Genomic DNA, 288,358 nt, shown 5'->3' on the forward strand with positions numbered 1-288,358 from the left:
TATTGCAGCTCAGAGTCATTCACTTCACTTAGCTGTAACACCAGACATGACAAGTGTGGCAGAGTGTTCTGGGTGAAAGCAGCCATGTTTTTCTACCTGTGTACAATCTATGGCTCACAATTACTGATCAGTTGCAATCCACCTGAGCAACTGGCTTAAATGTGATTTATTTGCTAGAGCCACATAACAGAGCAGCTATGTCCCACAGTTGCCAGTGTCCCTTTTTTACATCAATAGGTGATTATGACGATGTATTGCCTGTTTATAAAAAGTGTTTTGTTGAAATAAAATAAAACTAATTTGTAAAGTTAGGGAAATTGCTATGGCTGGTCAAAATTGCAATTATACAAAGAGAAATTGAGACCAGTCACCTGGAAGAAAAGTGAGGAATTGTTCAAATGCTCAAGTATTTTCCTACTGGGAACACTGAGCCCATTCTTCACAGTGAAGGTACATCCTGCAGACTGATTCTGTTTTTACTTCCACCTCCTCTTTATTTTCAGTTTTACGGCAAAGTACAGTCTCACATGTGACAGATTTGGGAGACCCCGTCTCTCCAGAGGAGGGACATAGGGAACCCAGGGTGTGTCTGTGCTACAATGTTACAGATGATGTCAGTATTTGCATCCTCTGACTGGAGTTGCAATGCACTCTGACTATCCAGACCTCCCTCCCTTTTCCACTCTCTTTTTCTCCTCCTCCCTTATTTCTTTTGCCTTCCTAAATGGATGGGGCTTCTCCTGGATAGGCACAGTTTACAAGGGTCCAAAAAGACTGTATCAAAGCTGCTTTAAGTTTCTCCCCCAGCACTCCAGAGTGTGCCTCTCCTGATCTGACAATCTGCAGCACTGCAACAGGAGGAGAACAGATTTTTAAACGCCTGGCTGGCTGGAGAAAATCCTGCAAGATCCTTCTCTCTCTTTCTCTATCTCTCTGAATCTGCAAATGTCCTTCAAACTGGTCAAAATTGAGATTATCTGAAGAAGAAAAAAGGCTAATCAAACTCCTGATTTACTGGATACTGTTTTATTCCGCTTCTTCTCACTTAGGAAACCACACAAACTATTCTGCAAGCTTTACCCGATGGATTTTCTTTACATGTATGGGATTGTGTTTTGCTTTTTTACATCTTTCTTCTGGCTGACTGTGGATTCATTTATTTCTAAAGGTAGGATTTCAAAAAGATTTGCATTGAAATTTGTGCTTTGCCTGAATGAATGTACTTGGCTAATGCAATGAATAAACAGTTTACAAAATATATTTCAGAGATTAGACCTCATTTATCCATTAGATAAATGTGAGTATACCTTGTACTGACTGACTTCATAAGCAATCAGCATGATTTAAGTAAGCATTCTGGATTAGAAATATTAAACTTTATTTTGTGACCTTGGCTAGATATCTTAAAGTTTGACTTTTGTACTGTTATTTCTAACTTTTTAGATTTTGCATAATCACTTATTTCAACTGACTTCATATGAATAGGTCTGTTTGGTAGGTTTCATATGTAAATGCTACCCCAATATAGAGGAATAAACAATTACTCTACATTTTGTAGATTACCATAATCATTAGTCCATAGAAAAGCTGTGGTCCTTCATTGAATAGCCCATTCACTTTTTATTTGTTACTTGTAAATTAATACATAGGTGAGTCTGTTTTGACAGGTGTCAATAAACTTGCTTCATGCAGATGGGGCTGCAAGTCAAGGCTTTGCTCATTCCCCCCTGGCGAGGAAACTGTAATAAGAGTATGCAGCTGGGAAAGCTGTAAAATGTTTCTTAGAATACAGGCTAAGGTCAATATTTAACAGCCGTATTCAACTTTTTGTGAATGTGTTGCAGCATACAACCCCTGTTCTAATTTACATTCTAATGTACAAGCCTCAATATGGTGTCAACAAACAAAAGCAATGTTTTCCTTGTCAGGCAAATTTGCTTGGGGCAGCGACTGGACTACTGGTAGAAAATGTGGTAGAAAATGTGGTAAAAAATGTGTGGTCCAAAATTTCAAAGAAAGAGAAAGATTTTGTGATCCAATATCATTGCTACAACCTACTTAGGTCAATTTATCTCTAAAACTCTTATTTATTCCCAATAGAACACCTCTCTGGAAAGCTAAGTGAATACGGTGTGGTTGTCCCATTCAGTACAGATCATCTAGGACGATATATTTCCCACGTGGTGTCAGCAGCAGGAAGTAGAATGACCTTAAAGCACCCTGGGCAGAGATTTGCCCGAAGTATTCCTGATCCACCAAAAACTCAGTCAGATGATAGGTGCTTGTACTTCAATGTCACGGTCTTTGGCAAGCAGCTACATCTACGTTTGAAGCCCAATAAAAAGCTGGTTTCTAAAGAGGCTACTATTGAGTGGCAGGAGGATTTTCAAGAGATTTCTCATGGCTCAATCCGTGGGGATTGTGTATATACAGGAGATATCACAGATATGCCTGGAGCCACTGTGGCCATCAGCAACTGTGATGGACTGGTAAGTCAACTGTTACTACAATGTTATGCTCTACAACTTTCCCCATATACTTATGGAACTTGATTTGTTAGGAAAGCAAAAGAAATCAAGTTGAAAAGAAGTACTGTAAAATAGATATATAGTGTGCACGCATCCCTGCAAACATTTTTGGATCTCTCTTGGATTGCAAATGGTTTCTGAATTAATTTGATCTTCTTATTCTAGAATATATACATGTTCAACATTTAACTTGTCATTAGCAAACCTGCTTTATGGAAAACACAAATAGTAGTAAATGTTCTTTCATGGATAATTCTGAAACATCATACTACACTAAACAACTCTAGGGACATAATAAGCTTTGGCAGCTAACTGAACTTCAACTGCTGTCAGTACAACTTGTGCCAAAAATACATTGGCTTGTTATTTGTATCTCTGGAAGAGTTATGGGGGCTTGCTTGACATGTCCTATGTGCAGTATATAACAGGCTTGGATTTTTGAGCGCATTTCTGAAAACAGAACATACAGTAACTGCATAATTATGCTTTTGGTTCTCTCAGGTTTTCCCACAGTGTTTCAAACTAAACATTCTTAATATCAGAAGAAAAATGAGTATGCAGAAATGTGTATTATACTTTCACCTGTTTGCCTGGTGGGTATGTCTGAACTTCACATATTTTTCTTGGAAGTTAGGCTTTATCATACATAGTCTACAGGAGTCTGGTCAGATGTCAGAGCTTGGGATCATATAAAATATTGTATTCCACATTTACTTACATGTTTAGAGAGTTCATGGACTGATATATAGCATTACCTCATTATGTAAATTAGCCATATGTTGGATCCTATAAAAACAACACATTTTCATAGGGATTATGAGCCAACTAAATTGTGACTCATTTAAAGGGGTTATCCAATTTCTCAAACAGCCCCCCCCCCATGTGCTGGGCCCCTCACAGGTAATATACTTACCCTGCTAATATACTTATCCGCTTCCGGCACCGCTCCTGGTCCCCGCACCGCCGCTGCTGCTTCTCCCTGTACACGGGTGAAAACATCTGGTGTTGGGGGGGAGCAGCCAATGGCAGGTGGGGACAGGGACGATTTTCCCTAGCATCACGGGTGACGCTAGAGAGGCTCGTCCCCACCTGCCATTGGCTGCTTTCCCCCAAAACTGGATGTTTTCATCTTTGTACAGGGAGAAGCAGCAGAGGCGGTGCGGGGACCAGGGGCGGAGCGGGGTAAGTATATTACCTATGAGGGGCCCAGCACATGGGGGGCTGTTTGAGAAAATAGATAACCCCTTTAACCACACCTTAAAATACAGTATTTTCATGATTATATATACACCAATAATGCAAGTGCATTGCTCACGTTGCAGCCCATTGTATCAGCCTACTGCCATATGGCAATTCAGCAAAGACTAGGACCTACAGAGCTAACAAAACCAACTTGTAGCTTTTCATTTTTCTTCTTCCGACTGCAATTATCTTACTGGATATTGTACAAGTTTGTAGACATGTAACACTATTTGATAGTATTATTATTACCATCTGCTGTCCTACATATTTAAACCTTCATTCATCTTCTCTACCACTTCCTTAAGCCATGGTCACCGAGCTATATGTGAGTTATATATATTAGGTACGGATTCCTACTTATCATCAGTTAGGAACAGTAAATATGTGTGGATTAGCAGTCCAGTCTTACCATAACTGTATTTAACAAAATACTGTAGATATATAGCTATGGATCAATAGCCCATCCATTTTTTTCTGAGACTGCATATGGAACCTGCACAAAAACGGTTGTGGATGAGCAGAGACACTTAAGGAAAATGCCATAGCTCCTGATATTTTAATACTGCTGCTAAAACACTTGTGTAGAGTGCAGGGATTGGGCTTCAGAATCAAGTTGCTGTTGGCTCTGTCAACTTATATCTAAATCCTTTTCTCTTCATATGGCTTTGGGTTTCATTACAACGCTTCAGGGAGTGAGTATGTATTTTCCATAAATTTGAACCAGCTTGGAAACCTGCCTAGTGTTGACCTCTGACTGTAGCATGTACAAGTCCTTAAAGAGAAGGAAGACTTTTTAATTAACCTGTTGAACCCCTTTAAATTGACAATATGATCAGTAGGGAAGATTAACTAAATTCCATTTGTCAGCATGTGGAAAAATCTCTCTCACAGTTTCCCACGCATTACTGTAAGTTCTTCAAACTTAGAAAAATATGAGAGAAGCACTGACACAGTAGTTTATTTGCTGTCAACATGGCTACCATGTGCTTTTGGCTCTCGGGTTTTCCCAAAGTCTTTCAAACAAAATTATTTTGCTCCAAGACAAGTTAAAGGGGTTGGCTGGTTTCAAGAGGAACTGGACAACTCGTGAATCGACCTGTAATAATGAATAGATAATTACTTACCTGACAGATTCTGTGCCGCTACTCTTGTTCTCCTGGCAGAGCTCTGTTTTCCTGACTGCAGCAGTGATGTCATGTCAACAACACATGAGACAGCACTGAGGTCAGTGATTGGCTGCAGAGGTCACATACAGGTATTGGCAATGTGACATCACTTCTGCAACTGGGAAAACAGAGCCCAATTGGGAGAACCAGGGTGGCAGTGCAGGGTCTATCAGGTAAGTAATCATCTGTTTTGAATTATAAATAGATCCCCTGAGTTGTCCTATTTCATCTTGAAACCAGAATACCCCTATAATGCAGCACATAAATGGAGGGAACACTGACAACCAAGAAGTGGTAAATAGTACATATCTTAGTGTTGGTGTGTCTCGATTCACAACTTGGGAAAACATTTGCAAACACACCTAAATCTTTAGGATTTCCTCCTGAAAAATTAATAAATTATGCAATCTAACGTGCATGAGGACAACCTAACGGTCCTTATGGGAAGCAAAATTTGGACCAGCTGGACTTTTACCCATTCAAATCAGATTGCTATAATTTTATATATTCATACAAGTGAGCTCCCACTAGGAAAAAAAACCCTGTTTTCATTTAGCCAGAATCTTGGTAACCAGCAGATTATGGGTTTATGGCAGAGGTCCGCCAGGGATAGACATACTGTTTGCAGCTGCTGTCTGATGCTAATGATACATAGGTAGATGGTGTCACAAGGGTGTCAAGAGCCACGTCTGACTCCGTTATACCCGGGGTCAAGAAGTCGCAGCGGGTGGCTGCGTGCTCTATGTCTAAAGACCACGCTGTTTCTTAATGATAGCTTTCTGTGTTTGCCTTGCAATCCTTTTTGTCTCACTCAGGGATCCGTAGCTTCTTCTCCTCAGCTGTTTCTTGTCCGTCACTCCCAACCTTTTTATATTCTCCCTCCCACTTCTCTGGTTGCCAGATATAGAGCTTCCTGCCTAGACTTCTATACTGACCCACTGGAGCTGTGTACCTGTGATTCCTGGTTGTCGTTCCAGAGCTATACCCTCCGGATCCCTGTTGGGCTTTTGTTGTCGCCCACCTGGGATTATATGTTTTGTCTGTATTGTCTGTCCTCTCCTTGGTGTTTTCCTTTAGTGTTAGTGGTGAGGACTAGTGTCCCCACCGCCCTATTCACTATTTAGGGCTCATCTTAGGGAAAGCCAGGGTTTAGGCACGTGATGGGCGTACGGGTGAGAAACCCATCTAGGGATGTCAGGGCAGTCAGGTGCCAGCCTCAAGATGAGTTAGGGGTCACCACCTTTCCCTCTCCCTTGGACAGGGCCTTCCCTTTTCCCTCCCTTTGCGTCACGTATGTGATCGGCACGCCGGTCGTGATAGATGGGTATTTGTCCTCATTTTCCAGTTTCCTTCACATCTATTGCTAGATGTCTAAAATATGTGTAATTGATAACCACATTATCCATAAACCAAAATTAGCAGTTAAATTACTCATCTAGAAGACCACAGGGACTTAAAAAACTATAGTGTTCACATTAAAATGGAGCTATAGAGTTTACAGAGGTTGTGGTTGCACCTTGGCCCAAAATTGGTCCATTTGGTCCTTCTGGCCTATATTCAGAGACCAATTCTACAAATGATGCATAATACTTGGGGACAGGGACTCTTTTACACATTTTGAACTTTGGGTTAGAAGTTTCAAGTTATGCCCCTTGGCATAGTCAAAACATTCAACATGAACTAAACAATAAAATATATCGGTAAATTCTGCCTCTTGAAGGCCAAAATTTCTTTGCAATCTCCTTAAAAAATTCTCAGTGGAAGGCTGGCATTCTTTAGACAATAGGTCATTAATAGTTTTGCTTTCCAAATTGTCAGTAGTTAAACTTCTGTTCTGGTGCACTGTGGGTTCTGTTATTCTAGGATTAGGGGACACAAGCTCTTAAATGTTCTAAATGTAAATCTACAGATAGGTAGTAGTTTATCATGGTTGGTGTGTTTGAGGCAATTTTTTTGCCTGAGGTTGCTTTGCGCATCTGTGCCAAATTTATTAGGGTGGTGGTCGGTTTTATAAAATCTGGCTAAGTGTGATGTGGTTTCACCACTGTCAGAGAAAGTAGGCTGGCATGGCAATACAACCTTTTTGTGACTTTTCAGAAAGCTGCAGAACATAAATCAGACATAAAATTGTTCAAATCTGTAATCCCGACCAACTTTTCCTCCACTTTTGAAAGCGGCAAAGCTCATCAAAATGTAACAAGAAGTCACAAAAAAAGCATAAAATGTTGCACATCATTTGTGGCATTTGTATGTTACACACCAGGCATAGCAGATTTGATAAATGTCTGCCATGCTTTAATGCAGTTGCAAAATTCCAAATTACCACTCGAACAAATGTGGGCAATTACACCCTCCTTAAAAAGGTTGTCCAAGATTTTAATATTGATGGCCTAGATAGGCAATCAATATCTGGCCGGAGGTCTGACATTTGGCACACCTGATGACCAGCTCTTCTGCAATAGCTGCAGCATTGGAAGTCAGCTCTGGAACTACACAGCTTCGAGCAGGTAACTGCAGTGCTGCTCCCATTGAACTGAACAGGAGCAGCAGTAACTAGCTTTGTCCACTACACAATGGATAAAGCTGTGTAGTTTCCGTGATGAAGCTACCCCAAAATAGCTGATCGGTGGGGATGCATGAAAGCGGACACCTGCTGAAAAGATCTTGATGACCTATCATTAGGATAGGCCATCAGCAGTAAAATCCTGGACACACCCTTTAACCTCTACAAAATACTTTGACATCTAAAATATGACTGAGTTTGAAACATACCAGTAGAATGTTTCCTGTCTGAAATTGTAGTGTCAAACCTAAAAGAGTTGTCCTATCTCAATCATTGGTGGCATATTGTTAGGATCACACTTATCTCCAGAACAGGCCCCCAAAAGAGAGCACACCACTCAAGCACAGCCACCCACCCACCCACCATTCGCTTTTAAGGCAGTTTCAAAAATGCTTCAGCTATTTCTAGTTGTCCCGTAGAGGTGGTCGTGCATGCGCTGTGCTCTCTCCATTAACTTCTGTGGGACTTCCCAAAATAGCTGAGCATACAAGCTTAAATATTTTCAGAATGCCCATAGAAGTGAACGGAGAGCACACCGCACTTGCACAGTTCACTTCCGGGGGCCTGTTCTGGAGATCTGGACCTCTGGGACTCGCACCTATCTGACATTGGTGGCGTATCCTAGATATATGCCACTAATATTTAGGATAACACAACCCCTTTAAAGCTTGATGAATAAGACATCATGATCAGGTGGATTTATGGTCTATACTGAGCCACTGGCTCCAATACTGTAAGAGTGTTTTCTAAAGGATTATTTGCATCAGATTTCTGAATATAGTTTAGGAATGACTCTTTCCTTTATAAGCATGGCAGTACAGTACAATTCATGGGTTATTGGTTTGTCAAACATGGCGTGAAAGAACATACACTAGCTGTTGGTACAGTCCTGATCTCAACACTAAAGGCTATTGGGATTACTCAGATCTTGACTATCAGACAAGTTTTATCATGTAACATCAGACTCAAACCTTCAATAACACCCATATAGGTGAATAGACATGAATTAAGCCATGAATTCTGGTAGCCATGTTTGAAAATCTAGAGAAAGGTCTTCTAAAAGAATGGAGGCTGTTATAGGAGCAAAAGCCTAACATACATATAAATGCCCATATCTTTGCAATGAGATGTTTATTCAAAATAAATGGATGTGATATTTGGTTCAACATAGAGGTGATGTCAGTACGTAGAGCATGTGACTGCTGCTGAAACCATATGGAGTCAACCGCTTCTGTGTGCATTATTATACTGTTTATAGGATTACAAGGTTTAGGTTTGATGGAGCACATTTTGATTGTTTGGATCAGATTGTAGTAGTGCTATAGACGAATTATTAAGTATTAGCACTTATACTATATTTTGGACAATATCAAAATCATTATGATTATTATGCATCCCTTTGTGGTATACTTTGGAGTATTATCTGATGTGTACCTCTAATGGAAGCAGGTGAGGAAGCCTACGCTTTCCTATAGAGTGATAAAAAAGGTTCAATGTATACCAAAAGAACATTCCTTTGGGATCTGCTTGGTACATGGGTACCTATGGATACATTCAGCATGTGTATCGGGAGCTTTCACGACACATATGCTGAATGTAAAGGTGCGAACGAAGCCTGACAATGTCATTATTATGTTTAGGACTAACATTAGTGTATTGTTTTAATCAATCAATTTGGCAGATAGTCTAGAGATGTCCTGTTGGCCTCAGTAGTCAGATGAAGTGAGTCTATCCGCACGTGACTTAAGCCCTCACAGCACCAATCAAGGGATGTTAGAGCTTAGGCAGTAAGTGAACAGTTATTTTTTAATGTTGATGTGTTGGAAGCAGGAAAAATGGTAAGCATAAGGATGTGTGTGGCTTACAAGGGCCAAATAGTGATCGCTTGGCAACTGGGTCACAGCATCTCCAAAATTCCAGGTCTTGTGAGGTGCTCCCATTATTGTGTGGTTACTACCTACAAAAAGTGGTTCAAGGAAGGCATCCAGCAAACCAGTGACTGGGTCATAAATGCTAAAGATTTCAGTGATGTTCTCAGGCATCAGAGTGCCCATGATGACCACTGCTGAAAGCCGCTAAAATGGTCAGATGATGCACATATTCCATAAGTGTGAGGAACAAGGAATATAGATATCAGTTTGGCCTCCAAATTTCCCACATCTCAATCCAATAAGACAACTGTGGGCTATGAAGGAAAAGCAAATCTGAACCATGAAGTCCCCACCTCACAACCTCCAGGTCTTAAAAGATCTACTGCTAATGTCTTGGTGCCAGATACATCAGGACACCTTCAGAGGTCATGTGTCGACTACACCTTGACATGTCAGAGCTGTTTTGGTGACACAAGACCAACATAAAATTAGGCAAGTGGTTTTATGTTATGGCTTATCTGTGTGTCTGTGTTATATAAATAAAAGTGAAAAAAGGTACTGATCTCTGGCTTAGGCTACTTTCACACTAGCGTTTTTGCGAATCCGTCATGGATCTGCAAAAACGCTTCTGTTACAATAATACAACCGCATGCATCCGTCATGAACGGATCCGGTTGTATTATTGTATTATGTCCGTCTTGAACACCATTGAAAATCAATCGGGGGGGGAAAGCCGTTTTCTATTGTGTCAGAGAAAACGGATCCATTTGGCTCCGCTTCGTCAGGCTGACAGCAAAACGCTGCAGGCAACGTTTTGGTGTCCGCCTCCAGAGCGAAATAGTGACTTAATGGAGGCAAACTGATGCATTCTGAGCAGATCCTTTTCTATTTAGAGTGCATTAGGGCAAAAATGTGTGAAAGTAGCCTAAGTATCAAATTATGGTTATTATATATAGGACAAATTTAGTCTAGTCCCCTCATCACCATGAATGGAAGCACACATTTAAAGCTGTATGCCTGAGTGAGGAGTTTGTTTAATCCCTTCACGACTGCCATATGGATATATACGTGCAGCTAGCTAGCACGTATATAAATGTTATGGCACCTCTTTAATCCAAGCGCTGCAAAGCGCTTGAATTAAAGCTTCTGCCCCTGCACTGCTGCTGTCACCGACAGTGTACAGTCCAGTAATGCCGGCAAGGGACCAATCAGAGTGGTCCCTTGCTGACGATCACTCCAATTGGTTAGTCTGTGCAGACTAAAAAAATCGGAGCATGGCAGTGTTAAAATGATGCTTTCAGGCTCTGATCTGAACTCTGCAGACCAGTGCCTGAAATCAGGTACCATATCTTCCGTGCCCCCAATATTTGCCCCCAATATGTAACTCCCCTGCCCCGATCTGTGCCCCCTTCTGTGCGCTCCGCCTCCAGCTTTGCCGGCCGTGCACTGTGTATGTGCTGGCTGGCCTGCCCCCATTCGTGTCTCCTACCCATCTGTGTCCCCTCCCCAGCCCTCGTCTGTGCCCCCTTATGCGGTCCCACTTCTGTATTTGATGGCGGCGGCTCTGTTCCTGAGCTGCCACCATCAGCAGTGAGTGTCAGCTGTATGCTGACACTCTGCTGTAACCCCTTAGATGGCGCTGTCTGCGGAATCCAAGGGGTTAACAGAGGGAGGGAGCTCCCTCTCTCAACCATCGGGCTGCTGTGCTGATGGGGGCAACAACCGCCATCCAGTGTTGCCATCTATCAGTGTAAAACTGATAGTATTATACTTTGCAATGCAAGAGCATTGCAAAGTATAGTACAGCTATTAGCCCCACTTGATCTTAAAGATCCACAAAATGGTACCAATAAAACAGTCACTTCATCCCGCAAAATGACCCCTTACATAATAAAATCGCTTAATAAATTATAGCTCTTAGAACGTGGAGACACTAAGGCCTCTTTCACACGGGCGTCATGTTTTTTGCCCGGATAAGAGCCGGGTGCGTTGCGGGAAAATGCGCAATTTTTCCGCGCGAGTGCAAAACATTGTCATGCGTTTTGCACTCGCGTGAAAAAAATCGCGCATGTTTGGTACACAAACCCGAACTTCTTCACAGAAGTTCGGGCTTGGGATTGATGTTCTGAAGATTGTATTATTTTCCCTTATAACATGGTTATAAGGGAAAATAATAGCATTCTGACTACAGAATACATAGTATAATAGTGCTGGAGGGGTTAAAAAAATAAAAAAGTTAACTCACCTTATCCTCTTGTTCGCGTAGTTCGTTCCCGGTCTGTTCTTTGCTAGCTGTGTGCTTTGGCTGAATGACCTGTGGTGACGTCAGATCACATGCTCCAATCACATGGTCCATCGCCATGGTGATGGAGCATGTGATCTGACGTCATCAAAGGTCCTTTAGCCCAAGCCCACAGCTAGCAAAGAACAGACCGGGAACGAACTACGCGAACAAGAGGATAAGGTGAGTTAACTTTTTTATTTTTTTAACCCTTCCAGCACTATTATACTATGTATTCTGTAGTCAGAATGCTATTATTTTCCCTTATAACCATGTTATAAGGGAAAATAATACAGTGAATAGACTGTCACCTAGAACCCATGCGTGAAAATCGCACCGCATCCGCACTTGCTTGCGGATGCTTGCGATTTTCACGCAGCCCCATTCACTTCTATGGGGCCTGCGTTGCGTGAAAAACGCACAAAATAGAGCATGCTGCGATTTTCACGCAATGCATAAGTGATGCGTGAAAATCACCGCTCATGTGAACAGCCCCATAGAAATGAATGGGTCAGGATTCAGTGCGGGTGCAATGCGTTCAACTCACGCATCGCACCCGCGCGGAATACTCGCTCGTGTGAAAGGGGCCTAAAACATTTTTTTGTTTAAAATATGCTATTATTGTTCTAAAATGAAATACATTTAAAAAAGTATACATATTAGGTAGGGCCATGTCCGTAACAACAAGCGCTATAAAAATATCACATGACCTAACCGCTCAGCTAAACACCGTAAAAAAAAAAAAAAACTGTGCCCAAAAAATATTTGTTGTCACCTTACTTCACAAAAATTGCAACACCAAGCGATCAAAAAGGCGTATGCCCTCCAAAATATTACCAATGTAACCGTCACCTCATCCCACAAAAAATAGACGATTGGTCAAAAAATATAAAACCTATGGCTCTCAGACTATGGAGACACTAAAACATCATTTTTTTTGTTTTAAAAAATGCTATTATTGTGTTAAACTTAAATAAATAAGAAAAAGTATACATATTAGGTATTACCACGTCCGTAACTATCTGCTCTATAGAAATTTCACATGACCTAATCCCTCTGGTAAATGCTGTAAACATAAATAAATAAATAAACAAAAACTGTTTCAAACAAACAATTTTTTGGTCACCTTGCCACATAAAGTGTAATAATGATTGAGAAAAAAAATAATATGTACCCAAAAATGGTACCAATTAAAACATCAACTCTTTCTGCAACTCTTTCTGCAAAAATCAAGCCCCTGCACAAGACAATCGGCAGAAAATAAAAAAAATAAGGCATTCAGAAAATGGAGACTCAAAAACATATTTTTTTAAAAAAAATGTTTTATTATGTAAAACTGAAACAAACAAACAAACAAATAAAGTAGACATATTTGATATCATTACATCCATAATAACCTGCTCTATAAAAATAGCACATGATCTTCCCTGTCAGATGAATCTTATAAAAAATAAAATATAAAAACTGTGCCAAAACAGCAATTTTTTGGTTACCTCGCCTCATAAAAAACTTAATATAGAGCAATTAAAATCATATATACCCCAAAATACTACCAATAAAACTAGCACCTTATCCCCTAGTTTCCAAAATGGGGTCACTTTTTGGGAGTTTCTACTGTAAGGGTGCATCAGGGGGGCTTCAAATAGGACATGGCATCTAAAAACCAGTTCAGCAAAATCTGCCTTCCAAAAACCATATGGTGCTCCTTTCCTTCTGTGGCCTGCCGTATGCCCTTACATCAGTTTATGACCACATGTGGGGTGTTTCTGTAAACCGCAGAATCAGGGTAATAAATATTTAAAAATAAAGATTTTTTTTGGGCTGTTAATCCTCAATGTGTTAAAGAAAAAAATTGATTAACATGGAAAATCTACCAAAAAAGTGAAATTTAGAAATGTAATCTTCATTTTCCTTTAATTCTTGTGGAACACCTAAAGGGTTAACAAAGTTTGTAAAATCAGTTTTGAGTAACTTGAGGGGTGTAGTTTTTGAAATGGGGTCATTCATGGAGGGTTTCCACTATGTAAGCCCCACAAACTGACTTCAGACCTGAACTGGTCCTTAAAAAGTGGGTTTTGGAAATTTGCTTCTAAACTTCTAAGCCTTTTAATGTCCTTAAAGAATAAAATGACATTTTCAAAATGATGCCAACATAAAGTAGACATATAGGGAATGTTAAGTAATAAATATTTTATGAGGTATCACTTTCTGTTTTAAAAGCTGAGAAATAGAAATTTTCAAAAATTTTGGGTAAATTTGGGATTTTTTCGTAAATAAAGATGAAATATATTGACTCAAATTTATGACTATCATGAAGTACGTGTCACAAAGAAAAACTGTCTCAGAATGGTTTGGATAAGTAAAAGCATTCCAAAGTTATTACCACATAAAGTGACACATGTCAGATTTGCAAAATTAGACGTAGTCACGGGGGTATCAATGACGCTTGGTCATAAAAGCGTTAAACACTTTAGAAATCATTGCATTCTAAATGCTTTATATTTTAGCACTTTAATATTGTTAATATGCTTCTTGTGATATACTGAAATAAATCTTGGTCATATGAAATATATGCTTACATTATTTATTGAAATTCATATATTCATCCATTAGTAATGAGTAGGAACAGTACTATTTGTCTAGATGTTTCTCTCTAGAAGTATGTATGAAATATGAGCTATAATATAACCAGGAAGTACTGAAAAATTATATGCATTTTGGAAATGTTTATTGGAATTATAATGACCCTATAGTTTAAGGTTTTCTTTTTGAATTTCTGGCCAAACTGAGCACATATACAAAGCATTTATGAGTATTTTGTTGTTGTTGTAGCATTCATAGAACAGGAATATTGGCTATCGATCCTAGAGAGGCTAACTTTCACTATTTGCTTGGATACAAAAAGAGTAAGCAACAGGTAGACCAAAAATGCTCTATGAATGCTACAACAACAACAAAAAAACTTTTCCTAATATAAGACGTGGACAAATAAAACAGATGTAGGACCCTGGGGCAGACATTCCATATGTGCATCTTATGCAGCTGTTGAGAGGTCCAGTACTATCCTAAGAGAAGCTTTCTACTGTAATGTCATGCAGGGAGAGACAATGGTATATCAAATGGAACTAAAACATAGTGTTTATTGATTAAAAAAGGAGAATAGTCTGTATCTTCCTAAAAAAAAAAACACATCTGATATGGCAGAGCCCAAGGGAATAAGGGACCAATGTATGCTATAATAGTTATGCTAAGAGGTCTTAATAACATGCCCTGAACAGCAGCGTGGTGACACGGGTTCTTTCTATATAGGCAGTGGCTCTGTACTCAATCAGAGCATGGTCTTTTAACCACTATGGCCAGCCCACCATCAGGGTAAACCCTATCCAACAGCCAATAGGATTAAGGGGATGGTGCCGGTCTAACCAGCCATCTCCCATTGGCTAAGCTGAGACGAGCCCACAGCGGGTTTGGTTACAGGTTAATAAGGAGATATAATAGCGCATCTCCAAGCCAGTCGATCTACACAGGACACCTACATGATCGCAGCGGAAGGTCATCAGAAAAATCAAAAGAATAGTGTTCTGGTGTTAAACTCATTTGAGGGTAGCTGTATTGGATTTCATATTTTATATTAAACAGACAGTATAACATGTTGTATGGTTATCTGGGGAGATATATGCATCGTTTAGGGGCTATACAGAGAATTTTGTCCCATACAGTGAGGAACAGAAGTATTTGAACACCCTGCGATTTTGCAAGTTCTCCTTCTTAGAAATCATGGAGGGGTCTGAAATTCACATTGTAGGTGCATTCCCACTCTGAGAGAAGGAAATCACATTAAAGAATGTATTTGTCTTGCACTGTTGAACATAAGTATTTGAACACCTGAGAAAATCAGTGTTAATATTTGGTACATATGCCTTTGTTTGCAATTACAGAGGTCAAACGTTTCCTGTAGTTCTTGACCAGGTTTGCATACACTGCAACAGGGATTTTGGCCCACTCCTTCACACAGATCTCCTCTAGATCTGTCAGGTTTTGGGGCTGTCGCTGAGCAACACAGAGTTTCAGCTCCCTCCAAAGATGTTCTTTTGGATTTAGGTCTGGAGACTGGCTAGGCCACTCCGAAACCTTGATATGCTTCTTACGGAGCCACTCCTTGGTTATCATGGCTGTGTGCTTTGGGTCGGTGTCATGTTGGAAGAGCCAGCCATGACATCTTCAATGCTCTGACTGAGGGAAGGAGGTTGTTGCTCAAAATCTCACAATAAATGGCCTCGTTCATCTTCTCATTAATACAGTGCAGTCGTCCTGCCTCCTTCGCAGAAAAGCACCCCCAAAGCATGATGCTACTGCCCCCATGCTTCACAGTAGGGATGGTGTTCTTGGGATGCAACTCCATCCTTCTTTTTCCCCCAAACACAACGAGTTAAGTTTAGACCAAAAAGTTCTACTTTGGTCTCATCTGACCACATGACTTTCTCCCATGCCTCCTCTGGATCATCTAGATGGTCATTGGCAAACTTCAGATGGGCCTGGACATGTGATGACTTGAGCAGAGGAACCTTCCATGCAATGCATGATTTGAAACGGCGTAGTGTTCTACCAATAGTGACCTTTGAAACTGTGGTCCCAGCTCTCTTCATGCCATTGACCAGCTCCTGCCTTGTAGTTCTGGGATGATTACTCACCTTTCTTATCATCAGTGATACCCCACGAGGTGAGATCTTGCTTGCAGCCGCAGTCCGAGGGAGACTGACAGTCGTCTTTAGCCTCTTCCATTTTCTAACAATTGCTCCAACAGTTGATCTATTTTCACCAAGCTGCTTGGCAATTGTCCCGTAGCCCTTTCCAGCCTTGTGGAGGTCCACAATTTTGTATTTTTACAGTTCATAGTAACATAGTACATAAGGCTGAAAAAATACATTTGTCCATCCAGTTCGGCCTGTTATCCTGCAAGTTGATCCAGAGGAAGGCAAAAAAAAAAACTGCGAGGTAGAAGCCAATTTCCCCCACTTTAGGGGAATAAAAATAAATTTTTCCCGACTCCAATCAGGCAATCAGAATAACTCCCTGGATCAACGACCCCTGTCTAGTAGCTATAGCCTGTAATATTATCACGCTCCAGAAATACATCCAGGCCCCTCTTGAATTCCTTTATTGTACTCACCATCACCACCTCCTCAGGCAGAGTGTTCAATAGTCTCACTGCTCTTACCGTAAAGAATACTTTTCTATGTTTGTGTACAAACCTTCTTTCCACCAGACGCAGAGGATGTCCCCTCGTCATAGTTACAGTTCTTGACAGCTCTATTGTCTTGCCCATGGTAGTAGTTGGCGTCTGACTGTATGTGGGGTGGACAAGTGTCTTTAAAGAACTCAGACAGGTGCTACTAAGTTAGATTAATGAGTGGAGTAGAAGTGGGCTTTTTAAAGGCACAGTACCAGGTCTTTGAGAGCCAGAATTCTTGCTGTTTCTCAGGTGTTCCAATACTATGTTTAGCAATGCAAGACAAATACATTCTTAAAAAATCATACAATGTGATTTCCTGATTTATTAAAAAATTCTGTCTCTCAGAGTGGGAATGTACCTACAATGTGAATTTCAGACCCCTCCATGATTTCTAAGTGGGAGAACTTGCAAAATCGCAGGGTCTTCCAATAGTTCTGTTTCTCACTGTATCTTCAGGCACTATTGCCCAAAACAGAAAACTATACCTTATTACATACTAACATAGTACATAAGGCTGAAAAAATACATTTGTCCATCCAGTTCGGCCTGTTATCCTGCAAGATCAAATCAAAAAGCCTGTCATCTTTAGGTTTATGGTTGAGATATATTTATGACGTGTTCATTCTCTAGGAAGGCACAAAAGGGCAGTTCTGTCAATTTGTATGGGAACTTAATACACTGGATCTAAGATTCACCTGTGAAATTCACTATGACAAACTGGCATTTTTGCATGTACTCCTGAGGCGAGGTAGAGAGGACATGACTGAAAGTGAAGACCTTCGCAAAAATACTGCTACAAACAGTCTTTTGAAATGGGACTGTATCCATCCATATGCCCTTAAATGCAGTCCTTAGTGTAAGGGATTATTTCTGCTCAGAGGTCACATTTAGCATTTCATTTTTTTTACGTAATGGAAATATTTGTCCACTCTTCAGTTTATGATGCAGTGTGCAAGTTTGTTTTATGGTGACTTCAGTCATGTCATTAGCTCTGGTGTGAGTGTGGCAACGCGACCTCTCATGAGGTAGTTATCTCATGGAGCTGCCTCAGGCATGGCAGGTGGAAATAATCTTCAAGGGAGTTGGACAAATCTGACATGCTCAAGGACAAATGGTAGGTTGAGTCAAATGGTGTATAATTGGTCGTGCAGTTCTTCACTGCAGCATGGATGCAACCTGCCTGCAGCATGGTTGCTCCTTCTGGTCGTACCCTAAAGAAGATTGGCTTGGGTATACCTGATTTATAGCGATTTGTGACAAATTAATTTGGAATGAATCAAATTTCTTGGTGAACTATGGCGAAGTTGCTGACTCAGATTTTTCAAAACTTCGCTGATCTCTAGTTCTAAGTAAAATGGTTTATGTCTGTGTAGTTGATTTATTACTGCTGGAGCTTTCTGTCCAGTATCTTATTTCTAATCTGCTGTGAAATAAGCTGTAACTAGTTATAATAATTTCTTTAAGTCCATCTAACGTCAATTTTAGGGTCCCACAAGTTTTTAAATCAAAGACAAGTAGGCTTACAAATGGTTTATTAAGGATATGGAAGCACTAATATAAAATAATGGAACCTGTGGCGTCCTGCCTAAGAAAATACAGGGGAGCCCATCAGCTAAGGTCACATAATAGGCTTCACAGTACAATTGATTTACAGTATTTTCTCTTAGTGATGTGCATACAAAGGCAACTTGTTTTTTGCCCTCACAACTTCTTTCCTTTAGACATTTCTTGCACAGGTACATTGGTACCATCAAAGAAATGTAGTGGTGATACAGTGGTGGTTTTATATAGACTAGGAGACTATGGGCATAACTTTGCAGGTCACATATAAGGCAGACTAGGATGTTTGCATTGGTCTTGAATGTGTGTGCAAAGTGTAAAATTTTATTATGGTAGTAATTTCATAGAAAGTAGAGAAAGAACATTCAAGAAAACCGCTAGATAAGTGCATATTAATGACATTTTTGATACAAAAATATCTCCTGTATTATAGGAGATACATTTTTCTCTTGGTTTCCAGTATATGCACCTAATTACAGATCTACCATGGAAATCATGCTCACAATTATACCACTCAACTAAAGTTGTCCATACATGGTTTAGTAGATCATCCTAGTTAGGCATTGGGCTGATAATCCGGCGAAGGTTCAACAGGAAACTTGAGAAGATATCACCTTGTTTGACCTAATTATTATTCTTTCTTTCTTTTTTTCTTTCTTTCTTTTTTCTTTCTTATACCTGAGCATAGAGCAGGGGTGTAGTTGGGGAGAGAATTGTGTGTCCAGTGGCCCAGGGTGACAATGATAAGTCAGTGGAAGCAGAAGAGAGACAGTTCTGCCTCAAGGGTCAGAATTAAAACTTTGTCCCTTGTGAAATATCTCTTCCGCATAAAGTGTCCGTTATGGCCAGATGTCTTAATGACTGAAACTTCAGCCTATGTATAGCCACATTAACTAAGCAAAAATGTGCTTTATGTAAAAGTCATTTGATAAACCAGTACTACTAAAAATAAATATCCAGAGTCCAACAATTAACTTTCATCCCATTTAATATCCTATATGATCCTATTCAGCCCATATTGAATAAAAGTTAACACTAAAAATATTCTAAAGACAAATGTTATTTGATGGAATTGATCCAATGTTATCCATTTGAATTTTCACCCAAAGTCTTCTCCTCCAGATGAAAAAATTAAATTAGATTAAAATCAGATTGGAGAAGAATGTAGTCCTAAGTACATTACTGAAAGAAAAAAATAAATAAAAATAAATAAACAATGCAATATAGCTGAGATTGACAAAGTATAAACTGCTAGTGGTGGTTGGTCAATGATCACACAATCAAGGTGGTGCACCTTTTATTTTGAGTTCTGCAGCAGGGTATATGTTGAGGTTGGGTCACAATAATACTGGGTGGCATTTTCCCTTGCTGCGATACAGGCAGCTACTGTGGCATGGTAGATGCTGGATATCTGTGGTACGTAATTTCAATTTTTTTCAACTTGGACCTGTAGTACAGTCAAGGTGGTTATTGGCAGCTGTGCATGGGAGATCCATGAAGAGGACAGATCTGGTGATTATACTGGCCAGGGGAGCTGCTGGATACTCTGAACAGCATATAGTTTAGTGTGGGCAGTGTGTGGGCATTATCTTGTTGGAACACCACATCTCCTGAGTCAAAAAAGGCACTAGGACTGGTTCCACGATGTCCTGGGCATACCAAAAACTGGTCAATGCATCCTCCATAAATGCAAGATGGCAATGGCCATTATGGCTTACCCCACACTATGACATCTGTTGTTGGTCCTGTGTGCCTAAACATTTTGTATAATGGCAATAGACGCTCTCCAGCCCTCCTGAAAACTCTGATATGGCCATCAACAATAGTTTTCAGTAATGATAGCAGCTTTTGCCCTTGTAATAATGTTGACCACATCAGAATTTTCAGGAGGACTGGATCTCCCATGCACAACAGCCAACAACGACCTTGACTGAAATATGGGTCCAAGTTGAAAGAGCTTGGAATGACATGCTATAGGAGGCTATCCAGCATATGTATCACTGTTACCATGACAGTGTGGAACCCTGCTTCAACATATGCCCTACTGCAAAATACAAAATAAACGGTGTACCACTGTAGTTGTGTGATCATTGATCAAAAACCACTAGCAGTTTACACTTTGTCAGTCTCTGTTCAATCACATTATTTTCCAAGTATCCTTTTTTCAGTGTATAGTTTCAAACTCAAACTCATGCCTGCTGCACTGCTCCGGGTAGCGGCGCAAGCACAGATGCTCTGTTGCTGATAATGGAGCAGTGACTCTGCATGCACTACATTTCCAGGTAGCGACGGAAAAACAGTCTCTGCTCCGGTAGCTGTAGCAGAGCCTCTCCACTTGCACCACTACTCAAAGTAGCAGCACATGTGTGACATTGTCAGGGCCAGGAGAAATGTCTGGACCTGTCAATCAAGTGGCAGGAGCTTATTGAGGAGTGGGAACAACCCAAAAAACTCTTGTTGATGAAAAAATTCATTTGTTCGAATTTATTTGTTCAATTTCTAGCTGGTATTTCTGGCATCAGCTCCTCTCGCATAGGAACAATGGATTGGCGTGTTAAAATCCAACATGCTCAATTCTTCTTTTTTCAAACAGATGTTGGAGGAGAGTAAGGCTGACTCCATACACCTTAGAAGGTGAACCAATCCTGCCATACCTGTCCCTCCTTTCACTAGCGTAGGTTCCAGGGGTTAAAGCAAAATATACCTCTATAGATTTAGTTCCATTAACCTGGACATATCCATCAGAAAAAAATAATAATACAAATGAGTGATAAACATTTATGCTTTAGGGAGTCTTACGTTCTGTTCATATGGTGACTACATGGTGTGTTTCTTTTGCTTTTTTTAATGACACAGTGACCTAATGTTAAATTTCAGTGGCAAACCCCATCACAGAAGGGTTTCCCCTGCTTGGGATCCACCTGTGAGAGCTGCTGACATAAAATGGCAAACTTGGAGCAGCTGGACCATCCATCTATTACATGGATGGAAATGTATCTGACTGCTTTTGGCTGACCTCAGCTTTTCCCAGCAATGCCAGCTGAGGGAACCTACCCTTAGTCTGATTGGGGTGTTGTTCTCACCAGCAGTGTGAATTTGACCAAACATAGTCATATCCACATAAGTGTCACATTACATTTGAGATATATGTCACACTTGCCATTTTTTCTGAAGTAGGTTCTTTTTTTTACTTACTTACCTTTTATCTGTCTTCTCAGATGATTTTCTATGCAAAGGAGAGGGGAGAGATAGATTCAGCAGGCATTCTAGTGGTATAAAAGAAGATGACCCTTGCCACTGTAGTGTTGGGGAAAGTAATAAGGTAAAATTTAATTTCTGTTTTTAACATACTGTTCACTAGTCTTTGAAAGTGTCTTTACATAGGCGGTAATACTTGTTCATTGCTTAGGTTTTGAAGGTTTAGGAAAATATTTCAATTAAATTTGATAGAATTTAGGGGAAAGTCAGGTTACATTTATTTAATACAATTTTGGAATTATTTTTAGTGATCACTTAAAACCTTTTTGTGATTACTTTGTTTTTCAAATTTGGAGGTTTGGTAGAGATTACATATCATATTCATGAGTGAAATAAGAAAATAAAAGTCATTTAAATACGTAATACAATAATATTATAAGGCTAACTATAAACATCAGATATCTGTTGGTCAAACGGTCAGGCTGACAGCTATCTCTCTCAACCAATTGGCTTGGCCAATCATGCATGTGTCCTAACTCTTATGGCAGTGGCTTATCCAGCTGCCTGATCCTTATCTCCCTGAAAGGCAGATGTTGGAAGGATCCAATGCACATTAGATCAGCCAGCTCCACCAAATCGGTGGGTTCAGCTGACATTTGCCTAATGTGTGTGACCAGTTTATGTCATTCAAATCTAAAATCACTTTAGAAAATAAGTAAATAATTGCAGGTATTAAAATAAATATTCAGAGGACATGTGTTGGCCAGTTATCATTGAAGAGCACTAATATGATGATAATAGTGAACAGTAGTGTGAACATGATTAATAGAGTTTTCCCATCGAGGAACCTCATCTCACTTATGTTTATGTTTAACTTGATTCACTTGTAATCGTAAATCATTTAATTATTTTTACAATTGCTTCCAGATTAGAATATTATTTACAGAGTCATGCACATGTAACCAATTACAATGATTACTTTACTGAATTGGGCTTATTCACTTATGGGCCAGCACTGATAGTGAAATACTGATAGCTGAGAATTAGAAAAACATGCCTTACTGATGTTCATTTCTGACTTAAAAAAGGAATTTTGCTCTGTGGCAGCGGTTAGAACTGTTGTCTTGCAGTACTGAGGTGCTGGGTCCAAATTGAACCAAAGACATCTTCATGGGCTTTTTGTGTACCCCTTGTGTTTTTGCATGATATTTTTCTAGATAATCTGGTTTCCTCCTACTCTCCAAAAACTTATTGATAGGTCAATCCATTTTCAATGAAATTTGCCCTAGTTCCTGACATAGGGGAATTAGATTATGGACAGTGACGTTCGTGAATGATGACTATCTCTATACAGCACTGAAAAATATGTTTTCGCTAAATAAGCAACAGGTAAATCATGGGGGTCACACACGTCTCGTAATAACTTTGTCGCATCTTGTGCTGTCAGTGCACCAGAAACTGCAATCTTCTCCAGCTAACTCTAACTCCGCATATGGTAAATAGAACTATAAAAAAGTCACTTCATATAAACAACTCCTGGAGATGGTTCAAAGATGGTGAATTAATTATTAAAGGGGTATTCCATTTAGAGAAAGTGATTAACTGTTAGATTAGGGACGGTCCTACCGCTGCCTCATGAGCTGTGATAGGGAGAGAGTTCCAGCAGAAAAGACACCACTCCTGACCTGCAGCAGAAAAGACTCTCCTTGAGCTTTCAGCTTGATATAAGTCTAGCAGAACAATGAATGAGGAGATCTCTGGTTCCATGTGAGGTACAGGGCTGGTTCTAGCTATGTTAGAAAGAGGTTGTCAAGTACTATATGATATCTGATTTTCATTTTTTACATTATCATGAGATAACCACTTTAATATAGTGTATTTATAGTATAATTGTATACCAGTTCATCTGTATGCCAAAAGTACATTCTAAGCTTGGGTAAGTTAGTGTGTACACCCAATCTACATCCCGCATCCCTACCATAGTCTTGACAATGTACCTATTGACTGCTATATCCTTTAATAATTGTACGTTCTACTTCATTGTCACAACTCCAGTGATGTTTAGGTCTATCTCCCTAGGGTCATTTCCTTGCTTTTCTTCATATTTATGTCCCATATTTCACTTGGCTTTAATATTTAATTGGACCAATATGCTCATGACTATTTTGAAGAAAGGTCTTGCACAGCCATCTGTCTAGGATTGCCGAGCAGTAGGGAAAACACTTCACAAGTTTGGAATATTCTACAGCGCAGCTTCTCAAGAATTTCAAGATGTTATAAAGGTGTATGAAATGTTACTTACTGTAGCTTAACACAAAGGGCTTACAATTCCTCTACTCTTTCAATTTTCCATGAACATGACAAAAAAGAAGTCTTTATATATGCAAATGAGCTTCTAGGAGCAACGGGGGCAGTTCCGTTACTCCTAAAGGCTCAGTGTTGTATCTGGTTTTAGCTGGCAGATAAAATGTTTGGTGATAAATTTCCTTTAAAAATGTACAAACTAGGGCTTTGTGACTTTTTCTGCTTCTGCTTCTCCATGCTTTTTTTTTTAATTTGGACTCTGCAGACCCATTTTCACAATTTAAACAAATCACTCTGGTTGGTTCACATCTTGTATGTTGCACTTCCTGTTCCTGTATCCAACTAAACTCATAATGCACCTTCTCTGCCACAACTCCAACATCCCCCCCCAACAACTCCCAGGAAGTTTATAGGTCCTCCCACCCAGCTAGTTGCATAGACACTCCTTTATCACTGCCCTGTAGGACATAACATCACAGTAAATAAGAAAGAGCTCCATGGACATGGTCATGTGACCACAGCCCTGAACAGAAGAAAGGAGCAATAAAGGTAAAAATAAAAAAAAATTACATAATTACAGCTACCTTCATAAATGATTATTTTAAATGATGTTTATGCAAACCAGAAAACCTCATTACAGCTGGGTCTACTTCGTGATGTGAGTCTTCCGATATTGCATCTAATGACGATCAAAGGTGTTGCACCGCTGGTTCACCGTTAAAGGGTTAACGCTATGGTTCACTACTAAAATTATTTAAAATGTTTATTTAGATCCTAACTATTCACTTACACTGGTACAAATGGTTTATATGGCTTTACTATGCACTATGTATTCCGAAAGGCTGATTATGGATAGGCGGTTGTTAGTAATAGTTGCTTGGTGTTGGGCTGGTCCTACTCTCTCCTGACTAGTGGGTAGTTCATGGTCAGCCAGCAAGGAGTAAAGACTTGCATGTTACTATTGGTGTGTAAGCCAGACAAGCTGCCAGAAAAGCAACTATGCTAAGAACCAGCCTGATGGAAAGAAGCATTGGATTATTGCAGAAGGTTGAGCACCTTTTAAGGGCTGTGATTGGACAAAGTCACTAAAGGTAACACACGCATATGGCTTTATACTTTACTGAATGTGGTTTAGCTTGTTTCCTCTGGCACCCGCCACACTACTGAGACAGACTAGCCATCTGATCTAGGACTGCACACTGCAGTTTGGCATTGCAGAGAAGTATTGAGGAACTGCTCCCCTTTGGTCATTTTGGAAATATTGCATATAGCTATAGAAAGAGACTCAGGGAGGATTAACATCATAATCGCCTCCTATACACGACTTTTGGGAAATTCCTGCTTTGTCAGATACTTGAGAACTTTGCTTACTGCTACTATCTGTACTGTGAACCCCATCATTTTTTTCAATAAAGGAGAGACTTTATATTATTGTAACTAAGCTGGCCTGGTCATTGGTCTCCATTCCCGATTGGAACCACCATCCCCATTTCCTGCGTAGCACCCCGCTGTTAACTTAATATCAAGAGCCCCACCAGGCAGGAGACCCCAAAGTCCAGGGTGTGCCCAGAGGGAAACATGGGTTGTGACCCTCTATCACTGCACACACTACCTGTGGGAGCACTGGGGCAAGGATTAGCTATCTTGAGGACTACAATTATGCTCATTCCGTCCACTACCACTCCCAGGCTTCTCTTTACCCCACACCTCCTCTGCAGGCCAGCGCACGGCACTATGCTATAATAGATCACAATGCATGTCGTGTGCTACTTACCTTTGACTTTCCTGCAATTTGCTTGTGCTTTTTCAGCTAAACGCTAAACTAGTCGTGTAGTCAAGTAGCTTCTAAGACTTACAGTCATATGACACATATCATTGTGTATTCCCAGCCTTACTGTTGTAAAATAGCTTTCACAGCCGTTGAGGTGGTTATTACAATGTACCTCCTATTATATATTATAACATTGATGAAAGAATAATAAATTCAACCCTAATCTAAAGTGCTCCAATTGCCCTGACAAGTTGTGGGTGATATTCCTGGGTCTTCTAGGATTGTATCCAACTGGTGGTAACAAACAACCTCTTTAAAACAAATTGCACTGCAGGATTTTTTTTAATGACCAATTTGGGGTCATCTCTCTTCATCTCTCAGGTCTTCTGAGCTCAAAAATGGCTGATGTAATCTTGAGAAATTCACCCAAATCAAAGCACCCAAAAATCGGATTTGGATTTGTCCCAAATTTTTGGAAAATTCAGGTCAAATTTGATTTGTTTAGAATTGATTAGCTCATCTCAAATTAATAAGAATATATAGTCCCCTCAGAGCTCTGTGACCTGTAAATGCACTTGGTCTACAATGTCATTAGTCAGGCGACTCCTTAGTAACTTGTTTTATTAACATTTACAGGCACTTCAGCTGCTGTGAATCTACAACTCCCAGCATGCACACTTATTCAGAAGTGGAAGGAGGGTCCTGGGAGTTGTAGTTTCAGAACAGGTGGCGTGCCAAAGGGTTGCTGATCCCTGCAGTATGAATCCCAAAGATGTATTGTGCAATCACCTGGCATCTATCTCTAAATCTTACAGTGCAGTAATACATTATTAGACAGTTCATTATCATTAGACTACAATACACCAAGCAGACACATGGTCTAAAATTTGTACCAGAAGACTGCGAGTCTTGGCTGCATCCTTGTTAGCTAACAGCAGCTATTTAAAACCCTAGAGCACTTCAGGCAATTTTTGCTTTAATGTAGACCATGTGAAACAAGTGCGGGGTTCATATATGACTGCAGCCTGAGATCAATGAAGTTTATAGTTCTCTGTTATATGCCAAATGTAGGAATTTTACAGGTGTGTTATTAGCGCAGTGCGTGAGACAAAGCTGGCAAAGAATTTTAGGTTCATTTTTATTGTAATAATATTCAAGTCTCAAATTTCTACCTTTTTTGATAGAACATAATGAGAGGTTTACTAATCCTATAGATGGCGTAAGCATAGACAGGCTGTCTAGACCTGTATGACGGTGGTTCTGGCTGGATGATGAATCTGGTGCAGGGATAGACACTTTTCTGAGAGCATATAACAGCTGCTGGTTGGCTTACATAATTGTATACCAGAGTTGATGGGCAATTTTGGCGCAAAATATTGCATCTTTGACCACGTCTCCTTCCCTACTATGCCATGCCCCCTTGGCAAGTTAGCCGCAATAGATTTTTCTGAAAGTACCTGTGCCAAATTGCACTAAAATGCTCCAAATTGCACCAAATTGTGACAATGTCTAGGTGTACTCTTTGGGGACGGATGCCACTGTATGGCATCCGTTTAACACATATGTTTTTTGTATACGTAAAACAGGCAAAATAATGATGTGGCAAAAACATGATGTGATCCCAGACTTAGATGGGTGCTTAATTTCCTACATCGCCGTATCCTCTAACTGGATATTATGGTACAGCTAAACCCTAGGCCAGATATAAGCGGAGCACCCCCTGAGAAGGCCAATCCCTTATCCAAAGCTTGAACTTAAGCCTATCCTGTCTGTATTACCCTAATCGCCGTTTGTTTAGGCTCCTACTATATTGCTCGCTCATAAGGGGGCAATTCTGGAATTATGACATCTGGGTATAAAGCTAAGGCAGTGGCTATAGACATTGATGTGTCTTCTGGTTATATGTATCCTATACAGTTCTCATGGAGAATAACCGGTAGTCATTGCGTTGTACAGAGTGTACGAATAAATTATGTTCGTGTTGCTAGTGTGCTCCAGTTAGGCGATTGCTACATGATGGCCATTCAAGTGTCAGCCACAGCTCAAGAGTTCGATGGTAAGCTATCACTCATGTGGATTATATGAACAAACATTTCATAAGATATATGTAGAGGAGCATCTCATAACTGGTTCTCGGTGTTAGATCTACAAAAGGTAAGTATAAAACAGAGCGTTATATAAAGTTTGTCTACAATGGGTTATCGTCAGTTTACTAATAAATAGTTTCCATGTTACTAGCGTGCTCAGGTTAAGTGACAGTTACATAGGCGCCTTATAAGCGTCAGTCACAGCTAAAGAGTTCAGCATTCACTGCGGTAAGTCAGTTAGGCTAAACTGCCAATAAAATGAAGCAATTAAAATGAATGCTCTCATTCAGACCTCCTGGTGTCATAGATTTCATCCAATAGGATCCACTGGCCGTCTACCTGTAGCACTTTCTGATCCTAGTTACCATTAGTAATGAGCGGCAGGGCAATATTAGAATTTGCGATATTTCACTAATATTTTGTAGAATATTTGTAATATATTCGGGAATTGGCGAATTCAAGATTATATTCTTGATTGCGAAAATTGGCAATGTATTATTCGTGTAATGCACGAGAAATACCGGCATGGTGTAGGCAACTTTTCTATTGATTGCTAGGGATGTTGCTAAGCTGTGATAAAGCCTTCTGATTGGCCCACAAGCTAGAAGAAGGGAGGGATGATCGCCTGATGTGTACAGTGTTAAAAAATAAATAAACGTATATTCGTCATTACGAATATATAGCACTATATTCTAAATATTCGCAAATTCTCGAAGTGCCAATATTCGCGGAAAAAATTAGCTTTTCGAATATTCACGCTCAACACTAGTTACCATCTCTACTGTTGGGGGATCATGGTAATGCCAGTGAGTTATATTGAGTTAACATTTCCCTAATGTGCATCATGAACATGCCTGAATACCGGTGTGTGTTTTTTGTTTAGTATATCATTTATATGTTCTCTGATGTGCCTATGACATTCACATTTCATTTTTCCAACATAATGCATGGGACATGTACGCTGTACTAGGTAGATCACTCCACTAGATTTGCAATTAATAACATCCCTGATCAGATATTGTTTTCTTGTTTGGGACTTTAAAGTGTTTTGTTTGAAGAAATTGTTTGCATGCACTACAGTCCCCACAGAGAAAATTACCCCATGGTTTAGTTCCAGCCATATTCTTTTTCTTGGTATCGAGACAAAGTGATTGTTTACAAGGAAGTCCCTGAATGCTCCATCCCCTTCTGAAGGTGATCTCAGGTTGTTCACCTAGCAACTATGCTAAATCTGGATTTGCTCTCTGTATGCCCCAATGTTTTAGAAAAATTCTCCTGACTTCTTCATGTGCCCTGTTGAAGATACCAATCATACATATTTTTCTCATTGTCGTCTGTTTATGTTCAATGGTTCTGAGAAGGGTCCTTTTAAGAAGTGATCCGGGTATCTGTGTACCAGAAATCGCTGCCTGAAGTCTTCTGCATGATGGTTAGATCTTTTTCCATTGGAGCAATTTTTTTCAGCATACATGCAGATACTGTCCCTTTGGGATACCTTTCTTTAGGGAATATGGGTGGGCACTGTCCCAATTTAAGAGACTATTCCTAGCTGTTTTTGCGATAGATCTTGGTCTCAATATAGCCCCCAGCTAAGCACCACATCAAGGAAAGCCAACTGGTCTTCATGGATATAAGAGGTAAATCTGAGTCCAAGCTTGTTGTCATTTAGCTTCTTGATGAAATTATAAATATCTCCATTAGAGCCACTCCAAAGGATGGAAATGTCATTGGTGTATCTTAACCAGACATCTGTGTTTTTCTTTCATATGTTCTGCAAAGATGCATATGGCCTCCCAAAAGTCCAGTGGGGGTCTAAGGGCTACCCACTGCCACACTCCTGAGCTGGTTATAGAAATGACCATCGAAAATAAATAAGTTCTTGGTCATCTTACGATGCATGTATCAGCTGTAATGTTCCACACAGTTGACTAATAGAGTGATAATAACAACTAAATATGTATTCTAGCACCTGCAAAAGACGTGACCACTGACACTCAACAGTAGATTGCTGAGGAGTGATATCACACTATAACCCTCCTGGCAACTGGCATTTTCCTAATACTTGTCCTTATTTTTGTGTGTTGTGCAATATGGCAGTATGTTCTCTGTTGCAGTATGTAGTGTGCTAGTATCTTCATTTCATGTTGTTGTATATTGCATCGTAATGTTAGTATCTTCTTCTCTGTGGTAGTATAGTAGTGTGTTAGTATCTTCCTTTATGTGGTTAAAGGTTGCATGGTAGCATCTGCTAGTATCTTCTCTATGGTAGTGTGTGGTAGTATATTAATTTCTAAGGTTGTAAGTTGTATCACAGTGTTATTACCTACCGCACTGTTTTAATATAGCAATGTGGTAGTATCTTCACTGGAGTAACATTGTAGTATCTTCTCTATAGTAGCATATTACTGTGTTAATGTTAGTAGCTTCTTCTTTGTGGTAGTAGTAATGTGGTAGTATGTAATCTTCCTTTATGTGACTGTATGGTAGTGCAAGAATATTTTTCCCTGTAGTAGTGTGTGGTAATATCTGTGGTACTGTATCTGTGGTTGTGTGTTCTATCATAGTGTTAGTACCTTCTTCTCTATCGTAGTTAGCAGTGTGCTAGTGTCTTCTCTGTAGTAGTATAGTAGTGTGGTGGTATTATCTTCTCCTTTGTGGTGGTATAATAATGTGATAATGGTAGTTATCTGCGTCACTGTGATTGTATGTTACTATCCTTTAATGCAAGGTAGTCAAATAGGATTTTAGCTAAAGCCAAGTAGTAGGGATGAGTGAACTTCTGTTTTAAAGTTCTGCATACAAGGTTTGGGTTATCTAAAAATTCCATTATAAATTCCGCTACAACAGGATTCTTAGATAACTCGAACCCGGTATGCTTAACTGGAAAACAGAAGTTTGCTCAACACTACCAAGTAGTAATTGTTAATACCTGTTAAGGAAATCTTCATGTAGTAGTATGTTTTCTTATGATTTTTCTGATTATGGGCTTTTTTTTTTTTTTAAACTTTAGGCTGGAATGATAAGAACTGACAGCAGTGAGTTCTTTATTGAGCCTTTAGAAAGGGGAAAACAGGAAGATGAAGAAAATGGTCGTGCTCATGTGGTCTACAGGAGATCTGCTGTTCAACACAATAAAACTGGAAATCAAGGGGAGATGCACAATGAAGGTACCTCAAAAATAATAATGTACTCTTTCATTGTATTGTTCACATAACCCTGTTTTTATTTGGGTTGCTTCGTTTCAAAATTCTGAATATGCCATATAAAAAAAATTATGTTTGCACATGGTTAAAGCCAAATGCCACCTAACCTTGAAATTCTAGTTAATATCACTGGATAAGGCTTCTTTCACACTAGAGTTTTTGCTGGATCCGGCAGGGCTCAGCAAAAACGCTTCCGTTACTGATAATACAACTATCTGCATCAGCTCTTGAAATGTTTTTTTTTTACAGTCTAAATCAATTTCGGAAGTTATTATGCGAAGTCTCGTGAGACTTCGCGAAGTAATAACTTCAGCTCATCGGAGCCTATGCATTCTAATACTGTACAGAGCGCTCGTCCCTAATCTTTAACATGGCCAAGATGGATCCATCATGAACACCACTGAAAGTCAATGAGGGACAGATCTGTTTTCTATTATGTCAGATAGTGTCAGAGTAAAATGGATTCTTCCCCATTGACTTGCATTGTGGGTCATGATTAATCCGTCCTGCTCCGCTTCCCACGACGGAAAGAAAACCGCAGCATGCTGCGGTTTGCTCTCCAGTATGAGAACGCAACCAAATGGAATGGAATGCATTTTTGAGCATTCCGTTCTGTTCAGTTACAAAACTAAAGCATTTTTTTCCGGTATTGAAACCCTATGATGGATTTCAATAACAGAAAATAGAAGCGCTAGTGTGAAAGTAGCCTAATACTGGGTTGAAAGGGTTAAAGAGATTACATATCTTAATTCTTCTGACATTAGATAGGATATCCACTCCACTCCTTTTTTTGCCAAGCTAATTTGCATACCTTCTGCTTACTGGGAAAGATATTCAAATTAGCTTTTCTTCAAAAACAGAAAAGAATGCAAATCTTTTCTCATGCCAGCTAAATTAAGATATGTGATTTGCATATACTCATCCTAGAAACCAAGAGTAGTGTCTCCTGGCATACAATACTCACGCTTATTTTTTCATCTCCCTAATAATAAAGAGCACCCCAAAGAGTACCCCACAAGGCAAGTCAACCAAGTAACATGTTTCTCTTGAGGCTTTCTGGCTCTCTTGCCCTAGGAAAGAGAACTAGCTTGTCTTGTCTCACTTTCAGTTGAAGGTTGCTTTGGAGGTGTTTCTGCCTGAAGTTGATCCAAAACAGTAAAATAAAGTTGATGAAGGTGTTGTCTGCCTTTGCTGTACTGATCCTCAGGTGAATAGGAAGGAGCTGTCCCATTCAAGTGAGACAGCAGGAGCTATAAGAACACAGCAGCAATATGAGCACTGTATTATTTTCACACAGTGGATTGGCAGAGATGCTTTACTGCCTTTTAACCATGCTTATGTAGCAAAGCTATAAAAATAGCTAAGCCCGCCTCACATCTGCAACTAGTTATTTCAGGATAAAAGCCCTTAATCAAAAAACAAACAAACAGATGACAACATTTTTAGTTTCAAGGCCTTAGGGAGAACCTCTGGGTAGATACTATTTCAGTTTATACATGTAACCACTATTCTAGGCTAGACGATGCTCCCCTGTATTTCTTGGTAAAATATATGCAAATTATCATGTCTAACATATGCCAGTGTCAGAAACATACATTTGTGCACTAGTCTCTCTCTTTCTCTCTATCACCTGGTTCTCTAATTAAAGGGTGAAAGAGCTGACCCCTCATTCTATTAATTGGTAGGGATCTCTAATGACTTAAAACATTTTTTTTAAAGTCATACTTCCTGCTCCAGTCTCCACCACTGTTTTGAAACTTCCTGGGTCTTCCATTTCTGGTCCTTCTGGATGTGGAAATGTGACTACTGCAGCCAGTTGTTGGCTGCCACACTACATGTCCACGTAAAGAAGGAAAGGAATTAGAACCTGACAGAAGACCTGGGAGTTGTTGGAATGGGAGCAGCAGGGGATTTGTGAGTAACATACAGTATATAGTACTGTCATATTGAACACATATTTGATACCTATTGTATCATGACAACTTACAATCCCTATTTATTTTTAGTTGTAAAGAGTGAAGTGGGCGATCTCCCTTTTCCACTGGAATCAATGCAGGTCAGGTTGCTGGACAATGAACGCAAGAAACGTCATGCTAAGAAGGATGACTATAATATAGAGGTGCTCCTTGCAGTGGATGACTCTGTTGTGCGCTTCCATGGAAAAGAGCATGTTCAGAACTACGTACTCACCCTTATGAACATAGTGAGGTTTTTGAAAAATTATTTTTCTTGATATTTTTGGTTTGGTTTATTTGTTGTATAGAATGGGTGTCATACATTTTTCTAATGTTTAAATGGTAATAATTTGAGATGTCGGTCAAAGTCAATGGTGTAGCCAGACTTTGGTGGCTTGAACACTACCATATTAAGAATCCATGTTTTACCAGTGTCTAATATAATGTCCATAGCCTGCTATGGGACCATACTGTTCCTCTATGTGTCTTGAAATACATTTCCTCAGTAATCTGTACGAAATCTAAGAGGAATAAGGAATGTAGCATGTTTTACGCATGCCTGGTCACTAATACATGGTAAGGAATCATAGTGTATGCACAGACAGAAAAGTATAAAAGATGCTTAAAAATGTAAATATTGATGACCTACCCTCACAATAGGTGATTGTTCAGGGGGGAGGGATGATTCCCAGAACTCCCACAGCTATTAGAAGAGGAGGCCACAGCACTCTGTTTAGCATGTGACATCATATCCATTGCTCCCTTGGCTTCTGAGCACAAGTTCAGTCCCTTTCAAGTAAATTGCACTGCATTACAATACCAATCACAGCCACTAAACAATATACAGTACTGTGCTTGGTATAGTATGAAGAGGCCACTTCAAACAGCTGATGGACATGGGTGCTGGAAGTCAAAACCCAACTGATCAGAAACTAATTACCTATCTTAGGTATAGGTCATCAATATTTAATTCTGTGAAAATGCCTTGCAATGCTGATTTAAAATATCTTAAATCCAATACCTTTTCAGAAATAAAATGTAAAGAAATGGCTTGATGTATGGAAAAGCAGACATAAAAAAGTTTTCTCTGTGTCTGCTACTGATGAGAAGGATGTTTTTGGTTTAGCATGTATGCCCTTTATTTTTTAATTTCAGCAACTTCACATGAGCTGAAAATGAAAATCGATTGATATTTTTGTAATTCTGCCATTAACCTCTTTAGATACTTGCACTGGTCCTCATTTTTATAGTTTTACTGAAAATGCCAATTGAAGCATTGATGTTTCGAATTCTAAATGTAATACTTATCTGGGCACCAGATGCTGCCTGTATAAAAATTATTTCCGTTCCATTGTCCTTCCTGCTTTTCAGATTTTTTCTCTCTTCTTTTTATAGTTTTTATTGCTTGTAATCTTAGATCATGCATGCGCTGAGCCACGTCCAGGAGAAAATAATGTAGAATGCTTATTGTTTCTAAAACATTTAAAGCTTCTTGATATTGCCTATGTAGGTCTGCACCCTTACCTCCCATGCCGTCAAGCTGTTCTTCTATATGGCCAACATTGTTCAGGCATTAGATTTGACAAACAATTCTAGGAATGCATTAATAATGGCTTTCGAGAGCTTGGAAGCAAAGCTGAAAGTTATTCTTAACCATCCAGAGAAAAATAGAAATTGCCTCCAATACATGATATGGAATGTTATGATGGAGCTTATTTACAGGTGCCAGATATTAGCCCTTGAAGATATAAATCACTTCTGCCCTCCAAGTCTCAATGAAAATGTTTCTGCTATTAGACAACCAGGATGAGGACTGCGATTGTTCTATCCACTTTGGAGGTCATTGATCATAGACTGGCATTTTATGCCAGTCTTTGATATCCCCTGTGCTGCTGGAGGATACACTTAATTACAAGGTGCAGGCCTCATCATAAATTAGGCTCATCCTTTAGCAGTCCATGCACCTAGAATGAAATCTACTCCAGCTCCTAACTGGAGTAGATTTCAATCCTTATTTAAGCCTCTCCAGTGGTGAGGGTTCTGTAGAAACACGTGCCTAAATTCAGGTGTTCAAAAAGTCACTAAACTTTTTTCATCAGTTTCAGCAGGGTTGTGCTTTACGGCATTACTAGTTTGAATATGAGTACAAATTTCCACTGTTTCAAGTGTTTTGAGTAGTAGCTTGTCATCAGAAATTTGAATGGCATGTAGTATAGTTAATATTATGCACTTCATACATTTTGTCCCAAATATTGCACAATGGTGAAAAATTCTATCACTACATATAATTGATGAAATAAGCATAATTGAGAGCCACCCGTGGAACTTCTGTTTGCCATCAGGTTCTGTTTGCTGAAGTTAAAGTGCCTGTCCAATCAGACAGCGTAATTAAAGAAGATTCCCACCCAAAATGTGAAATTGAACATATATATGTAAACATGCTGAGAAGTTAAGTCAAAGTTGACAACCAATATGGCTGCACTTTCTGTTGTCACTCTTACAGCTATCTTAAGAACTCTTATAAAAATGGAGTGGCTGCGCACATGCCCAACCATCTGCTCCATTCATTTTGGGAGGCTCTACGGGGTATGAGGTTCCGTTCTCGCGATCGGTGTTGTTCCTAGAAGTAGCACCTATTTCCTATCCTGTGTACCTCTTTCTGCCATCTTTATCATATTATTTTCATTACATTTTTGTTACTTAACGGTATTGTGTAGAGAAGAATCTGAACTATGTAACAAGCAGGCTAATTGTGGCTGAGGCTATTTTTAATCATTCACTTCGGCTTACATTAGGTCTTATGCACACAACCATGTGCAATCCACATTTTTCTCACTTCCCTTACTAAAAATGACTATTCTTGTCCACAGGACAGACAAGAAAAGGATGTGTTCTATAATTTGTGGAATGGACATGGATGTGGACAGCACCCAGATAACCCAGGTGACCCAATCTGTGTGCTGTCCATTTTTTTTTTCTGTGGCCCTCTAGAAATTAATGGTTCAGTGTGCAATCTGCAAAGAATTCAGATCGGACATGGATACAAAATAGAGTTGTCTGCCATCCGTGTTGCATTTGTGGTTTTCATGGAACCATAAACTTTAATGGGCATCATGGATCCGTGAACACGAACAAAGTAGAGCTTCCGTGCTAAAAAACCGAACCCACACACCGTGAAAAAACAGTGATGTGTAAATACACACATTAAAATGAATGGGGGTGTGTGCTGTCAGTGGAGAACACGTACAGCACACGTCGGTGGAACACTGACGTGTGAATGAGACTTTATATGAATATTCTACTAGTCTAATTGGCATATAATCCTTAAATAGGATCCTTAAATTGAGTAACAATCAATCTATGGAGCAGGAACAGAGGGGATTTTTTTGTTTTTGTTTTTGTTTTTGTTCTTCTTTGAGGAGGGGGGGGTATTGTGTAAGGGCCGTATGTGAGACTATTGTGAAAAAAAAAAAATTGAGCAGCCATATGGTGCATATGATACCTACATTATATGGTGTCATACAGTGGCGCATGGAGACTGTAATATGGAATCATAGGGGTCTGCTGTGTGCAAGAGATCTAATATACCAATTTGAAGTGGTTCCACATAGACATGGATAAGGAAAACAGATCCATACCGTAAACAGCAGTTTATTTTCTAAAACATCAAACCGTTCTACAAGCAAAACAAAATTTTAGTAAAACTTGCCTCAGAGAAGGAAAGTACTTGATCACGGGTAACATGCTGTATTTTCAGTAGATGTAGCATCACTGTTCTGGATGGACTAGACTGATCGTTATATAATAGTAGTACAATTACCACAGACGCAAGTTACAGACTCCTGTATTGACTTGGTGAACCAAAGTTCGTAGGATGAGAACTGTTGAAAACTCTAACTTTTAAATCTGAAATATGCTGCCAATTTTGGAAAAACCTCTCTACAGGAACCTGTAGTTTGTGGTCTAAGAAACCCATGGGGAAAAGAGGGCAAGTTAGAGTTTGCAATGAAAAATGCCTGCAATCTGTGATACACACAAGGTTTACGTTAATTCCCCCGCTTCACCTGTTCTTGCTGCAAAACCATGGCAAGATAAAGCACTGCAATTAGCAGTAATCTACGTGCGGTTACTGCAGGCTGCATGCAACATGCAATAGGAACTATGGGAGTCATTTATTAAACAGAAATACGCCAAAATTAGGCATATTTCTGGTGCAGATTGCGGTGCAAAGGTCCTTTGTGCCGCAATCTGTGATTTCTTCGGGCTCACACCAGGTCTAAAAAGTGGGTGTGGCATGGGCAGAGAAGAGGACGGTCTGGCAGGCCGTCTCATTTACTATTTCCTACGCCTGTTTCAGGCATAGAAAATGGTCTAAATGTCAGACAGCTAAGAAGCTGTCTTACATTTACTGTAGAAGTGGCAGTGGATCTGCCTAAGTTATGAAGAGGTTGGCACCTCCTCATAACTCCAGCGGATCCACTGCCAGGTATAGGGCTTAATAAATGTGCCCCTATATCTATAAAAGTCATAACCAGTATTATACTGATGGTAAGCTTCAGGTGCTTTCTCTGCTTCATGGTTAGTTGGCACAAATAAAATAAAAATCAGTCCTTATGCAACACAAACAAGTACAATGCTATTTTTATAATCACATTATTTTCGCTGGGTTAAGATGATTAGAATCTAAGAATTTAGAACTGACCCATTTATTGATATTCTGTCTGTCTTCTAAAGCACCATAGGGTGGGTGGTGTCACACACAGCTTTTTATGGCAGTTTTTAATGCAGTTTCTTTGAGCCAAAACCAGAAGTGAATCCTGCAGGTAGGAGAAGTCCTTACTTTACATTTATCATTTTCTTCCAACCTACAGTACAGACCAAAGGTTTGGACACACTTTCTCATTCAAAGAGTTTTCTTTATTTTCATGACTATGAAAATTGTAGATTCACATTGAAGGCATCAAAACTATGAATTAACACGCGGAATTATATACATAAAAGTGTGAAACAACTGAAAATATGTCATATTCTAGGTTCTTCAAAGTAGCCACCTTTTGCTTGGATTACTGCTTTGCATACTCTTGGCATTCTCTTGATGAGCTTCAAGAGCAAGTTACCTGAAATGGTTTTCACTTCACAGGTGTGCCCTGTCAGGTTTAATAAGTGGGATTTCTTGCCTTATAAATGGGGTTGGGACCATCAGTTGCATTGTGGAGAAGTCAGGTGGATACACAGCTGATAGTCCTACTGAATAGACTGTTAGAATTTGTATTATGGCAAGAAAAAAGCAGCTAAGTAAAGAAAAACGAGTGGCCATCATTACTTTAAGAAATAAAGGTCAGTCAGTCCGAAAAATTGGGAAAACTTTGAAAGTGTCCCCAAGTGCAGTCACAAAAACCATCAAGCGCTACAAAGAAACTGGCTCACATGCGGACCGCCCCAGGAAAGGAAGACCAAGAGACACCTCTGCTGCGTAGGATAAGTTCATCCGAGTCACCAGCCTCAGAAATCGCAGTTTAACAGCAGCTCAGATTAGAGACCAGGTCAATGCCACGCAGAGTTCTAGCAGCAGACACATCTCTAGAACAACTGTTAAGAGGAGACTGTGACTCAGGCCTTCATGGTAGAATATCTGCTAGGAAACCACTGCTAAGGTCAGGCAACAAGCAGAAGAGACTTGTTTGGGCTAAAGAACACAAGGAATGGACATTAGACCAGTGGAAATCTGTGCTTTGGTCTGATGAGTCCAAATTTGAGATCTTTGGTGCCAACCACCGTGTCTTTGTGCGACGCAGAAAAGGTGAACGGATGGACTCTACATGCCTGGTTCCCACTGTGAAGCATGGAGGAGGAGGTGTGATGGTGTGGGGGTGCTTTGCTGGTGACACTGTTGGAGATTTATTCAAAATTGAAGGCATACTGAACCAGCATGGCTACCACAGCATCTTGCAGCGGCATGCTATTCCATCCGGTTTGCGTTTAGTTGGACCATCATTTATTTTTCAACAGGACAATGACCCCAAACACACCTCCAGGCTGTGTAAGGGCTATTTGACCATGAAGGAGAGTGATGGGGTGCTGCGCCAGATGACCTGGCCTCCACAGTCACCGGACCTGAACCCAATCGAGATTGTTTGGGGTGAGCTGGACCGCAGAGTGAAGGAAAAAGGGCCAACAAGTGCTAAGCATCTCTGGGAACTCTTTCAAGACTGTTGGAAGACCATTTCAGGTGACTACCTCTTGAAGCTCATCAAGAGAATGCCAAGAGTGTGCAAAGCAGTAATCAAAGCAAAAGGTGGCTACTTTGAAGAACCTAGAATATGACATATTTTCAGTCAGTTGTTTCACACTTTTTTGTTATGTATATAATTCCACATGTGTTAATTCATAGTTTTTATGCCTTCAGTGTGAATCTACAATTTTCATAGTCATGAAAATAAAGAAAACTCTTTGAATGAGAAGGTGTGTTCAAACTTTTGGTCTGTACTGTACTTCTGGCTTTTCCTCAAAAACTGCATAAAAAACTGCATACATAAATATTGCTACAAAATATAATAAATATTGCTGCAAAAAGCATATGTGTTAGGTCTGTGGTCCTGCTGTCCCCTGCGGGCTTGTGACTCACAATGCTATCCAGGTATCCTGGTCGCCAGTATCCTGTCCATGCTACTGCCGCCATGGTCCTACTGGATGCTCCCTTAGGACATGTGTAAGTGCTCACCTCTGGCCTCTTAAAGGGCCAGTGTGAGCACATCCAAGTCCTTCCCAGTCAATTTCTCAAGGTCTCTGGGTTTTTAAGGCATCCCCTACAGGCAGAGGGTGCCTGAAGCTTGCACCATCGTCCCTGACCCTAGTGAGTCATATGCCAACTGCAACTGGACTATCCCAGAAGGTAGCAGTCTGGTGGCTAACCGGCAGCTAAGTTCAGATCCCTGTATAGAGGTTAAAGGATGAATACCGGGGAAGTTTCAGAACAACACCCTTAGGGTTAGCCCTATGCCAAACTAGTTAGTTGGTACAGTGGGTTCATACTTTCTAATACATAAGAATATGTGACACCACCCTTAGTTTATACATTGTTCCCTTATTGTGATAGTAAGCAACTAAAATGTTATCTTAATTTTTTTACATTTTAAAGCAAACCCTAACTATATAAGATCAGATCCACAAGCCCAAAAAAACGAGGAGAAACAACACTTTCTCGGTTTACAACTAGACTGATCCTTGCGATTAAGTGTTAAAACAGGGGGCAAGGCCTCATTCACATTAGTTTGTCAAATTCATTCTTTAATATGGTATGCAATACTGGAATTGTATTGTATTGTTCTATGTGAGTGCCATATAATGCAACACATTACTTTCTAGAAGCAATGAGCTGCATCTAAGGGGAATATCTGATGTACCATGTTGCATATTACAAAATATGCAGTACGTGCAGAAAAAAGTAAAAAAAAAAATAATACTCATCCACTCGATACAGGCACAATATGGAGCCAAAATATGCAAAAGTGGAGAAGAATTGAAATCACTAATAATACAAATAACTCCATCATATCAAAAAATGTATAGAGACCCCCAGAAACTAATACAAATAAGATCTGCAGACTCAAAAAAATGTACAGACCAGACCCCCCCATTAATACAAAGATCAAACCTTTCGTTTATACAGACCCCAGACCAAAGAAGTGAATAGGAGAGTGAGTGGGTTGTATCATTTTAAAAAGGTGTTCTAAATGGGAGAATTACCCTTTCTTCTAGGAATCCAGGAGTCTAGGCAAGTACAGGTCAAACCTTGTGGTATAGCATGCAGCTACATCTGTATTATAAACCCAAAGGCAGTCCATGAGGCACCAATTTCTCTTATAGAAACAAGTTTTTTTTTTTGTACTTTTTAATTTAGGAGTATCTTCTAAATACAGCATGCAATGGGACATCCAAAAAAGAGAAGAGAATGGAGATAGCACATCCTTATCTTGGTAGGTGATATAAGGTTAATGGGTGGAAGTGCATTTTTAGGGGTACTCCTTGTTTTGTGGTGGAATGTAATGTCATTGTCATTCAACAAAGGGACTTTTGTGCCACATCAGCTCAAGTTGTTGGATCTGCCATATGGTTTTAATTGGTCACACTTCACTGTACATTTGCACATTGGCAGAGAAATACATTTTCGGCACAATCTGACCAGTGTAGTGTAATGGTCTATTCTACACACATAAAACGTACATATGTAATAAAGTGTGTCCTGACACCCCCTTAGAGAACAGAGGATAAGCAGCCTTATGGAAATTTTTATGAATGGGTTGCTCTGAGGAGACTGTAGCTCTTCAGTATGATGTTGCTGTTCCGGATTTGATTTGTTTTCTCATATTTTTGTGCATTTTCTATTTTCTGGAGATGTTTTATGGTGGTGCAAAAGACAGACAATATAAGTCAGTAAATGTACAATGTCATGCAATGGTAACTATGGTCTTTTGTGTTTTTATGACTGACAAGGTTTGTCTTAAACGTTCTATTTAAAAAAAAAATGTGAGAACCTCTTTCAATAAAATAGTAGGGAACTACAGCAATGGCATTTTGTTCTATTCTCTCTGACCTGTCAAAGGTTGGATTATAAAAGGCAGCAAGTGAACAGTCAGATCTGGAAATTAAGGTGTTGGAAGCGGGAAAAATTGGCAAGAGTAAGGTTCTGAACTACTTTGACCAAGAGCCATTGTGATGGCTAGAGGATTGGGTTAGAGCATCAAAAAGGATTGGTGTTGTGGGTTATTAGTGGTGTGTAGTGATTAGTAGTGATGAGCGGCAGGGGCTATATTCGAATTCGCGATATTTCGCGAATATTTATCATATATTCGTGAATTCGAGATTATTTTTTTGATAGCGAAAAATCGGCAATGTAATATTCGCATAATGCGCGCAAAATACAGGCGTGGGTCACTTTTGCTACATTTTCCAAGCTGCTAGAAGTTTCCTGGAGAAAATGGTTGGCATGGCAGAACATTAAAAATGGCTTTTATATGCAGATAGAGTGGTCCAATATATTCGCAATTGCGCTAATCAGCTCTAATGAATATTTTGGCGCAATACATGAAACTTCACATTTTAGCAGGTCTGCATGTATGTATGGACACTACCTAACACCCTGCAGTGCAACAGCTACACTATATCAGGATATAACCTACACTGACTATTTCCCACTAACTATCTGTATTATATATATAAGCTATCTAACTAACTATCTAATGTAATGAGTGGAAAGCACCGAGCACAGCAATGACACTGTTGTCTCTCTCAGAACCTTAAAAAACAGAAGAAAATGGCTGCTGGGGAGGTTCTTATATAGTAAGGGGTAGGCAACTTTCCTATTGGTTACTAGGGATGTTGCTAAGCTCAGACAAAGACATTGCAGCCTTCTCATTGGCCCACAAGCAAGAAGGGAGGTTACTGATGAAAAAATAAATCTTGAATATTCGAAATTACGAATATATATTACTATATTCTAAATATTCACAAATTCTCAAAGTGCCGATATTCGCTATTCGAATATTTGCGCCCAACACTAGCGATTGGCACCTACTAAAAAGGGGCCATTGAAGAATAAAACGATGAACTGGTGATTGAATCATGGGTGCCCAAGACTCATTGATGTGTGTGGGGAGCGAAGGCTAGCTCATTTGGTCTGATCCTTTAAAAGAGCTACTGAAGCACAAACTGTTGAAAAACCTAATGCTGACTAAGATAGAATGGTGTCCGAACACAACATGCATGACATTATACTGGTCATAGTCCTATGCTGACCCTTGTCCATTGCTGAAAGTCCCTACAATAGGCACCTAAGCATTAGAACCAGACTATGGAGCAATGGAAAAAGGTGTCCTGCTATGATGAAGCATGTTTTCTTTTACATCTGGTGAATGGCTGTGTGTGTGTGTGTATTGCTTGGAAATGGAAATAGGATGCTCTATGGAAGAAAGGCAAGCAGAGGCAGTGTAATGCTCTGGGCAATGTTCTGTTGGAAACCCCTAGGTCCCTTACAAGACTCAAAGAGGACATGTCACCAATCCAAAAAAGTGAGATATTTATATATTCAAGTTGGCCATGATTTCTTGAGCATGGCATACTTTCACATATGAATATGCACTCCACCATTCTGTAGTAATGTCCCACAAGATTTTTGCCACCACACATGTCAATCTGAAGTGACTAGTTACAGAGGTGTGGCTAGTTACTTTTATTCTTTGCTAGGGGAAGTTTATCCCCACTGTGATGATCTCCATCAGACAGCCTCCTGATACACTGTGATCTCGCAAGAACACGCTGTACCATAGCTTCCAATGGGACAGTTTCTCACCCCAACCGCTGCAGAGAGGACTCACTCTACGGTGACGTCTCACTCTGATTTGAGAAGAATATTTAAATATATCACTTTTTTGGATTGGTGACAGGTCCTCTTTAAAGAATCTATTGCTAGGACGCCACAGGACACCTTCAGAAGTCTTAGGTATCCTATACCTCAATGAGTCAGGGCTGTTTTGGTGGCACATGTGTAATCTATATAAAAAGATCACACCATTATATAAAAAGATCTATATAAAAACATCTATATAAAAAGATCAAGTATTTCAAATGGTACCACGCTCTCAAGGGGGGGGGGGGGGAGTAGTATTAACTATTTCTATTACATATGCAATAGTGTGTGTTCCAATTGCACTATGAATAATCTCTAAATGTTGCTACTATTGTGTATCGGTTATATTACCTTGTTAGTTAGCGCTGCTCTGTTGAGGTATGTACTCTGCTGAATTGGATCTGGGATCCCGCGCTGTCACGGATACCTGTTTTGCTATACAGCATACACTCCGGCCGGTAGCGTGATGCTGGTAAGTTAGGAGTTAGTGGTTTGCGCTCTCATGGAGCGACTAGTGACATCACTTCTGTAGCTAAGGGTTGCTATAGGTGCCCAAAAGACCTCCAACGCGTTTCGGACAGACGCTGTCCTTTCTCAGGGAGCAACGCAGCCATATAGGTTTAGCAAATATAAGCGCACTACTGAATCAACTAAATATTTTAAATTACTGCTATATAAAAAGATGAATAGCTTTCTAAAAGCATTACTTATCTTGTGTTGATCCTTATTTCCAGCTTGTATTATACCCTGGAGCTGCATCATTCTTATAGATATTATTGGAAACAATCGACAAGCATGTCATCAGACAGCTTAGCTGAGCAACCATAATGAAGTAAAATAGTTTGATGACCAGCGCCTGTTATAAAGCCTGCCATCTCTAGACTATGTCACCACAGAAAATTCTGTGGAGACATTGGGCACGCAAGGAATGCCGGGAAATGGGAAATTTCAGCTCTGAAGTATGCAGAATTGTGAATGTAGCTCTGGACTATAATATAAGCTGTAATTCATAACCAGTACAAGATAAGTAATGCAAAGTTACTCAGACTTTGCTAGAGATTTCATTGGATGGACATGTGATTTGGACTAAATAACTTTATCATCCTATGATTAGCCCTGGAACACAGACATTGAGCATTTTGATGTGAAATTAGAGATTTATAGATCTGAAGATTAGCGGATAACTGATTAAAAGACTGGCTTAAAAGGAGTCAACAAACAAACTTTGGTATAACTTTTGCAATCCTTTTCTGCTCCTTTTTAAAGAAACAAAGGGAAACAGACAACGTATAGTGTACACATTACCTTATTCTTATCACCGTAATGTAATTTCCTGACCAATCTGTCTAGGTTCAGCTTTTGAAACAGCTCAAACATCCCTGCCCTTCATTTCCTAGTAGTTCATTTTGCAGAACGAGGAACAGGGAACATTTGTTCCCAAAACATTTAGGACCCTGAGGGACTAATGGGGAACAGAGAACTGTGTTTTACATTTTCACTGGCACTTCTCCAGTTACCAATTGTATTCAAGCCTGTGTGAAGGCATGTATTGTGTGCTGATGATTTTCCCTCGAAGAAGTTTTAGCCAAATATTGTGGCTGTTCACTCCTCTTGTCTTGCATCTGAATAATATTCCTGTTATAGGGTTTCCATGTTATATAAGAGTCTATTTAGATGGACTATGACAGAAGATGTCTCAAATTACTCCTGAATATGCATTAGAATACTGCAGTTTGTCAACAGTCCTTAATTTATTTAACATTAGGGCTATGTTCACTCCTGAAAATACACAGCCAGCTGTAGTGCAGGTTTTCTAAACCCCATTCATAAAATTCAGAAAAAAACATGTAGATTTTAGGGCTTTCTCCGTATATAACAAACTTTACAAGGGCTTGGTGATGCAGCACTGATTCCTAAGAACCATTTAACAAAACTACAGTTGCAAGAAAAAGTATTTGAACCCTTTGGAATGATATGGATTTCTGCACAAATTGGTCATAAAATGTGATCTGATCTTCATCTAAGTCACAACAATAGACAATCACAGTCTGCTTAAACTAATAACACACACAGAAATAAATGTCACCATGTTTTTATTGCACACCATGTAAACATTTACAGTGCAGGTTGAAAAAGTATGTCAACCCCTAGACTAATGACATCTCCAAGAGCTAATTGGAGTGAGGTGTCAGCCAACTGGAGTCCAATCAATGAGATGAGATTGGAGGTGTTGGTTACAGCTGTCCTGCTCTATAAAAAACACACCCCAGTTCTGGCTTTGCTTTTCACAAGAAGCATTGCCTGATGTGAGTGATGCCTCACACAAAAGAGCTCTCAGAACACCTACGATTAAGAATTGTTGACTTGCATAAAGCTGCTGTTCATCAGTCCACAATAAGACAAATTGTCTATAAATGGAGAAGGTTCAGCACTGCTGCTTCTCTCTCTAGGAGTGGCTGTCCTTCAAAGATGACTGCAAGGGCACAGACTGCTCAATGAGGTGAAGAAGAATCCTAGAGTGTCAGCTAAAGACTTACAAAAGTCTCTGGCATATGCTAACATCTCTGTTAGATAATCTACGATACGTAAAACACAAAACAAGAATGGACTTCATGGGAGGATACCACAGAGGAAACCACTGCTGTCCAAAAAAAACATTGCTGCACGTTTACAGTTTGCACAAGAGAACCTGGATGTTCGAAAGCAGTACTGGCAAATTTTCTGTGGACAGATGAAACCAAAGTTGAGTTGTTTGGAAGAAACACACAACACTATGTGTGGAGAAAAAGAGGCACAGCACACCAACATCAAAACCTCATCCCAACTGTGAAGTATGGTGGTGGAGGCATCATGGTTTGGGGCTGCTTTGCTGCGTCAGGGCCTGGACGGATTGTTATCATCGAAGGAAAAATTAATTCCCAAGTTTATCAAGACATTTTGCAGGAGAACTTAAGGACATCTGTCCACCAGCCGAATCTTAACAGAAGATGGGTGTTGCAACAGGACAACGACCCAAAGCATAGAAGTAAATCAACAACAGAATGGCTTAAACAGAAGAAAATACGCCTTCTGGAGTGGCCCAGTCAGAGTCCTGACCTCAACCTGATTGAGATGCTGTGGCATGACCTCAAGAAAGCGATTCACACCAGACATCTCAAGAATATTGCTGAACTGAAACAGTTCTGTAAAGAGGAATGGTCAAGAATTACTCCTGACCGCTGTGCACGTCTGATCTGCAACTACAGGAAACGATTGGTTGAAGTTATTGCTGCTAAAGGAGGTTCAACCAGTTATAAAATCCAAGGGTTCACATACTTTTTCCAGCTGCACTGTGAATGTTTACATGGTGTGTTCAATAAAAACATGCTAACATTTAATTATTTGTGTGTTATAAGTTTAAGCAGACTGTGATTGAATATTGTTGTGACTTACATGAAAATATGTGCAGAAATCCATATCATTCCAAAGGGTTCACATACTTTTTCTTGCAACTGTATATACAATGAGAATATGAGGTAATTCAAAGTTAACTTTTACTTGATTAGTTAAAATATATAGGTATTCAAACTGGAATATTTGTTGAGAAGAAAAATCAAATAATTAAATGTCTCTTATCAATCAGGGTAGGTCTTACTACGTCCAATGTATTCTTAAGGTCATGTATATAAGAAGAATGTTCATAAGTGGATCTTCTTTTTTCAGTCTAATCCTTATTGAAGAATGATACTTGGTGCGGGGCCCATGTATGTGTCACACAGGCTGTCGAGGGGACTGTCATGGACGCTCCTGTGACAGTGGCAAGAGATCTGTGAGACTGGCAACACATGGTTTGATCTGACCTGTATTCCTTTTGGCTCAAATGATGTCTGTGTTGTTTCTGGTGCTTGCCACACTTTCTATCCCCAGGTGTTGCTATTGTGGTTATTTAACCTTCTCTATTTATTGTTGTTTCTCCCACTATGCTATGCGGTTTATAGCTTCTGTTGGACTTGTGGTTAGCTTGTGTTTGGTTCTCAGCTAAGTTCCTGGTGCTACCAAATCTTTATTGAAGATAAGTCTTTCCGTTCCCTTTTGTATTTTGTTTAGCTATACTGTATGTGTGTGTTGCCTTTCCCTGTTGTTTGTCATTAGGCCTGAGGGAGACTTTGGAGGAACAGGTAGACTCAGTCCTGACATTAGTTCCAGGGTCTTATAGGGTCAGATAGTATTCTAGGTATCCGGTGTATGAACTTGCCTACCTTTGGGGCCTGTTTATACTGGTAGTCTGTCACAACTGGAGTTATAGTTTTCTCTAGGAGGTTTCCATCTTCCTTCCCTAGTTTCCAGGCTTTATTTCGGTATCCTCTTTCCCTCCTATGCTCGGTGTGGTGTTTTCCTCCCACACATGAGCGTGACATTATAAATCACCAACATTAAATCAAAACGGTCATTTCTGCTTGTTTCAGAACAGCCATGGATCCTATTGCTGCACTGGATAGACAGCTGCACGGGCTGTCTTTGGAGGTAGCTGACCTCCGCACGACCATCTCGCAGATCCAGAGACCACAGGCTGCTGGTCCTGGTGGTGGTGGTGGTTACCAGGCCTGTCTCGAGCCTAAAGTTGCCCTCCCGGACAGATTCTCTGGGGGAAGTGATAATTTCATTTTGTTTAGGGAGGCGTGCAAATTGTATTTTAGGCTACATCCACACTCATCTGAGGATGAAAATCAGAGAGTTGGTGTCAGAGAGGGGGACACGCTCAGTCATGGACTTTTTCTCTGCCGACCTTTTAGCAGTCTCTCCGGTTGGTGGATGAATTTTTCAAAGCTCTGGGTCTTATCTATTATGAACCAGATCAAACCTCCCTGGCTGAGACCAAGCTACATGGCTCCATCCGGGAGAGCGTTCTGCTGAGATCTATTGCTCTGAGTTTAGAAGATGGACTACGGATACTGAGTGGAACGATCCGGCTCTCCATAGTCAGTTTTGTCAGGGATTATCATAGAGACTGAAGAATGCTTTGGCCTTTGATGAGAATCCTGAGTCTTTGGAAGCCGCTATGTATCTTGCAGTATGCATTGATAGATGCCTGAGAGAGAGATCTAGGGGCCCCAACTCTCAGGACGTACTATCATATAACGTATCGTCTTCCTCCGACACTTTGGGTGAAGATACTCGTGGGTTTATGTCTGGGGACGAACACATGAAGTTAGGGGAAGCTACTCCTGGATCCACTTTTAGGCATTCTGGTCGTAGGAAGGGAGTGTTTTTTCTGCTAACAGAAAGAACATTTTATCGATGTATGTCCATGCATTCAGTCTCAAAAGATAAAAAAAGGGGGAAGTTTAATTCCCATTTGACTCATGGAGGGGTGGGAGGAGAGTCACAAATGTGCATTTGTCTTTGCCTGGTAGTACCCGATTTCTCCTTACTGCTGAGGTGGCGCTAGAGTCCAAGACTGTGGGGATTGAGGTGTTTATCGACAGTGGGACAGGGGTGAACCTGATTGATGCTCAGTTTGTCCGTATGCACAGGTTGTCTCCAAGTGCTTTAGAGAAAAACATTTCAATTTTTGCTTTTGATTCTGCACCTCTAACTCAGAAGTGTTTATCTCAAATGGTGCATGACATCCCATTAAGAGTGGGTGACTTTCATCAGGAATTCATCTTGTGTTTTGTGTTGGAGGGTCTCTCTGCTCCATTGGTTTTGGGTTTACTGTGGTTAAGCAGGCACAATCCAACCATCGATTGGCAAGCTAGACAGATTCTGGATTGGGGCGATGTTTGTGTTGACAATTGTCTGAATACATCTTTTTCTGCTTTAACCACTAAAACATTACCCTATTTTATATCTTATTTTGCTGATGTATTTTCTGAAAGTGGATGCCAGGATTTATATCTGCATCGGGAATATGCTTGTCCTATCAACCTTATTCCCGGAGTTAAGTTGACTATAAATTACTGATTAGGGAGGTCAGACCTGATATGAATCTGCGCTCGAGATGACCAAAAGTGAAGGCATAAATCGGGAAGTGGGTAATCCTAAAATATAACATTTAATAATTTTGCAGATAAAAAACAAGAGAATCCTAAATAAAGTGTGCAAAGACAAACCTTGGGATAGAGGGTGATAGAACCCTACGTTATACAAGGATAATTATCCCAAATGAGAATACATAAATATATTGAAAATATAGTGCACGGCGGCACTAGTAACCAGTAGGTCCTACCGGTACCACGGGACAGGAATCAGATCGTTCACCACCAGCTGTATTCCATAAAGGATTTCTCCACGGATGTAAAATGATGAAGACGTGATATCTGGCAGTGATACGCAGTTGTGTAGGGTCCCTGTACAGGCCCTATGGCTGGCTAGCAAAATGACCCTAATACTAGATATAGGTAGCAGCCTCACCACAGGGCACTCGTCCTAACAAGGACGACCCCATCCGGAACCTGTCCCTGAAAATCTAAAATACTGTATGTCCCTAAAAATCTATGAAACGCTCCCTCCTTGTTAGGACGAGTGTCCTGTGGTGAGGCTGCTACCTATATCTAGTATTAGGGTCATTTTGCTAGCCAGCCATAGGGCCTGTACAGGGACCCTACACAACTGTGTATCACTGCCAGATATCCCTTCTTCATCGTTTTACATCTGTGGAGAAATCCTTTATGGAATACAGCTGGTGGTGAACGATCTGATTCCTGTCCTGTGGTACCGGTAGGACCTACTGGTTACTAGTGCCGCCGTGCACTATATTTTCAATATATTTATGTATTCTCATTTGGGATAATTATCCTTATATAACGTAGGGTTCTATCACCCTCTATCCCAAGGTTTGTCTTTGCACACTTTATTTAGGATTCTCTCATTTTTTATCTGCAAAATTATTAAATGTTATATTTTAGGATTACCCACTTCCCGATTTATCCCGGAGTTAAGTTGCCCAAATCTAGGTTGTATAACCTTTCTGGACCTGAAGGAACGGCCATGAGAGAGTATATTACCGAGAGTTTGGCTAAAGGACACATACGACCTTCCAAATCTCCAGTGGCAGCAGGGTTTTTCTTTGTTTAAAAAAAGGACAGAACTCTTAGGCCATGCCTTTATTTCCATGAGCTCAATAGGATTACTGTCCATGATCCTTACCCCCTTCCTTTGATTCCTGATTTGTTTAACCAGATTGTCGATGTCAAGGTGTTCTTTAAGTTGGACTTAAGATGCATATAATCTGGTAAGAATCAAGGAAGGCGATTCATCCGATCACGGTGTTCACAGATTGCAAAAATCTGGCCTACCTGGAAACCGGCTAAATGACTGAATGTCAAGGAACCATGAACCAGACGTACAACAAGAGATAAGTGGAAATAGAAGGCTTTATTGAAAATCAAGCTGTAAGCAAAAGTCCAAACGGATGGCTAAACCGAAGCAGGGTCTTGCGTAGCCAGAGGTCAGGAACCAGAAGGGTAGTCAGACGAAGCCTGGATCAGGAACCAGCAGGGTAGTCAGACGAAGCCAGGATCAGGAACCAGCGGGGTAGTCAGACGAGGCCAGGATCAGGAACCAGAAGCAGCAGCAGTCTTAGAAGCATGTGAACACAGGAGGACCAAGCAAGGAACTGAAGCCACAGACCTCCTATATATATGAGCTAGGCATCCAGCTCCTCCCAGTGGGAAGGAGAAGCCGCAGGGTGGGAGGCTACAAGAAACCCAGAAACCAAGATGGCCGCCAGCACATGTCAAACGAAGGAGAACAGCAAGAAGGTAAGACCATGACAGTACCTCCCCCTCAAGGGCCCCTCCTCCGCGGAGTAAGGAACGGTTTCTGAGGGAAGCGTGCGTGGAAGGCTCGGAGCAAAGCAGGAGCATGGACATCTGCGGAGGGAACCCAGGAACGCTCCTCTGGACCATAACCACGCCAATGGACCAAAAACTGCAACCGACCGCGGACCAGGCGTGAGTCCAGGATATTGCTCACCTCATATTCCTCACGATTGCCCACTTGGACCGGACGGGGCCGAGGAACCGAGGAAGTGAAACGATTACACACCAATGGCTTCAACAGGGAGACATGAAACACGTTGGAGATCCGCATGCCAGGAGGAAGCGCAAGGGCATAGGCTACCGGGTTTACCCTGCGAAGCACTCGGAAGGGACCAACAAAGCGAGGCGCCAGCTTGGGAGTGGGCACTCGAAGGTTGAGGTTGCGGGTGGACAACCATACACGGTCTCCGACCTGGTAGGAAGGAGCGGGCGCTCGTCTGCGATCAGCCTGGAGTCTCTGGCGCTGCGCAGAGACCTCAAGGGACCTCTGGATCTGTACCCAAGAAGCACGTAGGACGGAAAGGTGATCCTCCACAGCCGGAATATCCTGGGGAGAGAATACCTCCGGTAACACGGCAGGTTGGAACCCATAATTGGCCATGAAGGGAGACGTCCCAGAGGAAGAGTTCACCGCCGTGTTCCTGGCAAACTCAGCCCAAGGCAGGAGGTCAACCCAATTGTCTTGGTGATCGGAGACATAGCAACGAAGGAATTGCTCCAAGGCCTGATTGGATCGTTCTGCGGCCCCATTGGACTGAGGGTGGTAGGCCGAGGAGAAAGAGAGATGAATCCCCAACTGGGAGCAAAAGGCGCGCCAGAACCTGGACACAAACTGACTCCCCCGATCCGACACAATCTCCTTGGGCAAACCGTGCAACCGGAAGACCTCCCTGGCGAAAATCGTGGCCAACTCTTGTGCAGAGGGTAACTTCTTGAGAGGAACACAGTGGCACATTTTGGAAAACCGATCCACAATCATGAGAATGACCGTATGGCCTCGGGATGCAGGGAGGTCCACAATGAAATCCATCCCCAGGTGTGACCATGGGCGCTCCCCGGTGGCTATGGGTTGCAAAAGGCCCAACGGAAGGTGCCGAGGGGACTTACTCTGGGCACAAACGGAGCATGCCGCTACATATGCGGCGATGTCGGAACGTAGAGAAGGCCACCAGAACAGACGTGAAACAGCCCAGGACAGCTGATTCTTTCCAGGATGCCCCGCGGCCTTGGAGTTATGGTAGGTTCGCAACAACCGAGTGCGCAACTCCTCAGGCACAAAACATCTGCCGTTGGGTCTCCCAGAGGGAGCACCAGATTGAGCCGCCAAAATCTGCTCACCCAGGGGAGAGGTCAGGCTGGTGCGAATGGCGGCCAGGATCTGATTCGGAGGTATGACCGAAGTCGGAATCGACTCCTCCCCGGACAGCTCGGAGTACTGCCGTGATAAGGCATCCGCTCTGATGTTCTTGGAACCGGGTAGGTAGGAGACCACGTAATTAAAACGTGACAAGAACAGAGCCCATCTGGCCTGACGTGGTGTCAATCTCTTGGCCTCAGAAAGGTAGGTCAGATTCTTGTGGTCCGTCAGGATGAGAACCGGAACCACCGAACCCTCGAGCAAGTGCCTCCATTCTTTAAGGGCCTGCACGATGGCCAATAACTCCCTGTCACCAATCTGATAGTTGCACTCCGCGGAAGACAGTTTCCGGGAGTAAAACCCACAAGGAAGCAGAGGACCCTCTGGTGTTCTACGCTGAGACAGAAGGGCGCCTACTCCCGTCTCAGACGCGTCCACCTCGAGGACAAAGGGCAACCCAGGGTTGGGATGCGACAGAATCGGAGCCGACACAAAGGCGGACTTTAGAGCCTCAAAAGCTCGGATGGCCTCGAGCGGCCAGACCTGGAAATTACTGCCCTTCCTGGTCAGATCCGTGAGAGGCTTGGCTAGCATAGGAAAAGTCCCTGATGAACTTCCGATAATAATTGGCGAAGCCCAAAAAGCGCTGCAGGGCACGGAGACCACTGGGCTGGGGCCACTGTAAGACAGCCGAAACCTTCTCAGGATCCATGGAGAACCCCTCAGCGGAAATGATGTAACCTAAGAAGGTTACCTGGGATCGGTGAAATTCGCATTTCTCAAGCTTACCGAACAGCCTGTTCTCTCGTAACCGTTGCAACACTCGTCTGACATCCATAATGTGGGCCTCCATGGATTCAGAATATACCAAGATGTCATCCAAATAGACCACCACACACTGCTGCAACAGGTCACGGAAAACATCGTTGATGAATTCCTGGAAGACTGCGGGCGCATTGCACAACCCAAAGGGCATAACCAAGGATTCATAATGACCGGTCCTGGTGTTAAACGCGGTCTTCCACTCATCGCCCGCCTTGATCCTTACCAGGTTATATGCCGCCCTCAGGTCGAGTTTGGTAAAGACCGTGGCCCCTTTGAGGCGATCGAACAGCTCGGAAATCAAGGGTATCGGGTAAGCGTTCTTGATCGTGATGCGATTGAGACCCCTGTAATCGATGCAAGGCCTCAACTCACCGCCCTTCTTTTTCACAAAGAAAAATCCAGCCCCTGCCGGGGACGAGGATTTGCGAATGTGTCCGCGTGAAAGCGCCTCCCTCACGTACTCCTCCATGGCCTCATTCTCCGCTACCGACAGTGGATAGACTTTGCCACGAGGAGGAACGGCACCAGATTGTAACTCTATGGCACAATCGTATGGGCGGTGCGGAGGTAGGGCAACCGCGCGCACCTTATCGAATACATCCCGGTACTCTTCGTATTCAGGAGGCAACAGAGAGTCCGAGGAAGTACACAGCAACTTGACAGGCCCATGGATGCAACTAGCCCCACACTGCGGTGACCACGAGAGGATCTCGGCCGATCTCCAATCGAAAGTCGGATTATGCTTCTGGAGCCAGGGGTACCCCAAGACCACCGAGTAGTGTGGAGACGAAATCACCTGGAGACAGACCGACTCTCTGTGAACGGCACCAATGGCTATCCCCACTGGAAGGGTCTCATGAGTCACGTGTGGCGGCAGAAGGGGTCTGCCGTCTATCGCCTCAAGAGCCAGTGGGGAACCTCGAGGCTGCAGAGGAATGGAATTGGCGGCAGCGAACACACTATCAATGAACAAACCACCAGCACCAGAGTCCACCAACGCCTGGGTCGTCACCGAGCCCCCGACCCAGGAGAGGACAACAGTGATCAGTGGTTTGTCAACACGGGAAACCGGGGACGAGGAGACTCCACCCAAGATCTGCCCCCGACAGGATCTCAGGTGCGAGCGTTTCCCGGACGGTTCGGACATGCCAACCGAAAATGCCCACCGAGACCACAGTACATGCATCGGCCCTCGCGTCTCCGGAGTACCCTCTCCCCCTCGGACAGGCGAGCAAACCCCAGCTGCATGGGTTCACCCCCAGACAAGTCATCCCCAGGAGGCGTGGGAGGAGAGGGAGGCACGGGTGGGACAGCAAACGTAGGCGCCAATCTGTTAGAAGACCTCCGCAGGCTCTCCTTAAAGGAAGGTCTCTCCCTGAGTCTGGTGTCAATCAAAATCAGGAAAGAAATAAGAGACTCGAGCTCCACTGGTAGGTCCTTAGCTGCAACCTCATCCTTCAAGGCATCCGAGAGACCATGAGAGAAAGCAGCGACCAGAGCCTCATTATTCCAGCCCACCTCTGCTGCCAGGGTACGAAACTCAATGGCGTATTCAGCTACGGATCGTGAACCCTGTCTGATGGACATAAGGAGCTTCGCAGCAGAGGCAGCACGAGCCGGCACATCGAATACCTTCCGAAGAGAAGCAACAAAACCGGAAAACTCGGCAACCACCGGATTGTTGTTCTCCCATAAAGGGCTGGCCCAGGCCAAGGCCTTGTCCGAGAGCAGCGAGATCAAGAAGCCCACCTTTGATCTCTCAGTAGGAAAGGCATGTGGCAGCAACTCGAAATAAATGCCCACCTGGTTAAGGAAACCTCGGCACTGAGTTGGCTCTCCCCCAAAGCGCTGTGGAAGGGGGGCAGAACCGGTCATACCCCGAGACACCGCAGGCGCAGCAACAGGTGTCGGGGTAGACTCTGGCGCAACAACCGGAGCGGCAGTAGGAGCGGGCCCAGGAGCGACAACCGACCCATCGGCAACGGAAGCGAAATGAGCCGTGCGTTCAAGCAGGGTTTGCAACGCCACAGCGAACCGACCCAACAGGTGATCCTGCTGATCAAGTCTGGCAATCAGCGTAGGTAGCGAGGATGGCCCTGTACCGTCAGAATTCATGGCTTGGTCCTAATGTCAAGGAACCATGAACCAGACGTACAACAAGAGATAAGTGGAAATAGAAGGCTTTATTGAAAATCAAGCTGTAAGCAAAAGTCCAAACGGATGGCTAAACCGAAGCAGGGTCTTGCGTAGCCAGAGGTCAGGAACCAGAAGGGTAGTCAGACGAAGCCTGGATCAGGAACCAGCAGGGTAGTCAGACGAAGCCAGGATCAGGAACCAGCGGGGTAGTCAGACGAGGCCAGGATCAGGAACCAGAAGCAGCAGCAGTCTTAGAAGCATGTGAACACAGGAGGACCAAGCAAGGAACTGAAGCCACAGACCTCCTATATATATGAGCTGGGCATCCAGCTCCTCCCAGTGGGAAGGAGAAGCCGCAGGGTGGGAGGCTACAAGAAAACCAGAAACCAAGATGGCCGCCAGCACATGTCAAACGAAGGAGAACAGCAAGAAGGTAAGACCATGACACTGAACCCGAATCAGGCCAGATGGTCTTTGTTTTTCACTAGATTCTATTTCATTGTCACTTATCGTCCTGGGGTTAAGAACGTCAAGGCAGATGCCTTGTCACGTAGTTTTCCCAGAGGTGGTGATTTTCAAAATCTGAGTCTGATACTGTCGGAAGGTGTGGTGATATCTGCTTTATACCCTGAACTATAGGTGAAGCCTCGGGGGGACACACAAGAGTCTTGCCCCTCTGGGAAATTTTGTTCCATCAGAATTGCATCATAAGGTGTTTGAGGAAAATCACAGTAAGTTTTTTTACGGGACACCCTGGGAGTAGATGCTCTGGCGACCTCTTCTCTCGTAGATTCTGGTGGCTGGGGTTCTGTAAGTGTGTTGAGGACTATGTGTCAGCCTGTACTATATGTGCACGCTCTAAGGTGACACAAACTCAACCTTCTTGATACATACTTCCGTTGCCCCTTCCGTCCAGACCATGGACTTGTCTATGGATTTTGTTACTGATCTGCCTAATTCGTCTGGAAAGACAGTTATTCTGGTGGTAGTTGAACTTTTTAGTAAAATAGCACATTTTATAGCATTGCCTGGCCTACCTAATACTTGCACAAGTGTTTGTTGACAACATTGTGAAACTTCATGGCATTGCCTCTGACTTGGTCTCGGATCGTTTGTGTCCAGATTCTGGAAGGCGTTCTGTACTCAACTGGGGGTGCAACTGTCTTTTCCTTCAGCTTTTTATCCTCAGATGAATGGACAGATGGAGAGCAATAATCAGAGTCTGGAGACTTACTTAATATGTTTGTCTCTGAGAACCAGAAGGAATGGTCCTCGTTTTTGTCTTTGGCAGAGTCTGCCATAAACAATCGTAGACAGGAATCCACTGGTAAGTCGACGATTTTTGGGGCACCCACAATTTGGCACATTCTCTGATTTGGATACTTCCAGTATCCCTGAGGAGGAAAGTTTTTCGATATCATTCGATGTCAAAATAACTTGATAAATATGGGCAACAAGTATAAACGTGTGGCTGACAGAAAACGTATGAATGGTCCGGACCTAAGTGTGGGTGATTTTGTATGGTTGTCTACAAGAAATATTAAGTTGAAGGTTCCTTCTTGGAAGTTGGGTCCAAAGTTTATTGGTCCATATAAGATCACCGCCATTATTAATCCTGTAGCTTTTTGTCCTGAACTTCCTCAGGCTCTGAAAATTCATAATGTGTTTCACAAATCCTTGTTGAAGAGATATGTTGAACCTTTGGAGTCATCCCCCTTGCCACCCACTCATGTCATGGCTGACGGCAGTTTGAAATTCCAGATCACCAAGATTATTGACTCTCGAGTTCTCCATAGATCTCTTCAGTATCTTGTTCACTGGAAGGGTTATGGACCAGAGGAAAGGATGTGGGTACCGGGATATGACGTGATAGCCAGTCGTTTTTTGAAAGCCTGTCACAGGTCTTATCCAGATAAGGTTGTCCTGGGTGTCCGAAGGTCACCCGTAGAAGGGGGGGTACTGTCACGGACATTCTCACGACAGGTGGCAGGAGATCTGTGAGACTGGCAACACGTGTTTTGATCTGACATGTTTTTCTTTTGGATCAAATTATGTCTGTGTTGTTTCTGGTGCTTGCCACACCTTCTATCCCCAGGTGCTGCTATTGTGGTCATTTAACCTTGTCTATTTATTGTTGCTTCTTCCACTATGCTATGTGGTTTATAGCTTCTGTTGGACTTGTGGTTAGCTTGTGTTTGGTTCTTGGCTGAGTTCCTGGTGCTACCAAAGCTTCATTGAAGATAAGTGTTTCCGTTCCCTTTTGTATTTTGTTTTGATATATGTGTGTGTTGCCTTTCCTTGTTGTTTGTCATTACGCCTGAGGGAAACTCCAGTTTGTCCTTCCCTTTGGAGGAACAGGTAGACTCAGTCCTGACATTAGTTCCAGAGTCCTATAGGGTGAGATAGATTTCTATTTATCCGATGTATGAACTTGCCTACCTTTAGGGGTTTGTTCATACTGGTAGTCTGTCAGGACTGGAGTTAGGGTTTTTTCTAGGAGGTGTCCATCTTCCTTCGCTAGTTTCCAGGGATTATTCTGGTATCCCCTTTCCCTCCTATGCTCGGTGTGGTGTTTTCCCCCCACACACGAGCGTGACAGGGACATAAAGATGACTGGCGCTAGAATTATCCTAGGTGCAAAAAAGGGGGATATAGCCCTATTAGTGCCTGCCTAACACATACAGAACACCCACCTCGATAGGTGCGACCCCATCAGGAACCTGTTTCTGAGGCGTCTGTATCCCTAACATTATCCCTCACTCATGTCCCGTCATGACATGTTTCTTCTAACATCAAGGACTCCTCAGGGGATTAGACAGTGAAAGACTAGCCAGAAAGGAGGGCAATAAAACAGATAAATGTTCCAAAGATAAGATAAAGGAAGACACTACGGCATTTGTCAATGGACATATTTGCCATTCTGGTATCTGCTCCCACTCTAGGTGATGAGGAGGGAACACACCGGCTCTCAACTCTAAACTATTAGAAGGGAGCCATTGGGCACCAATATTCCCGCTAGGTATCTTAGCTGGGTGGATGGATGAACAGTGATACTCCACCATGTGGCCCATAAAATGAAAAAGTAAAGGGGTTTATAGTAACCCCAGTATCACCAATGGGTAGACAGCACCATGTGGCATATCCGCTGCTGCCTTAAATCTTGTGCCGGCATCCTCTCTTGCCACTGTCGTCCCGCCACGTGATTACAGTCGCTGGAACGAGCACCAGACAGGACATGATGCAAATAAGGCCAACATCTGAGGTTGCTAAGCAGCCAGCAGAACAATTCCCCATGTCTGATAAGCCAGCGTCAAGCACTTTATTGAAAGATATGTTGTTAGTGTTTAATTAGTCTATGACGGCGCATGTAACCCAACTAATTGCACAAATCCAGTCCTCAGTAACAGTTGGGGAACAGAGTTCACCATGTAGAATTTAAGATGGGGAGTTTGCGACTTCCCACAACAATCTTATTGACTCTCATGACCTCCTGTGTGAGGAAGTAGCTCAACTTAGAGCAAAAGTGGTGGTTCTGGAGGACAGGTCCTGTCGGAACAACTTGAAACTGCGGGGGGTGCCAGAGAACATATCACCAGCAGGACTCCAGGAGTATATACAGGGGCTAATTAAACTCCTTTTGGCTTCATGCATAGAGCAAGATATCATTATAGATAGAGCTCACAGAATAGCCAGACTGAAACACCTGTCTGAGGATACCCCGAGAGATGTGCTGGCAAGGATCCATTTCTACCATATAAAAGAAGGGGTTCTGGCGACTGCCAGGAAATTGGAGGTTCTCCCAGCTCCCTATCAGTCAGTCAAGCTGTTTGCTGACCTCTCAGCGGCCACACTTCAACTACACCGCAATCTGACTCCTATCACATCAGCCCTGAGAGCAAAGTCCATTGCATACAGCTGGGGGTTCCCAGTAGTTAAGCTCCTAGAAAGCAGTGTTGGTTTCCTGGAATGTTGCAGTGGAGGATATACAGATCTCCAAGAGTCCCCTGCGCATCCCAGCAGAAAACGAGTGGCAACTGGTGGAGAGCAGATGCAAGAAGAAGACCCGCTGAAGGGATCTGCAGTTCAAGAAAGAATGGCATTACAAGAGCTGATGAGTATACCCTCTCTCAGTGTTAATGACTGAACTTTCCCCACAAGTACATAAGAGGAACCCTCGTAAGCCTCCCATTCTTTCTTTCACCTGCCCATTTACTGTGGCAGTGAGTTTTTTTGCACTTAATGTTATTATGGTATACCTCCTTCCAGAGCAGACGTGTGCTAAAACTTGGTTCCTTGAATGTTCGTGGTTTAAACAGTCCTTACAAGCGCTGTATGATGTGGAAGGAGGCCCTCTCTAAAATGTGACATATTTTGTGCCCAAGAGACACACATAATTTCTAAAAATGCTAGTAGAATAAAACACCATTGTTTTCCTGCTCTCCTTCAGGCTCATAGTGATAGAAAAAAGCGGGGTGTCCTCCTGGCGATCAGAAATTATGTGGCTCACACCGTTGTTTCTTCTACAATTGACCCTGGAGGTCGATATATAATAATGTATGCTATTTAAAAAATGTACTATATACACTGGTAGGATTATACGCCCCCAATGTGAGACCACAACACTTTCTGAATAGATTGTTCAGGAAGGTGCAGACTTAGCAGAAAGGTAGAGTGCTCATCTGTGGCTATTTTAACAAGGTCCCTGACCCTTCTCAAAACGCTACCAACTTATCGAGAAACAACCCCCACTCTCTAGCACATACACTGCTAAGATACTCGCTATTTGATGTATGGCGTATACACCACACCTCTAAAAGAGACTACTCTTATTTCTCTCCTTCTCATTATTCTTACTCACGCATTGACCTCATTCTAGTGGATAGGAATACTATCTCAGCTGCAGCAGATTCTAGCTGACATCGTAGAACAATTTAAAAATCCCCCAAATCCAAAATGGAGTGTAAATTAATATGTGCTTGCAGATCTTAAATACCAGGCAAAGGTGTCGCAATTACTAGAGGAGTATTTTCAATTTAATGCCGAATCAGTGTCTGACCCCTCTGTAGTGTGGGTGACACACAAGGCCTTCATTAGGGGTATACTTATTAAAATAAGGCATAGGGATAAAAAAAAAAAACTCAGAGAAAAGCACCTATCAGAACTCCTATCACAAATTAACACAACTGAGTCATTAAACAAATCCTCCCCGTCACCAGTATTATCTGAAAACCTTAGGGCTCTCAGAATGAAACTTAGAGAGTGTATGCTACACAAATATGAACTTTCACTGAGGAAAGTAAAAGCTATGTATTACTCCCAGGCAAATAAGGCTGGTATCCCATTAGCGAAGAGAATCAAAACCAGAGCCCTGAAATCACGCTTTGCATAGCTCTGGGAGCAGAAGATTTATGAACCTAAATCTATAGCTAATAGATTTAGGTCTTACTACTCTCAACTCTATAATCTGGCTGAAGAACCAGACTTTGTTCCGGTATCATCTCATGAGATTGAAGATTTTCTTCAATCCCTATCTCTGCCCTCTCTCAATGAACAACAACGTGAATCCCTATGCAACCTTATAACCTCTGAAGAAATCTCCTGTATAATTAGCCAACTACCTCATCAAAAAAGCCCTGGCCCAGATTGCCTCTCAAACTCTGTCATGGTCTTACCTCCTTGCTGTTCCCTTCGTTTGACATGTGCTGGCGGCCATCTTGGTTTCTGGGTTTTCTTGTAGCCTGCCACCCTGCGGCTCCTCCTTCCCACTGGGAGGAGCTGGATGCCCAGCTCATATATATAGGAGGTCTGTGGCTTCAGTTCCTTGCTTGGTCCTCCTGTGTTCACATGCTTCCAAGACTGCTGCTGCTTCTGGTTCCTGATCCTGGCCTCGTCTGACTACCCCGTTGGTTCCTGATTCCGGCTTCGTCTGACTACCCCGTTGGTTCCTGATTCCGGCTTCGTCTGACTACCCCGTTGGTTCCTGTTCCTGGCTTCGTCTGACTACCCTTCTGGTTCCTGACCTCTGTCTCCGCAAGACCCTGCTTCGGTTTAGCCATCCGTTCGGACTTTGCTTACGGCTTGCTCTTCAATAAAACCTTCTTATTTTCCACTTATCTCTTGTTGTACGTCTGGTTCATGGTTCCTTGACATTAGGACCAAGCCATGAATTCTGACGGTACAGGGCCATCCTCGCTACCTACGCTGGTTGCCAGACTTGATCAGCAGGATCACCTGTTGGGTCGGTTCGCTGTGGCGTTGCAAACCCTGCTTGAACGCACGGCTCATTTAGCTTCCGTTGCCGATGGGTCGGTTGTCGCTCCTGGGCCCGCTCCTACTGCCGCTCCGGTTGTTGCGCCAGAGTCTACCCTGACACCTGTTGCTGCGCCTGTGGTGTTTCAGGGTATGACCGGTTCTGCCCCCCTTCCACAGCGCTTTGGGGGAGAGCCAACTCAGTGCCGAGGTTTCCTTAACCAGGTGGGCATTTACTTCGAGTTGCTGCCACATGCCTTTCCTACTGAGAGATCAAGGGTGGGCTTCTTGATCTCGCTGCTCTCGGACAAGGCCTTGGCCTGGGCCAGCCCTTTATGGGAGAACAACAATCCGGTGGTTGCCGAGTTTTCCGGTTTTGTTGCTTCTCTTCGGAAGGTATTCGATGTGCCGGCTCGTGCTGCCTCTGCTGCGAAGCTCCTTATGTCCATCAGACAGGGTTCACGATCCGTAGCTGAATACGCCATTGAGTTTCGTACCCTGGCAGCAGAGGTGGGCTGGAATAATGAGGCTCTGGTCGCTGCTTTCTCTCATGGTCTCTCGGATGCCTTGAAGGATGAGGTTGCAGCTAAGGACCTACCAGTGGAGCTCGAGTCTCTTATTTCTTTCCTGATTTTGATTGACACCAGACTCAGGGAGAGACCTTCCTTTAAGGAGAGCCTGCGGAGGTCTCCTAACAGATTGGCGCCTACGTTTGCTGTCCCACCCGTGCCTCCCTCTCCTCCCACGCCTCCTGGGGATGACTTGTCTGGGGGTGAACCCATGCAGCGGGGGTTTGCTCGCCTGTCTGAGGGGGAGAGGGTACTCCGGAGACGCGAGGGCCGATGCATGTACTGTGGTCTCGGTGGGCATTTTCGGTTGGCATGTCCGAACCGTCCGGGAGAACGCTCGCACCTGAGGTCCTGTCGGGGGCAGATCTTGGGTGGAGTCTCCTCGTCCCCGGTTTCCCGTGTTGACAAACCACTGATCACGGTTGTCCTTTCCTGGGTCGGGGGCTCGGTGACGACCCAGGCATTGGTGGACTCTGGTGCTGGTGGTTTGTTCATTGATAGAGTGTTCGTTGCCGCCAATTCCATTCCTCTGCAGCCTCGAGGTTCCCCACTGGCTCTTGAGGCGATAGACGGCAGACTCCTTCTGCCGCCACACGTGACTCATGAGACCCTTCCAGTGGGGATAGCCATTGGTGCCGTTCACAGAGAGTCGGTCTGTCTCCAGGTTATTTCGTCTCCACACTACTCGGTGGTCTTGGGGTACCCCTGGCTCCAGAAGCATAATCCGACTTTCGATTGGAGATCGGTCGAGATCCTCTCGTGGTCACCGCAGTGTGGGGCTAGTTGCATCCAGGGGCCTGTCAAGTTGCTGTGTACTTCCTCGGACTCTCTGTTGCCTCCTGAATACGAAGAGTACCGGGATGTATTCGATAAGGTGCGCGCGGTTGCTCTACCTCCGCACCGCCCATACGATTGTGCCATAGAGTTACAATCCGGTGCCGTTCCTCCTCGTGGCAAAGTCTATCCACTGTCGGTAGCGGAGAATGAGGCCATGGAGGAGTACGTGAGGGAGGCGCTTTCACGCGGACACATTCGCAAATCCTCGTCCCCGGCAGGGGCTGGATTTTTCTTTGTGAAAAAGAAGGGCGGCGAGTTGAGGCCGTGCATCGATTACAGGGGTCTCAATCGCATCACGATCAAGAACGCTTACCCGATACCCTTGATTTCCGAGCTGTTCGATCGCCTCAAAGGGGCCACGGTCTTTACCAAACTCGACCTGAGGGCGGCATATAACCTGGTAAGGATCAAGGCGGGCGATGAGTGGAAGACCGCGTTTAACACCAGGACCGGTCATTATGAATCCTTGGTTATGCCCTTTGGGTTGTGCAATGCGCCCGCAGTCTTCCAGGAATTCATCAACGATGTTTTCCGTGACCTGTTGCAGCAGTGTGTGGTGGTCTATTTGGATGACATCTTGGTATATTCTGCATCCATGGAGGCCCACATTCTGGATGTCAGACGAGTGTTGCAACGCTTACGAGAGAACAAGCTGTTCGGTAAGCTTGAGAAATGCGAATTTCACCGATCCCAGGTAACCTTCTTAGGTTACATCATTTCCGCTGAGGGGTTCTCCATGGATCCTGAGAAGGTTTCGGCTGTCTTACAGTGGCCCCAGCCCAGTGGGCTTCGTGCCCTGCAGCGCTTTTTGGGCTTCGCCAATTATTATCGGAAGTTCATCAGGGACTTTTCCATGCTAGCCAAGCCTCTCACGGATCTGACCAGGAAGGGCAGTAATCCTCAGGTCTGGCCGCTCGAGGCCATCCGAGCTTTTGAGGCTCTAAAGTCCGCCTTTGTGTCGGCTCCGATTCTGTCGCATCCCAACCCTGGGTTGCCTTTTGTCCTCGAGGTGGACGCGTCTGAGACGGGAGTAGGCGCCCTCCTGTCTCAGCGTAGAACACCAGAGGGTCCTCTGCTTCCTTGTGGGTTTTACTCCCGGAAACTGTCTTCCGCGGAGTGCAACTATCAGATTGGTGACAGGGAGTTATTGGCCATCGTGCAGGCCCTTAAAGAATGGAGGCACTTGCTCGAGGGCTCGGTGGTTCCGGTTCTCATCCTGACGGACCACAAGAATCTGACCTACCTCTCTGAGGCCAAGAGATTGACACCACGTCAGGCCAGATGGGCTCTGTTCTTGTCACGTTTTAATTACGTGGTCTCCTACCTACCCGGCTCCAAGAACATCAGAGCGGATGCCTTATCACGGCAGTACTCCGAGCTGTCCGGGGAGGAGTCGATTCCGACTACGGTCATACCCCCGAATCAGATCCTGGCCGCTATTCGCACCAGCCTGACTTCTCCTCTGGGTGAGCAGATTTTGGCGGCTCAATCTGGTGCTCCCTCTGGGAGACCCAATGGCAGATGTTTTGTGCCTGAGGAGTTGCGCACTCGGTTGTTGCGAACCTACCATAACTCCAAGGCCGCGGGGCACCCTGGAAAGAATCAGCTGTCCTGGGCGGTTTCACGTCTGTTCTGGTGGCCTTCTCTACGTTCCGACATCGCCGCATATGTAGCGGCATGCTCCGTTTGTGCCCAGAGTAAGTCCCCTCGGTACCTTCCGTTGGGCCTTTTGCAACCCATAGCCACCGGGGAGCGTCCATGGTCACACCTGGGGATGGATTTCATTGTGGACCTCCCTGCATCCCGAGGCCATACGGTCATTCTCATGATTGTGGATCGGTTTTCCAAAATGTGCCACTGTGTTCCTCTCAAGAAGTTACCCTCTGCACAAGAGTTGGCCTCGATTTTTGCCAGGGAGGTCTTCCGGTTGCACGGGTTGCCCAAGGAGATTGTGTCGGATCGGGGGAGTCAGTTTGTGTCCAGGTTCTGGCGCGCCTTTTGCTCCCAGTTGGGGATTCATCTCTCTTTCTCCTCGGCCTACCACCCTCAGTCCAATGGGGCCGCAGAACGATCCAATCAGGCCTTGGAGCAATTCCTTCGTTGCTATGTCTCCGATCACCAAGACAATTGGGTTGACCTCCTGCCTTGGGCTGAGTTTGCCAGGAACACGGCGGTGAACTCTTCCTCTGGGACGTCTCCCTTCATGGCCAATTATGGGTTCCAACCTGCCGTGTTACCGGAGGTATTCTCTCCCCAGGATATTCCGGCTGTGGAGGATCACCTTTCCGTCCTACGTGCTTCTTGGGTACAGATCCAGAGGTCCCTTGAGGTCTCTGCGCAGCGCCAGAAACTCCAGGCTGATCGCAGACGAGCGCCCGCTCCTTCCTACCAGGTCGGAGACCGCGTATGGTTGTCCACCCGCAACCTCAACCTTCGAGTGCCCACTCCCAAGCTGGCGCCTCGCTTTGTTGGTCCCTTCCGAGTGCTTCGCAGGGTAAACCCGGTAGCCTATGCCCTTGCGCTTCCTCCTGGCATGCGGATCTCCAACGTGTTTCATGTCTCCCTGTTGAAGCCACTGGTGTGTAATCGTTTCACTTCCTCGATTCCTCGGCCTCGTCCGGTCCAAGTGGGAAATCGTGAGGAGTATGAGGTGAGCAATATCCTGGACTCACGCCTGGTCCGCGGCCGGGTGCAGTTTTTGGTCCATTGGCGTGGTTATGGTCCAGAGGAGCGTTCCTGGGTTCCCTCCGCAGATGTCCATGCTCCTGTCTTGCTCCGAGCCTTCCACGCACGCTTCCCTCAGAAACCGTTCCTTACTCCGCGGAGGAGGGGCCCTTGAGGGGGAGGTACTGTCATGGTCTTACCTCCTTGCTGTTCCCTTCGTTTGACATGTGCTGGCGGCCATCTTGGTTTCTGGGTTTTCTTGTAGCCTCCCACCCTGCGGCTCCTCCTTCCCACTGGGAGGAGCTGGATGCCCAGCTCATATATATAGGAGGTCTGTGGCTTCAGTTCCTTGCTTGGTCCTCCTGTGTTCACATGCTTCCAAGACTGCTGCTGCTTCTGGTTCCTGATCCTGGCCTCGTCTGACTACCCCGTTGGTTCCTGATTCCGGCTTCGTCTGGCTACCCCGTTGGTTCCTGATTCCGGCTTCGTCTGACTACCCCGTTAGTTCCTGTTCCTGGCTTCGTCTGACTATCCTTCTGGTTCCTGACCTCTGTCTCCGCAAGACCCTGCTTCGGTTTAGCCATCCGTTCGGACTTTGCTTACGGCTTGCTCTTCAATAAAACCTTCTTATTTTCCACTTATCTCTTGTTGTACGTCTGGTTCATGGTTCCTTGACAAACTCCTACTATAAACTGTACTCTGAGATTTTGACCCCTCACCTTCATGCATCCTTGTCTCGTGCCGTAGTGGAGGGTAATATGCCCAAAGAAATGTTAGAGGCGGTCATAGTAACTTTGCGAAAACCAGGGAAAGAACCATGGGTCTCTCAGAACTTCCGACCCATCTCCTTATTAAATACTGACCTTAAAATCTACGCAAAGCTGCTGGCTAATAGACTAGCCAAGATTATACCATCTTTAGTGGCCCCTGACCAGGTCGGACTTGTACAAGGCAGACAGATTACTGATAACTCTAGACGAGTACTAAATCTACTAGATTATATCAACAGATTATCGTGCCTGCGGTGTTTGTCACTTTGGACTCTGAGAAGGCATTTGACCGGGTGAATTGGTAATTTGTCTTCTTAGTGCTCCACACTATGGGCTTCCCGGAACAAACTGTAACAGCAATTAAGGCTCTATATACTGTGCCATCGGCCCGTGTATTGGCTAACTGAGTTTTGTCAGATCCATTCACTCTATCAAACGGCACGAGATAGAGATGCCCCCTGTCGCCCCTCATATTTATTTTATGATTAGAACCCCTAGCTCAAGAAATTCTCCAAGCCAATGACATTAAAGGAGTGCAGATTGGACACAGGCAACACCGTCTTTCACTCTATGCAGACCATGTAATTCTTACTTGATCAAATCCTACAATATCCCTAAAAGCAGTAATGAGAATAATTAATTCATATGGAGCACTCTCTTATTATATAAAATTAACGAGAATAAATCCCAAGCCCATCCTTTTCTGATTCCACATAAGACACTGGAGTATCTAAAAGCTCAATTCCCACTAGACTGGCAAGAATCTGAAGTGCAATATTTAGGGTTCTGGGTTACATCTACTCCCCAAAGGTTATACAATGCGAATTTCCCCCCTCTCCTTTTGGTTATGCAGACAGATTTGGATAATATGGCTAAAACTGAACTATCATGGCTTGGCCGCATTGCAGCATTTCAACAACATGCACTCCCTAAGCTGTTGTGTCTGTTTAGTACCATCCCTATACCGATTCCTGCTTACTTTTTTACCACTATGAACAGAATGATAAATCAATTTATCTAGTTTAAAGGAAGCCCTCGTATAGCAAAAAGTGTCATGAGTAGATAAAGAAGATATGGGGGTCTGAGCTTACCGAACATCTTTGATTACTATCTAGCCTTGAGAATTAACCAGTTGAGGGAATGGTGGGTGTCAGACACCTCCAAGCACTGGGTACATATTGAACAAACACAAGCCCCATTGCAGAATTTAAAAGCACTACTCATGGCCCCTTTGCACAAAGGCTTTTCTATCTCTATATCCCCTTACTTTATTTTCACTTCTATGGTCCTTTGGAAGTCCTACCACAAAAAGGTAAATGGAACACCAACCCCTTTGGCCCAGTTAACCCCGATTTGATTCTTTGCAATGCCTCATTCCAGATTTGTCGCTAAAGTCCTGGAAGGAGAGAGGAATTGGAAAAGTAGATGATCTATTGACCCAGTCCTCCTTAAAGTCATACACAGAACTGCAGCAGTCAAACAATATCCCACATCAGGAATTCTATAAATACCTGAGAATTAGGCATTTTCTGAAAGAGAACCCTACATTCATAGGTAAAGTGAATTTGTTGCATCTCAGACAATGGTCCTTAACAAATGCTATACCGACAGGGATAAAACCGATATACTCGTATTTAGGAGGCAAGGATTTCTTCACCAAATCGGCTCCCTTCCTGTCATAGGAGGCCAAGTTGAGGAAGACTTTTTCCCTAGCTCAATAGTCCACAGCCATCAGATTTGCAGTATTGCATCACATTTTGAATCTTACATGAAGACAGTACTTAGGTGGTACTTTACCACAATGAGACTTAGCCATATTTTTCTAGGTACAGCCTATGTCTGCTGGAGAGGTTGTGGAGGGATGGGGACGATTTTACATATCTTGTGGGACTGTCCCAAAATATCTGATTTGTGGTCCCTGGTCGTCCAAGCTATTTCAGGGGCAGTTGGATGTAGGATGACCCCAGACCCAGCCCTAGCCCTGTTACTGATAGATCTCACCGATTTTGTGTGGTTATAGGACAATTGCGATGCATTTGTTCTTGGCCACCAAGCTCGCAATTAAAAGAAATTGGAAAAGCACTATTATTCCTACCTAGCAAGAGGTAGTGAGAGCTGTGGAAATAACGAGATCATATGAAAGAATGATTGCTCACAAGAACTTCGGTCTCAAAAAATATGAATAGGATTGGGCGTCTCGGGCCTGTCTGTATCCAGTAGCACCCCACACACCAATACCAAATGGCGGGGGGGTGGGGGGGGTTCATGAATCAGGAACGGTCACTGCTTAAACTTGTAAGCTTAAAGTCAAGCCTGATGTATGTGCCTTAAAAATGCCTATGGTAATTCTCTACCTTTTCTTTTCTTTTCCTTTCTTTGAAGTTACTTTATAGAAGGTACTATTGCTTTATGTCATGTTCTTTTATATCTTATTGCTGATATACTAATCCCACAGGATCTTATATGTCAACAAAGCATAAATGCTCATTGGGTGTTAATACTCTGTATAAATTCAATTAAAATACTTTTTTAAATGTATTTGATAATTTGTTGAAAAAATCCCCAAAAATACTATTGAACATTAAAATTACTTCAGTGAACCCTGCCCTCCAAAAACCATATGGCATTCATTTTCTTCTGCGGCCTGCCGTGTGCCCGTACAGCATCTTACGACCACATATGGGGTGTTTCTGTAAACTACAGAATCAGCGCAATAAATATTGAGTTTTGTTTGGCTGTTAACCCTTGTTTTGTTACTGGAAAAATGGATTAAAATGGAAAATCTGCCAAAAAGTAAAATTTAGAAATTTCATCTATTTTTTCTTTAATTCTTGTGGAACACCTAAAGGTTTACCAAAGTTTGTAATGTAAGTTTTGAATACCTTGAGGGGTGTATTTTCTAAAAATGGGGTCACTTTTTGGGAGTTTATACTATGGGGGTGCATCAGGGGGTCTTCCAATGTGACATGGCAACTTAAAATTATCCCAGTGAAATATGCCTTCCAAAAACCATATGGCGTTCCTTTCCTTCTGCGCCCTTCCGTGTGCCCGTACAGCAGTTTATGACCACATGTGGCATATTTCTGTAAACTACAGAATCAGGGCAATAAATATTAAGTTTTGTTTGGCTGTTAATATTTGCTTTGTTAGCGTAATTTTTTTAATTCAAATGGAAAATCTGCCAAAAAAGTGAAATTCTGAAATTTCATCTACATTTTTCTTTTATTCTTGTTGAACACCTAAAAGGTTAAGAAAGTTTGTAATATCAATTTTGAATACCTTGAGGGGTGTAGTTTCTAAAATGGGGCTATGTATGGGTGGTTTCTATTAGGTAAGCCTCACAAAGTGACTTCAGACCTGAAGTGGTCCTTAAAAAGTGGGTTTTGGAACTTTTCAGAAAAATTTCAAGATTTGCTTGTAAAATAATAACTATTTTAGGATGTATCACTATCTGTTTTAAAAGCAGAGAAATTGAAATTTTAAAAAATTATTATTTTTTACAAATAAAAATAAAATATTTGGATTCAAATTTACCACTGTCATGAAGTACAATATGTAACATGAAAACAATCTCCGAATGGCTGGGATAAGTAAAAGCGTTTTAAAGTTATCACCACATAAACACATGTCAGATTTGCAAAAAATGGTCCTTAAGGTGAAAAATGGCAGGGCCCTGAAGGGGTTAATGCAGATTTTACCTATTTGCAATGTCAATAATAATATCCACTGTTTCACAGCAAAATAGGGTATGTTGCTCAACTGAAAGTCTGCATCAAGTATTAAAATACACACAGTGTGAATTGAGCAAATTTCTTTGATTTTTTGTAAAGAGATAATGTAGTAAGAACAATTATATTCTTGTTTGGTATTACTTTAATTTAATTTTGTCTAAAATAAAAGTCCCACGGCTTTATCATCTTATAGGCTTTGGACTTTTCAGTTAGTCTCCTTTTTTCAGTTTTAAGTGCCACCAGTTCCTGCCGCCCTAATCAGATTTAAGTGTGAAAAATCCCTGTCAAACTTTTACAGCCGGTAAGATTCAAACTGTAACAGTTACGATACGAGATTAGTTTCGGTTAATACTAGTAAATGAGAAGCACAGAACTATTAATATCAACTGCTAATATTACTTGCTAGGCTATTAAATATATTGTACAATTCAACCAACCTAATTGGACCTGGTCCAATATGTATTGATTTCTATAATTGTAGCATCTGTTTATGGAATGCATGTTGTTCCTTTATGTAAATGCACCTTCTTCCAATTAGAGAGATAACAACAAAGATAAAGAACACTCTACCAAGGAATATAACTAGTGTTGAGCGAATCGAAGTATCCGAAGTGGACTTTGATCTGAATTTCTGTAAAAATTTGATTCATCACAAAGCCAAATTTTCTTGCTCTTCATGGTAACAAGGCAATTTTTTCTGAAAATGGTGGCTGAAATAAAATACTCACCTCATCCACTTGCTCGTGGAGAGGCCATCCGCCCCATCTTGATTGTAGAAAACCCTCCAAAGGACCTGCAGTGAGCGTGATGACATCACCATGTGAACATGCTAGACTGCGCAGTTACATCTTCACGCCCACCCTTTGGCGTTTTTTTTTTTTCAATCAAGATGGGAGCAGACTACCTCTCCGTAAGCAAGTGGATGAGCTAAGTATTATTATTTTTTTAACCCCTGATTAACCCCTGAATGTGAGTTACAGATGCTGCGATCAGTGCTAAATGCGGCATCCGCATATTTATTTATCATATTGTGCAGGATGTTTTTATCTTTGTTTTTTTCTCTTTTCTGTGATTTTTGTTTATTATGCGCTGGCTCCATACTATGGAAAGCGATTTAAAGTTCAGCAAAGCAGCTGAATCTAATTTTTCTAAACTTTGTTCATATCTAAATAAAATAGATTGACAAACAATGCCTTTTAAACTTGTCAAACATTTAAGAAAATTGACTGCTTAAGCAGTGGAATACATATAGCAGGCAGGGCTCCATAACAAAAATCAAAATGCCACCCTGCTACTGCACGTTCATGCCATCAAACCTCAAAAGCCCATGACAGAACAGTCCAGCCCCTTTTGCCCTTTGCCCGATCCATTCTTTTAGGTCACCTTGATTGTCTGTTATTAGTAGGTTTTTAGTCTATAGAAAAAGAGAATGAGGTTTGCTCAGCAGGGGCCAATTACTTATCTGTATAGGCCCAAATGCTGCAGCATAGTTACCTCTACTACATGATTGCCATTGGGTGTCAGGTAATTTGGCTGGCAACTACCAACTCAAATCCCGCTTATAACATGTATGTTCATAGTGAATACCTACCGAACACTTTTGAAGATAATGGGTAGTTACAATGCTGCAATAAGACCATTTTTATACCTATGTTTTTGAACGCATAGTTCAAAGACAATTTACCGCGAACATTGCATTATTATACATGAGATTGTGAATGCAGTACTGCATCAGGTGTGTAGTTCAAAGAAATTTTACTTCAAACACATTGTTGAAAGACATTTTAGCAAAAACATTGCATTCTTATAACCCCATAACACCATGTAGTTCAAACACATTATTACCAAAGTAAATTGTCAATACCAGTGTGCAGTGTGTTTGTAGAAGAGGGGGGGTCATTCAACTGTTTTCATCTTTAAATTACAGAAAAAGCACTTGCAATTTTGTTTGCACCGTTTAATAATCTGTGTGCCAAACCCATTACTTTTTTTCATTTATAGGAAACCCCTAACTTTTCATTTATAGGCTGTGGAAGTGTGCAAAATGAAAGACCAAGGTCTCATTATCCAAATGTGGGTAGTAGCAGCACAAGTCATCCAGCCAATAGTAGTAGTAGTAGTAGTAGTAGGTCACAGTTCTCCCTGTCTACCGATAGGTTCCACATTATTATTGATGACAAAGAGGATAACATTGTGGACTGGATGGCTCACTCCTCTCAGTCGTAGCAGGATCATGTGGCCATCACTTATGAGTCTGACATTGTACCTTAGATCCAGGGGTCACAGCATTCCTCCTGCTCCTCCTCCTTGCAATGCCAGAGAAGGCATTTAGTTGTATCATCTCTTTCTTCACTGTCCCCTCCTAGTAGGCCCCTTCTTTTTTTTCTAAGAAGAGGCAACAAAACCCCATGCATTATGGAAGATACTCAAGATAGTCTCTCTATTGATGACTTGTGTGAGAACAGTCAGTGATTGGACTGCCATGAGGAGGTGGTTCAGGAAGAGGCAGGGAACCCCACGCATAGCTGTGTTGGTGATTGTAGTAGTGGCACTTGTAGCCGCAGTGGTGGTGGTAGGGGCAGTGAAAGAAACAGTGGCACCCAGTGCAGGGAATTAGGAGGGAAGCCAAGAAGCCCACAATGACATATTACAGTCTTCAAATGACAATGATTGTGTGTTGTGAAGGACCTGGAAGCCAAAACAACTGTTTGGAACATTCTTAAAAAGAAGGAACACACCAGTGAGCTCAGCAACACCAAAAGATCCGGAAGACCGCGGAAAACACCTGTCGTGGATGACCGAAGAATTCTTTCCCTGGTGAAGAAAACACCCTTCACAACAGTTGGCCAGATCAAGAACACTCTCCAGGAGGTAGGTGTATGTCTGTCAAAGTCAACAATCAAGAGAATACTTCACCAGAGTGAATATAGAGGGTTCACCACAAGATGAAAACCATTGGTGAGCCACAAAAACAGGAAGGCCATATTAGAGTTTGCCAAACAACATCTAAAAAAGCCTTCACAGTTCTAGAACAGCATCCTATGGACAGATGAGACCAAGATCAACTTGTACCAGAGTGATGGGAAGAGAAGAGTATGGAGAAGGAAGGGAACTGCTCATGATCCTAAGCATACCACCTCATCAGTAAAGAATGGTGGTGGTAGTGTCATGGTGTTGGCATGTATGGCTGCCAATGGAACTTGTTCTCTTGTATTTATTGATGATATGACTGCTGACAAAAGCAGCAGGATGAATTCTGAAGTGTTTCGGGCAATATTATCTGCTCATATTCAGCCAAATGCTTCAGAACCCATTGGACAGCGCTTCACAGTGCAGAAGGACAATGACCCAAATCATACTGCAAAAGCACCCAAAGAGTTTTTTAAGGGAAAGAAGTGGAATGTTCTGCAGTGGCCAAGTCAATCACCGGACCTGAATCCGATTGAGCATGCATTTCACTTGCTGAAGACAAAACTGAAGGGAAACTGCAACAAGAACAAGCAGGAACTGAAGACAGTTGCAGTAGAGGCCTGGCAGAGCATCACTAGGGATGAAACCCAGCGTCTGGTGATATTTATACGTTCCAGACTTCAGGCTGTAATTGACTGCAAAGGATTTGTAACCAAGTATTAAAAAGTGAAAGTTTGATTTATGATTATTATTGTGTCCCATTACTTTTGGTCCATTAACAAGTGGGAGGCACATATACAAACTGTTGTAATTCCTACACCGTTCTCCTGATTTGGATGTAAATACCCTCAAATTAGACAGTCTGCAGTTAAAGCACATCTTGTTCGTTTCATTTCAAATCCATTGTGGTGGGGTATAGAGCCAAAAATGTTAGAATTGTGTTGATGTCCCAATATTTATGGACCTGAGTGTATATCTTGCCTTCCCGGCTTACTTATAATTTCAAATAATACGTCCACACTGTCCATAGAGAATTGCGGCTCCAAATACAGGTGGTACTTCACTGTAGACTGTGAATAGGCAACATAGGCTAACTTCTGCCTCACATTGGGTGCTAATGGAATCCATAGGCTGAGGTAGCCCTCTCATCTCCACTAGTCTCTCCTTATACTCTCTCAACAAACAGCTTTTTTTTCCCCTATCTTGAGGCCTACACTTGGTCTGCGCACAACTCTGAGGGGTAGCTACTTGTCAGCTTACTTGTCTTCTGGGTTCAGCAGGACCAGCCCTAGCTTTGGTTAGGAAGCTCATTTTGTCTGAATCGGCAGTCTGGCTGTGGCATCTGACTTTTGTGTCTGTCTCTGAGTTAGCTTTCCTTGGCTTCAGTATAAACTTATGCTGACCTGACTGTACTACACTGCTCTCAACTGCTGTATTTCACTTCATTACTTCATCTGCATTGCTCTTCCTGCCTTGCCCCTCCGATATATATATATATATATATATATGTAACTATATATAAATATATATATATATATATATATATATATATAGTGCAAGCAGCACCTAGAGATGACTTGGTTTATCTATATGCAAGGTGAAAACAGCCTCTTCATTCTTGAAATACACATATATAGGGCCCTACTACTATTACGGAGTGGGACACTGCACTCCCAGTTTCAGTGCTACCTGGACTTTGGACTTTTCGGCGCATGCGCTGTACAGGCATACAGTCTCCATCCCTATACTGCTCATGCACTGAACATAATACCTGCTGCAAGACTTCAGTACCAGGCCCTGTCAGTCAAAGTGGTGGGAGTGCAGTAATTTTTGGCTGCATCCAGAGACTAATTAGCATAAAATATAAATGCTGATTTCTATACAATGGGGGGGGGGGGGGGTCACATATTGAAATAGGACCAAGACCATTGCAAAGTGCTAACAAGCATGCATCTTCCATGTAAGTTGGATTCATAATCCCTTTAAGATTAATTAGCTAGTCTCCATGCGATTCCAGAGGAGCTAGATGATCTAGTTTTCTGGATTTTCAGGCAGACATAAGCAAGGAAATCATTTTACTGATGGACATTGTCCAAGAAGACCATTGAAAAGTGTACTCCAAAATGAATAGCAATTATAATGGAATTGGTATGTCAAAAGACTCACAAATTGTGTTTTTTGGACTATTCATGAGAGGATATATTTTATTCCTATGGCAGATCTTCTTCAAGGTGCTTTCAATATTTTAACATATGGATGTAAATTCTTAAAAAACAAAAACAAATCAACAAGCAACTAAAAAGAGCAGCTCCTGATCTGGAGATCTCAGCATGACCATGTTTTATGGTTACCCATTTATATAAAAGAGCCCCATGTAATATTACATTTCTCCTAAAGTCCTGGTGGGGAAAACTCCTTTAAAAGGCTGTGGACACGTTGAGATGAAACGAATTATTATTACATATGACAATGGTTTCCCTGAGTTGAAAAGGGTGCACTACGTTTTTCAATCTTCATTACTTTATTCATTCATTTTCAGAACCCTGATATGTAGTTTGCAAGTTGCTCCTACTTTCTCATGTGGACAAGTTCCACCTAGTAATACATGTTAGATATGTGTATGCTAGATGTTGCTTCTTTTACTAGCTCTCATGTATCAGCACACCTTTATTCCCTTTTACAGCTCCTCCAGGTTCTCTTCTTTTTCATGCTGAGGAGTGTGTGGTGTTTTCCCTTCTGCAGAGTTTGTTTGGGTACCTTTTACAATTCCTCCACCAAGCTGCTAACACTAGAAGAAGCAGAGAAAGACAATAAAATCACTCCAGTGGTCTGAGGCTCATTTCGATGCCAGGCTTTAGCAATAATTGAGGCTACTTTGGACCACAGTTTTGATGGAGTTTTGTGAGATTCAGCAGTTCCCCATCTAAATGAAGTAATTACACAAACATCTAGGAAGCAAATGAATAATAACATTTTTGTGCCAAGGTGTCATTATACAGCAGTAAGAATGGGAGTGGTAGTGGCCCTGATGCTGATGCATCATGGTGTGCTGCCTCAGTCCGTAGGGTTGCCACCTTTCCCAACAAAAAATACCGGGCAACCTAAGGCACACCCAAAGGGGGTGTGGTTATGGGGGCATGTCTTAACACAGGGTGTAAAGTCGCTGTCCTACTGTGGCTCCCCAGGAATATTAAAGTCCCCATTAACGCCCCCAGTAATAGTAATGCCCCATTAGTGCCCCCTAGGTAATAGTAATGCCCCCATTAGTGTTCCCCAGTAAGAACAATGGCCCTATTAGTGCGCCCCAGAATAAATAATGCCCCCTATTAGTGCCCCCCAGTAAGAATAATGCCCCCAGTAAGAGTAATGCCCCAATTAGTGCCACCCATTAAGAATAATGCCCCCACTAGTGACCCCAAGTTAGAGTAATGTGACCCTCATCCCCCGGCAACAGTCACTCAGGGCCGGCACACTGACTGTAGAGTGTTGTGTGAGAGTCCGGCAGCTTTCCTGGGTCCGGTAACGGTGACCGGGGGAGACGCGAGGTGATAGGAAAGGAGCACAGCAGAAAAGCCGGGGACGGGAGGAGCGCAGGCCCGCGGCTCGACTCATTGTTATCCGGCCTGATCTGGGAGTGAGAGCGGCTCAATCCTGGCGCAGCCGCCATGCTGTGGGGCGAGGGTTTGCTGCTCTCCTTCAGCAGTGTCATTGTGCTCCTGCTCCTAACCACCCGCAGCCCCCAGCTCTCCGTCTTCCAATCCATCGTGACCGGCGGCCTCGTCCTCTTCCTCCGCTCACAGCTCACCGCCGCTCAATCACCACCAGCTATCAGGACCGTGAGCGAGCAAGGCAGATAGTCTGCACTGCAGTTTGAAATGAATCCTGTGCCCGGGTCTGAGAAAGGCTTGTACCCGGGCACAGGATTACAAACCCGGACTGTCCAGGTCATTCCCATATGGGCGGCAACCCTATCAGTCCGTGTGGGTGCAAGGCAGGGCTTGAAATGGCAGTGGTCAGTGTATGGTGTTAGCAGAGTTGGTAACCAGGCCAGATTGAACTTAAAAGTTTCTCTTTATTATGTACAAAATAGTAGTTTAAGTACATCCTGAAATTATCTGTACACAGTGCAAATTCTCTTTTCCAGATGATCAAGCATGAGCTAAACAGATGTTTGCAGCAATGGCCCTCAGATTACTCTTTCTCTTGCTACAGTCTCTAATACTGGGATCTCTGTCTAGCAATGGTAATCTGTCACAATGTCTGAAATTCACATGATGGCATACAGTTCCAATAATGCGACTGGACAAAATCATACCTGAAGTGTGCAGGGTGTCTGAGCTCATTATTGCAGGGTCTGAAATGCTGTACTTTGATCACCTCGCTGACTAAAATGTTGTAGCCTCTGTGTTCACTAAATTTGCAGTGTCTTACACTGGCTACCTTGCTGATTCTCTTTTTCTCTGTAGCCAGCAAATTCTCAAAAATATTTTCTCTCTCTTTCGGATGGTAGTGGAAGACATATGGGGATTTGTTAGTCTCCAGAACAATTGAAGTGGAATACCTGAGAAAAGGAGCACATAATGTCTGCTCCCTTTCTCCTCCAGGCCCATCCTCACACTACCTACTCCTAGCACAACTGGAATCTTCTGGAACTAGGGTTTGAAGCCAGCCCACATCCTCCGCTCCAGAGAGGGCTGGGCCAGAAGTGTTGACTCTGGCCACACTTGTGTCATGCTTAACCCCTTAAGGACCGGGCTCATTTTCACCTTAAGGACCAGGCCATTTTTTGCAAATCTGACCAGTGTCACTTTAAGTGCTGATAACTTTAAAACGCTTTGACTTATCCAGGCCATTCTGAGATTGTTTTTTCGTCACATATTGTACTTCATGACACTGGTAAAATAAAGTAAAAAAAATAATTTTTTTGCATAATAAAATACCTAATTTACCAAAAATTTAGAAAAATTAGCAAATTTCAAAGTTTCAGTTTCTCTACTTCTGTAATACATAGTAATACCCCCAAAAATTGTGATGACTTAACATTCCCCATATGTCTACTTCATGTTTGAATTATTTTGGGAATGATATTTTATTTTTTGGGGATTTTACAAGGCTTAGAAGTTTAGAAGCAAATCTTGAAATTTTTCAGAAATTTACAAAAACCCAATTTTTAGGGACCACTACAGCTCTGAAGTCACTTTGCGAGGCTTACATAATAGAAACCGCCCAAAAATGACCCCATTTTATAAACTACACCCCTCAAGGTATTCAAAACTGATTTTACAAACTCCGTTAACCCTTTAGGTGTTGCACAAGAGTTATTGGCAAATTGGGATGAAATTTGAGAATTTCATTTTTTTGCCTAATTTTCCATTTTAACCCATTTTTTCCACTAACAAAGCAAGGGTTAACAGCCAAACAAGACTGTATCTTTATTGCCCTGACTCTGCTGTTTACAGAAACACCCAATATGTGTCCGTAAACTACTGTACGGCCACACAGCGGGGCGTAGAGTGAAAGGTGCGCCGTATGGTTTTTGGAAGCCAGATTTTGCTGGACAGTTTTTTTGACACCATGTCCCATTTGAAGCCCCCTGATGCACCCCTAGAGTAGAAACTCCATAAAGTGACCCCATCTAAGAAACTATACCCCTCAAGGTATTCAAAACTGATTTTACAAACTTCGTTAACCCTTTAGGTGTTGCACAAGAGTTATTGGCAAATTGGGATGAAATTTGAGAATTTCATTTTTTTGCCTAATTTTCCATTTTAACCCATTTTTTCCACTAACAAAGCAAGGGTAAACAGCCAAACAAGACTGTATCTTTATTGCCCTGACTCTGCTGTTTACAGAAACACCCCAAATGTGGCCGTAAACTACTGTACGGCCACACAGCGGGGCGTAGAGTGAAAGGTGCGCCGTATGGTTTTTGGAAGCCAGATTTTGCTGGACAGTTTTTTTGACACCATGTCCCATTTGAAGCCCCCCTGATGCACCCCTAGAGTAGAAACTCCAAAAAAGTGACCCCATCTAAGAAACTACACCCCTCAAGGTATTCAAAACTGATTTTACAAACTTTGTCAACCCTTTAGGTGTTGCACAAGATTTAATGGAAAATAGAGATACAATTTCAAAATTTCACTTTTTTGGCAGATTTTCCATTTTAATATTTTTTTTCCAGTTACAAAGCAAGGGTTAACAGCCAAACAAAACTCATTATTTATGGCCCTGATTCTGTAGTTTACAGAAACACCCCATATGTGGTCGTAAATTGCTGTACGGGCACACAGTAGGGCGCAGAAGGAAAGGAATGCCATACGGTTTTTGGAAGGCAGATTTTGCTGGACAGTTTTTTTGACACCATGTCCCATTTGAAGCCCCCCTGATGCACCCCTAGAGTAGAAACTCCAAAAAAGTGACCCCATTTTAGAAAGTACGGAATAGGGTGGCAGTATTGTTGGTACTAGTTTAGGGTACATATGATTTTTGGTTGCTCTATATTACACTTTTTGTGCGGCAAGGTAACAAGAAATAGCTTTTTTGGCACGTTTTTTTTTTTGTTATTTACAACATTCATCTGACAGGTTAGATCATGTGGTAATTTTATAGAGCAGGTTGTCACGGACGCGGCGATACCTAATATGTATACAATTTTTTTTATTTATGTAAGTTTTATACAATAACTTCATTTTTAAAACCAAAAAATTGTTTACTGTCTCCATAGTCTAAGAGCCATAGTTTTTACAGTTTTTGGGCGATTATCTTGAGTAGGGTCTAATTTTTTGCGGGATGAGATGACGGTTTGATTGGCACTATTTTGGGGTGCATATGACTTTTTGATCGCTTGCTATTACACTTTTTGTGACGTAAGATGGCAAAAAATTGCTTTTTTTACACTTTTTTTTTCTTTTTTTTTTACGGTGCTCACCTGAGGGGTTAGGTCATGTGATAATTTTATAGAGCCGGTCGATACGGACGCGGCGATACCTAATATGTATACTTTATTTTTATTTATAAAAGTTTTACACAACTATTTTATTTTTGAAACAAAAAAAATCATGTTTTAGTGTTTCCATAGTCTAAGAGCCATAGTTTTTTCAGTTTTTGGGCGATTATCTTGAGTAGGGTCTCATTTTTTGCGGGATGAGATTACGGTTTTATTGGTACTATTTTGGCATACATGCGACTTTTTTGATCACTTTTATTACCTTTTTTGGGAAGTAAGGTGGGCAAAATTTCAATTTTCTCATAGTTTTTATTTTTTTATTTTTATGGCGTTCACCGTGCGGGGAAAGTAACATGACCGTTTTATAGATCAGGTCGTTACGGACGCGGCGATACCTAATATGTGTAGTGTATTTTTTTATTTTTATTTTTATTCAGTGATAAATGTTTTTTTATTTTATCTTAACTTTTTTCACTTTTTTAAAAAAAAATTGGACCCAGACCCACTTGGTTCTTGAAGATCCAGTGGGTCTGATGTCTGTAAAATACAGTACAGAAACTATATAGGTTTCTGCACTGTATTTTACTTACACTGAACAGATCTATGCTTTCAGCACAGATCTGTTCAGCACCATGGACAGCAGGACGCCTGAGCAGGCGTCCTGTTGCCATGGGAACCTTCCCCGTCTGTCACAACTTCGCAGACGGGGAAGGGTGAGGACGGGGCTTCGGGGGGCTCTCTGGGGGCTCTCTCCCTCTCCCATCGGGGGGCTGCAAAGGCACAGCAGCCCCCCGATCGGAGAGGGAGGGAGCTCCTTGCGCTGTTAACCTTTTCCATACAGCGGTCCGTACGGACCGCTGCATGGAAAGGGTTAAACGGCTGACATCGCATCACCGATGTCAGCCGTTTATACCAGGGTGCCAGCAATGTGCTGGCACCCTGGTATAACCCACTAGACGCCAACGATTATGCAATGGGAGGCGGGCGGGGGATCGCGATCCCGCCTGCCGCACCGCCCGCCTCCCGCAACGCCCCCACTGCCTGCGACACCCCCCCTGCACCACCCGCCGCCATCAAATCATGCAGGGGTGCAGGGGGGGTGCGCAATATTGATTTTAGGCACTCTGAAGTTTCTGATCCCCGCGGTCAGGGACCGCGGGGATCAGAAACTGCAAAAAGCGCAGCAAACCGCAGGTCTGAATTGACCTGCGGTTTGCTGCGATCGCCGACACGGGGGGGTCAAATGACCCCCCCCTGCATTGTTACGGGATGCCGGCTGAATGATTTCAGCCGGCGTCCTGTTCCGATTAACCCCCGCGGCGCCGGAATGCAGATTTTAAGTCAGGACGTACCGGTACGTCCTCGGTCCTTAAGGACTCGGGAAATAGGGCGTACCGGTACGTCCTCGGTCCTTAAGGGGTTAAAGGCTAGGTACACCTTTGCAAGCAATTTTTCTTATTATTACATTGTACTGATTTAGAGCTAAAAAAATTTTTTTTATTGGTCCTTATAAAAAATATGGCATCCTTTTTTCTGTACAGAGCTGACATGTTTGAGTAGCACCCTTAGCTGACGGGCTCCTTATATCTGCTTTCTGACCTCCTAAACACTCATTATAGCTCAGTCCTTATATTACTGTGGTACCTCTTAGTAGTTTAGACATATTATGAGATGACCAGCACAAAGTGAAGGTACCAGTCAAACAGCTAGAAAAACAGTTAACCCTTTGTGACAGAACAGCTCAATATTTTTAATAAAAGGCCAATTGAAAAAATGGTTTTTAGAATTAAATGAGTTACATGCAATCATAAAAAAATTGCCTCCTAATGTGTACATAGCCTCTAAAGGGGTTATCCAAGACTATTAAATGCCCCCATATGCCCAGGCCCCTCTAAATGAATAAACTTATCTGGCTTCCCGCTCCCTGCGCCGCTTCTGTTTCCCGCACTGCCGCTGCTGCTTCTCCATGTGCACAGATAAAAACATCCGGTGGCAGGCGGAGGCCAGACTCCCTAACATCGCGGGTAATGCTAGGGAGGCTCACCCCCATCACCGCCTGCCATTGGCTGCTTCACCCCTGACACCGGATGTTTTCATCTGCGCACGGGGAGAAGCAGCAGTGGCTTGTCATTGTGAGGGGCCCGGGCATATGGGGGCATTTAATAGTCTTGGATAACCCCTTTAACCATACTGAGTGTGTCACATTACACAGCAGTGTATAACATAACATTACAGTACATTAACAAGCTATTACAGATAACCCTTTTCCCTTGGGTACTTTTAGTATACTTTTAGCATTAATTTTTGAACGAGAAGACAAGATTTCTTTATCTAATTTATGTATATTTAAAAAAACATACATTTTTTGGTTTGAACAGTTCTACAGCAACCTGCTGCATTTGTACTAAAATGAGTGGTATTCATTTTCCGGAAACATGGCTCACTTGTGAGAGATCCTATATTTAATGTGCTAGTGTGATGTGATGGATATTTTAGCAGAAATTCTGCAACTATTGAGAGCTAACCCATCAATATTGTGCTCAGAGCAGCAATAAGAACATTTTTTTAACTGATATTCTCTCTGGGAAATGGTAACCTGTTTTTCTCATCAAGACACAAAAGGTCATTTTGTTTCAGTTTTTTGAAGGGTAGAGCTTCTTGCTGAGAAAATCTACCAATTTTTTTAACTAAGCAGATAAGGGCTGGGTAAAATGAGCAGTGGTAAGTCTGTTAAAATAATTTATGTCTTATATAGCTACTAGAGATGAGCAAATTTCTTAAAAATTCTATTCAGCCAAATTTTCAGAAAATTTGTGGCGAATTGCATTAAAAATATGCTATTTCCTGGCTTCAGAGAGCCTTTATAGTGGTGTAGAACACTGTGCCTTGCAGTAACACGCATAGGGAGTCTGCTGTGGTAGTAAAATAATACTGTGAGTCAGTATGACATGTAGATGACAGGCGTCACTTTTAGAATCATTGCACACTTCACTTATTTGGGCAGTTACGGGGCCAAAACTGACCAAATAACTCAAGTGTGTACTCAGCCTTACAGGTCAATGTTAGCGCCAGGTATAAAGAAATAAAGAACCGTGCAGAGGCCCAAGATCCTACTATAGCGTGAAAGAGCACACTTCTTTTACACCAATTCACTGATTCCACATAGATTTCTACAGAACCTGTTCTATTAAATGCTTATACAAGTAGAGCCCCCCCCCCCCCTTCCCAATAGAGTGGAGTAGGTGTCAGCAGTAAGTTTGTGTTGACGTCACTGATTATTTTGCCCTTCCTCTGATCTGTCAGAACAATGACCCCCAAAAAATAGATCCTGTCTGTGGAGCATCCACCTTCACTAGGTCAGAATTTGGTCAGTAATCCATCAGTTGTGCTAAAGCCCAAAACAAACAGGATTAGATCCAAAACAGAGATGACATGTGAATGGAATATTTGCATGTCTTCTGTGTTTTGTACCCACTCCTGCTTTTGGCTACCAAATCATAAGCCAATTCTGATGCAAAATAGGGACCATGTCATGCGGCCCTTACAGCTGTTATATAGACAGGATCCGTTGTGCATCTCGTTTTTCCTTCCTTCTGACAGATTAGAAGGGTCAAATAAATGATGATGTCAGCCAGGCTGAAAGGCAAAATAGTGGCCCAGTCATGAAGTGGGGAGGGTAAGAAAAGCATGAGAAGTCCACAGAATGGCCCTATGATATAGTAGTGAGGTGGAAGAAGCATGAGGAGAACACAGAGTGGCCCAATGACAGAGTCTGGAGGTGGCAGCAGCATCAGGAGGAGGCCACAGAGTGGTACAATGACATTGTGGAGGTGGCAGCAGCATCAGGAGGCCACAGAGTGGCACAATGACAGAGTGTGGAGGTGGCAGCAGCAGCAGGAGGAGGCCACAGGGTGGCACAATGACAGTGTGAAGGTGGCAGCAGCATCAGGAAGAGGCCAAAGAGTGGCACAATGACAGTGTGGAGGTGACAGCAGCAGCATCAGGAGACCTGAGTGGTGAGGTGACAGCAGCATTAGGAGATCACAGAGTGACCTGTTGATAGAGTGTGGAGGTGGGTGGCAATACTAGTACCAGCTGAAGATGGTGAGTGAAAGAAGGAGCACTTGGCATCAGACGTGTGGCATCAGGCAGGCAGCAACAGAATAGTAGCTGAGGCAGGTATCCAGAAGAAACCGGTCTCTTTTGTCAAAGTGTTGGTGTGGCACCATCTAGTCTGATGCATCAGGCATTGGTGGGTGGAAATCCTGGCTGATCAACGCCTGATTCATCTTATCAAAAGTCAGTCTCTCCACATTTTGGGTGGACAGGCGAGTTCTTCTTGGGGTAACTATGGCCCCCGCCACACTAAACACCCGCTTTTTATACCTCAGTACTGGCCAGGCAGGACAGCTTTTCCAGGGCATACTCTGCCAGTTGCGGCCACAGATCCAGTTTGGATGCCCATTAGTCCAGCAGATCTTCAATGTGGGATGGCAGGGTGCTGTCCAAGTATGCCACCACCTGCTGGTTCAGGTCCTGCTCCAGGTCTAGCTGTTGATGCTGGCGAGTAGTTTCTTCACTAGGTGGGTGAAGAAAGCTGCTCATCAGCAACTCTAGACTCAAGTTGCTGCTGATGGAGCTGGAACTGCTCCTACCCCCCCCCCCCCACCCTGCCACAGCAGCCATGGCAGAGGAACATGAGCTCAGAGGGCCACGCTGGTCAGACCTTCGAGAGGATGGACGATGGCGCAGATAGGCAGCAGCCAACTGACTACATATGATGTCTCTATAGTAGTTCAGTTTGTCCTCCCTCTCAGCGGGTGTAAAAAAGGCCCCCATTTTGGACCGGCAGCAAGGGTCCAACAAGGTGGAGAGCCAGAAGCCATCCTTCTGCCGAATTGTGACAATTCGGCTGTCACTACTCAAGCAAGTGAGCATGCATCGGGCCATGCATCGAGCATGCATCCTTGCCTCCATCTCCACTGCATACTGCCACGTTGTGTCTGGGTTCTCTGCTTCGTCTTCCTTATCGCCCTATAGCTCCTCTGGCTGCTCTTGCTCCTTCTCTCTTGTCACCTGTGTAGAAAAACCACCCATTTTGCTACACATTGCTTGTGCTCCAATGTCCACTTCCTTCTCCTCAAGTTCAGCCCCCATAGGGCTCATATGGGCGTGAGATCTAGGCGCCACGTCTCCAGTCCCCTGACCAGCCAGATTTACCAGCATCTGTTCCAGGACATGAAGCAGTGGAATGACGTTGTTCATCCCATAGTCCTGGCGACTGACAAATAACGTGGCCTCCTCAAAGGGCCTGAGCAAATGGCAGGTGTCACGCATGAGCTGCCACTGGCTGACATCAAAGGTACACAGGGGAGTACTCCTGTCCGCTTGGATAATCAAGAAATCGTTTATGGCCTTTCTCTGTTCGTATAGTTGGTCCAACATATTGAGGGTGGAATTCCAACGGGTGGAAACGTTGAATATCAGCCTATGTTGGGGGATGCCGTTCTTCCGCTGCAGCTCAAGGAGGGTGTGCTTTGTGGTGTACGAGTGGCTGAAGTGCATGCAAAATTCCCTGGCCATTGGCATGAATCCGTTCACCCAGGCAAACGAGGTGCAGAAAGCGTGACACCACTGTGCCCTGCACATGTGGTATGCTGGAGGGGCACTGTGAATTGTCACTGCAGTGGAGGCTGATGACACAGTGGAGGATAAGGAGGCAGAGGAGGACATTGTCACAGGACCAACGGTGTGAGAACGTGAAGCGGCATCACCTGGCCACGTTGCCGGTGTGGCTGTGTAGGAACCACATTCACCCAGTGGGCTGCAAAGGACATGTATTGTCCCTGACTGTAGTTACAGCAGCAATTTGGCCAGGAGCACATTCAGCTTCTGCTCCGTTGGATGAGTGCACGCATACTGTTGTCTCTTGGCAATCGCTTCGGTTGAACCACCACATCGGAGCCACGGTTCTTCCAGGTCACTTTATGGTGACGCTGCATATGTTGATGCAGGGCACCCTGGCCACGCTTCACCTTCTGCACACAGATGGCCATGTTCACCTCCTCTGGTGGCTTAACAAAAAACTGCCACACCACCGAGTAGGTGATTTTACCCCCAACACTCCACACTGACTGACTACTACCGCCACTGCCTCCATGAACCCCTGCACCACTACTTTCCATGCACTTAGGTTCCTCCAAAGCGGTTGGTCTACCCCGGGCATGTGTGGCTCCCGACCTCTTACTGCTGCTACCCTGCTGACTCCCGTCCAGGCTAGCGACTTGCTGGCTCTGCCGCTGCATCACGGGCAAGCTGCCACCCTCTTTCCCGATGATGATAAAGCCCCTTTGTTACCTGGCTCCCAAGTGCGATCAGCTACATCATCATCATCGAGTAGTGTCTGCACATCACTGATGTCCTCCTCAACCATCTCTGCTTTAGGAACCTGAACGACCGCAACACCAGCTCTCATGCCACTCTCCTCATCACTACTTGTCCGCCTAGTGGAGGAAGCAACGGATGTCTCCTCCACATCTTGGCTTGCCAGTAGCTGCTGACTGTCTTCTAGTAGCTTATCCTTACTGTATAGTGGAGCTGAGCCCACAGCATACAATACTTGTCTGGCTGAGGGAACAGAAAAGGACAGAGGCAGGTTGTGTCTGACGAACCCACCAACTCTTGGCAGGGGGTGTCTGATATCACTTTGGATTAAATGGATGACCGAGTCAACCATTCAAAAACCTCTGGGTTGCTGGTCAAGACACGATCGCTAGATAACACCGGGAGTTAAGGCCTCTCGCCTCGACTCCTGCTGCCATGCCCCCTTACTCTGTTGCCACCTGTGCCTGCACCAGAAACATTTAGGCCTCTGCCACTCCCCTGTGCAGGGTCTGCTACTTTTCTGTCTGACATACTGTTAGATCAAATAAATAAATGAAAAGGAAATTAAAACACCCCCAAAAAAATTCTCACCTCACCACAGAACGGCTATTAAGCCCTTTTTTTCCCACTAATGCACGCCAAAGAAGGCTTTGGAACATATAACTGCACCGCTGAACGGGAAATAGGCCCTTACTTTTTACCACTTATACACGCCACAAAAGACTTTAGAACATATAGCTGCACCGCTGAACGGCAAATAATATAGATTTTTTTCCACTAATACACACCAAAAAGGGGCTTTAGAACATATAACTGCACCGCTGAATGGCAAATAGGCCCTTACATTTTTCCACTTATACACGCCACAAAAGGCTTTAGAACATATAACTGCACCGCGGAAGGGAAATAATATTTTTTTTTTTGCCACTAATACACGCCAAAAAGGGCTTTAGAACATATAACTGCACCACTGAACGGCAAATATATATATTTTTTACCACTAATACACGCCAAAAAGGGCTGTAATTTTTTCACTTCACCACACAACGGCAAATACTTTTTTTTGTGCCACTAATACACGCAAAAAAGTGCTTTCGAACATATAACTGCACCACTGAACAGCAAATATATATTTTTCTGCGACTAATACATGCCAAAAAGGGCTGTAATTTTCTCACTTCACCACACAACAGCAAATACTTTTTTTATGCCACTAATTCATGCCAAAAAGGGCTTTAGAAACATATAACTGCACCGCTGAAAGGCAAATAATATATTTTTTAGCCACTAATACACGCCAAAAAGGGCTTTAGAACATATAACTGCACCCCTGAACAGCAAATAGGCCCTTATTTATTTCCACTTATACACTCCACGTGGGACGCTGTGAGAACAGGTCGGAAGCTTGCTCCGTAAGAAAAAAGTAAGTGGACCGCCATTGATTGGAAGCGGTGCAAGTACTACTGCTGAACGGCACCTGAGAATAGAGCTTTCGTTGCAGGAGTTTGCAGTAAGGACATCCTCTGAACCATATGGTTCCAACAAGCTGGTAAATCGGCATATAATTCTATGGACATTTGAGTGATACAATAGAATGATTCTTGCAGTTACACCCTAGTCATAAGGTCTCATTTATTTTGGAGTACTCCAGCTATTTAGGTTTTGTGCGCGAGCTCCGCACTTTATATACCTATCTAATGTATTTATGCTGATATGTCGACACCAAGTTGGTTTTTGTTTTAATAAGTGTAATAATAAATTTGTATGCAAAAATACTGTGAGCCTGCCTATACTATTATTATACACTCCACAAAAGGCTTTAGAACATATAACTGCACCGCTGAACGGCAAATAATATAACTTATTTTTCACCCTATAAGACGCACCGGCCCATATGACCTGCACCTAGGTTTTAGAGGAGGACAGTAAGAAAAAAATATTTTTCCTAACACCTCAGGTCAGACCCCCAATCAGACCCCCAATGTTAATCAGACCTCAGCTGACAGCCCCAATCAGACTCCCAATGTTAATAAGACCCCAATAAGACCTCAGCTCAGACCCCCAATCAGATGTCAGCTCAGACCCCAATGTAAATTACCCCCAATCAGACCTCAGATAAGAGCACCATGCCTTTCATCAGCCTCCATGCCTCTCATCAGCCTCCATATCATCCCCTATGCCTCTCATCACCCCCATATCAGCCCTTATGCCTCTCAGCAGCCCCCATATCATCCCCTATGCCTCTCATCAGCCCCCATATCAGTCCTTATGCCTCCTATCAGCCCCCATTATCATCCTTATGCCTCTCATCAGCCCCTATTATTAGCCATTATGCCTCTTATCACTCCCATTACAGCTCTTATGCCTCTTATCAGCCCCGATATCAGCCCTTATGCCTCTCATCAGCCCCCATTATCATCCCTTATGCCTCTCATAAGCCCCCATTATTTGCCATTATGTCTCTCATTAGCCCCCATTATCAGCCATTATGTCTCCCATCAGCCCCCATTATCATCCCTTATGCCTCTCATAAGCCCCCATTATCAGCCATTATTCCTCTCATCAGCCCCCATTATCAGCCATCATTCCTCGCATCAGCCCCCATTATCAGCCCTTATGCCTCTCCTTAACCCCCCTTTATCAGCCATTATGCCTCTCATTAGCCCTATTATCAGCCATTATGCCTATCATCACCCCCATTGCCTCAGATCAGCCCCAAGCAGCCTCATGTTTAATAAAATAAAAAAAACACTAACCTCTCCTGCTCCTGGACGCCACCTCTCCCTCCTGCTGTCGGCTGTGCTGTGAACTGGCGTGCGCAGCATGAGGTCACAGAGAGCCCTCACGCTGTGCGCAGCCAGTGCACAGCCGACAGCCAAGGACCAAGAAGTGCTGAGTACAGAGCCTTCGCAGCTTTTTGGTCCTCCAGTACTAATGAGCACTTCCATAATAGAAGTGCTCATTAGTATTCGCCCAATAAGACGCAAGGACATTTTCCTCCAACTTTTACAGCATATTTTTGTGCCACTAATACACGCCAAAAAGGGTTTTAGAGCATATAACTGCACCTCTGAATGGCAGATATTTTTTTTTTTTGCGACTAATACACACCAAAAAGGGCTGTCGTTTTCTCACCTCACCACACAACGATTAATAAGCCCTTTTTTCCCAACTAATACAAGCCAAAAAATGCTTTATAACATATAACTGCAGCGCACAAGGGCAAATAAGACATATAAATATTTCCTTGTAATAAACCCTGTTAATGGCTGTATCAAACAGCACTTGCACCCTAATAAGAACGGTTTGTTGGAATTACAGAGCTGTATAATGGCAATTTGGAACCACAGTCAGTGCAGCAAGGTGTAATAGGATTGTTCCCCTACTGAACTCTGTTCTGCTTCAATACTGTGGAATGATTCCTCCCTATCCTTCCCTGAACTTCTAAAATAAAAGTTTTTAAATCTTTTCTAGCACTGTCCCTAGCACCTGCTGACATTAGCACCTCTCTTCCTGCACTAACTAGACTGGAAAATGGCTGAATCCAAGATGGCTGAGTCTATTTATAGGGCTGTGACCTTACTAATGAGGAGAAAAAAAACCTCCAAAATATTGCTGTCTACAGATGAGTTTCTGTGGTTTGGCTGATAGCCCAAGTTACGTTTCTAAGCTCTACCAAAGATCAGACATCGATTACAGAGCAGCCACCTATAGGTGGCACTAGAGTGACTAGCATTTGTTTCCTTCTTCAGGAAGACTATTTTGCAAGGTTACCCTAAGTAATTCATTAGTGTCACTCATTACATAGACCATGGGAAGCATTCTAATTTTGTGAGACTTTAACTTCATTCTCAACATGTCAATTATTATTTCTTTCTGTAGAGAGGAAAAAACGTCTTTTTTTTAATATAGTGTTGAGCACAATCAGAGACATAACTAGGAATGTGTGGGCTTCATGTCCCAACAATAATGGGCATAATCAAGAGGTGAAAGTTAAAAATAACATTAGAAACTGTATTAATAGGACTGATCAGCTAATATGAGTTATCTTCATTATTAGCAATGAGTGAATCGACTTTGGATAAAACATCAGAAGGTGATTTGCATAATACTTCATTTAAATACTGTATGGAGTGAGCGCTCCGTACAGTATAAGAATGTATTGGCTGCTATGAGGTAGATGGTGGACTTCATTAAAGGGGTGGTCATATTAGAACATATTAAAACATATTAGAACAACTTCCATATGTCCTAATGAATGGAAAGATTGGCTCTGGTGTAAGCATGTATAAAATGGTCACCTACTGGTTTAAGTGTACTGCAGTTCCAGGTCTGGCTCTGCTGCGATTACTTGATCACCACTGAGTCTTTCTGATGAGAGTAGGTGTTTTTAAGATATGAAATTAGTTTTGTGAATATTTATTTTTACTGATGACAAGTCGAGATGTATTGCAAGTTTACAACATTTGAAGTTGATTTTTTTTTATTGATATAATTATAATTTGACTAATTCTTGTTTTTTGGTTTTTATGTCCTTTCTATCTCGTAGCGGCTTTCTTCAGGGCAAAGGCGATAATATAAATAGCTTCTTTCTGAATTAACATTATCTTCCAGCAGACTTTTCTAACTTGCCTCTATTACTGTTCCAGTTAGGCTTCAGAAAAGTTTGCAGAAGTCAGTTAAAACAAGTGGTAAAAGAGGGAAGGGTAGAACGTTTATGTATCTATGGAGACTCTTCAAACACTCTGTCCTGTGATATATGCTTCTTTATTTGGTGTTAACATCTTTCGAAGCAGCTTCATCCTTCATCCACCAGGAGCACAATTGGAACTATGTTCTAGGAATGAAAAGGCAAAGTCAGGGAGATATGTGATACCTTGATCCGGAAGGAAGGGGATCCCATATTGCTAGCTGTCTTCTTTACAGTTCATGGGCTTTAACACTTGCAATACCAACACAAACGGAAAAAAAAGTATATATTTTTTTTGTATTACATTTATAATAGCAATAGCAAACCATTCTCCTTATAAAGTTCCCTGATTCCCAATCTCAGTACAATTTCAATATTGTAAATTGTTCTGTTGATGTATTAAATATATTAAATTAATAAAATTATCCTATAAGTAACTAACTTGGGATTTCTGTTTCAGGTAGATGAAATTTACCATGATGAATCACTGGGTGTCCATATCAACATAGTGTTGGTCCGTATAATCATGGTAGGATACAGACAGGTAAGGAATTATATGGATTTATACAAATTATTTTATTGTAACCAAGAGAGAATTGTATGTAATACCTTTCATTATAATTATCAATATAATTACCGTCCATAATAATGTCTACCTCTTTACCAGAGACTTATTGATCAAGTTAATGCTTTAAACCCATTGGTGCCATGCGTCTTACATTCACAATGCTGGAATCCTGCTCTTAAAAACAGCTCCATAAACATACCACATAATGTGACCTCAGATTCTATGCTATTACACTACCAGGCTGTAATTAGGGTGCATTCACACAACCAAAGTTATTTTGCTGTCCGCAAAACATTGATCCGCAAGAAAAAAGGATGACGTCCATGTGACGTCTGTGTTGCATTCATTTGTTTTGTGAACCCACTGCAACAATGCCTGTTCTTGTCCACAAGACTGGCAAGAATAGGACATGTACTATTTTTTTTTTGCAGTACTGCGGAAAGGACATATGGATTTGGACAGCACCCTGTGTGCTGTCCGCATTTTTTGTGGCCCCATTGACATGAATGTGTCGGCATCCAAACCACAAAAAATGCAGATCAGATGTGGACCAAAAATACAGTCATGTGAATGGGGCCTATTAGATAGCTTCCCTGGCAAAAGTCAAGATCGGCAGAGGCCGAAAATACTGCCTGTGGCGTCTAAGTGATCGAAACAGAAGGAAAGGGCTGACAGGGACTGACTGTTTAATATGGAAGAATAACAAGCAGGCAAAACATAGGTTATCACAGGGCTCTGCCTCACTAAATAAACCACGCTGCCCACTTCTTTGGTGTGATAAAAAAGTTAACTAAAGTTTAATAAAGTCGCAAAAAAAAGTCATAAAAAACACATATTCAAGGGGTTGTGCAGTAGTTTATATTGATGACTTATCCTCAGGATAGGTCAACAAAATATGATGGCCAGGGGGCCACTTCCTGTTCATTACACTGCACTTTGTCTCGGAAGTGCAGTTTAATGACAACTAAGTACTTGCTCCATTAACTTGAATGGATTGAGTACTTGTAATTACACTACATGACGAGACTACACGTAGTGTAATGACGAGAAAGCAGTGCTAGCATGCAGTGCCACCTCCTCTTCAAACAGCTGATCGGAGGGGGTGCCGAGTGTTGTACCCACAGCTTTGTTCATCAAATAGTGGATGGAGCTGGTTATTGCCAGGGGTGTAGCTATAGTGGAAACAGGGCAAGCTGCTGCTACGGGACCCAAACTCGGAAGGGGCCTGTCTGGAAGGAGGACTGAAAGATTTTATTGTCAGGACCCCTTCAACAGTATTATACAATGACAGTATACATAGTCATAGTCATTTCGCTTTGGCTACAGAAACAAAATTATTTCACATAAAATAAAAACTACTACAGTCAAAATTATAAGCCCCCCTGATGCTAATAGTCAATTATATATCCATTTTGCTGGATAACAGCCTACAATCGTTTGCTGTAGTCTCTGACACATCTCCTGAGGAATCCTAGCCCATTCATCTTTGGCAAATCTCTCAAGCTTCTTCCAGATTTAATGGCCTCCAGGCATGAACCTTCTTCATCATTTCAACCCACAGATTTTCAATGGGATTCAAGTCAGGGCTTTGTGCAGGTCAGTCAAAAACATTCACTTAGGTCTTCTGGAGCTAGTTCTTCACTAGGAGCGACGAATGTTTTGGGTCATTGTCCCTTTTCCTCCAAACATAATAAATGTCTTTATGGCCAAAGAGCTGTAGTTGTGTCTCATTTGACCAAAGGACATGCTTCCATTATGCATAATCTTTCTTCAGGTTGTCCTTAGCATACTTAAGTCTGGCTGGAAGATGTCTTTTCTGCAGAAGTGGAGTTTTTTCTTGGTCTGCAACCTTGCAATTAATTCCTATGCAAGGCTCTAGTGAATGTCTTTTTTAAAACAACAACACCTCACTTGGCTAATCATTGACTAGTGTCTTGGCAGTTGTTCTGGGGTCCTTAGACACATCTCTCATTAGTTTCCTTTCCAGGGTCTTTGAAATCTTGCGCTTCTTTCCTCTTTCAGGCTTGTTCTGTATTGTGTGGCTCTCTTTAAATTTCTTGATAACACTTCTCACTCCAGTTCTTGACACTCTGTGATAACTTTGTATATCCTTCTCCTGCTTTGTAAGCATCAGTGATTCTTTTTCTCAAGTCTAAACTGATTTCTTTTGTTTTTGTCATGATGCTTTCTCAAGTGACATCTCAAATACTTACTGTATGTAAATTGGGAGATAACCCTCAGCTATGACTTGATTTAACAAGCTTTCATCATTACAAAGTTAAAGCACACCATTGCACAGCAGTGGTTCGTGCTATGGCTCAATAAAAAAAACTGCAGTTCTTAAGGGAGCTAATAATATTGACCTCAGTGATTTATGTTTCTTTAGAACAGTTATGTTATAGTATGCAAATAAAAATGATTTATGCTTTCTAAAGAAATGTAGTATGTTTACAAATGCTATGTTGAAAAACCCTTGCTCTGCTATAAAAGGACTTAGGGGCATTTTGAAAAAACTTTAAATTTCATAGGGGGTCTAATAATTTTGTCCTCAAGTGTATCTGGGGGGGCTAATAATTTTGTCCTCAAGTGTATCTGTATGTAGAAAAAGGATGGAGCCACTGCCTGGCCTGTTCTGAGAGAGCTATCTTGACTGGCCACTGGGGTGAGGGTTGCTGAGGGGGGGGGGGGGCATTCAAATATTTGCTGTGGGGCCCAGTTAGTTCTAGTTACACCACTGGTTCGTGAAGTGCTTCTCAAATTCACTTCAGTAGGAGAAGCACTGCAGTAACCAACTCCTACCATAATGGATGGAGCTGTGTAGTTCCAGCACCAGAGCTACTCCTAAAGAGCTTATTCGTAGGGGTGTGGGGTTGTGACCCCCACCAATGTGATATTCATGATCTATCCTAGAACTAGGTCATCAATTGTTGAATCTTGGAGAACCCCCTTTAAAGGGTTAATGGAGGTGGACATATATTCTTTTATATTAACCTCATCTCTGTAACTCAGCCAAGATTTTTAATGTAGTTCATTATCAAAATGGAGATTAGCTTGATGTGGAGAAATTATTATAAATGTTGTCATTATTGTTTATTGATTATTATTTTTTTCTTTTAGTTTGAAAAAATAATTGTGTTTTATTTTAATTGTACGAATGATCATTGATAGAAAAGTTACGCACATGGATTATAAAGGACCTAAACCACCTTGTGGTTTAAAGTGACCTTATAAATTATGCCAGCTAGCAATCCAGTCTCCAAATCCTTGGTTCTACTGAATCCACTTTTACTGGACCTGAAAACTGGATGACATTAAAGGGATTGTCTCATTTCAGCAAGTGGCATTTATCATGTAGAGGCGCTTACTAATGTATTGTGATTGTCCATACTGTCTTCTTTGCTGGCTGGATTCATTTTTCCATCACATTATACACTGCTTGTTTCCATGGTTACTAGAGGGGGCTTGCACACTATAGGAAAAAGCGCCGACCTCTCTGGTAGCCGGGACCACGAAGCTGCTTTTTCCTATAGTGTGCAAGCATGACCACTGCAGCTAGATTGCAAGGTGGTCGTAACCCCTGGATACGAGCAGTGTATAATGTGATGGAAAAATTAATCAAGCCAGCAAAGGAGGAAATATGAACAATCACAATACATTAGTAAGTGGCTTATACTAACGTTCTCTACATGATAAATACAATTGTGTGAAGTGAGACAATCCCTTTAAATGAAAACAAGTGCACAAGTTAACCAAGTATAAACCAATTAAATAATAGTTCATAAGTGAAACGACTATCTATCATGTTTGCATGGATGCTGAAATATGTGCTGACATTTGCCCGTTTTCTTTTTTTAGTCTATTAGTCTCATAGAACGTGGAAATCCATCTAGGAGTCTGGAACAAGTGTGTCGTTGGGCCCATTCCCAGCAGCGTTCAGATCCAGATCATGCAGAGTACCACGACCATGCTGTGTTTCTCACTAGGCAAGATTTTGGTCCTGCAGGTATGCAAGGTACTGTATATTGTATGATGTCAACCAGGTATGTGTCTTAAGCTGGTTGGTGCTGACCCCAAAAAATATTTTCTGACTATAGGAAGTGAAGTGGTGGTTTGCAGTATATAATCATTGATATTCTGAAAAATACAGCTTAGAGAGAACCAATAAAACTAAATTACAGCTAAGTTCAGTAGGATATGCTGGTAGGAACCTACTCATAGGTTTAGGAGGTTATAGGGTAGATAAGAAACTGGAAGTCAAAAGAAAATCTTTGTAGTTTAAGAAGTAAATAAATTGTCATAACGATGTCATCTTCCCGTCTACAATATATTTCACTAAGTACTTCCCCAACTCACTATGTTGGTTTGGTTTGCTTAACCTTTAGCCTGCAAACAGTTGTGCTTGTCTATGGTACAAAACATCCCACATTCCAAAAATTGCTTGCTGGGTCAAAGGTCTTGACTTTATGTTGGCTATTAGGAAAGTTAGCACTTGTTTGCTGCTTCTGAATGCTAATGTCTAAAGTGTCTTTGCTTTCAATTTTAACACCATGAATTCTGGGCTCAAACACAAAGTCTAACCCCTTAGAATCCCCAGGGTTTGAAAATCAAATACCCTCATCTGTAAGGTTCTATGACAGTACTTTCTTGAGGGCTAAAGGGATTGTGCAGTGCTCGTGTGCACAATTCAATAGAAATTCTCCTGGAGAGGAGCTCCCTTGACCAAAGAGCCTGGTTCAGAAAGTCAGGGCTGTCCTAAAATCTACTAAGAGGAAGAAAGCACTGAGAAACCATTCACTGCCGAACCAAGACTGTTCAACCTTGCTTAGGCCTCATGCCTCTTTTACCCTCTTAGTGACTGTCAATACACCTTTTTATGGCAATCACTAAGGGGTCTTAGTCCTTTTTACAGTGAATTCAAATATCATAACAGAAACAACAGGTGGAACCATATATCAATAAAATAACTTTATTAAGTAGTACATATATAAAGATCAGGAGAAAAATAAGGCAAGTTGGAAAAAGATACAAAGAAAGGCGAGGGGCAAAACCTCACTGAATAGCCACGTCCACCATATGCCCCACAATATGATATAATAATGCCAAACATATAGCTATATTAAAACCCCCATATGAATCATGGATGGTACAGAGTATCATTAAACTTCTACTGAACAGAGAGTGCAATACGTCTCTACTGTACAACAAAGATGAATCAGACTACCAAATAAGGAGTCAAAATAAATGATTCTTGCAGAAAGAGCAGAGGTTTAAGTGAATGAAATACAGGCTATACTGAATATTTTCCCTCAAAACGACATATCAGTCTGCTCAGCTCCTTCTGCTCTATACCATGCTGCCAGCAGATTAGTTTGAATTTTCATGGCGACAGGTTCCCTTTAAATAAACAGGCATGGACACTTATATGCATACCAACATGCAAAGAGTATGCATATAAGCTTTAAGCCCAGATATTATCTAGGGAAAAGGCAGTCATCATCACCGCATTGCAGCATGACAATGACTACTGTAAAAGTCCAAGAATAGATTACGACTTAGTCACCAGGCTGAATTCATCAACTGGTCTTGTTTGCTCTTCTTGCCAATTAACCTTTCAGATTAAAGACTCGTTATATATTTGGCTCACAGTTGAAACTTAGATGCTTCCACAATTAAGAATTATTTTTGTCTCCTGACCAAGAGTCTCTCTCTTTTTTTAGCACTAATGAAATCTTGGCACATGAAGCTGAGATGATCTCACTGTGAAGAATGCCAGTGTCACACTGGCTTCTGCCCAACTGTGTTACCAGTCCAGTATTTAGTAATGCATTTGTCTCTATTTAATCCTCGGACTACAAGTTAAGGGCTCATGCACACGAACGTATTTTCTGTATTTTTTGCGGATTCATTTTTTGCGGACCACAAAATACATATGGTTGTGTGCCTGAGGTCTAAGAGTCATTCAGCTAGCTGTTTGGTAGAACATGCTGGCCTAGAGGAGCTGAGCATGCCCTAGTTGTACTGACTGATATGAGTGGAGTAGTCTGTAATGTATGATATGTTTCATCCTCCGTAAAAGAGACCTTTTGTGAAGAGCATGCTTTACTTCCGGGATCATTGGTGATTTTTTCCTACCTGCACAGTAGCGTATCTGTACTTGCACACACATGGGGGCATTTATCAAGTCTGCTACACCAGTTTTGTGGCGTAAAAATGTTGCAAGTGATATCCACGTGTGACATTTGGCATATTATTTTTGATGGGTGACTTTAAAAAAAAATCACATCTCCACACCAGGCAACCCCTGGTGTACTTTTACAGACATAGCAGTACACCACATTGCACTTACGTCAAATATATTATTACTCTACGCCATTTTGTAAATTTGACATAACCTCACAAAAGGACAGACTTAAAACTTACAACCAAACCACCGCCAATGATAAATTCCCCCCACAGTGTCTTAGGGTATGTGAATGTGCAAATACACAACCACTGCTATAACAGGGAGCAGGGAGAAATGTCAAGGTTTTCTGCCATTACCTATCAGTGACAAATCGACCCAGTAATGAAAAGCACTGTACCTGGCACTGTGATAGCTACACTGTGGCTGGCACTGTTATGTGTTCAAAAGGCAATAGGGTTGTATGATTTCCCCACAAGTGCCCCCCCCCCATACAGTATGAGGTCCCCTTAAGTGCCTCAACACAGTCAAATGAACACTCACCACTGCACAAAATTTATGTGACACCCACATGGTTATATAAAAGAGGCCTTAGGGCCTCTTCTGATTGCCCACGCTGTGGCGATCCCGGGGCAGACCATTTACATCTGTTCTGGGACTGCCCCATGGTGAGCAGATACTGGAGCCTGGTCCAAAACAATCTGGCTCACAAACTCAACATTTCTATCCCTTTGTCACCAAGGATATGGGTCCTGGGAGATTTATCGGAGCTTAATTGTCAGCCTATAAAACGCCAAATGCTGATCAAGGTTATGTTTTTAGCTAGGCTCCTGATCACTAGATTATGGTTTTCCCCTTCTGCACCAGAGTACAACAAATGGTTGGGCCTGGTCAAGAAAGTGAAAACTTATGAAAAGATTCTGCACAAACAAAGAGGATCTTACTTGAAATGGGAAAAACTCTGGAAAGATTGGAATAGGGTTAATTAATTAGAACCTTTTTCCCCCTTAGGCTCTCCATGAAGAAATCTTTTTTTTTTTTTTTTTTTTTTTTTTTTTTTCCTGCAAAGTGGGGTCGGGTGGGGGATTGGCGAAGGGAAATTAATGTCATTTAATATAATTGACGGGTTTATGAATTTTATAATATCGCAAAGTAATATTGATATAAAGTTTTGTACTATAACAATAAAGTATAATAAAAGAAAGAAAAGGAAAGAAGGAGAAAAGAAAAGGGGGAAAAAAAAAAAAAAAAAAAAATGAACACTCACCTCCCTAGTGCTCCCATGATGACAAAGCAGGGCAAGTCATGTGGATACTGTCCTGGGACCACCGGAAAGAGACCAAGACTGGGGACTGTTGGGGACGGTTGGGCATGATTGTACACATAAATGTACTTTTACTGTATATAATGTATTAACATATTATGCCCAACTATATTAGATTGCTCTTGAAATCTAATTGAAATACTCAGATAGTAAAAATCTGTAATAACAACAAATGAAGAATATGTTCAACGCCTTGGTTCCTTTAAAGGGAACCTGTCACCGGGATTTTGTGTATAGAGCTGAGGACATGGGTTGCTAGATGGGCGCTAGCACATCCGCAATACCCAGTCCCCATAGCTCTGTGTGCTTTTATTGTGTAAAAAAAACGATTTGATACATATGCAAATGAACCTGAGATGAGTCCTGTACGTGAGATAAGTCAGGGACAGGACTCATCTCAGGTAATTTGCATATGTATCAAATCGTTACTTTTTACACAATAAAAGCACACAGAGCTATGGGGACTGGGTATTGCGGATGTGCTCGCGGCCATCTAGCAACCCATGTCCTCAGCTCTATACACAAAATCCAGGTGACAGGTTCCCTTTAAAGGTTAATACTACCTTCTGTTGCATGGAAGCTCCTAGATCAATGATAAGGACTAACCAGCCTGTAATCACCTGAACAGAATGTGATCTTTACTGCCAGTTACATCCCTTGATTACTTCTGGTAAATTTAGTGTCTGTACACAGGGACGAGAACACAGTCACGATAAGCTGCACGCAAATGATAGCATGTCTAGTAAACAAGTACAAGTTCAAAGAGCGACCTCCCTGCTGGATACACTAGAGTTCCACTCTCCAAAAATTAGTGCGTAAGATCTCAGCTCAGGCAGAGACAAGAGGGCACATACAATTTTCAGAGCACTTAAGTGTACTTTGAAAAGGGTATTGGTAGAGACAGCTGCTTAAAGAAAAGTAGTTTGTGCTAAAATTGGACAGTGCATTTTTTTGCTTAAAGTACGATCTTTAGATGTTAATGAGGTCAGCGTGGTTTGTGCAAGTTGCTGCATGCTCGACTTCAAGGGAATACAGCTTCATAAGGAACATACTGAATACTGAGAAACAGATGATATTCCAGTTTGTAGTGTGTGTCATGTTCGCCTCCTCTAATCTTGAAATGAGTACTTGGAAACAGTGATGACTGTGTGTATATATATATATATATATATATGTATATATATACACATTAGCAGATAGACTCGGCTTCGCATGTGTATATTTCATCTATTTCATTTAATGTTTCTGTGTGTGTCGTTAAAGGATATCGACAGTATCCCCTATAACAGTGACCTTTACAGCACCCTTTAACGGTGACCTCTACAGTGCCTGCATCTTTGACAGTGACCTCCAAAGCACCCACCCCTTTAACAGTGACCTCCACAGTGCCCGCCCCTTTAACAGTGATCTCCACAACACCCTACCCCTTTACCAGTGACATCCACAGCGCCCGCCTCTTCAACAGTGACCTCCACAGCGCCCTGCCCCTTTAACGCTAGGGCTACACGGCGACATGTGCCGCAACAGTTTTTATAATGATAGGCTATGGTATTGCACTGCGACATGCTGCGACTGCAACAGAACAGTAGCAAAAAAATCCTTCCAAGCCTGCCCCTTTAACAGTGAGTTTCACAGCACTCTACTCCCTTTACAGTGACCTCCTCAGGGGCCGTTCCCTTAGCAGTGACCTCTACAGTACCCGGCTGCCTTAATAGTGACCTCACAGTACCCTGCTGCCTTAACAGTGACTTCCACAGCAGTTGCCCCTTTAATAGTGTCCCCTGCCTCCTTAACAGTGACCTCCACAGTGTCCGCCCCTTTAACAGTGACCTCCACAGCGGCCTGCCCCCTTAACAGTAACATCCACAGTGAACGCCTCTTTAACAGTGACCTCCACATTGCCCGCCCCTTTAACAGTGACCTAAACAGTGCCCACCTCTTTAACAGTGACCTCCACTGTGCCCTGCCCCTTTAACAGTGACCTCCACATCACCCTGCCTCTTTAACAGGGACCTCCACAGTGCCCGTTCCTCTAACAGTGACCTCCACAGTGCCCTTTTCTTTAACAGTGACCTCCACAGTGACCTCCTCTTTAACAGTGACCTACACAGTGCCCTGCCCCTTTAATGCTATGGCTACATAACGACATGTGTTGCGCGACATTTTGTCTCAACAATTTTTATAATGATAGGCTATGGTGTCCCACTGCGACATGCGACATGCTGCGACTGCGATACGACAGTCGCAAACAATCCATGCAAGATGGATGCATGTAGCAGCGTAATTGTGCTCTATGTGTCGTGCGACTTATTGACATCCTGTAGCCCTAGCCTAAAGCTGAACTACAGTAGTGAAGAAAAATGGCTGGGTTGTTATGGAAACCTGAAGTAAAACTGTGTGTATGTGGAGACTAAGGGCCTGCGAGCTTCTATTGGCTGATAAGGGACATGTGACCATATGTATGGCAGTTGGGATATGAAGAGAAAGACTTGCAGGCTTGTATTGGCTAATGCAGGTCATATTTTGGGAATATCTCAGTAACGGTACGTCTTAGAGAGCCCAGTGCAAACCCAGTCTAAAACTTTCCAGGGCACCTGATGTACCTGTGTGCCAAATTTGGTGAAGATCACTCCAGTCGTTTGGTCGCACATAAAGAACAGACAGACATCGGGACAGACAGACAGAAACTCATTTTTCTAATATAAGATATATATATATATATATATATATACACCTACATCCTCTTTTTCACAGACATTACCCTCTTCCTGGGACCTAAAAAAATTGTCCACTCAAGACTTATAAATTACCAAAAACGGCCAGGATTCTCAAGGGGGGGGGGGCACTGTAATCTGCTACAGTTAGAGTTGTCACCTTTCCCAACAAAAAGTTCCAGCCAAGTTTACATGGATAAAAGGGGGCTTGTTTTAACACCGGGTGGTATCTGGCACCAATGGTTTGACCATATTTGAATTTTGTGCCTTTGTTTTTAAATAAAACAAATTTTTCCCTGTTGGGGACACCGCATTGTATTTAACATTGATTAAAGGGGTTGTCTCACTTCAGCAAATGGCATTTATCATGTAGACAAAGTTAATACAAGGCACTTACTAATGTATTGTGATTTTCCATATTGCCTCCATTGCTGGCTTGACTCATTTTTCCATCACATGTACCGTCCATGTGCCATATGCATTTTTTTGCAGACCCATCCACTTTATTGGGTCCATAGACCACATTTTATAGGCCAGATTAGGACATGTTGTATAACTTGCAGAACAGGCATACGGATGTGGACAGCACGTGGATGGTATCTGCATTTTGCGGATCTGCAGTTTTGGGACTGCAAAACAGATACAGTCATGTACACAAGGCTTTAAAGGGAACTTGTCATCAACTTTATGCTGACCTCACTGAGGGCAAAATAAATTAGTGACAGAAATGCTGATTTCAGCGGTGTGTCACTCATAAGCTAAACCTAAGTGGTTGCCGAGAACCAGCATCATAATCGTTTCAGCACAGTCCTTGAAAAGAATCAAATCTACCTGGGAAGAGTCATGGTTATTCATAATCTCCTGCTTTCCCGCCCATCTGCTGATGATTGGCAGTTCTCTCCTAGAGAGAAAGGGAGAAAATAGAACTTAGAAGCCTGTTAGTCATCAGCCGGTGGGCAGGGAGAGCAAGAATTCATGAATAACCATGACTCTTCTCAGGTGGCCATGACTCTTTTCCAGGCACAGTCTGCAATAATTGTGATGGTTCTCGGCAACCACTTACTTGTAACTTATAAATTACAGACCGCTGAAATCAAATCACCTTTCTCTACTTTATTCTGCCGTTAGTACGGGCAGCATAAAGCTGATGACAGGTTCCCTTTAAAGCCAGTGCGGTTATATGAAGTTAATTTCCTTCATTTGATGGAGACTGCACTTCCATTTGTTAAATTTTTCTCCTATAATAGCCTTTTTTTGCCCAAAAAATATACAGTTTCCTGGAAAAGTATTCATACCCCTTAAACTTTTCCACATTTTTTCACGTTACACCCATAAATTTAAAGTATTTTATTGAGATTTTATGTGACAGACCAACACAAAGTAGCAAGTATGTGTGAACTATAAAGAAAATGATACATGGTTTTCAAAATTTTTTATAAATAAAAATCTGGAAAGAGTGGCCTGCATTTGTATCCAGCCCCCTGTACTCTAATACCCCTAAGTAAAATCCAGTGTGACGAATTGCCTTCAGAAGGCACCTAATTAGTAAATAGAGTCCACCTGCGTGTAATTTATTCTCCGTATAACTACAGCTGTTCTGCAAAGACCTCAGAGATTTGTTAGAGAGCATTAGCGATCAAATAGCATAATGAAAACCAAGGAACACATCAGACAGGTCCGGGATGAAGTTGTGGAAAAGTGTAAAGCAGGATTAGGTTATAAAAAATGTCTCAAGCTCTGAATATCTCACGCAGCACTGTTCAATCAATTATCCGAAAATGGAAGCAGTATGGCACAACTGCAAACCTACCAAGATATGGCCATCCAACTGACAGCTTAGGCAAGGAGAGCACTAATTAGAGAAGCAGCCAAGGGGCCCATGGTCACTCTGATGGAGCTGCAGAGATCCACAGTTCAGGTACGCTACAAACCTGACCTTATGGAAGAGTGGCAAGAAAAAAGCCGTTTTTGAAAGCAAGCCATAAGAAGTCCTGTTTGCCATAAGCTATGTAGGGGACACAGCAAACATGTGGAAGAAGATGCTCTGGTCAGATGAGACCAAAGTTTAACTTTTTTGCCTAAATGCGAAAACGCTATGTGTGGCAGAAAACTATCACTACACATCCCCCTGAACACAGCATCTCTACTGTGAAACATGGTGGTGACAGCATCATGTTGTGGGGATACTTTTCTTCAACAGGGACAGGGAAGCTGGTCAGAATTGAGGGGAAGATGGATGGGCACTCCTGGAAGAAAACTGGTAAAGGCTCTAAAAGACTTGAGACTGGGGAGGGGGTTCACCTTCCAGCAGGACGATGAACCCTAAACATACAGCCAGAGCTACAATGGAATGATTTAGATCAAAGTCTATTCATGTGTTAGAATGGCCCAGTGAAAGTCCAGGCCTAAATCCCATTGAGAATCTGTGGCAATATTTTAAAATTGCTGTTCACAGATGTTCTCCATTCAATCTGACTGAGCTTGAGCTAAATGTCAGTCTCTAAATGTGTAAAGCTAGTAGAGACATACCCCAAAAGCCTTGCAGCTATAATTACAGTGAAAGGTGGTCCTACAAAGTATTGACTCAGGGGGCTGAATACAGATGCATGCCACTTTCCCAATTTTTATTTATAAAATATTTTGAAAGCCATGTATAATTTTCTTTTCACTTCACACATACTTGCTACATTGTGTTGGTCTATCACATAAAATTCTAATAAAATATACTTAAGTTTGTGGGTGTAACTTGAAAAAATGTGGAAAAGTTCAAGCGGTATGAATACTTTTTAAGTGAATACATAATACATGGTAAAAATACTACCAAATATTCTAGCCATAGAAAATATTAAATTTGCTAACATTGAGCCCTATAGCTCAGTTGTTAGAGTCTTTGCCTTCAATGCAAAAGATTGTTGGTTCCAAACCCTGCAGAGACTATTAAAATATTAATAAATAGAGCCTGAATAAAATTAAAATATACAGGGGTGTCCCCAGGCATACTGACAGCAGATGGGAATACCCCCCTGTAGGGTCATAGCACTGACTTCAAATATGGACACAGACATATTTGGAGTCACAGCAAGGCCAGGGATACTGGGAGCTGTAGTCCTCTCCTCCTACACCCCTTTCCTGAGATGTCCTCTAACATCTCATAATAATGGCCTGGACATGCTGGCAGTTGTAGTCTTCTCATCTTATACCCCCTCCCTGAAATGTCCACTTATATCCTATAATAATAACCTGGACATGCTGGGAGTTGTAGTTCTCTGATCTTATACAGTACTTCATCCCTGTAATGTCCTCTGATAGCTGATTACCCATCTGGAAGTGGTCACCCTATATATGTGTATATATATATATATATATATATATATATATATATATATATTCAGTTGCAAGAAAAAGTATGTGAACCTTTTAGAATGATATGGATTTCTGCACAAATTGGTCATAAAATGTGATCTGATCTTTATCTAAGTCACAACAATAGACAATCACAGTCTGCTTAAACTAATAACACACAAAGAATTAAATGTTACCATGTTTTTATTGAACACACCATGTAAACATTCACAGTGCAGGTGGAAAAAGTATGTGAACCCCTAGACTAATGACATCTCCAAGAGCTAATTGGAGTGAGGTGCCAGCCAACTGGAGTCCAATCAATGAGATGAGATTGTTAGGTGTTGGTTACAGCTGCCCTGCCCTATAAAAACACACACACCAGTTCTGGGTTTGCTTTTCACAAGAAGCATTGTCTGATGGGAATGATGCCTCACACAAAAGAGCTCTCAGAAGACCTACGCTTAAGAATTGTTGACTTGCATAAAGCTGGAAAGGGTTAAAAAAGTATCTCCAAAAGCCTTGCTGTTCATCAGTCCACGGTAAGACAAATTGTCTATAAATGGAGAAAGTTCAGCACTGCTGCTTCTCTCCCTAGGAGTGGACGTCCTGTAAAGATGACTGCAAGAACACAGCGCAGACTGCTCAATGAGGTGAAGAAGAATCCTAGAGTGTCAGCTAAAGACTTACAAAAGTCTCTGGCATATGCTAACATCCCTGTTAGTGAATCTACGATACGTAAAACACTAACCAAGAATGGATTTCATATGAGGATACCACAGAGGAAGCCACTGCTGTGAACTTAAGGCCATCTGTCCACCAGCTGAAGCTCAACAGAAGATGGGTGTTGCAACAGGACAACGACCCAAAGCATAGAAGTAAATCAACAACAGAATGGCTTAAACAGAAGAAAATACGCCTTCTGGAGTGGCCCAGTCAGAGTCCTGATCTCAACCCGATTGAGATGCTGTGGCATGACCTCAAGAAAGCGATTCACACCAGACATCCCAAGAATATTGCTGAACTGAAACAGTTCTGTAAAGAGGAATGGTCAAGAATTACTCCTGACCGCTGTGCACGTCTGATCTGCAACTGCAGGAATCGTTTGGTTGAAGTTATTGCTGCCAAAGGAGGTTCATCCAGTTATTAAATCCAAGGGTTCACATACTTTTTCCACCTGCACTGTGAATGTTTACATGGTATGTTTAATAAAAACATGGTAACATAATTTTTTGGGTGAGTTATTAGTTTAAGCAGACCGTGATTGTCTATTGTTGTGACTTAGATGAAGATCAGATCACATTTTATGACCAATTTGTGCAGAAATCCATATCATTCCAAAGGGTTCACATACTTTTTCTTGCAACTGTATAAATATATATATATATATATATATATATATGTACACACAGATACTGTATACACAACATATTTTGTTAAGATAAAAATACATATGGGACAATAAGCAGGGTAGAATAAAATTGCTCAAACATAATGACAAACATATGACCTTCTCCACTGAAGTTTATAGTTATGTTACAGAGACAGCTGAGCCAGTGACACCATAAGTTCGACCGTACACATAAGACAGCTGTCAGCTGACCGCTTCTTCAGCCAACAGCTATCACTTCCGATCCCCTCATATGCACGTCTGCATCCTTAGGAAATGGGGGTGGGGGGAGACACTGCCAGAAGTCTTATCTGAGAACAAAAAGAATCGAGCAGTTGAAATCTCTCCTGATATCGTCCATTAGGGCTTCCATGCACATTAGATGGTCTAAACTGTATGTCTAGCTTAAGACTTCCATGGGGAGAGGAATATGCACGCCTATCCACCTTGCCCAATGACAATTAAATGTGACCCCCAACAAGGTTTAGGCATCTGAAATCAGGATAGTTATACTTTCCATATAAATAATGACTCAAGCTTGCAAGGAAAGAGAATGCAAGCTACAAATTGTTTGTGCCCTTTAAGTTAAATGGCGGAGAAGGAAGCAGAACACTCGCTTGAACACATAAAAAACCTATTCTCCCTATAATTGTGATTTCAACAACCAGATCGAAAGTATTGGCCCGGGCAGGGTTGGCGATTGTTAGATGGCCCCTAGATGTCTAAAGCAGTGAGTGGAGGCCCCTTGTGTACTTTTTTTTTATAATATGACCCTGACAACAACTTTAGACAACTATTTATTTCATTGGTTTTATGTATGTATAAATTATAATCATTTTTTTATTTCATAGCATTGGCCACCGTACAGCAAATTTATAATTAACTTGCTCAATGGTTTTCAATGGGACTTAGTAACTGCAAATTATCTGTTACATGTGTAAGGTGTGATTTATAGCTGGAATTTAATTTTTTCATTTGTTTGAAAAGATGATCTGAAAGATTCATTTTAAAGGGGTTCTCCAATAATTAAGAAAATGAAAATACTTAAATATTACTTTATAATAAATATATTCCCAAATACCTTTCATTATTTATAATGGCTCATGATGTCTAGGGAGCAATCATCAGGGGAAACAAAATGACCGCCGTCCTGTTAGTACACACAAAACCTGTCCTAATCACACAGGAGGGCAAGTTACTTCACAACACTGAGTTAAAGAGCTGCCCCATCTCTGCTCTACCTATCAAGGATTATGATCCTGAATACAGATGATAAGATCTTCAGCTGAATCTCTGTAGTAATGGAGTTCATGAGGAGACATGAAGTACAGACAGAATGGACAGGACAGACTGTGGGCTGTGGTTATGGAGACTGCATATAATAGTTGCTGCTCATTATCCAAACCCTCCCCCCCCCCCCCTGTACTTCATGTCTCTTCATTAACTCATTATTACAGAGATTACGCTGAATATCTTATCAGCTGTATACTGATAAGCACAGCAGAGAAGAGAATGAGGCAGCTCAATGTTGTCAAGTAACTTGTCCTGCTGTGTGATTAGGACAGGCTTTGTGTGTAGTAATAGGACAGTTGCCATTTTATTTCTCCTGATGATTGCTCCCTAGACCAAATGAGCTATTATTATAACTAATCAAAGGTATTTGGGAATATATTTATCATAAATTAATATTTAAGTATTTTCATTTTTGTAATTCCCAGAGAACCCCTTTAACATATCATGTTATTTTATTTTATTTTTTGCTTACTAGGTTATGCTCCAGTTACGGGTATGTGTCACCCACTGCGCAGCTGTACCCTGAACCATGAGGATGGGTTCTCTTCTGCCTTTGTGGTCGCCCATGAAACCGGTCATGTGTAAGTATGCTGCATTCCTCCAGAGCAATTTCTCGAATGGTTTCTTTATCAAATGAGAAAAAGTGGTAAAACTGAATGTACTCCTATAGCAAAATCATACAAACAATAGCATGAATACAGGTGGTAATTTCATTGGGGATTCTATATTTTTGAAGGAGCAGACCATGCTTCTATATTTTAATTCTGCACTGTACCACATGTCCAGTCACCAGACCTACGCTTAATAAAGGGAAGGGTGTAATTATAAGGGGTGCAAAAGTTGTAGTTGCAACTAGAACTTAGGTGTCCCACACTTTCCCATTCCACATACAGTTGCAAGAAAAAGTATGTGAACCCTTTGGAATGATATGGATTTCTGCACAAATTGGTCATAAAATGTGATCTGATTTTCATGTAAGTCACAACAATAGACAATCACAGTCTGCTTAAACTTATAACACACAAATAATTAAATGTTACCATGTTTTTATTGAACACACCATGTAAACATTCACAGTGCAGGTGGAAAAAGTATGTGAACCCTTGGATTTAATAACCGGTTGAACCTCCTTTGGCAGCAATAACTTCAACCAAATGTTTCCTGTAGTTGCAGATCAGACGTGCACAACGGTCAGGAGTAATTATTGACCATTCCTCTTTACATAACTGTTTCAGTTCAGCAATATTCTTGAGATGTCTGGTGTGAATCGCTTTCTTGAGGTCATGCCACAGCATCTCAATCAGGGCCACTCCAGAAGGAGTATTTTCTTCTGTTTAAGCCATTCTGTTGTTGATTTACTTCTATGCTTTGGGTCGTTGTCCTGTTGCAACACCCATCTTCTGTTAAGCTTTGGCTGGTGGACAGATGGCCTTAAGTTCTACTGCAAAATATCTTGATAAACTTGGGAATTAATTTTTCCTTCGATGATAGCAATCCATCCAGGCCCTGACGCAGCAAAGCAGCCCCAAACCATGATGCCCCCACCACCATTCTTCACAGTTGGGATGAGGTTTTGATGTTGGTGTGCTGTGCCTCTTTTTCTCCACACATAGTGTTGTGTGTTTCTTCCAAACAACTCAACTTTGGTTTCATCTGTCCACAGAATATTTTGCCAGTACTGCTTTCGAACATCCAGGTGCTCTTGTGCAAACTGTAAACGTGCAGCAATGTGTTTTTTTTAGACAGCAGTGGCTTCCTCTGTGGTATCCTCCCATGAAATCCATTCTTGTTTTGTGTTTTACGTATCGTAGATTCGCTAACAGGGATGTTAGCATATGCCAGAGACTTTTGTAAGTCTTTAGCTGACACTCTAGGATTCTTCTTCACCTCATTGAGCAGTCTGTGCTGTGCTCTTGCAGTCATCTTTGAAGGACGGCCACTCTTAGGGAGAGAAGCAGCAGTGCTGAACTTTCTCCATTTATAGACAATTTGTCTTACCGTGGACTGATGAACAGCAAGGCTTTTGGAGATACTTTTATACCCCTTTCCAGTTTTTTGCAAGTCAACAATTCTTAATTGCAGGTCTTTTGAGAGCTCTTTTGTGTGAGGCATCACTCACATCAGGCAATGCTTCTTGTGAAAAGCAAACCCAGAACTGGTGTGTGTTTTTTATAGAGCAGGGCAGCTGTAACCAACAGCTCCAATCTAATCTCATTGATTGGACTCCAGTTGGCTGACACCTCACTCCAATTAGCTCTTAGAGATGTCATTAGTCTAGGGGTTCACATACTTTTTCAACCTGCACTGTGAATGTTTACATGGTGTGTTCAATAAAAACATGGTAATATTTAATTCTTTGTGTGTTATTAGTTTAAGCAGACTGTGATTGTCTATTGTTGTGACTTAGATGAAGATCAGATCACATTTTATGACCAATTTGTGCAGAAATCCATATCATTCTAAAGGGTTCACATACTTTTTCTTGCAACTGTATCTAGCAGTATGGTGGAAATGCCTATTCTTGTCCACAAAACAGACAAGAATAGGACATGTTCTATCAGTTTAGTGGAGTTCGGGTCCAAAGGCAGTTGGTACCCCTGCTAATCCTATAGCTACACTCTTGGGTCTCTTTATGCCATATGAAAACAGTACTATACTGTAAACGATGGGCTTAGGCAAAGTGCTGGCTCTCCTTAAAGAGACCAGCTGTGTATGAAGACTTTTTAGCAGTGCTCCATGGTATGTCTTATTGGCAATTCTCCATGTGGAAAAAAATATACAAAGAGGTATTTCCCTGGAAAAGAGAACCATCTCTCTAGTGCGACCTTCTGGAGGTGGCAAGACTGACTTTTTAAGTCTTGGAAGTAGGCAAACCAAATATCAATCTGTACACAGCTGTTTTGGAATGCTTGCCCTCATCAGTATTAAGTAGCTTTCTGATTGACTGAGCGCAATGCCTTGAACGCAGCTTAGGCAGGTCTCCATACCTTGGACCACTGCCAAAAAGTCTGCATACAGAAATTGTCTATTTAAGGAGAGCCAGTACCCTGCCTAAGCTGCTTTCAAGGCATTGCACTCAGCCAGCCAGAATGAGACTACAGATGAACTAATTTCTGAAATCAATCAGTAGGTTCGATTTGGGTACGAATACATTCAACCCTAAATTAAAGTGCTCACATTGCCCTTAAAAGTTGTGTATGACACTCTGGGGGCTCCTAGGACTGTATGCATTCCCTGTCAAGCTCTTCAACACCAAACAGCATTAGTAATATCAAAGTGACAGTGACATATATAGCTATGGGTAAATGCGTGGTAGGTGGTGGTAAATACTAGTGTTGGGAGAGCATGCTCGGTCGAACACTAATTTTACTCGAGCATCATGATGCTCGGCACATCGCTGTGTTTGGCCGAACACCGCGTGTGCTCGAGCACGATGCTTGAGTCTCCTTCCTGCAGGTTGGTTGCCTGCTATGCAGCCAATAAACATTCAAGTAAGTACTGCCATTCATTGTAATGCCGTAGCCATGTTGGTGATTCGCTGGCCGGAACACGTCATCGGGTGCTATATAGCACCCGATGACACATGTTCGGCTCAGTCTTAGGGAGAGCTGTCAAATACTGTGAAATACTAATATTTTTATTGAAAAACCTTGTTAGAGACCCAAAAGTATTTTTAAGGACAATTGTTGTATCTGGCAGGAATATAATTAATAGCGCAACCTGCACTAAATTGCGTGGAATTGTTAGAGAGACCCAAAACTCCTTTTAAGGACTATAGTTGTATCTGGCAGCAATATATATTTTTAGCGCAAATAGCTTGCAATTGTTTGGCCACTGCAGACAGCGAAATTATCTGCGCTACATCTCCTGTCTAATGTGTGCGCAGCCTAAAGATATCTGTGACATACAGTGTACTTTTTCTGTAGAGGGTTGTCCGCTGCGGACAGTTACATTACCTGCGCTACATCTCCACTATAACGTTTGCTCATCCTAAATATCAGTGACATTCATTTAGTGTAATTTTTTATTAGACGGTGGTGACAGCGACATTACTTGTGCTATACCTCCTATTTAACGTGTGCGCATCCTAAATATCAGTGACATTCATTTAGTGTAATTTTTTTATTAGGCGGTGGTGACAGCGACATTACTTGTGCTTTACCTCCTGTTTAACGTGTGCGCATCCTAAATATCAGTGACATTCATTTAGTGTAATTTTTTTATTAGACGGTGGTGACAGCAACATTACTTGAGCTATACCTCCTGTTTAAAGGGCGCGCATCCTAAAAATATCTGTGACATTCTGTGTACTTTATTTGCGTATACACTTACAAAACCTGCGCTACTGTAGGTGTGACATACTTGCAAGCATATATACCATTTAATATGTGCGAGGAGAGCAGTAAGGGGAAGTGGCCGTGCTGCTGATGGTGCACTCAGAGGCCGTGGCCCTGGGCGCGGTGAAACTGTGCCTGCTGTCAGAGCATAAGAAACACACTCATCCACGATATCTAGCTTCATGTCCCAGTTTGCAGGACAGCACTCTCGAGGTCACACCAGTGCGACCAGGTGGTCGGTTGGATTGCAACAGATAATGCTTCCAGTCGGTTAAGCACCACCCTGTATTCCACAAAGTCCAATCTCACTAGCCAAGAGTCTGGTCAACAGAATCCTCGTCCTGATCCTCCTTCCTCCCACCATGGAGAGTCTTTGCAAACAAGTGATCCCGCACTCGGATATTCCGAGGAGGTATTTTCATTGCCATTCCTTAATTTGGGTGTTCCGCAGTCTGGCACTTTTTTGAGGAAAGTGCGGACGATAAAAGAATTTGCAACCTGTGCTGTACCAAAATGAGCAGGGACATGAACACCAGCAATCTCACCACCACCAGCATGATCCACCACATGGCATCAAAGCACCCTAATAGGTGGGACAAACACCTGGGTTCACAATCAGTGTCTGCGGGTAACACCACTGCCTCCTCTTCCCCTGTGTTACGTGCTGGCCAATCCCCTGTCCAAGATGCTGGCCCGGATGCCTCCCGCCATGCACCTTTGCAAGCACCATCAGCTAGCACATACACTTCTGTGTCCCAGTGCAGCGTGCAGATGTCTATACCCCAGGCCTTTAAACGAAAGCGCAAGTACCCAGCCACCCACCCACAGGCCATAGCACTAAATGCACACCTTTCCAAATTGTTGGCCCTGGAAATGTTGCCATTTAAGCTTGTGGACACTGAGGCTTTCCAAAGCCTGATGGTGGTGGCCGTCCCTCGTTACTCTGTCCCCAGCCGCCAATATTTTTAACGTTGTGCAGTCCCAGCCTTACATCAACATGTGTCCCGTAACATCTCCAATGCCTTGACCAACACAGTTATTGGGAAGGTCCACTTAATGACTGACACATGGACAAGTTCTTTTGGCCAGGGACGCTACATTTCCCTGACGGCACAATGGGTGAATGTTGTGGAGGCCGGCAGCGATTCGTACCCTGGGATGGCACAGGTGCTACCGATGTCAAGGATTGCGGGCCCTAATTCCATCAGGGTTTCCGCCACCACCTACGTTAGTGGCTGCAACCCCCCCTTCTCATCCTTCACCTCCTCCTCCACTTCCACCTCTGAATTATCATCTTGCAGCACCAGTCAGACATCAGTCAGTAGCTGGAAGCAGTGTAGCACTGCAGTGGGGAAGCGGCAACAGACCGTGCTTAAACTGATCTGCTTAGGTGACAAACAGCACACCGCCGCAGAGCTGTGGCAGGGGATGAGGGACCAGACTGAGCTGTGGCACTCGCCACTGAACCTACAACCAAGCATGGTTGTGTCTAATAATCGCCGTAACTTGGTGGCAGCTTTGGAGCTCGGCAAGTAGGCATACCATGCCTAGCACACATGTTCACACTAGTGGTTCAGCAATTTCTCAAAACTTACCCCAATTTGCCTGAGCTACTGGTGAAGGTGTGCAGCATGTGTGGCCATTTACGCAAGTTATCGACAGCTTCTGCCGGTCTGGCAACGCTGCAGCAGCGCTTGCAATTGCCAGCTCACCGACTGTTGAGCACGCTTTGTGAGCAGCATAGGGCAGTAGTGGAATACCAGCTGCAACATGGTCATCGCCTTTCCAGTCAGCTTCCGCTCTTCACAAGCGACGAGTGGGCTTTGATGTCTGACCTCTGTGAGGTTTTAAGAAACTTTGAGGAATCAACACAGATGGTGAGTGGTGATAGCGCTATTATCAGCGTAACCATCCCACTTCTGTGTCTACTCAAACGCTCGCTGCTCACAATTAAGGTGGATGCTTTGAATGTGGAAGAGGTGAAAATGTGGGAAGACAGTACACAGGGTGATAGCTAGACCACCCTCAGTTTGTCTTCTCAGTGCAAATTGGATGATGAGGAGGAGCAGGAGAAGTTTTATTCCATCTGTTCAGCGTGGATGGGTAGAAAAGGAGGAAGAGGATGAGGAGATTGAGAGTCATCCTCCTGATAATGACAGCAAAGTCTTGTCTGTTGGGACTCTGGCATACATGGCTGACTTTATGTTAGGCTGCCTTTCCCGTGACACTCGCGTTGTACGCATTTTGGCCAACACCAATTACTGGTTGTTCACCCTTCTTGACCCCCGCTACAAAAATAACCCTCAACCTGATGCGCGGCCTAGTGTCACAAGGAGGAACATTTTTTTGAAGATGGTAAAGGAATACTCAGTGATCTCTCTGTGCCTTACAACTATTGGGTGGCACGAACTGGCGCTCTACACCTTGGAGGTGCTGGCCTGCCCTGCTGCCAGCGTTTTTTCAGAGAGTGTTTTTAGTGCTGCTGGGGCATAATAACTCATAGGCGCATCTGCCTGTCAACTGAAAATGCTGACTGGTTGACTCTTGTAAAAATTAATAAGGCCTGGATTGCCCCTGACTTCTCTACTCCACCAGAGGAAAGCGGCTGAACATAAAGGCACTCTAAATATGGCTTTTATGGTGTATTGAATACACTGTATCCCATGCACCCCTTCCACCACTAAAAAGGGTATATGATTCAATCTCCCTTTTCTCATCCTCCTCCTCCATTATATCAATATGCTTATTAGGCTGTCCTTGCTCCTAATGTTTTAGAGGGTCAGCTCAGCAGCAGGCCCTCACCCATAATGTTTTAGAGGGTCACCAGCTGGCCCTCGCCCATAATGTTTCTGAGGGTCACCAGCAGGCCCTCAACCATAATGTTTTAGAGGGTCACCAGCAGGCCTTCGCCCATAATTTTTTGAGGGTCACCAGCAGGCCCTCGCCCATAATGTTTTAGAGTAGAGGGTCACCAGCAGGCCCTTGCCCCTAATGTTTTAGAGGGTCACCAGCAGGCCTTTGCTCCTAATATTTTTGAGGGTCACCAGCAGGCCCTCATCCATAATGTTTTAGAGGGTCACCAGCAGGCCCTTTGTTCATAATGTTTTTGAGGGTCACCAGCAGGCCCTCACCCCTAATGTTTTAGATGATCAGATCATCAGCAGGCACTCACCCATAATGTTTTAGAGGGTCAGCTCAGCAGCAGACCCTCACCCCTTATGTTTTAGAGGGTCAGCTCAGCAGCAGACCATCACCCCTATTGTTTTAGATGGTCAGCTCAGCAGCAGACCCTCGCCCCTAATGTTTTAGATGGTCAGATCAGCAGCAGGCACTCGCCCCCAATGTTTTAGAGTGTCAGCTCAGCAGCAGACCCTCACCCCTAATGTTTTAGATGGTCAGCTCAGCAACAGACCCTCACGCCTAATGTTTTAGATGGTCAGCTCAGCAGCAGGCCCTTGCCCCTGATGTTATAGATGGTCAGATCAGCAGGCCCTTGCTCCAATAGTTTTTGAGGGTCACCAGCAGGCCATCAATCATAATTTTTCAAGGGTGCGTATGATGCCTTCCTTTATGTGTAATGAAGGGTGTATTGACGTGCTAGTTCCTAGTAATTTTTGGCAGCCCTTTCACTTAGTGCTTTATGAGTGTAGGAGTCCTACTACCTGAACAATTTGAATGAGGCCCTCCTTTATGTGATATACAGGTTGTATCGGAGTGCCTCTTCCTTGCAATTTTTGGCAGCACTTGCACTTTATATACAAGTAAATATACAGGAAAGAATGTTTCCTAACAATTTTTCCTCTAAAATCTATTTTATCTTCGGTTTGGTGCATATTATTGTCAGTCTGTAAAAGTGGCGTACTACTCGGACAACATGAATCCCAGCAGCAACCTGGGAGTCCAAGATGCATCCAGACATCCTCTCCATGCTGTTCCCGAACCATTTCAGTGGTGTTTCCATCAATTTCTGACCTTTTACAATGAACCAGACACCCTCCCCTCTTCAGAGCAAGGGGGTGCCTGGTTTAAAGGGACACTGACAGGCCCAATAACCATAATTAGCTATATACAGACGTGGACAAAATTGTTGGTACCCTTTGGTCAATGAAAGAAAAAGTCACAATGGTCACAGAAATAACTTTAATCTGACAAAAGTAATAATAAATTAAAATTCTATAAATGTTAACCAATGAAAGTCAGACATTGTTTTTCAACCATGCTTCAACAGAATTATGTAAAAAAATAAACTCATGAAACAGGCATGGACAAAAATGATGGTACCCCTAGAAAACACAGAACATAATGTGACCAAAGGGACATGTTAATTCAAGGTGTGTCCACTAATTAGCATCACAGGTGTCTACAACCTTGTAATCAGCCATTGGGCCTATATATATGGCTCCAGGTAATCACTGTGTTGTTTGGTGATATGGTGTGTACCACACTCGACATGGACCAGAGGAAGCAAAGGAAAGAGCTGTCTCAAGAGATCAGAAAGAAAATTATAGACAAGCATGTTAAAGGTAAAGGCTATAAGACCATCTCCAAGCAACTAGATGTTCCTGTGAGTACAGTTGCACATATTATTCATAAGTTTAAGATCCATGGGACTGTAGCCAACCTCCCTGGACGTGGCCGCAGGAGGAAAATTGATGACAAATCTAAGAGACGGATAATCCGAATGGTAACAAAAGAGCCTAGAAAGACTTCTAAAGAGATTCAAGGTGAACTTCATGCTCAAGGAACATCAGTGTCAGATCGCACCATCCGTCGTTGTTTGAGCCAAAGTGGACTACATGGGAGACGACCAAGGAGGACACCATTGTTGAAAACGAATCATAAAAAAGCAAGACTGGAATATGCCAAACTACATGTTGACAAGCCACAAAGCTTCTGGGAGAATGTCCTGTGGACAGATGAGACAAAAATCGAAGTTTTTGCCAAGGCACATCAGCTGTATGTTCACAGACGAAAAAATGAAGCATATCAAGAAAAGAACACTGTCCCTACTGTGAAACATGGAGGAGGCTCTGTTATGTTCTGGGGCTGCTTTGCTGCGTCTGGCACAGGGTGTCTTGAATCTGTGCAGGGTACAATGAAATCTCAAGACTATCAAGGAATTCTAGAGAGAAATGTACTAGCCAGTGTCAGAAAGCTTGGTCTCAGTCGCAGGTCATGGGTCTTGCAACAGGACAATGACCCAAAACACACCGCTAAAAACACCCAAGAATGGCTAAGAGGAAAAAATTGGACTATTCTAAAGTGGCCTTCTATGAGCCCTGACCTCAATCCTATTGAGCATCTTTGGAAGGAGCTGAAACATGCAGTCTGGAAAAGGCACCCTTCAAACCGGACACAACTGGAGCAGTTTGCTCATGAGGAGTGGGCCAAAATACCTGCTGAGAGGTGCAGATGTCTCATTGACAGTTACAGGAAGCGTTTGATTGCAGTGATTGCCTCAAAAGGTTGCGCAACAAAATATTAAGTTAGGGGTACCATCATTTTTGTCCATGCCTGTTTCATGAGTTTATTTTTTTACATAATTCTGTTGAAGCATGGTTGAAAAACAATGTCTGACTTTCATTGGTTAACATTTATAGAATTTTAATTTATTATTACTTTTGTCAGATTAAAGTTATTTCTGTGACCATTGTGACTTTTTCTTTCATTGACCAAAGGGTACCAACAATTTTGTCCACGTCTGTATATGCATGCACAGGTCTTCTAATGTGCATTAAAAACATATAAGTATAACCCCTGTCCACATTATGACTACAGTAAACTCACGTTTTATAACCTGAAGTAATCGCTTTTCTTTCTGCCCAAGGGGCGGGGTTTCAGCTCCACTTGCACCCAGCCAGCCTCAGCCCAACCACCATTTTGAAGCGCCGCCCAGCTCATCAATATTCACTTCGCTGGGCGGCTTCTGCTGTCCCCGACCTTCCGAGATCCAGCACATGCCCAATAGAAAGCTATGGGCATCGGACTCGCTTTCAGCTTCTGCGCATGCACCCGGCACCCATAGCTTTCTTTTGGGCATGCGCCGGATCTCGGAAGGTCGGGGACAGCAGAAGCCGCCCAGCGAAGTAAATATTGATGAGCTGGGCGGCTCTTCAAAACGGCGGTTGGGCTGAGGCTGGCTGGGCGCAAGTGGAGCTGAAACCCCGCCCCTTGGGCAGAAAGAAAAGCGATTACTTCAGGTTATAAAACGTGAGTTTACTGTATTCATAATGTGGACAGGGGTTATACTTATATGTTTTCAATGCACATTAGAAGACCTGTGCATGCATATATACAGCAAATTATGGTTATTGGGCCTGTCAGTGTTCCTTTAATGCTCGGGTCCTCCTATTGACTTCCATTGTGCTCGGGTGCTCGGTGGAGCACCCGAGCATCCCGAGGTGTTCTACTCGAGCACCCGAGCACTTTGGTGCTCGACCAACACTAGTAACTACCAGCCTGTAACAAACACACTGCACTATAAGATGTTATTTTCAATTTAAAACATCATCCACAAATGATCCCTTTTTGGTGGCAAATGCTGCCTTCTCTGAATGACTTAGGCTATTATTTCCATTTTGCTTCATCATAGGAGAAGAACAATGAAAATAAAACTGGAGTGTTGGATCTGTCATAAAATAGACAGCGATGGTGTCAAACAGACATAATGGGTCCTGTTGGGTTTCCAATCCCATCTTTTTACCAATATTTTTACGGAATTTGCATTCTCCAATGCAGATGTGAATGAAGTTTAAGGAACAAAATTTCAGCAACAAGCAGTTCTGTTTAAACATCAGCATCTGAGAGGGAGCTATTTTTAATCTAAAGAATTAGGTAAAATATAACAACTATAGACAATTTAGTCTTTGTGATTAGGGGATTGTGTAATTTAAGGCAATTTGTCCAAACAGTACTTAAAAGGCGGGCCACTTGTAAAGTAATGAGGTTATCTGTTGTATCTGCACATCCTGAGATCAAAGAACATGTGATGACTACATATTGCTGAGGCCACCAGGAGCTTACAATTAGGTACATCTTTTGGAAACTGAATTGTTTAAACGTTTGGTAAGCACATTTAACATAAGCTTTTGCTTTTCTTTCTACAAACCACAGTCTATATTACCTTCACATTGGCTTAGACGTTATTTCATTCATAACCACAGAAGAGAAAGGTCAGGAACTCTTTGTGTCATTCACAAAGACCTTCATTGTCCCATTGAACGTGTTTAGTTTAGGAGCAATGGTTTGGACAAAACATTTTAAAATTATAAAAATGTATGTGTGTGTGTGTATATATACAGTACATTCAGAAAGTCTTCAGAACCTTTCATTGTTTTCACATTTTCTTATGTTACGGCCTTTTGGTAAAATAATAAATACAAAAATCAAGTTTTGCCCATCAATCTGCACTGAGTACCCTAAAATGACAAACAGAATATTCAAAATCTTTGCTGTTTTATTAAAATAGGAAAAATTTTAATATTGGATTGACCTAAGTATTCAGTCAGATCGTTTACTCAGGACTTATTTAAAAAACCTCTGGCAATGATTATAGCCTCCAGTCTTCTTGGGTATGATGCCACAAAGTATGAACACCTGGATTTAAAGATTTTCTGCCATTCTTCTCTGCAGATCCTCCCAAGCTCTGTCATGTTCAAAAAAGGACTGTCAGTGGTCAGCCATTTTCATATCTCTCCAGAGATGTTCGATTTAAGTCAGGGTTCTAGCTACGCCTCTCAAGGGCATTCACAGAATTGTCCCTATGCCACTTCTGTGTTGTCTTGGATGTGTGCTTAGGACAAGTGTTATATAAGTGAATATATGTATGTAGTGCAGTAAGTCTACTGTGTTATGTGCCACTTGTGCAGGGGGTGGGAGACTAGGGACCCACCTTGCTCAGGGGCCCATTGGGGGATTTGCCTGTACCCCTGTGGGCCAGTCCGAGCCTGCTTAGGACCATTTGTTTTGGAGGGTGAACATTTGGTCAATATGTAAGTTCTTTGCTCAGTTCAGTTTTTCCTCAACCCTGAATGGTCTCCCTGCCCTAGCCACTGAAAAACAGCTCACAGCATGATGTTGCCAACATCATGCTTCACTGTAGGGATTGTATTAGATAGGTTTAGGTAGATTTCCTCCAGTCACAATGCACACAGGATTTCTGGAGCTCAGCCAGAGGCACCATTCCCCCCCCCCCCCCCAACACACACACACACACAAATAGGACAGGAGGGTTTCTACTTAAACCCTTTTCAATGACCCTTGGGCCATTTTTTCCACTGCCTTATTTGTTAAAAGTTGTTCCTTTAGAGGGTAGAGTCCTGACTAAGTTTTCACCTCCAGTAGAAGAGGAGATAATCCAATTAAGACTGGGTTCTCGCTTGCCCTGGGCCCCATAGCAGTTGCATGGTTTGCTGCTATAGTAGTTACACTCCTGCACCATTGGTTACTTGGCCACCTCTCTAACAAAGACCTTTCTTCCCCAATAACTTAGTTTGGTGGGATGGCCAGCTGTTGGAAGAGTTTTGGTTGTTCCAAACGTGTTCCATTTAAGAATTATGGAGCCGACTGTGCTCTTGGTAACTTTCAGTGAAGCAGAAATTTGTATACCCTTCTCCAGGTCTGTGCCTCCATACAATCCTGTCTCTGAGCTCTACAGGCAGGTTTTTTCTCTGGATGACTTCATTTATGCTCTGATTTGTCTTGTCAGTTGTGAGATGGGGTGTGTCTTTCCAAATCAGGTCCAATCAACTGAATTTACCACAGGTGGACTCCAGTCAAGGTGTAGAGACATTTCAAAGATGATTACTGGGAGAGTCTCTTGTAGAGAAGGTTCTGGGTGTACCTGTAGATCATAGACTAAATAAAGGCATGCAATGTCAAACAACTGCTTCTAAGGCAAGGAGAATTAAACAAGGCATGAACTCGTGGGACAAGGACATAATATTACCACTTTACAAAGCTTTAGTGCAGCCTCATCAGGAATATGCAGTTCAGTTCTAGGTGCCAGTTCATAGAAAGGATGCCATGGACCTGGAAAAGTACAAAAAAGAGTGACTTAACTGATAAGGGCCATGGAGGGTCGTAGTTATGAGGACTAAAAGAATTACATTTTTTTAGTCTTCAGAAGAGGCGTCTAAGGGAGGATATAATTAACTTGTATAAATATATAAATGGTCTGTACAAGCACTATGCTGTTCCATATAAAATCTGCTGAAACGACAAGGGGACACTGCCTCCATCTGAAGAAGAAAGAGTTTAGTCTTCAGAGGCAACAGGACTTCTTCACAACAAGAACTGTGAATCTGTGGAATAATCACCTTAGGAGGTGGTCACAGCAGGGACAGTGGACAGTTTAAAAAAATGATTAGGTAATTTCCTTGAACTAAATAGCATTAATGCTTATGTAAATGTGTAGATGTCTGGTTCAGGTCCGGTGACTGTGGAGGCCAGGTCATCTGGCAGCAGCACCCCATCACTCTCCTTCATGGTCAAATAGCCCTTACACAGCCTGGAGGTGTGTTTGGGGTCATTGTCCTGTTGAAAAATAAATGATGGTCCAACTAAACGCAAACCGGATGGATTAGCATGCCGCTGCAAGATGCTGTGGTAGCCATGCTGGTTCAGTATGCCTTCAATTTTGTATAAATCCCCAACAGTGTCACCAGCAAAGCACCCCCACACCATCACACCTCCTCCTCCATGCTTCACGGTGGGAACCAGGCATGTAGGGTCCATCCGTTCACCTTTTCTGCATCACACAAAGACACGGTGGTTGGAACCAAAGATCTCAAATTTTTACTCATCAGACCAAAGCAAAGATTTCCACTGGTCTAATGTCCATTCCTTGTGTTCTTTAGCCCAAACAAGTCTCTTCTTCTTGTTGCCTGTCCTTAGCAGTGGGTTCCTAGCAGATATTCTACAAACCGGATTCCAAAAAAGTTGGGACACTATACAAATCTTGAATACAAACTGAATGTAATGATGTGGAGGTGCCAACTTCTAATATTTTATTCAGAATAGAACATAAATCACGGAACAAAAGTTTAAACTGAGAAAATGTACCATTTTAAGGGAAAAATATGTTGAATCAAAATTTCATGGTGTCAACAAATCCCCCAAAAGTTGGGACAAGGCCATTTTCACCACTGTGTGGCATCTCCCCTTCTTACAACACTCAACAGACGTCTGGGGACCGAGGAGACCAGTTTCTCAAGTTTAGAAATAGGAATGCTCTCCCATTCTTGTCTAATACAGGCCTCTAACTGTTCAATCGTCTTGGGCCTTCTTTGTTGCACCTTCCTCTTTATGATGCGCCAAATGTTCTCTATAGGTGAAAGATCTGGACTGCAGACTGGCCATTTCAGTACCTGGATCCTTCTCCTACGCAGCCATGATGTTGTGATTGATGCAGAATGTGGTCTGGCATTATCTTGTTGAAAAATGCAGGGTCTTCCCTGAAAGAGATGACGTCTGGATGGGAGCATATGTTGTTCTATATTTTTCTGCATTGATGCTGCCTTTCCAGACATGCAAGCTGCCCATGCCACACGCACTCATGCAACCCCATACCATCAGAGATGCAGGCTTCTGAACTGAGCGTTGATACCAACTTGGGTTGTCCTTGTCCTCTTTGGTCCGGATGACATGGCGTCCCAGATTTCCAAAAAGAACTTCGAATCGTCTGACCACAGAACAGTCTTCCATTTTGCCACACTCCATTTTAAATGATCTCTGGCCCAGTGAAAAGGCCTGAGCTTGTGGATCTTGCTTAGAAATGGCTTCTTCTTTGCACTGTAGAATTTCAGCTGGCAACGGCGGATGGCACGGTGGATTGTGTTCACTGACAATGGTTTCTGGAAGTATTCCTGAGCCCATTCTGTGATTTCCTTTAAAGTAGCATTCCTGTTTGTGGTGCAGTGTTTTTTAAGGGCCCGGAGATCACGGGCATCCAGTATGGTTTTACGGCCTTGACCCTTACACACAGAGATTGTTCCAGATTCTCGGAATCTTCGGATGATGTTATGCACAGTTGATGATGATAGATGCAAAGTCTTTGCAATTTTTCACTGGGTAACACCTTTCTGATATTGCTCCACTATCTTTCTGCGCAACATTGTGGGAATTGATGATCCTCTACCCATCTTGGCTTCTGAGAGACACTGACACTCTGAGAAGCTCTTTTTATACCCAATCATGTTGCCAATTGACCTAATTAGTGTTAATTGGTCTTCCAGCTCTTCGTTATGCTCAAATTTACTTTTTCCAGCCTCTTATTGCTACTTGTCCCAACTTTTTTGGGATTTGTTGACACCGTGAAAATTTGAATCAACGTATTTTTCCTTTAAAATGATACATTTACTCGGATTAAATGTTTGATCTGTCATCTACGTTCTATTACAAATCAAATATTGACATTTGCCATCTCCACATCATTGCATTCAGTTTTTATTCACAATTTGTTTAGTGTCCCAACTTTTTTGGAATCCGGTTTGTACCATGAAGGCCTGATTCACACAGTCTCCTCTTAACAGTTGTTCTAGAGATGTGTCTGCTGCTAGAACTCTGTGTGGCATTGACCTGGTCTCTAATCTGAGCTGCTGCTAACCTGCGATTTCTGAGGCTGGTGACTCGGATGAACTTATCCTCCGCAGCAGAGGTGACTCTTGGTCTTCCTTTCCTGGGGCGGTCCGCATGTGAGCCAGTTTCTTTGTAGCGCTTGATGGTTTTTGTGACTGCACTTGGGGACACTTTCAAAGTTTTCCCAATTTTTTGGACTGACTGACCTTCATTTCTTAAAGTAATGATGGCCACTCGTTTTTCTTTACTTAGCTACTTTTTTCTTGCTATAATACAAATTCTAACAGTCTATTCAGTAGGACTATCAGCTGTGTATCCACCTGACTTCTCCACAAGGCAACTGATGGTCCCAACCCCATTTATAAACCAAGAAATCCTACTTATTAAACCTGACAGGGCACACCTGTGAAGTGAAAACCATTTCAGGTGACTACCTCTTGAAGCTCAATAAGAGAATGCCAAGAGTGTGCAAAGCAGTAATCAAAGCAAAAGGTGGCTACTTTGAAGAACCTAGAATATGACATATTTTCAGTTGTTTCATACTTTTTTGTTATGTATATAATTCCACATGTGTTAATTCATAGTTTTGATGCCTTCAGTGTGAATCTACAATTTTCATAGTCATGAAAATAAAGAAAACTCTTTGAATGAGAAGGTGTGTCCCAACTTTTGGTCTGTACTGTATATATGTATGTAATGTTATACATTATTTATATACAGTACTGTACAAAAAGTGTTAATCGCAGGCCGTCTCCATAAGAGAAGCCCCCCCACCTCCCCATATATACCAATCCCGGTCTCTCCGGGCCAGACTTGGACTAGTGGCCATCCCAGAGTCAAAGCTGGATAAGTGCTTGTCTTGCTATGGCTTCCACCTAGCTGCCACCTAGGTGTTGGCCAAAAGCCTAATGTCTAGGTGAGGCCCTCCCCAGAGGTAGAAGCCAAGAGGTTTTGCAGGGGTGTGGGGAACCAGATATCACTCCCCCGGACAACAGGAAGGGGTAAACTATAAGGGCACCACAACCTGAAAAAACAAACATGTAAAATGAACACATAATGAAAAATAAAGTAAATAAGTAGTGAATGTGTGCCAGTTACTGCCCAGACGTTTGGCCAGATTTATTTTAAAAAAGTCCTCCTTCTTGCTCCAGGCCGGAACGCCGGGCAAAGATTAGATGTGAATATGCTCAAAATGTGTGAACGTGGAAATGTGCCATCAATCAGTGGGCTCCCACCTCCAGCATCCCAGGGTCACCACTCCTGGGGTCCTTCTGCACCTCAGGATTTTAAGCTCATCTCAGCACCTGGCCTTGATCCGGCGGCCCTTGGTCATCTATCATGTGACACTAATGGCCAAAGTCATACACCCTAGTGACAACTGTGTGGTTCTAGTCTCTTCGACATCCTGATGGCCCAGTACAAACCACCAGAACTGATAAGAACATATACTACACTTGATCTTAGCCAAAAGGCAGAGAAGCAGTCATGTGCCGCTTGAAGGATATATCATTGATGTGGCCCGTTATTGGCTGAGCAGTTTAAGGGTACTTTCACACTAGCGTTAAAGTTTTCTGGTATTGAGTTATGTCACAGGGGCTCAATACTGGAAAAAAATGATTAGTTTTATCCTAATGCATTCTGAATGGAGAGCAATCCGTTCAGTATGCATCAGGATGTCTTTAGTGCAGTCACTCTTACGGTATTGAATGCTGCTGTATTTTCTCCGTCCAAAATTCCAGAACACTTGCCAGAATGCCGGCATTATTTTCCATTGAAATGCATTAATGCCGGATCTCAAGTGTTCCGGCAAAACGTATCCGGTTTTCCGGTCTGCGCATGCAAAGACCTTTAAAAATGCAAAAAAAAAATAGTAATACCGGATCCGTTTTTCCAGATGACAACTGAGAGACGGATCTAGTGTTTCAATGCATTTGTTAGACAGATCCGCTATCCATTTGCTCATGGGTTTTCCGGATTCGGCAGGCAGTTCCGGTGCCGGAACTTCCTGCCGGATCTTCACAATGTGTGAAAGTACCCTAAATGACCCCATCCATGCCAGTTTACAAGGGACAATGAAGAAAGCAGAGGACCCAAACAGTCAAATCTCAGTTTGCAGATAAGTATGCTTCCCTTGACAGATCCTTGTGGGTAGATGGGTTATTTAAAATACACTTGAAAGTTGTACACAGAAGCATACTTACCTGCATTGTGAAGCAGGCAAGAAGCCTACCCTTGACAGGTTTGGCTGGGGGGGAATTTTTTTTTTTAAATACACTTTAAAGTTTGACAACCACTTTAAAACTAGTACCGCACCTGCACTAAGGCTATCCAGCAGGCTATTCCGGAAGAGGAACAGCCTGCCAGAGCTCACTGTATCCAGCCTAGCCAGATTCTGCTATTTACCTCCAGACCTCATTGATTATAATGACCAGTTACGGTTAATTCCAGTAGGCAGTTCCACTGAATTGCTTTGACGCAGGTGTGGAAGAAGCCTAAGAGTATATACTTGAAGTATACAGTGGTTCAAACCGTGACATGCACAGGCACCAACATTTAGTTGCCCATGAGTCTTTCTCCATGATATGCAGGTAACTTCAATGTTTCTTAAACTCCACTTGCCACAGAGAAATGTTGGAGCTAGGAGGAACATTTAGAGTTTGTATTAAAAATGTAAGCACATTTAGTGTTGATTAACACATGAGGACGTTCTGAAGTTTATACTGCAGTCTATTATTTTATTTTTTATTTTCTTCATTTTATAGGTTAGGTATGGAGCATGACGGTCAGGGAAATCGTTGTGCTGATGAAACCAGTATGGGAAGTATCATGGCTCCACTGGTACAAGCCGCATTCCATCGTTATCACTGGTCAAGATGCAGTAAGCAGGAACTTAATAGATACATACAGTAAGTTCCTGAAATTCTATACTTTAACGCATAGTTATTTTGTTTCTGTATCTGGAAGACTTCTGTGGTTTTAAAGATGTGTTATAGCCACATGTGTAATCTAAACATCTGTAAAACCTGTGAATAGTCGATGAGTCAGTCACTACAATGGAGGTCTAGACAGTCTTTTGTAGTGGGGTTGTGCTCGAAGTTACAATCACTGGCTGGAATCTGTCTGTCTCCTTGTAGTGTTCTGTACATCTGAAAACCTTTCTCTGTCTAAGCACTACTGTGTCATCTGTATGATCCATGTTCTAAATATTAGGCTAATACACAATATAAATCCTTGTACAAATATTTGGCAAACAAAAGTAAACAATCATCATCTTAATATTAGCCTTACTTTTATTAGTTTTATATTGAATAAAGACTTAAATGGATTTGACCATCTTAGACATTAATGACATATCAATAGAAAAAGAAAGAGGCCAGTTCACCTGTTTACAACTTAGAAAGCATGGAATTGCCTGAATGTGACAAGCATAATGACAAAAAACAGTAAAGAATCCAGCTTCCTTAAAACTTGACAATTTTATTTAGCAAAAAGGATAAAGGCCATACTGCAAAAACAAGCAGCAACTACGCCTTTTGGATCACTCAGTTTAGATCCTTACTCACGACTCATGTCACGAGTAAGGATCTGAATTGTGTCATTAAAAAAATGTAGCGGATGCTTGTTTTTGATCTATGAGTTTTATACTTTTTGCTAAAAAAATCCCCACATTTTAAGGAAGCTGGAATCTTCACCATTTGTTGCGACTGATGACATATCTCTTGGCTATTTACATAACTATGGAGGGTGGCTATGTTTGCATTCTGGAGTAGGTCCTAGAAGGGTTACCCTATCTGACATTGATGGCATTTCCTAGTGATATGCCATCAATCTCTGAGATGGGAATACCCCTTTAAGCTGGCCATAAACATTGATAAATATTGTCCTTCCATTTTGTCAGGATGAGTCAATCATCCAATGTTTATGACTGCAAACAACTCAATTCGGAAATATGGAAGAGATTTTTCTCTTGCAGAAATTTCTGCATCAAATCTGCCTTGTGTCAATATGGCCTTAGAGTAAATTCAAACCTGCTGTAAAGGTTTTCCGGTAGCTGGTTCCACACTAGTGATGAGTGGCATAGACAATATTGATTTTCACAATATTTTGTGAATTTTTTGCATAATATTCACAATAAATTCTCGAATATGTGATCTCCAGTCATTAATTTAGAGATTGTGCAAATCGGCACTAATGATGTGCATATTTTTTGCGCAATACATGCAACTTCACATTTTATCAGGTCTGAGTAGATATTACTGATTGGTGCACTAAGTATTGTTGTGAGATGACAGCACTATGTCTGTAGCATGTATGTATGGATAGCAAAAAAACTGACTATCTCCCACTAACTATCTGTATTATATATACATATATGAGCTAACTAACTATCTAATGTAATTGGATAAGGAATAGGATCGAGATGATGGGTAGGCAACTTTCCTATTGGTCGCTAGGGATGTTGCTAAGCTCAGACAAAGACATTGCAGCCTTCTCATTGGCCCACAAGCAAGAAGGAGGTTACTGATGGAAAAAAATCTAGAATATTCGCGATTACGAATATATAGCACTATATTTTACATCTTTTCAAATTCTCTAAGTGCCGATATTCACAATAAAAATTTGCGATTAAATTATTCGCAATCAACACTACTATACACCACCAAATCCCTATTGACTATAATGGGATCCAACAGGAATCTGGCGGCTTTTTAACATAAATGCATACAAGTGGTATTTGTCCAACCAAAAGTTGGCATTTATGCCAGAAAGTCGCCGAACCCCATTATAGACAGTCAAAGGGGATCTGATGGTGTGGGGCAGTATCCGGTTTTGCCATATACGTTAACCCTAATAGTCTGTTCCTCTGTCAGAACAGACAACCAGATTATCTCTACCGCAGATATGAACGTAGCCTTACATGGTTCACAGATATGACTGATCCTGACCACATTTTGTGCCATTAATAATAATCAATGTGCAATTTTCTGTTTTAGTTCCTACGATTGTCTCCTGGATGATCCCTTTGAACATAAATGGCCAAAGCTCCCAGAATTACCAGGAATCAATTACTCAATGGATGAACAATGCAGATTTGATTTTGGAGTGGGTTACAAGATGTGCACTGCTGTAAGTATCTTACTTAATGCTCTAAACATAGCACGTGCTCGGCTACTTTCGGAAGTCCCATAAGAATGAATGGGAAGCGCATTACACAAGCACGGCCACAGCTCCATTCACTCCTAAGGGACCTGATTTAAATAGCCAAGCCAACGTGCGGCTATTTTCGGCGTGGTCATCTCTCCTTCACTTTGTGGGCTCCATTCTAGAGATATGTGTGTCCAAGAGGTGGGACCCACATGAGACATTGGTGGCACATCTTAGTAATATCTAGTGTTGGGCGCGAATATTCGAATAGCAAATAGAAAATCGCTAATATCGGCACTTAGAGAATTCGCTAATATTTAGAATATAATGATATATATTCGTATTTTCGAATATTCTAGATTTTTTTTCATCTGAACCCATGATCCCTCCCTGCTTCTTGCTTGTGGGCCAATGAGAAGGCTGCAATGTCTTTGTCTGAGCTTAGCAACATCACTAGTAACCAATAGGAAACCTAACCCTTACTATATAAGAACCTCCCCAGCAGCCATTTTCTTCTGTTTTTTAAGGTTCTGAGAGAGACAGCAGTGTCATTGCTGTGCTCTGTGCTTTCCACTCATTACATTCGATAGTTAGTTAGTTAGCTTATATATATAATACAGATAGTTAGTGGGAGATAGTCAGTGTAGGTTATATCTTGATATAATGTAGCTGATAGGTTCTGCTGTCCATACATACATGCTACAGACATAGTTCTGTGATGTCACAACAATACATAGTGCACCATCAGTAATATCTACTCAGACCTGATAAAATGTGAAGTTTCACGTATTGGGCCAAAATATGCGCATCATTAATTGCCGATTAGCGCAATCGCGAATATATTGGAGCACTCTATCTGCATATAAAGCCATTTTTAATGTTCTGCCATGCCAACCATTTTCTCCAGTCTCAGGAAACTTCTAGCAGCTTGGAAAATGTAGCAAAAGTGACCCACGGCTGTATTGCGCGCTCTTTACACGAATATAACATTGACGATTTTCGCAGTCAAGAAAATAATAGCGAATATATGACAAATATGCTACTAAATATTAGCAAACTATTGCGAATTTGAATATTGCCCCTGCCGCTCATCACTAGTAATATGGCACCAATTTTTGAGATTACACAACCCCGTTAAACACTTTTGTCATAGAAAAGCTATTAAAGTTTTCCTACTCCACCCTCCTACTGGAATGAGAAAGTGAACACCACAAATAGATAGATCAGAGGTCTTTAAAATTCTTTGGTACTTTACTGAAGCAACAGTATAAGCATCAAATGTATTTTTCGTTTCTTTGGCATTGAAACGGTGTCAAACAAGTGTCAGAGATTGGCAATGTTTGTTATATTTAAGAGAGGCTTACTGTATACATACCCTAAAAACTAGATTTCCAGAGTTCATGAATTCTAGAAATGATTTTATGTATTTGTATTCATTTAGCTTATATGATATTCAATATGTTCCACCTTGCCTCGCCTATAAGTGTTCATTATTTTAAATGACTTTTATTAATGTCACCACTTCTAGCATTGCAATGTGATTGATCCACTATTACTTATAAATCCCTGCCATTTCTGTAGTATATTATGCAATGAGTAAGCATGGGATCGTGCGAAACACGTAAGAAATACAGTGGTGTAAAAATGAAAAAAGTGAAAGCATTTTTGCGCAAGTGAACCCAAAAAGCCGCAAAGGCCCCATTTTTAAGCCAGAATTCTAGAGTGAAGGCATGATAAATCAGGGTCATTATGTTTTCAGGATGAATAAATGTTAATTCTTCATGTGTGATCCTCTTCCTGGAGAACACAGCGAGGTAGAAAAAGATTAGACAAAGGGTCTGTTGTTTTCCTAAAAACAGTGTGTAAACTGCAGTATCAGACACTGACTGTGAATCCATAAATAAGAATGACCCATTTTCTGTAAAAAAAAGGGCCTCACAGTAAAGTAATATGCTCAGTTGTGCCCCCTCACAGTAATATGCCCAACTGTGCCCGCCCCTTCACAGTAATATGCCCAGCTGTTCCCCCTCACAGTAATATGCCCAGCTATGTGCCCCCTCACAGTAATATTCCCAGTTGTGCCCCCTCACACTAATATGTCCAGGATTGTGACCCCCTTCACAGGCAGCAAAAAAATAAATAAAATAAATAAACTCCACATACTCACCTCCTTCCAGAGCAGCAGGATACATGGAGCTTCCGGCCGGCCCCTCCCCCTGCCAAGACCAGCAATGTGGAGCGCCAACAGGAGGAGGAATGATGGAGCAGGGAGTGGACGGCTTCCTAAGGAAGCAGAGACAGCTGCCAGAAAGCGGGACATAGCTCCCCAGTACCGGAACCGCGGGACAGCCACTGAAATCTGGGACTGTCCCGCCGAATCCGGGATGGTTGGGAGGTATGCCTTCTCATTTTCAATTGCTAATTTCATGACAGCAGGGTGCAAGCCATATAGCACTTCATTAACTGGTCTCCCGAAATCTCTCAACTGAGTTGTGAGATATATACCGTAAGCTCTTTTTCTCTCTCCTCTTCTAGACTCATGCTTATTTACTGAGCCTTTAAAAAAAAATATGAGTCTTAGAAGAATATATAACAATTGTTATGTTAATTGGTACATATCTGATTACACTGTATTTGTTTTGAGTCTGAATTGAACTTTTCAAAAAGTCTGACAAGTCGGCCCTGAAATAAATTTGAAGAAGTTAACATCAATTTTTGGGGAAAACTCAGGATGAGTTCCAAATTTATAGAATTTATATGCTCATCTCTAGTATGTACACTTATATATATATATATATATATCTCCTTGTGTTATATAGATCACTTTTCTCCTAATATTTTTCTACTATGTTTTTGGTGGTAGCCTCAAACTGTTCACAATCAGTGCTTTTTCATAATAAGATTTTTATTTTTTTATCTATTCTTGTGCTTGCATCCTCACATCGTGCTTCTTTGGGAATGAGACATGCAAGCTAGTCTCCTTTCCAAAAAGAAAGGTATACAGAGTGTCTCATACCAGGAACCACCCTTTACAAGAGCTGAGCAAAGAAAACTTGCCTGGCTGCAGAGAGGCAATGGTCGGGGTATTATTTCTCCTAATGGAGTGTGCCGAGTATGAATAAGAAGTATCGTCATAAGCCAGTCAACGCTCCTCTGGGTTTCCGGGGAAATTTTTTTTTTTTTAATTGCACATTTTACTGCTGGCTTCAGCTAGGCTTAGGAAAGCTAATTTGAATATCTGTACCAGAAATCCAGAGGGGATTAACTGGCCTACAATACACACACACATACTACGCATACTAGGCACCCTCCATAATGAGAAAGAGTACCTAGTAGCATACTAGTCTCTCATCCTAGAGTCTTACCAGAAGAAAATATTAGTACTCGGAGACCAGAAAGTGTTATATACCAACTTTCAAAAGGATTTAAGCATATTTGATTCAGTAAAATCAATTTGTATCCATATCCATAGTATAACACTTTCAAAAACTCAGCGAATCGGCCCAGAAATTTGTTTTCCCAAATTCTCTCATCTCTAATTTAGACTTCTACTTAGTTGTTGTAGGTTTTTTTTTCAATGACTTATCTTTTCTCTGATGAAATTACCTTTTTTCTGATTAAATGTATGGAAAGGCTGGTCATGTACAGTCAGATTGAAAATCTGCAAATGTTTGTTCTCATTTGTTCTCACAGTTTAGAACGTTTGACCCTTGCAAGCAGCTGTGGTGCAGTCACCCAGATAATCCTTATTTCTGCAAAACGAAGAAGGGCCCCCCTCTTGACGGAACTGAATGTTCTCCTGGAAAGGTAATTTAATACTTATTCAAAACTTTCTCAATAATATATGTACTATTTGCTGCTGACATATTTAGTTTTGTGAGTCTATATCATACTTGGATAATCTTTCACACAGAGATTGATTGTTGTCTTACATTATAGCTATTAAACCTTTTTAGATGTAATGCTTGGCTTTTCTGTAATGTTTAAAGATTTCAAGAGAGAGGACTGTGCGCAAAGCGTTGAATGTCATGCATAAAGTGTCTGCACAGACTCTACAAATTGGATCTCTATTCACCTCACATGAGTGCCAGAACTGATAAGTGGCAGACACCTAATATTCATTTATGGCAGGGGTACTCAAGTACTTTTTGCAAAGGTCCACATACCTGAGTCTGCTGTAGGATGAAGGTTCGAAATATATAAGGAGAGACAACACCATTGTCGTGTAGCGCTATCTTATTTTTTTTTTTTTTTTACAATAATCCACACCTCCAAGCCTACCTAATCTACTTTCTGCCTACCAAACAGTAAGAATGTCCTTTCAGTGCCCCCTAACAATAATGATGCCCCTCAGACAGTATGATATCCATTTAGTGCTCCACAGAGTATGATACCCCTAAGTGCACCCTCACAGCAGGGTGATCCCTTGGTGCCCCCACCTATTATGATGCTCCTTAGTGCCCCTGACACATTGCAATGCCTCCTTAGTTCCTCACCACAGAGTATGAATACCCTAAGTGCCCCCTCATAATAGTAATGCCCTCTCTGTGGCCCTTTCACAGTAGTAATGCCCCTTTTACAGTAGTAATGCCCTATCTGTGCCCCTACACAGTTGTAATGCCCTCTTTGTGCCCCCTTCACAGTAATCCCCATTGTGCCCCTTCATAGTAATAATCCCCAGTAATAATGCTCCTTACCAGTAGTAAGGCAGTAGTAATGCCCATTGTACCCACATTAAAGTAATAATGCCCATTGTGCCCCCTTAATAGTAATAATGCCCATTGTGCCACTTTCACAGTCATAATGCCCTCTGTGCCTTCTCCGTAGTAGAAATTCCCATTGTGCCCCCTTAAAAAGTAGTAATGCCCTTTGTGCTAGTAATGCCCATTGTGCCCCCTTCATAGTAGTAATGCCCTCTGTGCACTGTGCCCTTTTCAAAGTAGTAATGCCCTCTGTGCCTCCTCCATAGTAGCAATGTCCATTGTGCCCTCTCCATAATAAAAATGCCCATTGTGCCCCCTTCACATTAGTAATGCCGATTGTGCCCCCTCCAGAGTAAAAATGCCTATTGTGCACCCTTCACATTATCAATGCCCATTGTGCTCCCTCAAAAGTAGAAATGCCCATTGTGCCCCCTTCATATCAGCAATGCTTATTGTGCCCCCTCCAGAGTAGAAATGCTCATTGTGCCCCCTCCACAGTAGAAATGCCCATTGTGCGCCCTCCAGAATAGAAATGCCCATTGTACCCCCTTCACATTAGCAATGCCCATTGTGCCCCCTCCAGAGTACAAATGTCCATTGTGCCTCCTTCACATTAGCAATGCCCATTGTTCTCCCTCCAAAGTAGAAGTGCCCATTGTGCCCCCTTCACATTAGCAATGCCCATTGTGCCCCTTTCCAGAGTAGAAATGCGCATTGTGCCTCCTCCACAGGAGAAATGCCCATTGTAACCCCTCCAGAGTAGAAATGTCCATTTTGCCCCCTTCACTTTTGCAATGCTCATTGTGTTACATAGTTACATATTTATTATAGGTTGAAAAAAGACATACGTCCGTCAAGTTTAACCAAGGGATAGGTAGGGACGCGAATCCTAGAAGAAAGTGAGACTCAGCTTTCTACACGTTTACATAAGCATTAGTTTTTTACTTTTAAGAATTCATCTAAACCCTTTTTGAAACTGTCCACTGCTCCTGCTGTGACCACGTCCTGAGAAAGTCTATTCAACAGATTCACAGTTCTCACAGAAGCTTTGACGCTTCTGGAGACTGAACTTTTTCTTCTTCAGTCGGCAGTGCCCCCTTGTCTTTTGAGCACATTTTACATGGAACAGCTTTTCACCATATTTTTTGTATGGCCAATTTATATACTTGTATAGGTTAATCATGTTCCCCCTTAGACGTCTCTTCTCAAGACTAAATAAATTAAATTATTTTAATCTTTCTTCATAACTAAGACCCTCCATGCCCCTTATCATTTTAGTTGCTCTCCTCTGTACTTTTTCAAGGTGCAGTGCATCCTTTCTAAGTACTGGTGCTCAGAACTGGACTGCATATTCCAGATGAGGCCGCACCAGCACTTTGTAAAGTGGTAGTATTACATCCCTGCCCCACGAGTCCATGCCTCGTTTAATGGATGACAATTTCCTGGTGGCCTTAGAAGCAGCTGATTGACATTGTATGCTGTAATTTAATCTACCATCCACAAGGATACCAAAATCCTTCACTATAAGTGACTCTCCCAGTGCTACATCACCTAGGACATATGAAGCACAGAGATTATTACTACCAAGATGCATAACTTTACATTTGTCCACATTGAACCTCATTTGCCAAGTTGACGCCCAATCACTCAGAGAGTTCAAGTCAGCTTGTAGTGTGTGGACATCTTCCATAGACTGTACAGTTCTACACAGCTAAGTGTCATCTGCAAAAATATATATGGTTCTATTAATCCCGTTCCTCAATATCATTAATAAATAAATTAAATAATAAAGGGCCCAGCACTGAACCTTGGGGTACACCACTTATAACCTGAGACCATTCTTATATATATTTTTTTCTCTTTATTCCTCTCAGGAAACACTTACAAAAAAAAAAAGAAAAGACAAATTGCATACTTTCCCACCCACCCATCCTCCTCCCTCCCCCCACAATGCCGCCACCCCTGGGGAAAAAAGTTAAAAAAAAAAAAAAAAAAAAAGAGAAGAGAAAAAAATAATAATAATAAAAAAATAAGTTGTTAAAAATACCAGAAAAAGTCACCTTAAGATCTTTTCCTATTATTCCTTCACCCATTCCATACTGCCCAAACCCTAATCCATTTATCATATGATAATTATGATATCAGATGACCATTCTGAATAGGAATCATTGACCACAACTCTCTGGACACGGTCCTTCAGCCAGTTTTTAATCCAATTACAAACTATACTTTCAAAGCCAATAGACCTAACTTTACTTATTAAGCGTCTATGAGGGACAGTATCAAAAGCCTTTGCAAAATCCAGAAACACTACATCCACAGCTGCCCCTCTGTCCAGGCTACTACTCACCTCCTCATAAAAACAAATCAGGTTAGTCTGACAACTTCTGTCCTTGGTAAACCCATGCTGGTTATCACTTATAATATTATTTATAGTCACATACTCCTGTATATAGTCCGTTAAGAGTCCTTCAAACATTTTTCCCACAACAGAAAAACTGGTCTATAATTACCTGTAGAGGAACTTGATCCTTTTTTGAATATGGGCACCACGTTTGCCTTGCGCCAATCACTTGGCACTGTACCAGTCCCTAGAGCAGTGATGGCGAACCTATGGCACGGGTGCCAGAGGTGGCACTCGGAGCCCTCTCTGTGGGCACCCACACCCTGGAAAAAGTCTATGGTGTACCAATATGCCTTAGACTTCTCCTGTCAGTCATCGGCGCAGGGCGCACTATGAACAGCACAGGCAGCACATGGAATGCAGGCAGGCTATTGTAGATAAATGATAAAGTACATGGAAGATATTCTATATTGGACTGCAGTATTCAAGGTAAATTGCCGTGTTGGCACTTTGCGATAAATAAGTGGGTTTATGTTGCAGTTTGGGCACTCGGTCTGTAAAAGGTTCGCCATCACTGCCCTAGAGAATCCTTAAAAATTATAAACAGGGGCACAGCAATGAATGAACAGAGCTCTTTAAGCACTCTTGGGTGTAATCCATCCGGACCCGGAGCTTTGTTCACATTTACCCTATTTAACTTCTCTTGGACCATATCTACAGTTAGCCAATTGAGTATATCACTGGATGTACTAACAGCCCCGGCGCCACAGATATCAGCTCCTTTCTCTTCTTTTGTATATACAGAGCTAAAAAATCTATTTAGGAACTCTGCCTTTTCCTTATCTTCACTGACTACCTCCTCTTTACCATTATTTAGGGTACCTACCTGCTCAGACCTAGGTGTTTTAGCATTTATATATTTAAAAAACTTTTTGGTATTTGTTTTGCTTTCTTTTGCGACCTTCTGTTTGTTTTGTATCTTTTCTAATTTTATCAAATTTTTGCCGATTTTATTAAGTCCTTTGTAATCTTCAAACGCTACAGCTGACCCCTCAGATTAGTATTTTTTAAATGCCCCACTTTTTGTCTTTTACTGCTCTTTTTACAGTAGCTGTAAGCCATGGGGTTTAATTTTAGCCGTTTATACTTGTTACCCAAAGGGATAAATTTTTTAGTGCAATTGCTCAATCTGGATTTGAAGCTCTCCCATTTATCCTCAGTATTATTATGTGACAATAGCTGCTCCCAGTCTATGCCCTGAAATGCTGCCCTCAACCCAGGGACATTTTTGAAATTTTGTGTCTTTGCTCTGCCTGACAGAGTTTGCTTTTTATAGTTTAGGGGGAATATAATTATATTGTGGTCACTATTACCTAGTGTTTCTCGAACAGTAACATTACCAACAAGCTCTGCATCATTAGAAGTTACCAGATCCAACAGAGCATCGCCCTGGGAGCTTCTACAAACTGGCCCATAAAGTGGTCCTGCAGCAAGTTGAGTAATTTTCTCCCCTTTGCGTTTGAGGCAGAACCATGACCCCAGTCAATGTCTTGGAAGTTAAAATCTCCCATTATGACCACTGTACCAGCCTGTGCCGCCCGCTTTATTTGGTTATACAGTTGCATTTATATATCCTCTGTGATATTAGGGGGTCTATAGATTACACCAAGTATTATTTTTTCAGTGTTTATATCCCTTTGAACTTCCACCTATAAGGTGTCACGAGGGTGTCAAGAGCCACGTCTGACTCCGTTATACCCGGGGTCAGGAAGTCGCAGCAGGTGGCTGCGCGCTCTATGTCTAAAGATCACGGTGTTTCTTAGTGTTTGTTTTCTGTATTTGCCTTGCTATCCTTTTTGTCTCACTCAGGGATCCGTAGCTTCTCCTCCTCAGCTGTTTCTTGTCTGCCACTCCCAAACTCCTTATATTCTCCTCTCACACTTCTCTTGTTGCCAGTTATAGAGCTTCCTGCCTGGACATCTATGCTGACCCACTGGAGCTGAGAATCTGGTTGTTGTTCCAGAGTGCTACCCTCCGGATCCCTGTTGGGCTTTTGTTGTCTCCTGTTGTTGCCCACCTGGGATTATATGTTTAGTTTGTATTGTCTGTCCTCCCCTTGGTGTTTTCCTTTAGAGCTAGTGGTGCGGACTAGTGTTCCCACCGCCCTGTTCACTATCTAGGGCTCATCCTAGGGAAAGCCAGGGTTTTAGGCACGTGATCGGCGTACGGGTGAGGAACCCGTCTAGGGACGACAGGGCAGCCAGGTGCCAGCCGCAAGGTGAGTCAGGGGTCACCACCTTCCCTCTCACTAGGGCAGGGCCTCCCTCTTTTCCTCCCTCCGTGTCACGTATGTGACAGTTACGCCGATCGTGATATTATAACTGGCCCTTATTTTTTTTTTTGAGAAAAAAAAAAATATATATATATAATTTTTTTTTTTTTTTCTCTACTTAGAATCCAATATGGATCCTATTGCTGCTTTGGCAAAACAGCTTCAAGGCCTGTCTTTGGAGGTGGCAGGATTGAAGGCGTCTGTCCTCCAACAGCAGCAGCAAATGCAGCAGACCGTAAGCCCAGTGCTATGGGTAACCAGGTTGTTACAGAACCCAAGGTTGTTCTTCCTGACAGATTCTCTGGGGGAAGGGACAAATTTGTGTTGTTCCGTGAGGCCTGCAAATTATATTTTAAGCTGCGCCCTTACTCCTCAGGTAATGAAGAACAGCGGGTGGGGATTGTTATTTCCCTGCTTCAGGGGGACCCGCAATCCTGGGCGTTCTCGTTACCCCCTGGTTCCCAGGCTCTCCGGTCAGTGGAGGGATTTTTTGGGGCTTTGGGTCTCATATATGATGACCCTGACCGTGTCGCCCTGGCTGAGTCGAAGTTACGGAGACTCCTACAGGGAGATCGGCCAGCAGAGGAATATTGCTCAGAGTTCCGCAGGTGGGCTACGGATACTCAGTGGAACGACCCGGCTCTCAGGAGTCAGTTCTGCTCTGGGTTATCTGAAAGGGTTAAGGATGCGCTGGCGCTGTATGAGACCCCCCTTTCCCTTGATGCTGTTATGTCCCTCTCTATCAGGATAGATAGACGTCTTAGGGAGAGATCGAAAATTCCTGAGCAATCGGTAACCTCTCCCAAGCAGCAGTTAGTCTGTACTGACTTGGATGAGCCTATGCAGCTAGGAGGAACTTCTCGTCAGGTCCGTCCTCCTGAGGTTCGCTGTAGGTGGGGGGCTTGTTTTTTCTGTGGGGGGAAGGGTCATTTCATTAATGTCTGTCCCTCCTTTCCCAAAAACAAAAGACCGTCGGAAAACTACTAACCCCAGGCTGTGCGGAGGATGTCAGCCGGGGGGTATACGTTTCCTCCATACGAACATCTCAATTTGTGTTGCCAGCGGTTATTGTTTTTGGTGTTAAGACGGAGTCTATTTCTTTTTTTCTAGACAGTGGTGCAGGGGTAAATTTGATAGATGCCCATTTTGCCCGCACTATGGGTTTGTCTCTCTGTACGCTGCAGAGACCCATTCCCATATTCGCTATTGACTCTGCTCCTCTGTCTCAGAGAAACCTCACTCACGTTGTCCATAACTTACATCTTCGGGTAGGGGACCACCATAAGGAGCGTCTTTCATGTTACGTTCTGGAGGGCCTTCCCTCTCCTGTGGTATTGGGTCTTCCCTGGTTGGTAGCGCACAATCCAGTGGTGGATTGGCAGGCCAGGGAGATATTGGAGTGGAGTGAGCATTGCAGAGAGAATTGCTTAAATAACAATTGCTTAATCGCCTCCATAGCTTCCCTACCTACATTTATTTCGGACTTTGAGGACGTTTTTTCTGAAAAGGGTTGTCAGAAGCTACCACCTCATCGTCCTTATGATTGCCCGGTTAACCTGATTCCCGGTGCAAAATTACCCAAGTCCAGGTTGTATAATCTTTCGGGTCCCGAGAGACAAGCCATGAAAGATTATATCTCCGAGAGTCTGGCCAAGGGACACATCAGACCCTCTTCTTCACCCGTGGCTGCAGGGTTTTTCTTTGTTAAAAAGAAAGATGGGGGCCTGCGTCCTTGCCTAGATTTCCGTGAGCTAAACCGGATAACCGTCCGAGACCCATACCCTCTTCCTCTCATTCCTGACCTTTTTAATCAGATTGCGGGTGCTAGGTGGTTCTCCAAACTTGATCTTAGGGGGGCCTACAATCTGATTCGTATCAAGGAAGGGGATGAGTGGAAGACAGCTTTTAACACCCCTGAGGGGCATTACGAAAATTTAGTCATGCCTTTCGGTCTGACCAATGCCCCTGCTGTCTTCCAACATTTCGTTAATGATATTTTTAGTCATCTCATCGGCAGGTTTGTAGTCATATACCTAGATGATATCTTAATTTATTCGGCTGATCTGAAAACACATGAAGTACATGTCAGGCAAGTACTGCAGGTCCTACGGACGAATAAATTATAGGCGAAAATTGAAAAATGTGTCTTCGCCGTTCAGGAAATACAATTCCTGGGATATCTATTATCTGCTTCAGGTTTCCGTATGGATACTGGGAAGGTCCAGGCAATTTTAGATTGGGATCTTCCTGAGAACCTTAAAGCTCTACAACGGTTTTTGGGTTTCGCAAATTTCTACAGAAAGTTTATTAAAAATTATTCAGTGATCGTTAAACCCCTTACTGACATGACTAGGAAGGGGACTGATTTTTCTAAATGGTCTGACGCCGCTAAAATTGCATTTTCCTCTCTAAAAGAGAGATTTACCTCGGCACCTGTTCTAATTCAACCTGATGTCTCCCAGCCTTTTATTGTTGAAGTTGATGCGTCGGAGGTGGGAGTGGGGGCTGTATTGTCTCAGGGTCCGTCTCCTGGCAAATGGCATCCTTGCGCTTTCTTTTCCAAAAAATTATCTGCAGCAGAAAAGAACTATGAAATAGGGAACTGTTGGCGATTAAACTGGCGTTTGAAGAGTGGCGTCACTTCTTAGAGGGAGCAATCCACCCCGTCACGGTAATTACGAATCACAAAAACCTTCTGTACCTAGAATCGGCTAAGTGTCTCACCCCTAGACAAGCTAGGTGGTCGCTATTCTTTACCAGATTTAACTTTGTAATCACCTATCGTCCTGGGGCAAAAAATACCAAGGCAGACGCATTGTCTCGTAGTTTCCCTGGAGGGGGTAATGTTAGTGATCCGGTACCTATTTTACAAAGAGGAGTGGTTGTCTCTGCTGTACACTCTGTTCTAGAGGGAAAGGTGTTAGAGGCCCAGGGGGACGCCCCGGCCTCTTGCCCCTCAGAGAAATTGTTAGTACCGTTAAACCTGCGTCTTGAGTTATTGAAGGAACATCATAATTCGGCACTTGCTGGGCACCCGGGTAGTAAAGCAACCTTGGAGCTATTGTCTCGTCGTTTTTGGTGGCCAAGGTTGCGTCAGGATGTAATAGATTTCGTGTCTACTTGTTCTACTTGTGCACGCGCGAAAGTCTCTCATACACGTCCAGCAGGGTCTTTATTGCCACTTTTCATCCCCAATAGACCATGGACACATCTATCAATGGATTTCATCACTGACTTACCTTTGTCTGCGGGTAAAACAGTTATCTTGGTAGTAGTAGACAGGTTTAGCAAAATGGTACACTTTATTGCGCTACCCGCACTTCCTAATGCTAAGACTCTTGCTCAGGTGTTTATCAGTGAAATCGTGAAGCTTCACGGGGTCCCTTCCGATGTGGTTTCGGATCGGGGAACCCAGTTTATTTCTAAGTTTTGGAAAGCTTTTTGTACCCGTTTAGGGGTACACTTATCCTTTTCCTCAGCTTTCCATCCTCAGTCGAATGGACAGACTGAGCGTACCAACCAAAACCTAGAAACATATTTAAGGTGTTTTGCGTCTGAAAACCAAGAGGTGTGGTCATCATATTTACCGTTAGCCGAGTTTGCCATAAATAATCGCCGTCAGGAATCCACTGGCAAGTCACCATTTCTTGGTGCATACGGTTTTCATCCCCGATTTTGTACTTTCAAAGAGGGGGGGTCTTCTGGGGTTCCCGAAGAGGAACGGTTTTCTTCATCTCTTTCATCGGTATGGCAGAAGGTGCAAGCTAACTTGAAAAATATGAGTGGTAAATACAAATGCATGGCCGATAAGAAACGGTCGCCAGGTCCGGACCTAGGAGTGAATGACTATGTGTGGTTGTCTACTAGGAATATTAAGTTGAAGGTTCCCTCTTGGAAACTGGGTCCTAGGTTCATTGGTTGAATTGTTGATTCTCGTCGGGTCTCTTCAGTATCTGGTGCATTGGAGGGGTTACGGTCCCGAGGAAAGAATGTGGGTTCCAGCGTCAGAGGTAAACGCCAACAGGTTGATTCAGGCTTTCCATGTCTCTCATCCGGAGAGACCTGGTCCTGAGTGTCCGGAGGCCCCTCGTGAAAGGGGGGGTACTGTCACGAGGGTGTCAAGAGCCACGTCTGACTCCGTTATACCCGGGGTCAGGAAGTCGCAGCGGGTGGCTGCGCGCTCTATGTCTAAAGATCACGGTGTTTCTTAGTGTTTGTTTTCTGTGTTTGCCTTGCTATCCTTTTTGTCTCACTCAGGGATCCGTAGCGTCTCCTCCTCAGCTGTTTCTTGTCTGCCACTCCCAAACTCCTTATATTCTCCTCTCACACTTCTCTTGTTGCCAGTTATAGAGCTTCCTGCCTGGACATCTATGCTGACCCACTGGAGCTGAGAATCTGGTTGTTGTTCCAGAGTGCTACCCTCCGGATCCCCGTTGGGCTTTTGTTGTCTCCTGTTGTTGCCCACCTGGGATTATATGTTTAGTTTGTATTGTCTGTCCTCCCCTTGGTGTTTTCCTTTAGAGCTAGTGGTGCGGACTAGTGTTCCCACCGCCCTGTTCACTATCTAGGGCTCATCCTAGGGAAAGCCAGGGTTTTAGGCACGTGATCGGCGTACGGGTGAGGAACCCGTCTAGGGACGACAGGGCAGCCAGGTGCCAGCCGCAAGGTGAGTCAGGGGTCACCACCTTCCCTCTCACTAGGGCAGGGCCTCCCTCTTTTCCTCCCTCCGTGTCACGTATGTGACAGTTACGCCGATCGTGATATAAGGTTTCCACATCCTCACCATCATACATCTATGTGTTCTTCTAGTACCATAGCCTCCAGCTGCCCCATTTTGCTAGCTAGACTTCTGGCATTTATGAAAAAAACATTTTAAATTACTATTATTTGTAAAGTGATTATCCGGGATTTTTTGGTTACCTTGGTTAATTTTTGTATGTAACAGGTTCTTGTTACCAGCTGTTCTATTTTTCATAAATGCATAGTTATGCCCAGTCTTCACCCTATTTTCCTCGCTAACCCCAGCCCCCACTAAATCCTCACTGTCCCCTTCTATAACCCACTCTCTATCTACACTATCTACCCCCTTATTAGTATGACACCTCCCCCCCCCAGATCCTAGTTTAAAAGCTCCTCCAGCCATCTAACAATTTTTTCCCCCATTGAGGTGTAGCCCGTCCGTACTATAGAGCCTGTAACCAACCACGAAGTTTGCCTAGTTCTCCATGAGCCCAAACCCTTCCTTCCTGCACCAGCTTCTGAGCCACTTATTTAACTCCCTAAGCTCCCATTGTCTTTCTAGTAATGCTTGTGGCACTGGTAGTATTTCTGAAAACACTACCTTGGAGGTCCTGGACTTAAGCTTCTCACCTAGTTACCTAAAATCATTTTTTAAGGACCTTCCATCTCCCACTGACTTTGTCATTGGTGGCAATGTGTACCATGACCGCCGGGTCTTCCCCAGCCCCACCCAGCAATCTGTCAATCCGATCCGCAATATGCTGAACCCGAGCACCCGGCAGACAACACACTGTTCGGCATTGTGCCCCCTCCAGAGTAGAAATGTCCATTAGGCCCCCTCTGTGTTAAAAAAAAAAAAAAAAAACACAGTAACTACTTACCTTGTCCCATTCCCGAAGCTCACAGTCCTCTCTCCCCTGCAGACACAGATCGCTCTGCAGGATTGTGTGGGCGGAGCTTATGCAGATTCCCGGACTGCAGGCTCCACTTACACAGGCCGGCAGCGCGATCTGTGCCTGCAGGCTGAATGGTGGAGCAGGGAGAAGGAGAGACAGAGTGCGGGGAGCTGAGTGAGAGTATCGCAGCTCCCTGTGCTCCTGCAATGAGCGCTTCCATCTGTATTGATGGGAGTGCTTATTGCTTCTGGACTGCGGCACCCGGGGCGGACCGCCCCCCGACTTAGCACACCACTGCAGGGGTCCAGACAGCCTGCAACCGCGGTCCGGATTCAGACCACGGTCCGCCAGTTGATAACTTTAAAAAGATCATCAAACTATTGTCACGGCTGAGGATGGGGAAAATCCTCAGCTGTGCGATGCCCGATGATGTTAGGCTGCTCGGCCAGGAGAACAGGATTAGGGAGCAGGTCACCTCCTTACGCGTCCCTAACCTGACCCTAACTCCTAGCTGCATGGGCCGACCTTTAAGGTAGGAGGACCCATGCTCCGGAACCTCGGATCCCTAACTCACCCTCCGTCCGGTCCCTGGACTAGGAGTCAGGGTAAGACAGCCTGTTCCTCCAGGACACGGAGGAACAGGGGTCTCAATGGCCAAGCTGCTGGGAAAAGGGGAACACAAACAGACTTACGGAAATGGCAGGCGAACTAAGTAGTTCCACCTACCTGCCACAGCCTTGCTGACTGGATCCCTGTGCACACAGGGATCCAGAACCATAAGCTGCACAAAACCACAAAGGTAAGTCCCAACAGAACATCACATGGACATCACACACAACAAGACATAAATATAATTTTGACAATATCTTTATGACCACACGGGTGGCTCTCACTGGCAGGTAGAAAACACAGGAGGCTGCTCCAGCTAAGCATGGCTGAAGCAACCCTCAGACCTGTTCTAACAGTGAGACTTTATAGGCCAAGAAGCCACACCCCACAGTCGGACACACCCAGTGACACACACACACACTGGGAAGGGAGTTAACCCTTCCAGCACCAGGGAAGGGAAAACACAACTTAAAAGGAGAAGTGTCCAAAACACGAACCACACTGTGGCTGTTGCCGCAGGCAACGACATGGGTGGCAACCATGTCCTGGGAGTCAGCCTGAAGGCCGGGACACTGCCACCACATGTACACACAACGACCAAACGTTGCCACGGGCAACCACAGTGAGGGGAAGATGTAAGTGCATACCACACATAACACAGAGTGCACACAGAGATACGAAAGTGCATACAAACGCGCACACAACTCCAAGGGAACCGCACACATAACTGTTGTCCGCGGCAACCGCACTTGAGGCTAACCACATTATGCCTCCAGCTGTGGTTGACACAACAACCCAAACTGTGGGCAACTGTATGCGGCTCCCAAGGAGTCACGGCCATAAACATGGTCGTGACAACTATTGAACATCGAGCATCAGAACTAAAGATGCAGAAAACATCTCTAACAATCCTAAAACTTTATAAGATACACTAGTTGTTAACATCAAACTGCACAAGTCTACCATTAGAAAGAGGTTTATCTATTAGATCTATATAAAAATGTGCCAGGTGCTGGGACAGAGTGGGAACTTAAAGTGGCACTGGAAAAAAAAACTAAAAGTGGCCCATATTGTAGCGGGGTCCAAATTGACAGAAGGTGGGTAACACAAGTAAAAGGGATCAGCAATACAATAGCGCAAAGTACAGTCCCATGAGAACCACATAACATAGTGCAGCATAACATATTGCACCAAAAGCTGTCCATCTGTGGTGGCCATCAATAGCTGCAATTTTCTTTCTCCTCCTCCTCCTCCTCCAGTTGTCTCTGATTAAGATACGGAGCAGGGAGCTTAGGAGGTGAGATGCGGGCCACAGTAGTTGAATTCAGGAGGGCATGTGTGGTCTCTAGCCGGGTACATGAGTACCGGCAACAGAGAGGAGTGCTTGGGCAGAAATTTCCCTGTAAGGTCTATGGCCAATCTGCCCATAGTCAGGTGGAAACTTTTTCTGGGCACTAGTGTTGAGAAAATTGAAGTATCTGAAGTGGACTTCATTATGAATTTCAGGAAAAATTTGATTTGCCGAGAAGCTGAATTTACTTCGTGGCAAAGAATCAATTTTCCCTGAAATAGCAGTAAAAAAAAAACATACTTACCTTATAGATGGCCGCAGCGGGCTCTTCGTGATCAAATGGATAGTGAGTATTTTTTTTAACTTATTAACTTCTGAAAGCCCTAATTTTTAATCTCAGATGCTGCGATCAGCGAAGAATAGAGCATCTGAGCGGTTCAATGACGAGGGGGCGGCTCAATCGCCGCTCCCTATCATTTTACCCCCCACATACAAAGAAATGTGCTTCATGATAAAGTAATTCACCACAAAGCAAATTTCTTTGTGAAATTCGGCTTAGCAGCCAAATAGAATTTTCCATAACTTTGCTGATCTCTACTGGGCACATATACTTATATGGTCACCATACTATGGTTCGTAAAAAATGAATCCATCATTTTACTAGCATAACCTGATACTAACTGCAAATATTGTGGGTTGAAATGTTATATAGTTGGGGCTGCTTTGCTGCATTAGGATCTGAGCAGATCACCATAATACATGTCCTTCTAAAAAAATTAGCATACTGTGATAAAGTTCATTATTTTCTGTAATGTACTGATAAACAGACTTTCATATATTTTAGATTCATTACACACCAACTGAAGTAGTTCAAGCCTTTTATTGTTTTAATATTGATGATTTTGGCATACAGCTCATGAAAACCCAAAATTCCTATCTAAAAAAATTAGCATATTTCATCCGACCAATAAAAGAAAAGTGTTTTAATACAAAAAAAGTCAACCTTCAAATAATGATGTTCAGTTATGCACTCAATACTTGGTCGGGAATCCTTTTGCAGAAATGACTGCTTCAATGCGGCGTGGCATGGAGGCAATCAGCCTGTGGCACTGCTGAGGTGTTATGGAGGCCCAGGATGCTTCGATAGCGGCCTTAAGCTCATCCAGAGTGTTGGGTCTTGCGTCTCTCAACTTTCTCTTCCCAATATCCCACAGATTCTCTATGGGGTTCAGGTCAGGAGAGTTGGCAGGCCAATTGAGCACAGTAATACCATGGTCAGTAAACCATTTACCAGTGGTTTTGGCACTGTGAGCAGGTGCCAGGTCGTGCTGAAAAATGAAATCTTCATCTCCATAAAGCTTTTCAGCAGATGGAAGCATGAAGTGCTCCAAAATCTCCTGATAGCTAGCTGCATTGACCCTGCCCTTGATAAAACACAGTGGACCAACACCAGCAGCTAACATGGAACCCCAGACCATCACTGACTGTGGGTACTTGACAGTGGACTCCAGGCATTTTGGCATTTCCCTCTCCCCAGTCTTCCTCCAGACTCTGGCACCTTGATTTCCAAATTACATGCAAAATTTTGGACCACTGAGCATCAGTCCAGTGCTGCTTCTCTGTAGCCCAGGTCAGGCGCTTCTGCCGCTGTTTCTGGTTCAAAAGTGGCTTGACCTGGGGAATGCGGCACCTGTAGCCCATTTCCTGCACACGCCTGTACACGGTGGCTCTGGATGTTTCTACTCCAGACTCAGTCCACTGCTTCCGCAGGTCCCTAAAGGTCTGGAATCGGTCATTCTCCACAATATCCCTCAGGGTCCGGTCACCTCTTCTCGTTGTGCAGCGTTTTCTGCCACACTTTTTCCTTCCCACAGACTTCCCACTGAGGTGCCTTGATACAGCACTCTGGGAACAGCCTATTCGTTTAGAAATGTCTTTCTGTGTCTTACCCTCTTGCTTGAGGGTGTCAATGATGGCCTTCTGGACAGCAGTCAGGTCGGCAGTCTTACCCATGATTGCGGTTTTGAGTAATGAACCAGGCTGGGAGTTTTTAAAAGCCTCAGGAATCTTTTGCAGGTGTTTAGAGTTAATTAGTTGATTCAGATGATTAGGTTAATAGCTCGTTTAGAGAACCTTTTCATGATATGCAAATTTTTTTAGATAGGAATTTTGGGTTTTCATGAGCTGTATGCCAAAATCATCCATATTAAAACAATAAAAGGCTTGAACTACTTCAGTTGGTGTGTAATGAATCTAAAATATATGAAAGTCTAATGTTTATCAGTACATTACAGAAAATAATGAACTTTATCACAGTATGCTAATTTTTTTAGAAGGACCTGTAGAACTTGCTTTGCTATGAATTTTTGTCCGAGGACTGACGTTCTCCTGAAAGCAGACCTTGCAACAGGACAATGACCCTAATTGTAGTGGAGATTTGGGCAATGCTAGGTAAAGGTGGGACTTAGGCTCATTCAGACGACCGTATCTGTTTTGCAGTCCGCAAATTGCGGATCCTCAAAACACAGATACCAGCTGAGTGCGTTCAGCATTTTGCGTAATGGAACGGCCAGACCTATGATAGAAATGCCTATTCCTGTTCTATCTTTTTTGTGGGGCCACAGAACAGAACTACGGTTGCGGATAGCATGCGGTGTGTTGTCCACATCTTTTGGGGCCCCATTGAAATGAATGGGTAGGCATCTGTCACACAAAATTGCAGAAATGATGCAGACACAACACAAATATACGGTCATCTGAATGAGCCCTTACGGTTCATTCACACAAAAGTGAGGAAAAAAAGGGCTGTTAACACAGATCAATTTCCTGGCTTTTTTAACCCTAACCCCTGCAATGCCATCAGTATATATTATCTGCTCTCTCCACACGATGATCAGACATCACAGCGCTGGGAGCGTCAGGCCCTGCTTCCTCCAGTGCAGAGCAAGAACAAGTGTTCCCACGCGTGCTAGTAATAGAGTGTTCAATTCTATTACTACAACTTATTGTAGGATTTCAATACAGAGCAAGAATTGATATGTTCACATAAGCTATGACACTAAACATTCATCTGTACTGTAATGTATTCTTGCTTTTTCAGTGGTGCTTTAAAGGCCATTGCATCTGGAAGACGCCAGAGCAATCTTATACTCAGGATGGAGGATGGAGTTCATGGTCAAGGTATGGATCCTGTTCTCGGACATGTGGAGGAGGAGTACGTTCCCGTGGAAGGCAGTGCAACAACCCACCGTAAGTACCATAGACATTTTACCTACTTTTGAAGAGCATTTTTATGTAAAGGGGCCCCAGGTGATCTGATGACTTGTGATTAACCCTCATTGTAAAATTAATTCCTAATTTACTACCCATTCAAGCTGCTTTCTAATCTGGCTAATAAAATCTGGCTAAGGCCCCATGCACACGGCCGTTGTTCACGGCCGTGTGCGGGCCGTGGAACCGCGGCCTGGATCCCTCCTGAGAGCCGGAGCGCACGGCGTCACTGGTTGCTATGACGCCGTGCGCTCCCTGCTGCCGCCGCAATACAGTGATACACTGGTATAGATCATACCAGTGTATTACTGTACTGTGCCGGCAGCAGGGAACGCACGGCGTCATAGCAACCAGTGACGCCGTGCGCTCCTGCTCTCAGGAGCGATCCAAGCCGCGGTTCCACGGCCCGCACACGGCCGTGAACAACGGCCGTGTGCATGGGGCCTAATAAAGTACTTATCTCTGTTACAAAACTAAGCTTTTCTAAGACTTACAACCACTTAAAAATGGGCATGCGCTACCCTGATGTCTGTTTCTAAGAGAAACTGATTTGGAAAAAAAAAATATTTCCATAATGTGGCCTTCACTGGAGAATGCCTCTATATGTATCCGTATGAATCTGGTAGTATATGGAGGTCCAGTAGAGCACCACAGACAGTGGAGTCCCACAAGGCGAAGTATACTCGTGATTGCTTTTATATACAGTATGAAGATGTTGTCACCCTAGTAAGCTTTGGAAAGGATAAACTAATATATAATTATAATTATAATAATAAAGAGACCACACAAACACCACAGCAGTAGAGGTGCCAAGTCCTAGACCACCAATGAGATACTAATGGCCATCAATATTTTGGTCCTAGAAAATACCTTTAAAGAGTACATTGACTAGTACTAGTTTTCATACGATAAGATACAGATAGTAGTGATGTGTACTGTAAAATATATTGCTTGCAGCGATATAAACTATGGGATTGTTACTAAATCCACGTGTCTATGGGAAGGAGAAAAAGCAGAAAGACATTTCTACACTAATTGAATGTGGTGAGAGTACTATATTCCAATATTCCTGTGGAATGGAAAAACCTTGGTAATTTGGAAAGGATGTTCATTTTTCCATATGCTGTTTGGAAAAAAAATGTGGGCATTTTATGTAATGTGTACAGTGAGAAAGTCCTACTACTGCCTTGAAATAGAATCTCTAGTCTGCAGTTTAATCATACAGAGGTTAAAGTCAGGTGAATATGATTTATATATCCAGGGGACATTTTTCCATGAAGGAAACCTTCACACGGTCAGTATTTGGTCAGCATTTTACATCAGTATTTGTAAGGCAACACATGGGGTGTAACCTACAGAGGAAGAAAACTGTGCAGTTCTATCACACTATATCTTTTTCTTGGCATGTTTGGGCTTGTAAAAAAAATTGATGCAAAATTCATGAAAGTGTTTTTTTAAGGGTGGTATATTTTAGTCAAACACCATTTTTATGTGCTTTTCCTGTATGAAGATGCCTGAAAAAGGACACAATCAGAGCATGCTGCAATTAAAGAAAAAATATCACAGACAAAAAGTTGGCCACAGTATCCTTAAAGGGGTTATCCCATGATTAATGTAAACAATGGAAATCAAACATCATATAAGTAGTACATGACAATCTCTTTCTAACAAAGCTAGAACCAGCCCTGTATCTCACATGGGTCCAGAGATCTCCATATTAATTTCTCCAATTGTTCTGCTAGATTTATTTCTAGCTGGCAGCTCAGAGGGTGTATGCTTTCTAAGAGGATCCTCTGGTGTGCCCAGGTTCTCAAAAGGTCCAAGAGAAAAATCCCATTTGGAGCTGCCTTTGGAGCCAATCACTTGCTACCAAGGTCTATTTCTTTGATTCTAAACCTATTAGACCTGATTTATATAGAGTTTGGGCCGAAACAATAATTTCCTCTGGTGGGCCCAAGGAATTTCAGTCCAACACTGCCTTTTGGGCAGACCCCCTATGTGATAGGACCCGCAGGGTGAAGCATTCTTACCTGCTCCAGGCCGGTGAGCCTTGGTCCAACCCTGCCACCGCCGCCTTGCTTAAGTCCCTGCTGGTAAACTTGTTTGATGTGGGCCATGTGGCTGCTGCAGCCAATGCCTGGCCACAGCGGTAACATGTCCTCCATGCGTCATTCCTAGAAATCGTTCAGTGAATTTTTAAGAGCAGTGGTGGTGTAACCACCCATGTGACATGCCACCCATCTACATGTGCCCTGTTGTTATTCTTCTTGTTTGACATCATTGTATATTATACATTTTATATTATCCATCTACATTTTCCTGGAGACACACACTCGATCTCTCCCTCTGTGTCTCCATCCTGAACATAAGCTGGCCATATCGATATACTATAGAGAGAAACATGAACATCTTTGTCCACCATCAGGGGAAAGAAGGAATTGACTGGTTGGGTTTTAATAAGGGGCATCAGATGTGCCTATAGGTTACTTAACCATCTTTCCCAGCTAAAATAAACATGCACACTTGTTTGATCCAAGCATTCAGCTGAACGTTAGTTTATGTCCACAGCAAGCTGTGTTACTATACATCCACACAGGATGGGTCTGGCGGAAATTTTCTGCAGCAGAAAATCTTAAGAACACTCCCGGAATTTAATAGCTCCAAAATCCGCACCTGCAGTGTAAATGCTGTATTCAACCTCTACGGTGAAATGTTAGGTGGAAATCCACACCAAAGATCACGTTATGTATAGATTCTGCAGTGTGTCCTTGAGATTTTTTTTTAAATCCCACTCACATTCTGGTTATTGTAAATGCTGCAGATTTTCATCACTCAGCTCTGCCATGTACCTTTAATACCCCTCAAGAACTGCTTTAGCTTCGTTTTCTTAAAAAAAAAAACCACACATTTCAGTTAAATTTCCATAAAGTAATTTCTAAATATTATCTATGTCAAATCTACAAATGCTGTTCCTGACCTGTACTAAAACCTTTTTTAAACAATGAATGCCATTGTTTTATTAGAGTACCGACGGTTTCTACATTCAAAGGGTTGAGTTGTGTATTTCTTTAAGGCATACCAGAATCATTCCAAGGGCATCTGCAAAACATATAAACCAATCATTGCCATGCCACTCCGAGAAGACTTCCAGACAATCCACTGAATTGAGAAATAGTTTAATATTTCATTTGTAAAATGGTATGACTCAGCAGGTGCTTACATGGAATCAATGGCTGACAGTCTCATATGCTCAATTTGGGGACCAGATCCCTAGCTTGTGTGCCTAACACTTGTGAGTAATCTTTCAAATTCCACTTCAGTGAAATGTAAGCATATGTTATGCTTCTGGTGGTTCTTTCTTCTCAGCAGAGCCACATCTGTGTGCTCTTTTTGTTCTTTCTCCACCATATTTTCGGATTACATAAACACAGACTTGGCACAAGGCATATAGCAAAACAATAAATTTTCAGAAAGTTGTGATTTATTGAAGGCAAATGTTAATATAGCTCAAAGCCATCATTTGCTGTTTCAACTGCTTCTACTTTCTCAGATGTTATTTCTTCTTTTTCTTGCAACCTCATTTATTCTGCCATACGTCATCACAAGAGTTAACGATTCAAATTTTAAGACAATTGAGCCTTGAACATACTTATATTTCTAGGTTACCATAACACATCTTCCATGTTAAGGGGGTCATTTATTAAGACCGACATTTTAGAGTGGAGTCTAAAAGGAGAGGTCGATGATGGACATAAAGAGTTTTTTACCTATGTAACAAATTATATATGTATATTATCTGTAATCTGTATTGGCCGCCAACTGATATCGATTCTCATCCGAAGAACCCTATGTAATAGATTTTATCTTTCATACAATCCATTTGCTACGATGGTGAGGGGCTTCAGACTATGAAGCAAAGAACCCACCAAATATAAATTATGAATTAGACTGATGGTCATATTGAAGGGGTTCTCCAGGATTTAACTCCTCATTACCTATCCTTATGTAAGTTCATAAATATGATACTGGAGGGGTCTGAGACCCGCACCCCTGGCGATCAACTGTTGTGCTGAAAATAGGCACTGGAACTTCAGAGGTCTGTCCACTGTGTAGTGGATGGAGCTGGTTATTACTGCAGCATTGCTCATATTCACTTCAGCGAGAGGAGTGTTACAGTGACCAGCACTGCCCGCTATGCCATGGGTGGAGCTGTGTAGTTCCAGCATCGGAGCAACTCTCGAACAGCTGATAGGTAGAGGTGCTGTGTGTCCCCCGCCAATCCAATATTAAGAACACCTTTAACAACCATATGCTTTATGTAGTGTTAATGACAAAATCAGAATCAGTCCTTTGAGACCAGGAATGCATTTCTAAAACCTTTATAGGTGAATCTTTTTTTTTTTTTTTTTTTAAACCATAACACCCCAGTTACACATTTGATTTTGCAGATTAAGAATTTACAAAACTGGAAAATAGAATAAACGTACCTATGTGTGATATGCAGACCCAAATACCTAGTCTTATAATATTAATAAAAAGTACACATTTTACTTTCCATTTATGATTATTTTGTAACAAATATAATGATTCATGTGACTTTTTTGTGACATAATGAAAATACTGTTTTAATATGTATAGAATAACTCAGCAACGTGTCCCTGATTGTCCAGAAAATGTAGACACAAGAGCAGGCCTCCTTTCAACAAAGTATATGCTCCCACTGTTTGGTTCAAGAGGTTATCTGAACTCTACAACATCAAAAAAGGGGAATCACTGTTTGGCATTTCCCTTTATAATCCAGAGCAGAGGGACACGAACACATAGCATTTTTCTCCCTGCCAGAAATGGTTCACCCCATGTATTACATGGACGTCCTTTCATATGGAATACTACATGTCTATAGAGGATGCTGAAGGGATAATGAGCAGTCACTGGAAACTTCAGCAACTGTAATTAGAAAATAACTTTCAAAGGGTTGTCCCAGAAAGACTGTTACTTCTCCACAGGTGGGTAGGGATACAAAAATAACAGAGGGCCAGGGTCCACTATTTGAAAATAGCAGTGGTCGAGCATGCACATTTTCGCTTCAATATCTTGGGGGTTTCTAAAGATAACCAAGTATAGAGTTTGGCTATCCATAGCATCCATCCCATTAAGTTTAAACATAGCAGCAGTGCTTGACCATTGACCTGTTTAAATGGGAGACATTGAACCCCCATTCTGGTAATATGTGGAGGTGCCAGAAGGATCCCCAGCAATTAGACACATCCCTTATATCAATAGGTCACATACATTGTCTTACTGGGTACTATGTTTAAAAACTAACAAAAGCAATAATGTACTGTAAAGTATTTTTGTGCATCTCTAACCTCTTAGTCTCATGGGACTGTTTAGGAGAAAGAGAAATTATGACCCAATACTGTCATAACCCAGGGCTACTAAAACATTTATTATAAATTGTTTTGTGCAGACCAGCGTATGGAGGTCGTGACTGCCTGGGTCCTACCTATGAATATCAGATGTGCAACACTGAAGAATGTCGAGGACCATTTGAGGATTTCCGTGCTCAGCAGTGCTCCCAGCGAAACTCATACTACACACACCAAAACACCAAGCACACTTGGCTTCCTTATGAACATCATGATGGTAAAACATCTTCAAAGACATGTTTTATGTCAATAGGTCACTATTATTTGAATAATGTACATTGTCCCTTCACATCTGATGATGTTTTGATGAAAGCAGATACAGTAGAAACTGTAAAACAGAAAATAGACAAAAGATGGAAGTCACCCAAAATTAGTTGAGATACTGAACTGGCTGCAATCTATTGTGTCTGATTACTATTTCCCCGATGTCAGGGGAGAGTCTGGATGTCCCTATTAAAAATAAAATTGCCATCAGATCTTTGGTTTTAAAAAAAACATCTTATGTCTATGACCTGAATTACTATTGTTAAATTCTATTACTAAGGATAATGGCTGTTTAATGGCAGAAGAAAATTTGGGCACATCACAAATTAGCTGGTTGCCCGGGAGTTTTCCATTATATAGTGTTAAAAGGGCGGTTTTTGTCTCAAATCCGTCCAACTCTGTAGCTATTTATATTCTAACCTGCTTTCCCCTACAGATGAACAGAAATGTGAACTTATATGCCAGTCTAAAGAAATGGGAGATGTTGTTTTCATGAATCAGGTGGTCCACGATGGTACCCGTTGTAGCTACAAAGATCCTTATAGTGTTTGTGCCAGAGGAGATTGTGTGGTGAGTGCTCAGCCTCTTAAATAAATCATCAATGCACTAAAGGGAATACACAGGCTATAAAACCCATTTTTATAAACCCTGTTATGGAATTCTGAGCTAATAGAGAGAGATTCTCTGTTCAGGATCCTTATATCTTGGCCAGAGTGGCAAGAGCTTAAAGAGGACCTTTCACCACTCCTGACATGCCTGTTTTTTTGTTTGTTTTTTAAACTCTTTATTAATCGTCCAGCAATAACCATTACACAAAACATGTCATTATTAACATATATCAACATATTTTCCTTTAACCCCGCAAACCCCCCCCCTGCGATGCATCTTCCTTCACCACCACTCCTCCGTTCTAAGACCGAGGAGTAGTGGTGACGGGTGAAGAGCGGAGAAGCTCTATGAATTCCAGTCTCCCCAGACTCCAATCCATTTTTTCTCAGAATTTCTCGGCTTATACAAAATATATTCAAATCCCTTAGTAGTATTCACCAGATTTAACCATGTATTCATAGTGGGACTGTTTCGCGAAAACCAAGAACGTGCTATTAAAAGTCGTGCCAAAAACATTATCTTAAATAAAAGATTTTGCTGACAGCTCACCTTGGCCAGCTCACCCAATACCCAACATTCAGCTGAGAAAGGGATCCACACCTTCAATTTTCCCTCAATATATTTATGAATAGCCCCCCAATAGTGTTTCAACTCTGCACAGGACCAGAACATATGCAAATAATTCGCTTCAGGAACATCGCACCTAGGACAGTTGGAGTCATTCTTAATCCCACATCAATTAAGCCAGAGAGGTGTAACATAAAGTCTATGTGGAATATTAAACTGCACCACAACATGATTGAAATTATGTGAGACAAATTTTAAATTCAAAGTTATCTTCTCCTGGTCATCCAAATGGATCATTGGACACTCATTTTGCCAAGTCCTCTGGCCAGTAGAAGAAACACCTCCAAAACGAGTTTCTTCATCTTCTGATCCAAATTCCCTATCCACTCATTAAATTGTGTTGAAGTGTGTATTTGAAACCAATTTTTTTCCTTTATACTCAAAAGTGCCGATCTTAACTGTAGATACCGAAACCATAATAATTTATGTGCTTTTTCTCTCTGTGATAATTCTACAAATGAAATAATATCTCCATTACTTACTACCTGTGTCAAATATAAAATATAACTTTTTTGCTAATATTGTTCCTTAGCTAGTTCATCTAAAGTTTGTAAATGCTGGTTATACCATAAAGAAGTGCATCCTAATGAACCTTTCACTCCACACCATAGTCTAATAGAGTACCATGAATTCATAAAAAGATTCCTGGCTGATCTAAATTCCCTATCGGAGTTGATCAGTTGATCAGACTCCAGTAGAGTAAAAAAGTTATCATATGGAGATCTTTCCATTTACAAAGAAAACAAAACTGTGCAGCTAAGAAATATCCCCTGAAACAGGGGAGGTTAACTTCTCCCCTCTCCTGAGGCTTATACCAATGCTCTAACTTAAGTCTTACCCGTTTCCTCCACCAGAGTAGATCATTAATAATCCTTTTGATTACCTTAAAAAACCTATCCAGGATCCAAACTAGAGAATTCCTAAAGAGATAGAGTAACTGAGGGAGAATGACCATCTTAACTAGAGATATTCTATCAGCCTTTGATAAAGGTAAATCAGCCTTTGATAAATTTTTGAATATTCGAAATTACGAATATATATAAACTATATTCGACATATTCGCGAATTTTCGAAGTACCTATATTCGCAATAAAAATTCGAATATTCGTGATCAACACTAATTATAATGAGTTCCCTTATTAGGAATAAAGCCATTTTGGTCTGGATGTATAATTGATGTCATAACACTAGATAGCCTCATAGCTAAGATTTTAGAATAAAGTTTAACATCTGTGTTAAGGAGAGAAATAGATCTATAAGATCCCATCTCATTAGGGTCTTTACCCTTCTTTAATATTACTGTTATTGCGGCCTCTGTCATTGTTTCTGGGAGGACTCCCTCTTTTATTGAATCGGAGAGTGTTCTCCACAAAAAGAAAAACAACCTCCCTATATTTACGATAACACTCATACGGCAGTCCATCCAATCAACAGTGTAAAAAAACTAACAAATACAAATTATGCTAAAACAGCTTTTTTAAGTCACCTCACAAAAAACATAATATCAATCAATCAAAAAGTCATATGTACCCAAAAATGGTAGCAATAAAAACATCAACTCGTCCCACAAAAAACAAGTCCTCACACAAGACTATAGCCAGAAAAATGAAAAAAATATAGCTCTAAGAAAATGGCAACACAAAAACATGATTTTTTTTTCAAAAAATTTTTTTATTGTCTAAAATGTTAAAAAAAAAAACTAGACAACAACCAGCTCTATAATAATATCACATAATCTACCCCATGAAGTAAACGTTCCAAAAAAAGCTGTTTGGTGTCATTTTTCAATTTATTTTTTTATGACTTCTCCTCCCGAAAAATGCAATAAAAAGCAACCAGAAAGCCAAATGTCCCCCAAAATGGTGGCAATAAAAACTACAGCTTGTCCCACACAAAATAAGCACTCAGCTCATTCAACAAAAAATAAAAAAGTTATCGCTCCTAAAAACCATGACAGAAAATTCCATGTTAGAAAATCCAGATGCTGCTCCTTCCCTTCTGAGACCTGGCGTATCCCCAAATAAAAGTTTATGACCGCAATTGGGGTATTACTGTATTCAGGAGAAAGTGGGTAGCAAATTGTAGGGGGGGGGGGGGGGGGAATTCTCCTGTTATCTTTTGCGAAAAAGAAAGTTTGGGCCTAAAACACTATTTTCTTGTAAAATATAATATATATTTTTTATTTTCACACCCAAGTATTCAAAATTATATGAAACACCTGTTGAGTGAAGTTCTTGCTATGCCCGTTAAAAATTCCTTGGGTGGTGTAGTTTACAAAATGGGGTCACTTTTTCTTTTCACTGTGGGGATACCTCAGGGTCTCTTCAAATGAAATATGGTGCCCAAAGACCATTCCAGCAAAATTTGCCCTCAAAAAACCACATGGCGCTCCTTGCCTTCTGTGCCCTGTCGTGTTCCCAACCATTGGTATACGACCACAAAATATTGAGGTTTGTTTTGTTGTTAACCCTTGATATGTTCCTGGAAAAAAAAAAAAAAGTTCACCTCTATTTTGCTTTAATTCCTGTGGAATACCTAAAGGGTTAACAACAAATAAAACCCGTTTTGAATAGCTTAAGGGGTGTTGTTTCTAAAATGGAGACATTTATGGGTTGGTTCTGTTATGTAAGCTCCACAAAGTGACTTCAGAACTGAACTGGTCCTTAAAAAAGTTGACTTTGGAAATTTTCTTAAAAATTGCTTCTAAAATTCTAAACCTTCTAACGTTCTAAAAAAATTACATTACATTACCAAAATGATGCCAACATAAAGTAGACATATGGGGAATGTTAATTAATTAATATTTTATGAAACATTTCTGCTGGGATTTAAACTCACAACCTTCTAATTTAGAGCCAAGAACTTTAAACACTGCACTATAGAGCTACATGTTAACCTGCACTGAAATATGAAATGATACTTCTGCTGTATAGGAATACTTTCTACATGACAAACTACTATTAGGTTTTTCTGACATAGTTAATAATTCAGCTTTATAGCTGAGTGGTTCAAGTCTAATGTAGCCTCTAATGTAGAAGGTTGTGAGTTCAAATCCCAGCAGAAACTTTTCAGAAATAGAGGCTAAATTAGATTTAAATACACTGGGTGTCCCCAAGCACTGATTCCATATATGGACATAGCTATATATGGAGTCAGAGCAGGGACTCCTAAGCCACGGACTCACACTGGGGGATTCCCTCACTGTACAGTGATCTTCTGTGTGGGACTCGGCACCATCCCCTCTTCAGAGCAAGGGGCGCCTGGTTTAATACTCAGTTTTTCCCACTGACTTCCATTGAGCATCGCAAAGTGTTCTACTTGAGCACTTTGGTGCTCAATTAACACTACTAGCAAGCCGTGTAGAAGGATCTGCTGCCCGCCTGCTGCCCCTGGGAAGATTGCTGCCCTCCTGCTGCCCCTGTGAAGACTGCTGCCTGATTTCCGCCGTGGTGAAAATCGCTGACCTGCCGTGTGGTCCGGTCTACTACTTACTATGGATCACCTGGTTGCGGAGCCTCAGAGGTGCGCTGGGAGCGGGGACATGTCGGCCAGGCTGGAAGCCTGTCTGCAGGACATTGCATCTCCCTCAGCTGAGAAGATGGAGTCCGGTGCTGTGGAGGACGGGCGCTGCAGCAGATGTGGTGCTGGATATGGGAGCTCCTCCTGTCTTACCTGCGCTGCGCTCCTCTCAGTGGGAGAGGAGGCAGCACACCCATTTCTCTCCTTCCTCTTCCAGGTCCACCCAGGAGAGGCCGGCTGCAGATGCCCAAGCAGAAAGTGGCTTCAAGCTGATGTTGTTACTTCTGGATGTGCACCAGAGAATTTCGCCCTCCAGGAACATTGGTCGGCTGTCGGGTTCCACTTTCCCTGTGCAGATTCAAGGTTCCCTGGCGACTTCTTCAAGGGATGCTGGCTTGGAGGGATCTTCATCTGCAGCAAGGCATAAGAAGAAACGTCAGCACCGGACTCAGGTGCTGCCGCTGCAGTGTCCATCCCAGCAAGCAGCTCCACTACGGTGTTGAGCAGCAGGGGGATGCAGGCAAAGAAATTCCTCCAAGAAGCCCTAGGATCTTTTCTCTTTCTCAGGTCCGGACTGAGAATGCGTCGAATGGTGAGTGCCTGAATGGGCTGGCCCCTGTGATTGCATCCCTTTCGGGAGTATTGTCCTCATTAGGGAATTGGTTCCCTCTTTATCTCCTCCTGCTGGACCGGCTACTTTGGCGGATGATGTTGTGAGCGCTTGCCGGCCGGTCGAGCGGGGGGGGGGGGTGAACAGGTTTCGGACAGCGGGGATTCTCTTTGAGTTCCCCTAGTTGTTAAAAGAAAAGGGGTGGCAGAGGCATGTTATAAGGAGTTGCTTCCCTGTGATCTTTCAACTCTTGGTTTTCATTTGATTTTGTGGATATGTTATCTCTGTTGCCTGCATCCAAGGAGTTTGTCATGAAATTCGAAAAAAAGGAGGATAAGTCAGAGGAAGATAGGAGACGTCCGATTCCTCTGACCTTTAATAATTGGTTGCAGGCTTATTGTATATTTTGTAGCGTCATGGGCGAGAAATTTCCTCAGACATTTTCGGGGCTATTTCAGCATCTAGACAATGTTTTGGGGGTATCGGGTGATTTAGCTATAATGAAGGTGTTAGGCAAAGATTGTCAGTATACCCTAGCATGAGTTGGGGCACAAAGGATGTGGATTTGTGGCCTAATTTATTGGTGCCGCAGCGTACATCCTTTTCGGCTCATAAGCAGCAGCCCTCTTTCATGGTACAGCAGTCTTTGGGGCTAAAGAAGGGCACGTGCTTTGCATTTAATGAGGCGCAGTATCGATGCCCTTCCTGCTGTAAGTATCGTCATGAATGTGCATTTTATAGGGGCAGCCATCCCATGGCGCAGTGTTTTAAAAGAGCTAATTTACCCACTCAGCCATCTACAAAAGAATTTGTTACAAAGAGTCGGATGCCAAGAATGCGGATCTGCTTCTTGAGGGCTTTTCAGTAGGTTTTATATTACCATCATTTGCTGGAGTAGGTTGTGAGTGGGCAAATAACTTATCATCTGTTACACAGCTTCCTTTGGTAGTGCAGGAGAAATTACGGAAGGAATTGGCTGCGAACAGGATCGCTGGTCCTTTCCCGCTTGCTCCTTTTCCTGATTTTCGCCTTTCCACCTTAGGTGTGGTGCCTAAAAAGGAGCCTAATGCTTTTCGTTTAATTCATCATTTGTCTTTCCCAGTCTATCCAGTCGGCTTTTCGCGTATTATTAGTACAAACCGGATTCCAAAAAAGTTGGGACACTAAACAAATTGTGAATAAAAACTGAATGCAATGATGTGGAGATGGCAAATGTCAATATTTTATTTGTAATAGAACGTAGATGACAGATCAAACGTTTAATCCGAGTAAATGTATAATTTTAAAGGAAAAATACGTTGATTCAAATTTTCACGGTGTCAACAAATCCCCAAAAAGTTGGGACAAGTAGCAATAAGAGGCTGGAAAAAGTAAATTTGAGCATAACGAAGAGCTGGAAGACCAATTAACACTAATTAGGTCAATTGGCAACATGATTGGGTATAAAAAGAGCTTCTCAGAGTGGCAGTGTCTCTCAGAAGCCAAGATGGGTAGAGGATCACCAATTCCCACAATGTTGCGCAGAAAGATAGTGGAGCAATATCAGAAAGGTGTTACCCAGCGAAAAATTGCAAAGACTTTTTATCTATCATCATCAACTGTGCATAACATCATCCGAAGATTCCGAGAATCTGGAACAATCTCTGTGCGTAAGGGTCAAGGCCGTAAAACCATACTGGATGCCCGTTATCTCCGGGCCCTTAAACGACACTGCACCACAAACAGGAATGCTACTGTAAAGGAAATCACAGAATGGGCTCAGGAATACTTCCAGAAACCATTGTCAGTGAACACAATCCACCGTGCCATCCGCCGTTGCCAGCTGAAACTCTACAGTGCAAAGAAGAAGCCATTTCTAAGCAAGATCCACAAGCTCAGGCGTTTTCACTGGGCCAGGGATCATTTAAAATGGAGTGTGGCAAAATGGAAGACTGTTCTGTGGTCAGACGAGTCACGATTCGAAGTTATTTTTGGAAATCTGGGACGCCATATCATCCGGACCAAAGAGGACAAGGACAACCCAAGTTGTCATCAACGCTCAGTTTAGAAGCCTGCATCTCTGATGGTATGGGGTTGCATGAGTGCGTGTGGCATGGGCAGCTTGCATGTCTGGAAAGGCACCATCAATGCAGAAAAATATATTCAGGTTCTAGAACAACATATGATCCCATCCAGACGTCATCTCTTTCAGGGAAGACCCTGCATTTTTCAACAAGATAATGCCAGACCACATTCTGCATCAATCACAACATCATGGCTGCGTAGGAGAAGGATCCGGGTACTGAAATGGCCAGTCTGCAGTCCAGATCTTTCACCTATAGAGAACATTTGGCGCATCATAAAGAGGAAGGTGCCACAAAGAAGGCCCAAGACGATTGAACAGTTAGAGGCCTGTATTAGACAAGAAGGGGAGAGCATTCCTATTTCTAAACTTGAGAAACTGGTCTCCTCGGTCCCCAGACGTCTGTTGAGTGTTGTAAGAAGAAGGGGAGATGCCACACAGTGGTGAAAATGGCCTTGTCCCAACTTTTTGGGGATTTGTTGACACCATGAAATTCTGATTTAACATATTTTTCCCTTAAAATGGTACATTTTCTCAGTTTAAACTTTTGTTCCATGATTTATGTTCTATTCTGAATAAAATATTAGAAGTTGGCACCTCCACATCATTGCATTCAGTTTTTTATTCACGATTCGTATAGTGTCCCAACTTTTTGGGAATCCGGTTTGTACATCCTTCTGCTTTTAGTTCACTTGGTTTTCATTTTCAAGGTTCTTTTATTTTATAAGTGTTTGCCGATTGGATGTTCTTTATCTTGTTTTTATTTTGAAGTTTTCTCATCTTTTTTTCGGAGTTGGTGGTTTCAGTACGGAGCATGCGTGGAGCGGTAACTCATTATTTAGATGATTTTTTGTTTATTGGTCCGGGTGAGTCCTCTGTTTGTTCAGATTTATTAAACAAATTTTTTCTTATTTGTTCAGAGTTCGGTGTTCCTTTGGCGTCTGATAAAACAGTTTTTCCGGTTACTTGTTTGGAATACTTAGGCATTGTCATTGATTCGGTGAAAGGGGAGTTTCGTCTTGCGTTGTTAAAGGTTAATAAAATACATTCTACTATATCTAAATTGTTGGGTAAGAAAAAGCAACAGTAAAAGAGATTCAGTCAGTGTTGGGTTTGTTGGCATTTGCTTCTAGGGTTATTCCCATGGGTGGTGTTTTCTGTCGTCAGTTGGCAAAAAAAAAATTGGGTGTGTGTAATCCAGTTTTTCATGGGCGATTGTGAAAGGAGGTTAAAGAGGATCTGTCCATTTGGTAAGAGTTTTTTCAGCAATATAATAGTTGTTCTTTTTGGCAGGAGGAATTTGTGTCTGCTACTTCTCTGGATTTGTTTACGGATACGGCTGGTGCTTGTGATTTTGGTTAAATCTGGGGGTTCGTTGGTGTGCTTCTAACTGGCACCCATCATGGGTGGCGAATGGGGCAACAAACAATATTGTGCTATTGAAATTGTTCCCAGTGGTGGTGTCGTTAGTTCTATGGGGACAGTTTTTCTCTAATAAGCGAATTCTTCTGCATACTGATAATAAAGGGGTTTTATTTGAAGTTAATTGTTTATCGTCCAAGTGCCAGTTAGTTGTTAAATTGTTACGTCATCTAGTGCTTCTTTGTTTAAAATTGAATATTTGGGTGAAAGCACGTCATATTCCGGGTGTGGATAACTCTATTGCTGACTCGCTTTTCCGTTTTCAGTTTCAGAAGTTTTGCATGTTGACGAGTGGGGTTGACATGGAAGGGGAAGTGTGCCCGCCTTATCTTTGGAATCTGATTTGGTCCTAGGTATGTCTTATCTGCAGTCTTCTGTGTCCCCTGCAACTTGGTCTGATTATATTCGTTCATGGGGTTGGTGGTGTCATTTTGCGGCTGATAAGGGTTGGTCTCCTTTTGTAGGAAGTGAGGTTTCGGTGTTAGCTTTTTATTTATCGCTTTTTAGGAGACAACTAGCTCATTCTACAGTGGTTCGGGTTTTAGCTGGTGTTTCCTTTTTTCTTAAGGTCTTGGGCGCCCCTGCGCTTTTGTATCATTTTATGGTTAAGCAGATGCTAAAAGGTTATAGGAAAGGGAATTGTTCCCCTGATAGCAGGTGCCCTATTTCCCCTAGTTTGTTATGTTCACTGTGTGGCATTACGTCTTCAGTTTGTGTTAGCGATTTTGAAGTGCTGCTTTTCTCCACTGCGTTTTCTTGCATGTTTTTTTGTAGCCTTTTCGGATCAGTGAGCTATTGCCGAAAAATAGGGGTTCTGAGCTTGGTCTGACATTACAAAATGTGCATATTCACAGTACTTATGCTTTGTTTTTTCTTCCAAATTCTAAAACGGATCAGGCAGGTAAGGGTTACCTTGGCCAAAATCAAGGCTGAGGCAATCTGACCGGTAAGTATGTTATCACAATATTGGCACCGTAAGCCAGCTGGTGGTATTTAGTGTTTTATCCATGAAAACTCCTCTACGTTAATGCAGTATCAATTTCGCTCTGTTTTATCCAAATGTCTACGGGAGCTGGGTTTAGAGAGTTTTAATTTTATATCACACTCTTTTAGGATTGGGGCCGCAACTACGGTGGCTGAGTCTTGTTTAAGTAAATCGGTATTTAAACAGATTGGGAGGTGGTCTTCTAGTCGTTTTCATCTTTATATTCGGCCATCCCTTAATGTTGTCTAATGTTGTGTCTGTTTCTCGGTAGCCTTCACAGAAATCACCGTATGGATCGTTGGCCATTCCTTTGTGCATTGGGCCCATGAAAGAGCGCTGAAGAGATCATACGGTGATAACCTCTCCTTCTTAACGGATGACGTCCGGGTATTCTGGAACGGGGTTAGGGGACTACATGGGGAAGGTTTGATGGATGTCATTTTTAAGGTGCTCTTTGTATCCTGATCCTGACATTTTTATTTTTCATGCGGGTGGTAATGATGTCGGTAAGATGGACACCATTGATTTAGCATTTTGCATGAAGTGTACCATGGTAAGAACTAGATGTTTTTTTCCGGGATCCCGTCTCGTTTTTTCTGAAATGATTCCTCGTTTATTGTGTCTGTCTTATGCAAACTTTAAGTATCTGGATAAAGTTAGAATTCGCATAAACAGAATTTTGGCCTGTATTTTGCAGATAAGATTCATCTTTCAGATATTGGTTTAGATATTTGGATTTGCAAGCTGTGATTGAGTTATCTTTTGGTGGTGTGGGGCCCATGCCGCCTGCTTAGTTGGCATGGTCCCGTGGGAAAAGTCACTCGCCAAGAAATGGCGAGTGGACTAGAGGATATGGTATTTGGGCCAAGCTTATGGCTGGTCTAATCTGTGGTTTAAATAAGTTTTATGGATGTTATATATTATGTTAAGTTATTCTTTAATAAAGTTGGCCGTGGCCTAATTTATTCCACTTCAATTTTGTGTCCATGTTTTTTATTAATTTATTATTGTTTTAATCGGTTGGGTTTCCTTATGTGATTTATAATCCCATGTATTCTCAACATCCAAAGCGTACTGAGAATGAAAGATTTCACCAGGAAAACTTGTCAGCCGAGCTGTTCCTAACTCCTCTCCTACCGGTCTTGTAGTCATACCACTGGTTGTATACTCAGGGAATCTATTTCCTCGTGTTTGCTATAGCACCTCCACTGGTGAACAATGATAGCAAAAAATTCACATACTTACATGTGTCCTGATATGACCTCTCTTTGCAGGGAAGTGTCCAAGTTAAAGTGTGTTTCTCAGTTTTAGGGAAACCCACAGAAAAATCTTCATTTATATTACTGGCTATGGGAATGCTATACAGACTATGAAAATAAATATTAATTACAGCTCATTGTGTTATTTAAATTCACAGTTGCCACCTTGTGGTTGGATGGAAGTTGCTCCAGAATTAGTGACATTTCATGTAAACTTTAAATATTACTTTATCCATTTTGTTACATAATATAGTCTGGATCCCTTGTACAGTACCTGTTAATACACATAGTAGAATTATCATAGTGCATATTTTTATTTTTATTTCCTTCTTTCTTGAGTTTACAGAGCATTTTATTTTTTTTGTACATTAAAGGGAATGTGTCATTACAGGCAGAACTGGAATGACAGATATGATAGATAGATAGATAGATAATATATTGATAGATATGAGATATATAGATAGATACTGTAGATAGATTGATAGATAGATAGATAGATAGATAGATAGATTAATAGATAGATACTGTAGATAGATAGATAGATAGATAGATAGATAGATAGATAGATAGATAATAGACAGGGGCGGATTGGGAACTTAAAGTGGCCCTGGAAAAAATACTAAAAGTGGCCCCGTTTTGTAGTCGGGTCCAAATTGATGAAAGGCAGGACCAACACAATATCATATAGTGGCACATTATACCACCCCCAACAGAGCCAAATACCTCAGTCCCTCACAAAATACTGCCTCCATCAGCACAAATACATCCTCAAAAGCTTCCAGTGGCCAGCAGTAAGGAGGTCTCAGATGGCCCCTTGGGCATCGGTCCACCGGGATATTTCCCCTGTAAGGTCAATGGCCAATCCGCCCCTGATAATAGATACTTGAATTTTCTTGCTGTCCCTATAAAAAAGTATATACATTAAACCTTATGTTATTGTATGGATATCTATAGTTAATGAAAAACACACCTCTGCTGTCTGTACTCATATAGACAGACTACTTATCTATTCCCTCCTGACCATTGCACAGGTCACAGGGCATGCCTAAAAAACTCTCCCAATTTTTTTTTTTTTAGGTGACTTTAATTTTAAAATGTTAAAAAAAAAATGTAAAACCTTTTTAGGGTAAAAATGGACTGCAATTTGAATAAAGTAATGTCATGTTATCCATATACAAATATCGGTACAATTCATTTTTGTCACCTGCTGGCCTAAATTGTAATATAACAGTAATAAGCCTAGAAGCCTAGTATAGGCTCTGGCTTATTACTTCAATGTAACTCCTTTCCCGATCTCAGCCTGAGGGAGACGTTCCTGCCTGGCAAGCACGTGCTTCAGGGTTTTTGGCCTTTCAGTTGCCATAGTTACATTTGACATCTGAGGGGTTAAATGTCCGTGATCAGCATTATAATCGATTGTGGACTTTAGCCCTGGGTGTCTGCTATGTGAAACAGCAGGAACCTGGTTGCTATGACGCTCACTCCGCTATGGAACGGAAACAATCTTAAAAGACTCGACATCCACCATAATAGTATGGAGAATGTCGGGTCTTTAAAATGGTGCCCATTCCAGACCTGAGCAAGCACCATAGCAGCTGAATGACTGCTGTTTCACACAGCAGACACCTGGGGCTAATGTTCATGATCGGCGCTGATGCTAATCGTGGAAAGGGTTAATCGGTTCCGAACGACCAGCCAAAACCCCTGAATATCTCCCAGAAATGAGATAAAATAAAGATTAATGAAAATCAAGCAGCCAACTACTACAAATAAAGCAAGTCCTTACATACAGCAGCCTGAAGGAGCTGCTGGAAGCTGTAAATTACTTTCTATTTAGAGAATGGAAGCTTCTTCAGCACTCTGTTCAGTACAGTACCAGGAAAATAAAATGGAGCCACCCTCACCTGGTATTCAAAGGTGCAGCTCATCCTGGTACAGTTAAAGACCACCACCGTACTGTAGAAAGGTTCCACTAGACAGCTAATGAGGGTGTTTTACCAGTGAAATGGCCATGTTGATTGGTTGGATCTTCAAGTTAATCACATGAACCACAGATCAGCAGTGTCTGAGGCATTGCATGTTGAGTCTGATGATGGCCCAGGAAAGCCCAATGTATGACGACTGCATTCGTTTTATAGGACAGGTCATTACAGCCAGGACAATGCAAATTATGTATACTTAATAAACCATTTTCAAACAGAAAATGTGTTTGTGTCTTTTTTTTTTTTTTACATTTTATTCTTGTTTTTTAGTCATACTAGGGGGCTAGACCATACAATCACTTATATAATATGCAGTAGTACTTCTATACTGCAGTTTATTATGCCTGTTAGCAGTGAGGACAAGATTAGGGGTGAAGTATAGTGGCATTTTACAGATATAGTCTGGAGAGGAAAGGTAAGGGATAAAACTGAAGGTGCACAATGATTATACAGTAAGGAGAGTGCAGAACAATGGCACCGGAGGGTTCCAGTGTGGGTAGGGGAGGTGAACTATATTTAGGGTGGAAGCTTGAGGAAGGGGTCAGACTGGAGACACAGGGGTTTAGCTACTAATACTACATGTGTAGTACATCATAAGATCGGTCCCACTGGCCTACTGTCCGGTCCCTCTGTGGCTGTACTCAGCCCTTGTCTTCAGCGGCAGATCTGTGGGAGCAGTGTGTGTGCCCCCTGCTCCTGCCCTGGCAATGCTGGGGAGCACAGGAGACATGTGGCTTATCTGCAAAAAAAAATGCTAGCAGCCTGGGCCCCCTTGAGACCAACGGTCCCTGTAACAGCTTCTATGGCTGCTTTAGCAGGAGTTACGCTCCAGCTGTTAAGAACAACTCAGGACAGATGGCAGTCCCATAATCATGCTAAGGAACTAGAATAAAAAAATTTAATATATATATATATATATATATATATATATATATACACTGGCAAAAGCATTTATTGGTGACTTTTTCCCTTTAAATAAATTGCTAACAGAGAAAGAATATAAAAAAAAAACATATTTATGGACCAAAGAATGTTTTTTGAAGAACAGGTGACTGAAAGCCATTTCCTCCAGGACTAACTTCACAGGTTCTTTCATGGTTGTCCGTTATCTTACCGGATTTGTCTAACAGAGGACCCTTGTCTTTATATTACAGCACTTTGGATGTGACAAGGAAATTGGCTCTATGAAAGAAGATGATAAGTGTGGTGTTTGCGGAGGGGATAATTCTCATTGCCGAACTGTGAAGGGAACCTTAGTCAAATCACCAAAGCAGTCTGGTAAGCAAATATATTGCATTTTCTGTTAGCTCTAGCAAATGGTATACAGAAAGGGAGAGGGGTACATGGTCCAAGGATGGCAAGCATGTTAAATTAGTGTGACTTTACCATGTTTGTACTTTCTTATGCATCTGGCTCTTTGTGGCTGACAAATGAGGCTAATAGGCTGGTATTATTTTGTACTGATATTAGTTTCGCTAGCATTGTATATGGCTTTGTGGCTTGCATTATAGGGGCCGTTTAGCTTTTTTAAAATTTTGACTGCAGCCTGCTGGACCTGAGGAAAAAAATACATTCTCACCTGCTCCCCTTGCTTCGCTCCGGCTCCCATTAATGGTCATCCGGTCCCCATCTGTAAACTTCCTGATGGAACGTGGACATGTAAGCTGCTGCAGCCAATGACTGGCCTCAGCAGTGTCATGTCCCCAAGCAGCATATTAGTGCTGTGTCACATACTTGTGGATGCAATGTTTATAGACAGGGACAAGAAGACCAGTGAATGGAGACAGTAAGCCAGAATGGAGCAACGAGGAAAAGATGAGTATGGATCATTCCACAGGTACAGCAGGCTGGAGTCGAACGCTCTTTAGGGGCACTATGGTTGACTCTGTTATGAGGACATAGTAGGATGCACAGTTATGTGAGCACTGGCTGAAGGTGAAATGAGTGTGTGTATTGTGAATGTGTATCCCTGCATGTATATATATCCATGGCCCCCTGTCCACACACACCCTTACTCTTGTCCAAATCGTGTGTATGCCCCTGGTCATTGCACATTTATGAAAGAAAAATATTAAAGAGATTCCACTCCATACTTACATTTTAGAAATATTTTTGAAAATGAATGTACTTCATGGAATATCCTCATGATATGGAGAATGGTATGACAGGTCTAGGGCTGCTACCAAGTTGTTCTGAGTCATATGAGACAGACTCTTTGCTATGTATCCACTGTCTATAGCTTCAAGTTTTTAATTCTGTCTGTCAGGCATTTAAATGAGGGAAGATCAGGTCTGAGACTGTGAGAACTAGACTGAGGGCATAACAGGTCAAGGCTTAGGAGTACGCCATCAAAGCTTTTCTAGATCCTTGATGATACTTGTATAGTATTTCAATAACTTTACAATATATCTTACATAAAAATGTCTCTATCTCCACTTGGCAGCACTTCTATCCACATACTCTAAAGTTATATTCTCCAAGAGTGAGAGACAGGCTGTCAACTCACTAAAGCATCCAATTACATGCTGACAGTTAAAGTCTTTGGAGAATGTTAGAGTCCATTTACATATGGATATACACAGAACAAAGATTGAGAATAATTAGTTTGTCCCCAATCATTGCCCACTCAATCAGCTGCACTTACATGCAGCAATCATCCCCTCTGAATGCGGATGTAAAATTGCTACTACAATCATTTGTCCTTATTCACATTTGCTCATTTGTTGGGTGAGTACACAAGCCAACTACCATGAAGAAGCCTTCCAAAAAACATTAATTGCCAATAATCCTCAGCCCATGTAAAAAGGGCCTTTAGTTTAGGAGGGATGGGGAATAGCCGATAAGTGGAGAAAGAGGTATGTTGTCTTATGAGACATATTACAAAGTTTCCTATATTCACGCATACTATTGATTTATGCAAACTTGTGTGAAATGTTTGTGGCCATTTAAGATGACTGTTCATTGACTATTGTGTTTTCTAAATTAAGTACTTGCTTGATTAATTCAAACTCATTAAAGTATCCTCATTTTATTGCAGCTGGTGTTTTAAAAATGTTTGAGATTCCAGCAGGAGCCAGACACATACAAATAGAAGAGACTGAAACGTCTTCTAACAGTCTCGGTAAGAGGATCCAGTCCTTTGAAAAGTTTAAATCGGTCATTTTATTATATACGTCATTGCATTGCACATCTGAACAAATTTTGTTTTGGGTCAAAGTTTTCAAATATGGAACCTGGGCTTTTTAAAAGTTGTCACGTTCCAAACGTTTAGGGATAAAAGTTATGGAATAGTTTTGCCAGCTCACAAGCCACTTGGCCAATGGCTCAGATGTTGGAGTTAAACCATTATAGTTATTTAAAGGAGAAGCCTATTGGAGAGCTGAAGGCAGATTTATTATTAAAGAGATATTCCAGTCATAAGTAATAAACACCTATTCACCCACTGATTGCCAGAACTGATGACCCCTGCTTCCCATTGCCCCTAGCCAATAGCAGCATTTGAATGGAGTGGTGATTAAGAATGCACAAACAATGAGGGACTCAGTGATCAGACATCTACCATTATAGCACTTATGACCCAGCCAATGGATAGATGATAATTGCTTATCAACAGAATACCCTTTTAGTTTCAATAGAACTGTATGAATCATGATGCAGTAAGCTCCCCATAGCAATTTATTATCTAAATGTATGCAGGTGTGAAAGGAGAGTCTGAAGCTAGTAATATAAAATGGACTCCAACTTGTATAATCTTATAATAGGAGATTAATCAGCAAACAATTATGAACCTAAAAATAACATGTTTGGTCTTTTCTTTTACCAGGAAAAGTCACTGTATCCCATGCCCTCTTGTTTGTTATATTGTCTTTACATCCAGGTGACCAGGTGCATAAGTAATGTATGGCCCCAGCATTAACTAGTGCTGAGAGCATAAGGTCATTATGTAACCGGCTGGCGGCCGTGAGGAGGGCTTGGGCGGCCCTCTGAACATCGGCCCACCTAGAAATTTCCCTGTAGGATCTATTGCCAGTCCGCCCCTGGCCAGATAAAATGTATATATGAACACAGTACGTTTAACTTTAAAGTTGTTGGTGGTAAAGTCTATCATTGTTATGTGTTTCATTGTATGATATTCTTACAGCTATTAAAAATCAAGTGAGTGGAAACTTTATTCTGAATGCTAAAGGCAAAGATAATAAATCGAAAACTTTTATAGAAATTGGTTTGGAGTGGGAATTCACTGTTGAAGATGGGAAGAAAACTGTGAAAACCAATGGGCCATTGCATGAGCCCATTGTGGCCCTGGTAAGATCCATTCACCACTATGATTGTACACGTTGAGCTTAATCACTGCAATAAGATATTATTTATTCACAGTCACACTTGTAAGCATACAGGAGAAGTTACTATGGAGCTCATGTAACAGTGAGCCATAGGCGAACACATATTATATTCAACCTGTGCCGATGCAGCAGGCCATCAATCAGCACTCACCCCCAGCAGGGAGGGAATGCACAGCACACAGACGCACTCATAACATTGTCAGAAACTCTCTCACATATTTTTGTTGTTGTTGTCAATATAACATTTTATGCATTTTAAATTGACATATTAAGGTTTGCAGAAATGCTGCCATTATAAATACAATATGCAGAGGAACTACAAGACACAAGTTACTTTCCTTGTCATTGGTTGCAAATGTATAGACATCTTCCTTAGTGCCTGAAGCAAATCTGCTTTAGCTTATCCATAGCCAGCCTTCTACATTCACTAAAATGACACATTTATGATGTATGTTACATATAACAGCATCAAAGCAACTCTGTAACACAGATGATTTCAAGCAGATGAATCAATCACTACTAGTTACAAAAACGGACATTATGGGAGTGTCTCTAACTGTGTGAAAGGTGAAATAACATTTATATTGCCTTGTTTTCAGACAATGTCACACCTTCTAGACCAGGGATGGCCAACCTGAGGCTCTCCAGCTGTTGCAAAACTACAACTCCCATCATGCCCGTACAGTCAACAGCTATCAGCCTACAGCAGGGCATGGTGGGAGTTGTAGTTTTACAACAGCTGGAGAGCCGCAGGTTGGCCGTGCCTGTTGTAGACCTTACTTGGGGGTTTGAAAGAGTTTTTACATAAGAGAATGTTCTAAGATACATGTGTAAAGAGTTTGAGTTCTCTACATTCTGGGATTCCTGGGTCAGGAACTGTTTGGGAACACACAATTGCAGCACATTTAAAGAGAATGACGAGATATATTGTTTAAATAAATATTTTGCGTTAAGCATATTTTTATAAGAATCGCCTGTGATTTTTCTTCTACTAAACAATCCTAAAATCCTACAGTTTCACTCTGGCAACTAAGCCTAAAAGTAGGCTGGCTATTCCTCTTCTGTAGAAATTATTTTTCAACAGTCATCTCAATATCATTTCTGGATTGCAATGAAATGTAACACCTAAGTATATAGATAAAACAGAATAACACTATTCACAATAGGTGATGATCACAGCTCATATTCTCCCCATCCCTGCACAATGACAAATTCTTTCATAGAAGTCAGGGGTCGAGTGGAGGGGGAACGCGTGGGAACGGCGTTTCTGCACTTTTTTCATGGCAGGAACGCCGTTCCCTTTCAAGCCTCAAGCCAGGAGAACGCGGCTGAAATCAGGGGGTGAAGCGCACTGTGCAGGGCAGGCTAAGCCGGCTTCACAGCTGTCTGTGCGGTGCTGCTGCTGTCTGTGACTCCTCTCATGGCGCCCCGCCCCCTACTGACATCATCTCCTTCACTTCTTCTGTCGGCCTAATACGCTGCGAGTATGTTCAGTCACTTCGCAGCTGACACATAGGAGATCATTTAGAATGTCTTTAAGAAAAGTTTGTCCCTGGGATTCGAACTCACAACCTCTACACATCAGAGGCAAGGCATTTACCCTCACAGCCATGAATGCTGTCTAGGTAGTTGCTTAAAAAAAAAAAAAAATATATAAGACTTCTACTTATACCTAGTGTACTGATACCTAGTGTACAACCATACACATGACAGCTGCCCACTGTGTATGGATGTAGCAGAGCTGGGTGTGTTGGGGCAGCTGTCATGTGTATGGTTGTACACTAGGTATCAGTACACTAGGTATAAGTAGAAGTCTTCTTTTTTTTTTTTAAGCAACTACCTAGACAGCTTTTATGGCTGTGGTGGTAAATGCCTTGCCTCTGATGTGTAGAGGTCGTGAGATCGAATCCCAGGACAAACTTTTCTAAAAGTGTTTTTTTTTTTTTTAAGACTCCTACTGATACCTAGTGTACTGATACCTAGTGTACAACCATACACATGACAGCTGCCCCAACACACCCAGCTCTGCTACATCCATACACAGTGGGCAAAGTTACCTACAGTAGAAGTCTTATATATATTTTTTTTAAGTTATTAGCTAGACAGCTTTCATAGCTGTGAGGGCATATGCCTTGCCTCTGATGTGTAGGGGTCATGAGTTCGAATCCCATGACAAACTTTTCTAAAAGTGTTTTTTTTTTTTTAATACCGGACTGTTACTTTACTGCCACGGGGGAGGCGGGCTATTGGCGCCATGATACTGGCACATTTCCCAGGACTTGACCCCTGATAGAAGTCAATAATTCTTCTTCTGACTACAGGCTCCTATTGCCCATGTGCCTACTGTAAAGCATATCTCTGAATTCAGCCAACTGCTGGTCAGGTAATATGGTAGCCAGCAAAACAATGTACAGATTGTAAAAAAGAAAATATGCCATCAGAAAATAAAAACAGATTAGAAAAAAGAATGTCTCAGTATCTGGTTTTAATTAGTGAATACAAATGTAGTTATTTTCTTTAAAATAGTATTCCACAGGATAAAGGATAACTATTACAACTGTGGGGGTTCTACAACTGGGAGCCCATAGATCACAGGATCTTTGTACCCTCTGTACCCTGTTGAGCTCCCGCTGTCTGTGCATGCACGCTCCATTTTTATGGAAGTTCCGGAGATACTCTAGTATAGCGCTCGGCTATTTCTAAAACTCCCATAGAAATCAATGGATTAGTTCATCTAATAGTTATCCCTATCCTTGATAGGGCATAACCTAACATATTCCTTTAAGTGTTTAAACTGTTAGACTTATTTATTCATTCATACTTAGTCTTTTATTACAATTTCTCAAAGCATATTCTTGGGAATGAGTCTATCATGCCATTGTCTTACTGCCTTCAAGGTTGTGCCCCAGGATGAGGAGGTAAAGAGCAGCCTAACATATAAATATATTATTCATGAAGACCTTTTACCAATGATTGGTAACAACAATGTTCTACTGGAGGAGATGGATTCTTATGAATGGGCACTAAAAAGTTGGTCCCAATGTTCCAAAGCATGTGGTGGAGGTAAGCAAGCTTTCAGAGGTTGGAGCCCCTTCTAACCTTCCTTTATAACCTGTTGATTGAGTGGGACAACCCTGTCATACCACTAAAGTGGAGGTGTGTGCTTGAAGTAGCTTTAATTGTTGGCTACGGAAGGTCATACATGATTATAAGATATTTAAGGGAGATACCAGTTGTCTCCATGGGTATTTGACCAATATCCATCTTATGTGTATAGCCACAAACAGAGAGGGGTTTATCTACAACCTACATATACTAAAATGTCAATGTTAATGACCCCAGTAAGACGACAGATATGAGCAATTACACAATTTTCAACATTTCCTGTTCAACCATCATTGCTAATGGTTACATGGACTGGTACATACTGTATCTGGGAATACAGGCCAAATAACCAGTAACAAAATCACAACATCATAATATTCCCAACTCAAAGAGACAACCCTCCAAAACTGCTCAAATATTTTGTCCCAGCCACATATGCACCAAGGTATGAGATGCATTATTGTGATATTTCAGGCTACAACATTACAAAGCCCTTCCCTAAGCTTAACCTGTGCACTATTCGGCTTCATAATGTGCAAGAGCACAACATCAAGTAACACTGTAAATCTTATAAATTTGTATTGTCACACCTCACAGGTATCCAGTATACAAAGTATGGATGTCGGAGAAAAAGTGACAGCAGGATGGTTCAACGTACCCTATGTGACAACAACAAGAAACCAAAGCCTATTCGTAAACGGTGTAACTTGCACGAATGCTCACAGCCAGGGTATGAACAAGTTAGTAACTTGATCCTAAAAGTATTGTCCTAATTTATATAATTTACCAATTAACAACCTAACCATTGCTTGACAGTGCAGATTTTAGGACATGGTTAGTAAACCACATGTGAATACGGTTGTCAAAAAGATAATTAATCCTGATAATAGCTATTCCAATGACCACAGCTATAGGTCAACAGATAAAACATTGTGACCACCTATCAAAAAAATAATAAATAGAGGATGAGTAACATTTAGCAGAATAAAATGTTACATTCCAAGGTCACCAACAGTCTTGAATATCATCAGTTTTAGCATCTATCCCGGTGATTTCCAAACGTATTTACAGGGGAACGTCTGAAAAATGTTTACTTTCTTGGGGAAACCTTAAAAGGTTTGTCTAACTTCGAAAAATAGCATTTATCATGTAGAGAAAGTTAATACAAGACACTTACTTATGTATTGTGATTGTCCATATTGCTTCCTTTGCTGGCTTGATTTACCCTTTCCATCACATTATACATTGCTCTTATCCAGGGGTTACAACCACCCTGCAATCCAGCAGTGATGGCTGTGTCTGCACACTATACAAAAAGACACCAGCATCTCTGTATAGTGTGCAAGCATGGCCACTGCTGCTGGATTGCAGGGTGGTCGCAACCCCTGGATATAAGCAAAGTACATTGTGATGGAAAAATTAATCCAGCCAGCAAAGGAGGAAATATACAATCGCAATACATTAGTAATGCCTTGTATTTACTTTCTCTACATGATAAATGCCATTTGCTGAAGTGAGACAACCACTTTAATGCTATCCTAACGCTTTCTATAAGCTTGGTGTAGGGGCAGCAAAGCATCTTGTAAGGCTAGTTTCACACTAGCGGCAAGGAACTCCGGCAGGCTGTTCCGGCGGGTGAACAGCCTGTCGGATCCATGCTGCCACTAGTGCATGTGTGCCCCCCGACTACCACTCCAGCCCCATTTACTATAATTGGGGCGGGCCGGAGTTCCGGCGGCAGCACGGCAAACATGCCGAGAGGCGGCCGGAATCAAAGTACGACCTGCATGAAGAGCTCCTTTGACCGCATTTTTACTTCTCAGCAAAATCTTCAAAATGCAAGCACCACCCCTCAAATCAACTCCAGGCCTTTTATGTGCTTAATTTAGAATGAAATAATGAAGGAATTGGCCACACCTGCCCATTAAACAGACTTTGAGTCAATTGTCCAATTAATTTTGATCCCTTTAAAAACAGGATGCCACATTTAAAGGAGCTGAAACTCCTAAACCCTTCATCCAATTTTAATGTGAATACTCTCAAATGAAAGCTAAAAGTCTGGACTTTATGTCCATGTCCATTATATTACTATAACTTGAATATGTTTTAGTAAACAGGTATTCCATGTCCATTATATTACTATAACTTGAATATGTTTTAGTAAACAGGTAGTCCATGTCCATTATATTACTATAACTTGAATATGTTTTAGTAAACAGGTAAAAAAATTATAATATATATATGATGATGTATAGTCTTGTGCACACGCAGTCTTACCCTTCGGGCCTCAATACGCTTAGCTGACTAATTCAACAGGGAGGAAAAAAAAAGGCATGACACTTTGCCATGGGCCACAAAGGCCTAGAGAATAAGGCACCTATTCCAGAGACCAATTTCCTAGCACTTATCAAATAGAGAGTCAAGAAAAAGGGGAGGAAGGTAGGGGGATCTCAAGGTTCAAAGGGTTCAGACGAGATATAGAGAATGTGAAGAAAACTATTTATTAAACGTGGGGAAAATGTATCTTTAAAATAAAAGAACATTACCAACTGTGAATTTATAGACTAAGATTTAAGAAAACCCCCAAAATTATATAAACCAAATAAGTGTTATATAGGAAGATCAAATGCCTGTTTGAAAAGTAAGGTTTTCAGGGCCAGAGGTAGGTGGTTCCAAAATCTGGCCCCTTGAGCCGAAAAGTATCTACCTCCACGTCTGATCTCGTTAACTTGCGGAATGCTAAAATTTGCAGAGTTACTAGACCTCAATGTCCTCAAAGGGGCGTACCTGGTGAATTTACGTCGCAGGTACAAGGGCCCCACACCATGGAATACCCTATGCATGAAGCATCCAATCTTGAACATCACCCGTTGTTGAATGGGGAGCAGGGGCGTAGCTAGAAATGACTGGGCCCCATAGCAAAAAAATGCATGGGCCCCCTCCCGGATCTCCCACTCCCACATACCTCTCAGACCTCCCACCCCTTCCAGAGCTCCCACCCAAACACCCCTCCAGTACCTCCCACCCCAGCATTCCCACACTCCTCCAAGACCTCCCACCACCACACCCATCCTAAATCTCCCACCGCCAGTCCCCAGATATAATGGTCCAGACATCAAGTGTCCTACTCCCCCCCACAATTTAATGGTTTAGACCTTGGAGATCTGCGGCTCCCCCCTCAATAAATTGGTCTAGACCTCCAGGGTCCTGCTTCCCCCTAAATATAATGGTCCAGACCTCCAGGGTCCTGCTCCCCCTCCTCCCAAGATATAATGGTCCAGTGTCATGTTCCCCCCTATATAATGGTCCAGACCATAACTTCAGGTCCTGCTCCCCCCTTCTCCTTAAATGTACTGGTCCAGACCTCCAGGGTCCTGCTCCCCCCTCCTCCCTAGATATAATGGTCCAGGACTCCAGAGTAAATTTTACCAGTCCCAGAGTCAGCCAGCCCTCACCTCACAGCCACTTGAACGTCTGCGTGCCCACACTCCAGCAGTGCTGCCAGGCCCAGCAGCACGCAGCTTTGCTGTACGCTCCGCCTCTTCCACTTCCGGCCAGTAGGACTGCCGCCCAGACTGGGAGCAGGGCCACTCCCTCTCCTCACTGCAGGTACGCCTCTCTGCCTCCAGACGCCCCCTATTGCACTGCCCACAGCCTACAGGCCCTGCAGATAGCGCTTTCTCTGTCTGTCCTGGAGGGGCCTGCGACCCCTGTAGCTATACCACATGAATAAAAAAAATGATAATAATCCTCAGCAGGCAGCCCGGGCCCCCAGTGGCGTAGGGCCCCATAGCCATTGCTATGGCTGCTATGGTGATCCCTACGCCCATGATGGGGAGCCAGTGCAAGGCATTAAGAGAGGGAGTGATATGCTCTCGGCGGGCAACACCCATTAGGAGCCTTTCTGCGGCATTCTGCACAAGTTGAAGTCTATGCAAGTTCTTCTTAGGGAGTCCCATGTACAAGGCATTACAATAGTCCAACCGACTGCTGATCGCTGCTCCGACCAAGGCTTTTCTGAGCGGGATTCGATGTATTTTTAAATCCTCCCCAGAAGTTTAAGCTGGTTGTGGCAGGTACTAACCATCTGATTTATCTGAGGGGCCAGGGTTAATCTGGAGTCCAAGACCACTCCCAAGTCCCTGACCTGGGTGGCTTTCTCAGGACAGGTCCAAAAGACAATGGCCATTGGGGTGCTGAGGGTGTAATTTTCTGGTCACTGAATGTAATACATTCAGTTTTGGTGCCATTAAGCTTTAGATAATTGGCACTCATCCAGTGATCGATCTCCAAGAGACATCTGGCCAGATTGACTTAATCAACTGTTCCTTTGGCAAGCCTAAAGTACAGTTGTGTATCATCCGCATAAACATGAAACTGAAAATTGTGGCTCCTGATGATGTCGGCCAATGGTCTCAGATAGATGTTGCCAAGACTGGGGATAGTGCCGAGCCTTGTGGTACTCCACAGGACAGTGAGAGATCGGTTGAGTGAAAAACCCCCAGCTTCACTCGTTGTACCCTGTCCTGGAGAAATGAGACCATCCATGCCAAGGTCTTTCCATCTAATCCGGCTACCACTTTCAACCAGTTCAATAACACTTGATGGTCAATAGTGTTAAAAGCGGATGATAGGTCCAGAAGGACTAGGACCATGGAGTCGTTCTGGTCTAATGACATCAGTAGATCCTCCTGGACATTTACCAGAGCGGTCTCGGTGCCCCTTCCGGGGCGGAATCCTGACTGGAAGTCGTCAAGAATGTGGTTGGCCTCCAGATATCCCTGCAGTTGTGCAACAACCTCCCTCTCGCCTATCTTTGCAACAAACAGCAGTCCCAAAATCGGTCTAAGGTTACTCAGATCGGTCCCAAATAGCGCTGGTTTCTTAGGCAGAGGTGTTACCACTGCCTGCTTCAGAATAGCCGGCACCTGACCGCTGGAAAAATAACTATTTATAATGTCTCGAATGTATGGTGCCATTGCAACCGCAGAGGACCGCAGCCGCCGGGCATGGGTCTAGAGGCGAGGAGGAAGATCTAAGAGCTCCAATGATTTCAATTGTTCTCTCCTCAGAGATGGGCTGAAATTATATATAGATATAAAAAGAAGAAAATAATGGCGGCACTGGATACAGACAAGGTGGGTGCTAGGTCCAGGGATGTAGCTGCTTACCCCAGATGAACAATGACGAAAAAAGGACAGCACTCCAGATAAAAAGTAGTGGTCTTTAATCACCCATGTGGATGGCAACGTTTCAGCTCAAACAAGAGCCTTTTTCAAGCCTTTTTCGTCATTATATATAGATATAGATATAACTGTATTTGATAGTACAAGATCAGTTTGCCTTCCCAAAGTGGAAGGTCTGGTTGTTGCTGTGTCCTGGAGATCCCCTGATTAGGGCTCAAGAAATCCAGGTCTTTGGGAACTATGATTGGGAGACATTGCTCTATGCTCTGGCTAAAAGAGGATACCCCCTTCTATAACACCTATATGCCCTATTGCCATGTGGCAGGTGCCCAACTCAGAAAGTCACTTTAAGACTCATACAATGTTATGGATTAAGTTTTAGGGGTTAAAGGGATAGTCATAGCTGTATATTTATGGCATATGCCATAAATGTCCAACAGGCATAAATCCCAAATGGTTCAAGAATGGGATCCCATCTCCTGCAGCGGGGAATGAAGTGGTTGCCGCACATGAATAGGTCACTGTATTCACTTCTGTGGAGTTTGTGAAAATATCCAAGTGTACTTACTCAACTAGTGTTTTGAGAATTCCATAGAAGTAAATGGAGAGAGCTGTATGCATTCCAGGCAGGTGAGATAAAGCCTTGCTCTTAAGACAGATGCAAGTTTCACCTCTGTGACCTGCACCTATCAGAGATTTATGGCATATTCTGTGGAAATAAGTGTCCAGATGGTAATGCAAAATCATGTAAATTCATTATTATTTTTACATAAAGTATAGATTCTAGTATATTATACTTTCAATTAAACTTTTTAACTTGACTGGGTTAAATTTAATTCTTAGAGAAGCAAAACATTTTTTTTATTCATTTATTCTGTGAGTTGTGGGGAAGGCGCGCTTACATAAAGTTTTTGATGGTCAGCTTTATTTAGGTTACCTCATTGCGTCTGGTTATCATCGAGGCTTTCTAAAGGCTTCAACAGAAAAGATAGACTCACTGACATCTTGCTTCCATCTTGCTAAGCTTCTCAAATTAATCACAGGATGACTAGTTCTAAATGCAGAATGATGCACTGCACATTTATTTATGTCCTGTAGCCAGGTTAGTCACTGTATAATGGGGTCATAGAACACTATTCCAAAATTATAATTGAATACAAAAACAAATGTTTGATTTTTCTCGTAGATGGGTAGCAGACGAGTGGGGACTTTGCAGCAAAATGTGTGGCAAGCTGGGTGTCCAAACAAGGCTAGTCCAATGTATCCAGCACCTGCAAAATGGCACCAATCGCACTGTCCATACAAAATACTGTACCGCTGAGCGTCCAGAACCAAGGAGGCCATGCAACCGTATACCATGTCCTGCACAGTGGAGAACAGGAGCCTGGTCACAGGTTAGTGCTTGTACAGTGGTCATTCAGAGAGGATTTACTTAGTAAATAGAGAACTGTGAAGTAGCAATTACATTTTCTCTTGTAGGAGGGTGCATTGTGTAGAAATAGAATATGAATTCATGAATTTACACTATTCTTTCCAGGGCAATGGCACCTGGTCAGGGGGCTTTCACAACAACTGACTATACATCCCACAGCCATGGCAGATGCTAGATCTGACTGCTAATACGTGCCACTGAACACTTAGGGGGAGATTTATCTGATTTATCGTCTACCTATGCCACAGATTTTTTAAACACCACTGCGACTAAATTTATTCTACACCGCCCTCTCCATTTCCAAGGGGATTGGGGTGTCACGAGGGTGTCAAGAACCACGCCTGACTCCATTATACCCGGGGTCAGGAAGTCGCAGCGGTTGGCTGCGCGCTCTATGTAGAAAGATAGGGCTGTTTCTTTATGGTAGCTTTCTAGGTTTGCTTTGCAACCCTTTTGGCTCACTCAGGGATCCGTAGCTCCTTCTCAGCTGTTCCTTGTCCAGCACTCCCAACCTCCTTATATTCCCCACTCCCACTTCTCTGGTTGCCAGATATAGAGCTTCCTGCCTGGACTTCTATACTGACCCACTGGAGCTGTGTTGCTGCGTTCCCTGGTTGTTGTTCCAGAACGTTACCCTCCGGATCCCTGTTGGGCCTTTGTGGTCTGCTGTTGTCGCCCACCTGGGATTATATGTTTGTCTGTATTGTCTGTCCTCTCCTTGGTGTTTTCCTCTTAGTGTCAGTGGTGCGGACTAGTGATCCCACCGCCCCGTTTACTACCTAGGGCTCATCTTAGGGAAAGCCAGGGTTTAGGCACGTGATCGGCGTACGGGTGAGGAACCCGTCTAGGGACGTCAGGGCAGTCAGGTGCCAGCCGCAAGGTGAGTCAGGGGTCACCACCTTTCCCTCTCCCTTGGGCGGGGCCTTCCCTTTTCCCTCCCTTTGCGTGACACCGGTCATTACATGGGGGGAGAGTAGGGAGGGGGGAGGAGTGAAGGGGGTCAGTGGGTCCAACACAATTTTTTTTTTTTAGGGCCATTTTTCTGGTGAAGATAAATCCGAGCTGCCATAGATTTCAGTTTAGGAGGATATGCCTAAATTATGACGAGGCCTTGCCATAAATTAAGTGCATCCTTCAGCAGCGCAGGGGAAATAGAGGCTAGAATATCAAAGGTTGATCTTGTTAAATATCCCCCTTAGATTGTAATCTGATGTAACATAATTGAATAAATTTTCTCTCTGTAACAATTATTTACTAATCCTAATAGTGCAAACTGTCAGATTTATTTGGTGCTTTTTTAGATACTTTTGTCTAACTTCATATCACCAATTGGTTGGCTAACTTTGCTACAACATTTTAGTATCATTTTGGTGCACACTAGCGCTTCTTAAGCCATGGCCTTCACGATAGCCCACACCCTATTACCAAGGGAGGCACAAAAAGTGTCTAAGGCTACTTTCACACTTGCGCTTGATCGGATCCGTTCTGAACGGATCCGATCATATTAATGCAGACGGAGGCTCCGTTCAGTACGGATCCGTCTGCATTAATAACTTAGAAAAATTTTGCAAGTGCGCAAGTAGCCTGAGCGGATCCGTTCAGACTTTCAATGTAAAGTCAATGGGGGACGGATCCGCTTGAAGATTGAGCCATATGGTGACATCTTCAAGCGGATCCGTTCCCATTGACTTACATTGTAAGTCTGAACGGATCCGCACGCCTCCGCACGGCCATGCGGACAGCTGAACGCTGCAAGCAGCGTTCAGCTGTCCGCCTGTCCGTGCGGAGGCGAGCGGAGCGGAGGCTGAACGCCGCCAGACTGATGCAGTCTGAGCGGATCCGCTCCATTCAGACTGCATCAGGGCTGGACGGAGGCGTTCGGGTCCGCTCGTGAGCTCCTTCAAACGGAGCTCACGAACGGACCTATGAATGCTAGTGTGAAAGTAGCCTAAGACACATACATACATTCCAAAAGGATGAATGCCAGTTTTATTCTGGCACATATAGCTTAATATGTATAGAGCCTCTCTTTGACTTTCAATCCCATTGTTAAAAATCATCAGGGACTGGTGACTCGAGTACGTAGCAGACAAATGTACATTATATTGCAATGTTAAAGAGGTTAGGATACTCTGTCAATGTCCAATTGGTGAGGGTCTGATGACGGTGACCTCCAAGCAATGTGCCCCTTGCCCAACTCCTCTAAGCTTTGATCAAGAGGCCACATGATTGGCCATTGGCTACATGCCTCAGTAATAAAATCCCTTTAAAGTTTTATCTTAATTTCTATGCAATCGCAATGGATAAGACAGCAACAGATGTGTAATTTCCTCTCTTGACGTCAAAGCTGCTTTACTGCATGTAAGTATACAAAAGTAAATATTTAGTTTAAAAAAACAACTCTGGCAAAAACTAAGTATACATGAATCTGTGCTACTCACCATGTGCTTTTCATTTATATCTATTTATTGTAGTTATTTATTAGGCTCAGGGGAGGTTGTGGTGCATCTGCTGTATGTTTGTAAGAGACCAGTGACTTGGAAGACACTTCACATCCTGCATTCTCTGACGGAAATCTCTACACTTCCACAAGCTGTGTTCTTTCTTGACTGATGTTATCTTGTTGGCTTTCACAGTGCTCATCAAGTTGCGGCGAGGGCATCCAGCAGCGCCAAGTTGTGTGCAAAGCAAGTGATAACGTTATCAGTCAATGTGATGGCGAAAAGCCTGAAACAATCCAAGTCTGCAAGATGGCCCCCTGCCCAGGTATGATTAGAAGATGCAGCTCATATGGCTTTCACTTTGGTTGAACCAACTTGAGTGTTACATTGTTTTAGGAATGCAAGCAGAGGTTATGGAAACCACAGTGAAATAGTACAGACTTGATTGCTAAACAATTTAACCTACATTTGGCACATGTATCTAAGAAACGGTGCTGTAATAGCTGGAAGAGCCACAGACATGAGGAGTGGAGCAGATTGATGTTTGGTTTTATGTGAAAAGGTTTATTCATATGACTCTCCGCTCATTCTGGACTTATGAGGCAGTACTATCAGTGACTGACAGTTAACTGCATTACTATTCATGTGGGGGCTGTCAATCACTGCATAAGATCACCCACAATGCTCACTGCAGAGCAGAACTGCAGCAATAGGGGGATTGGTAAGGTGGGTATAGGTTCTGTTACTTTTACAGCATGTACACCCCCTGGTAAAGCTTTTTTCTTGCCCTGCAATACCATATTTAAATATCAGCAAAAAATAATCTGATTGTACACATTTTAAAGTCCAAATTGCTCCAAATAATGGAAACAGTTGAGGTCTAATATACAGGTAGGAGCACACTTATTTCCTTGGCCAAAAAGAGGGACATTTATGGAGCAAACAGGGACAGAGGGACTGTCCCTCCAAAAGAGGGACACTTAGGGGGTATGTACATGACTCCTAATCATAGACAGAGCAGAGATTTCAAGTCATAAATTACAAGTTTTGCTGAATCTTTTCCCACAAAGCTATACATCAATCTGCTCAGCTCTAGTGTTGAGCGCGAATATTCGAATTGCGAATTTTTTTCTCGAATATCGCAATTTCGAGATTTCGCGAATATTTAGAATATCGTTCTATATATTCGCGAATTCGAATATTCTTTTTTTTTTTTATTATTATATTTTTTTCTTTCCCACTTCTCTAAAGTTGTTCTTACCTGTCCTTTGGATTCCTGGCTTCCTGGCTGCTCCAGTCAGTGGCGTTTTCAACTTACTGTTATATTCCATATTAGCTAAATTACAATCTAATCTATATGTGTATTTTACGAAATTTCGCAAATTGCGATGCGAGTAATATAACACGAAATAATCGCATGAAGATTTCAACTTAGCACTGCTATATTCCATATTCTAGCCTAATATGGAATATAGCTGTGCTAAGTTAGCACTGCTATATTCCACACTAGGCTAGAATATGGAATATAGCAGTGCTAAGTTGAAATCTTCATGCGATTATTTCGTATTATATTACTCGCATCGCAATTTCGACTTTTGCAAATGTTCTTAATATTGCTCTAACTTCGTCTCTTAGAATATTACGAATATTCTAAAAGACGAAGTTAGAGCAATATTACGAAATTTCGTAAAATACACATATAGATTGTAATTTAGCTAATATAGTGCTATAATCCCTTTTTTTTCCTCTAATTTTTTTTTGCCTCTTCTCAACTTAAGTTTTGTAAAATATGTACACTGTTAAAAAATATTACTATAGCAGTATATTAGCTTAAATACAATCTATGTGTATTTTACGAAATTTCGTAATATTGCTCTAACTTCGTCTTTTAGAAATTTCGTAATATTGCTCTAACTTCGTCTTTTAGAATATTCGTAATATTCTAAGAGACGAAGTTAGAGCAATATTAAGAACATTTGCAAAAGTCGAAATTGCGATGCGAGTAATATAATACGAAATAATCGCATGAAGATTTCAACTTAGCACTGCTATATTCCATATTCTAGCCTAGTGTGGAATATAGCAGTGCTAACTTAGCACAGCTATATTCCATATTAGGCTAGAATATGGAATATAGCAGTGCTAAGTTGAAATCTTCATGCGATTATTTCGTATTATATTACTCGCATCGCAATTTCGGCTTTTGAAAATGTTCTTAATATTGCTCTAACTTCGTCTCTTAGAATATTACGAATATTCTAAAAGACGAAGTTAGAGCAATATTACGAAATTTCTAAAAGACGAAGTTAGAGCAATATTACGAAATTTCGTAAAATACACATAGATTGTATTTAAGCTAATATACTGCTATAGTAATATTTTTTAATAGTGTACATATTTTACAAAACTTAAGTTCAGAAGAGGCAAAAAAAAATTTGAGGAAAAAAAAGGGATTATAGCACTATATTAGCTAAATTCCAATCTATATGTGTATTTTACGAAATTTCGTAATATTGCTCTAACTTCGTCTTTTAGAATATTCGTAATATTCTAAGAGACGAAGTTAGAGCAAATCACGAAATTTCGTAAAATACACATATTAGCCTAGCCATAGTCAATGAGCATAGGAATGTTGCCTTATACTATCAAGATAAATAATCGCAATACGCGAAAAAAAAAATTCGGATATTATTCGCGATAATTGGAATAATTACGAATATTCGATTTCGACGAATATAACACGAATATTCATTCGAATATTCGCGAAATATCGCGAAATCGAATATGGCACCTCCCGCTCATCACTACTCAGCTCTCCCCACTTTATAATAAGTTGCCTGTAGATTGTATTGCATTTTCATAGTGACAGATTTCCTTTAGGCAAATAATACCAGTCACAAAATCTGCCAGCCTTGTACACAATCTAAACCAAAATTCTATATTTCCATTTGCTGTACAGCAATTTTAGGCGGAATAGCTGGCTGTATGTTCATCTATACAATTACTGGCAGGAAGACAAATAGTTCCAGAAACATACCATACATAAATATGTAAGATTATAGTAATATTAGCAGGTTTTTAAATAATCTTTTCTTTTATTAGCTACTGACTTTAGATTTATTGTCTCTACCTTTTAATTATTTGAATAGCCCTTCGATGTCTACAACATTTTTGCCATCCGAAATACCAGAACCATTTAAAAGTTTTTGCACAACTGACATTTATCAAGCGCAGTGAGGAGGGGTCTGCATGAAGTGATAGGTGATAAAAGTCAGTTGTGGCTTGTGGGGACCCTCACAGAACATGCTCTCCCCTGCTAAACTGGCAGTATCAGCAACATGTGAGCAGGGGAACTGCACATGAAGATATTTCATAATGCTTGTAATGTTTAGCATTCAGAAAGTCTTAGGACCCTTTCACTTTTTTCCTATGTTGCGGCCTTCTGCTAAAATAAAAAAAAGAATGAGTTTTCCCCATCATTCTGCACTCAATACATCCTAATCAGAATTAGACATTTTTGCTAATTTACAAAAAAAGGAAAAACTAAAATTTGGCATGGACATTTCAGACCCTTTGCTATGACACTTGAAATTTAGCTCTTTCGGTCCTCCCATTTCACTTGATCATCCTTCAGATGTTTCTACACCTTTATTGAAATCTACCAGTGGTAAATTCAGTTGATTGGACATGATTTCGAAAAACACTATCCTGTCTATATAAGTTCTCACAGAGACAGGATTGTGTAGACAAACAGATCTGGAGAAGAGTAAAAAAAAAATCTGCTACACTGAAAGTTCACAAGAGCACAGTGGCCTTCATAATTCTTAAATGGAAGAACAAACAGGACTGTTAGTAGAGCTGACCGCCCCACCAAGCTTAATAATTGTGGAGAAGGGCCTTAGTAAGAGAGGTGACCAAGAACCTAATGGTCAGTCTGGCTACACTCCAAAGATCTAATGTGCAGACAGAAGAAACTTCCATAATTGCAGCATTCCATCTGTGGCCAAAAATAAGCCTCTCCTCAGTGAAAAGACACATGAAAGTCCGCTTGGAGTTTGCAAAAAAGTACCTGAAAGACCCAGACTGTGAGTAACAAGATTCCCTGGTCTAATGAAGTCAAGATTGAACTCTTGAACTCTTTGGACTCAGTTCTGAGTGCCATGTCTGGAGGAAATCAGGCATTGCTCATCACTTGCCCAATACCATCCCTACAGAGTCGCATGATGGCAGCATCATGCGACACGGGGTTGTTTTTCAAAGGCTGAGACAGGGAAAGTGGTCAGAGTTGATGGAAAGCTGAATGGAGTAAAATAGAGATATATTTTAATGAAAGCCTGATCCAAAGTGCTCTGGACCTTAAACTGAGCCAAAGGTTTACCTTCTAACAAGACAGAGACCCTTCGCACACAGTCAAGACAACACAGGAGTGGCTTAGGGACAACTCTGTGAATGTCCATGAGTGGCCCAGCCAGAGCTCTGATGAACCCAATTGAACATCTCTGGAGGGACCTGAAAATGCCTGTCTACTGACGGTCCCCCATCCAACTTTAGAGGATCTGCACAGAGTGGCAGAAAATCCTAAAATTCAGGTGTGCAAACCTTGCAGCATTATGACCAAGAACACTGGAGGCTGTATTTGCTGCCAAAAGTGCTTCAACTAAGTAATGAGTAAAGGGTGTGAATACTTACAGTACAGACCAAAAGTTTGGACACACCTTCTTATTCAAAGAGTTTTCTTTATTTTCATGACTATGAAAATTGTAGATTCACACTGAAGGCATCAAAACTATGAATTAACACATTTGGAATTATATACATAACAAAAAAGTGTGAAACAACTGAAAATATGTCATATTCTAGGTTCTTCAAAGTAGCCACCTTTTGCTTTGATTACTGCTTTGCACACTCTTGGCATTCTCTTGATGAGCTTCAAGAGGTAGTCACCTGAAATGGTTTTCACTTCACAGGTGTGCCCTGTCAGGTTTAATAAGTGGGATTTCTTGCCTTATAAATGGGGTTGGGACCATCAGTTGCGTTGTGGAGAAGTCAGGTGGATACACGGCTGATAGTCTTACTGAATAGACTGTTAGAATTTGTATTATGGCAAGAAAAAAGCAGCTTAGTAAAGAAAAACGAGTGGCCATCATTACTTTAAGAAATGAAGGTCAGTCAGTCCGAAAAATCGGGAAAACTTTGAAAGTGTCCCCAAGTGCAGTCACAAAAACCATCAAGCGCTACAAAGAAACTGTCTCACATGCGGACCACCCCAGGAAAGGAAGACCAAGAGTCACCTCTGCTGCGGAGGATAAGTTCATCCGAGTCACCAGCCTCAGAAATCGCAGGTTAACAGCAGCTCAGATTAGAGACCAGGTCAATGCCACACAGAGTTCTAGCAGCAGACACATCTCTAGAACAACTGTTAAGAGGAGACTGTGTGAATCAGGCCTTCATGGTAGAATATCTGCTAGGAAACCACTGCTAAGGACAGGCAACAAGCAGAAGAGACTTGTTTGGGCTAAAGAACACAAGGAATGGACATTAGACCAGTGGAAATCTGTGCTTTGGTCTGATGAGTCCAAATTTGAGATCTTTGGTTCCAACCACCGTGTCTTTGTGCGACGCAGAAAAGGTGAATGGATGGACTCTACATGCCTGGTTCCCACCATGAAGCATAGAGGAGGAGGTGTGATGGTGCAGGGGTGCTTTGCTGGTGACACTGTTGGGTATTTATTCAAAATTTAAGGCATACTGAACCAGCATGGCTACCACAGCATCTTGCAGCGGCATGCTATTCCATCCTGTTTGCGTTTAGTTGGGCCATCATTTAGTTTGACCCCAAACACACTTCCAGTCTGTGTAAGGGCTATTTGACCATGAAGGAGAGTGATGGGGTGCTGCGCCAGATGACCTGGCCTCCACAGTCACCGAACCTGAACCCAATCGAGATGGTTTGGGGTGAGCTGGACCGCAGAGTGAAGGCAAAAGGGCCAACAAGTGCTAAGCATCTCTGGGAACTCCTTCAAGACTGTTGGAAGACCATTTCAGGTGACTACCTCTTGAAGCTCATCAAGAGAATGCCAAGAGTGTGCAAAGCAGTAATCAAAGCAAAAGGTGGCTACTTTGAAGAACGTAGAAAATGGACATATTTTCAGTTGTTTCACACTTTTTTGTTATGTATATAATTCCACATGTGTTAATTCATAGTTTTGATGCCTTCAGTGTGAATCTACAATTTTCTTAGTCATGAAAATAAAGAAAACTCTTTGAATGAGAAGGTGTGTCCAAACTTTTCGTCTGTACTGTATGTCAAAGCAAGATTTTATTTTTACCTTTTCAAAAAATTATCAAAGATGTCAAACATTCTGTCTTCACTTTGTCATTATAGGGTACTGAGTGCAGAATGATGGGGAAAACTTAATTTTGTTTATTTTAGCACAAGGCTGCAACATAACAAAATGTGAAAAAGTGAAAGGGTCCTAATGCATGGTATTTTTATTTTCTTAACAATGTTGCCAAAAAATGAATCTGGTATCTGAAGAACACTTTCAAGAGAAAATTCTGTAACCTCCAGTAGTTTAATTTTTTCATTCTATGGAAGTCTGTTCTAAAATAATATTACATTTATTATTGTTTTCTTTTAGGAAAATCTCCAGGGCTTACTCAACAAGCAGAAACAAGTGATTTAAGTACCCCCAAAACCCCATGGGCCCCCTCACTAAACTCAAAAAATCATGTAAACAAAATATCAAGTAAGTATGGAATAGCACAATGTAGAGAAATACAGTACATAGCACAATTATTTGCTTTTTTAATTGGGGCAGAAAGAATTTTTGGAATCTGATATTGTCAAAAAGGCCCACAACAACCAAAAAGGACTCAGTTTGATGCAAAAGCTGGTGATATGCAGAGAAATCAGGAGATAAATAAGATCAATGTAGAATAAATACAGTACGTTAACCCAGATCAGTGAAATGCACATATATCACTTGCTTTGTTAGGAGACATCAAATTCGCCGGAGACTGCCGTCTGTATTCAGCAGAAATGATAGTAGTAAATTATGGAGTTGTCTTGAAATCAATTATCTACTATATATGAGTGTGGGTTCACTATCAGATATTAAAGCTTTACCATCCTGGTTAGACATTATATATTGTGTGACTTCTAAGAAGCCTCCATATTGGAAAGCAAATCTACTGTTTGGCCCCCTGTCCTCACCCTCTTGCGTACTCTGATCAAGCCTAGGCTCAAGAGTAAATGGTTCTTTTCTCCTGGAAGGGGTAAAATCTGAAATAGCAGGATTCCCCAAACTCCCCATCTATTTGCTATTATATTTCCTCTAGTCTATGTACTTCCCATCCCATTGATAATGAAGGCTACCACATGACAGCATATTTAAAATAAGCCGGATTTCTCCTGTCTGCTATGATCAGTAGATAGATGCATGTTTTATAGCTAGCATATGTGGCATTCGGAGTGCCGCTTAAGATCAGCACTACTGAAATACTGCCATCTAGTGTTCATATTTCTAAATTCATGCACACTTGTTTTACATCAAAGTTCAAATATGTGATGATGTAATGCTCTGTTTCTACTGCTGAACTAGTGGACATGACAGCAGCCATTCATAGTCCAAAACTAAGGACCACAAAATAGTTTTGTATTACATTTATAGTAGGACGTGTAATGCCAAGAGGGGCTAAGTATTAGCAGGGGCGTAACAAGGACCTATGGGGCCCTATAGTAAAGCTTAGAATGGGGCCCCACACGACCATGACCAACTTCAGTAGCATGAATATGAGAAGCTTATGATTATTTTTATTATTATTTGGATAATGCACACAGCAATGTCACAATGGTGGGATAACATACCCTTTGAGGTTACGGCACAGGCATAATGTTGTCACAGTACAGTAATAAGGCTCACAGGGAGATCACAATAGTATGACAATATGCATGGTGATGTACCGAAATAATGCAAAAAGTAATATACTCTTCCATTGTCCATATATTATGCCTGCCACCCTGGTAGTTTTGCCAACGTGTATCACATTTTCCTACAACAGCAACCATTTACTGTGTTAACACAGATCAGTTCATCAATAGTAGGACATCTAAAAAATAAATAAAAAAAAAGGGAGGTAATTTTACATTTACAACGAGCAAACTGATATTATTTTGATAATAATATTGTGTAAATTGTAAAAACTGAAGGCAATACAGTTTTCAGTTAAAGGGGTTGCCCAGTATCAGGATATAACCTGACAAACCGTGATGTACCTGCAATAAAAAAAAAAAGATTGTTACTTAGGCTACTTTCACACTAGCGTCTTTACTGGATCCGGCAGGGTTCAGCAAAAACGCTTCCGTTACTGATAATACAACCATCTGCATCCGTTATGAACAGATCCAGTTGTATTATCTTTAACATTGCCAAGACGGATCCGTCATGAATTCCGTTTTAGATTGTGGCAGAGAAAATCGATCCGTCCCTATTGACTTACATTGTGTTTAAGGACGGATCTGTCTTGCTCTGCATCCCAGGATGGATAGCAAACTACAACATGTTGCGGTTTGCTCTCCAGTATGGGAACGCAACTAAATGGAACGGAATGCATTTTGGAGCATTCCGTTCTGTTTAGTTCAGTTTTGTCCCCATTGACAATGAATGGGGACAAAACTGAAGTGTTTTTTTTCGCTATTGAGCCTCTATGACTGATCTCAATACCGGAAAACTAAAACGCTAGTGTGAAAGTAGACTTACCTGACAGATCCCACACTGCTGTTTAGTGTTGAGCGAAGCTAAGCATTCAAAGCAGAATTCAGTCTGAAGTTTAGGAAAACTTCAATTTGCAACGAATCCGAAATTCCTTGCACTTCGTAATAACAAATCAGTTTTCCCTACAATGGTGACTGCACGTGTTACAAAGTGAAAGTAAGAAGCCAATCCGCAGATAGCCATCCCCTGTGATTGTCACAGTCCTATAAAACCCTCATCCCGCGCGGTCTCTACCATTGTCTTGTGAGCTGAACATAGGGAGAGACGTGGTAAGCGCTCATGCGCTAGGCACAGTGTTGCTGTACATGATTAATAGAACAATATTTGAGAGGGAAAATGCCAGGGACGGTGCAGGGGGACTTATGCGGCATCAGTTTTATTTATTTATTCCTACATTGACTTATTCCTACATCAGCCATAAACTAAGATATGTAATTCAATACCAATAAAATGGATGCCTTTATTATTCAACTGCCAGTGTGCCAACCAATACTATCCAGTCTGCACCCCTTAGGGGGGGCCAGGTTTTAATGATGATCATCCTCATCTTTTGCTGGCTTAACTTCCTAGAAAACTCAGGAAGATGCAGAGAGAGGAGGAGCTGGATGTTCCTGATGACATGTTCTTATCAATATTAGATGACGTGGAAAAGGAGGAAAAGCAGATGGCAGAAGAAGGGCTCCCATTTGTAGGGCAGGAGAGCACCGGGTTGGAGAAGTGGGTATGCCATAGCCGATTAATATTCAGTGTTTACTGTCAAATAACCTTCAGGAGATTGCAGGAAAGCACAGCAATAATATGCACATTGTCCCCCCACCTAACCAGCCAAACCTCATACCAGGAACAGCCCCTGTATAAAGGTGCCACGCAGCCATTAACAATGAAGGCAGACTATTCGTCACTGCAGCATGGCCGCTTCGTGTGGCTGTACCCTAAGGCAGAGTGGCCTGGGTATACCTGATTTATATCGATTCATGGCGGATTAATTCAGAATTTCTTGCTAATTTCGACAAAGTTGCTAAATTGAATTTTTCAAAACTTCACGCATCTCTACTGCTGTTCTAGTTCTCCCTGCAGGGCTCCATTTACTCAGCTGCTTCGGTGAGGTCATATCGAGAACATGTGACATCTTCAGCCAATCACTGGCCTTAGCGGTGCACCAAAGAGGCAAGTGATTGGCTCTTTGGTGCAACACTGGTCACTTGTCGATGTCACTGCTGCAGCCGGGTAAATAGAGCCCTGCTGGGAGAACCTGAGAGGCAGTAACAATCTATTTTTATTGCAGGTAGAGCACATGTATAGTCCGGTTTCCTCCTGAAACCAGACATTAAATGTGATCAGCAAGCATACTGATTTGACAAGCTGACTAAGTAAACTGAAGTAGGCACCAAGTTCTGGAGCAGGGTGGCGCTCCAATTGCACTTCTGCTACAAAAATAAAAATTAATGTCAGCAAGCCATAATCCCCATGAACATTTTGCCAGTGGGTTGCCAACAAGCCGCTTCCCCCTGACCAGGGTATTTGGATACACTACTAGGTAAACAAAGTCAATCTTTGCCCCAGCCAGGGGCATAGCTATAGGGGAAGCAGGGGAAGTGGCTGCTTTGGGGCCCAGACTCACTAGGGGCCCCCTCAGAAGGAAGACTAAAAGATTTTATTGTCAGGGCCCCGTCAACAGTAGTATACAAATGATATACAATGACACAGTAGGAAACGGATGGAACAGCTGGTGGACCTTGTCTGAGAACTCAATCTTGACTTGCCACAGGAGGTTGGGGTTTGCACGTGATTTTGGGGTTAGCGGAAAAGTTGTGTTTCCTTAAAAAATTTGCTGTGGGGCCTAGTCAGTTGTAGTTACGCCACTGGCCCCAGCTAAAGGAAAAACCAAGCTAACTACAAATCTATAATCTACAGGGAGTGCAGAATTATTAGGCAAGTTGTATTTTTGAGGATTAATTTTATTATTGAACAACAACCATGTTCTCAATGAACCCAAAAAACTCATTAATATGAAAGCTGAATATTTTTGGAAGTAGTTTTTAGTTTGTTTTTAGTTTTAGCTATTTTAGGGGGATATCTGTGTGTTCAGGTGACTATTACTGTGCATAATTATTAGGCAACTTAACAAAAAACAAATATATACCCATTTCAATTATTTATTTTTACCAGTGAAACCAATATAACATCTCAACATTCACAAATATACATTTCTGACATTCAAAAACAAAACAAAAACAAATCAGTGACCAATATAGCCACCTTTCTTTGCAAGGACACAAAAAAGCCTGCCATCCATGGATTCTGTCAGTGTTTTGATCTGTTCACCATCAACATTGCGTGCAGCAGCAACCACAGCCTCCCAGACACTGTTTAGAGAGGTGTACTGTTTTCCCTCCTTGTAAATCTCACATTTGATGATGGACCACAGGTTCTCAATGGGGTTCAGATCAGGTGAAAAAGGAGGCCATGTCATTAGATTTTCTTCTTTTATACCCTTTCTTGCCAGCCACGCTGTGGAGTACTTGGACGCGTGTGATGGAGCATTGTCCTGCATGAAAATCATGTTTTTCTTGAAGGATGCAGACTTCTTCCTGTACCACTGCTTGAAGAAGGTGTCTTCCAGAAACTGGCAGTAGGACTGGGGGTTGAGCTTGACTCCATCCTCAACCCGAAAAGGCCCCACAAGCTCATCTTTGATGATACCAGCCCAAACCAGTACTCCACCTCCACCTTGCTGGCGTCTGAGTCGGACTGGAGCTCTCTGCCCTTTACCAATCCAGCCACGGGCCCATCCATCTGGCCCATCAAGACTCACTCTCATTTCATCAGTCCATAAAACCTTAGAAAAATCTGTCTTGAGATATTTCTTGGCCCAGTCTTGACGTTTCAGCTTGTGTGTCTTGTTCAGTGGTGGTCGTCTTTCAGCCTTTCTTACCTTGGCCATGTCTCTGAGTATTGCACACCTTGTGCTTTTGGGCACTCCAGTGATGTTGCAGCTCTGAAATATGGCCAAACTGGTGGCAAGTGGCATGTTGGCAGCTGAACGCTTGACTTTTCTCAGTTCATGGGCAGTTATTTTGCGCCTTGGTTTTTCCACACGCTTCTTGCGACCCTGTTGACTATTTTGAATGAAACGCTTGATTGTTCGATGATCACGCTTCAGAAGCTTTGCAATTTTAAGAGTGCTGCATCCCTCTGCAAGATATCTCACTATTTTTGACTTTTCTGAGCCTGTCAAGTCCTTCTTTTGACCCATTTTGCCAAAGGAAAGGAAGTTGCCTAATAATTATGCACACCTGATATAGGGTGTTGATGTCATTAAACCACACCCCTTCTCATTACAGAGATGCACATCACCTAATATGCTTAATTGGTAGTAGGCTTTCGAGCCTATACAGCTTGGAGTAAGACAACATGCATAAAGAGGATGATGTGGTCAAAATACTCATTTGCCTAATAATTCTGCACTCCCTGTATAAGTAGAATTAGACAACCACATCAAATTTTATAACTAATATGGACGGTCTAACCAAATAATTCTTTCCTCTACAGAAGACTCATGCCAAGGAGACAAGTCCATATTCTGTCAGATGGAGGTTTTGGCACGGTACTGCTCTATACCTGGATACAACAAGCTGTGCTGTGAATCCTGCAGTAAGAAGACAGCTCCTACCAGCTTGACTCCAAGTTCAGAACATGCAGCTCTGGAGCTCCGAGCACCAGAGGGTGCTACCCTCCCTAGCCCAATCCCACCGGTAACTCTTGTTCCTACAGTTGTTTTAACTGAAACCTCTGTAGGTAATAGTCCATTGGATGCACCTTTGTCTGCTCTTGCAGCTGAACAAACTCAACAGGATTCAGCAGCCAACAACGTTACCAATGGGAATGCAATGGTGCAAGGAAAAAACAGCTCAGTGACCAATATTGAAAAACCATATCCTGCAGAAAACAGCGGTGGACTTACCGAGAACCTAGGTACACCAGCCAATAAAACTTCTGTTAATAAACAGAGCAAGACCAGTGCATTGTCATCTTCTGAAGTTCTAAGACAAAGAAGGGAAGATACTGAAGAAGAGCACACAGTTGCTACATGAGCCTCCATGCACATAACAAGGAGCAGCGAGGCAGCCTCACTGAGAACAATTTTTTAAAATAAAAATAGTAAAGAAAAGGCTCTTTTGCAGGTAGCACTTTTCGGGCATTGAGAAATGACATCATTTTAATGCTATGAAAAAATCTTTGGGCCGTTGTTCATAAGGCCCTGTATTTTTACCTCACAGTGCAGTGTGAATGCACTTTATGATGTCATAAGGGTGCTACCAACTGGATTCAGAACACAAAAAAGATTTCTATCACCTCAGTTCTTCAGGCCAGTGGTCATTTTTTTTCTTTTTGAGCTATGAAGAACATGAAACCTGGTGCTTCTCTAGTTTAGAATAAGTTTAGAGCCGCCTGCATTTTACATGTAAAGTGGTGCTGCATTTGTAGCCAAGCATTTTCTGTACCTCAGTGAAGTAGGGTCAATTGCAGTGAAATGCGGTGAAATTTTTGATTTCCAAAGCTCCAATTTATCATGTTTTTAAAGTCAGTAAATGCTTACATTTACCTGATTTAATAGCGGCCTTATACTACCACATTAACTTATTTAATCTATTGCTGCTACTAGATTATTATTGGAATAAGAAAAAATTAAGGTTACCATTGATACACATCCAATAGTCTGATGATGGGATTCTTAATATATTCAAGCACACATTGCCTTTTCCTGTTGATATTGGATTGCTATGGAAATATAAGTATAACCTTTCATCAGTGAATTTTCAGGTATTTTCTTTAATAGTTGGGGCAAGATACTCACAATAAAACTGGAGTCCGTGAAATTCTCCTGTTTTGTCCAAAGCCCTCCACAACCCAATATTCACTTTTTTACACTTGATCAAGTTTGATAGCAATACTAGTCAATGGCAAGCTTGAGCTGACTTGAATATTGGTCAAGAGGTACACGTCAATGAAGCAATGTAATGTGAAGTGGTATTGCTTTCCAAGTGGTATTGGTTAAATAAAAGTCTAGGTCATTCATGAACAGCTGATATATCCCAGATATAAAGAACGTATAAGAGCTTGCCTTACACCCATACAAACATGGAGTGGTCCATAATGTAAGATAGTATATGTAGCAATATAATAAGATGGTAAGCAGTAACATTGTCCATGAAGTACATGTGTGACTGCTCCATGGTGAAGGTCTAGTCTTATTTGTCCAACATTGTAATTATCCAGATGAGTGTATGATATAAGCACCTACTGATCTTAGACTATATCCTCAGAATACAAATCACCTATCAACACTGAAGGTTTGTTGAGTTCACTTTAAAATCTGAGACCTTATCCTTTCCCTTGATACTCATTTAGATTTCAGTCTCATTTTTTGCCAGCCATGGGTAAAGGAGTGAACCCAGTTGGAATGCATTAGCAACCCCACCCTTCTTCCCTACTGGCTGGGATACAGACTATTATGAAAGTGTCACTGAATAGAGGTTCTCATGTTAAAAGAGGTATAACTTGACATTCTTGTGCCCCAGTGCAAAATCTGATACCAAGTCACCACACCATGCCATTTATTAAACTAATGCGTTCTTTCATACCAGAGACGACACTGGGCCCGCTTAGACACCAGGACCTGACAATGACTGTATCCTATAGGTATATCCTGCCAGGTCACAAGAGAGGATTTTGCATCCCTCATTCCAAAGTCATTGTTTATAGCACCAGTCAAGAGTGAAAACTTAGTTTGTTTAGGCTCTTTCAAGTTTACCCCATATTTTAGCAAATCTAGTTGTATGTATTTTTTTCTTAGAACTTCTTAGGACCGTCTCTCATTTTTCCCCCCGGAGTTATTAGGAGGTAATTTGACTGGAGAAATTTACTTAGTGTTGTATTATTCAGAACCACCCTTCCAACTAGCTACATGAAAGAAAACTAAGGTTTCCAGAGTGGTTGTCAAGGATTGCCTCTCAGCTAGATCAATCTTCCTGTCATCCAATAGCTCCATGATAACTATATTGCAAGTGTGTCACTTAATATGTATTCCTTTTCATAAGGTGTACTTTTACAGATATAGTATAGAGGGGGCCCATAGCAAACACTAGGACTTTCCAAGGAGGTTCAAAATGTCTTCACCTTCCCCTTGTTTATTAATATTGCAGTGCCTTTGTAGATCCCAGTGGACGTTCACAAGAAAAAAAGTTAAAGGAGTATCCTCCTCAATTGACTCACAGCAGCCACATAAGACTCTTTTTATGATATACACAACCTCACCATCTTCACTATAGTGCTTTTTAAATTGTGGTTTTTCTCATTATAATATGACTGAATTATAATATAGAAAGGTGCTTCAAAGCCCTTAGAACAGCTAGTAAAATAGTCTGTTGCCTGCTCAGGATGTACCATTTTATTGGGTGCCATTACTTGCTGGGCAACCTGGGCATCTCAACTGAGAGATACTTTGTATGATCTGAAATGTGCATCTGTAGGGTTTTAAAATTTAGGCAAGAACTGCAAATACAATAAGTAGCTTCAAATGAGGCATCAATGAGGTGCTATTGGTTATCAGACAAAAAGTGTACTGTATGTTTATGTTACACAGGATCTTACTTATTACCTTTGGTATAGAGAACTTAGAAGAGGGGTGCTATCTAATGGTGTTCAAAGCTGAGATTTCAGACAGAAATTGAAGATACGTTTGGTATACGAGTAGAATATTTTATAATAAATATACCCAAGACAGTTTTTTGCCTTTTTATTCCTTTTTGCAACTGTTGAGTTTATTTTTGCATGTATTACTTTAATATCTATTTTAGAGTGCTTTGAGCGCTTTTTCTCCATTTCTTTCTTGTGAGGAACTAGTGATTTGCTGAAAAATATATGCACTTCTTAACTAGCAATGATCCCTTTCCACAGAATCTAGAAAAGCCTCTACCGGTGGAATGCTTTCTTTTTGACCTTTTTTAGTTACAGAGATTACTATGTTTTCTTGCTGATCCAGATGTATAATATTTATAAGATTTCTGTTGGGGCAAATTACATTACTATAAAACATTTTATGATCATGAAACTGTAAAACATTTCCTAGTCAGATATGTAGCTGTTGAAAAAAATAAAAAAATAAAAGCTTTGGGCCTTTGGTATAAAAAACATAATGCCAAGAGAAATAGTTGTAGTTGTCCATAGCAACCAGTCAGCTTGCTCCTTTACTGTATTCTAGATCTGATCTGATTAGCGGCTACTGGCTAATGTGCTATTTTAGCTTTACAGTTTAAAAGCCTTTAAAGAAAAACTCCTAGCAAAACTGATCCATTGTGGTATATCTAGTGCAAGACCTGAGGTCCACAACTTCTGTCTTTGGTGTTATTTTAAGTATTGTTATTGCAAGGTACTGGTTCTCCTTGCTAACTGCCGGGAGTCCTATAGGCAATGCTTCCTGGGAAATGTATGCAAATTATCTCTTCTCCAGAAGGAATAAAACTGTCTCTAGTGCCATCTAAAAAGGTACCTACCCTGTCAGCTAATTTCAACCCATAAGAGAGCCTTAAACATGACTAGTGATATCAGCCAAACCAGAAACACTTATCTGTAGGCAGCTGTGAATATTTTCTCTTATCAGCACATAGTACTTTTAGTCCCTTCATCAGCTCTATCTCTGTAAGAAAAAATGGTACCTTCAAGAGCTGCATCTAAGGGAAACCACCCAGCAAATAGAACCCTACTCTACAGTGATGAGGAGCAAAAACTCTAAAACAATGCTCCTACAGATGGGTGTCTATGGTTTGGCTGGTCTAGCTAGTTATGTGTAAAGGCTCTGTAATGGGTTGCATATTTACTTATAGAATATTTATCTACCAGGGTCCCTACAGAGAAAGTTTCCCTTCTTCTGGAGGAGAACCAATGTGCTTTCAATCTTTGTATAAATCTCCATCCCACGGGACCTGTAATAATATTTCTAATACACTGGAGGAATTCATCAAGTCCTGTACACCACTTTCCTGCTGTAAAAAAAAAGTCACCAATTTTGAGTAACTAACAGCTACCCTCTAAAATATAACCAAATGAGTACTCTAAATTTTGCATAAGATATACCTCAGAATGTTTGGGTAAATGGACGATTGAACCGGTATACTGTTATTTTCCCTATTATAGTCGGTGTGGAAAAATGACACTATGGCCATTTCAAAAACATTCTCATCTGGACTCTGCAGCAGAAATAGCACATAAAACACCATTCTTCAGGCCTCATGCCTATGACCATATCGATATTCATAACTCCTATGCCCATAGGAGCTAGGAGCCCAGCCCACATTTATTTCTGTGCACCTCCCTTTTTTCAGAGGAACAGAGTTGAACAGAGTCCATACAAATCTATGAGATTGTAACAAGCTGCACTACATGCCGCATTATGGAGGTATTCTTCCCAACAAGAAGATATGGTACCTTGAAATAATATCATGCCACAAAATCTGTCAAAAAAAGCATTAATAAAAGTATCCCCGTGCTCAGATTTCAGCACCATACATTTACATGTATATTCATCCATTGGGACAATAAACATGTATTCATTATCTACTGCTAACATTTTAGTAATGCTAAGGCCTCTTTCAAAGAGTCAGTGCTTGGTCAGTGTTTAATAATTGATTTCCATCAGTGATTGAGCCAAAACCATAAGTGTTTATACACAAATATGGTATAATCGAAAGATTTGCATTTGTTCTGCATTTTTGACCAGCGCCTACTTCTTTTTTTAAATTAATTCACCTTAATCCACTTGATCACACAGCCCGGCTTCTCTTCTGCCTTCATCTGTGAGGAAAAGGACCTGTGGTGACGTCACTGCGCTCATCACATGATCCAGCACCATGGTATAAGGGAAAATAATAATGATCCGGTCCCCATCCCGATCGTCTCCTAGCAACCGTGCGTGAAAATCGCACCGCATCTGCACTTGCTTGCGGATACTTGTGATTTTCACGCAGCCCCATTCACTTCTATGGGGCCTGCGTTGCGTGAAAAACGCAGAATATAGAACATGCTGCGATTTTTACGCAACGGAGAAGTGATGCGTGAAAATCACCGCTTATGTGCACAGCCCCATAGAACTTAATGGGTCCGGATTCAGTGCGGATGCAATGCGTTCACCTCACGCATTGCACCCGCGCGGAAATATCGCCTGTCTGAAAGGGGCCTAAGCCTTATATACAAGATACTGGCCTGAAAAAAAAAATACCTGTATGGGCAAACATTGCCATTCTATTGTAACTTTTTTTTTAAATGACATAATTTTTTCTGGGATTGTTGTGTTTTTATGCCTTTAGACTTTGTGCTGGAACCTCTGACCTAATTTGATGCGAACATAAGTTCTAATGTTAGTGAGTGTTATATGACTAATGCCAATCACTCACGTGGATCTAGGACTCAAATACTGTTCTTCCTTTCATACTCAGATATGAAAAAAATCCCAGAAAGTAGTAAACATTATTGGACTTTAGACATCATTTACAAGGTCTGAAGTCTTATGTTTCTTGGACAACTGATTATAAAGTTAGATATTTGTTTGGAGATAATAAAAAAAATAGACTTTGAGCAGATCCTACCACATTGGTTGGATGGACCAAGAAACATCTTAGGGGTCATTTATGACCAGATATAGGCACTTTTGTAGTGTATATCTGGCTCAGATTCTGTTGCACTCCATAGTGCAGCAGAATCTACAACTCCTTCGCCGCTCACACCAGGTCTAAAAAAAGTGGGCAGGGAAGGGAACAGGCTGGCAGGCGGATTTGTCCTAGCTTTGTTAAATGTTTATAGACACCATTGGTCAAAATTTTTATTTTTTTGACAATTAAAGGGGTTGGCTCCCCGACACTCTGGTCCTCCATAATGACCCCCGCATCTCCATCTTTCAGTCATGGGTTTGTTTTTGTCCTCTCGAGCATAGGCATGGTCATCTGATCCTCTTCATCCACCCACTGTCTTCAGCGGTGACGTGACTCATGGGGACACATCACCACTGAAGCCAGCAGTTAGCTGAAGAGGATCAGGTGACCATGACTATGCTGGGGAGGAAGAAAAGAAACCCAAGAACAGAAAATGTATAAAAAAAAAGAAGACAGGAGGCAGCGCCTCGTGTGTGTTGCTGTATCACAGAAATTTCGCAATTTTTCCTCGGTTACGCTTACTGTATTGTGTTGTGATGAGACACAACAACTGGGGGTTTGCCTTGCTGGTATTTGCCCGTCCAGCGTGCGGGGCTGCCGGTACTGCTGCCAAGGTCCCTTCCTGAGTCACATTCGTGGTTGTCAGGATAGGTAGATGCGTAGATAAAGGTAGCTGGTTTGGACCTTTTTAACGGCGCTGTAGGCAGGAAGCTTTATACCAAGTGAATATTGGTAAAAAATGGTTTATTGCTTACTGTCTGACAGAAAGCAATAAATCATTTTTAGCCAATATTCACTTGGTATAAAGCTTCCTGCCTACAGCGCCGTTAAAAAGGTCCAAACCAGCTACCTTTATCTAAGAACAGAAAATGGAAACACAGGAGCCAGCGTAGAGGACCGGAGCTCGTAAGTATGATCCTTTCAGTAAGGAAGGCAGGCTGCTGGGATCTGTTAGAAATTATGACTTCCTGGACAACCCCTTCAAGTATTTTGTAATATCTCCACACAATTTCTGTATGAAATACCAGTGCTGTTGGTGATTTAGAATGTTGGGTCTATTTTTAGAATAGAAGAGAGTGTTCTGATGGCAAACTTCAGCAGCAACTTGCAACAGGGATTAGAGATGAAGTTATGGAAAATTTGATTAGACTGCTTTACTGAATTTCACAAAGAAATTCCCTTTGTGACAAATTACCTTGTCACAAAGTGCATTTCTCTGTATGTAGCGGGCGCAATGACGGGGAATGGCGATTGTGATACCCCCCGTCAATGAACCCCTCAAATACCGCGTTCATCACTGATCATGGCATCTGAGATTAAAAATGAGGGCTTTCAGGGGTTAATCAGTTTTTAAAAAAAAACACTCACCTTATCAATTTTATCGTTAAGAGCCCGCCGCGGCCATCTTGATTGAAGACACCACCTGAAATCTTGCACGGTGACGTGATGATGTCATCACACCAGCCGGGGTGGTGACGTCATACATCACAGCGCACAGGATTTTGTGTGGTATCTTCAATTAAGATGGTCACAGCAGGTTCTTCGCGAGGCAAGTATGTTTTTTTTTAACCACAATTTCAGGGAAAATCATTCGTAATGAGCAAGGAAATTTGGCTTTGCGGCGAATTGACTTTTTCCTAATATTCGGATCGAAGTCCACTTCAGATGCTTCGATACGCTGAACACTAGAAGGCATGTTCAGAACATTTAATCAATTCCCTCATCAGATCACTAGCCTCAGAACTTCTGTTTAGAACAGATCCGTCATGTGATGAAACCAAACAGTGACCCACGGACCCTATTGACCTAAGGACCAGGATCTGTTGAGGTTTTAAGCAGTGGATCTTAAATCAACCCAAAAAGTATGTTTTAGAAGCACTGAAATCAGTAGCTTACTAATAAATATTGATGGGACGCATAGCTACCAAAGAAAATTTTACAATCTTCAGTTGAAATATATATATTTACACACTTTAGCACATGGTTAAGTATATATCATCTACTCAGAAATATTTTTTTATTATTGCGGCAGGAGTCCTCTCTTCTTTTACATTACCACAGGATAGAGACGTAGCATGGTGTATGGTTTTTCTTCACCCACCGACTTCCAAACATCTGTTATAGCCTTGCATAAACAGGAACAGCTTGCCTTCCAGTATGCTAGGATGGGGTCCCTGGTAGAAACCATATATAATAAATGCAACCAAACATCAATCAGAGACAAACATTTTTCAATGCACCAGAAAACCAATTACATGTACACAAGCAAATCAATAATTAATTTAGCAAAAGAACATCTTATGGTATGTTTTTAACCAAATGTCTTATAACACAAGTTTAAGGCGGCCGTACATTTTAGATTAATGTGGGCCGAACCCAACAGGATCGGCCAAGCATTCAATATGTTTTACACATTAGACCAACATTTGTTCAGCAGATGTCGAGGGGGGGGGGGGGGATATTGGCATATTGAATTTCAACATGCCAGTTTCTTTTGTTCATATGGGTAATTAGCCGACACCAGAGAGACTTACTCCACTCTCTCTATTTAGAACACGTACGTTCTTGGCCAAACTAAGCATGCATGGGGATCGGAAGAAATATCTGTCAGCCAAATAGGCAGTCGGTTGACACTTATTGAATGGGTATGGCCAGCTTTAGGCTATTTTTTTTAGCTTTAGAGGGATCCTTTCTAATTTTGATGTAGTACTATATATGGTTCTATACCTTTTCATTTGAGATATTTTTACTGTTATCTTCTTCTGGAATCTATTTTGGTGAGAAAAAAAACGTGGAAGGACGGATGGATGTGGACAGGACAGTTCTTCCTAACATTAATGTGAAACCTAATTTTGGCATATGCCATAAATTCTTGTTCCATTGTTTGCCAAAACTATTAAATAGGTAGTCTGGTTATTAAAATGTACCACAAAATAAAATAAACTCTGCTAAAGATATCTTCTGTGAGTGGTCTCTCTTGCTCTTGTGTGCTCCCTTTGCCTCTGCAATTTTACATCTGATAGCCACATCCTACAGAAGAAGTAGTTACAGTGACATCTTCGTCCATGGGAATGTGATGTCCATGACCACTCCTGGAGGACAGGCTACATGACATTGCATAGACAAAGGGAAAATGAAAGACTGGAAGCAAAATAACCAGACACACTCTGTAATTTACCATTTCATATAGACACAGCTTTGGGTATAATACGTTTTTTTCAATTAGACTGACTTAGTAGGGTACATGGTGGCAGTTTCTTTTTCGGGTTTGGCTTTATAAGTATTGATTTGCACATACATTTTCTGTAAGCTCTAAGTTTATTGGATGATCTCTGTCCTTGACAAAGTGAAGCAAATGTCATGATATGTGCAGCTTCTTGTATACAGCGATGCTTCCCACTTATCACCATATAACTCATTCCTGTGCAGTAGCAATATCCAGTGTTATGGATTGTATAGTTTTGTACATACAAGATTCAGAGTTTTTAATTTGCTATATTTATTGATTTAGATTTTTTTTAAACTTAACCATGTAAAAAGCTTTTTCCCTTTTTTAAGTAATGCAAAAAAAATAAAAATGTCGTCTGTAATGATATTGATGCTATAGTTATGTTTGTATTATTGCTATCACAAATGGATACACCTAATATCTGGAAAAAATTCTCAATCATCCCAAATAAAGATTTAGTAATCTGTGGTGCTATGTACATGTGGTTCTTTTTCTCTCTGGTAAGAAACAGAGGCTTTTATACATTTTAACCAGTCTTCCAGAACACTAAGGCCCCTTTCACACGGGCGAGTATTCCGTGCGGATGCGATGCGTGAGTTGAACACATTGCATCCGCACTGAATCCGGACCCATTCATTTCTATGGGGCCGTGCACATGAGCAGTGATTTTCACGCATCACTTGTGCGTTGAGTGAAAATCGCAGCATGCTCTATATTGTCCGATTTTCACACGACGCAGGCCCCATAGAAGTGAATGGGAAGCGTGAAAATCAAATAGCATCCGCAAGCAAGTGCGGATGCGGTGCGATTTTCACGCACGGTTGCTAGGAGACGATCGGGATGGAGACCCAATCATTATTATTTTCCCTTATAACATGGTTATAAGGGAAAATAATAGCATTCTGAATACAGAATGCATAGTAAAAGAGTGCTAGAAGGGTTAAAAAAAAACACAATTTAACTCACCTTAGTCCACTTGATCGTGAAGCCCGGCATCTCCTTGTGTCTCCTTTGTTGAATAGGACCTGTGGTGAGCATTAAATACAGGTAAAGGACCTTTGATGACGTCACTCCGGTCATCACATGGTACGTCACATGATCTTTTACCATGGTGATTCACCATGGTAAAAGACCATGTGATGACCGGAGTGACGTCATCAAAGGTCCTTTACCTGTATTTAATGCTCACCACAGGTCCTATTCAACAAAGGAGACACAAGGAGATGCCGGGCTTCGCAATCAAGTGGACTAAGGTAAGTTAAATTATTTTATTTATTTTTTTAACCCTTCTAACCCTCTTTTACTATGCATTCTGTATTCAGAATGCTATTATTTTCCCTTATAACCATGTTATAAGGGAAAATAATACAATCTACAGAACACTGATCCCAAACCCGAACTTCTGTGAAGAAGTTCGGGTTTGGGTACTAAACATGCGCGATTTTTCTCACGTGAGTGCAAAACGCATTACAATGTTTTGCACTCACGTGGAAAAATTGCGCATTTTCCCGCAACGCACCCGCCTCTTATCCGGGCCAAAAATAAGACGCCCGTGTGAAAGAGGCCTAAGGCTGATAAACTAGCCTTAGAGTAGGTCATCAATATCAGATCAGTAGGGTCCCACTCCTAGCACCTCCACCAATCAGAGGGCCAATGCCCAGGGGGCTGCCTGAGCCCTCCTTATGGCCACCAGCAATAGTAATGATTTGTAAGTAATGATCTGACGCTCCCGTCCTGTCTTCTGAATTCAACTGTACTGCCATCCTAAGGAAACTGGATTAGGAGGACAGAACATGGCAGCTGGCGCTGACCACCACAGAGGGGCAGTTTTTGGGGAGGTATTTTGCGCTGATGGGGCAGTATTTAGTGATACACTGTGGTGTTTAGCTCTGATGGGGTGGTATAATGTGCTGTACTATGGTATTGCTGGCCCTGCCTACTTGTGTTGGCCCTGACTTCTGGTAATTTGGAACCCACTACAAAATTGGGCCACTTTTATTTAATTTTTTGCCAGGGCCACTTTAGGTTTCCAGTCCACCCCTAGTTCGTTTGCTCCAAAGTAGGCATCAGAACAGCACGGCTTTATATATTGGGTAGTTCAGATGTGCAGTGCTGAACAGATAACACTGTCTCTGACTCTTCTTTACAGCTGAATTCCTCCAGTCACCCCAGCCTACTGGCAGTGAGTGGCATAGCGATGGTTGCCAGCACCCGGGGCAAGCCAAGTATTGCGCCCCCCCCCCCAACCTGTGCCAACGCCCCTTTTTTTACAGATAATGTAGTAGATATCACTTGCAGTCCTGGTGCAACACTACAGATAACACAGTGATAACTCTCTGCGTACAGAAAATGTAGTAGATGGGTGTAAGCCCACAGAATTCAGAACACACAGTGTGACCTGAAGTCTGGGGCCAGGATGCAGCAGGGTGGGCCAAATTCTATATTCACCCTCCCATCACTACAGAACATATAGGCTAATACAGCGCCCCATACCTCTTACATCCAGTGACGTCTAATTTGATATAGATATTCTCTTTCCTCATCTTCTCCATTCAGACCTTCAGACCAGAATACCATTTTTCAGCCATTTCTCATCTCTCTAGTTTGACCAAAGAAATCTTAGTTTAGTACTTTTCCATCATCCTCCCATCTTCTGGACAAATCATCCTACCATCCCCAATAGTGTGTCCCTGTGCTCCCCAATATTATACTGCAGAAACAGATAAACTAAACCCCCTGATAATACTAGTACCATGCAGATAGTGCCCTTCATTAATTATTGGCACACAGTGCCCTAAAATAACTGCACCCAATTGTGGTAAGCTGATACTGTGCCAAGGTGCCCCCACAGTAATAGTGCTCCCAAAAGTCCCACCAATAGTAATAATTCTCTACTAGAGCACACATTGTAGTAATAGTGCTACCACAGGGCTCCCAACATGTCCCCACTGTGCCCCAGAAGTAATAATGCTCTCATAGTGCCCATACTAGTAATCATGTTCCCCATAGACCCCCAGTAGTAATAAAGGCCACCATAATGCCCCTCAGCAGTAATAATTCACCTTATAATGTGTGCCAGTGCAAAAATACCCCCTTTTAATTACCCCAGTTGAGGTAATGTCCCTATAGTGCCCCATGATGTGCCAGTATAAAATACCTCTATATAGTGCCCCTAGTAAATGCCCCGATAGTGCTCCTCTCCCCCCTTCCTCCTAGTGCTCCCCATAATAATGTACCAGTATAAAATGCCCCATATATAGTGCCCCAGTAGATGCCCTCAGTGTCCCCCATAATTTGCAAGTATAAAATAGCCCTTCTTAGTGCCCCCAGTAGATGACCCCATAGTGCCACCCAATAATGTGCCAGTAAAAAGTGTCCCCTTAGTGCCCCCCAATAATGTGCCATTAAGAAGTGCCCCTATAGATGCACCCACAGTGCTCCCCAATAATGTGCCAGTAAGAAGTGCCCCCATAGATGCACCCAATAATGGGCCAGTAAGAAGTGCCCCCATAGATGCCCCTCAATAATGTGCCAGTAAGAAGTTCCCCCCATAGATACCCCCCAATCGTGTCAGTAAGAAGTGCCCCCAATCATGTGCCCCCAAACATGTGCCCCCAAACATGTGCCAGTAAGAAGTGCTCCGCAATCATATGCCAGTAAGAAGTGACCCCCAGAGATGCCCCCAATTGTTGCAGTAAGAAGTGCCCCCCCAATCATGTGCCATTAACAAGTGCCCCCACGGCACTCCTCTTTTGTACTGTACCATATTTAAAAAAAAAACACTTATACTTACCTCAATCAGGCTGGCAGCGATGCGATGCAGGCCTCTTCCGGCCTGTGTCCCATGCTGTACGGCTCAGGCGGCACCAGCTCCTGATAGGCTGCAGGCCTACTGCCTGCAGCCTATCAGAGGAACGGGGAAGGGAGACACCTCTCCCTGTGCCCCGCAGCATCTATCTCTATCGGTGTCCTGAGGACGGCGATACAGATGACTATGGAGATGAGCGCTTCCACAATGGAAGCGCTCATCTCCCTGCGCCCTGCAGCCCTCCACTTGTCACCAGGGCCACCCCGCCTGAGGCGATCGCCTCACCTCGCTTAATTGGAGGTGCGGCCCTGCTGGCGACCCCTGCAATTTTGCGCCTGGGGCTACTACGGGTGTCTTGTCCTCAGCCTTTTTTCAGGAGAGTCGTGGTTACCTATTTCCAGCTTCTGCAAGGCAGCTGAAATTGCATCCTTTTCAGTGACCACTTGAGGTTCATCTCCCCACATATACGTTTGCCTCCATTCCTTTCTACTGTATTGCACCATTCTGCACACTATGCCAAAATGAAACGTTCACTAGTCTGGAAAATGGCAGAGAAGAGGGAGAGTGAGATACCAGGGCTTAAATGCAATATAACCAAGTAGTTTACTTAGTTTCTCCAGCTGGAGAGGTACTGTGCACTTGATTACAGTTTAACAATTATTTACCGTAGCTTCAAGATGCAAGCCGGTATAGTGGTATTTCAGTTCTCAGTACATTTACAACTAGCTACATTTCATATACAATAGGTTCTCCATCTCCACTCGATGACCGAAGCTCCCTTTTACATCGATGACTTCTGTTAGACTACGTGCCATTTTGTCTAACAGGGGGCAAAAATTTAAACCTTTGTTTACTAACTGCACCACTACTGCTTAGCTCGTCTATGGCAGGAAAATTATAGGAACTTTCTAGGGCACTTTTCTGAGCCTAACCCTTTAGGTCAAACCATTAAATTTACTTTGTGCCTAACTGGCACCCTGAAGTAGAGACCACCACCTCAACTAGTTGGCTAAAACTTTTTAACCTGGAAGTGGCTGACTTCCCTTTCTCCTAACCATTGCAAAATAACAATTTTCCTAAAGTAACAAACACCCATACACACTATATCAAATATATACATTGTTATGACCACCAGCTAATATCCAGAGTAACCGTCATGTGCAGCACAGACAGCAGCTAGATATACTGGAAGTGACTCAATAGCATCCTGCTATGTTGTCACAGGTATCTGGAGCCATGCTGACTGCAGTGCATCCCACAGCTGCTAGAGGGTGTGTGTAGGAGGATCCATAGAGCGAACAAGGTGGTCCCACAGATGTTCAAATGGGTTCAAGTCTGGGGACAATCAGCATGTTGTATGTGTACGTGATTTACAAGGATGGATTTACCTGCCACCACCACCACCAGTGTTCTTTCGGCCGTGGTTGCAGGTTGTTTGATCTCTGATATTTTTCGCCTGACACTCCAACATCCATCCATTCGATGAAGCAGAAAACATGACTCATTAGAGAAGGCAGCCCTTTGCCAATCAGTGGGACTCCAATTCTGATACTGACGCAAAAACTGAAGCCTTTTATGTCGATGCAAGTTTGTTAGCAGAGGTGCAGTGACCATCCATCTGCTTTGGATCCCCATATGCAGTAGGATTTGCTGAACTGCTGTTTTAGATACATCTGGTTCATTTTGGTGGTGAGCGGCTCCACTGTAGCATCTTGTTCTGCCCTTGCGCACCTTCATAGCCAACGTTCACCTCTCCCATCAATGCCACATGGTGCTCCACAGTTTCCACATAAATTTTTCACAATGGTACCATTTTTCTCACTGATAATACAGTTTACCACAGCATCAAATGAACAGTTCACAAACTGCACAGTTTCATAAATACTGTCATCCTTGGCCTGAAAGCCAATAATTATCCCTCTTTGCAACTCTAATATTTTTACTACTTTTACCTATGACAAAAACGAGGGATATGTGTGCAGACAGCTTATCACACACCTTATATAAAGCCACTAAGCCAGCTCATGATACTTTCTTCACGAGCTACATTCTGATGTTGAAAGTAGGAAGTGTTCATAATAACGTTACTCGACTGTGTGTGTGTGTGTGTGTGTGTATATACACTCACCTAAAGAATTATTAGGAACACCTGTTCTATTTCTCATTAATGCAATTATGTAGTCAACCAATCACATGGCAGTTGCTTCAATGCATGTAGGGTTGTGGTCCTGGTCAAGACAATCTCCTGAACTCCAAACTGAATGTCAGAATGGGAGAGAAAGGTGATTTAAGCAATTTTGAGCGTGGCATGGTTGTTGGTGCCAGACGGGCCGGTCTGAGTATTTCACAATCTGCTTAGTTACTGGGATTTTCACGCACAACCATTTCTAGGGTTTGCAAAGAATGGTGTGAAAAGGTAAAAACATCCAGTATGCGGCAGTCCTGTGGGCGAAAATGCCTTGTTGATGCTAGAGTTCAGAGGAGAATGGGCCGACTGATTCAAGCTGACAGAAGAAAAACGTTGACTGAAATAACCACTCGTTACAACCGAGGTATGCAGCAAAGCATTTGTGAAGCCACAACACGCACAACCTTGGGCTACAACAGCAGAAGACCCCACCGGGTACCACTCATCTCCACTACAAATAGGAAAAAGAGGCTACAATTTGCACAAGCTCACCAAAATTGGACTGTTGAAGACTGGAAAAATGTTGCCTGGTCTGATGAGTCTCGATTTCTGTTGAGACATTCAAATGGTAGAGTCCGAATTTGGCGTAAACAGAATGAGAACATGTATCCATCATGCCTTGTTACAACTGTGCAGGCTGGTGGTGGTGGTGTAATGGTGTGGGGATGTTTTCTGGGCACACTTTAGGCCCCTTAGTGCCAATTTGCCATCGTTTCAATGCCACAGGCTACCTGAGCATTGTTTCTGACCATGTCCATCCCTTCATGACCACCATGTACCCATCCTCTGATGGCTACTTCCAGCAGGATAATGCACCATGTCACAAAGCTCAAATCATTTCAAATTGGTTTCTTGAACATGACAATGAGTTCACTGTACTAAAATGGCCCCCACAGTCACCAGATCTCAACCCAATAGAGCATCTTTGGGATGTGGTGGAATGGGAGCTTCGTGCCCTGGATGTGCATCCCTCAAATCTCCATCAACTGCAAGATTCTATCCTATTAATATGGGCCAACATTTCTAAAGAATGCTATCAGCACCTTGTTGAATCAATGCCACGTAGAATTAAGGCAGTTCTGAAGGCAAAAGGGGGTCCAACACCGTATTAGTATGGTGTTCCTAATAATTCTTTAGGTGAGTGTGTATATATATATATATATATATATATATATATATATATACAGTGCTGCCTATAATTATTCATACCCCGGGCAAATTTTGACTTAAAGTTACTTTTATTCAACCAGTCTGCATTGTGCAGTGTCCGTTGGATTGTCTGCCTTGAGACATTGCCACCAGCAGAGCCCAGATTCACCAGGATGGCCTTGGTGGTGATCCTTGGATTCTTTTTCACCTCTCTAACCAGGGGAGCACCCAGGAATTTTGTCTAGGGGGGGTCCAAAAGGCAAAAAAATGTGGCATGTGTGGTGCGCTGTGCTAATTCAATTTTTCAAAGCCCCCTTTATACACTACGTGCAGAATTATTAGGCAAATTAGTATTTTGACCACATCATCCTCTTTATGCATGTTGTCTTACTCCAAGCTGTATAGGCTCGAAAGCATACTACCAATTAAGCATATTAGGTGATGTGCATCTCTGTAATGAGAAGGGGTGTGGTCTAATGACATCAACACCCTATATCAGGTGTGCATAATTATTAGGCAACTTCCTTTCCTTTGGCAAAATGGGTCAAAAGAAGGACTTGACAGGCTCAGAAAAGTCAAAAATAGTGAGATATCTTGCAGAGGGATGCAGCACTCTTAAAATTGCAAAGCTTCTGAAGCGTGATCATCGAACAATCAAGCGTTTCATTCAAAATAGTCAACAGGGTCGCAAGAAGCGTGTGGAAAAACCAAGGCGCAAAATAACTGCCCATGAACTGAGAAAAGTCAAGCGTGCAGCTGCCAAGATGCCACTTGCCACCAGTTTGGCCATATTTCAGAGCTGCAACATCACTGGAGTGCCCAAAAGCACAAGGTGTGCAATACTCAGAGACATGGCCAAGGTAAGAAAGGCTGAAAGACGACCACCACTGAACAAGACACACAAGCTGAAACGTCAAGACTGGGCCAAGAAATATCTCAAGACAGATTTTTCTAAGGTTTTATGGACTGATGAAATGAGAGTGAGTCTTGATGGGCCAGATGGCTGGATTGGTAAAGGGCAGAGAGCTCCAGTCCGACTCAGACGCCAGCAAGATGGAGGTGGAGTACTGGTTTGGGCTGGTATCATCAAAGATGAGCTTGTGGGGCCTTTTCGGGTTGAGGATGGAGTCAAGCTCAACTCTCAGTCCTACTGCCAGTTTCTGGAAGACACCTTCTTCAAGCAGTGGTACAGGAAGAAGTCTGCAAGGTAAGAAAAACATGATTTTCATGCAGGACAATGCTCCATCACACGCGTCCAAGTACTCCACAACGTGGCTGGCAAGAAAGGGTATAAAACAAGAAAATCTAATGACATGGCCTCCTTGTTCACCTGATCTGAACCCCATTGAGAACCTGTGGTCCATCATCAAATGTGAGATTAACAAGGAGGGAAAACAGTACACCTCTCTGAACAGTGTCTGGGAGGCTGTGGTTGCTGCTGCACGCAATGTTGATGGTGAACAGATCAAAACACTGACAGAATCCATGGATGGCAGGCTTTTGAGTGTCCTTGCAAAGAAAGGTGGCTATATTGGTCACTGATTTGTTTTTGTTTTGTTTTTGAATGTCAGAAATGTATATTTGTGAATGTTGAGATGTTATATTGGTTTCACTGGTAAAAATAAATAATTGAAATGGGTATATATTTGTTTTTTGTTAAGTTGCCTAATAATTATGTACAGTAATAGTCACCTGCACACACAGATATCCCCCTAAAATAGCTAAAACTAAAAACAAACTAAAAACTACTTCCAAAAATATTCAGCTTTGATATTAATGAGTTTTTTGGGTTCATTGAGAACATGGTTGTTGTTCAATAATAAAATTAATCCTCAAAAATACAACTTGCCTAATAATTCTGCACTCCCTGTATTTAAAAATGCAGGGAAGGGGTGTAGTGTGTTGTGCTGATTCTTTTACTTGGCGATTCTAAAAGCTCTGTAGGAAAATAATAATGCGGCGTGCTAATTATTAATAGCCCCTCCTACATATAATAGGCCACTCCCAACAAACACTGTACAGCTGGCATTCTATAGTTGCGGCCTGTCTCTACACATCATACGGAGAGGGGGGGGGGTCTGTCCTGGCTGCACTGCCTGCTTCACATCATACAATAAACAGCAGGCTACAGCCAGGAAGCTCCTCCGCTCTCCTCCCTCCCCAGATCCTGCTCAAGGCCTGTGGTTCCCCCCACCATCTGCCACCCGTCCGTGGCCTGCTGCCCCCCTTGACCGTCCTCACCCAGCTCTGAATCCTCCTTCTGCAAATGGCAGGGGGAGGAGCCGGAGCATCTCCTCTCCTACATAGCGCCCCATACCTCTTACATCATGTGATGTCACCTTTGTTGTAGACGTTCTCTTTCCTCATCTTCTAGGCGTGGCTAAAACAACAGTTTGGAACATTCTTAAAAAGAAGGAACGCACCGGTGAGCTCAGCAACACCAAAAGACCCGGAAGACCACTAAAAACAACTGTGGTGGATGACCAAAGAATTCTTTCCTAGGTGAAGAAAACCCCCCTCACAACAGTTGGCCAGATCAAGAACACTCTCCAGGAGGTAGGTGTATGTGTGTCAAAGTCAACAATTAAGAGAAGACTTCACCAGAGTGAATACAGAGGGTTCACCACAAGATGTAAACCATTGGTGAGCCTCAAAAACTGGAAGGTCAGATTAGAGTTTGCCAAACGACATCTAAAAAAGCCTTCACAGTTCTGGAACAACATCCTATGGACAGATGAGACCAAGATCAACTTGTACCGGAGTGATGGGAAGACAAGAGTATGGAGAAGGAAAGGAACTGCTCATAATCCTAAGCATACCACCTCATCAGTAAAGCATGGTGGTGGTAGTGTCATGGCGTGGGCATGTATGGCTGCCAATGGAACTGGTTCTCTTGTATTTATTGATGATGTGACTGCTGACAAAAGCAGCAGGATGAATTCTGAAGTGTTTCGGGCAATATTATCTGCTCATATTCAGCCAAATGCTTCAGAACTCTTCGGAAGGCACTTCACAGTGCAGATGGACAATGACCCAAAGCATACTGCAAAAGCAACCAACGAGTCATTTAAGGGAAAGAAGTGGAATGTTATGCAATGGCCAAGTCAATCATCTGACCTGAATCCGAATGAGCATGCATTTCAATTGCTGAAGACAAAACTGAAGGGAAAATGCCCTAAGAACAAGCAGGAACTGAAGACAGTTGCAGTAGAGGCCTGGCGGAGCATCACCAGGGATGAAACCCAGCGTCTGGTGATGTCTGTGTTCCAGACTTCAGGCTGTAATTGACTGCAAAGGATTTGCAACCAAGTATTAAAAAGTGAAAGTTTGATTTATTTATTTTTTGTTTCAAAAAATTTATTGGGCAAAATACAAAACATTTACAATAAATAAGATTTTTACAATCTCTCAATTCTTAGTGACCCAGCTAATTATATATAAACATAAATATATTCAACTCGTCTTTTCATAGCAATTAGAAAACCCTCCCCTCCCTCCCCCCCAATATGTGGTGCGTCAAAGTAGGACCCCCAAATATGAAACAACCTGACCTCAGCTTATCAAATCCTCCAACCGTCCCATATCCTACTCCACTGGTACTCAGTTTCCCTCCGTTTATATATAATTTTCTCATAGTTCTTTACCTTATCAGTTAAGTTTAACCATGTATTTATGTCTGGAGCGGAACGGGCAAACCAGGTCCGACTGATCAGAACTCTAGCCAACATCAGTATTCTGCTCAGGAAAATCTTTTGATACTTGTGATTTTTTAGTTTGGAAAGATCATTAAGAACAAATACTTGTGGTTCAAAAGGAATTTGAATTTTTAGTTTATACATAATACAGTTATTGATACTATTCCAATAATTTATAAGTTCTGGACAAGTCCATATCATATGGAGAAAGTCTGCTCCTACAGTGTCACATTTGGGACAGTTGGACGAATCTCTTAACCCACATTTATTCATCCACAAGGGAGTAATATATAATCTGTGACAAATATAGAATTGTATTAGAACATGGTTGAAGTTCTGGGATAATAAAGATAAATTCCCAAAAATATTCTCCCAGCCTTCTATTTGTAAATTCGGACAATCCACCTCCCACGCTTTTTGTCCTGGTGAGTGTATATCACTAAACCGTGTCTTTAGTAATAACTTATATATATTGGAAATTTTTATTCTAGAAGGTGTACCCCCTACCCAATCATTCAAAAACGGTAAATCATCTATATCCAACAGCCGCTTATCATCCAAACTAGATAATACAGATCGCAATTGAAAATACCTAAACCATGAAAGATTTTTTATAGTGTGTGTCATTTCTATAAAAGGTTTAATTTCTCTATCTTTAACTACCTGTGAAATATATAAAATGTTATTATTCTGCCAAAATGTGTCAGCTGCAATTTCATCTAGCCCTTGTAAATAGAAATTATGCCAAAGAGGCGTAAATATAAGTGAACCCTTAACCTTCAACCATGTCCTAATTGTGGCCCACACTTTCAGGAGTAGTTTTATAGTCTCTCTGTAGCCTTGGTCATAGATCTTCAATAGCCCAGATTCCAACAAAGTGAAAATATTATTGTGAGCGTGACTAGTTACCAACTTCCCCAGCAGTGCACTGTTCTCTGATTCATAACACATTAGTAACTGGGCTGCAATAAAATACCCCTTAAAATAGGGGAGATTTAAGCCCCCGCACTCCACAGATTTATACAAATATTCCAACTTAATTCGAACTCGCTTTCTTCCCCAGATTAAATCATTAATTATTCTTTCCATAAGTTTAAAATGTTTATCTTGTATCCAAATAGGTGTATTCCTAAGCACATAAAGAAATTGTGGTAGTATCACCATTTTAACTAATGAAACTCGATCAGCTCTAGATAGGGGAAGTTTCAGCCAGATTCCTATTTTTGCTCTGATCTTTACCATTATAGGAATCAAATTAAGTTCTAAAAAATTTTCAACTCGAGGCGATATAGTCAAACCCAAGTATTGAAAAGTATCAACAGTATCCAACTGTGTAAAAGGAACCTCTTTCTGTAGCAGGGGGTCTATTGGGAGCAGACTGGTCTTGGCCCAGTTTATAAGAAAACCAGACACCTCTCCAAATAGTTTAACCATTTGAATAATCCTAGGGAGAGTAGTTTCCGTATGATCTATAAAGAACAAAACATCATCTGCATATAATGAAATACGGTCTTGTATTCCTAGTGTCCCAAATCCTTTGACCTGATCATCCTGCCTGATAGCAATCGCAAGGGGTTCGATATACACATCAAATAATAAGGGAGATAATGGGCAACCCTGACGGGTGCCTCTGTTTAAATCAATACTACTACTCAAAATTCCATTAAGGCTCAATTTGGCCCTCGGAGATCTATATAATAACTTAAGAATGCGTATGAACCTTTCTCCAAAGCCCATCCTAGCAAGAACCTTCCAGAGGAAGCGCCACTCCACCCTGTCAAAGGCCTTAGAGGCATCCAATGACAGGATGGAGCGGGCGGTCCCCCCAGGGGCCTGGATATTAGAAAAGAGCCGATGTAAATTATGATGTGTACCCTTATTTTGAATAAAACCGCTCTGGTCCGGATGTACAATGGAGGAAATGACCCTAGAAAGCCTTGTAGCGAGGACCCTCGCAAGAAGCTTTACATCTGCATTGAGCAGAGAAATTGGTCTATAAGATTCTAAATCTAGAGGGTCCTTGCCTTTTTTTGGGATTAATATTATTATAGCCTCCATCATTGAATCTGGTAGTATCCCATCCTTCATTGATTCAGCAAAGACCTCCAACAATCTGGGAAAAATACAGTCCCCATATTTAGTATAGAATTCATATGGAAGCCCGTCTGAACCAGGAGTGGAGTTAGCTGAGCATAGTTTAATAGCTCCCTCAAGTTCCTGCATTGAAACCTCCAATTCTAGTGCTTTTTTTTGCGTCTCAGTAATAGTTGAGAAGTTGATCCTATCTAGATAGGAATCTATCTTATCCTCTGTAATGTTGGAATCAGCTTTGTACAGGTCAAGGAAATAATCAAGAAAGGCCTTCTCCACCAGGCCCTGTCTAGTGACTATCCTACCATCACTCGCTCGAACCTTATCTATATGTTTTTTTGGTTGTTGATTGGAGATTACTCTAGAAAGGAGTTTACCAGGTCGCCCTGACTCTGTAAAGTATTTTTGCCCTTTAAAAAAAAGACTCTGTTGAGCCTTATCCAGTAAAAAGTTAGCATATATTTGGGTGGCTTTTTGCATATTTTCCCTATTCTTCTGCGTCTTATTTATATGGAAGGATTCTGTCGCCAACACTGCATCTTTTTCTAGATTTTTCTGTTTTTTAGCATATTCCCTTCTAAGATTCGTAATGTTACTAACCATCAATCCCCTCATATACGCCTTAAAGGTGTCCCATACCACTTGAATTTTTGCTGAGCCATAGTTTATATCCCAAAATCGGCCTATTTCATTTTGAATTATTTCATGTGTCTTTATAACTGATAGCCAATAAGGGTTTAGTCTAAAGGGAGGTTTTGGTGTATATCTTTCCTGAGATAAGCATAGTTCAAGTAATAGCGGAGAGTGATCGGATATTGACCTTGTTTCATATTTCATTCGCTTTATCAATTTCAGATGTTTACTATTTATCAATACAAGATCTATTCTAGACAACGATTTACCTGCATTACTAAAGCATGAAAAAACCCTTTTCCCCTGTCCCAGAGTTTCCCAAGCGTCCTCAAATCCAGCCTCCAGGCAAAACCGTGCAAGGGGAGACCCCTGGACCGGACTGTCCCTCCCAGCACTCATAGAAACCCTGTCACGTATAGGATCGATGACACAGTTAAAATCGCCAATAATCAATGTTGGACATTCTGGCCATTTATCCATGAATAATAGAAGAGAATTGAGAACCGAAAAAGAAAATGGCGGTGGGATATAGACAAAGGCCAAAATACATAGCTTTCCCCCTAACCTACAATATAAAAAGATAAATCTCCCCTGTTGGTCGACAGAGGATGCCTCACAGACGAAATCAATAAGTCTATGTATCAACACCGTAACACCTCTTGAATAATTGGAGAGGGTCGAATGATACGAATGCGCAGCCCATCCCCTGTCGACCACTCTAGTGGTCTCTTCAGTAAGGTGGGTCTCTAACAAGCATACTATTGCTGGTAGATGGGCCTGAGTCAGGTCAAAAACCGCTTGTCTCTTACCTCTTTCCCCCAAACCCCGTATATTCCAAGCAAGAATTCTAATCATCGTCATCAACAATGGTTAAGTGAAGAAACAGGAGAGAGGGAGAAAAGAGAAAAAAGAAGAAAAGTAGTAAACCAAAAAAAAAAAAGGGGAACCACACCTACTTTGACGCACCACAACCCAACCCCCCCCCCCCACCCCTCCCCCCCCCCCCCCCCCACAAGCAATCCACCACATATTGTAGTAGATTTCTTTCCTATGACCAACCCACCCGCACTCCCCCCAACACAGCCATCCCCATTAGGAAGCAGAGAAAAATACATTTAGGGGTATAGGCCCCTTATAGTACTAACTATTCCCGCCAGATCATAACCCAATTACATTATCGATTATTTCGGTCAAGCCAGTCCTCAGCTTCTTCCGGGGTGTCAAAAAAAAGGGTTTTGTCATTAAAAACAATCCGCAATTTGGCTGGGAATATAAGCGAATATTTAATATCTCTTTCTCTTAGCCTCTTTTTAACAATCATAAATGTGCGTCTCTTTTCTTGTATTTCTTTTGAAAAGTCGGGAAAAAAAGCCAATCTAACCCCGTTATACATAACTGGTGGGGATTCCCTCGCCCTTCTCAGGAGGACGTCCCTGTCCCCTGTCGTCAATAACTTAGCAAGGACTGTCCGAGGTTGTCTCCCTGGAATTGGTTTTCCCCCTGGGACCCGATGAGCTCTTTCAATCATAAAAAAAGGAGAAAATGAATCTTTCCCAAAGTTCTCAAGAATTAATTTCTGTACAAATTGGGTTGGATTTTTTTCTTCCGCGCCCTCTGGAATCCCAATTATTCTCACATTGTATCTTCGTGACCTATCTTCAAGGTCCACTACCTTTTTCTTCAAGAGATTATATTCAGATTTAAATGTGGAGACTTCCGTTTTTATTTTTTTGGATTCATTCTGTATAAGGGTGACGGAGCTTTCAAGGTTGTGGACTCTATCTCGGATTTTGGACAAATCATCTTTTATTAGACCCACATCAACTTGAATAAACCCCAATTGGGTTGTGACCGCCTGTATTAAATCCCCGTTCTGTTTAACCGCGAGGAGTATTTCTTCTAGCGGAGAAGAGTTATCATTAGGGATTACTTCCCCCATTATACCGTCTTCTTCTTCGGGGTATCTAGCGATTTTTTGTGTTTCTAACTCAGTTAGCTCTGAGTCATCATTTTTTTTTTTTGAGAAAAATTCCTTTTGTCCGCCCCTGGTATTGACCCTAGGAGACCTCAGGAACTGGTCCAATTTTGTTGGTTCAGGAGTTTTGGACCCGTGTTTCTGGCTTGAGAGATCAGTCGAGCGCCTAGTAGCTTTTGGGGCCATAACTTTTTTCCTGCTTTTTTTATTTATTTATTTTTTATAGTTTTTATTTATTTCTCTTTTGTCTTTTCTTTCGCCTTATTCCGCCTCTTTCTCTCCTTTTTAATATATATATCTTTTCTTCTTTGCTCTCCTTCTTTCTCCTTTTTTTTTTTTTTTTTTTTTTCCTTTCCTTTTTTTTTTTAATTCTCTTTCACTTTTTTTCTTGTTTTTTATCTTTTTTTCCTCCCTTTTTCTTCCACTCCCCTCTTGTTTATTCTTATTTTCTTATCTTTCTTTTTTTATAACTTTTTTCTTCACCTTTTTTTCTTCCCTTCTTCCCCCTTCGTCCCCCTATTTTTTTTCTTTTTTGTTAAATATATCCGCTCTTCTTTATACTCTTTCTCCTCCTTTAAATTCTTTTTTTTTTTTTTTTTTTTTTTTTTTCCCCCCTTCTCTTTTTTTTTTAAGATACTGGACAAAAACCAGAGATCCAATACAGAATTAATTGTATCATGGGCTTCATACAGGCCCCCCCGAAGAGTCCAGCAAATTATCGATCTCCACTCAGGGTTAGTTAGATTCACAAACACAGGGAGGTTAATCACCACAGGATCCAGGAGAGGAGAGAGCAAGTCGATAGAGGGTGCAGACACAGGGGAAGGAACAGATCATGCACAATAGCGTGAGGAGAGAAGAAGCAAGGATGATTTTGGCAGCGGTCCCAAATATGTATCCTCAGCTTGTCAGCTTGTCCAACAGAGGAGCCACTCACACTAACAACAGGAGGGGAGCAGCGAACCAACGAGGACCGGAGACACACTCCACAGAAGAACTCCACATACCGACCTGTTCACGACGGCAGGGAAGGTAAAACAGGAGAGAGCGGCAGAAGCGGCAGGAACAGCCAGATCGGAAATAAGCAGAAAAGCAGGCCCCACATCCGAGCGCAACAACCGGTAACAACAGCGTCTTAGGCCGTAGATGAAAGGCAGTAGAGTAGCGCTGTAGATTAACCCACGGTCATGAAGAGGGTGCGGGGAAGGTTCGGCACAGAGACGCCAACATGTTCCAAGCAGCGAGACAGCTGAGCCGGGAGGGGGGAGGCGGAGAGCGCGACGTCCTCTACGTCATCACGTCATAGTGATTATTATTATTCTGTCCCATTACTTTTGGTTCCTTAACAAGTGGGAGGCACATATGCAAACTGTTGTAATTCCGTTCACCTGATTTGGATGCAAATACTCTCAAATTGAAGCTTACAGTCTGCAGTTAAAGCACATCTTGTTCGTTTCATTTCAAATCCATTGTGGTGGTGTATAGAGCCAAAAATGTTAGAATTGTGTCTATGTCCCAATTTTTATGGACCTGACTGTATATATACACACACACACAGAAACATTTACAGCAAACAGAAAAGCAGGTTACATTTGCGCACCATAAATTGTTAATCAAGCGCTGCTTCCTTTCACAAAAAGTGGAGCTGTATGAAAGTCACAGCTCAAACCCTGCCAATCATACACACATGGCCTATCTTTGCGGATCCGCAATACACGGGTGCCATTCCGTGGGCATTCACTTCAATGGGTCTGCAAATCCGGAGATGCGGAATGGTGCAGTATAGAAGCACGGAACGGAACCCTACAGGACCACTGCGGAGTGCTTTCGTGGGGTTTCGTCCCGTACTTCCGTTCTGCAAAAAGATAGAACATGTCCTATCTTTTTGCGGAATGGCCAGATCGCAGACCCATTAAAGTGAATGGGTCAGCGATCCGCTGCAGCTGCCCCATGGTCGGTGTTCGTGCATTGCGGCCTGCATTTTGCAGGCCGCAGAACGACCACGGGGCGCACACGTTCGTGTGCAGGAGGCCTAATGGGCTAGATTTACATGTCCATATTCTGGAGTCCAGACAGACGTACCAGCCACACCATGCAGATTTATGATGGTATAAGTTTGGGTAGGGAAACATGTCTGATATAAAGACTTGAGACCTCATGGTAATTGCCAGTCATGCACAATAAGGTGCCACTAAAAATAATTCCTTTTTACTGAAGTCTCCTATGCCTGTCCGAAGTGTTTTTAAGGGCGCAACAACAGAGTATGGCCTCTATATTCTGGAAGGAGGCAGGGACCAAAGTTTATGTATCTGGACAGTTCTACATGGAATAGAAAAAATCTGTTGCTTATTTAGAAGGAAATTCCAGGGCAAATCCATGGCGGAGTCTATATTCACATTAAAAAGAGTAAAATCTGTGAAAAATCCACAGAAAGAGCGGCCATGATGTGGATTTAAAATCTGCACCAAACGTCACTATGTGCACTGATATTTTTCTGCAGCACTGTATATGGATGAGATTTGCTAAAATCTCATGCACATTGTTACTACTGTAAAAAGCTGCAAATTTTCCACCTGCAAACATGTAGATATATCCTTATAGCCACCCCCCATAATACGCTGTGCACAATGCTCTCCTATCTCTCGATTAAATTAAAGAGAAAGATGATTCAACAAAGATCAAAATAGACAAGAGTAGTTATAGTTCTAATTTGTGAAATAAACAGCCGATCGGCAGGGTGTCCATTTTGTGGATGCAAACCGTGGATCTGCAAAATACGGACAACGGCCATTCGCGTTGCAGATCCATTGACTTCAATAGGTCCGCGATCTGCATGTTGCAGTCAAATATAAAACATGTCCTATCTTTTGCAGCACGGCCGCAAGCACCTGGAAAACGGGCACAGTCATGTGAAAACACTATAAAAATCTCAGAAAACCCTGCTAAATAGTGTTCAAAGCAGAGTTTATGCTTTGCCTGTGCTGAAATGATAATACATAATGATTGACCAAAAGCAAGTATTTGTGAAAATGACGCACGTATCTACAGTAAAAAAAAAACTCAATTTCAACAAAAGCAAGCAGACCATCAAAATAAAATACACAATTTAAAACAGTGACAGCAGCAAATCAAAGCATAGGAGTGTTGTATTAAATGTTTTAAAACATACAGCTGTCCAGCAGGTGGCAGCCTCATCTATAATCCAGTAGCTCAAAAAAGTCATTTCTATATCTAGGACACTGTAATGTATTTTAATTGTTTTTTTAAGCTCATAGTTTGGTATTATAAACATTTCCACTGATATCCACAGATTTGTAGGTCTACAAGATCATGCCACCATCTATAGTTATCACAAATGCTTGTTCAATTGTGTGCTTGTAGCTGTCAAGGGTAACAAAAGCAGTTATTGGGGGTGGGGGGGCAATTATGTTTTTACATGGGTAATATAGATGTTGAATTAATCTTTTAGCAATAAATTGAATAATAATTTAAAAGCTGCATTGTGTTTGTTCGCATTGTCTATCTTATACTAAAACTACAAACCGGATTCCCAAAAAGTTGGGACACTAAACAAATTGTGAATAAAAACTGAATGCAATGATGTGGAGATGGCAAATGTCAATATTTTATTTGTAATAGAACGTAGATGACAGATCAAACATTTAATCCAGCTACATAATCACTTGATGTTTTCTGTACAGTGAATGCCTAATGTTCGGGCCTGTACTACCGTGGCCTAAAATAAAAAATTTCTAGGCTCCAGCAGGGCACATATTTCAGAGTTTCAATTTAAGATGCATAAAAATGGCCCCTGATTAAAATAAAAAAAAATTGTGGGAATATTTGCCATTGATCCTCCTCTTCTATGTCACTGTCCATGTTGTGGGACGATTTGTGCACTTCTTGTAAGTATTTGGTGGCTGCAAATATAAGCTGAATGTTTTTCAGGTTCGCCTGCCATTAAAGTGAATGGGGCCTGCTGGGGACTTACGGTTTGCGAACATTTGATAGCATTCGCGAATCTGCCTGGACAATGTTCGTCCATCACTACTCAGATCCCAAAACACACAGGGACTGACAGTGCTCCACTGTCAGAGAGGAGTAATCCACACTGACAGCTGAGACTGCTGGCTGGGTTTTATATAGACCAGTAAAGACCTGGCCAGCACTTAGGCTACTCCCAGAAAGAGCCGGCCCTGGATCAGCTTACAGCCATACCAAAATAACGTGTCAACCAGCACTAGCTGCCGCTGACACTTGAAAATACCGGCTCTTACTTTACCGAGGCCAGGAACCTCAGTGACACATACCTTCCGTCAACGGCGGACACTTGCGCCTTCCTACAATACACACACATTACTAGCAAAAAGTTAGTGATTTTTGGCTTTTGGGTGAAATTTATGGAAAACGTAAAAAGTTCCCGCTACAGTGATATTATACCATGAAAGTTGAGCATTTAAGTAGAAGCAGTGGCGTGCCTGGGGGGGGGGGGTCCGCCCTGGGTGTCAGGCTGTCAGCTATACAGGGGGGTGCTGCCTGAGCAGCAGCGCCCAGCCCAATGTCTGTGATTCTCTTAGGAGAAAGGACCTTTAATGACATCATCACCATGTGGCCAGAAACATATCGATATTACTGGTCACATCGCTATGAGGTAATCAAAGGTCCTTTCTATCTATCAGGAGTGTTGCTGCAGGAGATGTTTGCCATAATTGTGGAGCTTTTTTGTGAAGATTACATCAGGAAAAGGTGACAGGGGCTGTTATGCTATTATACTGTAAGCTACTGTATAGTGTGGGGTGTGGTGCTGTACTGATCTGCTGTATACTGTGGGGTGCTGTATATTATGAAGTGCTATACTGCTCTACTGTGGGGTGCTGTCTACTGTATACTGTGGGGTGCTGTATACTGTATGCTGTGGGGTACTGTATACTGTGGGGTATTGTATACTGTGGGGTGCTGTATACTGTGAGGTACTGTATACTGTGGAGTGCTGTATACTCTATGGTGCTGTATACTGTGAGGTGCTATACTGGTCTACTGTATACTGTGGGGTGCTATACTGTATGCTATAGGATGCTATACTGCATACTGTTGGGTGTTATACTATGTATTGCATACTGTGGGGTACTATATACTGTGGGGTGTTGTATACTGTTGGGTGCTGTATACTGTGGGGTACTATACTTATACTATATATGGGGTACTTTATACTATAGGGTGCTTTACTGCATACTGTGGGGTACTATATACTATAGGGTGCTATATTGCATACTGTGGGGTGCTATACTATATATTGGATCCACAGGAATTACTTTATGCTGTTAAAAACAAAGCAGGGCGCACCATAGGGTAATACCGTTGGTAGACAGATAAAATAAATGGTTCCAGTACAGGGCTCACCTTTTGTGGTTGTGCTATCTGTAGGCACAACTCTAGTAAAAGCTTGTCAATACATGTGATGGAGTCACGATTCGCTGGTGGATCTGCAGCTGCGGAGGGATGACTTCTTGTCGGAGATCCCTGAAGTCTCCAAGAAGTGGTAGGATACAGAGGTAAATAGATAAAATATCCCAGGGCGCAAGAATCCAGTCCAGATAGTGATAGTAAATAGAAACTTATTTATTGCAGAAGGGCTGTCTCCAAGTTCTCTTGAGGCCCCAAGGCCCACAAGTCCATTCCCACATCATTGAGATGGACCCCATCAGCCCTCAAGAATTGAGGTGATGCAGCCTCCAATTCCCTATGGCGCACCACCTTGACGCCGCACAAAATGCCCAACTTCCTTATTTAACTTTGCCCGCTCCCTATTAATCCGTTCCACCGACCTCGCAAAACGCCAAGCTCTCCGAGCAACCACCTCGGACCACACAACCAACAATCCTGACAAGTCACACCATAACCGTAACAGGTCCAATTTAATGTCCCGAATCACCTCTCTTGAACTGCGAACCCCTAAATCGTTCCCGCCAACATGCAAAACCAAAATGTCAGGGGGCCTGTCATAAGAAACCGAAGAAATTCCTGAGCACCCTCCCCCATAAGAACCCCAGCAAACTAATCCACCGCACTTGTAACTCGTCAGGTTGGAAACCCAATTGCCTTCTGTTCCTCAACACGTCTGCACGCAAAGCTCCCCAGTGTGAGCAACACCAACAACGAAAGCAAATTAACAACACCGCTCACAAACACAGCACTTGTGAGGGCGAATATACGAGCGATAGCACTCTGATTCCGAATGACCAATTTGCTTGATAGCATCCTCGCCCAAAACCCATCTAGCCGCCTCAGTCGTCGCGCCTATCCTAAAGGAATGAGACGCAAACTCCTGTGCCGGATAGCCCGCTGCATCTAGGCACTTCCTGAAGACCGCCATAAATTAAAAACGGGACAAAGCCGATCCGTCCTGTTGCACCAACAACAAACCCGGCACACCAGGCCGAATACTCAACAATTCTTCCACACTCCAAAGGACCAACCCACGCAATGTGTGTAATACAATACAAGCCCCCCTGCCCTCCTGGTCAGTCTTAGACCTGCACAACACACACCGCAAACCCTCTTCACCAAAGCATATATCCTCTCGTAACAAACCACCCCCACCAACCTGACTACTAGCCACCAACTCAGAGACCCGAAAGGCACCAAAAAAGGCCAGAGAAAAGGCTGCTCTAAACAGACACACCTCATACTATGACGTACACACCACCAGGGGCGTTGCTAGGGTCTCAAAAGATCCGGGGCACAAGCCCCAATAAATATGCCCCCCCCCCCGCACTATGCTGTACTTGCTATACAGCGGCACTTACCTGTCACATCCAGGGCCTCCAGGTGACGTCTCCTCTCTGTCATCATCTTCTCGGTCTGGACAACTTCTCTCAGCCGCCTCGTCTCTGCAGAGTGTGACACACAGACATCTTAGCTTCCTCACTTTCTATCATTATCCCCCAACTGGAGTCCCCACAGTGTTATCCTGCTGCTTGCTATGCCAAAACCTCAAACCCCCCCCCCTCATACCCCCAAATACTATCCTAAAGAAACATTACTGCCCCCCATAGTAATAGTGCTCCTCATAGTCCCACCAATAGTAATTCCCTTCTAGAATGCCCTTATTAGTAACACTGCCCCAACTGTGATAATGCTCCTCAACAATGCCCTCCCATATTAATAATACCCTCACAGAGTCCCTAGTAGAAATAAGGCCCCCTATTGTTCCCTCAGTGGCAATAAAGCTCCCTACAGACCCCACAGTAGTAATAAGGCCCCCATAGTGCGCTTAGTAGAAATAAGGCAGATCTACAAGACCCTCCTATAGAGCCCCCAGTAGTAATAAGAACGCCTATAATGTCCCCTGGATTTGCAGTGCCCCCTGTTAAAATCCTCCCTCCACCATACAGTCCCATGTAAATAACATCACCTCTTCCCCAGCCGCCTCCAACGCACAATCCCATGTAAGCATCACCCCCTAAGGCTACTTTCACACTTGCGTTCGTGCGGATCTGTCATGTACTTGTACAGGACGGATCCGCACCGATATAATACAAACAAATGCATCCGTTCAGGACCAATTCGTTTGTATTAGATTTTAATTTCTAAGTCCCAATACGGATCCGTCCTGACTTACATTAAAAGTCAATGGGGGACGGATCCGTTTACAATTGCACCATTTTGTGTCAATGCAAAGGGATCCGTCCCTATTGACTTACATTGTCAGGACGGATGCGTTTGGGTCCGCAAGGCCATGCGGACACAAAAAACGCTGCTTGCAGCATTTTGAGGTCCGCCTCCAAAATGGAACGGGGGACCGCATGGAGCCGAACGAATGCATTCTGAATGGATCCGCATCCGTTCAGAATGCATTGGGGTTAAACTGATGCATTTGGGGCTGCTTGTGAGAGACCTGAAACGGATCTCACAAGCGGATCACCAAACGCAAGTGTGAACGTAGCCTAAACCAGTGTTTCCCAACCAGTGTGCCTCCAGCTGTTGCAAAACTACAACTCCCAGCATGCCCGCACAGCCAAAGGCTGTCCAGGCATGCTGGGAGTTGTAGTTTTGCAACAGCTGGAGGCACACTGGTTGGGAAACACTGGACCCTAAACATTAAGTCCCATGTACATAAACATCATTCCCCCCCACCATCCACTTTCAACATACAGTCCCATGTAAATAACATCCCTCCCTCCCCCAGCCACCTCAAGCACACAGTTCCATGTCAATAACATCCCTCCCTTCAGCCCTAAAATACATCCCAGTTAAATAACTACAACTCCCAGCATTTCTCTGCCTCTCCCTTCACTTACCTCTTCTGTACAGACATCACCATTAGGCTCCTTCTCCTCTTGACTCCGGTCCAATCCTGAACTGGGAAGAGGCGAAGGACCTTTGGTGACATCACAGGCCATGTGATCAGCAAAACAGGCTGTGATAGGATGACCTGGATGGTGACATCATCCAGGTCATCCTATCACAGCCTGTTTTGCTGATCACATGACCTGTGATGTCACCAAAGGTCCTTCGCCTGTTCCCAGTATAAGATTCAATTGTATTTGCCGTTCTGTGTACGGCAATACAGTTGCATCTAGCAGGCAGGCAGGACATTCGGGGCATGGGACAAAACATCCGGGGCCCAGGCCCCGAATGTTTTAACCTAGCGACGCCCCTGCACACCACACTAGCTTGCTCCCACAATTTTTGCAACACTGCAAATGAAACCGGACGACGGGTGTCCCTTCTTATAACACTGAGACGATAACCTTTCAAGGCCTGGCGCACCCAAAAACTTTTGTACACATCGGTCAAACCCCTCAGCCGCAACCAAAAAGCCACAGCCGCTACCCTTTTGGAAGCTAGCGCAAAGAACACACCCGAACTGAAAGATAATCCTACAAAATACACTAACAACGAATGAAAATCCTCCACTACCTCGCAGCCCCTCACCTGATCCATTAACTGCTCCCACTGGGACCACACAGAAGAATAAGCCAACCACGTACTACTATTCACGGACCGCCTAATCAGATCTGTGGAGACCGCAAGGCCACGCTCCAGAGCCACTGCGGACAAGGCACCCCCCCCGCATTCGGCACCAGCCTGGGAAAATGATCCCACTGGAAACGAGAAAGTGAATCAGCAATCGTATTGTCAACACCCGGAACATGCACGGCCACAAAACAAGCATTCAACCTCAAACCTCTAAGAACTAAATGGCGAAGCAGGCGCAACACCAGGGGGGAATTAGCGGACTGACTATTAACTGCTGATCTGGTAGTCGGACATCTCATAGGTGATTCTCCATTAATCACTTATAGAAGAGGAGGCAATTTGCAAGATCAATTGGTGCAAAGCCTGTACAGTCCCTCAATACAATCTACGTGGCTTCCAAATAGACCACCCGGCACGTTCAAATGTGGCAAGTGCATTGCCTGTAAAGCCATCAAAAAGGGCAACGTGGTAAAATGCACAACCACAGGACGAGAGTTTACTATTAGATCTTTTATAAACTGCAAAACGGTAGGGGTGATCTATGTGGCCACATGTATTTGCCTCAAACAATATGTAGGCAAAACAAAGAGGGAGTTTAGGAGACGTATTGGTGAGCATTTGCTAAACATCACAAATGAGGATGATACGCCAATTGCCCAGCGTGTGGCGGAATGTCATCCAGGAATGAAACAATGCATTCTCTTCCAGGGCATAGAACACGTCAGACCATCTCCAAGAGGCGGTGATATAGATAATCTATTACTGAAAAAAGAGGCTCAATGGACCTTTACATTGCGCACAGTGAAACCATTCGGTCTAAATGACCATATATCGTATACTTGTTTCATCTGATGTATCCCCCCCCCCCCCCTCTTATTTCCATTCACACAAGATGTGTTATGGGTATTACAATATGAGAATGACGGATTACTCACCACATCATATGGATACGGGACATATGGGATACCTCATGTATTATATCAGGAACATGCTATACCATCGCATGTAGTTCTAAATTGTTTGGTAGTCCCTATATGGTCTGGTGGCTATAAATCTATCCCAGTTTGGATCCATGGGACTCATAAATGTGTAAATATACACAAATCCATCTATGTGCTGGTATTCTAATTGACTAACTATCACCTCTAATATGGCAGCAATCTTCAGTGTCCCCTGATGATGGTAGGCAATTTGTGCCCATGAAAATACATACCCACAACAGTGGTCAGCATGGGAAATCGGACAGAGCGGATCAGCAGAACGTTTCACCTCTTCAGGGTGACGTCACCGCCTGCCGATGAAGCTCCGCCCAGTGGGAGTGGCGACTTTGATATTAGATCGGCAGCTGAGCGGCCGCGAGACGGCTGCAAACATAGTGCCGGAGGCTGTATCTCCTTGAGCTGCACGCGCGCAAACAGAAGCGTGCAGCGTTCTCTCTTTGAGTGCGCACAATGCCAGCTATCAGAGATTAAATATGCTGCATTGATGCCACCATTACTCTGCTCCTGAGGACATGTTACTAAATACACAGTGACATAGAAACGCGTCGAGCAGACGCATGATTAGGCAGAGACGGTCCTTTTGCTTGCTAGTGATGGGACAAGAGAGATAAAGATTAAAAGGGTTGTAAGTAGAGCTCGAACATAAAGCTCTCACCCGCAATCTATCTATCCCATCTACTACTATTTTACACTCACTACGTGTTATACATTGTTGCGGCTTATGGAGTAAGCTGCTACTAATGTTATAGCTGGTGTTCTTGAGAATTTATAAGCACATCCAGCATACTTAGTGAGAAGTGATAAGTGCATCTGGGAATTTATCAGGAGCACTACAACAAGTGTATAATACTGATAATTCCAGTCTTGCACGTTTTTTTAGCGTGGATTGGAGTGGCTATACCCATACAATTGTGGAGTGAGCCACCTATCCAGGCTTAGCCTGACGAAATCTCTATGTGGCAGATTCGCCACGAATTTTTATATATCACTAATAAAATTTATTTTAAGCGTGTATTCAGGCAGTTAAACATGCTTGCACTACCCCCAGATTATCGCAACAAAAATGGAACACTCGGAAACAACTCTAACAAAGCTAAATTGCCTAAGACCCCAGCACCCCTCCACTCCCCTGCCCTTGACAAAACGCACCATAACTGCACGACCCCGATGCATCAGTAAACAGTTCTAAGTCTACACTGGAAATGGGCACCTCCATCCACACCGAACGACCATTAAATTTGCCCAAAAAACGCTCTCAAACTTCTAAATTCGCCCGTACTTCGGACAACTGCAAAAAATTAAAAGGCACCTTTACCCCTGCTGTAGCCATGGCCAAGCACCTGCAAAACACCTGACCCATCGGCAAGATCCTGCAAGCGAAATTAAATTTGACTTAGACAGACTGCACTCGGCAAAGCTGCACTTTTCTAGCCTTACGCAGGAAAACTACCTCGCTATTCAAATCCGCCACTTTATCTTCAGGTAACCTACATTCCATTGCCACACTATCGATTACAATACCTAAAAACTTAACAGATGTAGCAGGCCCTTCAGGTTTCTCAGGCGCTAACGTCACGCCGAACCTAGCCGCCACCCGCTCCATTGTGCGCAGCAAAACCAAACAAACCCGCGACCCAGCCGGCCCAAGAAACAAAAAATCATTTAGATAATGCAGAACTGAATTCCAGTCCGCCTCTTGCTTCACCACCCATTCCAAAAATGAACTAAACGTTTTAAACAATGAACACGAAATAGAACACCCCATCGGTAAACAACAATCAACGTAATATTGACCATCCCACTTAAAACCAAGTAAATGAAAGCTATCCGGATAAATGGGCAGTAAATGGAACGCTAACTCAATATCCGTCTTCGCCATCAAAGCCCCTTGCTGAAACGATGTACCCAACGTACCGCCTCATCAGAAGACGTGTACAACATTAAACATAACTCGTCGCTGATGCCATCGTTAACTGAATACCCCGCAGGAAAAGACAGGTTATGGATAAGCCGAAACTTGCCCGACTCTTTCTTCGGGATCAACCCCAGCGGCGAAACCCACAAACCCTGCAAAGGACATTCAGTAAACGGACCAGCTATCCTCCCCGCTGCTACCTCTTTTCCAATCTTTTCCGCAACCACATCCGGCCGTTGCAATGCGGAAACCAGATTGCAAGCAGCGACCTCAGCACAACCCGTAACACACGGAATCTTAAAACTGTCCCTAAAACCCGCCAACAACTCCGCCGCCTCCCTATTTGGTCTTTAGCAACGGTCCCATCTCTTCCACCCTCATGGGAGTCACCCCCTTTTTGCGCAGCCTCATATCCTTTTCCCTTCCCCCGTTTAAAACACAGTGACAAACTGTGAGCCCCGCCACAACCTGAGCATTCATGCTTGAATCGGCAATCAGTGAGGTATTTGCAGTAACCTTCGTTATACTGCCAACAGCACCCCTTTTTATTCCCGCTTCTGGACTCTGACGCCGAGGAAACCCCGGTCGCACCTCGAAAGGGCTGGTTACCCCCCTTTGGAGCCGCCATCAGCCACATCCAGAGGCTGATGTCCTTGTGGTCCCACCGAATACTCAGCCGCACGGCTTTCCTCTGTCAAAACTGCTTTTCATACCTGAGCCATGCAACCCCCCTGTATGTCCGATACACTTCCCAAATAGCATTCATATAGCAAAAAAGGGCAGAACAATTCTCCGGCACCTTTTCGCCCACCACACTAACTAAAATGGCAATTGCCTGAAGCCGGTTCAAAAATGTCCACGGAATCAGCCGATACAGCTCTCATAGCTGTGTGGGTAAGTGCTTTGCCTCTGTTGTGAAAGGTCGCGAGTTTGAATCCCAGGAGAAACTTTTCTGAAAGACATGCTAAATGAGATTTAAATACACCAGGGTCTCGTAGCTCACATTGTGTGTGTTTTGGGTAAGTAACTGGCTCATTGATAGAAAACAGAGGGTGGTTATTAATGGTAAATACTCCGATTGGGTCACTGTCACTAGTGGAGTACCTCAGGGGTCAGTATTGGGCCCTATTCTCTTCAATATATTTATTAATGATCTTGTAGAAGGCTTGCATAGTAAAATATAATTTTTTGCAGATGACACTAAACTGTGTAAAGTAATTAACACTGAAGAGGACAGTATACTACTACAGAGTGATCTGGATAGATTGGAGGCTTGGGCAGATAAGTGGCAGATGAGGTTTAACACTGACAAATGTAAAGTTATGCACATGGGAAGGAATAATGCAAGTCACCCGTACTTATTAAATGGTAAAACACTTGGTAACACTGACATGGAAAAAGATCTAGGAATTTTAATAAACAGCAAACTAAGCTGCAAAAAACAGTGTCAGGCAGCTGCTGCCAAGGCAAATAAGATAATGTGTTGCATCAAAAGGGGCATAGATGCCCGTGATGAGAACATAGTCCTACCAATTTACAAATCATTAGTCAGACCACACATGGAGTACTGTGTACAGTTCTGGGCTCCAGTGAACAAAGCAGACATAGCAGAGCTGGAGAGGGTCCAGAGGAGGGCAACTAAAGTAATAACTGGAATGGGGCAACTACAGTACCCTGAAAGATTATCAAAATTACGGTTATTCACTTTAGAAAAAAGACGACTGAGAGGAGATCTAATTAATATGTATAAATATATCAGGGGACAGTACAGAGATCTATCCCATCAGCTATTTATCCCCAGGACGGTGACTGTGACGAGGGGACATCCTATGCGTCTGGAGGAAAGAAGGTTTGTACACAAACATAGAAGAGGATTCTTTACGGTAAGAGCAGTGAGACTATGGAACTCTCTACCTGAGGAGGTGGTGATGGTGAGTACAATAAAGGAATTCAAGAGGGGCCTGGATGTATTTCTGGAGCGTAATAATATTACAGGCTATAGCTACTAGAGAGATATCGTTGATCCAGGGATTTATTCTGATTGCCTGATTGGAGTCGGGAAGGAATTTTTATTCCCCTAAAGTGAGGAAAATTGGCTTCTACCTCACAGTTTTTTTTTTGCCTTCCTCTGGATCAACTTGCAGGATGACAGGTCGAACTGGATGGACAAATGTCTTTTTTCGGCCTTATGTACTATGTTACTATGTTACTGCCGCTTCTCCTCTTCCTTTTTTTTGCTCTCGTCTGGCTTCACCCTATCTAGATTGAACTTTTCTAGCAGAAGCAACAAAAATATCTCAACATACTCATCCTTCAAAAAATTTTCCCTGATGCTTCGAATGCGCCCCCAGAGGCCCATCAAAGCAGACATAAACCTCCCCTTTTGCAGCGTCCGCCAGCCTGACTTCCTCCCCAACCTTGCCTTTACTACCCCCACACACCGCCGCTTCCCCAGCCAATGCAGACGGCGTGCTTTCAACGCTGACCGCACTAGTCCGCTCCCCTGCGCCCACCGCCAACACAGGAGCCCACACCGCAGGACGCCCCCCGCACCTGAACCTAAGAGCGACAAAAGTGACAACATACCTGACAACTCCTGTGCTAACCCTTCAGACCCTGACCGACCCAACAAGTCACACCCCACCCCCATCCCACCACACATCTGCCGCTGACTCGAAGTTCGCTCACCTGGCTGTCCCTGGGGTATCCCCCCAGCCGCCGCCGACTGCCCTGTAGCTCCTCCCAGCATTGATCTGCTCAGCGTTGTAGATGTTGACGGACCGGCCCCGGCCTCAAGCCTAACATCAGCCTCCCACTCTTCTTGGCTAACTTCGCTTTCTTCCAAGGCCTGGTCGCGCTGAAAACCCCTGCCACCGTATAACTGGCCGGGTTGCAACTCAGATGAATTCGAAAGCTGGGCCCACCACAAGATGGCCGCTGACTCCGTTCGCCCCTGTATAGCCTCCTTGCCACTGTAGCCTCCTCCCCCAGATGCACTGTGGGCAGGGCCAAGCCTGCTCCCACAGCCAGCGCACCATCCATGGATCTCCAGTCTGCAGTACCAGACCTCGCCGCTGGCGTCGCCGTCCCGGGTGGCATACTACCACGCTGGCAAGAAGAAGACAGCCACCAGCCCGCCGATACGGGCCGCGGCGCAACCTGCTCCACTGCTGATGCCACTCTAGATTGAAGGCCCCTTCCGCCCGCCTGTGGGGCCGCACGCTCCACCGCTCTCCCAGATCGACTTCTGGCCACCGCCCAACCAGGTAAGGCCCGACCTCTGGCTCGCTCCTCGTCCCGTGCATCCGGCGAGGGGAACGCCGCTCCAGACTGTAGCCCCCCTTGCTGCGCAGAAGACGAGAGGCGGGGGCTAACCCGTTCCTCTTCCGTCGGTGCCCGGCGCTGTGCAGGATCCTTCCTGCTGCGTAGGCTGGCCACACCTCTTTCGGCCCCAGCCGACGGCAGCTAAGGGTTCCTGATGGAACTCCTTAAGCGCCGCCGCACCCGGGGGGTCGTCTCTGGGCTTAGCCGTTCAGGTCGGAACGGATATTCTTGCCCTGGATCTACCTGCAGGCACAGCTTGCGGTCCGGCCAGACCCTCCAAAGCCGCCTGCAAACTCCTCTGCAGCCAGTCAGAACTGTGCTGTTCTGCTGCTGCCCTAACAGCCGCTAATAAATCATCTAAGGAGGCAATAATCCTAACTACCCTGACCGCTTAACTACTTACGTGGAAACTTGTCAAGCTACCAACGGTCCCTCCCCTCCATCAGATTATATACAGCCCACGAATCTACCTGCACCACCCCTTATCCCAGCAATCTTAGCTAACTCCTATACCAAATTAACCCCCTTAACTTCCCCCTAAGTCAGGCTACACTGCGCTATAGCTGTGCCCCGCTCCGTTGCTCTCATTTTTTCAGTTAAGGGCCTTGCTGCATTGTATTTTCAATGGGGGAGGGGTGTTGAAGAGTCACAAGGCTGCAGCCAGCCAGTGCCAGGGCATAAATTTACAAGGGGCCCTAATATGGATGGGAAATGTCCAGGCTTATTAACCTGTAGGATACCAGTGCCGCACCTGTACGGCACTGCAGGACGTGACTTGAGATCCAGCGCTGTATAGGTATGGTGGGCTGATCGGGCAGGTGCAGGAGCTGTGCCCATCAAATCAGCGGCACGGGTCTGGTTGTCACTGTCAGCTGAGCCACTGCTATCAAGGCAGGGTGCACCGGCATCAGTGAAAACTCCAGCCCGCTCTATAAAAATATATATGATCTGTCCAGTCAGGTGAACAGACGTTTTTTCCTCACCTTCCTTCACCTTCATGATTGTATTTTCATGATGACAGATTCCTTTTAAATTTAAATTTACCAGCAATTTTCTGTAAAAAATTTCAAACAAAATAAATATTTCAGTATATTAAAATGTAAAAATAAAGTTTCTTATGGTATGGGCAGGGGGAATAGGGGTGCCAGAGAAATACCCTAGGCATGCCACTGGAAGTATGCAATGGAGATTTCCTCATCTCAAACCATTTATTGAAACAAAAGTGGAGGGTATACTCCCACAATAAATATCAATGTCTCAAAAACTTGTCATGTGGCCTTGAGCATCAATTACAGCTTAACAATGACGTCTCATGCTGTTTACAAGTCGACTTATTGTCTGCTGAGACATGGCATCCCGCTTTTCTTGAAGGGCAGCCCTCAGGTCATTGAGGTTCTGGGGTACAGAGTTACAAGCCTCTATACGGTTACTCAGCTGATCCCATAAGTTTTGAATGGGATTAAGGTCTGGAGAAAGTGCAGGCCACTCCATTTGAGGTCCAGAAGCTGATGATGATGACAAGTACATTGTATTGCTTGGGGATGCAGGCGGTTGGGCTGCCACAAGGACAACCATGAGAAGCAGTACAAACTTGCTCTGATTGGAAATGCTAACCAGTTCTATTTTCCCAAAGGATCCGGTGATGCTATCCTTATACAAACACACTGAAAACACTGCTACTGACAATTGACTTTGGAAATAATTCAGTATCGGCACCACTAACAGGTTTGAGCCTAATGTCTTTCATAAAAAAGCCCTCACAGGTTGTCAACTTACTATGAGATTATTCCCCATAATGCTGTCAGTGTTATCCAATACATTACAGAACTGTAAGGGTTACATAGCATCATAAGTCAATATAATGCTATGTGACCCCGACAGTGCTGGGAGTTCAGGACGGGAGCTGTCTGATACTCTCGCTGTGAGTCAGGAGTGTGAGACTCGCTCGTGTGAAACCAGCATAAGTAGTCCAGCCCCCTTCCCTGGTGCCTGAGTGTCAAAGGTCTTTGTGCCCTGCAAAGGTAGCTTTTGTCTGTGCTTCAGTTCCTGTATTCCTGAGACGTGCTTGTCTCCTGAATTTCGCTACATACACGGATCGTTGCCTACTACGTCTCAACTTCTGTTGCTGACCCAAATTGCTTGACCTGTATCAGTTCCACCTGCCCTTACCGATTCCTTGTACGACTACACCTCTGCCTCATCATTGGTCCTGCACTGTCGCTTCTGGTTACGACTCGATCTGTTGACTAAGTCCATACCTCTGGTACTTTGCTCTGGTACTCCCTGGTCCGCCCAAACCAGCTGCTTCGTGTACCAACCCACCTCAAGAGCTAGCACCTAGTGTTCCCCTCAAGAAAGTCTATCCTCGCCATCAGGGGTACTGTGAAGAAAAAGGGGTTCACTTAGACAACGCCCTTAGAGTAGGTTGTTCATGTGGCACAGTAGGTTCACACCCGCTGGTTTGTGAGCAGATAACAATAAGAAACTTGAACTGTCTGGAGATGCCCTGTCCAAGATTGCTACATATGGTATTTTTACTCAGAGGTTTAAAACTCTACCTTCTAAATTATAAAACACGCGTTGCACATTTGTATTGGTATTTTCGCAAACCACACTAACTCCAGAATGTCTGGACATGCCCTGTAAAAGAGTTTGTCCTACTATTTACAGTGTTTTCACTCAGATTTGAAACAGTACCCTCTGGATTGTAAAACACACACTGTACAAGTGTATTGCTATTTTTGCAGAACACAAAAATACATGATGTAATAGTAGGCCAAAGTAAAGTACTTTGGCCTACTACTTTTGGACTTTTCAATCAGGCGCATCATGACGGGCCGCACAAGATTTTGAGCCATATTGTCAAGCAAGATGGCGGTGGACGGCCATCACGAGCAAATGGATCAGGTATGGATTATTTTTTTTAAATAAAATTTTCCACTGTGTTATTTATATCACTTGCCGCGATCATGTATAAACACGGCAACTGAGGGATACAATGACCTGTCATTGCACCCAATTAAAATGCACTTTGTGACAAAGTAACTTGTCACAAAGCTAACTTTTTTGTAAAATTTGATTAAGCAACCAAATAGATTTTTTTTTATAATTTGCTCATCTCTAATACAGTAATGGCAAAAAATCATATTTTACATTGTTGGATCTTAACAAGGTTCCAAGTAGAACTTCAACATGCAACAAGAAGAAATGAGAGTGAGACCAAACATTTTTTGAGCATTCAATTAATAGAAAATAACGATTAAACTGAAACAGGCTGTTTTTCAGCTGATCCAAATTTTAGGACCACATGCCTTCTGCGCGAAGATGTGAATTCATTGTCATTTTCTGTCTGGTAGTCACATGTTGTGATGGCAAAAGCAAAAAAACTCTCCCTTTTTGAACATGGTCAGGTTGTTGAACTGCATAAGCAGGGTCTCTCACAGTGCGCCATCGCTGCTGAGGTGGGACGCAGTAAGACAGTCATTTGGAATTTATTAAATGAACCTGAAGGTTATGGAACAAAAAAGTCAAGTGGAAGACCCCAAAAAAATTCATCAGCACTAAGCCGGAGGATCCAATTGGCTGTCCACCAAGACAATGGACGATCCTCGACCCAAATTAAGGCCCTTACTGGTGCTGACTGCAGCCCCATAACCATCAGACAGCATCTGAGACTTAAGGGCTTCAAAAACAAAAAGCATCTGTAAAGACCTCGTCTCCTTGAACGCCACAGAGCTGCTCGTTTGGACTTTGCAAGAGAGCACCAAACATAGGACATTCAAAAGTGGAAGAAAGTTTTATTCTCTGATGAGAAAAAATGTAACCTTGATGGCCCTGATGGTTTCCAACGTTACTGGCTTGACAAGCAGATCCCATGTGAGATGCTTTCTACGCGCCACAGTGGAGGGAGCGCCATAATGGTCTGGGGTGCTTTTTCCTTCAGTGGAACAATGGAGTTTTAGGAAGTGCAGGGGGCGTCAAACGGCCGCTGGCTATGTCCAGATGTTGCAGAGAGCATTCCTCATGACTAAGGGCAATCGTCTATTTGGTAACGACTGGGTTTTTCAATAGGACAACGCCACAGTACACAATGCCCGCAGGACAAGGGACTTCTTCCAGGAGAATAACATCACTCTTTTGGCCCATCCTGCGTGTTCCCCTGATCTAAATCCAATTGAGAACCTTTGGGGATGGATGGCAAGGGAAGTTTACAAAAATGGACAACAGTTCCAGACAGTAGATGGCCTTCGTGCGGCCGTCTTCACCACTTGGAGACATGTTCCCACTCACCTCATGGAAACGCTTGCATCAAGCATGCCGAAACGAATTTTGGAAGTGATAAACAATAACGGCGGAGCTACTCATTACTGAGTTCATGTTTGGAAGTTTGATTTCTGTTTTTGGGGGGTTTAGGTTCTTTTTGAAGGTGTGGTCCTAAACTTTGGATCAGCGGAAAAACAGCCTGTTTCAGTTTATTCGTTGTTTTCATTAAATTTAATGCTCAAAAAATGTTTTGTCTCACTCCCATTTCTTCTTGTTGCATATTGAAGCTCTACTTGGATCCTTGTTAAGATCCAGCCATGCTAAATAAGATTTTTTGCCATTTTTCAGGTGGTCTTAAACTTTTGATCAGGACTGTATATACAGTACAGACCAAAAGTTTGGACACACCTTCTCATTCAAAGAGTTTTCTTTTTTTTTCATGACTATGAAAATTGTAGATGCACACTGAAGGCATCAAAACTATGAATTAACACATGTGGAATTATATACATAACAAAAAAGTGTGAAACAACTGAAGATATGTCATATTCTAGGTTCTTCAAAGTAGACACCTTTTGCTTTGATTACTGCTTTGCACACTCTTGGCATTCTCTTGATGAGCTTCAAGAGGTGTCACCTGAAATGGTCTTCCAACAGTCTTGAAGGAGTTCCCAGAGATGCTTAGCACTTGTTGGCCCGTTTGCCTTCACTCTGCGGTCCAGTTCACCCCAAACCATCTCGATTGGGTTCAGGTCCGGTGACTGTGGAGGCCAGGTCATCTGGTGCAGCACCCCATCACTCTCCTTCATGGTCAAATAGCCCTTACACAGCCTGGAGGTGTGTTTGGGGTCATTGTCCTGTTGAAAAATAAATGATGGTCCAACTAAACGCAAACCGGATGGAATAGCATGTCGCTGCAAGATGCTGTGGTAGCCATGCTGGTTCAGTATGCCTTCAATTTTGAATAAATCCCCAACAGTGTCACCAGCAAAGCACCCCCACACCATCACACCTCCTCCTCCATGATTCACGGTGGGAACCAGGCATGTAGAGTCCACCCGTTCACCTTTTCTGCGTCACACAAAGACACGGGGGTTGGAACCAAAGATCTCAAATTTGGACTCATCAGACCAAAGCACAGATTTCCACTGGTCTAATGTCCATTGATTGTGTTTTTTAGCCAAAACAAGTCTCTTCTGCTTGTTGCCTGTCCTTAGCAGTGATTTCCTAGCAGATATTCTACCATGAAAGCCTGATTCACACAGTCTCCTCTTAACAGTTGTTCTAGAGATGTGTCTGCTGCTAGAACTCTGTGTGGCTTTGACCTGGTCTCTAATCTGAGCTGCTGTTAACCTGCGATTTCTGAGGCTGGTAATTCGGATGAACTTATCCTCCGCAGCAGAGGTGACTCTTGGTCTTCCTTTCCTGGGGCGGTCCGCATGTGAGCCAGTTTCTTTGTAGCGCTTGATGGTTTTTGTGACTGCACTTGGGGACACTTTCAAAGTTTTCCCAATTTTTTGGACTGACTGACCTTCATATCTTAAAGTAATGATGGCCACTCGTTTTTCTTTACTTAGCTGCTTTTTTTTTGCCATAATACAAATTGTAACAGTCTATTCAGTAGGACTATCAGCTGTGTATCCACCTGACTTCTCCACAACGCAACTGATGGTCCCAACCCCATTTATAAGGCAAGAAATCCCACTTATTAAACCTGACAGGGCACGCCTGTGAAGTGAAAACTATTTCAGGTGACTACCTCTTGAAGCTCAACAAGAGAATGCCAAGAGTGTGCAAAGCAGTAATCAAAGCAAAAGGTGGCTACTTTGAAGAACCTAGAATATGACATATCTTCAGTTGTTTCCCACTTTTTTTGTTATGTATATAATTCCACATGTGTTAATTCATAGTTTTGATGCCTTCATTATGAATCTACAATTTTCATAGTCATGAAAATAAAGAAAACTCTTTGAATGAGAAGGTGTGTCCAAACTTTTGGTCTGTACTGTATATATATATATTTGTGGTCATGGCTAATAATACGGACTCGGGCATGCGTGCCCGCCTTGAACCTAAACCGGCTGAGGTGTGCCTGGAGCCGGGTATGAGAGCAGCCTATAAGGGGGCTGTCCTAAAGGAGAAGATTAAGAAATATGAGGAATGGGCGGGTGGGTTGAAGACCAGAACGCCTACCAGGTGAGGGAGAGAGGAGCTGATAAAGGCTCAAGCCCCTCCCACAAATGCAGGCTGAGCTTCAGCCTTACTAACTTGTGGTCATGGCTAATAATACGGACTCGGGCATGCGTGCCCGCCTTGAACCTAAACCGGCTGAGGTGTGCCTGGAGCCAGGTACGAGAGCAGCCTATAAGGGGGCAAAAAGGAAAGCAAACCCTAAGCCAGAGACAAGAGTACGGATATGGCCGATGAATTGCGCCGAGGTGAGAGAGCCATTAAGATGTGGTAGCAGTGGGCTATGAGGGGGAGCTTCACGGATGGCGTGCATGAGCTGCCCGAAGACTTGTACCGGGCACTATTTATTGCCAGACTGGAAAAAAGTAACCTCAACCGGGGGACCTGTTTGGCTTGTCTTAGTGGATGTTAACTTAAGCGTATAATGGTCCCGGTTCTGCACCAGCTGTTCCTTGGACAGACCACTACGCCCCGCAGAATTGCAAGTGAATTCGCCTGGCCTAGGGAACCCTTAGAAGCCCAAGTACATAGCAGCTTTAATGACTAAGCTGGAGAAGGGCCCAAAAGGGGCACCATCCAGGGCTGAAGACATCCTCCGGAACATCTCCCCTGTTACCGCCTGTCTACGGGACGGGGATTGACCCTACCTTTCTGGACCCCACGCAAGGTGGCCTTGACCGCATGCGCAGAAAAAATGGAGCCCCCCCCCCGGGTTGTGGAGCATGGTGTGGTGTTGGACGCCCGCAAGGTATAACTTGATGGTGTTGTATGAGAAATGAAAATGGTGATGACAATGGGCGATGAAGGCAATGATGTATGTGATGTCCGCTAGGCCACCCTGCAGGTGCAGATTGGAAAACTCCCAGTAGGTTCTCAGGCCTGATTGATAGTTCCTGGCTGTATTTGGGGTGAGGGACTGCTGTGCCAGGTCCCTTGCTGAGGAGACGAGTGCATTTAGCCCATTGTCAGGGAACTGAATGCCGGGGTGGGACATCTGAGTGGATCGGCTTCTGGCATGACCTGAAAAAAGAGGGTGAAAATAAACCGGGCTAGTGCGTCAGCCGCTACGTTTTGCTGACCCGGAATGTGGCTGCAGTGCAAATGGAAATTGTGGGACAGGGCAAGCCATACCAGCTGGCACAATAGTGCCATGATCTTTTGGGACTTAGCCCTACCCTTGGCCAAGATGTCAACTAGAGCCTGATTGTCTGTGACAAACATTACCGGCGAGTTAGCCCAGAGATGACCCCGTGCCGGAGCGGCTGAGACAATGGGGTATAACTCCAACAGGGAGGAGGTGCAGATGGACTCGGCATCCTCCAGGATGGACATGGGCCAACTGTCAACCAGCCAATGGGGACCCCAAATGGTTGCGTAACCGCAGGATGCGGCGGCATCCGAAAAGATAGTCAGGAAGGAGGGTGACCACGGAGGGACGAAGAGGGAGATGCCGTTCCACCAGGAGAGAAACAACTCCCACATGGCCAGGTCTGCCATCGCCTGGCCGTCGAAATGGATGACGCTGTCCTGTTCGGGTGCCGAGGGAAGAAGCTGGAGTAGCCTCGACACGAATGTCCTTCCCTGGGGCATGATCCTCGAGGTGAAATTAAGCCGGCCCAGAAGAGATTGTAACTCGACCCTAGTGAGGTACCCGGAGGAGGCAGCGTGGGAAATTACCTCTCGGCACTGAGTGAGTTTCTCTTCCGGGAGGCTGGCCTGCAGGCTGACAGAATCCATGATGATGCCCAGGAACGAGACCCTAGTGGCGGGACCCTCAGTCTTGGCCTGGGCGACCAGAACATCTAGACTGGCGAACATCTCAAGGAGGACGGCGAGAATGCCAGATCCGCCCTGCGGGCCCTCAACGATCAGATAGTCATCTAGGTAATGGATGACCGTCTGAAGGCCACCGTGATAGACCAAGATCCAGTGTAGCGCCTTGGCAAACTGGTCAAATAACTAGGGGCTACTTTTAGAGCCGAACATGAGTCTGTTGGCAAAGTAATATTGGCCGGCCCACTCGATGCCATAGTACTGCCACAACTGTGGTTGGATGGGAAGGAGCTTGAAAGCATCGGAGATGTCCACCTTTGCCAACCAAGCGCCCCTGCCATGCAACAGAATGGCTTGTATGGTGTCGTCTATGGAGGAGTACCTCATGGCGAATTCTTCCGACGGAATGAGAGAATTAAGGCTGGGAATAGCAGAAACGTGAGGGGCGGACAGGTCAGATCAACCTTTTTTTATTTGTATTTTTCTTGGACACTAGGCCGATTGGGTTGATGCGCCATGACAGAAAGGGATCAGTTCGCTCGTTACTGGTGGGTCCATGGTGGCCAATAGAAGATTCCTGCCCTCCCAAGGAACCTGTGGTAGTGCAATGAGCCCTGTGTGGAACCCCTGCAAGAAGCCTGTCAACAGTAACACCACGAAGTTCTGATTGTGGTGGTCCCGTAGGAGAGCCGTCAAGAGGTCCACATTAATGTCGGCTAGTCAGGATCCTTTGGCTGCCTTTTTGGGACAGGAGGAACGTGGGTCGGCTCTAAAACACAAGGAGCAAACATGGAGAGATCTGCAACTGGCATAGGAGCAACCACCCGAATTGAAGTTATTGCAGATCTGACTCCTTCCTAAGTAGAAGATGGGTCGGCCGAGTTTGTCAGTGGAGGGGTTGGTCTGTTGAGACCCAGAGGTTCCCGAGAGAGCCCTGTCCTGAGACGAGTGAGCGTTATATGGGAACCATTCAGACGTGTGAAACATAGATTGGCACATCGCATAGGTGGGTGCCCTGAGGCCCGCAAAGTGACGGCAGAAGAGTTCTGTGTCAATGGAGGCCCAGCTGGTGAAATAATGAATCTGTGCCAAGGCTGCTGCCGCCTTAGCCGAGAAAGAACGATGGTAGTCGTAGAAGGCTGAACCACCATACTTGTGCCCCAGGTCAGTGACCAGGTACAAGTAGCTGTCCAGCTCTTCCCTCCTCTCTGGCTGTGCGGTGCAGACAACGTCTCTGAAGAGGCTAAACGCTAGGACAAACTCAGGAATAGAAAATTTGCGGTTAAGCCGAGAGTCCTTGGCCCTGAGGACCACAGACACATCCCCACAATTGATCACCCTATTCTCGGGCACATCCTGGGCGGCAATGAGGATCGATGCCAGATTAACGTCCTTCCCTGCCAGAATGTCCCTCTTGAAATTGTCAGTGATGAAATGCGAGGGGGCCACCTGGGGAATGGGCCTGGGTGGTACCTGGTGTCAGCCAAACCGAAGTGGACGGTGCGGTCAGCGGGACGGGTGCCGGGGGCGCCACGGATGGCCGGGACTCTAGCTCTGACACTCTCGCCCGGACATCAGCTACAGAGTCGACTAATAAATTCAGTGGACTGCAGCTGTACCAGTGAGAGCTGGATTGAAGATGTCTCCGGTTGAACCACAGAAGTGCTAGTGTTGACCATGATGAGCTTGTATAGCTCTGCCTTTCTGGTGGTGGCCGGATGCGGGATGCCTCTTCGGTTAAGCTCCGCCAGCAACTTCGGAATGGTCCAACTCCTTAGGGACGATGGACCAGCTTGGCCTGACATGACTGTTTCAGAGACAGATAAGCTGTCATCTATATCCGAGGCCCGAGACATAGTTGAGCTGTTGAAACATAAATGGCGTGACAGATAATAAAAAAACAAAACAAGAGAAGGTGACGGAGTAACGGGACCGAAGAGGTGCAAGGCGAAGATAAACACGTTCCCGAAACAGAACCTGACCTGGCCGGATAGACGAAGAATCAAATTAACTGTGAACATTGACCCGAGGGTTACGCTGACGGTGTCAGTGAGAACTTACCTGTACAGGACCGATAGGAACCTGGGAATAGGGAAAACCCTGAAAATAAAAACAAAGAGCAACAGGCGAAATTTGAGAGTGCAGAATAAAGGATGACCCCATACCTGTTTGAACCAGGTGAACTGGCCAGGATGGGGCGCACCCCTGGGTCAAGTAAACAATCCGAGCGCATCTGATTGGTTATTGACAGAAGGAGACCACCTGAGCGTACCAGGTGGGTGAAAGGAGCGATGGCGCGTTGCCATGAGACAGAGGCTGCGCGTAGCAGTGGCCCGCGAAGGGCGGAAGACTTACATGGGGAACCTGTGAGTCAGGGAAAAAAGAGCGTAGAACAACTTGAGGAGCGGCCGGAGAATGACCCCTTAGACAGTACAGAATAACCAGGACGAGTTGTTAGGCTGAAAGGTGTGAAGAGACCCACGTATCAGAGAAGGAGAAAAGGAGGAGGACCTGGGCGTACCAGGAATGTACCGTGCCCTGGGCGATCCAGGAGATGACACTGTGACGAGACAAGACCACCGACCGTGCCCTGGTGAACAATCAAAGATCTAAAGTAATAACTGGAATGGGGCAACTACAGTACCCTGAAAGATTATCAAAATTAGGGTTATTCACTTTAGAAAAAAGACGACTGAGGGGAGATCTAATTAATATGTATAAATATATCAGGGGTCAGTACAGAGATCTATCCCATCAGCTATTTATCCCCAGGACTGTGACTGTGACGAGGGGACATCCTCTGCGTCTGGAGGAAAGAAGGTTTGTACACAAACATAGAAAAGGATTCTTTACGGTAAGAGCAGTGAGACTCTGTAACTCTCTGCCTGAGGAGGTGGTGATGGTGAGTACAATAAAGGAATTCAAGAGGGGCCTGGACGTATTTCTGGAGCTTAATAATATTACAGGCTATAGCTACTAGAGAGGGGTCGTTGATCCAGGGAGTTATTCTGATTGCCTGATTGGAGTCGGGAAGGAATTTTTTATTCCCCTAAAGTGGAGAAAATTGGCTTCTACCTCACAGTTTATTTTTTTTTTGCCTTCCTCTGGATCAACTTGCAGGATAACAGGCCGAACTGGATGGACAAATGTATTTTTTCGGCCTTATGTACTATGTTACTACTATGTTACTACTACTATGTTAAGTGGTTATGGACACAAAGACAACAGTGGCCTGGGCATACCAGGTAGATGAGAACAGGCCTGGGCACAACCAGGTAGAGAACATCAGAAAAGTAGCAGGGCGAATCCTGCAAAAGGAGGGCAACCTGAGCGTTTCAGGCGGAAGGCTTATTTATTAATTTTTTTTAGTCGTTTATCCCCCTTTTTTTTTTTTAAGTCTTTAACCCCCTTTTTTTTCACAAATGGCCGCCAAGAGCATAGCAGAAGGCCCTGCTGCACCCCACCTAGGATGCCAGCATGCGGAACCCTGGCGCAGGAGATAGTTAAATTGGTCTTGAACATTTACTGCACGCAAAAAAAAATAAAACATGACAACAGGACTCATGTTGTGGGGGCAGGAACAGCAGCCCCGCACTCATGTGCCCGAGCCGTTCGGGAGCCTGCGCCATGACCCCAGCAGGAGGGCGCGAATCCCCTCACCATACCCTGGGCCAACCGCAAGGAATCGGTAGCAGTAAGGGTAAAAAGGGGGGGGGGGGGAGGGGGGGACAACCCTGCACCGGAATGAAATAAATTGCGGCTTAACATTTAATCAAGAACCTGTGGTACATGAGCAGGTTCTTGGAACACACGCCGCTGGCCGCTGCATAGGTGCCTGTTTGAGGTAAGCAACCAGCCAGGATGAGGGGCCGCGTGTGTTTCACGGTGGAACGCACGCCGCTGCCGCAGTACAGGCGACTGCTATGGGGGTGGGCCAAACCATGCCGCCAGCCAGGACAAGGAGCCGCGTGCGTTCCACGCTGGAAGGCACGCTGCCGACCGATGTAAGTGAACGCCATGGGGGTAGGACTGCCACTGTCACCTAGCTCGGCTTGGGCACAGAGTGTATTCCCCAACTTAACCACTTGAAGCGGAGCTGCAGCGTCAGGTGGCCGGCCGATCGAGGGAGCACACGTGAGTCTCCTACCCGGAAGTTGAAGATCGGAACGCCTACCAAGTGAGGGAGAGAGGAGCTGATAAAGGCTCAAGCACCTCCCACAAATGCAGGCTGAGCCTCAGCCTTACTAACATATATATACACCCTATTTTTTTCTTTATAAGACGTACTTTCCCCCCCCCCCCAAAAGTGGGGGGAAATGGCCCTGCATCTTATACATCGAATACTAATGAGCGCTTCCGTTATGGAAGCGCTCATTAGTACCGGAGGACCGGGAAGCAGGGAAGGCTCTGTACTCACTGCTTCCTGGTCCTCAGCTGTCTACTGTGCTGTGGCTGCGTGCTGTGACCTCATGCTGTGTGCGTCGGCTCACAGCACAACCACAGCAGGAAGAAGACAGAGCGCGCTGGAGGTGAGGAGCGGCGGAGTTCAGAGCAGGAGAGGTAAGTGTTTATTTTATTTTATTTGATCTGTGGCATGGGGGCTCATAAATGGCACTAGGGCTTATAGATGGCATAAGGGCTCATAATGGGGCCTCATAAATGACATAGGGGCTCCTAATGGAGGCTCATAAATGGCACTGGGGCTCATAGATGGCATGGGGGCTGATCTGAGGCATGGGGGATGATCTGAGGCGGGGCAGCTGATCTGAGGCATGGGAGGCTGATCTGAGGTCTTCCTGGGGTCTTATTAACATTGGGGGCCTGAACTGAGGCCTGATTGAGGGTCTTATTAACATTGGGGGTCTGATTTGGGCTGTCAGATGAGGTCTGATTAACATTGGGTGTCTAATTGCTGGCCTTATCTGCGGTCTAATGAAAAATATTTTTTTCTTATTGTCCCCCTCTAAAACGTAGGTGTATCTTATCAGGTGCGTCATATAAAGCGAAAAATACAGTATATAAATAAAATAGTAACTGCTGAATGCTACAAATCAACCCAATCTAAAAGATCAGGGCCCATGCACTTATTTTCTTCCCGTGTCCGTTCCGTTTTTTTGGGGGACCATATGCAGAATTATTCATTTCAATGAGTACGGGAAAAAAAACGGAAGTTACTCCGCGTGCATTCCGTTTCTGTATGTCCGTATTTCCATTCCGCAAAAAACTAGAACATGTCCTATTATTGTCTGCATTACGGACAAGGATAGTACTGTTCTATTATGGGCCAGCTGTTCCGTTCCACAGAATACGGAATGCACACTGATGTCATCCGTATTTTTGCGGATCCGTTTTTTGCGGACCGCAAAATACATATGGTCGTGTGCATGAGCCCTTAAGCTGGTGGCTCATGTTCGCCTTAGGGCTCATGCACACGACTGTTGTTATTTTGCGGTCCGTTTTTCACAGAAAAGTTTAATTTTTTTCTCTCGGGCCTCGGACCGTGATTTGCGGACAATAATAGGACATTCACTACTTATTTGCGGAATGGAAATACGGAATCGGAATGCACGCAGAGTACCTTCCGTTGTTTTTGCGGACCCATTGAAGTGAATAGTTCTGCATACAGTCCACAAAAAAAACAGAACGGAAGCGGAAAGAAAATACGTTTGTGTGCATGAGCCCTTTCTACTGCTGTCCTGGGCAAGCGCAGACATTGCTGCATTCTCCCTGTGTGTACTGGGACTAGTGCTCAGTGAACTCCTTGAGCACTAGGAGAGTTACTCCCTTTCTCATGATCCTGTCCAGGTGCTGGTTAAGTAGCCTGTCAGACTCCTATTTAGCTGGGCTCTGGATACACCTCCTTGCCTGAGATTTAAAGGGACACTGACAGGCCCAACAAGCATATTTAGGTATCTATATGACAGTACAGGTCTTATAAGGGGTATTAAAATCATCTAAGTATCCCCCCTGTCCACATTCTAAATACAGTAAACGGAAGTTTTATAACTTGCTTGAACCGTCTTCAATCTGCCCAAGGGTCGGCGTTTCACCTCCACTTGCGCCCAGCCAGCCGCTCCCAACTGCCGTTTTGAAGCGCCGCCCAGCTCATTAATATTCACTTTGCTGGGCGGCTTCTGCTGTCCCCGCTCTGAAGCGCTGCGCTGAACAGTGCCCGGCGCATGCGCCGGATCTTGTGAAGTCCGGTACAGTAAGCGCCGCCCAGCTCATCAATATTCACTTCGCTGGGCGGCTACTACTGTCCCCGACTTCACAAGATCCGGCGCATGCGCCGGGCACTGTTCAGCGCAGCGCTTCAGAGGGGGGACAGCAGAAGCCGCCCAGCAAAGTAAATATTGATGAGCTGGGCGGCGCTTCAAAACGGCAGTTGGGAGCGGCTGGCTGGGCGCAAGTGGAGGTGAAACGCCGCCCCTTGGGCAGATTGAAGACGGTTCAAGCAAGTTATAAAACTTCAGTTTACTGTATTTAGAATTTGGACAGGGGGATACTTAGATGATTTTAATACCCCTTATAAGACCTGCACTGTCATATAGATACCTAAATATGCTTGTTGGGCCTGTCAGTGTCCCTTTAAGGTGTCTACTTGTTAGCACACAGTGAAGGTGATCTCATCTGAATTCCCACATACCAAACCCTGTCTGTTCTCTGATTCTGTTCCTTGCTACCTGCCCCGAACTTGGAACAGAGACCTGGATTACGCAAGAACTCTGCCTGCCTTGACCTTGGAATTTCTATTTGGAATGTGCAAGTACTCAGCCTGCCCCTACTATTAGACTGTATTTAGACTGCGCTTTTGCCTGTGCCCTTGGTGCTTTGCATCGGTGTCTCTGACTCCTGTGGTTCAGCAGCTAACTATACCAGGACTGCTCCAGGAGGTAGCGGCCTGGTTGGTTCCTTGCAGCGAAGTCTAGATCCCTGTACAGGGGTAAAAGGGTCAATACCAGGGAACCACCAGGACAACGCCCTTATGTTTAGCTCAAAGCCAAACTGGTTAGTTGGCACAGTGAGTCCACACCCACTGTTTGTAACAGACAGAACTTAAAGTCTAGAGAAGGAATTGTCTATCCTGGTGAACGTTATCAACAACCTTAATGAAATCCAGAGGGGTTCCTCTCCGCACCTTTAAATTACCTGATATAGCTTTATACACTACGTGCAGAATTATTAGGCAAATGAGTATTTTGACCACATCATCCTCTTTATGCATGTTGTCTTACTCCAAGCTGAATAGGCTCGAAAGCCTACTACCAATTATGCATATTAGGTGATGTGCATCTCTGTAATGAGAAGGGGTGTGGTCTAATGACATCAACACCCTATATCAGGTGTGCATAATTATTAGGCAACTTCCTTTAGGCAAAATGGGTCAAAAGAAGGACTTGACAGGCTCAGAAAAGTCAAAAATAGTGAGATATCTTGCAGAGGGATGCAGCACTCTTAAAATTGCAAAGCTTCTGAAGCGTGATCATCGAACAATCAAGCGTTTCATTCAAAATAGTCAACAGGGTCGCAAGAAGCGTGTGGAAAAACCAAGGCGCAAAATAACTGCCCATGAACTGAGAAAAGTCAAGCGTGCAGCTGCCAAGATGCCACTTGCCACCAGTTTGGTCATATTTCAGAGCTGCAACATCACTGGAGTGCCCAAAAGCACAAGGTGTGCAATACTCAGAGACATGGCCAAGGTAAGAAAGGCTGAAAGACGACCACCACTGAACAAGACACACAAGCTGAAACGTCAAGACTGGGCCAAGAAATATCTCAAGACTGATTTTTCAAAGGTTTTATGGACTGATGAAATGAGAGTGAGTCTTGATGGGCCAGATGGCTGGATTGGTAAAGGGCAGAGAGCTCCAGTCCGACTCAGACGCCAGCAAGGTGGAGGTGGAGTACTGGTTTGGGCTGGTATCATGAAAGATGAGCTTGTGGGGCCTTTTTGGGTTGAGGATGGAGTCAAGCTCAACTCCCAGTCCTACTGCCAGTTTCTGGAAGACACCTTCTTCAAGCAGTGGTACAGGAAGAAGTCTGCAAGGTAAGAAAAACATGATTTTCATGCAGGACAATGCTCCATCACACGCGTCCAAGTACTCCACAACGTGGCTGGCAAGAAAGGGTATAAAACAAGAAAATCTAATGACATGGCCTCCTTGTTCACCTGATCTGAACCCCATTGAGAACCTGTGGTCCATCATAAAATGTGAGATTTACAAGGAGGGAAAACAGTACACCTCTCTGAACAGTGTCTGGGAGGCTGTGGTTGCTGCTGCACGCAATGTTGATGGTGAACAGATCAAAACACTGACAGAATCCATGGATGGCAGGCTTTTGAGTGTCCTTGCAAAGAAAGGTGGCTATATTGGTCACTGATTTGTTTTTGTTTTGTTTTTGAATGTCAGAAATGTATATTTGTGAATGTTGAGATGTTATATTGGTTTCACTGGTAAAAATAAATAATTGAAATGGGTATATATTTGTTTTTTGTTAAGTTGCCTAATAATTATGTACAGTAATAGTCACCTGCACACACAGATATCCCCCTAAAATAGCTAAAACTAAAAACAAACTAAAAACTACTTCCAAAAATATTCAGCTTTGATATTAATGAGTTTTTTGGGTTCATTGAGAACATGGTTGTTGTTCAATAATAAAATTAATCCTCAAAAATACAACTTGCCTAATAATTCTGCACTCCCTGTAAGCTCTCTAAATGATTATAAAATAGGTTATACATAGGAGTTCAATGAGAGATTTTAGTTTTCTATTGTTCATAGTCAAACTGTCCCATATAGGTAGTACTTTATGTCTTATTACTAGTTATATGCACTTTGGCAATCTGAGCGGGAAGGAATGGAACAGGGCAAAAAGACCTTTAAAACCTTTGTTTAGTCCAGCTTGGTAGCCAAGGTGTACCTACCATAGAGTCATCATATTAGGCTACTATAATGTCTATCGAAAGGAAGATGTGCTGTGCTCAAAATTGTGATTAATACATTTTTTCACTGACGTAGGCACTGGAAAGAGAATGGGCCAGATTTATCATTAGCTCAGGTCAGAATAATGGAGTGAAAAAGTCCCCCAAAAAAAGTTGCAAAACAGTCGCAATTTCACTCCAGTGAGGACCATGCTTATCTTATGAGACTTTTTAATAGAACATGCGACTTTTTCATAAAAACGTGCGACTTTTTCATAAAAACGTGCGACTTTTGAAAAGCTGCTTACTGACGGATAAACTGCTACCGTCAAACCACATTTATTACAGTCTTAAAGGGCCATTCATAAATCTGACTTGGCTAAAACTGACTTTAGCCATATGTGAAAGTGGAGTGAGCTGTCAGAGTCATGATAAATCTGGCCCAATGACTTTTGCAAAAAGGTAAGCGTGTGCTAGTTGTTTAAATAAAAAAAAAATAAGAAAGGATGGGAGGATTGGGTTAAAATTTAAAAAAATATCCCTTACTCACCAATCTCCTGTCTGCTGTTCCAGTACTTGCTTCTCTAAACTCCTTGGGCCAGATTTATCAGATTTATCTGACAGCTCACTCCACTTTCACATATGGCTAAAGTCAGTTTTAGCCAAGTCAGATTTATGATCGGCCCTTTAAGACTGTAATAAATGTGGTTTGACGGTAGCAGTTTATCCGTCAGTAAGCAGCTTTACGAAAAAGTCACACATCTTTACGAAAAAGTCGCATGTTGTATTGAAAAGTCTCATAAGATAAGCATGGTCCTCACTGGAGTGAAATTGTGACTTTTTTGCGACTTTTTAAATAGTCCCAATAGTAAATCTGTCTAGAGATTCATTTACATAAGAAAACACGCCCACTTTCAGAAAACTGGCGAGCATAGTGGAGAGCAGAAAAAAGTCGCAAATTTGTGCGCAGTTTTAGCGTTTGCGCATTTTTTGGGGAGTCTTTTTCACTTCATTATTCTGACATGAGCTAATGATAAATCTGGCCCCTTGTGCTCACCTAGACACACAGGAAACAATTTAGATTGCCTGATTAGTCAACCACTGGCTGTAGTGGTGACCCATCCTAGCCAGCAACTGGCAGAGCAAGCAGTCCAAGTCACCTCTTGGGTGTTGAGTAGGGAGCAGGAAGTGGGGAGGAACAGCAACCAGAATAGTGTCAGAATGATAGCAACTGGGGAACCTGTTCTGCCCCTTTAATAATAATAAAAATAGTTCCCTGGAAACCACCTATAAACTGAACAACTATGCTAACCTTTAGAATGAAAAGCAGAAATTAATTCTGTCAGATAGAATGATTTCTTGTTTAAATATTTATGTGGTCTAAATGGAAACCATGCCATACCATTGTACTGCCATCCACAGTAGAAAGAGCTGATGGATTGTGAGAAACCGTTTGAAGGTAATTAGAGTTTGTGGAAAGAGAAGAATTCTACTGAAACATTTCCAAAATCCAGTTTAAAAAAATGTTTTCTGTTGTATGAAGCACGTTTGCAAATAAGTCTTGATTAAAAACCTTCTACCATTTCTTGTATGCAGCTCCTATGCAGACCTATGCATCTATATTGTTATACTCTATAAAAAGACTGATGCAGTCTGATCCTGCAGATATACTCACCTCTATCTGCCCTCTTATGTTTTAGTAATGCATTTGTAATGGTAACAAGAAGTAGGCGATAGATACACTTTGTTTGCAGCCTGAAATCATGGAGACATATGTCTGGGGAAAAGGCAACTAATGACAGCTAGCCAACCAGTGGTCCAGCCACAGTACATTGGCTTTGCTCCAGCAAGTATATTAGATCCAGAAGATAATTGTCCAGCACATGAAGGTTAAAATCATACCGTCTTTATTTCAAGCTGATTAAAAATAGACTCCAATGGCACATTGCGACAAGCAGTCAATGAATTTTGCTCAGATGACCTTACTCATGACATGAACACCATAGAATAGTTTTAGATCTACAGTGGAGGAAATAATTATTTGACCCCTCACTGATTTTGTAAGTTTGTCCAATGACAAAGAAATGAAAAGTCTCAGAACAGTATCATTTCAATGGTAGGTTTATTGTAACAGTGGCAGATAGCACATCAAAAGGAAAATCGAAAAAATAACTTTAAATAAAAGATAGCAACTGATTTGCATTTCATTGAGTGAAATAAGTATTTGAACCCTCTAACAAAAAAAGACTTAATACTTGGTGGAAAAACCCTTGTTTGCAAGCACAGAGGTCAAACGTTTCTTGTAATTGATGACCAAGTTTGCGCACATTTTAGGAGGAATGTTGGTCCACTCCTCTTTGCAGATCATCTCTAAATCCCTAAGGTTTCGAGGCTGTCTCTGTGCAACTCTGAGCTTGAGCTCCCTCCATAGGTTTTCGATTGGATTAAGGTCCGGAGACTGACTAGGCCACTCCATGACCTTAATGTGCTTCTTCTTGAGCCACTCCTTTGTTGCCTTTGCTGTATGTTTTGGGTCATTGTCGTGCTGGAACACCCATCCACGACCCATTTTCAGTTTCCTGGCAGAGGGAAGGAGGTTGTCGCTCAGGATTTCACGATACATGGCTCCGTCCATTTTCCCGTTTATGCGAATAAGTTGTCCTGTGCCCTTAGCAGAAAAACACCCCCAAAGCAAAATGTTTCCACCCCCATGCTTGACGGTGGGGACGGTGTTTTGGGGGTCATAGGCAGCATTTTTCTTCCTCCAAACACAGCGAGTTGAGTTAATGCCAAAGAGCTCTATTTTGGTCTCATCAGACCACAGCACCTTCTCCCAGTCACTCTCTGAATCATTCAGGTGTTCATTGGCAAACTTCAGACGGGCCTGCACATGTGCCTTCCTGAGCAGGGGGACCTTGCGAGCCCTGCAGGATTTTAATCCATTGCGGTGTAATGTGTTTCCAATGGTTTTCTTGGTGACTGTGGTCCCTGCTAATTTGAGGTCATTAACTAACTCCTCCCGTGTAGTTCTAGGATGCTTTTTCACCTTTCTCAGAACCATTGACACCCCACGAGGTGAGATCTTGCGTGGAGCCCCAGAGCGAGGTCGATTGATGGTCATTTTGTGCTCCTTCCATTTTCGAACAATCGCACCAACAGTTGTCACCTTCTCTCCCAGCTTCTTGCTAATGGTTTTGTAGCCCATTCCAGCCTTGTGCAGGTCTACAATTTTGTCTCTGACATCCTTGGACAGCTCTTTGGTCTTTCCCATGTTGGAGAGTTTGGAGTCTGCTTGATTGATTGATTCTGTGGACAGGTGTCTTTTATACAGGTGACTAGTTAAGACAGGTGTCCTTAATGAGGGTGACTAATTGAGTAGAAGTGTCTAACCACTCTGTGGGAGCCAGAACTCTTAATGGTTGGTAGGGGTTCAAATACTTATTTCACTCAATGAAATGCAAATCAGTTGCTATCTTTTATTTAAAGTTATTTTTTCGATTTTTCTTTTGATGTGCTATCTGCCACTGTTACAATAAACCTACCATTGAAATGATACTGTTCTGAGACTTTTCATTTCTTTGTCATTGGACAAACTTACAAAATCAGTGAGGGGTCAAATAATTATTTCCGCCACTGTAAATAGTGTGGTATCCAGCTCCTAATGGAAAAAGTGAAACTAAAACTAAAAATCCAACATATATCATAAAAACATCACTTTCTATATGTACAAACCGGATTCCCAAAAAGTTGGGACACTATACAAATCGTGAATAAATACTGAATGCAATGATGTGGAGGTGCCAACTTCTAATATTTTATTCAGAATAGAACATAAATCACGGAACAAAAGTTTAAACTGAGAAAATGTACCATTTTAAGGGAAAAATATGTTGAATCAGAATTTCATGGTGTCAACAAATCCCCAAAAAGTTGGGACAAGGCCATTTTCACCACTGTGTGGCATCTCCCCTTCTTCTTACAACACTCAACAGACGTCTGGGGACAGAGGAGACCAGTTTCTCAAGTTTAGAAATAGGAATGCTCTCCCATTCTTGTCTAATACAGGCCTCTAACTGTTCAATCATCTTGGGCCTTCTTTGTTGCACCTTCCTCTTTATGATGCGCCAAATGTTCTCTATAGGTGAAAGATCTGGACTGCAGACTGGCCATTTCAGTACCCGGATCCTTCTCCTACGCAGCCATGATGTTGTGATTGATGCAGAATGTGGTCTGGCATTATCTTGTTGAAAAATGCAGGGTCTTCCCTGAAAGAGATGACGTCTGGATGGGAGCATATGTTGTTCTAGAACCTGAATATATTTTTCTGCATTGATGGTGCCTTTCCAGACATGCAAGCTGCCCATGCCACATGCACTCATGCAACCCCATACCATCAGAGATGCAGGCTTCTGAACTGAGCGTTGATAACAACTTGGGTTGTCCTTGTATCACGATCGGCGTGACTATCACATACGTGACACAGAGGGAGGGAAAGAGGAAGGCCCTGCCCAAGTGAGAGGGAAGGTGGTGACCCCTGACTCACCTTGCGGCTGGCACCTGGCTGCCCTGACGTCCCTAGACGGGTTCCTCATCCGTACGCCGATCACGTGCCTAAAACCCTGGCTTTCCCTAAGATGAGCCCTAGATAGTGAACAGGGCGGTGGGAACACTAGTCCGCACCACTAGCTCTAAAGGAAAACACCAAGGGGAGGACAGACAATACAGACTAAACATATAATCCCAGGTGGGCGACAACAGGAGACAACAAAAAGCCCAACAGGGATCCGGAGGGTAGCACTCTGGAACAACAACCAGGATTCACAGCTCCAGTGGGTCAGTATAGAAGTCCAGGCAGGAAGCTCTATAACTGGCAACTAGAGAAGTGTGAGAGGAGAATATAAGGAGGTTGGGAGTGGCAGACAAGAAACAGCTGAGGAGGAGAAGCTACGGATCCCTGAGTGAGACAAAAAGGATTGCAAGGCAAACACAGAAAACAATCACTAAGAAACAACGTGATCTTTAGACATAGAGCGCGCAGCCACCCGCTGCGACTTCCTGACCCCGGGTATAACGGAGTCAGACGTGGCTCTTGACACCCTCGTGACACCTTGTCCTCTTTGGTCCGGATGACATGGCGTCCCAGATTTCCGAAAAGAACTTCGAATCGTGACTCGTCTGACCACAGAACAGTCTTCCATTTTGCCACACTCCATTTTAAATGATCCCTGGCCCAGTGAAAACGCCTGAGCTTGTGGATCTTGCTTAGAAATGGCTTCTTCTTTGCACTGTAGAGTTTCAGCTGGCAACGGCGGATGGCACGGTGGATTGTGTTCACTGACAATGGTTTCTGGAAGTATTCCTGAGCCCATTCAGTGATTTCCTTTACAGTAGCATTCCTGTTTGTGGTGCAGTGTCGTTTAAGGGCCCGGAGATCACGGGCATCCAGTATGGTTTTACGGCCTTGACCCTTACGCACAGAGATTGTTCCAGATTCTCTGAATCTTTGGATGATGTTATGCACAGTTGATAGATGCAAAGTCTTTGCAATTTTTCGCTGGGTAACACCTTTCTGATATTGCTCCACTATCTTTCTGTGCAACATTGTGGGAATTGGTGATCCTCTACCCATCTTTACTTCTGAGAGACACTGCCACTCTGAGAAGCTCTTTTTATACCCAATCATGTTGCCAATTGACCTAATTAGTGTTAATTGGTCTTCCAGCTCTTCGTTATGCTCAAATTTACTTTTTCCAGCCTCTTATTGCTACTTGTCCCAACTTTTGGGGGATTTGTTGACACCGTGAAAATTTGAATCAACGTATTTTTCCTTTAAAATGATACATTTACTCGGATTAAACGTTTGATCTGTCATCTACGTTCTATTACAAATAAAATATTGACATTTGCCATCTCCACATCATTGCATTCAGTTTTTATTCACAATTTGTTTAGTGTCCCAACTTTTTGAGAATCCGGTTTGTAATACATTTTCAAAAACATACATAGGAACATGCAATTGAATAAACCAAAAAACTGATATAAGTTCCCCAACCAAGATGCAAATTTTATTGGACTCCCAGCCAGGAGTTGGACCTGCATTGATCACATACTAATAGGTCACCAGTATAAAACACTCCTTTGAAAAGTCCCCTTTAAAATTGTGCGCAATTCAAGGTAATATAACAGGGTATACATTTTGGATTGGGGGTCTGACTGTTGATACTCCCACCAGTCAAGCGAATGAGTGTTCAGTGCAACTTGCCACTCCATTCACATGGAGGACAAAGGACCACGTTCTCAATGTAAGTAAGCATGTCAGAAGTTGAACTCCCACCGATCAGACACATCCCCTGTTCAGTGGATAGGGGATGTTTACATCCTAGGACAACCCATTTATATCTATACTAAGTAACCACCTACTGATTGATTCACTATTAGCATGATTGCACTATGATTCTGTAAATTAATTTTTCTCTTGATGCATGGTCTTCTTTGAGACTTTGTGCCACGTGTTGACACAAATGAGGAAATCATAGGGCTTAGCTATTACATTAGTCTCTGAATCTGAGTCAGGACAATATTTCTAGAGGTTAACTGTCTGGGTCAAACAGTTACACAATTACTGTATTTAGTTTGGATGAGAGATGAGCGATGTTTCAGCAAATTCATTTAGTGCCTGAAACATCAAATATTTTTTTAAAATTAAATTCATAACTGAATCGATCCTATACAAATAGAATTTTCTCCAACTGCCCTGAACATTGGTATATAACACCCTATAGCCATTTTTATGAAAAGATGTTAATTTGATACTAATCTTTGCTCTCTCTCTCTCCCCCCCCCCCCCTTCCCCCAATTGTCACTTATCATGGGATTATGGGAAAAAGACAGTGGATTGTTGGGACCAAGCATCCAAAAAATATGCCTCAATAGGTTCAGATCCCCCTAGAAAGAGTGGCTTGTTTTGCGCAAGTATCCATAATTATGCATTAATGCAGACAGAATGCCTGTCTGTATTTATACATGTACAAGTAATAACTGTCAGAAGAAAGAGTGTCTTGTTCTGAACGAGCCTGGAAAAATTCCCCCTTTTAATTGGGAGCAGCAGCAGTAGGGTGTGGATGTGGAAGGTGTAGTGCAATAATAGCATGTGGCCACAATAGTAGCGCCAGATGTAACAGCACAGCATGGAACAAACAAAGCAGTAGATGTGTGCGTGGCTGTTTTGGGGTGGTAGTAGTAGTTATAGTAGGGGTGGCTGTGTAGTGGTAATAGTTGTGGTAGTAAGGGTAATGGAAGTGGCAATAGGGAATTAGCAGCAGAGAATAGAAACTACTGTGGTGGCGGCAGCAGCAGCCATATGGCACAGAACATGATGGTGGGCAGGCAGACAGCGGCAGTGTCATGATGGCAGCCATACTGTACAGAAAATAATTATAGGTAGGCAGACAGCGCCAGTGTCATGATGGCAGCAGCAGAAGCGATATGTTATGGAATATGATGTTAGGCAAGCCGACAACGGCAGTGATATGATGGCAGCAGAAGCCATACGGAACAGAACTTGATTGTAGGCAGGCAGACAACAGCAGTGTGTGAATTCATGTCTCATTCATTTTTACAAAAGTTACATTTTAGACACTGACAAAGGACAACTTCATCCATTTGGGCATCACGATGCCACCTACTGCAATGAAAACCCTCTCTGAGATTAACACAAAGCTAGACAAAACAGTACAGACAAATTTGGTGAGTTCCAGCCACTGTTCCAATCTGCCTCCCCAGAAGTAGTGGGATTAGGGAACATGGTATATTCCAGGGAAAGGCCATAATAGTTTAGAAAACGAGAAAATCTTAAACAATATATTTTTTTTACTGGACAGCTGTGCAGAAGTGTGTATATCATACAGCATACATTTTTGTGAAAGCGCACAACAGTGCCACTTCGGATGTCTGGCCAGAAGGCCCAATATCTGAATATTTCCGAAACTGCAGCTAAATATTAAATTTTACAGAACAATTACATTTTGGTGAAGGTGCGGAACTGCGCCACTATGGATGTCTGACCAGAAGTCTCAGTGATGGGATGAGGCAAAAGCACCACATTTACCACAACTAAGTGGTATGGCAGCAACTGCACCACCAGAAACTTGCTCAGGTGGGAGTTCAGCTTGCACACAAGCTAAGTGCTGGCCAAGAATAGTTTTCTCATGGCCATACATTACGTTATGGTTCTCTCACAATGGAGCAGAGGACAAGGAGAAGAAAATGTAGCTGATGGGACACTGTACTGCTTGGGGATGCAGAGCTAGCTGACGCAAAGAAGACTAGGAGAAGGAGGACAGACTTGTTCTTATTGGGAATGCTGGACAGTTATATTTTTCCACAAGCTCTGGTGATGCCACCTCATGTGCTGCAATAGAGCCCTGGTAAGTTTGTGTTTTAACACCCACGGCTTATTTAAATCCTGCAGATCTTGCACAGGGTTATGGTTTTCTGTGCCAGCTTTGCAGGGAAAAAATGCCATATGGGAGTTGCTCACACAGATCTAGAGGCAGCCAAGCTTGGTCTAGGTGTGGCACAATTTGAGCCTGGATGCAGAAGAAGAAAGAAACTGAACCTTTAGGATGGCGCTGTCAGCAGCAGTCGGAAGCAGGTAAGTATTGGTAACTCAATACTTTTTATTTACAGTCGACGCGTTTCAGGGGCGGATAGCCCCCTTCATCAGGACAATATACAATATGAAACAACATTCACATATAGCAGTTATTTAAACCCAAAATTGGCGCGTGAGACCAAGGAAAGGTGGAGCAGAGCAAGGGAGAGGGGCGGGGAATGGGCGTGTATCACAGACAATGAAAAATGTCATCAAGCATTCGAGGTCCCTACGTTCCTGTTTGGTAATAGAGCTGGTTTCTTTTAGAAGATAGTCATTGTAGAGCGTATTGTGAAATATGACAGTACTAATGTAATAGGATTGGCCACATTTTGAGTTGTCTGCACAATTTGAGCCTGCACTCACAGAATCAGTGGCATCACCAGTTCTCGAGCTGACCACAAAAGAGATTTGACCCTGCCAATGTTTTGGGTTTGGTTATTGCCTTTTTATTGCCACCATGAACTCCGGCCTCCACCACTGATGTCACCTCCTCCCCAGCACCCCAATCCTGCTCCCAGGTCCTGTTCAACACCCAATCATCATCATAGTCCTCACACTCCACGCCACTTTTATCAGACTTTGATGTGGCACTGTGGGTTCTTTGGCCTTCCTTCTGATTCCTTGCTCTGTATTTGTCCACTGTATTTATCCCAGTGTTGGTACCACTGCTCCTACAACCACCACCATGGCTATAAGTGCAACAACTGGCCAGATGGCTGGTGGTGCTACTAAACACATTCTGACACTTGGATACAGCGGCACCATTAAATGTCCCTGCCCTGTTAAAAACACACTGAACACGATATTGAAAATTTACTGTAGGAATAATGCAGTGTTGGTAGTGAAATTTCAAATTTTATTTCAAGACACTGAGGCTCCTATTGCATAAATCTCTCTTTACTAACAACCACAGCAGGAAAGAAAAAAAATCCACAGAACTTAGCATATCACCATGGCAACTGGCCCTCCCCTCCTGAGCCCATATAAAGTGTCCATGGGCCAGTAGCACCTCCTCTTTCTTTGCTGCTGACACAGATAAGTGCTTCTTTCTGTTCAGCAGGGTTTTGTCTGGTGTATAGTATTGTTAAATTGTTAATCATTTGTGATTTTCCCCTCTGTGCCTGTTTTTTATATCCTTTTCCCCTTCATATTGTTCTTTTCCATATTGCCTGTAGATTTATTATTATATCGTCATTTATTCTCCCACCTTTTTTCTCTGGTGTCTCCATTCACCCTGCCCCCTTCCTCTTACCATCACCTTCTCCCTCCGCTCCGCTGCTTGTTCCTTTCCCCTCCGTCCTTCTCGCTTCAGCTCTCCTCTTTGGCTGCTCTGCATCCTGCATTACTTCCGCTCGGGTGTTTTCGTCAGCACTCTTTCCGGCTAGTTCTGGACTCCCCGCCTTCTTCTCTCCTGTTTCGCGCGCTAGCTGCGCTCTCCCCGCCCTTGTTCCCGGCCATGCCCCCTTCCGCTTCCATCACGAACCACCTAACGGCGGACAGCGGCTCCACAGGTGCTCTGTTCTGGGTCTAGGGAAACTCTCCCTGTTAACCCTTCTTGCGCCGGTCAGTGCTCCCTGCATCTATCTGCATTCCCCTTTTCAGTTAGATTCTGTATTTTTCTCTCACGGTTTCTAATTAGTCTCTCCCAGTCTCATCCTCTACCTTGTCTCGGCATCATAGTTTCCCCAGCCCTCCGGCTGTCACCTCCGACCCGGAAGCTCCCCCACCTCAGCCACCCAGGGAGATTGCTGCCTCCTCCACTGATTTTAGGTCCCATGTGGAGAACTTGCAGCTCTCTGTATCTGAGGCCATATCTGCTGCTATGGGATCCATGTCCCATACCCTTTCTCTCTCCATCTCAGAGGCCATGCCCCCAGAAACAATGAGATTGGTGTGTCTATAGCCACCCATGAGAATGCGCTAAATCGACGCAAACAAGCCTTTTTCCACCAGGCAGAAAAGGCGCGCAGATGGAAATGTGCCAGAGCACACACTATGCCTGAGACCGATTCTGATATCGGCTCTGAGGAGGAGGCCGGGTTTGAGGACCTAGAGGCATATGATGAATCCCCGTCTGGGTCACCTTCACAACCCCCTACTACCATCCCTTTAGCTCCTTTAGCAGGAACATCAGGATCCGGCCCTACCCCTGCCACTGCGGTCTCCTTAACTGACCCGTCCGGTGAGCCGCTTTTCAATCCTGATTCCCTACACCCCCCCAGATCCACAGAATGGATCCCGATGGACCATGTGGCTCACTACTTAGAGACGCGGGTTTGCTGCCCTCTCAGCAAAGAGGCGCACAATAAATTACGGGCCGAATGCCCGCGGCCCCTGGTGGCCAATAAAGTTTGCAACACTCCCATAGTGGACCCAAAAATGGTCCAGTTTTTGCCTAAATCTGGATGGAACCCCCGCAGGGGGCTAGAATCGGCTCTCAAGGCTTGCCAGGACAAGCTCCTGGATGTCTTTGGTCCTTTAGCCAAAATATTTGAGTTAGCTGAGACCGCTCGAGCAGCGGATGAATTGGTAGACTCGGAAGAACTCCGGGGTTGGGCCCAACGCGCAATCTGCATTGCGGGGAGTGTAAACACGTCACTCTCAATTGAGCGACGTAAATCTATTTAGCTCTCACTGAACCAGGGCGTGAGGCCCAGGGCCTTTTGTTCGGCAACTCCTTCATCAAGGATCTAGGCCGATTCGTAGGAGCTTTCACGGCATTGGACAAGGCTCAGTCCTCTATGAAAAGGGTTTTTCAGGGTAGGGTCTCTATCAAGGCCGGCAGCTCTAGGGGTCGCCTGTCCGGCTGTTCCACGTTCCGGACCCGCGCCTCAGGTCGAGGCTCTTTTTTCCCAGGTTTGTGTAGGGGGCAGACTCTGACATTATTTTCATGCTTGGTCCGCAATTACCATGAACAGTTGGATCTTGTCCACGGTCCTCGGGTTCCACATCGAACTTGTGGGCCTCCCAGACCGCTTTCCTTTCCCTCATCCTCAGATCCTATCGGGGACCTCGCAGGCCTTCCTGGACAGAGAGCTGTCAGACCTCTACAACAAGGAGGCCATCGAGCGTTCCACCAACCAGAGACCGACTCTCCTCAGCAACATCTTCCTGGTCCACAATAAAAATGGCCAGCTGCGACCTGTCATCAACCTGCGTCCACTGAACAGATTTGTCCGATATCAGCATTTCAAGATGGAGGGCATCCATCTTCTCAGGGACCTCCTGCTCAAGGGAGATTGGATGGTAAAACTCGACCTCAGGGACACGTACCTCACCGTTCCGGTTGCAGAGTCTTCCAGTGATCTTCTTTGTTTCCGGTGGAACGACAAGATTTGGCACTTCACCTGCCTACCATTCGGCCTTTCCTCAGCTCCATGGTGCTTTACCAAGCTCATGAGACCTGCCATGGCTTGGCTCCGCAGCCGAGGGATTCGATTAATAGTATACCTGGACGACATTCTCCTGTTGGCTGCGGTGAATTACACCATCACCCGGAAGTGACGTCACCGGACTGAGAATCGCGGCTTACCAAGCGGCCGAACTCGTGGAAATTGCGCGCGCAGCGAGGAGGACGCCACCTACCACCCCGACGGCCGCAAGTAGACACAGGAAGAACCTGCACAGAAGTGGTAACGTACCCAATTTGGGATGTTTGTCTTTCAGCTTGCGATTCTGCCTAATACACATTGAAGCTCCTAAAGAGAGCACAGACATTTAGAAGATAACAACTATTTATAACTACAAGTGATCACCAACTACCTTGTACTCAAGGCTCTAAAAGAGCGGCCACCCTCTGGATCGCTCAACGGCTCACATTGGTTTACATTTTGTGACAGCCATTGGACATATGAACTACATATCTTCATGACTTTTTTATATACTTTTTTCATATATTTTTCCAACTTTATTCTTTCCAACTTTTTGATTATATGGACATGAATTGATACTTATTTATTCACCTATCTATTTTCATTTTTAATAAGGAGTGCGCACATCCTAACCTATGAACAGAGAAAGGCCATAAATGATTTCTTGATGATATAGGCCGACAGAGATACTCCCTTTTGTAACTTCGATGTGAGCCAGTGGCAGCTCATGCGTGACACCTGCCATTTTCTCGGGCCCTTTGAGGAGGCCAGGACTATGGGATGAACAACGTCATTCCACTGATTCATGTCCTGGAACTGGAACTGGAATTGCTAAATCTGGCTGGCCAGGGGACAGGAGATGTGGCAACCAAATCTCACGACCACATGAGCAGTGTGGGGGCTGAACTAGAGGTGGAGGAGGACAACATTCGAGCACAAGCAATGAGTAGAGAAATGGAAAATTTCTGAAAAACTGAAATTAATAAAAAATCATTGGCTTCATTTTGTGGACAAATTTTTGTGAAATTCATAAGGAATCATATTTGTTTACAATTGATTCGCTCATCTGCAGTTTTGATTATTATATAAACATTATAGACAGTGAATAATTTTCAATCAGTTTTCTGCCTGTATTAGGTCCTAATTTCAAAGATCAGCTTGGTGGATTAATATTAGGAACTGCAAACAAGCCAAAGGATCATTCGCATCTGCGTTGAAGACTCTATTAGGCACTTCTATTTCCGATTCAGTAAAAAATGCCAAGCAAAATTTGGCAGCTTAACCCCTTCCCGACGGCAATCCGTATATATACGTGATAGCTGCACATACCCCGTGCAGCTACCACGTATATAAACGTTCTGGCAGCTCTTTAATCCAAGCGCTGCCAGAGTGCCCCTCCTTGAGTCCGCCCCCTCCCCGCCCCCTCCCCGCCCCATACATTCCTCCTGCTGGCCGTGACACCCTCCCTCCCCCCCTTTCCAGCACTGCCCCCTGCTCGGTCCCCCCCTGAGCCGCCGCCATCATCAGAATGTCAGCTCTATGCTGACACTCTGCTGTAACCCCATAGATGCCGCGGCAGCGACATCCATGGGGTTAATAGAGGGAGGGGGCTCCCTCTCTCCAACATCGGGGCTGCTGCGCTGCGATGGCAGCCCCGATGGTTGCCATGGCAACCGGACGCTTTGCAAAAGCGTCCGCTGTTGCCACCTACAGGGCATCTGATTTTATTACACTTTGCAATGCATTGCAAAGTATAGTACAGCCCCACTGGATCTTCAAGATCCAAGAGGGACTTGATAAAAAAAATGTGAAAAATAAATAAAAGTAAAAATAAATAAATGTAAAATTTAAAAAAAAAATTGCCTTTTCCTATAAAAAATGAAAAATAAAAAAACTACACATATTAGGTATCACCGCGTCCATAACAACCGTCTCTATAAAGATATCACATGATAGACCCCGTTTGATAAACACCATAAAAAAATAAAAATAAAAACTGTGTAAAAAAAGCAATTTTTGTCAGCTTACATCACAAAAAGTGCAACAGCAAGCAATCAAAAAGGCGTATGACCCCCAAAATAGTACCAATCAAACCGTCCCGCAAAAAATTATACCCTATTTAAAACAATCGCCCAAAAAATAAAAAAGCTATGGCTCTCAGACTATAGAGACACTAAAACATCATTTTTTTGGTTTCAGAAATGCTATTATTGTGTAAAACTTAAATAAATAAGAAAAAGTATACATATTAGGTATTGCCACGTCCGTAACGATCTTCTCTATAAAACTATCACATGACCTAACTCCTCAGATGAACGCTGTAAAAATAAATAAATGAAAACTGTTCCAAAACAGCCAATTTTTGGGTCACTTTACCCCATAAAGTGTAATAATGAATGATCAAAAAATCCTATGTACCCAAAAATGGGACCAATAAAAACCTCAACACTTTCTGCAAAAAACGAGCCCCTGCACAAGACGATCGGCAGAAAAATAAAAAAACATATGGCGTTCAGAACACCAATCCAGCACAATCTGCCTTCCAAAAACCGTATGGCATTCCTTTCCTTCTGCACCCTGCCGTGTGCCCGTACAGCAGTTTATGACCACATGTGGTGTGTTTATGTAAACCGCGGAAACAGGGTAATAAATATTGAGTTTTGTTTGGCTGTTAACCCTCAATGTGTTAAAGAAAAAAAATTATAAAATGGAAAATCTGACAAAAAAGTGAAATTTAGAAATTTCATCTCCATTTTCCTTTAATTCTTGTGGGACGCCTAAAGGGTTAACAAAGTTTGTAAAATCAGTTTTGAGTAACTTGAGGGTTGTAGTTTCTACAATGGGGTCATTTATGGGGGTTTCCACTATGTAAGCCCCACAATGTGACTTCAGACCTGAACTGGTCCTTAAAAAGTGGGTTTTGGAAATTTTCTTAAAAATTGCTTCTAAATTTCTAAGCCTTCTAACGTCCTAAAAAAATAAAATGACATTTCCAAAATGATGCCAACATAAAGTAGACATATGGGGAATGTTAAGTAATAAATATTTTATTAGGTATGACTTTCTGTTTGGGATTTTTTCATAAATAAAGGTGAAATATATTGACTCAAATATATGACTATCATGAAGTACAATGTGTCACGAGAAAACAATCTCAGAATGGCGTGGATAAGTAAAAGTGTTCCAAAGCTATTACCACATAAAGTGACGCATGTCAGATTTGTAAGTTTTGACCTGGACACTGGGGCATCAATGACCCTTGGTCATGAAAGGGTTAATGTGCTATTTTGTCCAGGTAAATGACCAACACCATATTGAAACCTCATTGTCAGTCAGGCTCTGTTGGCATCCATCATATGGTAGATCAACACAGATTCATTTTTGCTGCTCTGCTCCTATGACAGAGCAGAGAAGTGGAAATGGACAATGCAGATGGATGTGAATGAACCCAAAGGATGAAAGGCAGAATAGAATTGAACAGCAATCTTGTTAAAGATTTGTCACAGGGATCATTTACAACATGTCTTTAAAGTGTTTGAGGAAACTACTGGAAACCTACTGAACATACAAACTCCATGCAGTTATTGCCCTTATTTGTATTGAAACTCAGAACCCCAGTGCTGCAAGGCAACAGTGCTAACCACTGAGACATTGTGTTTCTCATTAGTAGAGCATCCGCTATCAGCTATACTGGTCTTGTGATGAGCATCACTCCTTGATGAAGTGCTACATCATAAAGAAGTGGAATTATGACAACAGTTTCCAAATCTTAGATATCCGTGTAGTTGTCATATTAACAAAGCTACATAGCAGCTACAAGCTCCAGGAGCCAGCATATTCCAGCCAAGGAATTACATAAAAGAAGATTCCATTAATTTATTTTAAACTTCAGTAATGAACAATAAACTGGCAAATAGTAGTGGCCATGTACAAAGAGTGAAATGTGATGGCCCAACATTTTTGGACATGGATATCTACCAATAGCGAAGCCCAGGCGATGCATCAAGTAGGAAAACATTGTGAAGCCCTACATTAGGGATAGACACTCCTCAACATTGAAATAGCAACACAAAAAAGGGCAAGGCCTATGGTTATGTAAATCAAGGAGGGCGCAAGTGTCACTAAGATCTGCAAATGTTCAAATTTTCAAGTACCTAGCTTGAAATCTGTGGCATGTAGGAGGGGCAGAAAAGCCAGATTGAAAAAGTTTTTAGGCCACATAAAACCTCAGAAATTGGATCAAGTCTTGTGGGACGAGCAATAGGTGTACAGAGCTAAACCTCTGCATGGACAGTTCGTCTGATTACAAGAATGGTGCATAGCGTTCCATTCTGTAAGTAAACTGGGATGCCACATTCCAAGTATAGGGAGTCAAACAGTGTCTACACAGATCATCAGAAGGCATTTCTATGACATTAGGCTATGAGCCAGACATACAGCTACAGATGGTCCATAGACCTCACACCAAAACTCTCATAGGCCATCATGGTGCACAGAAAGATAGCAGTGGAGACTTGAATAAAGGTCTATGCACTTCTGCAAAGAGTACCGCTTTTATCTCAGAAGCAATCATAGTCAGAGATTGGTCTGGAGACCAAGTGGGCAATGCCATGAAGCAGCCTTCACAAGAGAACGTGACACTAGTCCTTCTCCCAGACTTATGGTGTGGGGTATTAAAATGTATAGTAGCTGGACCCCTCTAGTCTTTATCTCAGGTACACTAAACACTCAGCTTTACATTGATTTGCTCATGGAAGGGCTGCATGTTGCTTGTGCTACTGTGAGTAGCCTGCGCGGCCTAAATGTGCTACCATAGCCTGCAGTGTCTTTGGATTTGTATCCCATGAACTGCATCTTGAACGTAACTGGTAGTTGCACAGGTTGCGGTCAGCAGAGGACCTTGACGAATTGCGTGCCCAAGTACATTCAGCGTGACATAACATTCCTCAGACAATGATTAAAACCTCCCTGATTGCATGCCAGGGCGTCTAGGTGCATGTATTTCTGCATGTAAAGTTCATACTAAATACTGAATAAATTGAGATTTTTGCAATATTTCGTTTCCATTTTTTATTTTTTTGCATACAATTAATATGTATATTGATCCTAACTTTTCCTTCTTGGTGTCGAAATTTCAATGTGAGATGAGCAAATTGCTTCTAATGAATCAATTCATCTCATCAGCAGTTCTTTACCTGTGGGGGGGCTGTCGCCACAGGTAAAGAAGAGCCCGCCTGCCGCTAGATTGACAGGGCTAGATATTTACTCTGGCCCTGCCAATTTCATGCCTGCACTGCTGCTCTAATTAGAGCAAAGGCTCTACTTTGGAGCAGCGACTATTATGGCTTCCTTTTATAAGATAACACTGAACTATTGATCTGGTTTTCTTCGCAGAAACCCCAATGGAACCTCAGGTGTAAACAGAGCCTCAACTCTTCTTCTTTTATCCAAATGCACACTTTCAAATTAAATAAAATGTTCTACCGTGTTAATTCAGGACATCAGAATTTTGGCCCTGATAAAGGATGAGCGAATCAATTCTATCCGAATTCCCCAAAAAGCTCAGATTCTAGTGAACCCGAATTGAACAGGTGACTGAACAGCACCACAAAAGGATAGCACCAGAGGAAAAATTTATTATGAAAGACCACCAATTGAAAAGTTTGAGGCTACCATTTGAGGAAAATCTTATTATGAAATATAACAAATTTAGGCTACCACAAAAAATAAAATGTGGAAGAAGTGGAAAATGGATCTATGAAGCACAAGGAGGTAGGTATAGTTATAGATACCAGAGATAACCAAACCAATTACAAATTCAACATGAATTTTCCAGAAAAAAAATGTGCATTCTAGCAAATTGAAACATGTGCAATTCAGCTTTCATTTCAAAAGAACTAAAGCTGAAAGTTTCACAGCTACGTTTCTTGATAACGTATAAGATAAGGCTTGATAACATAATTAGCATAATAGCTAAACCAGCCTCACTTATGTAAATAGCGCTTCTAGGACAAAAGCCCTTTATCAGAGCTACGCAGAAAGAATAAGATTTTGTAGTTGAGAGGCCTTGGGGAGGCTCTGGCTGGGTACTATTTCTATTATGGAGACCACTTCATATATGTGATGACTATGTAGACTTGCCAATACTTCTGTTGGTTCCTGGGAAAATATATGCAAATTAACACATCTAATATCAGCTAAAATAATTATTTAATCTTCTTTGTGAGAAAAGCTTATTTGCATATGTAACGGATCTCCTGGCACCCTGACTGGGTACCTCCATTGATGGATGCTCCTAGTGCTTCCCGAGGACTCCATGCACTCCACTCAACACCGATACCACCACAGGAACAAGGAACAGGAACAGCTCTTACAAGAGCTAGGAGTTATAGCCCGGGGAGTATACACGTATAGCAATCCCCACACACATGAGACAAGGCTCTATGTTAAAGGGAAATCAGGAACTCTTTATTGAACACACAAGCATTGACTTATGTACACATTTTCCAACAAGGGTACCACCCCCGTGGACCTGGTTGGGAACTGAGGACATGACATAGCAGACAATCCTTAACAGCTTTACAGTTTAAACACAAAAACTAACCCTATTCAACAAACACAATGGCATTGTCTGTGATGCAATTAACAAACACAATGGCATTGTCTTTGATGCAATCAACAATGAACAACATGCAAACAGACATCTTCACCCCCTCCATAATGAATGAATAGGGGGCGAGGAGACACATGTGATGGGATTATCTCCTGAGTGTATCATAGGGTGATCTACTCATCAAGGAGTCGGCTGGTCTTATAGCTATCTTAATCCCATCACTAACACAATCAGTGGGAGTCTCAGTGAAGAGCTAACCCTTTTTGTGTTGCTGAATCCACACCATGCACATTTAACGGGCAATAGGAAATATGTGGCATATAAATTCCATACATAAATCCGGATTCATAGTTTCTTGTAACCCCAAAAGGTCTGAGGGGGTCTCCATAGTTCTGGGTCCATAGTCCGTAGGAAGGAGGCTGGCCCTCAGGCTTCTCCAGCAGCCCCAGTCACAGCATAGCATTGGGTTGTTTAAGAGAAATATTCAAATGTGTTTTCTGACAAAAAGGATAACAGTAATTTTTTTGATGCCAGCTGATGTTAGACATGCTAATTTGCATATAGTTTTCGAGAAACCAGGAGGAGCATTCCCTACCCTACAATAAGTCCAAGAAAAGAAGATGGAGGCAGCATGTCCGGTATAAAAAATCCCTTTAATGGGAACCGCCAAGTGAACAGACGTGCAACAGGTTGTGACGTTTCGGCTGATCCACAGCCTTTATCAAACACAATGTGAAATCTAAAAGTACCTGTTTAAATACATTAAAACACACCCACTCACACAGGAGTGGCCAATAACACAGTGAATAAGGTGCTGATGTCATCAAGGATGCATCCTCTGGTGCTCCTACTTAGTGTCTCAGTATACATCTACCATAGGTATCAGATCCATTACCACACATACCTTCAGGGCACACATGTCAGGAAAGAAGGAGTTACGTCACTACCTGACTAACCCGAGATCAGCTGATCGCGAGCGACTCCGCCCAGGCGATCATCGCGTCATCATGAATCTCCTGTCATGTGCACCGTTGCCAAGGACGCCTATGAGCCGGTCCGCCCACCTCCATGTGATGAAAGCGATCGCCTCACACCACCATGTCATCAGCGTTAGCGGTCAGGTCCTGGATCAAGCGGTGCGGTAGTCAGAACTCACCGGCCGCCTCTTCACATCATCTGGCACAACCGGGGGACGTCCGCTGAGGTGCAGGCGGAGGCTCCCAACCTCCATGTCTCCAGCCGAAGCCCGGCCTAGGTGACATCATAGCCCCGCCTCTCTATCGTCCGACCAACCCCGTGTAGCCAGAGATGCAACCAGGATCCAACACCGCCCCCAGCAGTGACGTGCGGTGGGAGACGCCCACACTCACAGCAGGGGTGCAGGCAGGAACGAGCCCTATAATCTATTGATGTGCCATGATCCAATGTGGGTTAGGAACAAGTGAGAATGTGCATTAATCAAAAATCTAAGTACAATTAAAAAACACTATACAGAGAACCAGTTCAGAGGTCACTCGGAACCATTACACATTTGTCACAGAGAAATCTACGTTCATTCCAAATGGTTGAAGAGCTCTCATCTCAAAGATCCACTTAAGCTCCTTTTTGCGTAGAATCCGATCCTTGTCCCCCCCACGTCTCAGAGGGCCGACAGAATCAATGATTCTAAACCTGAGTTGGTTGACCGAGTGTCCACGTTCCAGAAAGTGTTTCGCCACCGGCTTATCAATCTGGGCCCTACGAATATTGCTCTTATGGGAGTTTATACGTTCCCTGGCTTCCATTGTGGTTTCCCCTATGTAAATGAGGCCACACGGGCACGTGATCATGTATATCACGTCCCGTGATCTGCATGTAAAGAAATTTTTAATCTTATAGGGCTTGCCACTATAGGGATGGGCAAAGGTATCTCCCTTTAACATGTTGCCGCAGTTGCAACAACCAAGGCAGGGAAAGCATCCCAATTTCCTTGGTGCCAGATACCTCTGCCCATCCCCATGTGGCTCACCAACCTCGGTTCTCACCAATTTGTCACGTAGGTTGGCCCCTCTCTTATATGCCATCATGGGGAAACCCACAAATTCATCTATCATGGGTAACCCTTTTTTCAAAATATGCCACTCTTTGCGTATAATACGCGCTATGTCACCACTGTTGGTTCCATATGTTGAAACAAACGGGATCCGTTTAAGGTCCCTCTCCTTCTTCTTTCCTTGGAACGTGGACTCCCGGTCAACCTCCCCCACTTTTTGTGAGATCCTCTCCACCAATCGTCGTGGATATCCCCTCTCGAGGAACTTCCTCCCCATTTCCTCCACCCTTGTCCCAAATCGCGCATCCCCAGATACCACCCGTCTCACCCTCAGCATCTGACTCCAGGGCAGCGACTCCACCATCTGTCGTGGGTGATTACTCCTAAACTCTAATAAGTTGTTTCTGTCTGTCGGTTTGTGGAAGATATCAGTTTCTATGCTCCCCTCCCTGAGATGTACCATCACATCCAAAAATTGAAGAGAGACTGGCGACACTGTCATGGTGAACCCCAACCCAGGCACCATGCCATTAAGGAATTCAAAAAAGTGTTGTAGTTCACCATGAGAGCCTCCCCACACCACAAAAATGTCGTCGATGTAGCGCCACCAGCACCAGGCTTTCCCAAACAGGGCTGCTTGGTAGATGAGTCTGTCCTCCACCTCCGCCATGAACATATTGGCGTACGTGGGCGCCACGTTCGAGCCCATGGCCACTCCACGCAATTGTTGGTAGTAGGTGTCCCCAAAGCGGAAATAATTCCGCCTTAGGGCCACCTTTAAGAGATGGAGGACAAACCCACGACCGCCCAGGGAGAGCCCGGTGCTGGCCAGGGCCACATCGACGACATTCAGTCTATATGTGTGCTCTATGGAGGTATATAGAGAGACTACGTCGAAGCTGACAAGGAGAGGGTCAGCAGGTAGGCTCAGATCTCTGAGCTTCAATAAAAAATGGCTGGTGTCCCTGATGTAGGAAGGGGCGCTGGTGGCATGGACACGCAACACCCTGTCGAGGAATATAGCTATATTGCTAAAGATTGATCCCCTGCCCAACACAATCGGCCAGCCAGGGGGATCGACCAAGCTTTTATGTATCTTGGGAAGCACATAGAACAGGGGAGTGACCGGGTGTTTAATCAGAAGAAAATCCCTGACATCATTATCGATGATACCCTCAACCAAGGCTTCACCGATAATTCTTTCCAAGTTACGCTTGATGTCCCATTTGGGGTCATTCTGAAGCTCAATGTACACCTCCCGGTCACCCAGCTGTCGATGTACCTCCCGTTCATAGCTTGGTGTGTCCATCACAACCACCGCCCCTCCCTTATCCGCAGGTTTAATCGTCAGGGATTTGTCCTCTGTCAGCTGTCTAAGTGCCTCTCTCTCTCCCCTCGTCAGGTTCGACGCAGTCCCCCTCTCCTTCTGCTCTCTCAATGCATCAATATGTTTGGAAACAATCGCAATGTAAGCCTCCACAACTTTATTACGTTTTGTTCCTCAAATCAAGTGTTTTCAAAACAAAGTCAGCGCTCCCAACTACATCAGTAGCTGACACCGCCGTTCTTTCCTCCTTGTCCAGGAAGAAGGCCTTCAATCTCAGCATACGATAAAAGTGATGGAGGTCAAGTTCCAATTCGAACCAGTCCCTGTCATGTCCAGGGCAGAAGGACAATCCACGTCCCAAAACAAGATGTTGATCATTAGATAACTGTCTCGTAGGGATGAGCGAACCCGAACTGTACAGTTCGGGTTCGTACCGAATTTTGGGGTGTCCGTGACACGGACCCGAACCCGGACATTTTCGTAAAAGTCGGGGTTCGGGTTCGGTGTTCGTCGCTTTCTTGGTGCTTTTTGAAAGGCTGCAAAGCAGCCAATCAACAAGCGTCATACTACTTGCCCCAAGAGGCCGTCACAGCCATGCCTACTATTGGCATGGCTGTGATTGGCCAGTGCAGCATTTGACCCAGCCTCTATTTAAGCTGGAGTCACATAGCGCCGCCCGTCACTCTGCTCTGATCAGTATAGGGAGAGGTTGCAGCTGCGACGTTAGGGCGAGATTAGGCAGTGATTAACTCCTCCAAAAGACTTCATTCAGAGATCGATCTGCAGCTGTGGATGATTGAACTGCTGCTATTGAATTGCTCACTGTTTTTAGGCTGCCCAGAGCGTTTTTCAGTCACTTTTTTCTGGGGTGATCGGCGGCCATTTTGTGTCTTGTGGTGCGCCAGCACAAGCTGCCACCAAGTGCATTTAACCCTCAATAGTGTGGTTGTTTTTTGGCTAAATCCTACATCAGGGTCAAGCTGTCACACTAAGTGCATTTAACCATCAATAGTGTGGTTATTTTTTGGCCATATACTACATCAGGGGCAAGCTGTCACCAAGTGCATTTAACCCTCAATGGTGTGGTTGTTTTTTGGCTAAATTCTACATCAGGGTCAAGCTGTCACACCGAGTGCATTTAACCAGCAATAGTGTGGTTATTTTTTGGCCATATACTACATCAGGGGCAAGCTGTCACCAAGTGCATTTAACCCTCAATGGTGTGGTTGTTTTTTGGCTAAATCCTACATCAGGGTCAAGCTGTCACACCAAGTGCATTTAACCATCAATAGTGTGGTTATTTTTTGGCCATATACTACATCAGGGGCAAGCTGTCACCAAGTGCATTTAACCCTCAATAGTGTGGTTGTCATCAAACAATGTGCTGATGACAAGACCCGAGTGGTTTGCACGCTGTGCCATCAGAGCCTGAAGCGAGGCATTAACGTTCTGAACCTTAGCACAACCTGCATGACCAGGCACCTGCATGCAAAGTATGAATTGCAGTGGAGTAAACACCTTAAAACCAAGGAAGTCACTCAGGCTCCCCCTGCTACCTCTTCTGCTGCTGCCGCCTCGGCCTCTTCTGCTGCTGCCGCCTCGGCCTCTTCCTCCGCCTCTGGAGGAACGTTGGCACCTGCCGCCCAGCAAACAGGGGATGTACCACCAACACCACCACCTCCGTCACCAAGCATCTCAACCATGTCACACGGCAGCATTCAGCTCTCCATCTTACAAACATTTGAGAGAAAGCGTAAATTCCAACCTAGCCACCCTCGATCCCTGGCCCTGCATGCCAGCATTTCTAAACTACTGGCCTATGAAATGCTGTCATTTAGGCTGGTGGACACAGACAGCTTCAAACAGTTATGCTGTGAACGATGTGGCTGTGTCCGTTATTCATATGTGAAAAATAAAGAAGAGCTTTTAGAGGATCTCTATTGCCTCCGGGACCTTTCTTTTCAAGTTACTTGCAGCTTCAAACAGCTCATGTCGCTTGCTGTCCCACAGTATGTTGTTCCTAGCCGGCACTACTTCTCCAAGAGAGCCGTGCCTTCCCTGCACAACCAAATATCCGATAAAATCAAGTGTGCACTGCGCAACGCCATCTGTGGCAAGGTCCACCTAACCACAGATACGTGGACCAGTAAGCACGGCCAGGGACGCTATATCTCCCTAACTGCACACTGGGTAAATGTAGTGGCAGCTGGGCCCCAGGCGGAGAGCTGTTTGGCGCACGTCCTTCCGCCGCCAAGGATCGCAGGGCAACATTCTTTGCCTCCTGTTGCCACCTCCTCCTACTCAGCTTCCTCCTCCTCTTCTTCCACCTGCTCATCCAGTCAGCCACACACCTTCACCACCAACTTCAGCACAGCCCGGGGTAAACGTCAGCAGGCCATTCTGAAACTCATATGTTTGGGGGACAGGCCCCACACCGCACAGGAGTTGTAGCGTGGTATAGAACAACAGACCGACGAGTGCTTGCTGCCGGTGAGCCTCAAGCCCGGCCTGGTGGTGTGCGATAATGGGCGAAATCTCATTGCAGCTCTGGGACTAGCCGGTTTGACGCACATCCCTTGCTTGGCGCATGTGCTGATTTTGGTGGTGCAGAAGTTCATTCACAACTACCCCGACATGTCAGAGCTGCTGCATAAAGTGCGGGCCGTCTGTTCGCGCTTCCGGCGTTCACATCCTGCCGCTGCTCGCCTGTCTGCGCTACAGCGTAACTTCGGCCTTCCCGCCTCATATGCGACGTGCCCACCAGGTGGAACTCCTCCTTGCACATGCTGGACAGACTGTGCGAGCAGCAGCAGGCCATAGTGGAGTTTCAGCTGCAGCACGCACGGGTCAGTCGCACTGCGGAACAGCACCACTTCACCACCAATGACTGGGCCTCCATGCGAGACCTGTGTGCCCTGTTGTGCTGTTTCGAGTACTCCACCAACATGGCCAGTGGCGATGACGCCGTTATCAGCGTTACAATACCACTTCTATGTCTCCTTGAGAAAACACTTAGGGCGATGATGGAAGAGGAGGTGGCCCAGGAGGAGGAGGAGGAAGAGGGGTCATTTTTAGCACTTTCAGGCCAGTCTCTTCGAAGTGACTCAGAGGGAGGTTTTTTGCAACAGCAGAGGCCAGGTACAAATGTGGCCAGCCAGGGCCCACTACTGGAGGACGAGGAGGACGAGGATGAGGGGGAGGTGGAGGGGGATGAGGATGAAGCATGGTCACAGCGGGGTGGCACCCAACGCAGCTCGGGCCCATCACTGGTGCATGGCGGGGGGAAACGCAGGACGATGACGATACGCCTCCCACAGAGGACAGCTTGTCCTTACCCCTGGGCAGCCTGGCACACATGAGCGACTACATGCTGCAGTGCCTGCGCAACGACAGCAGAGTTGCCCACATTTTAACGTGTGCGGACTACTGGGTTGCCACCCTGCTGGATCCACGGTACAAAGACAATGTGCCCACCTTACTTCCTGCACTGGAGCGTGATAGGAAGATGCGCGAGTACAAGCGCACGTTGGTAGACGCGCTACTGAGAGCATTCCCAAATGTCACAGGGGAACAAGTGGAAGCCCAAGGCCAAGGTAGAGGAGCAAGAGGTCGCCAAGGCAGCTGTGTCACGGCCAGCTCCTCTGAGGGCAGGGTTAGCATGGCAGAGATGTGGAAAAGTTTTGTCAACACGCCACAGCTAACTGCACCACTACCTGATACGCAACGTGTTAGCAGGAGGCAACATTTCACTAACATGGTGGAACAGTACGTGTGCACACCCCTCCACATACTGACTGATGGTTCGGCCCCATTCAACTTCTGGGGGCGTCATTACAGACAAACGCAGCCGCCTGTCTACAGCCAATGTGGACAAGCTGACGTTCATAAAAATGAACCAGGCATGGATCCCACAGGACCTGTCCATCCCTTGTGCAGATTAGAAGTTAACTACCTCCCCTTAACCATATATTATTGTACTCCAGGGTACTTCCTCATTCAATCCTATTTTTATTTTCATTTTACCATTATATTGCGAGGCAACCCAAAGTTGAATGAACCTCTCCTCTGTCTGGGTGCCGGGGCCTAAATATATGACAATGGACTGTTACAGTGGTGGCTGACGTGAAGCCTGATTCTCTGCTATGACATGCAGACTGATTCTCTGCTGACATGAAGCCAGATTCTCTGTCACGGGACCTCTCTCCTCTGCCTGGGTGCCTGGGCCTAAATATATGACAATGGACTGTTACAGTGGTGGCTGACGTAAAGCCTGATTCTCTGCTATGACATACAGACTGATTCTCTGCTGACATGAAGCCAGATGCTCTGTTACAGGACCTCTCTCCTCTGCCTGGGCCTAAATATATGACAATGGACTGTTACAGTGGTGGCTGACGTGAAGCCTGATTCTCTGCTATGCCATGCAGACTGATTCTCTGCTGACATGAAGCCAGATTCTCTGTTACGGGACCTCTCTCCTCTGCCTGGGTGCCTGGGCCTAAATATATGACAATGGACTGTTACAGTGGTGGCTGACGTGAAGCCTGATTCTCTGCTGACATGAAGCCAGATTCTCTGTTACGGGACCTCTCTCCTCTGCCTGGGTGCCTGGGCCTAAATATATGACAATGGACTGTTACAGTGGTGGGTGACGTGAAGCCAGATTCTCTGCTATGGGACCTCTCTCCAATTGATATTGGTTAATTTTTATTTATTTTATTTTTATTCATTTCCCTATCCACATTTGTTTGCAGGGGATTTACCTACATGTTGTTGCCTTTTGCAGCCTTCTAGCTCTTTCCTGGGCTGTTTTACAGCCTTTTTAGTGCCGAAAAGTTCGGGTCCCCATTGACTTCAATGGGGTTCGGGTTCGGGACGAAGTTCGGGTCGGGTTCGGATCCCGAACCCGAACATTTCCGGGAAGTTCGGCCGAACTTCTCGAACCCAAACATCCAGGTGTTCGCTCAACTCTACTGTCTCGTTGAAATATTGACAACCAGGTTTGGAGCTATGTCTGGTTGCGTCTCGTCGTCCGTCCCCGTGTGCTCTTGTATTTCTGAAACGGTGGAGGTAAGGTTTTTCTGGGATCTATGGTAATTCCTTCCCCCCCTACGGCACCTCCGTTTTGGCCGTGTGGCGGGGGGCCTAAAAAAGCCATTTTGCCTGTATTGTCTGAGGAGTCAGACTTGCCCGTCGTACAGCCAAATCGACCCTGCTCAAACTTCCTCCCCTTCTTTCTGCGTGGTTTGTTATGTGTCTGTTGCTGCCAATTGTAGACCTGGCCCGTCTGGTAATCCTCCAGATCCCGATGCCATTTGTCCCTTTTAATTTTCTCGACTTCAGTTTTGTGTCGAAGCGTGTAATTCTTGGTTTTCTCAAAGAACACCATGGCCTCGTCACTGCTCAGTAAATTCTGAATCTGTGACTCCAAGGCTGTCATGGAATCTTTCACCCCCTCAATCTCTTGGCCAAGAAAATCAATATTTAGCAGCATCAATTCAAACGCATATTTGTTGTTGATCAACTCAAATTTTTTGCAGAATTCCTCATTATTAGGGAGTAGGGTCGGTCTGAGATGGGATCTTAGTCCCCGAGGTATCCACTGTGTACGATAGTACTCTCTAAGCGTATTCATGTGTAAGTCCAATGTGACTAGTTATTTAGACTCATTCTCATATTTACGTTTGAGCAGGTCTGTAGAGGGGGTGCTCAAAAAGGCAACATCCCCGCTCTCCCCATGAATGAGTCTCTGGATCTGTTCCTCTGTATATAAGCACGAGTTCACATTGGCGGTTTCACTGACCTTATTAGATCCTGGGGTCCCTTCCATATTGGAGGTGTCAACCCCGGTGCTGACTCCAAGAATCCAGACAATAACAAAAAATAGTAGTGGAATCGCACTCACCAGATCTTGAGGTCATCCGGTATGCAACAGCCTACCTGGAGTCCAAGATTCATCAGGGCTCCTACATGATAAGTCCAAGAAAAGAAGATGGAGGCAGCATGTCCGGTATAAAAAATCCCTTTAATGGGAACCGCCAAGTGAACAGACGTGCAACAGGTTGTGACGTTTCGGCTGATCCACAGCCTTTATCAAACACAATGTGAAATCTAAAAGTACCTGTTTAAATACATTAAAACACACCCACTCACACAGGAGTGGCCAATAACACAGTGAATAAGGTGCTGATGTCATCAAGGATGCATCCTCTGGTGCTCCTACTTAGTGTCTCAGTATACATCTACCATAGGTATCAGATCCATGACCACACATACCTTCAGGGCACACATGTTCCTCGGCGTTCCCAGGCCGCCGGTGCGCATGTCAGGAAAGAAGGAGTTACGTCACTACCTGACTAACCCGAGATCAGCTGATCGTGAGCGACTCCGCCCAGGCGATAATCGCGTCATCATGAATCTCCTGTCATGTGCACCGTTGCCAAGGACGCCTATGAGCCGGTTCGCCCACCTCCATGTGATGAAAGCGATCGCCTCACACCACCACGTCATCAGCGTTAGCGGTCAGGTCCTGGATCAAGCGGTGCGGTAGTCAGAACTCACCCTACAATAGACATCAAGTATATTAACTGATCTCCATAATAGTACCCACAAGGCCTCTAAACTAGAAAAGCTGATTATATCTGCTTTGCTCTGAAAAAGTAAATTTTTCCTGAAAGAACTAGTTGTAGATATGAGGCTAGCATAGCTATTTTCCTACATTTGCTACGTAACTAAATTAAAAGGCTTAGCAATGATTGGAAGGATGTGCTGTAGTTCTGAAACAATCAGTTGTTTTTTAAATCCTTTTAGGTGAAAAATATGAATTACACTTTTTTATGTGTGGATATCTCTTTATTTGCCTGAAATGTATTGCAAAATATTTGGGTTTGTTAGAATTAAGAATGAGCAAATCCATTCTACCATTTTGGAATTCATCCTAAATTTCCTCCAAAATTCAGATTCTAACAAACCCAATTTTTTTTTTGCGATTCATTTTGGACAAACAAGAGAGACCCCCATTTCAATGAGACATGCAAGCTAGCTCTCTCTGAAGACAAGAGAACCAGAATGTCTCAAAAGAAAATCGCCTTACTCAACTGATTGGCCTTAGAGTGGGAATAGTCTTCAGGGTGCTCTTTATCATTGAGGAGACCAAAAATGCACATGATGAGTATTGTATGCAAGACGACACTACTCTTGGTTTCTAGTAAGAATACATACAAATCTTAATTTGTCTGGAAACAAATAAGATTAGCATTCTGGGGGCGTGGCCTGGACGTCTACAGAGATGGCGGCGTGATCCCTGAGCTCCGCTGCTCCTGCTTCTAACTTGGGCCAATTCCGCTTACAGCGGCGCGTCACATGGGGAAAAAGTTGCCCCTAAAGAAGCCCACTACACACCCGTCCTCCCGAGGGGAAAGAACCCTGGATGCTTACCTCACCCGCGGCTCTCAGCTCCCGTCTTCCCAGTGCGGCCTTCTCCAGCGTCTCGTCACAGGCGCCATTACAGCTCCGGCGGCTCCCGCCTTCACTACCACGGCAGGTGAGCGCAGCGGCGTAATAGCAGGGGAGTCCTCTCTTTGCCCCCTGGCTGCAGATTTTGTGCCGATTCGGCCCACCGTTACTACTAACCTGTGCCTGGAGTCCCCTGGCTGGTTACAGGGTTCCCAATTTACAGCCTCTAATATGCCGCCCAAAACGGCTCCTAAACAGGCCAGGCAGCCTGCGGCTACACCGGCACGCCGCCGAGAGTGGGGAGACGGCCCTGATACTGAGGCGGACACAGCCTCGGTCCCTTTGCATCCCCCTGGGGAACTAAATGTGTGGGGCCAACATGCAGTCTCTGGGGATGAGAATGGCGATGATCCCCCCTGCGCTTCCCAGGATATGAAGTCTCTGCAGCAGGCTCTGCAGCAGATGCCCACAAAAGAGGATTTTAAAGTAATGGTGGCTGGGGTGCATGATGCCTTTAAAGCAGAAATTTCCTCTTTAAGAATGGACTTTCAACAAGTGTCTGCTCGTGTGGATCAGATTGAAACGGAGCATGATGACACCAGGCGTTATGTGTCTAAGCTACAGTCTATTATAGCCACTCAATCCCAAGCTATTAAAGAGAATACTAATCATCTGGAGGATCTAGACAATAGAGGACGCCGTAATAATATACGGGTGAGGGGTTTGCAAGAATCAGACTCTGATGAGGACCTGGACATTATATTGAACGAACTCTTTAATTTGATTTTGGCGCCCCAAACACCGCTGGCCATCAAGCTTGATAGGGCTCACAGAGCGCTTAGGCCGAAAAACACTACGTCACTGCCACGAGATGTGATTTGCTGCCTGCATGACTTCCGCCTGAAGGAATCCATTATGGCCAAAGCGCGCGCTTTACGTACGATCTCTTTTAAAGGCTCAAGCGTTCACCTATACCAGGACTTATCTTGGCTGACTTTACAGAAAAGGAGAAATCTTCAACCTCTCTTAGCATGTTTGAAAGATCTCAAAATCCCATACCGTTGGGGCTTTCCCTTTGCTTTAATTGCTACGAAAAATGGCAAATCCTCAGTATTGCGCACACATGCGGACTTATCCCGTTTCTGTTCTTCTTTGGGCCTTAACACGCCGGCCCTTGATGACTGGGAGATTCCGGACCCTCCCTCAGCTCCGGCCCCATCATGGCACACAGTCCAGCGGAAGAGAAACTGACCTCCATCCCAAACGAGTTCATCTGGGTCCCCCCATCGTGACGCGCCTCCTTGAAAAGTTTTTTTTTAGGGGGTCTGACCCCCTCTGAGGCCTTCAATTGGCTGTTCTGAGCAGCAGCTCTAAGAGTTAATGTAATTGTTTTTCGGTGCATTGTTTATCTCTTTCTCTTTTTGACCTGATCTGTCTCAGGTGTCCCCTGAGCTATTGTTCTAGCCCCGCCTGTTATGGCGTCCAGTCAGGTCCCTACCGACAGGACTCTATTTGTTGCCCTCTCTCTTTCCCTCACTCTGATTTTTGAGGTGGGACAGACGCGGGGTTTTTTTTTCACTTTAGCCCATGTTATCTTGAGTCCTGACTGGGTGGTCACACCCATTGTTCAGAATTATATATCCTGTTTATTGTCGTATATGTTGTCCTTTGTCTTCCCTTCTCCCCCCCTGTCTCTCCCCCCTAGGTGCCTTAATGATGTTACACGGAGACGAGTTTCAGTAAATGGAGGAAGATGCCCACTAAAGGGTCCCTCTCTGGTCATTGGCAAGTATTGTTCCACCACATACACTCATGATTAAGTGCATTTCCTTGAATGTTAAGGGTCTCAACTCTAATGCAAAAAGACGTCTGGCTCTCACTGAATGTAAATCTCAGAAAGCAGACGTTGTTTTCATGCAGGAGACGCATTTTGACAGAGAGGGCTCCTTTAAGTTTGCGGCCCGATCTTACCCACGAATATATTCAGCCACTGCTGACACAAAGACTGCTGGGACTGCTATTCTTTTATCTACTACCTGTCCTATACAAGTTGAATCCACACGGGTTGATAGCCACGGTAGATATATAATACTTCAGGCCTCCCTCCACGGTGCCCCTCTCATCTTATGTAATATTTATGCCCCAAATTCGAATCAGATCCCATTCCTGAAGACGGTCTTTAGAGAACTAGAGGATTTTCTGCCAGCAGCGCTTGTTATAGGTGGAGATTTTAATGTCGCTTTTTCTGAGCATTGGGATAGGCTGCCTTCAGGAAACACGCCACCGTCTAGGGCCCAACGGAAAATATCACGTCTCTTTAGAAAGCTCATCAGACAATATGCTCTGTATGATCTGTGGAGGGTTAATCATCCCTCGGCTAGGACGTATTCATTTTACTCCCACCCCCACAGAACTCATACACGTATAGACTATTTCTTTGGGAATACTCCTGCCCTTAGAATGATGACAGATGCTGAGGTAGGCAATATTACGTGGTCAGACCACGCGCCGATCTCTGTCACGTTTAATCCTGGGGGTGCCCGCCCTAGGATATGCCACTGGCGGCTAAATGAATCTCTATTGACTAAATTGCCAACTAGGCAGGAGTTAGGAAGTTCCCTGGAGGAATACTTTGCGTTTAACCAGCCCTCGGCCCCGTCTACAGCTATATTGTGGGAAGCGCATAAAGCCGTTTTTAGAGGCAAATGTATTAGCGTCAGCACCAGATTAAAAAGGGATTATAATCTCCGCTATAATAACACCCTTGACCAGCTAAAACAGTTAGAAGCCCGTCTGGGATCTCATCGCTCCTGTCACTTGCTAAGGCGTATAGTACTCCTCCGAGTTCGATTACGTGAGATGGCCTTTGAAAAAACGGGTAAACTCCTACTATATTCGCGACAACGGTTCTACATGTGGGGGAACAAATCACACACTATCTTGGCCCGTCAGTTGCGGGATTCAACCGCGGCTACTACCCCAATGTCCCTGAGAAAGAGCAATGGAGACATGATATATGACCCCAAAGCGATACTCGACCAATTTCAGAAATACTATGCTTCTTTATACTCCCTTACACCACAGACACCCTCCGACCCAGCTGATCGCCAGACACTATTTAACTCTTTCCTAGCTCACAGTAGTATACCCAAATTATCATCAGAGGCAAGGTCTGCGCTTAATGCCCAGATCACAGCTGAAGAAATTCAGGGGGTGATCTCCCAGTTACCTAATGGCAAGTCGCCTGGGCCGGATGGGTTACCCTATTCTTACTACAAAACTTTTTCATCTCTTCTCATACCCCATTTGTGTACGCTGTTTAACTCATTCTTACAAGGTACAGCTATACCAGAAACTATGCTACATTCCCATATAACCCTTATTCCGAAGCCGGGAAAGGACCCCTTAGATTGCGCAAACTACCGCCCTATTGCTCTTCTAAACTCTGATCTGAAGATATTCACCAAGCTGTTGGCAGACCGGTTGGCGCGTTGGCTCCCGCAACTGATACACTCAGATCAGGTGGGCTTTGTAAGAGGTCGCCAGGGTGGAGATAATACGAGAAAACTTATCAATTTAGTAGATATTGTCAATAGGCAACATCAACAAGCATTACTATTGAGCCTGGACGCTGAAAAAGCGTTTGACCGCTTAAGTTGGCCGTTTATGTTTTCTACCTTGCAAGCTTTTGGTTTTTCGGGTCCCTTTCTCTCAGCCCTCCGTTCACTATATAGCCGTCCTACAGCGACAATTAAATTGCCATATGCAAATTCAGCTCCTTTCCCGATAAAAAACGGCACCAGGCAGGGATGTCCGCTCTCCCCTCTCCTGTTTGTGCTTTGTATTGAACCCTTAGCTACGGCGGTCAGATCCCACCCAGACATTCATGGAATCATGGTCAACCGAGTTGAATATAAAATATCACTGTTTGCAGACGATGTTCTACTTACTCTATCAGACCTACATATTACCCTGCCCAATTTATTTGGTTTGTTAACACTGTATAGTCGGCTTTCCGGATATAAGATTAACTCCTCGAAAACAGAAGCTCTTCCCTTGAATGTGCCGGCAGACGATCTAGCTACATTACGATCTAATTATCACTTTCGATGGCAAGATGCTGCCCTGCGTTATTTGGGGGTTAATTTGGCGGCAACGTATTCTTCCATATATACTCATAATTTTCCTGCCCTTTTTCAGGAACTTAAGCGTCAAATGGCTAAATGGATGTCTCTTCCCATATCCATGTTCGGCCGCATAGCGGCAGTTAAAATGTCTATTTTGCCGAAATTACTCTACCTATTTGAGACCCTCCCGGTCCATGTACCAGGGACGGAACTTCGAGCATTGCAAGCTGGGATATTTAAATTCATATGGAATGGGAAGAGACACAGGATAGCTAGTAGTACCCTTATGGCCCTGAAGTCTCATGGTGGATTGGCGGTCCCAGATGTAGCCAAATATTATTGGGCCACGCATCTTAGACGATTACCAGCATGGTCTAAACTCTATGCTTACTCCAGGTGGGTGGAAATTGAAAAATTGTGGATTGCTCCGATACACCCTAACTCTTTGTTGTGGTCCCCAATTCCTCAAGCTCAATTACCGGATTTACTAGGTCCAATGCTACATACATACAAAATATGGCAATATTGTAAGCACCGTTTCTCTCTGGTTTCTGAGAAATCCTCCATGACATCTTTTCTGTTT

At 43.1% G+C, this 288,358-nt stretch overlaps 1 protein-coding gene and 1 pseudogene across 3 annotated transcripts; one reads left to right on the forward strand and one right to left on the reverse strand.

The window, feature by feature from the left end:
- Positions 1–745: 745 nt before the first annotated feature.
- ADAMTS14 (ADAM metallopeptidase with thrombospondin type 1 motif 14) lies at positions 746–202,216 on the forward strand. 3 transcript variants are annotated; one of them, XM_044296805.1, is made up of 22 exons: positions 746–1,168; positions 2,101–2,489; positions 30,815–30,971; positions 33,014–33,210; positions 91,698–91,781; positions 95,661–95,817; positions 108,525–108,630; positions 126,726–126,869; positions 128,958–129,090; positions 132,802–132,915; positions 149,124–149,272; positions 154,764–154,939; positions 155,423–155,556; positions 169,216–169,339; positions 171,099–171,182; positions 172,203–172,366; positions 175,302–175,467; positions 176,107–176,239; positions 181,882–182,089; positions 184,764–184,893; positions 191,210–191,317; positions 196,898–202,216. In XM_044296805.1, the coding sequence occupies exons 1-22, from the start codon at positions 1,084–1,086 to the stop codon at positions 197,437–197,439; spliced, it is 3,684 nt and encodes a 1,227-aa protein (XP_044152740.1). In that variant the 5' UTR covers positions 746–1,083; the 3' UTR covers positions 197,440–202,216. The 3 variants fall into 3 exon arrangements, with proteins under 3 accessions (XP_044152740.1, XP_044152741.1, XP_044152742.1); XM_044296806.1 differs by having other exon boundaries at positions 95,661–95,808; XM_044296807.1 differs by lacking the exon at positions 746–1,168 and adding an exon at positions 21,663–21,766 and having other exon boundaries at positions 2,360–2,489.
- LOC122942866 lies at positions 125,345–125,447 on the reverse strand (annotated as a pseudogene).
- Positions 202,217–288,358: the final 86,142 nt, after the last annotated feature.

This window comes from Bufo gargarizans, chromosome 6, assembly GCF_014858855.1.
Source record: "Bufo gargarizans isolate SCDJY-AF-19 chromosome 6, ASM1485885v1, whole genome shotgun sequence".
In the NCBI taxonomy this organism is placed as follows: domain Eukaryota; kingdom Metazoa; phylum Chordata; class Amphibia; order Anura; family Bufonidae; genus Bufo; species Bufo gargarizans.

Coding starts and splice junctions, on each gene's coding strand:
- ADAMTS14 (XM_044296805.1), top strand. CDS start 1,084: ATGGATTTTCTTTACATGTATGGGATTGTGTTTTGCTTTTTTACATCT. Junction 126,870..128,957: donor GAACTTAATAGATACATACA/GTAAGTTCCTGA, acceptor TTTCTGTTTTAG/TTCCTACGATTGTCTCCTGG. Junction 149,273..154,763: donor AGGCAGTGCAACAACCCACC/GTAAGTACCATA, acceptor TGTTTTGTGCAG/ACCAGCGTATGGAGGTCGTG.